This window comes from Macaca mulatta, chromosome 1 (assembly GCF_049350105.2).
Source record: "Macaca mulatta isolate MMU2019108-1 chromosome 1, T2T-MMU8v2.0, whole genome shotgun sequence".
Taxonomy (NCBI): Eukaryota; Metazoa; Chordata; class Mammalia; order Primates; family Cercopithecidae; genus Macaca; species Macaca mulatta.
The window spans coordinates 137,219,939-137,508,296 of record NC_133406.1 but is presented as its reverse complement, the minus strand read 5'-3'; the positions used below and the strand labels follow the sequence as shown (position 1 = coordinate 137,508,296).

The 288,358-nt window shown below is 33.8% G+C and overlaps 1 protein-coding gene across 2 annotated transcripts; it reads right to left on the bottom strand.

Moving 5' to 3' along the window:
• Positions 1–57,448: 57,448 nt before the first annotated feature.
• Positions 57,449–276,086, bottom strand: COL11A1 (collagen type XI alpha 1 chain). Of its 2 annotated transcripts, none has more exons than XM_015146016.3 (67): positions 275,651–276,086; positions 250,236–250,403; positions 246,115–246,328; positions 242,066–242,228; positions 203,731–203,859; positions 198,784–198,900; positions 198,089–198,181; positions 195,291–195,545; positions 194,269–194,331; positions 192,781–192,822; positions 191,791–191,853; positions 189,660–189,734; positions 188,512–188,595; positions 186,085–186,141; positions 182,093–182,146; positions 180,192–180,245; positions 179,990–180,043; positions 179,775–179,828; positions 178,541–178,594; positions 178,371–178,415; positions 177,138–177,191; positions 176,675–176,719; positions 176,360–176,413; positions 175,858–175,902; positions 171,118–171,171; positions 169,844–169,888; positions 168,753–168,806; positions 168,627–168,671; positions 162,300–162,353; positions 160,436–160,543; positions 157,379–157,432; positions 151,686–151,739; positions 151,365–151,409; positions 151,165–151,218; positions 151,013–151,057; positions 147,154–147,207; positions 141,915–141,968; positions 137,487–137,540; positions 134,636–134,743; positions 134,160–134,249; positions 133,847–133,900; positions 118,816–118,923; positions 112,793–112,900; positions 111,508–111,561; positions 107,455–107,508; positions 106,837–106,944; positions 101,967–102,020; positions 100,458–100,511; positions 99,229–99,282; positions 94,597–94,650; positions 93,642–93,749; positions 93,290–93,343; positions 92,580–92,633; positions 91,093–91,146; positions 79,156–79,209; positions 78,878–78,985; positions 78,334–78,387; positions 70,530–70,583; positions 69,535–69,642; positions 68,922–68,975; positions 68,777–68,812; positions 68,631–68,684; positions 66,875–67,124; positions 62,928–63,040; positions 61,418–61,486; positions 59,412–59,645; positions 57,449–57,899 (listed from the first exon to the last, which is right to left on the bottom strand). In XM_015146016.3, exons 1-67 carry the CDS (start codon positions 275,754–275,756, stop codon positions 57,753–57,755), a joined length of 5,421 nt encoding a protein of 1,806 aa, XP_015001502.1. In that variant the 5' UTR covers positions 275,757–276,086; the 3' UTR covers positions 57,449–57,752. The 2 variants fall into 2 exon arrangements, with proteins under 2 accessions (XP_015001502.1, XP_077843723.1); XM_077987597.1 differs by lacking the exon at positions 198,784–198,900 and adding an exon at positions 198,368–198,520.
• Positions 276,087–288,358: the final 12,272 nt, after the last annotated feature.

Below are 288,358 nucleotides of genomic sequence, written 5' to 3'. Positions count from 1 at the left end.
CCATACATATGCTGGAATCTTTAGCATATGATTTCAAAAAAGACTTTTGCCTCTGTAACTCTTTCTGTAGCTAATTTTATCATAATAATTTTAACTAATGTGTAACTGCATCGAATCTCAGCTGCTTCTACAAAGTATACTTGTATACACAGTAATTACAAATTAAACTAAACCTACCAAATGAGCACATTGAAAACTTATTATGTACTTAATTTTGCAAATGCCAGTTAATCATTTTTCCCTAAAACTAGGCAATATCTGCTGCTAAAAAAACAAAACAGGAAAATTAAAATATCGAGTGATATACTTTCCAACAAGTAGAATTTCTAACTGTGATTGCCTAACATTTAAAAGAAGGTTCTAGTCATTCAAAGTAATTGTTTTCTGTCTCTTCATATCTCGGATGTCATCAGAAGATGTTAACTCTGTTTGCGCTATTATCATTGTATTGCAAATACAGTTTTATGCCATATAATAACAATTCAGCCAGTGACAGACTTCATATATGACAGTTGTCCCATAAGATTATAATACTGTATTTTTACTCTGCTTTTGTGTTTCGATACACAAATACCATTGTTTTACAATTGTCTACAGGATTCAGTAAAATAACATACTGTACAAGTTTGCAGCTTAAAGGAATAGGTCATATTATATAGCTTAGGTGTGTAGTAGTCTATACCATTTAAGATTGTAGAAGTATACACTGGTGAAATTAATGCTTTTTTTCAAAAAGTATTTACGTTGTTAAGCTACGCATGACTACACTAGATTACCTAATTATCACCTTAATAAACTATATCAAACTCCATTAAGTTAGAGACCTTTTTTTTTTGCTCATAATTAGACCACCCCATCTTCTACCATTGTTTTGTTCAGTACTGACAAAAAGTGGTATGGAATGAACTGCATCCCTTTAAGATACACATGTTTAAGCTCTAATCTCTAACACCTCAGAATGCGATTGTCTTTTACAATAAGGCCTTCAAAGAGGTGATTAATTCAAAATGAGGTTATTAAGGTGGGCCCAAATCCAATCTAATTGCTGTCCTTATTAAAAAAAGAAAAAGAAAAAGAAATTTGAGTACACAGAGAGATGACAGGGATGTGGACAGACAGAGGAAAGACACAGAGAGAAGGTGGCCATCTACAAGCCAACGGAAGAGGTCTCAGAAGAAACCAAACCTGTGGACACGGATTTCAGATACTGAGACCTTGAGTTAAGCCTCCAGAACTATGAGAAAATAAGTTTATGTTGTTTAAGCCACCTAGTCTGTGGTACTTTATTATGACAACCTTAGCAAACTAATACAGTGAGTTCAAAGTAAGAATGTTGTATGAATGGGCAGTTGCAGACACAAGAGGAGCTAGTGAACAGTGTCTGGAAAGCTTAGGAACCCTTGTCCAGCCAGTGAAATGCACCGAGGGCATTGGAGAGAGAGAAAATTGCTTCCAAAGGCAGTTCGATTTTATTCACTTATTCAACAAATATTTAATTAACCTATTGCCCAGTCTAGGCTGTTGTGATATAATCAGGTGCAAAAACATATATGGCTCCAGCTCTCGTACAACTTATAATTTATGGAGAAAAGCATTTAGGAAAACATTAGGAAATAAATCATTGCAAAACTGTGTTCCTATAAGCTGAAATAAATGTAGAAAGCAAAATAAATAAATGCATATAACAGATAATTAATGCCTTCTCCTCAGTTAATTGAGTTTTTTAAAAATTCTATTTTGTCTCTACTACTGACTTATTATTTCTTACTTCAAAAAATTTATTGGTTGTCCTAGGATTTAAAATATACGTCTTTAATAAGTCATTCTTTACTTATAAATAACATCATACTCTTGATTTGTAGAGTAAATGGCTCAGAACTAAATATACCAATTATTCCCTTCCATCCTTGTGGCAATGTGGTCATATATTTTACTTTAACAGATGCTTTAAATACATATTACATTGTGGGGTGGGCATGGTGGCTCAAGCCTGTAATTCCAGCACTTTGTGAGGCTGAGGAGAGTGGATCGCCTGAGGTCAAGAGTTCAAGAACAGCCTGGACAACATGGTAAAACACTATCTCTGCTAAAAATACAAAAATTAGTCAGGCGTGGTGGCATTTGCCTACAATCCCAGCTACTCTGGAGGCTGAGGCAGGGGAATTGCTTGAACCTGGGAGGCAGAGGTTGCAGTGAGCTGAGATCGTGTCACTGCACTCAAGCCTGGGCAACAGAATGAGACTTCATCTCAAAAAATTTTATATATATAACATTATGTTTATATACTATATAATATATGTTACAACATCTCAATATTTTGCTTTATAAAGAGTTATTTTATAGCCTGGAATTGTAGTGTGCCTATAGTCTCAGCTACTCAGGAGGCTGAGCCCAGGAATTTGAAGCTGTAATGAGCTGATTACACCGCTGTATTCCAGCCTAGGCAACAGAGCTATCCCCTATCTCATAAAGTACAATAAAATAAAACAGATATTTTAGTGCAATTAAATTTTAAAAGAAACTGGATGCTATGCTTGTCTTTATTTACTTTATATCCATCAGTTTTTCTTCTTTCTTGTATATCCAAGTTTCTGTCTGACATCATCATCTTTCTGCCTGAAGAAATTCCCTAATGTCTCTTGTAGTGCAGGTCTACTGGCTAGTAAATCATCACAGGTTATGTGTGTGTGTGTGTGTGTGTGTGTGTGTGTGTGTGTAAGTAGCTATTTCTCCTTCACTTTGAAAACTAAGGGATATAGAATGTTTTCTGCAGGTTTCTTTGTTTTTGTTTTGTTTTGTCTTGTTTCAGTGCTTCAGAGACACCCAACCACTGTGTCCTGGTTTGCATAATTTCAAATGAGATTTCTATTGCAATTCTTCTCTTTGAGCATCTCAATGATTTGTATCTTTTTTTTTTTTTTTTGTAGCTGCAGCTGCCTGTACATTTTTTTTTTTTCATTTTCATTTATTTTCAACAGTTTGAATATGATAGACCTATGTGTATGTCTAATATCTTTCACTAGTTTTGGAAAATTTGTGGCCATTATTCTCTTAAATATTTCTTCTCCCCATTCTTTCTTTATTTTCTGGAATTCCTAGAATACATTTATTAGACCATTTGATATTGTCCTACTGCCTTTGGATCCTCTGTTCTATTTTCTCACTTTTTAAAAAACGTATCTTGAAGTTCAATGAATCTTTAAATTGTTGTGTTGAGTTTACAAAAGAGTCTGTTGAAGTCATTTCTGATCTTTGTCACTATTTTTTATTTGTTTCCAGCATTCTCATTTGTGTCTTTGTTATATACTCATTTCCCTGCTAAAATTATGCATCTAAAATTGCAGAGTCCACTTTTTCTATTAGGACCTTTATTATATTTATTAGACTTATTTTAATGTTCTACTTAGAGCTTTCCCACATCAGTGTCATATACCTGCTTGGTTCTGTTGATTATTTCTGTGTCTTGGCACAAAGACTTGTCAGTGTTTTCTGTATTTCTTGATTTTTAATAAATCTTTTAATATTTTACTGAAAGAAGCCCGACATCTCATACGTGACAGTAGAAACAGAACTAAATAACTTACTGGTGGGACTTGTTGGGGGTGAGTTAGAAATAATCGCTATGCCTCTCCTTCTGATAGATCTTCTGGTAGTGTGAGACCAGGGGTTGTACTTGGTTAGGATTATTTTGTTGTTATTTTTACCCTCAGCACAGCAGAGTTATCAAATTCCTCTAGTGATAACTTGCATATATGTTAAGGGATGGTTTTATCATCTCTGCATCACTGTTAGCTTTAGATCCTTACTATGTGGCTTAGAAAGGTTTATTTTCCAGGATTTTGTTCTTATGCTGGTCCTCTTCTAAGGGTTTTGTTCTGTTACCTGATACTCATTAATTTTTAATCTGGTGGCAGAGTGTAGAAGGGACATTCTCTGCTGTTCTTATTAAGCCTCAGTCATAAGTAGACACTGTGTCCCTAGGTTTCACTAGTTTGGCCTGCTCAGTGTCTTTACCTGTACTCCAACTGTAGCACTGATCCACCTTATATTCCTCCTTCACCCATAGGGGTTCCTTCACCAGTTTTCAGCAATGTCATAAATGTCACAGTGTTCATTGTGTTCTCCCATATTTAATCCTGTAGGGCAAACAGTGAAGAAGTATCTGAATGCCTCCTCTCACACTATTGAAGCTTTGGTCTTTGGATTTGGAAACATCCCTTGGTGAAGACTCACGTTGTGTTGTGGGCCATTCTTGTTTCTGTTGCTATTTTCAGATCTTCCCTTCAATAAGCTGCTATCCTGCTGCCCATCCTTTCTCTGCTGCTTCTCTGGTATTGAACTCCACCTACTGTTTTTCCAACTCAAGTAGACAATTCCTTCTCTAATGATACTTTCTCAGTTGGAAAAAAACATCCAATTTTTAGGACATGAACTATTGTTAATAAATGTGAATTATATTTGATTTATATTTATCACATCAGACATCAGGCTCTGTTTTATTCTAGTCTCATGTGCACAGTTACAAACCACAATTTTGTCAATAATTTTAACATCTGCAGCTACCTATATGTTGTAAAAAAAAATGTGTTTTTAAACTGCGACTTTGACTCTCAAGATATTGATGTTTACAATTGCCCGCCCCCCGCCGTTTTTTTTATATTTGAAGTCTAACCCATCTGTTCTTCAACTGACTCCAGAGTTTGCAGAACGTGATGATATCCTAGTACTTTGAAAATGAAGGAAAATAAATCGTACTCTTCCTCCCACCAAAATCATTTTTCCCTACTAATTAAAACATCTGGTGTAATAGAGTCCTCAAATGCTTAATAAGTAAATTTCAAATTTTGTCTAAAACTCTCCTCTACCTGCCTCCGTTTGAAGTACACTCTTTATTTTAATTCACGACTCTTTTCTACATTGCAAGATTTTTTCCTTAGAGCCATTGCTCATTGTTGTATCACTAGCAGTTTTACTGTTTTACAATATCCTTATGTTTACAGATATTAACTCAATTTTTCACAAGCCAATTTTTCCAAATCCATCAGAGTATTAGAAAATGTTAAAAGGTGAAAATTAGAATAATAAAAATTATATCGTATAATATAATTTTAAATTCATTCCAAAAGCTTGTATAAAACAACCTTTATGTGACTTACAGTACATGTGGTCCTGTTCCTTAAACAAACTAATAGAAAAAACCAATCAGATTCAGCACACATCACAATTCTGCAAGCACTTCATTTGGTGCAAAACGTCAAAATTTGAATGAAATGAAATATGGTTGGCTGACAACCTTCAGTTTTGCGTCTTTGTAATGGAAGGATCACCATATAGATAAAAGAATATGCTCATTCATAAAAAGGTTAGTTATTAGAAAACAACCACATTTAACAAAATTGTTTTTCCCTACTCCATTTTAAAAGATTATTTATACTATAATTTTCTTAGTTATGCAACATATCTCCATCATCTTATTAAAATTATTTACATATACACAGTTTCTCAAACAGTAAATATGGCCAGTTTCAATTGTAAGTCCATAAAATCATCTTTTTGTTAGAAAATGTGGAAGGTAGTCTGTTCGGATCTCAGTAATTCAGAAGTCTCAGGAGTTGTGATCTTGTGATGAAAATATGAATGAAAAGCTGATTTCAATGCTTTTAACTTTTTTTGGTTTTTAACTGATATTTCATAGTTGTACATATTTTTGGATATATGTGACATTTTGATACATGTATACAATGTGTAATTAGAGAACTGAGGGTTGGGATATCCATCACCTCAAACATTTATCTTTCCTTTGTGTGGGGAATATTACAATTTTTCTCTTCTAGCTATTTTGAAATGTACAGTAAATTATTATTAACTATAATTTTCCTATGTACTGTCAAATACTAAAACTCATTTTTTCTATTAAATGTTTTTTTTTTTATATCCAGTAATCATCTTTTCTTTTAGCATTAAGGGAATACTGCTTGATAATCATTGTTCAGATATTGTTCACATTATAGCGACCTGCCAATATTTTCTTCTCCACTCTAATGGATCACTACTGTTTCTTAACAAATCATCTATTGCTAATCAATTTTATGTTATAAAAGAAAAGTGATTTAAAACACGCCATTTTATGCAAATACTTTAATTTTATCAAGACTGATATCAGCCTGAATTCTCAGCAATTGAATTTCTAAAATGACTCATTCTAGAAATATGGCTTATCTCATTATCACAAACTGAGCAGCTTAAATTAACATAAATTTACTACCTCACAATGCCAGCGGTTCAGAAGTCTAAGCATAGCTTAACTAGATCCTCTGCTTAGGGTCTCATGTGCTGCAAATAAGGTGATAAGAAGACTGCATCCTTATCTGGAGGACTGACTGGGGAAGACTCTACTTTCAAGTTCATTCAAATTGGAAGAATTCATTTCCTTGCAGTTCTATGAGTGTAGTCCTCCCTCATAAGCAGTTCGCTACATACTTGTTTGCTTCTTAAAGAGCAGCAGAAGAATCTCTTGCTTGTCAGTCTGCTAAAATGAAATTTTATATAATATAAGGTAATCGTGGGAGACACATTTTACCATCTTTGCCATGTGAAGTGTCCAATCAAGTGAGTGATATTCTATCATTTTTGCCATATTGTAACATTTACAAGCAAAACAGAGGCTCCTCTCACACACACAAAAAGGATGGGATTACACTTACATAAAACCAGGGATGAAGATAAAGGAGACTCAGAATTCTCACCACCATATTTCTCTATTGTTCCATTAATTTATTCTTTATAGGTTAGATCCACCTACCAATTTTAAGGATGAATACAAAAAATTATCTTACTTTGCACGAGTAGAAAAGTTCTGCTTCCAGCTTAAATAACCTCTAAAATTTCTAAATTCACGTTTTGCCCCAGTTATGTCAGTGCAGTTTCATTAACTGTGAAGACTAAAGGCTAAAGCCTTTCCCTACAGGAAAATAAGTTTAGCAAGGCTATTATTTTTAAAGTTCTAAATTTTAAACTTTAACATAGAGAAAGTCTCTTTCTTGGCCAATTTTTCATAAGAGTTTAATGAAGAAAAAACTTTTACAATAGAATCCCCTCCGTTACTGAAAATGCCATTTATTTAATTCCCCTTGGTTTAAAGTACCTAGAGAGAGAATTCTTTCCAGTGATTTCTGTTATCTTGGAAGGCAGAACTACTTTGGTAGAAATGTCATTTTGCTTTCCTAGTTTCTCCTTTATCCTCTTTACTCTATGCACGCTGAATCTCTCAACTGAGGAAGGCAAGCAGGACCCAGGTCATCTTCCAGGGATTTTTTACCTTAATGGTTGTACATTCTTGGCTAATATATTTAACTATTAGCATTTTCTTATGTCATAATATGTAAGATTGGTTGTGGTAATCAAGAGAGGGTTCTGCCTCCAGTCTCTATCTCCCCAGTAAGAGTTACAATCACTCTGTTCAATAACAGCAGAGAAAAACAAGGTTTTTTGTTTGTTTTTGCTTTGTTTTGTTTTGTTTTTTTTGAGATGGAATCTCACTCTGTCTTTCAGACTGGAGTGCAGTGGCGCCATCTCTGCTCACTGCAAGCTCCGCCACCCTGGTTCACGCCATTCTCCTGCCTCAGCCTCCTGAATAGCTGGGACTACAGGCGCCCGCCACCACACCTGGCTAATTTTTGTATTTTCAGTAGAGACAGGGTTTCACCATGTTAGCCAGGATGGTCTCAATTTCCTGACCTCATGATCAGCTCACCTTGGCCTCTCAAAGTGCTGGGATTACAGGAGTGAGCCACTGCGCCTAGCCAAATAAGGCCTTTCTTCTTCTTGCCTTTGTAGGATTCCTATGGGTTTGGCAAAGATCTCACTCTAACTATATTTACTAAATTATCTTCACTTTCATTCTGCTGCCAGAATGTCCTGGGCAGCAATGACTGAGACAGGTATAAGTGGAGCCCCTTGGTTTGTTCTAATTATCTCAATATTTTTACCATAAATTTGACAACATGCTCTCTCAACACAGTTTCATCCCAGATTTCCAGCTCCAGGCCTTTAAACAAGATCTTACAGAAAGACTGTGCTCTCCTAGTATCCCAACTTGTGAGCTGTTTTCTCTTTTCAACAGATAAATATTTTCCGCACTTCTAATTAAAATGCTTTATGTTAAAATTCCTTCAAGAAAAAGTGAAATCTGTTTCCTCCAACATCAGGAAGTTTTTCAGGAAGTCGCAAGTACGCAAGCATATTGAAAAAGTGAGAAAGATTGAGCGACATCTGACGTAGTACTGGGGGTTAGCTGAGTTTCAAAAAGATATTGTATGGTAAATTTATGTAAATATTTATGATACTCAAAACAAAATTACACAGGATTTGTGGGGCTAGGGTTAAGGAACATGGATTGGAAAGGGACAAAAAAAATTGTTTGAGATGATAGACATGTTCTAAATCTTGATTCGGGTGGTGATTACCTAGGTTTATTTATCTTAAGCTCATCAAGCTTTACATTTACATTGAATAATTTTATTGTTTGCATATTGTATCTAATAAAAATTGATTAAGCAATATTATTTATAGTTTGTAGTTATTATCTATGCTTGTGAACAACTGTATGCCCATATGTACAAGGAACTTAGAAAGGAATAGACATAGGAAGGGGAATATGAATATTTCTGTATCTATAGTTGTTTATTTCTCTGTTGTATGAAGTGATAGTAATATGTGTTAACTCTGGAATACATAACTATCTTATTTTCTATATTGTGTTTTTTATCAAATATTTGAAATTTTAATTTAATTTTTTTTATTCTACTAGAAATGTAGATACATACACAGTTGTAGGAAAAAAATAAAGTGAAAGCCTGTATACCCTTTAACTAGTTTTCCCAAATGGTATCAGTTTGGAAAAACATAGATCAACATTACAAGCAGGATATTGGCATTAAAGCAGTCTAGATACATAACATTTCCCTCACCACCAGGGTCAGTCATGTTTCTATTTCATGGGCACATACAATTCCTTCCCACTCTCATTCTTTACTTAATTCCTGGCAATCACCAATCTATATTATGTCATTGCAAGGCTGATATATAAATGGAAACATAGAGTATATAACCTCTGAAACTGATATTTTTCACTCGGCATAATTATCTGAATATTTATCCAGTTGTTTTGTTTATCATAATAGTATTCCAGGGTGTGGAAGTACCACAGTTTGTTTAAACATTTACCCATTGAAGAACATCTGAGTTGCTTGCTGTGTTTGCCTATTATGAAAACATCTTCTATAAACATTAGTCTTCAGGTTTTTGTGTGAAAACAAGTCTTAATTATTCTGGAATAAACACCAAAGTGTGCAATTTCTGGATTTTATGGTAGTGCATGTTTACTTTTTGTTTGAGAAACTGACAGACTGTTTTCCAGAGTGACTGCAAAATTTTACCTTCACACCAACAATGTATGAATCATTCAGTTACTGTGATTTCTTACCAGAATTTGGTGATGTCATTTTATTTTATTTTATTTTTCATTTCAATGAGTATGTAGTATAACTCATTATGGTATTTATTTGCATTTCACCAATAGCTAACAGTGTTGAACATAGTATAAGTGCTTATTTTCACATGAGTAACATCTGCAGTGAAATGTCTCTTCATGTATTTTGCCATTTTTGAACTGGATTGTTCATTTTATCACTGTTGAGTTTTGAGAGTGCTTTATACTAGTCTTTGTTGAACATATGACTTGTCTTTTTTTCTCCCACTTTATGACTTGTCTTTTCATTCTCTTTATGAGTTTTTTCACAGATCATAGGTTTTTAACTTTTATAAAATACACTTGTTTCTTAGTTTTAAAAATTGTTAAATTATTATGGCTACATAAGAGTTGTACATATTTATTGAACACATATACACTTTTGATACTATATGTAATGATCAGTTCAGAGTAATCGGAGCCAGGTGTGGTGCTCATGCCTATAATCTTAGCACTTTGGGAGACTGAGGCAGGCAGGTCACTTGAGCCCAGGAGTTTGAGACCAGCATGGGCAACTTGGCGAGAGCCCGTCTCTACAAAAAATGTAAGAATTAACCAGGTGTCGGAGGCCGAGATGGGTGGATCATGAGGTCAGGAGATCGAGACCATCCTGTCTAACACGGTGAAATGCCGTCTCTACTAAAAATACAAAAATTAGCCAGGCGCAGTGGCGGGCACCTGTAGTCCCAGCTACATGGGAGGCTGAGGCAGGAGAATGGTGTGAACCTGGGAGGTGGATCTTGCAGTGAGTGGAAATCCTAGCACTGCACTCCAGCCTGGGCGACAGAGCGAGACTCGTCTAAAAAAAAAAAAAAAAAAAAAAAAAAAAGAATTAACCAGGTGTCATGGTGTTCATCTATCGTCCCAGCTACTTGGGAGGCTGGATCACTTAAAACCTGAAGGTCAATGCTGTAGTGAGCCAAATCTCACCACTGTACTCCAGCCTGGGCAACAGAGTGAGACTCTGCCTCAAAAAACAAACAAAAAAAAATTATAGTAATGGGGATATACACACTTCAAGCATTTATCTTTTTTGTATTAGAATATTCCAATTTTACCATTTTAGTTATTTTGAAATATACAAAATTATTTTTAACGATAGTCACCTTATTGTGCTATCAATATTGTTAGCTAGTAAATTATTGTTACTGTTGGATACAATGAGTTCTAGATTTCTCTTCAAAGAATCAGTAGGTTCAGTTCTTTGTCCTCTATTTTAAAGTTTAACTTTCTTGTAGTTTCAATAAATAGTCAGTTTTAATCAGTAGTTCACATCTGTTCCCCTGGGCACCTGCTCCATCCTGACTCATCCTGGTCATCTGCTTTGAACTGAGCCACCCCTGGTCACTTGCTCTGACCTAAGTCACCTTTAGTTACCAGTTCCTAACCATCCTTCCTGCCAAACTACTCACCCTGCCACTCTGGCTCATACCCGTGTTCTCTTTAAAATAGCCAATTGGAATTAGCTTAGACTGTGCAGTTCAACCCTCGCCAATAGGGGAATGACCCCCTGATGCGGGGGCTTACTGCATCAGGAATAAGAACCCCTTCCCCTCTCTTGTTCAGGTGTGCTCTCGACATTACTCCATTCGTGAGTCACATCCTTCTATAGAAGTAGAAATTGCCTTGCTGAGAAAATTAAATTTATATTTGAATACTATTTCTTTGCAGTACTGAGGAATAAGCATTTTATTTCAAATAATTGAGGAACAAGCATTTTGTTTCTAACATTACCAATAATGACTAATTGTAACCAGTAAATTATTGTTAACTAGAGTCACCTTATTGTGCTACCAAACACTAGATCTTATTTCTTCTATCTAATTGTATTTTTGTAGCCATTAAACATCCCCTTTTAATCCCTTCTTCCCCATTAAACTTCCCAGCCTCTGGTCACCACCATTCTTATTTCCATGAGTTTATTTATTTATTTAGCTTCCATATATGAGTAAGAGCAGGCAATATTTGTTTTTTATGTCTGGCTTACTCCACTTAACATAATGTCCTCCAGTACCATCTATGTTGTAGCACATGACATGCCAGGATTTATTTATTTTTAAAGCTAAATAATATTCCATTTTGTATGTATGTACCACTATTTATTTATCCATTCACCTGTTAATAGGCTTTAGGTTGATTCAGTATTTTGGGTATTGTAAACAGTGTAGCAATAAACATAGGAGTGCAGATATCTCTGTAGGGAGCTGAAGGCCTGTCGGTCATGACCAACTCAGCATTCTGCTGGAGGCTATATGATCAAACAGCAAATTGTTTATCATTAATGCAGGATGTAGGCAAACTCATGACTGCTCCTGTCTCCAGAAGGTATGCTGAGTGCAATCACTCCCTGGAGCCGTGTTCCTTGAGGTTATCTACTGGAACATCTGGAGACTGCTGCTCAGAGAAGCAGTCATGCAAGCCTGCACCAAATCAAGCAGCTGACTGACAACCACCCCCTTCACCCTATCTCATTTACTCAGTAAATACAAGGGGAGCTAAAAGCTCAGGGCTCTTGTTCACTGGAAGCCAGGAGCCCACTGACCACATCAAAGTGGCACCCAAACAGGGACTTCAAGGATGTGAATGAAGCAGTTCTGCTGGAGCAGAGGAAGTGAAACTGACAAGATGAATGGGTACCTTGGGACGAGTCTGCTGGCAGCAGATATAAAGTCAGTGTCCTAAAGAGATATTGTTCAGTGCCCTAAAGAGGTACTGGGAATGATGTAAGGTCAGTGCTGTAAAGAAGTACTGGGAATGAGAAGTTTTCTGAATCATTGTAACGTGGGGCATAATTTGTCTGTTGAAGGAAAACATTATGTGCAGTTGCTTAAAGTTCTGTTGAGACAGTCTGGAACTCAGGTTAATTCACAGACATTAACTAAGCTTCTGCAGCAGGTTATTATGCATAACTCATGGTTTCCAGAGACAGGCACTCTTGATGTGGAAAATTAGGACAGAGCAGGAGAAGGATTAAAATGGGATCATCAAAAAGTCTTAAAGTTGATCATCTGTTTTATACACTTGGAGTTTAGTTCATACTGTCCTTCTGCCATTATCTCCTTCTTATTCTGCTGGACAGCAGGAATCATATTCTGAGTATAAAAATCTGAAAGAATCTGTTGTTCCACCCAGAGCACCAATTGAAAAAAAAATAATAAAACAGAAAAGGGAGGCTAAAAATTGGCCCATACTGCCCCCTCCAATAGCAGAAACATCTGTACTGCCTCCTTCAGTAGCAGAGATAGAGACCCCAATACAAATAATTTTATGCTCTGCTGCCATAGCTGGAGAGCTCTTAGGTCCTTGCAGTTTTCCTATTTCCATAAGGCCTGATCCAAATAATCCACAGCGGTATACTTATAAACACAACCCATTAGAGTTTAAGTTGTTGAAGGACTTAAAACCTAGTATAGTTAATAATGGAGTAGAACCCATTCACTTTAGAATTGCTAGAATCTGTACTTGGTGCTATGTGCCTTCTACCCTTTGATGTAAAACATTTACTGAAACTTGTTTGTCTGCTAGTGCATATCTGACATGGAATTTTAATTGGCAAGAGATGTACGTAGACCAGGTTAGACAGAATCGTGCTGCTGGACAAGAAGATGTTACAGAGGATATGCTGTTAGGTAATGGTCCTTATTCAGACCTGGAACATCAAACGGCACTCCCAAATTCTGCTTATCAGCAGTGTGCACAGGCTGTTAAATGTACCTAGGCCACCATTCCAGAAGAGGGAGTTCCAGTACCATCCTCTGTACATATCATGCAAGGGTCACAGGAGCCCTATGCTTATTTTCTTGCAAGATTACAAGAGACAGTGAAGCTTCAAATTCCTCATACCACTGATGCAGAAATACTAACCTTAACTTTAGCTTTTGAGAATGCAAATGTAGAATATAAATGTGCACTGGCACCAGTGAGGTGTACAAAAAACTAGGGAAATTTTCTCAGAGTTTGTCAGGATGTAGGAACTGACCTTCATCACTCTGCAATGTTAGTGCAAGCAATGGCTAATTTAGCAGTTGACAAATCTAAAAAGAGTCAAGGGTCAAATCCTAAAATGGGAAAATGTAATTGTAGAAAAACTGGACATTTAAAAAGGAACGCCACCAGATTTCAGGACAGAAAGGATCTTAAAATGCTGTTCCCCCACCCCACAGTGGAAAAAAATGCCAGGAATCTGTCCTCGCTGTAACAAAGGAAATCACTGGGCTAAAAAATGCCACTCAAAATTTCATCAAAATAGCACCCCCCTGGCGGGAAATGAGAAGGGGACCTGGACTCAGGCCCCACGAACAATGAGGGCATTTCCAGTCCAGGCCACAACCCTGTTTCAGGAATGGGTCCCAGAAGAAACATTGATTCCCTCACCCCAGGAACACCAGGAAGTGCAGGATTCTGATCAGGGAAAGAATTATATTAGTTGGAGGAGAAAAACCTACCAAAGTTCCCACTGGCATTTGGGGACCTTTACCAGCAGGACTAATTTTGGTCAAAAGCCCCCTTAACTAGCAAGGCATTACTGTAGTCCCAGGAGTAGCTGACTCTGATTATGAAGGAGAAATTCATGTAGCTTTAATGTCACAAAATCTTTGGGTTTCTGAACCAGAAGAGTATATTGCTCAATTATTGCATATTCCCTGCAAATTACACCCTTCTCCATGAAAGGAGAAATGAGGAAATAAAGGGTTTGGGAGCACAGCTACATGAGAAATCTATCTATCCCAACCCATAGCCTCTAATAGACCCACCTGTGTAGTACAAATTAAAGGAAAGAAATTTTATGGGCTTATGGACACAGGAGCTGATGTGTCAATAATATCCTGTAAGGACTGGCCCCCAGCATGGCCTCTCAGACTAACCTCCACATCCTTAGTGGGTGTAGGAGCAGTTCAAAGTGTTCAACAGAGTGCTGAGATTTTACCTTGTCTTGGTCTGGATGGATATTCATGTACTTTCCAGCCTTATGTTGCAAATATAGCTATCAATTTATGGGATCAAGGTTGACTAACAGCATGAGATATGAGACTTACAAATAAAAACTTGGTAATCCAGAATTTAAAATGTTGAAGGACATGGGATATTAGAGTGGAAAAGGTTTAGGGAAATTCTTACAAGGAAACTCTAACCTGATATCAATAACTGGAAAGACAGGTTAAACCATTCAAGGAGATTGTTCATTAAATTCCCTGTGGCAATTGAACAAAGAGGCTGAAGTGGAGTTACAGCTTTTAGAACAGATGTTTCAACAGCGACATTCCTCATGGCTACAGTCACACAAACCTTTGCTTTGTTTGTTCTTCCTACCCCCCACTCTCCAACAGGACTTCTAGGCAAATGCTTAGACAAACCTGTAACAGTCATGGAATGACTCTTTCCACCTAATCAAGAGGTCAAAACCTTGCAAGTCTATCTTTCTTTAATTATACATATTGTGACAATAGATAAGCATAGGTCAAAAATGTTTATGAGAAAGGATCCAGACAAAATTATTCTTCCCTTAGACAATCAGCAACAGCCCACAGCTTGGGAAATGTCAACTGCATGGCAAATTGCTTTTGTAGACTTAGTGGGAATAATAGACAACCACTAACCCTCAGAAAAAATTTTGCAGTTTTATAAAGTCCATTCTTTCATTCTTCCTGTGACTACTCATCACAAACCTATTTCAGGTGGCCAGACTTATTTTACTGATGGCTCTTCCAAAGGTCGTGCAGTTATTTATGAACCTAAATATCCTCAAACAATAATGATCTCTGGGGTTTCAGCTCAACACTCAGAGTTAATTGCAGTCATTCAGGTTTTAGAGCTCACAACTTCAGATCCTATCAACATTGTCTGCGATTCAGCTGATTTTTAAATGTAGCCAGTCACATAAGAATTACTACAATTAAATGTACCCTAGAAACAAAACTACTTGTTTCTAAGACTTCAGGAAGCTATTTCCTCTCACACAGCTCGTTTTCGTATTTCTCATATTCACTCTTACACACAAATTTCTGGACCGCTATCTCTAGGTAATGATAGAGCAGATAAACTGATTGGTTCTGTGTTTCAGCAAACTCAAGCCTCTCATGCACTACTGCACCAAAATACTTCTGCTCTTACTTGCATGTTTCACTTGTCTTGCAGCCAAGCTAAGGCTATAATGAAAGCCTGTCCTACTCACCAGCATGTCCCTGGAGCCATACCTGTAGAAGCTGTAATCCACAAGATTTGGCTCCAAATGAAATCTGGTAAATTGATATTACACATATCGCAGGCTTTGCAAGCTTAGCTACGTTCATGTGACTATGGACACTTATTCTCATATGCTGCATGCTACATGCCAAACAAGTAAGACAGCTGGTCATGTACAGCGACATTGTCTGTCATCATTTGGGGATTCCTAAACAATTAAAAACTGACAAAGGACCTGCTTATACTAGTCATGCTTTCCAAAATTTCTTACAGCTTTGGGCTATACCCCATAAAACAGGAATTCCTTATATTCCTGGAGGACAAGGCATTTTAGATCGGGGACATCAAACATTACAACGTATGTTGAATAAACAGAAAGAATAGGAGACCATTTACCACCTCAAACAAAACTACATTTAGCCTTATTTACTTTAATTTTTTTGACTCCTGATATGGATGGTAAGACTCCAGCAGAAAGACATTGGCAACTGTTAGAGGAAAAGAAAAAAGTTTATCCAAAAATGTTATGGAAATCCCCAGAAGAAGGACAATGGAAAGGTTCAGTGGATTTATTAATGTGGGAATGAGGGTATGCTTCTGTTTTTACAGGAGATGGAAAAACCATGTGGGTGCCCTCAAGGTTCACGTGACCATGGAATGGGAGACTGGAGGAACCCCAGGTGGCCAACCATGGTCCCGGTCCCTCTTGTATGAGCCATGAGCCAGCTGAGCTTGAGTGAAAGACAGAGAGAAGGCCAATCGTAGTCACGATGACATCAACCACCATAACCCGGGGGCAACTCAAGAAAACTACACAGAAAGCTGAGAAAGTACTGGAGCATCAAGGCCAGGCAAAAACGCCTGATTTCATGTTCTTGGCCATGTTAGCCATAATGTCCTGTGCAGTATGTTTTTCCTGTGCAGAGGGAAACATATTGGGCATATGTTCCTGATCCCCCAGTAGTACCACCTGTACTTTGGAGTGACACTACCCCTGAGATCTATCATGATCAAGGAGTATGGGCTCCAGGACCCCTATCTCCCCCTGACATAGAACAATTAGACTCTCAGAACAGAGAGTCTACCACCCCACTGGAAGGACTCCCCTTGTGTATCACTACAAAGATGTCGCTCAACTGTAGCTGTCTTATAATTCAAGCTCAAGAATGGTTGAGTCACTATGGAAAAGTCATGTACCTTTTAAGTCTTGGTTGTATTAATGTAACTAATTACATTAGTTAACAACTAATTGTATGCTAACCAACCATTCCCGGTCCAATTGCCCCAATAGTGCTGACTATATGGAATGGATTCCCTTTGATAGTTTCTACCCTGCTCCGTGGAACCAGTGTCTTGGCCCACTGCCTAGAAAACAATCTATGTTAACTGGAGACATTGTGGGTTGGGGACCTAACGGTCAACTATATGGAAAAAATGAAAATCAGAAATCATGGTACAAACTTCACTGGCATTGGTGGCAAACTTTTAATGCATGCATCTTTATACTACATCGGGATCCAATCCCAGTCTGCTGCCCAGATTGCTTGGCATGGAGAAGGCTTTAGCCCACTTCTTCCTCAGTGGCATTATCTAGGGAGGAAAGGACCAGTTCAAGAGATACAATGGAAGGCAGCACTCCCATTTATGAATGGCAGCATCTGGGTTAGGATACTATCCAATAATAGCAATAGTAAGCAACACAGTCTTAATCTTACATTTGTAAAGAGTATCACCACTCAATTTATGATTTTTGTTTTTAATCCTTATGTCTTTTTGGCAGCTAAGAAGGACCAGCTCCAGGTAAACAATACCCAATTGAACTAATAAATCTTGTCAGTTATATCACTGCATTAATCTTAGCACATTGCAAACACATAATCTCTCTACTTTGATAATTTTGGGTTGCATCCCTGGGCTATGGATTCCAATTAATCTGTCCAAGACTTGGGCTGCCACCCCTGCTCTGCACTTCATGAAACAACTTCTAACTCAGCTTTCTCATCATGCCCATAGAGCCTTAGGCATGATAATATTTGCTATTGTTTCCTTGGTCACACTAATAACTTCTGTTGTGATGTCCTCTTATAGCTTTGCATAGTTCTGTTCAAACGGCTCAGTACATAGAGAACTGGACACTACAGCCAACCAAGTGTGGCTACTTCAGAATAAAATTAACACTGAGTTACAAACTGAAGTGGCTATGTTGAAATCCACAGTTCTATGGTTAGGAGAACAAGTACAAACCTTACAATTGCAACAACAATTGTGCTATCATTTTAATCACACTCAAATTTGTGTAACCAACTTAGAATATAACAAAAGTAAGTATCTATGGGACCTTGTGAAAGCCCATTTGCAGGGAGCTTTCACATCCAACATCATCCTTGATATTAGCAAACTACAAAACAGAATTCCTTATTTAAATAAGCAAACTCAAGAGTTTAAGCCTTCTTTAGAAGACTAGATAGATTCCAGCAAGGACTCGAGAGCCTTAATCCTTGGACCTATATAAAGCACCACATTAACATCTCATACGTAGTTCTTGGAAAAATGCTGTTCTGTCTCTGTTTTCTGTTCATAGTCTGTAAAATCAGATGGACTGCCAATCATAAAATGAGAGCTGTCCAGCCTGGCCTTACATTCATTCAATTAATACATAAACAGAAAGGCGGAAATGTAAGGAGCTGAAGACCTGTGGGTCATGATCAACTCATCGTTCCACTGGAGGCAATATGATCAAACAGCAAACTGTTTATCACTAATGAAGGATGTAGGCAAACTCATGACTATTCCTGCCGCCAGAAGGTATGCTGAGTGCAATCACTCCCTGGAGCCATGCTCCTTCAGGTTATCTACTGGAATATCTGGAGACTACTGTTCAGAGAATGAGCCATGCAAGCCTGCACTGAATCAAGCAGCTGTCTGACAACCATCCCCTTCTCCCTATCTCCTTTACCCAATAAGTACGAAGGGAGTAAAAGCTCAGGGCCCTGGTTCACTAGAAGCAAGGAACCCCCTGATCTCTTCTTCCAAATATATTCTTTTGTCTTTTATCAGGAGAACCCGCTCCTGATGTTTAACATGGGTTCTTTTCTATTTCCCAAGTGTCTTGGCTGGGTTGAGAAATAAAGGGAAAGAGCACAAGAGAGAGAAATTTAAAGTTGGCTGTCCGGGGGAGACATCACACGTCGGCAGGATCTGTGATGTTCCCCGAGCCATAAAATCAGCAAGTTTTTATTAGCGATTTTCAAAAGGGGAGGGAGTGCACGAATAGGGTGTGGGTCACAGAGATCATGTACTTCACAAGGTAATACAATGTCACAAAGCAAATGGAGGCAGGGCAAGATCACAGGACCACCGGATGAGGTGAAATTAAAATTGCTAATGAAGTTTCAGGCACACATTGTCATTGATAACATCTTATCAGGAAACAACGTCTGAAAGCAGATAACCTGTCTGACCAAAATTTGTTAAGTAGGAATTTTTGTCCACCTGATAAGCCTGGGAGCCCTATAGGAGACCAGGACTTATTTCATCCCTTCGGCTTCGACCATAAAAGATGGGACGCCTTAAAAAGGGGCCATCTATAAGCCTACCTTCAGGGCGTATTCTCTTTCTCAGGGATGTTCTTTGCTGAGAAAAAGAATTCAGCCATATTTCTCCTATTTGCTTATGAAAGAGGAGGAATATAGCTCTGTTCATCTGGCTCACCAGCGGCCAGTTCAAAGTTACCTCTCTTGTTCCCTGAGCATCACTGTTATCCTGTTCTTCTTTTAAGATGCCCAGATTTCATATTGTTCAAACACACATGCTCTACAAATAAGTTGTGCAGTTGATACAATCACAGGGTCCTGAAGTGACATTCATCCTCTTCAGTTTACAAAGAAAATGATGGGAGTAAGAGATTAAAGTAAAGACAGGCATAGGAAATCACAAGGATATTCACTGGGGAAGTGATAAGTGTCCATGAAATCTTCACAATTCATGTTCAGAGATTACAGTAAAGACAGGCATAAGCAATTATAAAAATATTAATTTGGGGGAACCAATAAATGTCCATGAAATCTTCACAATTTATGTTCTTCTGCTGTGGCTTCAGCCGGTCCCTCCATTCGGGGTCCCTGACTTCCCGCAACAGTCTTTATCTTTATTCCCGCATTTGCCCCCCTTTGTTCTGTGCAACAGGGATTGGGTTCACATGATGTCTCTTTAATATACTGATTTTCTTTCTTTTGGATATATACCAGCAGTGGAATTGCTGGATTATAAGGTAATACTATTTTTAGCTTTTTGAAGAATCTCTTTACTGTTCTCTATAGTAAGATACATTCCTACCAACAGTATATAAGGGTTCCTCGTTCTCCACATCTTCACCAGCATCTGTTATTACCTGTCTCTTAGATAAAAGCCAGTTTAACTGAGGTGAGATGATATCTTATTGTAGTTTTGATTTGCATTTCTCTGATGATTAGTAACGTTGAGGACTTTTTAATATACCAGTTGGTCACTTGGATATCTTCCCTTAGTAAATGTTTATTCAGATCTACTTCAAATTATACTACAAAGCTATACTAATCATAACAGCATGGTAAAATAAAAACAGACACATGAACAGAATAGAGAACCCTGAAATCTATGCATTTACAGTGAACTTATTTGTGACAAAAGTGCCAAGAAGGCCAGGTGCAGTGTCTCACACCTGTAATCAGCACTTTGGAAAGCCAAAGTGGGCAGATCATGAGCTTAGGAGTTTGAGACCAGCCTGATCAACATGGTGAAACTCTGTCTCTACTAAAAAAATATAAAAATGATGGGCGTGATGGTACACGCCTATAATCCCAGCTACACAGGAGTCTGAGTCAGAAGAATAGCTTGAACCCAGGAGCTGAAGGTTGCAGTGAGCCGAGATTGGGCCATTGCACTCCAGCCTGGGTGACAGAGTGAGATTCTTTAAAAAAACAAAAAAAAGTCCAAGAAAATTCACTGGGGAAAGTGTGTCCAGAATTGGTGGGTTCTTGGTCTTGCTGACTTCAAGAATGAAGCCACTGACCCTCGCAGTGAATGTTACAGTTTTTAAAGATGGTGTGTCCAGAGTTTGTTTTCTCAGATATTCAGATGTGTCTGGAGTTTCTTCCTTCTGGTGGGTTCGTGGTCTCGCTGGCTTCAAGAGTGAAGCTGGATACCTTAACAGTGAGTGTTGCAGCTCTTAAGGCCGCACATCTGGAGTTGTTCATTCCTCCCGTGTGGAGTCGTTTGTCCCTCCCAGTGTGTTCATGGTCTGGCTGGCTTCAGGAGTGAAGCTGCAGACCTTCGCAGTGAGTGTTACAGCTCATAAAGGTGGCACGGACCCAAAGAGTGAGGAGCAGCAAGATTTATTGCTAAGAGGGAAAGAACAAAGCTTCCACAGCATGGAAAGGGACCCTAGTGGGTTGCCACTGCTGGCTGGGGCAGCCTGCTTTTATTCCCTCATCTGACCCCACCCACATCCTCCTGCTAGGTCCATTTTACAGAGAGCTGATTGTTCCATTTTACAGAGAGCTTATAGGTCTGTTTTGAAAGGGTGCTGACTGGTGCATTTACAAACCTTGAGCTAGACACACAGCGCTGATTGGTGCATTTACAATCCTTTAGCTAGACATAAAAGTTCTCCAAGTCACCACCTGACTCAGGAGCCCAGCTGGCTTCACCTAGTGTATCCCGCACTGGGGCTGCGGGCAGAGCTGCCTGCCAGTCCCGAACCACCCGCCCACACTCCTCAACCCTTGAGTGGTCAATGGGACTAGGCGACTCAGAGCAGGGAGATGCTTAGGCTGCGTGGGAGCCCATTGGGGTGGGGGGTGCTCAGGCATGGCAGGCTGTAGTTCCCGAGTCCTGCCCTGTGGGGAAGTGGCTGAGACATGGCAAGAATTCGAGCACAGCGCCAGCAGGCCAGCAGTGCTGGGGGACCCGGTGCACCCTTCACCCAGTGCTAAATCCTTCCCTGCCTGGGACCAGTGGCACCAGCCAGCGGCTCCAAGCATGGGGTCCGCTGAGCCTGAACAGACCCAGAACTCCCGCTGGCCCCCAAGTGTCACAGGCAACCCCAGTTCCTGCCTGCGCCTCTCCCTCCACGCCTCCCTGAAAGCAGAGGGAGTGGGCTTTGGCCTCGGCCAGCCCAGAGAGGGGCTCCCACAGTGCAGTGGCAGGCTGAAGGGCTCCTCAAGCATGTCCAGAGTGGACACTAAGGCTGAGGAGGCGCTGAGAACAAATGAGGGCTGCCAACACGTTGTCACCTCTCAAGAGGACAGTCTCTTCCACAAAATTTTCTGGGAAAACTGGCTATCCTTATGCAGAAGAATGAAACTAGAATCCTATGTCATGCCATATAAAAAGGTCAAAGCAAAATAAATTAAAGAGTTAAATTCAAGGATTGAAATTATGAAAACACTAGATGAAAACTTTGTAGAAACACTACAGGACATTGGTCTTTGCAAAGATTTCTTGAGTAAGATCTCAAAAGCTCATGCAAGCAAAGGAAAAATGGACAAATGAAATTATATCAAGCTAAAAACCTTCTGCATAACAAAGGAATAAAAACAAAAAAAGCAAAGAGACAGCTCACAAGGTAGAAGAAGATATTTTCAAACCATCCATCTTATAAAGGATTAATAATCAGAATATATAAGAAGTTCAAACAACTGAACAGAAAAAAAAATCCCAATTAAAAAATGGGCAAAATATCTCATTTGTTTCCTTTTTTATGGATCATGCTGCATTTGGAATCATGTTTAAGAACTCGATGCCCAGCCTCAGATTTCAAAGATAATCTTCCATCACATTATTTCTAGACCTGTGGGCCTGAAGGGAACCCAGTGCCCTGAAGGGGAGTCCCAGGCCAAGTGGAATTCACCACAAGCTGACTGAAGAGTCTTTGGGCCTTAGAGGAATATTGGCAGTAATCTCATAGTACTCTCTGTGGGTCTGTGACAGCAGTGGCTAAGGGGTGAGGCTTCTCTGCCTTTCAAAAGGGGAGGAAAGTGTGGGACTCTGTCTTGTGGTTTTAGTGACAGCTCACCTATAGTATAATTGAACATCAAGGACATGTCTATGGATATAGACTATACTCATTGGCTCCATGACAGCATCTCTGGACCTGCTCAGGTCCTTGGGGAGCTCACTACCCTAAACGGAAGGACACAGGCCTGGCTGGCTTTACAACCTGCAAAGATTGTAGAGCCCCAGGGCCTTGAATAAACATAAGCAGTAACCAGAAAGTGGTTACAGCAGGCCTTGGACAAGACCCAGTGCTGTGCTGGCTTTAGATCTAACCAAGTGAAATTCTACTGCAGGTGGCCACAGGGATGCTTGTGTTACTCTAGCCCCAGTTTTAGGTGACTCAGAACAGAGAGAGAGAGGCTCTGTTTGGGAAAAAGTAAGAGAAGAGAACAAAGGTCTTTGCCTGGTAATCCATATAATTCTTCTGGATCTTTTTCAAGGCCATCAAGGCAGGACTTCTATGAATTTGCAAGAACCACAGTATTACTAGGCATAGGTTAAACCCTAAAACAGATATAGCTTAGATTACAAATCTCAAGTCAATTTGAATATCTGAAAAGCCTTCCCAAGAATGACCAATACAAACAAACCCATATTGAGAAAAATAAAATAAATGTCTAACTCTTCAGTGATGAAAAACAGACAAACATCTGTAAGTATCAAGACCATCAAAGGAAACAAGACTTCATCAAATGTACTAAATAAGGCACCAGAGGGAGAAGCTGAGATAGGTAACCTTTCATACAGAGATTTCAAAATAGCTGTTTGGAGGAAATTCAAATAAATTCAAAATAACCCAGAGAAAGAATTTAGAACTAAATGAGACAAATTTAACAAGAAATTGAAATAATTAAAAATAATTGAACAGATATTCTGTGGCTGAAAAGTGCAACTGGGATACTAAAGAATATATCATAGTCTTTTAATAGCAGAACTGATCAAGCAGAAGAAAGAATTAGTGAGTTTGAAGACAGGCTACTTGAAAATACAATATCAGAGGAGACAAAATAAGAAAAGATTAAAAATGAAGCACATCTACAGCATAGACAATGCCTTAAAAGGGCAAATCTAAGTTATTGGTGTTAAACAGGAGGTAGAGAGATAGGGGCAGAAAGTTTATTCAAAGGGATAATAAGAGAGAACTCCCCAAACCTAGAAAAAGATACCAATGTTTAAGTACAAATAGGTTGTAGAACACCAAGCAGATTTAACCCAAGAAGACAACCTCAAGGCATTTGATAATCAAACTTCCAAAGGTAAAAGATTAAAAAGGGATCCAAGAAGCAGCAAGGGAATGGAGTTCCAATGCTTCTGACAGCAGATTTTCTGTAGAAGAAAACCTAACAGGCCAAGAAAGAATTACATGACATATTTAAAGTGCTAAAGGAAAACAAATTAAAAGCTCACCCTTGAATAATATATCAGGCAAAAATGTGCTTCAAACATGAAGGAGAATAAGGGCTTTCCCAGAAAAACAAAAGGTGAGAGAGTTAATCAACACCAGACCTGTTCAACTAGATATTCTCAAGAGAGTACTTCAATCAGAAAGAAAAGGACATTAATGAGCAATAAATAAATCATCTGAAACTCACTGCTAATAGTAAGTATGCAGAAAATACAGAATATTATAACACTGTAACTGTGGTGTGTAAACTAATCTTATCTTAAGAAGAAAGACTAAAAGATGAACAGTTCTAAAATAATAGCTACCATAATTTTTCAAGACATAGACCATAAAATATGATATAAATAGAAACAACAAAAAGTTAAAAAAAAGTGAAGGATAAAATTAAGATGTAGAGCCTATTAGTTTTCTTCTTGCTTTTTTGTATGCTTGTTAGTATATACAAAATATTTTCAGCTGTAATCAGCTTAAAATAATGAGTTATAACATAGTATTTGCAATCCTCATTTTGACCTCTAACCAAAAAACATATAGCAGGTACACAAAAAAATCAAAAGCAAGAAACTAAATCATATCACCAGGGAAAATCAACTTTACTAAAAGACAGAAAGAAAAGAAAGGAGGAAGAGAAGACCAGAAAATGAATAACAAAATGACAGGAATAAGTTCTTACTTATCAATAAAATAGCAGGGATAAGTTTTTACTTATCAATAATAAAAGTTCTTACTTATGAAGTTTATTATTAATACATTTAATAATAATTTAATAACTAAAATGTAAATGGACTAAACTGACCAATCAAAAGACATAGTGTGACTCAATGGATGAAAAAAGAAGACCCAATAATCTGTTGCCTACAATAAATATACTTCACCTACTAAGGAACACATAGACTGAAAATAAGATGAAAAAAGATATTCCATACCAATGTAAACCATAAAAGAGCAGGAATAGTTATACTTATGTCAGAGAAAGTGGATTTCAAGACAAAAAGTAAAAGAAAAGGAAAAGAAGGTCACTCTATGATATAGTTTGGATGTGTGTCCCCACTCACATCTCATATTGAAAGGTAATCCCTAATATTGGAGGTAAGACCTGGTAGGAGGTGAATGGATCATGGGGGCAGATTTTTCATGAATGGGTTAGCACCATTTATCTTGGTACTGTCTTGGCAATAGAGAGTGTGTTCTCATGAGATCTGGTGATTTCAAAGTGTGTAGCATGTCTCCCCTCGCTCTCTTGCACCTGCTCTGGCCATGTGACATGCCTGCTTTCTCTTTGCATTTGCTATGATTGTAAGTTTCTTAAGGCCTTTCCAGAAGCCAAGTAGATGTCAGTATCATGCTTCCTATACAGCTTGCAAAATGGTTAGCCCACTAACCCTCCACTCTTTATAAGTTACCCAGTCTCAGGTATTTCTCTATAGCAATGCAAGAATAGCCTAATACAGTATATAATAATAAAGAAGTCAATTAAGCAATAGGATAATAACAATCACAAATATATATACACCCAACACTGGAGCACCCAGATATATAAAGCAAATATTATCAGAACTGAAGAGAGAGATAGGCCCCAATATCATGATAGATGGAGACTTCAACACCCCACTTTCTACAATGGACATATCTTTCCAACAGAAAATCAACAAAAAAAATTGGATTTAATCTTCACTATAGTCCAAATAAACCTGATATTTACAAAACGTTTCATCCAATGGCTGCAGAATACACATTCTTTTCCTCAACACATGGATCATTCTCAAGGATAGACCATATGTTAGGTCACAAAGCAAGTCATAAAACATTCAAAAAATTAAATAATAGTGATTATCTACACTGACCACAATGAAAATCAATAACAAGAATAATTTTGGAAGCTATACAAATACATAGAAGTTATACAATGTGGTTCTGGATGACCAGTGGGTCATTGAAGAAATTAAGAAAGAGATTGAAAAGTTTCTTGAAACAAGTGATTATGAAAATGCAACAAACTAAAACCTATGAGATACAACAAAAATAGTACTAAGAGGGGCTTATAGTCACAAGTGCCTACATCAAAACAAACAAACAAACAAACAAACAAACAAAAAACTTCAAAGAACCAATTGACTTATGTGTCCGAAGGAACTAGAAAAGCAAGAGGAAACCAAACCAAAATTAGTAGAAGAAAAGGCATAATTAAGATCAGAGGATAAATAAATAAAATTGAAGAAAAACAGTACAAAAGATAAATGAAACAAAAAGTTTGTTTATTTGAAAAGTTAAACAAAATAGAAAAGTTTTAGCCAGACTAAGGAAAAAAATACAGAAGATTAAAATAAATAAAATCTGAGATGAAAAAGGAGACATTACAACTGATACTGCAGAAGCTCAAAGGATCACTAGTGAATACTATGAACAACTATATGCCAATAAATTGGAAAAAAAATAGAAGGAAATGAACAAATTGCTATATACACACAACCTACCAAGATGGAACCAAGAAGAAATTTAAATTCTGAACAGACCAATAACAAGTAACAAGATCAAAGCCATAATACAAAATTTCCCACTAAAGAAAAGCCTGGGTCCCAGTGACTTCACTTCTGGATTCTACCAAATACTTAACTAATAACATCCTACTTAAACTATTCCAAAAAATAGAGAAGGGAACACTTTCAAACTCATTCTATGAGGCCCTGACACCAAAACCAAAACACATAAAAAGAAAAGAAAAGGAAAAAAAAAAAAAGAAAAGAAAAGAAAAGAGAAGAAAAGAGAAAAGGAAAGAAAAAAGAAAAAAGAAAAGAAAAGAAAACTACAGGCCTTGGCCGGGCGCGGTGGCTCAAGCCTGTAATCCCAGCACTTTGGGAGGCCGAGACGGGCGGATCACGAGGTCAGGAGATCGAGACCATCCTGGCTAATATGGTGAAACCCCGTCTCTACTAAAAATACAAAAAACTAGCCGGGCGAGGTGGTGGGCGCCTGTACTCCCAGCTACTCGGGAGGCTGAGGCAGGAGAATGGCGTAAACCCGGGAGGCGGCGCTTGCAGTGAGCTGAGATCCCGCCACTGCACTCCAGCCTGGGCGACAGAGCGAGACTCCGTCTCAAAAAAAAAAAAAAAAAGAAAAGAAAAGAAAACTACAGGCCAATATCCCTGGTGAATATTGACGCAAAAATCTTCAACAAAATGCTAGCAAACCAAGTCAAATTCAACAATATATTAAAAATACCATTCATTATGACCAAGTAGAATGTATTCCTGGTTTGCAAGGATTCCTCAATATACGCAAATCATCAATGTGATACATCATATCAACAGAATGAAGGACAAAAACAATACGATCACTTAAACTGATGTTGAAAAACCATACAATAAAATTCAACATATTTTTATGATAAAAACTCTCAAAAACTGGATATAGAAAAAATATATCTCAGCATAATAAAAGTCACATATGACAGACCCACAACTAGTATAAAACCGAATGAGGAAAAACTGAAACCCATTTCTCTAAGATCTGAAACATGTCAAGGATGCCAACTTTCACCACCGTTACTCAACGTACTACTGGAAATACTAGCTAGAGCAATCAGATGAGAGAAATGAATAGAAAGCATTCAAATTGGAAATGAAGAAGTCAAATTATCCTTGCTTGCAGGGATATATTTGGAAAAACCTTGATTCCACAAAAGAACCGTTAGTACTAATAAACAAGTTGAGTAGTTGTGGGATACAAAATCAACATTCCAAAAATCAGTTGCATTTCTATAAGCCAATAGTGAACAATCTGGAAAAGAAATAATAAAAAAAAAGCAATCCCACTCACAATAGCCACATATAAAATTAAATACCTAGTAATTAACCAAAAAAGTAAAAGAACCCTATAATAAACACTATAAAACACTGATGAAAGAAATTGAAAAGGACAACAAAAAATAAAAAGATATTCCATGTTTATGGATTGGAAGAATCAATATTATTAAAATGTTCATGCTATCCAAAGCATTCTACAGATTCAGTGCAGTCCCTATCAAAATGTCAAAGATATTCTTCACAGAAATAGAAAAAAAAATCTAAAATTTATATGGAAACACAAAAGACCCAGAATAGGCAAAACTGTAGGAATCATGTTAGCTGACTTCAAATTATATACTACAGAGGTATAGTAACCGAAACAGTATGGTACTGGCATAAAAACAGACACATAAACCAATGGAACAGAATAGAGAATCCAGAAACAAATCCACACACCTACAGTTACTCTATCTTCAACGAAGATTCCAAGAACGTACATACAATGGAAAAAAGGCAGTCTCTTTAATAAATGGTACTGGGAAAACTGAATATTTCTTTGTAGAAGAATGAAACTAGAACTCTATCTCTTTCTGTATGCAAAAATCAAATTAAAATGGATAAAAGGCTTAAATCCAAGAACCCAAACTGTATAACCACTATCAGAATATATTGGGGAAACTCTCCAGGACATTGGTCTGGACAAACATTTCTTGACCAGTACCTCACAAGCACAGGTAACCAAAGCAAAAATGGACAAATGGGATCACATCAAGTTAAACAAGACTGCACAGCAAAGAGAAACAGTCAACAAAGTGATGAGACAACCCATGGAATGATATAAAATATTTGCAAACTACCCATCTCACAAGGGATTAATAACCCAAATATATAAGGAGCTCAAACTCCAACAGGAAAAATTAATAGTTAGATTTTAAAAATCAGTAAAATATTTCAATAGATATTTCTCAAAAGAAGACATACAAATGACAGGTATATGAAAAGACATTCAACATCATTGGTCATCAGAGAAATGTAAATCAAAACAATGAGATATAATCTTATTGCAGTTAAAATGGTTTATATCCAAAAGACAGGTAACAAATGCTGGTGAAGATGTGGGGAAAAAGGAACCCTCAAACATTGTTGGTGGGAATGTAAATTAGTACTACCACTATGGAGAACAGTTTGGAGATTCCTCAAAGAAACTAAAAGTAGGACTACCATAGGATCCAGCAATTTCACTGCGGTGAAATTGAAAGGAAACCAGTATGTTGAAGAGAAAGGAAACCAGTATGTTGAAGAGACATCTGCACTTCCATGTTTGTTGTAGCACTGTTAACCATAGCTAAGATTTGGAAGCAACCTAAGTGTCCATCAGAGATAAATGGATAAAGAAATTGTAGCACTTAAACACAATGGAATGCTGTTCAGCCATAAAAATGAACAAGATCCTGTCATTTGCAACAAGACGATTGGAACTGGAGGTCATTGTGCTAAGTAAAATAAGCCAGGCACAGAAAGACAAACATTGCATGTTATCACTTATTTGTGGCATCTAAAATTCAAAACAATTGAACTCATAGAAATAGAGAGTAGAAAGGTGGTTATCAGAGACTAGGAAGAATAGTGAGGTGATGATGGGGAGGTGGAGATGGTTAATGGATAGTAAAAAATAGTTAAAAAGAATGAGTAAGACCTAGTATTTAATATCACATTAGGGTGACCATAGTCAACAATAATTTATTTATAGGTTTCAAAATAAGTAAAAGAGTATAATTGGATTATTTATAACACAAAAGATAAATGCTTGGAGGGGATGAATACCCCGTTTTACATGATGTGATTATTATGTATTGTATGCTTGTAATCAAAGCTTTCAGGTACTTCGTAGATATAGAAGCCTACTATGTACCCACCAAAATTAAAATTTGAAAAAATGGAAACAAAAATATAAATGATAAGTTACTTTCTTTTTTCTTAAGTTTTACAGTTTTACATTTCATATTTTAGTCAATCATCCAGGAGGAGTTAATTTTGTATAAGATATGAGATTTAGCACAAGTTTTATTTATTTATTTGCAATTGTTGGGCTATCTTCCTCAACTGGATTTCTTTTGTGCCTTTATCAGAAATTTATTGGGCATATTTGTGTCTATTTCTGAGTTCTCTATTCTTTTCCATTGATCTATTTGTCTAGTCTGCCAATACCACACACAATGTTGATTACTATAGCTATAGAAGTCTTGCAATCAGAAAGAGCAGTTGTTCCACTTTATTCTTCTTTTTTCAAAATTGTTTCAGCTATTCTAGTTGCTTTGGTTTTCAATACACATTTTAAAGTAATCTTGTACACACCTGCAAAAAAATCTTGCTTGAATTTTTATAGGAACTCAATTAAACTTATATATCATTTTTTTTTTGGAGAATTGGGAACTTTATTGATACTTCAATATATGACCACAGTATTTCTCTTCATTTTTATAAATAACCTTTGATTTTTTTCATCAGTGTCATGTAGTTTTCAGCTTGCAAGTCCTGTACATGTTTTGTTATGTTTACACATAAATACTTTATTTTTAGCAGTTATAAATGGTACTGTATTTTCAATTCTGGTGTCTATGTGTTTATTGCTAGTATACAGCAATAGATTGCTGTATGTTAATCGTGTATCCTTCAACCATATTGAATGCATTTATTAGTTCAAGATTTTTTACTTTTTATTTTTGCAGATGCCTTTGGGATTTCTACATAGACAACCATCTTATCTGCAAATAGGAATGGTTTTATTTCCCCTTTTACAATCTCTGTCTTTTTGTATCTCTCTATTCTCTTTTCTTGTAAAGACTCCAGTCATCTTGGATAAGAGTCCACCTTAATCATGTATAAACTCAATTTAACTTGAATTCATCTGCAAAGACAATATATCCAAATAAGAGCACATTGTGAGGTTCCAAGTGGACATAACTATTTGGGAATCACTATTTGTTCTGTTACACTTGGGTTTTCTTTCTGCATCATATACTCCAAACTTGGAGTTGAAGAAGCTGGTAACCCAGAAATGCCAACAGACATGGACATAAAAAGTCTAAACAAAAGCTTATTCTCTCTACCTACAGGACCAGAAAAGGAAAAGCCTAGCAAGGCCAAAAATTTTTACATGGTAACTGCACTACTCCAACTGAAAACGTGTGGTGCCACCTTATTGACATCAAGAAAGAATCAGTGAGGATCACACACTTCCATCCTTGTGAGGCTGTAAAAAAGTTCCCTACATTCCTGCAAGGATGATAGCAGAGAAAGCAATTGAAGATGCTGAGGCTTTCATTTCCACTGTCGGCAGTGAGCTCTTCCCTCTGTTATCAATAGAAACCAGTGGGAAGTCTAAACTTTTGCCCCTAGTTGGCAGGAAAGTAACAAGACATCCCCTTGTCTCTATTGGAGTGGTGGCAGAGGCCCATTAGGAAGTCAAGACTTTTACCATTGCCCAGGAGTAATCAGGTTACTCCCGCTGTGGTATTAATGGAGACTTGGTGGGGAAAGCCAAACCTCATCCCTGCGGTAAGGACCCTCACTTGACTGATCTGCCTTTTTCTTTTGACTTTTCAGAATCTACTTATGTTTGTTTTATATACTGAGTCCAGGGTTTTTCAATAGTACTTCATGGGAGGATTAGGGGAATTATATCTACTCTATCTTCCTAGTGGCAGAAGTCACCCTAAATTTTATCTTAAGAAGAGTTTTAAAAGGCTTTCTTGTTTATCCAACTTCCTCTCCGACATGTTCAATAAATCTTTAAAGGGGACTTAGTAAAAAATAAAATGTAGTGAACTGAATGTAACATCCTTTCTAGATCAGCACAGGTGGTTGTGTGAGGCATGGTTCTAGTCCAAAGGCACAATCCTCAGAGACAGCCCTTGAAGCTCAGTGTTTCAGAGTCTAGGAGCAGTCAGTTTATATACTGTGCTGTTGTCTGTGTTCTTATGTTCTTGGACAGCCCAGCCCTCCGGGATGATGGTAAGGACAGAAAGAGTAGTCTGAGCAGTTGTCTCTAGATTGTTTCAAACCCTTATACAGGAATCCAGGAAAGTGAGCGTCTCTCTGCTTTATTTCAGGGCTGAGCTCCAGATTTCAGAGGTTTCTTTATAAACATCAGTAATTTTTTGAGTTTGACAAGATCACAGCAGTGCTATGAAGCCATCTGAAGCATCGAGGCTCAGGTTACCCCTTTGGCATGTAAGTCAGATGTTCTCCTTCATGATGTTGTTATTTGCCTCTGACACAAATTTTTTCCACATTCCTCTTCAGACATTTAATGTGGAGCGATCTCAACCAGGGATGAGCCATCCTCAAATTATTAATAACTTCTTTTGCAAAATGTATTTTCTTTATGATGCCGTTGTATAAGATCAAACCAGACAGGAGACTCTAAATACAGGTGAGCTGTGATAAAGACTTTACTTAGACAGCATCTTCACTTGGTTCTTGACTGCCTTCATTATTCTGGTTGAAAGAGTGTAAGCTATCCCATAATATAGCCTGTTTTACCTTTTTGTTGTTTCAAGTACTTCTCATGAGATCTGACTCCCTTTCCATAATAACTGGCTGATCTGCCCAATTTCTACTGGATTTATTAATCTATCTCTTATAACTTCTGCTTTTCTTTTGGAAAACAAATTTCTTCTCTGATCAATATTTCTTTCTTTTTTTTTTTTTTTTTTTGAGATGGAGGCTGGCTCTGTTGCCCAGGCTGGAGTGCAGTGGCCGGATCTCAGCTCACTGCAAGCCCCGCCTCCCGGGTTCACGCCATTCTCCCGCCTCAGCCTCCCGAGTAGCTGGGAGTACAGGCGCCCACCACCTTGCCCGGCTAATTTTTTTTTTTGTATTTTAGTAGAGACGGGGTTTCACCGTGTTAGCCAGGATGGTCTCGATCTCCTGACCTCGTGATCCGCCCGTCTCGGCCTCCCAAAGTGCTGGGATTACAGGCTTGAGCCACCGTGCCCGGCCAATATTTCTTAATATTTACCCTCTTTTGCTGTGTTTTTTTGTTTGTTTGTTTTTTTGTTTGTTTGTTTGTTTGTTAAATATTAGTCCTCTGTTTCAGGGCTCAAATGCCTAGAAGGACCAATCAAAATGGAGCAAACCAAATATAAGCAAAACAACAGCGAGTACAGGAGGACACAGCATGTTACAGAGTGCATGCCCCTATCTAACAGATGTGGTGGGCACTTTTCATTTTATCAGATTCTCCAAATTTTCAAGAGAAGCCAGAAAGTCAGGCTTTCAGAGGTTTGCATCTAATTAAAAAGTTAAAAATATAAAAGCTGTATGTGACCAAACAACATAGATCTGAGAGCCAGATTTGGCTCTTTAGTCACCAATTAAGGACGTATACTATATTACAATCCCTTTAATGATTTCTACAAAGGGTTCTAGGGGTTTTCATGCAAATCATTCTCCTGTGGCTTATAGTAATATCCCTTAGTGGCTTTGGAAATCAGAACAATTTAAGGCCAACTTATGATGGAATCATGTCTCATGTATTTTTTCAGCTCCATCTGGTAAACAGCTCCCCCTGGCTCAAATAATCATTGTCCAGCTGACTGCTGGCCATAGGGCATGACTCCCTCAAAGAACAGGACATGGAATATCTGCCCAAATCACTCCTTCTTGGGGATGAGTCTGTCTATACTGAATAGTTTATTATGCCACAAGCTGGTATATAGCTGTGCAGCTGCCTCTGCAGTGGCAGCTGCGTGCATCTGTCATACAGAATCTGCAGACATTAATACTATTGCTATATTGGGCACTGGGATTTTATTTTCCACAATATTTTATTTATTTCATTAAACAATATTGAATTTTCTTCTGCCCAAGTTGAGTTGTGAGACTAAATTATCAACAGATGCTTTAAATTGTTCTGTTGATGATAGCTTGTTTCTCTTTCTGGTATTGTTTTATCTGTGAAGTACTGCTTTGGGTTTTCAATTTTCGTGAACAGACCTATGTTTCTCTTCACTGCAGAACTTTAAGCAAGTCTCTAAGGCATGTCTTACTATTTTATTTCTTGTTCCTAATGTGTCAGTCCAGGTTGGGCAGCAGCCTGCAGGAGCTGCAGTCTGTTTAACAGAAAGTTTCAGAACTACACTACAGAACTTTTTGGTGTGGTGAGACTAAGAGGAAAAAATTCTTATAGCAATACTCCCCCCCCCCAAAAAAAAGGAAATTCGAAATTCTACTCAGACTGTTTGTCTACCATGATTTTTTTCCACTAGATTCATGATGTAATCATGATCTTCCCTTTCTTCATGCACTTTCTCTCTCTCACTGCCATTCAGATGGAAATTTTCTACATAACTTGGGGGGTCTCAAATTGAAGATCATTTACCCACAGACACCTTCCTGGGCTCCTAATGAACATTAGAGCCATTGCCGTAAATTGCCTTATGTCCTTATATGTGTTATATCATAAGTGTTATATTGAGGCTATGTGTTATATGTGTTATATGATAATTCATTATTATTCTTGTTATTGTTATTATCGATGTTGTTGTTATTACTGATATTTTATTTCATTAACACCTGGCTTACTTTTTTTATTTCTTATTCAATGTCTTCTTCAACTTTCGTTTTAATTTGAGGGGTACATATACAGGATACGCAGGTTTGTTACATAGGTAAACGCATGCCAGTATGGTTTGCTGCACAGATCATCCCATCACCTAGATATCAAGACCTGCATCCATTAGATATTCTTCCTGATGCTCTCCCTTCCTCAACCCCTCACCCAGATAGGCCCCAGTGTGTGTTGTTCCCCCACATGTGTCCATATGTTCTCATTATTCAGCTCCCACTTATAAGTGAAAACATGTGTGTATTAATGCATTTTTCATGTTGCTGATAAAAACACACCTGGGACTGGGCAATTTACAAAAAAAGAGGTTTACTGGACTTACAGTTCCACATGGCTGAGGAAGCCTCACAATCATGGTGGGAAGTGAAAGGCACATCTCATATGGTGGCAGACAAGAGAAGAGAGCTTGTACAGGGAAATTCCCACTTTTATATAGCCATCAGATCTCATGAGACTTATTCACTATCACAAGAACAACATGGAAAAGTCCTGCCTCAATGATTCAATTACCTCTCACCAAGTTTCTCCCATGACACATGGGGATTGTGGGAGTTACAATTTAAGATGAGATTTGGGTGTGGACACTCAAAACATATCAATGTGGTATTTGATTTTCTGTTCCTGTGATAGTTTGCTTAGGATAATGGTTTCCAACTCCATCCATGTCCCAGCAAAGGACATGGTGTTGCTCTTTGTATGGCTGCATAGTATTCCATGGTGTATATGAACCACATTTCCTTTATCTAGTTTATCACTGATGGGCAATGAGGTTGATTTCATTTCCTTGTTATTGTAAATACTGCCACAGTCAATATATATATGCACATATCTTTATAACAGAATACTTTGAATTCTTTTGGATATATATCCAGCAATTGGATTGCTGAGTCAAATGATATTTCTGCCTCTAGGTCTTTGAGGAATTGCCACACTGTCTTCCACAATGGTTGAGCTAATTTACACTCCCACCGACAGTGTAAGAGCACACCTTTTTCTCTACAACCTCACCAACATCTCTTGTTTTTTGAATTTTTAATAATAGCCATTCTCACTGATGTGAGTTTTTATCTTATTGTGGTTTTGATTTGTATTTCTCTAATGATCAATGATGTTGAACCTTTTAAAAAATATATATTTGTTGGCTCCACGTATGTCTTATTTTGAGAAGTGTTTACTCATGTCCTTTGCTAACTTTTAATGCTTTTTCTTCTTGTAAATTTGTTTAAGTTCCTTGTAGGCTCTGGATATTAGACCTTTGTCAGATGGATAGATTGCAAACATTGTCTCCCATTCTGTAGTTTGTCTTTTCACTCTGCTCTGATGACACTTTCTTTTGCTGTGCTGAAGGTCTTTAGTTTAAACTCAATTTCTCAATTTTTGCTTTTGTTGCAATTGCTTTTGAAGTTTTTGTCATGAAGTTTTTACTTGTGCCTATGTCCTAAATAGTATTGCCTTGATTTTCTTCTAGAGCTTTTTATAGTTTTGGGTTTTATATTTAATTCTTTAATCCATTTTGAGCTAACTATTGTATATAGTGTAAAGAAGGAGTCCAGCTTCAATTTTCTGCATATGGTTAGCCAGCTATCACAGCACCATTGATTAAATAGAAAGTCTTTTCCCTATTGCTTTTGTCAGGTTTATCAAAGATCAGATGGTTGTAGTTGTGCATTCTTATTTCTGAGTTCTCTATTTTGTTCCATTGGTCTATGTATATGCTCTTGTACTAGTACCATGCTGTTTTGGTTACCGTAGCCTTGTAGTATAGGCTATAGCATGATGCCTCCAACTTTATTATTTTTGTTCAGGATTGTCTTGACTACATGAACTCTGTATGCTTATATATGAATTTTAGATAGTTTCTTCTAATTCTGTGAAGAATATTAATGGAAGTTTAATGGTAATAGCGTTGAAAGTATAAATTACTTTGAGTAATATGGCCATTTTCACAATATTGATTCTTCCTATTCATGAACATAGAAAGTTTCTTCATTTGTTTGTGTCCTCTCTGATGTTTCTGAGCAGTGGTTTGTTGTTCTCCTTGAAGAAGTCCTTCAATTCCCTTCTTAGCTATATTCTTAGGTATTTTATTATTTTTGTAGTAATTGTATATGGGAGTTCATTAATGATTTGGCTCTCTGCTTGCCTGTTGTTGCTGTATAAGAATGCTAGCAACTTTTGTACATTGATTTTGCATCCTGATGCTTTGCTGAAGTTGCTTCTCAGCTTAAGAAGCTTTTGGGATGAGATGATGAGGTTTTCCAGATATAGGATCATGTCATTCTCAAACAGGGATAGTTTGACTTCCTCTCTTCCTATTTGAATACAATTTATTTATTTATCTTGCCTAATTGTCCTGGCCAGAACTTCCAATACTATGTTAAATAGGCTTTGTCTTGTGCCAATTTTCAAGGGGAATGGTTCCAACTTTGTTCACTCAGTATGATATTGGCTGTGGGTTTTCATAAATGGCTCTTATATTTTCAGTTATGTTTCTTTAATACCTAGTTTATTGAGAGTTTTTAACAGAAAGATATGTTGAATTTTATCGAACGCCTTTTTTTCATCTATTAAGATAATTGTGCGGTTTTTGTCTTTAGTTCGGTTTAAGTGATGAATCACATTTATTGGTTTGTATATGTTAAACCAACCCTGTATCCTGGGAATGAATTCAACTTAATCGTGATGGACAAGCTTTGGGATCTGCTGCTGGATTTGGTTTGCAAGTAGGTTTTTGAGGATTTTGCATGGATGTTCATCAAGGATATTGGCCTGAAGTTTTCTTTTTTGTTGTTGTTGTATCTCTGCCAGGTTTTAGTATCAGGATTATGCTGGCCTCATAGAATAAGTTAGAGAGGAGTCCCTCCTTTTCAATTTTTTAGTATAGTTTTAGTAGAAAGGTCATCAGCTCTTCTTTGTACCTCTGGTAAAATTCAACTGTAAATCTATCTTATCCTGGGCCTTTTTTTGGTTCATAGGCTATTTATTACTGCTACAATCTCAGAACTTGTATTGGTATATGCAGGGATTCAACCCCTTCTTAGTTCAGCTTTGGGAGAGGGTACATGTCCAGAAATTTATCCATTTCTTCTAGATTTTCTAGTGTATGTTGATAGAGGTATTTATAGTATTCTCTGGTAGTTGTTTGTATTTCTGTGGGGTCAATGGTGATACCCCTCTTATCATTTCTGATTGTGTTTACTTGACTCTTCTTTCTTTTCTTCTTTATTAATCTAGCTAGCAGTCTATTAATTTTATTAATTTTTCCCAAAAAACTACTTCTATATTCATTGATATTTTGGAATGATTTTCCATGTCTCTATCTCCTTCATTTCAGCTCTGATTTTGGTCATTTCTTGTCTTCTGCTAGCTTTGGGATTTATTTGTTCTTGGTTCTCTAGTTCTTTTAGTTGTGATGTTAGGTTGCTAAGTTGAGATCTTTCTAGCTTTTTAATGTGGGCATTTACTGCTATAGATTTCCCTCTTAACACTACCTTTGCTGTGTCCCAGAGGTTCTGTTATATTGTATCTTTGTTCTCATTAGTTTCAAAGAACTTCTTGATTCCTGCCTTAATTTTATTGTTTATCCAAAAGTCATTCAGGAGCAGGTTGTTAAATTTCCAGATAATTGTGTGATTTTGAGTGAATTTCTTAATTTTGAGTTCTAAGATTGTTCTTAGATTGCTCTGTGTTTATTATTATTTCCGTTCTTTTGCATTTGCTAAGGAGTGTTTTACTTATAATTTTGTGATCAATTTTACAATAAGTTACATGTGCCAATGAGAAGAATGAATATTTTATTGTTTTGGGGTGGAAAGTTCTGCAGATATCTGTCAGGTCCACTTGATCCAGAGCTGAGTTCAGGTCCTAAATATCTTTGTTAATTTTCTGTCTCGGTTATCTAATATTGACAGTGGGGTGTTAAAATCTCCCACTATTCTTGTGTGGGGGTCTAAGTCTCTTTGTAGGTCTCTAAGAACTTCCTTCATAAATCAGGGTGCTTTGCTGTTGGGTGTATATATTTTCAGGATATTTAGGTCTTCTTGTTGAATTAAACCCTTTACCATTATTTATTGTCCTTGTTTGTCTTTATTTTTATATTTGGTGGTTTAAAGTCTGTTATGTCAGAAACTAGAATTGCAATCCCTGCATTTTTCCGTTTTTCATTCCTTGGCAAATTTTCCTCTATTCCTTTGTTTTCAGCCTATATGTATCTTTGCAATGTGTGACTGATCTCTTGAAGAGAGCATATTGATGGGTCTTGGCACTTTATTCAGCTTGCCATTCTCTGTCTTTTAATTGGGGGATTTAGCCCATTTACGTTTAAGGTTAGTATTGTTATGTGTGAATTTGATCCTGTCATTATGATGTTAGCTTGTTACTTTGTAAACTTGTTTATTTGGTTGCTTCCTAGTGTCACTGATCTGTGTATTTCAGTGTATTTTGGTAGTGGCTGGTAATGGTATTTTCTTTCCATATTTAGTGATTCCTTCAGGAGCTCTTGCAAGACCAGCCTGGTGGTGACAAATTCCCTAAGCATTTGCTTGTCTGAAAATGATCTTATTTCCCCTTCACTTATGGAGCTTAGTTTGGCCAGATACGAAATTCTGGGTTAGAAATTCTATTCTTTAAGATTATTGAATATTTGCCCCCGAGTCTCTCCTGGCTTGCAGAGTTTCTGCTGAGAGGTCTGCTGTTAGTCTAATGGGTTTTCCTTTGTAGGTTACCTGGCCTTTCTCTCTGGCTCCCCTTAACATTTTTTCTTTCATTTTGACCTTGGAGAATCTGATGATTATATGTGTTGGAGGTGATCTTCTCATGGAATATTTTACTGGGGATCTCTGCATTTACTGAATTAGAATGTTGGCCTATCTTACTAGGTTGGGAAGTTCTGCTGGATGATATTCTGAAGTATGTTTTCCAACATGGTTTTATTCTTCCTATCTCTTTCAGGTACCCCCATCAGTGGTAGGTTCAGTCTGTTTACATAATCTCATATTTCTTGGAGGTTTAGTTCATTTCTTTCCTTCTTTTTTTCTATATTCTTGTCTGCCTATCTTATTTCAGAAAGATAGTCTTCGAGCTCTGAAATTCTTTTCTCCACTTGGTCTATCCTGCTATTGATACTTGTGATTGCATTATGAAGTTCTCGTTTTGTGTTTTTCAGCTCCATCAGGTCAGTTAGGTTCCTTTCTAAACTGGCTATTCTGGCTATCAGTTCCTGTATTGTTTTATTATGATTCTTAGTTTTTTTTGCATTGGGTTACAACATACTCCTTTAGCTCAGTGATGTTTGTTATTAACCACCTTCTAAAACCTACTTCTGTTAATTCAGCTAACTCAGCCTCAGCTCAGTTCTGTGCCCTTGCTGGAGAAGTGTTGTAGTCATTTGGAAGAGAAGAGACATTCTGCTTTCTTGAGTTTTCAGCATTTTTTGTGTTGATTCTTTCTCATCTTTGTGAACTTTTCTACCTTGAATTATTGAGGTTGCTGATCTTTAAGCAAATATTTTGTGGGGTCCTTTTTTTTGAGGTTATTGTTTTATGTTTGTTTGCTTTTCTTTTAACAGTCAGGTCACTCTATCATAGGGCTTCTGTGGTTTGCTGAGTATCCACTCCAGATCCTAATTTCCTTGGGTTTTCCCATATCTGTAGGTATCACGGTGAAGGCTTCAAAACAGCAAAGATGCCAGCTCCTTCCTCTGGAAGTTCCATTCCAGGGGTTACTTACCTGTTGCTGGCCTGAATACACCTGTAGAAGGTGGCTGGAGACCGCTGTTGGTAGGTCATACCCAATCAGGAGGAACGGGATTAGGGACCCAATTAAATAAGCAGTCTGTCTGCTTTTGGGTAGAACAGGTGTGCTGCATTGGGTGGGGTCATGGGAGTTGGGAGCTTTCCTTGTCTGGATTGTTTGTATTCTCCAGAGCTGACAGACTGGAAAGACGGAGTCAACTGAACTACAGAGGTGGTGGTCATTCCTTCCCACCAGGAGCTACATCCCAAGGAGTGATTAGATCGCTATCTGTAGAACCCTGGCTGGTCTGGCCCAGTGAGGAGGAATAGATTGAAGTCCCATTTAAAGAAGCAGTCTGGCCACAATCTGGTAAGGCAGCTCTACTCTTTTGTGGGGGACCCTCTCTCGTTCAAGCTATTTGTATTCTCCAAAGCTGACAGGTTGGAACGGCTGAGTCTACTGAACTGCAAAGATGGCGGCAGTCCTACTTCCAGGAAAGTGGAACCCTCTCAAGCAGATTTCGGCCTGTTGCAGTTGGCTGGCTGGAGTTTCAAGCCAGTGGGTCTTAACTTGTGACATACAATAAAAGTGGGGTCTGCAGAATAGCCCTGCTTGGCTCTCTGGATTCAGTCCCCTTCTTAGGGATATGTATTGGCAGATTTCCTCCCATGCCATAGAACCCAGGGACAGAGTATGTACAACTCCTGGGTCTCTGTGTGTGCCCGAGGCGCTGTATGCCAAGACTCCACCCAGCTCTGTGTATTGGACCCAAAGCACTGGTGATGTGGGCTCATGAGGGGATCTCCTGATCTGCGGGTTGCAAAGATCCTTAGAAAAGGATGGTTTCCAGAGTGGGGTCACACTATTACTCACCACTTCCCTTGGCTTGGGGTGGTGGTTCCTTGGGCTCTGTGCCACTCCTAGGTTGTTTGTCACCCCCCCTCCTTTTCTTTATTTTCCATGGGTCAAGTTGTTTGCCTAGTTATTCCCAATGCAAGAACATGGATATTTCCACTGAAGGTGTTGAATTCACTCACCCCTTTTCATTTCTCTTTGTGAGTGCTGCAGATTGCAGCCACTTCTAATCAGCCATCTTTGTTCCTATGTCTGGCCTATCTTTGAAGTCTCAAAGGTGAGGAATTAGGTCTGTCTCATCCACCACTGGATATCCAAAAAAGAAGTAAAAAAACATGTCTTAGCTACATCCATACACTTTTATGCACTCTTATGCCTATTTTATTTTTAATCTCATATACTTCATTAACATTTAACACCTGTTTGTCAATCACCATTTTATAGTTGCACAGAGCAAAACAATCCACTTTACTCTCCAAATTTAATGATTGTTAGTCACCTTTTTCTTTCCTGCTGCATGTGTTTCCTCTCCTCATATTCCAAGAAATAAGAATAGGGGACATAACTGGTTCACTGGTTACTAGCTTAATTCTGAGTGATACACACTGAAAGCAAAATCTCTTGTTTAATGCATCTGGAATGTGAGATCCAAAACCTTTAAGTTCCTAGCAATTTAATAAAACTCTCTATTTTCTAAGAATGTAGGATTATTGCTTAATACTAATACATCTTTTATCTACTCAAACAATATTTACTTAATACCTAGTTTTCTAGGCCTGCTGTAACAAAGTACCACAAACTGAGGCACTTATACAACAGAAACTTGTGTTCTTTTTTTTTTTTTTTTTTTGAGACAGAGTCTCGCTCTGTGGCCCAGGCTGGAGTGTAGTGGCCTGATCTCAGCTCACTGCAAGCTCCGCCTCCCAGGTTTACGCCATTCTCCTGCCTCAGCCTCCCAAGTATCTGGGACTACAGGCGCCCGCCACCTCGCCCGGCTAGTTTTTTGTATTTTTTAGTAGAGATGGGGTTTCACCGTGTTAGCCAGGATGGTCTCGATCTCCTGACCTCATGATCCGTCCGTCTCGGCCTCCCAAAGTGCTGGGATTACGGGCTTGAGCCACCGCGCCCGGCCGAAACTTGAGTTCTTACACTTCTAGAGGATAGAAGTTGACACTTGAGATATTGACAGGCTTGGTTCCTTCTGAGAGCTGTGGGAGGAGGATCTCTTCCAGGCCTCTCTCCTTGTTTGTAAATGAGTGTCTTCTTCCTGTGTCTCTTCACATAGTTTTCCTTCTATGTGTATCTGCCTCTGTGTCCAAAGTTCCTTTTCATAAGGACTTCAGTCATAATGGATTAGGGCTCACAATTATTACTTTGTTTTAACTTGGTTATCTCTTTAAAGACCTTGTGTCCAAATAAAATACATATGAGATACTGGGATTAAGACTTGGATATATGAAATTTTGTAGGATACAACTCAACCCTCAACATACCTATTATATAATTAGAAGTGATTTTTAAGCTGTGAAGGATGCACATTTGTACTCTTTCTGGGTAGACTAAACTAACATTCATTAAAGAGCAGTATATGACACAAACAACTATGCGACCAAGGGCTGAAATTAAGTGGACTTCATGTTTGTACTGTAGGAGTTCAAAAATAAAAATAACAATATGCATTGGAGTAATCAGAAAACATTGGAGGCTTTAATAAACATAAAGGTTTAATAGAAATAAAGTTGAATAATAAAAATAGAATTTTGATAAGTATAAAAAAATTTTAAAATAGCATTTAAGTTAGAGGATATGAGTGAGAGCACAGAACTAAAATGGAAGGCATATTCATGTCAGAGTGAACAGATGCTCTGACTCAGGGAGGAGAAACACATTGAGGAGAAATAGAAAAGAAGATTAAAAAGAAGAAAAGCTTAGGCCAGAAAGAAGCAGTTTTTGTATATTAAATAAGTAAAAGTTCTTTGAGTATGAGATTGACAGAGATTATGATAGAATCCAGATATCATCACAATCTTTCACTCCTTCCTATATTCATGCATTTTGCAATGTAACTTTTCAGCTCCTCCCATTCAGAGGTAGAGATTATTATTTCTTTTTTTCTAGTGAACATGATAGCCTGTGACTTGCTTTTCCAATAGAAAGTCTCCTAATTAACAGCGAAGCAGTTTTGACCCTTTTCCTCAAATGAATGGCTGTGTACGTGTCTCCTTATCTTTCTCTCTCTTCCTTTCTGTCTTTACCCATTGTGATACCATTTGAAGAGATGTGGTCTAACATGCTGCCATGTGAAGGAAACCCACACAGGCAAGGTCATTCTTTATTGCCAGACTCTAGTTGGCCAACCAATTGCCAGCAAACACATGAACAAGCCAAAGCAAGATCAGTCTAGTCTAGTTCAGGCCAGAACAGCCTCCCATCCATCACAAAGACTTAATATTTAAACCACAAAGTTTTTCAGTTGTTTGTTAGGTAGCATTATTGTGGTAGAAAAGAAAACAAACTGTAACATTTTGTTACAGTAGGTAGATAATCAGGCATGAGAAGAGAGCAGGAGAGGGCTCCTCCCTCACCAGCCTCCTCCATCCAACCAGTCACACACACACCAGGAATGTCAGTGGACCATTAGGTGATGCTCAGGCAGTTGTTAAACTGTCTCTCTAAAGTAATAATTAGTCGCAGCTGGTGCCAGGGAACGGCAGTCTCCCAATAGATAAGAAACACTTGAAACTGTTTATCAGCACCTTCCCAATAAGATCTCAGGAATTGGGCATGTTGACTCAAGCATGTGCACTAAGAGGCAAAAGGGTGAAGTTTAATTGGTCTATGACCTTCCTCTAGGAATGGTAACTGGTAAGGGAAGAATGCTTCAAGTGAGTATGCACACAACTCCAGTAAACAAATTGTTCATGTGGCCCCTCCCAAGTGCTAACAGGCCACTGTGTTTGTGGACAGCCCACCTCAAGGGAAGAATCAGGCGAGAAGGGACACAAGACCCCAGAAGCATACCAACATATAAAACCCTAAGTCAAAGGTCAAAGTGTGCACAAGTCACCCACTTGTCCTCCTTCACCATTTTACAGTTGCACAGAGCAAAACAATCCACTTTACTCTCCAAATTTAATGATTGTTAGTCACTTTTTTCTTTCCTGCTGCATGTGTTTCCTCTCCTCATATTTCAAGAAATAAGAATAGGGGACATAACTGGTTCACTGGTTACTAGCTTAATTCTGAGTGATACACACTGAAAGCAAAATCTCTTGTTGTTGCTTTCAAGTCTACTTTACTTCCTTTCAGTCCTACTCTAAAGTTTGTTAATAAACTTTCACTCATGTTGTGAAAGATGCTTTGGTCTCTCCTTCTGCCTTCTGCCCCTCAGTCAAACTCTTTTTACTGAGGAGCCAAGAACTGAAGTTGCTGCAGGCCTATATGGGTTTGCTGCCAGTAACAATCTGAGTAATTAAAGGAAAATAGATCTGACAGCAACAGTGGTGTGCATTGAAGTATTTGTGAGCCTATTTGGAAGTGAAAGTGATGATTAAAATAAGGAAGAATATTTGGGAAATTGATTTAAGAATGAACTCAGACTAGATTACTAATAATTTAGTTTTACAATGAAGGAGTCATAAAAGCATTATGAAGAGAAAACTGAAAGACCTTGCAAATAAAAAAAGGAGATGGGGAAAATTAAGAAATTATTTGGCTTTTTGTCAAGTATTATAGCCAACCTTTTGCAACTTTCTTTTAAAATATTTCTAAAGTGATTTGTATGGTTCAAATAAGCATTTTTTTTAACCCATTCCTTTCATCAGTTTGTTAGTCATTTGTGGTGCTAAGAATGGGAAGTTTGAGAAACATTTCTATAAACTGTGTGGTCACTTTTGAAACTTTCAGAAAAAATGAAAAGGCTTTGCTCTGAATGATTGGTTAAAATGTGAATAACAAAGCACCTTAGATTTTTGATAAGAACTTGCATTTAGATGACTTTGGTCTTTCAGTTAGTAAGATTTTCTACTTGCTCCAGTTCCATGGTATATCAAGGACAAAGTCAAATTGAATATTTTCCTGTCCTGCTCCTTGACTTTCTACCAGACTCATAGTGCTTCATTACACCGATCCTCTATTTTAAACTAAATCCTTCCCACATTGTTTTACAGGATGTGCCATCTGAGCAGGGAAGGATCTTTAAAATGAGTGTAAAAGGCACACCCATGTATATAAAAACTATGAAAATATGGATAAATATACCAAGTGTAGTTTTTGTTTTACTTTGTTATGAGTACCAAGAATAAGATAAAATTTTGAATATTCGAGTAAATTAATGGTCATGGGTATATGTTTGTTAAGAATAGAATAGGCCGGGTTCAGTGGCTCAAGTCCGTAATCCTAGCATTTTGGGAGGCCGAGGCAGGTGGATCTCAAGGTCAAGAGATCGAGGACCTCCCGGCCAACATGGTGAAACCCCATTGAATCTACTAAAAATACAAAAAAAAAAATAGCTGGGCATGGTGATGCGTGCCTGTAGTCCCAGCTACTCTGGAGGCTGAGGCAAGAGAATCACTTGAACCTGGGAGGTGAAGGTTGCAGTGAGCCAAGATCGCACCACTGCACTCCAGCCTGGGCAACAAGAGTAAAACTCCACCAAAAAAAAAGAAAAAAAAGAGTAGGAGAATAATAATCTTAGGTCATTTTTAAAACAATTCTCATCAGTAATCAAGTAATTTTCTTTTAGGTCTATATTCATGTATATAATGCAGCTTTCACTAAGTTTTCTTGGAAGAAAAATCTATTTTGCTCACAGATAAGCAAAGCATCCATTAAAACAGAATACATTAATTTTAGGTAGAAATTAGTGAGTAAAGAAGAAAATAGAAAATATGAATGGTGTCTACCTTTTCTCTGTTGGGCTCTTTTGTTGTGATTCTTCAAAGATCTGTACATCTGCACATCATTTTCCTTTTGTTACACAAATATGTTACTTAAAGACAACGTAGAGACTTCAGGAATACTAATGCTTCTGATAACAAGGCATATAATTTTGATACAGATTTGTATTACTGTGGACGATTCTTGCTGGGAAGGCTTGCATAGTAACTGATGCAGTATATGATACTAACCTACCACTGAGCCTGCCTCCAGCTGCTGTATTTGAATGAAGTTAACTAGAATTAGCCTGAAGATCCTCTGTTTTTAGTTTTTTATTTAACGATTCATCTCTTCTTTTGTGTTACAAATGAGAATTTAATATGGAAATAACTAATTTCCATGACAAGGCTAGGGTATTTGCGCAGCTTGTTCCCAGTGACTTCAAATGATTTAAAAAAAATACAAAAAGAAGCAACATTTGTCTTCAATATAGGCAAAATTACTTATGAAACTCAAAGTTTCCTAGACTTTTAGATTTTTTTGCACTGAAAAGTACATTACAAATAGCATCTCATGTCATTAAATTTACTAAACCTGATTTTTTAACAACTTTATTATTCAAGCTACAAATGTACCTAACCTTTTTGTAAACCAATGTCGTAATAGCACACATTTCTATTCTTTTCATTTTTAACTGGTATTGGATAGACAATTGCAATGGACATATTTTAGGTAAAATCTATCTACATGCAATAGGGTCATACAATTCAACTAGCGTCACAATGCCAAATTGCACTGTACTTAGACATAGGAGACCAGAGTGAACCAACTTGGACAGAGGCAGAATAGGAAGGAATGTCACTCAGGTGGCTTTACTCAACAATGTAATGTGTTTGACATCTATTCCTTTGGCCAGTGTTTTCTAGATTAAGTAACTGATCATTCTAATGAGTACAACTAATATCTTCTGAAATAAAATACAATACCATAAAATGGAATATTACATACCATGGTGAATCACAATCAATATATTTGAAAATATTATTTCAATTTTGGGTGGAGTGCCTATAGCTAAGAGAAAGAGTGAAGGAGTGGTTGTGAAACGTATGTTTTACACACGGTAAAACAGAATAAGTGAAAGTCAGTGTGGTAGGTGATAGGAAGCCATTGAGGAATTTTATATGTGGGAGTGAACTGTGTGTGGAAGTTAGATTTGGAAATAAGGAAAGTAAAAAATATCACATAGCAAGGCTTTTAAAATTGTGTAGTGAACAATCATCACTACACAAACTTGGACAGTGCTGTAACTGCCGAATGGATTCTTCTCACCTGCTGCCTGGATAGAGCTGATTTATCAAGACAGGGGAATGGCAATAAAGAAAGAGAGTTTAATACATGTAGAGCTGGCTAAAAGGGAGACCAGATTTGTATTATTACTCAAATCAGCCTTCCCAAAAATTTGGAGGCTAGTTTTTCTAAGATAGTTTGGCAGGCAGAGGGCTAGGGTATTAGTCCTGCTGATTGGTTGAAAAATGAAATCGTAGTGGTGTGGAAATGGTCCTTGTGTGCTGAGTCCCTTCTGTGTGAGTGTCACAGTGAAGTCACTGGCCCTCTTGGGACCGTCTGGTCATCAGAAATGCAAAAACTTGAAAACACATCTCAAAAGGTCAGTCTTAGGTTCTACAGTAGTGATATTATTTACAGAAGGAATTAGAGAAGTTACAAATCTCTGAAGTGACCTCCAGAATAATGGCTAGTAATCATTTTATTATGCCTGTATCTTGGGCAGATATCAGGCCCTTCTCACCCTCCTAATCTGGTGATCTTTAATGAGTTTTACAAAGGTGGTTTAGTTTTCGGAAGTGCTATTATTAAACTGTAGACTAACTTCCTTCCAAAGTTAGCTTGACTAGCGCCCAAGAATGACCAAAGGCAGTCTGGAGGCTAAAGGCAAGATGGAGTTGACTAGGTCAAATTTCTTTCACTCTTATAATTTTCTCACTGTTATTTTAGCAAAGGTGATTTCAGTGGTAATGAAAATAAAGGGGAAGGAACAAGTCTGAAAGATATATAAGCATAATTGACAGAAATGGATGACTGATTTGAAAGAACAGCAAGCAACTGATAATTACTCCAAATGTCTTTGGCCCAGGCAAAAGAGTGGATGGTGGTGCCATTAAGTGAGATAAGGAGCACAGGAAGGGGGAGCAGATTTTGACATGATAAATTGTCATCTCTGAAAATATGCATATTGGATTAGGTAAATATTTTATTATTTGTGATATCAAAAACTTTTAAAAGAGTTCAGAAGATAATTTAAATTGCAGTAGATTAAAAAGTAAATCTTGTGTAAGAAAGTAGAGACTGGGTGCAGTGACTCATACCTATAATCCCAGTACTTTGGGAGGCCAAGGCAGAAGGATGGCTTGAGAACAGAAGTTCAAGACCAGTCATTGTCAACATGGCAAGACTCCCATCTCTATTAAAAAAAAAAAAAAAAAAAAAAAAAAAAAAAAAAAAAGTTAGTGGCTATAATGCTCTGATCTTTTTCAAACCAGATAATTTTATTCCTATAAATTATTCATAATTATGCCCAAGGCTTACAGTCTATTTAGCTATTCCTTCTGTGCTAGTGTTTACTTAGGAAAATTTTAACATTAGCAGACAGAAATATATAACTAAATTTTAGCAATTAATTACTCTATAAATGTACCTCTTCTACAGTTGATAAGGTACACAAACTTTTATTTATATGAGGCAAACAACTGTCCCGAAACATTGTAAGTATGTATTGTTTAAGTAATTGCAAGTTATTTTCATATGTAATTTCTACAATAGTAAATGAGATACAATGGAAGATACAAAGTCAAGCAATAGAGTTATTCCAGATATCATTTATTTCACTGAGACTTGTTGGCTTTTCAGATTTTAGTAAAAGTAAGATTTCTATGTTGTTATAAGTTCTTAAAGGCTAGGTAACTATTTTAAGATGTGTCTGGTGAATGACCCTGGGATATTTGTAAATTTTTTAAAAAGTAATTTTAAAAATTTTATTTATGGCCAGGCATGGTGGCTCATGCCTGTAATCCCAGCAGTTTGGGAGGCCGAGGTGGGCAGATCATCTGAAGTTGGGAGTTCTAGACCAGACTGACCAACATAGAGAAACCCCGTCTCTGCTAAAAATACAAAATTAGCCATGTGTGATGGCACATGCCTGTAATCCCAGCTTCTCCGGAGGCTTAGGCAGGAGAATGGCTTGAACCTGGGAGGCGGAGGTTGCAGAGAGCCAAGATCACACCATTGCACTCCAGCCTGGGCAACAAGAGAGAAACTCCATCTCAAAACAAAACAACAACAAAAAAGATTTATACTTCTTTCTTCATTTTAAGTAATGCATGTATGGTTACTGTAATACAAATTTGTCTTATCACCCACTTAAATATCTTCAACAATCTCTTGGCACTTGGTCTTCATTATCTGACTCATCTCACAGATTCATTCAACATAGATAGAATATCTAGTAGGTAGATTCTGAAAAATCTGCCAACATTGTCATTCTCAACACGACTTCCATTGTGACTTTGTCCTACTTAAGAACTAACATTCATTCTTCATTATATGTTGCATACTATCCAGACTCTTTTGTGTGATTTTAAGCCATTACAACCCAACCGTAAATACAGACCTTGGCAATCCATCACCTGTGTCCATTCACTGACAGCTGTTTCATCAAAGTTCTTGTCCTTTTCATATGCTATCCCTGCTTATGCTTCTGGAATACTTTCATGGATTTCCTATTCGAAGTGATCTTCTTTTTCTCCTCCACACACACTCATCTAAACCCTACAAATACTTGGGGACCTACCATCATCTTTACAATGTACACTTACAAACTGACTGTTATTCCTTTTCCAGTTCTGTGAATCTCTGTATAGTCAGAAACTTGATAATAAGCTTTCCTTTTAGATGGGATGGGTGCATCTCTTCCATTAGGCTGTTATTAAGGATATAGTATAGACAACTTATGACATAATTATTTTGTGAACTTCTTTCTAGTAGAAACCTGGACACATCACAATGCTAAATCATATAATTGATCATTGATTAATTGATGAATAAGTGACTACCATACTTTCAGGCATTGACATTCCATTATTCCATGATTTGAAACCCACTGAATATATTTTTAGAAAATATTTACATGAAAATTGTGAGAGACTTTCAAGAATTTAATCCAAAATCTACAATGAAAACTTAATTTGCCCTAGTTACATTGTTTTTTTACTTTTAGTTAAACAGATAATACTTTAAGGGTTGGTGTTATTATTATCATTTTTTTTTTTTTCATTCTTATTTCTTTCACTAGTGTGTTAGTCCATTTTCATATTGATATGAAGAAACATGAAAGACTGGGTAATTTATTAAAAAAAAAAAAAAAGTTTAATGGACTCACAGTTCCGTATGGCTGCAGAGGCATCACAATCATGGTGGAAAGCAAAGGAGGAGCAAAGGCACATCTTACATGATGACAGACCAAAAAAAAAAAAAAAAAAAAATGTGTGCAGGGGAACTGTCATTTGTAAGACCATCGGATCTCATGAGACTTATTTACTATTATGAGAAGAGCAGGGGAAAAACCCACCTGCATGATTCAATACCTCTTGCCAATTTCCTCCCACAACATGTGAGGATTACGGGAACTACAATTTAAGATGAGATTTGGGTGGGGACATAGCCAAACAATATCATTCTGTCCTTTTCCCCTCCCAAATCTCATGTTTTCACATTTTAAAACCAATCAAGTTCTCCCAACAGTCCTCCAAAATCTTAGCTCCTTTTCGCTCTACCTTGAAAGTCTATAATCAAAAATCTCATCTGAGAATAGGCAAATCTGTTCCACCTATGAGCCTGTAAAATCAAAAATAGGTGAGTTACTTCCTAGATTCAATGAGGCACAAGAATTGAGTAAATACAATCATTCCAAATGAGATTTGTGTTGGAACACAGCCATACCACATCATTCCACCACTGGCCCCTCCCAAATCTCATGTCCTCTCATTTCAAAACCAATCATGCCTTCCCAACAGTCTTCCAAAGCCTTAACTCATTCAGCATTAACCCAAAAGTCCACAGTCCAAAGTCTCATCTGAGAATAGGCAAGTCCCTTCTTGCCTATGTCTGTAAAATCAAAAGCAAGTTAGTTACTTCCTAGATACAATGAGAGTACAGGCATTGGGTAAATACAGCCATTCCGGCCAGGCCTGAGGTCTCACACACTTTGGGAGTCTGAGACAGGTGGATCACAAGGTTAGGAGTTTGAGACTAGACTGGCCGATAAGGTAAAACACCATCTCTACTGGAAATACAAAAATTAGCTGGGTGTGGTGGTGGGCACCTATAGTTCCAGCTACTTGGGAGGCTGAGGCAGGAGAATTGCTTGAACCCAAGAGGTGGAGGTTGCAGTGAGTTGAGATTGTGCCACTGCACTCCAGCCTGAGTGACAGAGTGAGACACCATCTCAATAAATAAATAAATAAAATAACTAACAGATAAAGCTATTTCAATGGGAGAAATTGGCCAAAGGGACTATAGATCCCATGCAAATCTGAAATCCAGCAGGGCAGTCAAATCTTAAAGTTTTAAAATGATCTCCTTTGACTTTGTGTCTCACATCCAGGTCACACTGATGCAAGAAGTGGGCTCCCATGGTCTTGGGAAGCTCCAACCCTGTGACTTTGTAGAGTATAGCCCCTCTCCTGACTTCTTTCATGGGCTGACGTTGAGTGTCTGCAGTTTTTCCAAGCACACAGTGCAAGCTGTCGGTAGATCTACCATTCTGGGGTTTGGGGGACAGTGGCCCTCTTCTCATAGCTCCATTAGGTGGTGCCCCAGTAGGGACTCTGCATGGGGGACTCTGACCCCATATTCCCTTTCTGTAGTGCCCTAGCAAAGGTTCTCCATGAAGGCCCCACCCCTGCAGTGAACTTCTGCCTGGGCATCTAGGAGTTCCCATACATCTTCTGAAATCTAGGCAGACATTCCCAAACCTCAATTATTGACTTCTGTGCACTTGCAGGCTCAATACCACATAGAAGCTGTCAAGGCTTGGGGCTTGTACCCTCTGAAGCCAAGGCCCAGTCTCTACATTGACCCCTTTCAGCCACAGCTGGAGCAGCTGGCTCTCAGAGCACCAAGTCCCTAAGCTGCACACAGAATGGTGACCCTGGGACTGACCCACAAAACCATTTTTCCTGCTTGGCCTCTGGGCCTGTGATGGGAGGGGCTGCCATGAAGATCTTTGACCTGCCCTGGAGACATTTTCCCCATTGTTTTGGGGATTAATTTTCCTCTCTTTGTTACTTATGCAAATTTCTGCAGCTGGAATTTCTCCTCAGAAAAGGGTTTTTATTTTCTATTACATTGTCAGTTTGCAAATTTCCTGAATTTTTATGCTATGCTTCCCTTATAAAACTGAATGCTTTTAAAAGCACTCAAGTTACCTCTTGAATGCTTGTTGCTTAGAAATTTCTTCTGCCAGATACCCTAAATCATCTCTCTCAAGTTCAAAGTCTCACAAATCTCTAGGGCAGGGACAAAATACCACCAGTCTCTTTGCTAAAACATAACAAGAGTCACCTTTGCTTCAGTTCCCAATGAGTTCCTCATTTCCATCTGAGACCATATCAGCATTTTGCTCAAAACCATTCAACAAGTCTCTAGGAAGTTTCAAACTTTCCCACAATTTCCTGTCTTCTTCTGAGCCCTCTAAACTGTTCCAGCCTCTGCCCGTTACCTAGTTCCAAAACTGCTTCCACATTTTCAGGTATCATTTCAGCAGTGCCCAGTTCACTGGTACCAAGGTACTATATTAGTCTGTTTTCACCATACTGATAGAGACCTTCCCTAGACTGAGCAATGTACAAAAGAAAGAGGTTTAATTGGACTTACAGTTTCACGTGGCTGGGGAAGCCTCACAATCATGGTGGAAGGCAAGGAGGAACAAGTCACATCTTACATGGATGGTGGCCGGCAAAAATGAGAGAGCTTGTTCAGGGGAACACCTCTTTTTAAAACCATCCGTTCTCATGAGACTTATTCACTATCATAAGAACAGCATTTGAATGACTTGCTGCCATGATTCAATTGCCTCCCATCAAGTTCCCACACAACAAGTGGGAATTCAACATGAGATTTAGATGGGGACCCAGTCAAACCGTATCCCCGTGGTTTTGTTTAGCTCATACCTGTAGTATTATAGACAGAACTACCATTATAACATTATTGTAAAATAAATCACAGTTACTATAGCATGAAGCATTTCTGAAATTATTTCAAATTGTGGTTTTAGGACAGAGTTAACAGTGGATTTGTAAATTTTTTTTTCTATTGTTTTCTTTTTACCCTGAACCATCTCCTTCTAAATATTGACAGATGGATTTATTAGATGAATAGGGAATGAGGATTCTGTATGGGTTGCTATGTACAGCTTACTGAACTTGGAATGGCTTAAGCAGGATATTTTTCCTTAAAAAACTTTCTGTAAATAATTCTGCAATCTATGGATATCTTGGCTGCAGCTGTACTGAGCAATGGTTAATCACACAGCCAGTACAGGGATATGAAACTAGCAAAGTATCAAAGTTGAGAGACCCCCAAGACCTATTAAAATCATCCTCTGGCAAGTGAAACATATTTTGGTAGATATAGAAAAAGAAGATTTGATAGGCTATGTCTCATGAATTCAGACTTACTGGATATTAAAATGTTTTAGGCTGCTGTTCTTTTTTTGGTATCTTTTGCAAATCATTTGTAAAGCTTGTATATAAATCTCTTTGATGATTTGGTCCTCTGTGATCATGCAATTTGCATAATATTTACTTTGTTAAAATGAAATCTTTATAAAAGTTCTGTGATATTTGGTAGCACAGGTGTTACTAGCTACATTTTAGAAAGGGATTTATACTGTGGTGATAATAGTGGCAGAAAGAAATCTAGAGCAGCAGCAATTTCTTTATAGCTGATATATGCCTGATATTGTTAGGTAACTCATATGTTTTGCAGCTATCCAGCATGACACCGTCTATTTAACATGAAATTCATAAAGCTTAAGCTCCCGGACACTTCTTTTACATGGGCTCCATTTAAGACCCTGGGAGGTCTCCTAGAAATATGTTTACGTGGTCATATTATTAGTAATATTTGCTAAAGTAAGATTGACCATGATTAGTTAAGAACGTTGTTTTACCACTGCAACTACTCTTTGTCATTTCACCTTTTGTTAGGTAGAGTGGAAGGGGCCAGCGAGGAGAAAATTCAAATATAGATTCATTTATTTGGGGTTTGTATACTATATTTACATGAGGGGGTATAATTATACAACCTGTCATTATTTTTGTATATTAATGCTGGCAATTCTAGTGTAAACGACTTTCTGGAATAACCCTGTCATCCACTGATACAGTTGGGATATGTGTCCACACTCAAATCTTATGTTGAATTGTAATCTGCAATGTTGGAGCTGGGGCCTGGTGTGGTGTAATTAGACCTGGGGGTGGATCCTTCACGAAGAGTTTAAAGGCATCCTCTTGGTGCTGTTTTTGTGACAGTGAGTTCTCATGAGATATGGTTATGTAAAAGTGTGTAGCACCTCCCCCATCACTGTCTTTATGCACCTCTTCCAGCCATGTGAGATGCCTCACTCTCACGTTGCCTTCTGCCATGATTGGCAGCTTCCTGAGGCTTTCCCAGAAGTAGAAACTGCTATTCTCCTGTACAGCCCGCAGAATCATGAGCCAATTAAACCTATTTTCTTTATAAATTACTCAGTTTCAGGTGTTTCTTTATAGCAGTGGTGGAATGAACTAATTATATGTCATGATGACCACAAAGAGGACTGAGTTTGTACCTTGGCATGCATGTGTTTTATGGTGCCCAGAATATGAAATCTATAGGCAGCGGAGGAGAAACAAGATTTGAAATATACAGAATCAGAAGCTAGTCTGTGGAAATTTCTCACAAATTTTGTAGTGCATATGAAATATATGTAATAGAGATTTTGCTACATTTTTAAATAATCTAAAAATTTTATGATACTTACCAATAACGACATGACACAGAAATATTTCTAAGGTATCAATAAGAAACATTTTTTCACCTTGCGGGTTAAGAGTATCTTACTCTACAGGAAGTTAAATTATGAAATCTCTTATAAAGAGGCACTTGATTGCAGCCAAAAATATAATATAAAAACTCACAGAAGTGTTTCAGAAAGATAGAAACATTGTTTTCCCAGATTTCCTGGTATTTTTATGTGTCAACTTTTTAATAAAATTAATAATTTGTTGTCATATCTTTATTCATTATAGTCACTTCTGTACTTTGTGTTTGTAATTTTATTTCTTAAAGAAAGTTAGATCAAATTTCCTGTGCACTAAGTCCATGATTTACCCTGCCTTCAAGGTCTATACTATTTTTTGTATTTTTCATATGAATAACTTATACCTGCTGGGGCTAGTATTAAAATGTCATCTAATAGTTTTTTTCTATTCTGATGAGCTTTCTTTTGTCTAGACTAAATTAATCATAAGGGAGAGAAAAAAGTCTGATGTCCTACAGAAGACTATATCCATATATGGGAAGAATATAAAAGCAAAGCCATTCAATTATCTATTCATTCTGTTGAGTGCCAAATTAAAGGTTTTTTTTGTTTTAAATGGATAACACTGCATCCCTGAGGCAGGCTAATATGCAAAATATTTTGTTATTGCTATACTTTCATTAAAGTATATTTTCCAATGTATACAATCCTTCTATTCCATGATACAAAAATTGTATGTATGTTTTAGATAATTAAAAAGTTCTGAATGTATGACTAATTTTGAAACAAAAACACTTTTGACACTTTGTAAAAGACTTAATTACAAAAATATCTCTTTGAAATTTTAAGTATAATCTACTTTTATTTTATAAATTTAGTATTACCATGTTCTTTTTACTATTTTACGCATGTGGGGGATTTAGACAACTTATCTCTGAATGGTAATATGTTTGTTCAGAAGTGTAAAACTATTCTAATCTGGATGGTCAAGAAAGAATCAAAAGCTTTATCTGCAATTGAGAATAATTTGGAAGCTATTTAAGAAAGAAAATGACCAATCCAGGTAGCCAAGACTTGAGTTTATTTATTGGATTCATATCTCCCTTCTTAAAAGGACATTTACAAACTCGATTTCAAAAATAAAAGAAATTCTTTATGACAAATTTCACGTTTTAATTTCAATATTACAGGTATGTTCTTTTGTGATAAATTATCAGTTGAAACTGTTCCAGTGAAATCTGGTATCAATTAATTTAACACTTTATATAAGAAATAATAAAACATTTATTTTCAAGTCTTACATATATTACTTAAAATAGATACAAAATTCAGTTTTTAATTTTTAAATTGTATTGCTATTTCAAGCTACCTTAAAGTAAATACCTTAGTGGGAAAAAAGGTTTAGATTTTCCTGAATAAGTATGACTTAAAACAAATACTCTTAATAACAGTCCACCATATGTTATTTACTTAGCAATTAGGTAGGTCAAATGATTTATAAAATTATCTTGAAAGGAAAAAAGTAATATTTGTCGGGCAAGTAAAATAATTTTCGAGACTGTTATAATATGCAACTTAGAATCAAATTCGAGAACTTGATTGATAAGAAAATCTAACATTGCACAAATTCATAAATAATTGCTTAATTTCCATCTTTAATATTAACCTGCATTATTGAAGCACACTGAAAACAATGAGATGAGATAAGGTAGAAAAAAATTATACATATGATCGTTTGCTTGACGGAAGCATTGATTTGTTAATATACTTTCTTACACACATTTCCCTGTCCAAAAGTATAAACTTGCTTGTTTTCCATATATACAAGTATCCTGTGAAATCCTGGATTCTGAGAAGAACAAGTTTGAGGTATAGCCTTGAATAAAGCATCAAAATGCGTAATATTTTTGGCTGAGATTCAGCAAAATGACTGTCGGCAGAGAAGAGCTGATCGGAGTGTGCTTCCAAAAGTCTTCCAGATTTTTGCCCTCTGAGAATTTTGTTGGCGACATCAAATAATTGAACTCTTCAACATCAATATATACAAAGGCATTTTATTATTAACCAAAGAGAGGGGCTTAGAGTCATCAGAAATTACAACTTTATTTTTTCATAATACATATATTTATTGCCATCAGAGTTCTGCAATTCTCATAAAATTAGAGTCAGATGGAATTCCGGGACATGTGCAAGTTTTGGAAATGGACACAGGTAACAGTATAGAACTGTACACAAAATAATTACAATTTATTAAACACACTGTTTTAGCACATCCTGGATGGATGAGAATGAGCACCATATTTTTTATGAATATATATTTTTCTCTTTTTGTTTTCTACAGCACCAAAGAAATTCAGATAGGAAAAGGAGAGATGAGAATTGGGAATCAAGAATCAGCCCTGTTTCCATCTTAGCCACACTAACTTATATCTTTATGATTTTCAAAGCTTTTGTCATGTGATTCTGCCCCCACAAGGGCATCGGTATCTCCTAAATGGTACCTGCATATGTAGCAAGTTGTTTTCTATACCATCCTTATTCAAAACTTGCATGTGGCACAAAATGGGTTGGTGGCACCAAGGTATATTTTCTGTTGATTTCATGTGTTCTTTGTCCTAATCTTAGCCAAGAAAACAAACGGGACCAACTTCAAATCCGAACTTCTGATTCTGATCACCGAAGTCATTGATCATGACATCAACAATAGGTACTTGATCAATTTTTGGTGTATTGATTTCAATGACAGTCTTTTCATAGCCTTTTCTGGACTGTAAAATAAAGCAGAAATAAAAAGTTACACAATCATTTAATATTTTTAAGTGCATCTTAATTTTTCTTAGGCTTCTAGTGGAGGTAAGAAGCTGAGAGAGAAGAGAATAGAAAAACAAATTTTCTATTATCTATATAATAATTCTTATTACTGAAATAGTTCTAAATTTTGAACATTGATTACTACATTTAATATTTAGCTATAATTACTTAACTATGATAGAGCTATATATTTCATAGTTAAAAAGAATCTTGAGTTAATAAACACAATATGAAAATTGATGTTGGTATTGAATCCTCATATATATATATATATACACATATATATATATATTTTTTTTTTCTTTTTCTTTTTTGAGATGGAGTCTTGCTCTGTTGCTCAGGCTGGAGTGGAGTGGTGCAATCTCAGCTCACTGCAACCTCTGACTCCCAGGTTTGAGCCATTCTTCTGCCTCAGTCTCCCAAGTAGCTGGGTCTACAGGCATGTGCCACCATGCCTGGCTAATTTTTGTACTTTTAGTAGATGAGGTTTCACTATGTTGCCCAGGCTGGTCTTGAACTCCTGACCTCAGGTGATCTGCCCACCACGGCCTCCCAAAGTTCTGGGATTACAGGGGTAAGCCACAATATCCAGCCCCTCCTGTATAAATAATACATCTTTACCATTATAATTAAGATATACATGGTCAAATTCTGTTACAGAAAAATTTGAATACAGGTTCAGAACTATAATGCAGAAAATCAAAAGTCAAAAAATTTCTTCTGCGATATGTTAATTTTATGAATATTTAACAATAAATTATATTGGAGAAGCTTTTCCCAACTCTTTCTCCATTCATTTGCTTTATTCTCTCTTCTTTATTCTACTTGCACTATACTCATTTTGAGGAAAACATGAACTTATTTATCTATAATTGTGACTTCTCTTTAGTCATCAATATTTGGCTAAAGCAATGAGCTTTTTAGGGCACCTATTTATTATTTTCTTACATAAAATCTTATGTATGTGAAAAAGGTACTTCTATAAGATAGAGATAACAATAATGATAGTGGATCTCAAACTGATATAGTACAAATTAACAAGTTTCTTATAAAAAAATATAGGGCTAAAAATTACTGATATTATAAATGGTGTAATAGTGATTCCTTTATCTGTCATTTTAAAATCACCAGTAAGGAGGCAAATGACATAAGGTTTTTTATTTTCTTTTTCATTTTAGGAATAACTGGCTGTGATATGATTCAAATGTCAGGATTAATAAAATAACATAATCCAAGATTACCTTCTATTATGCCTTTAAAAATGTTTCAGAGTGTCTATGAGCGTAACTGTGTGTGTGTTAAGATTACTGGTTTCTCACATACCATAGTTTAACATGTCAGGATTAAGCATCAAATGTTAATAACAACTGACATCCATTTCACGAGAAAAATCTGGCTTAGGACCAATTGAAATGGTGACATATTGCCTCTCATCTCTGTGAAGGCAGACAAGCAGAACTTATACTCACCGCACAGCCATCATACAGTGCTTTGATGAAAGGGTTATTGTCATAGGACATCTCCTCATCATTCGATCCCAGGAACCGAAGGGCTTTGTCATAACTTCCTGATGACACATCATACCAGGCTGCTGACTGATGACAGTGGTAGGTGAAATTTTGCCGAGCAGAGGCAGTCAGAAGTTTCAGGAATGTCATTTGCACCATATTGATGGAATTTCCTTCAACATCTAAATATGAAAGCTAGGAATAAAGGAATAAAAAGGCACCTAATGACTCTTTTCCTCCTTTATGCTACCAAGAATGACATCATCGTCGACAGTGAACTGTGATGCCAGAAGCATGTAGATGAATCAAAAGTCCCATGTTAACCTAATTGAAAAAAGTGTACATTGAGGGTCAGAAGACCCAGAGACAGGATTTTGTGAATTGTATCCCACCTAAGTTACTGTAGCCGCTGCTTACCTTTGAAACAATCATGTTATCTCTATGTCTTAGTTTCCTAAACAGTCAACTCTATAAAAAATGCTTTAGTTTCCAAGAAATGTTTCAGCATATTTGTGCATCTTTTTGAAAAACAAATTGGTAAAATAATGAAACAATGAAAACCAAGGAATCTCAGAGTAATGCGAAGATTATCTGGTTTTATGATGTTTGATTTTGACTATTCCTTTCAAACATTTCAAAATGTATCAGCTTTATCCAAATCTGTAAACATGTTCTTGCACTTTTCATTTTTGGGGCAATAGTTCTCAAAGGTTATTAATATTTTCAGAAATGCCTGTTTGTCTATTTTTAGATGATGTTTGTACTCAACATTGTATTGCTAGCACCAAGCATAATGTGCAAGACAAAACAAGTTAATACTTGTTGAGTCAATACTTATTCTGTAATTATAGCAGTAAAATAGTCTCAATTGTAAATTATTAACAACTATCTCATATCATCTTTATAAATTGTCTTAGTTTTGATAATTAAAATATCTGAGTTCAGCTGAAACATATACACTTAAATTTGAAAAAAAAAGTTAAGATGTTCACTTAGATTATAGATGAGGTTAATGTAAAGGCAGTTATCTGTTACTTTCTTCCTTAAAACAGATTTACTTAGTTCTTACTGAATAGCACATCAGATGATGAGTATTTTTGTGGGGTTGAAGAAAAAATATCTACTGGGAAAATTTAATCCACACAGATAGAGTTCTATCTGTATATATTTTTAAACTTATACAAAGATAATAATGTAATATGGATGTTTAATATGCAACTGGAAGACTATAATAGATAATTATAACTACAATGGAGAGAGTCAATGAAAGTGGTTAATATGCATGAGTTTGTATAGAAATAATAACTATATAGTCATAAATGGATAATAATAGCTTTTCAAAGAACATTAAACAACTGAATAATTATCTGCATAATTGGAAAACACTTTAAATTCAATAAATTCTAAATAAAATACTTTAAACACATGTATATGTTTAAACACTTTTCAAATACGAATTTAACTTTGACATCTAATCTTAAAATATCTTTAGAAAATTATTGAAATGAACTGGTAATTGTACAGAAATCTTTAAATTTGTGCCAGAACAATCAGAAAAGTTGCACATTCCAACTTACTGAAATGAAGAACAAAGAAGGAATTAAGGTTTCAAGTAGATAGAAAATGAAATAATAGGAAGATATTAAGTAGATATTATATTCCTTATACCTGACATTTCTAACATAATCAATTTTTATGATGTTTATCTCAGGTACTTAATAAATTGCATGATTTGATCCTTGTTTTCAGTAAATTTAGCATATTTCCATTTACTTTTATACAAAAATGTTAGGTTGCTTTAAGATACCACAGTGGTCTAAGAGATATTAGGTGGAACAAACTAGAGACCACAGGGAATCCTCCTTTAGCATAATTTAGACTTTCACTGTTAAGGTCCAGAAATACATAATTAGAACTTCACTTCCTGAGTCTGTGAAAAACCATTTCATGTTGAGGTAATAACATACCAGTTTTCCCCTCTTAAACTCACTAAACCAACTTCCTGGTTTCTCTTTTGGCCATGATGAAATTCTTACCTGTTGTAAAGGAATAGAAAAGTTAGTAAGTAGGTGAAAATTTACAGTATAAACAGCATTTTTATAGACATATAATTCATTTTTAGTAAGACTGAGAAAATAAGGAGTTCTTAAAATCATTTTTAAATGATACAAATTAGATTATACAAAATGAGATAAAGAGAAAAATTTGAGATAGATCCTGTAAATTCTATGCAGTGAAGATTGAGCCATTTCCTTTTTGTTCTCTTCATCGGCTCTAAAGGAAAAGGGGAAAGACGACCTGGTAAAGGCATACTAAGGGGTGCAGGGGACATTGGTGGAACACTCAGAAACCCTTTGCAAAGGAAATCCTCCAACTGTCAGTCAGTGTCATCAAGCAAGGCAGGTACCGTCTTCACTCCATAGCCAAGGAACATGTTTGAAAATATTTAGACAGTAGCAAAGGAGAGATGCTATGTGAAAGGCATTGACTGGAAACAACCCGAATCATTCCCTGCTGGTTAGAATATTTAGAATCTTTTATAGATCTGCATTTATTATTCCGCTTTGTGAAGAACAGCAAAGGGTATATAAGTCCTCACAATAGGGAACTTGAGTTATCTGTGTAAGAAACGGCATTTTCTATTTTTCCACATTTCTCTGGAGGCTATGATAGCTTTACTGTGCTTCATCACATGCCAAGTAGGGTTGGGAGATGGAAGTTGTTTTTTCTCCTGCCCTTACTACCCACTCTTTCCTCAGAAACTTAATTTTTCTCCCAAAACCATTAGTCACACATAAAGCTACTTGTTTTGCCTTAAGGAGTTTCTATGCCTCTATTGTCCACATCATTTACTAGGAAGAATGAGATTTATTACATGAATACCAATAAAGACAAAATGTCCCACTGATAAAATGTTTGGAGAATATTGTTATGCTTGTGAATAAACTTTCTTTACATTAATGATTTGCATTTAGCTTTGAAGATAGAACTCAGTATACTGGTAATACTGTTAGGTAAAAATTAAATAATTTGTTTAAAGGAGCTAAATATTTAAAAAATATGTAAGTGCAGAAAAGACTTTTGTTGTATATAAAAGATTAATTCTTTATAAAATTAGATATTTTGGGTGTAATATGCAGCTGTGAGGTCTATGATGTGGTAATTGGGCAGAAGAACACTATACAGGCACTAAAATTTGAGATTCAGCTGTGCTGTGTCATGGAAAGCCATAGAATTTTTGAGAGCAAGCAGGTGCAGAAAGAATACATCTGGGTAAAAAATAAAGAAGAGAAGTATTTGTTAACTCTCTGCATCAATTTGGTGCTTATTCATGTTTATGCAAATGAAGTGCTCTAATTATTCTGTAAGAAAAGCAGATAAATGAAAATATGACAGTATAATTTTCCTGTTTAGTTCAATATTGCAAAACATGGCAGGAACTGTCAACATTCACCACCAAAACAGATTGGTACTTACTCCCTCAGATTTTTTGTCTGGATAAATGCAAGTCTCACCACCAGATGTGAAATTACAGTAAACTTTGAAGGAATCTCCTGAGCAACCTTGGTTAGGATCAATCCAATATTCACCTAGAAGGCAGCAAAAAATATGTCATATAAAAATGCATTGACATCATTGTTGAATGCATTAGATATCAAATTTTGTTAGAAAGAGAAATAGGAAAAATACATGTTAATAGATCTTTTCCCTTTTAAGCTTTTGGGCATATTGGGGTATGTTTTTTAATAGACAGTGATACTTTCTCTTGTCTGCCTCAAAGCTTTGCAGATGCCCCATATATTCTACCTGGAATACCTTTTTAAAATTCTTTTTTTTTTTTTTTTTTTTTTTTTTTGAGACGGAGTCTTGCTCTGTCACCCAGGCTGGAGTGCAGTGGCCGGATCTCAGCTCACTGCAAGCTCCTCCTCTCGGGTTCACGCCATTCTCCTGCCTCAGCCTCCCGAGTAGCTGGGGCTACAGGCACCCGCCACTTCGCCCGGCTAGTTTTTTGTATTTTTTAGTAGAGACGGGGTTTCACCGTATTAGCCAGGATGGTCTCGATCTCCTGACCTCATGATCCGCCCGTCTCGGCCTCCCAAAGTGCTGGGATTACAGGCTTGAGCCACCGCGCCCGGCCACCTTTTTAAAATTCTTATCATGCCTATCACTTTTTGGTTTCAGCTTAAATATCATCTCCTCAAATATTAACATTCCATTTATCCCTGTGTAATAAATTGTATGCATATTGAAATAAGACATACTTGACTCCAAATCTCATAAGTATTATTTACTACTTAAATAATCTGAGTAGTATAATCAATATATTTTCTTCCTAGTTTATTCATTTGTAACAATGGAGGTGATGTCGGATCTACTTAGCCTTAGGGATCAAACCTCTGCCTTATTTTATATATATAAAAAAACTTCTTGCAATAAATGTACTCGCTCTTTGAAGGGGGTCGTAAGAAGAACTACTTTATATATTTTAATGCAGCCTGCTATTAATGCTATTGCTGAAGTGTTGCAGAACACATTTTATCATGTGAATAATCATCACCATTCATTTGGTGTTACGTGAGTAAGCATTGAAAACAGTGGGAGTAGCAAAGTTATTCTTTAGATAACTGACAATATGGTTTTAGTTAACAAGAGTTACTAGGAGTGAAAAGTGATATACATGTAAACATTACTTTGCTTCCCTCTGTTGGTGCTCAGAAAATGATACCCCAAAGTGAAAGCCTATGAAGCAGTTTTTCTCTGACCTCTGCCCTCCTGTCTCTCATCCCTCATTCTCCCCTGAGGCAAGTCATAGAAATTAGAATCCCTCCTCCCCAAAGTGGGTCATAGAAACCAGAACCCCTTTTCTGCAACGCCAGCTATAAACCCTAAACACATTACTCTAACTGTTACAGTAGGTAGTCAGTCAGACATAAACAGGGAGGGAGAGTCCCGCCAACCCCACCAGGAATGTCAGGCGACCATCAGATGAAGGTCAGGCGGTTGTTAAACTGTCTCGCTAAAATAATAATTGGTTGCAGTTGGTGCCAGGGAATGGCCGTCTTCCTTTCCCTCATAGAAAACACCTGAAACTAGTGACCAGCAACTTCTTTATATGATCTCAGGAGGTGGGCTAGTGGGCTCAAGCATGCGCACTAAGACGCAAATGGTTGGAGTTTGACTGGTAGATAACCTTCCTCTGGGAACACTCAACAGGTAAGGGAAAAATGCCTCAAGTGAGCATGCGCACAACTCCAGTGAACACAAGGTGTGTGTGGCCCCTCCAAAGTGCTGACAGCCCACTGCCCTTGCAGACAGCGCACCCCAAGGGAAAATCAGGGGTGAAGAGATGCAAACCTCAGAAACATACCAATAGAGAAAACCCCAAGTCAAAGGTCAAACCACACACTTGAATCCCTCAAGACGACCGCTTGACCCTCTTCCAAGTGCACTTTCTTTCATTCCTGTTCTAAAACTTTCTAATAAACTTTCACTCCTACAACCCTTAGTATGGCATATGGATTTGCCACTGCTAACATAACCTTCACCCACCTTTCTATGTAACAGTTGGCCGTAAAGTAATTAAAACCTTTATTCCAGAGGGGTTCTACCCTGTACTTGGGAGGATGAAATGCTACAATACAGAGGCCAGGGAGAATCTGAACAGAAGGCCTTACTAGGTTTCCCTACTCAGATTAGTACCATTAGCTCATACCCTTTTTTTATCCAATATTATATTGCATTTCTACACAGCTGTCCCTGCCTTATCGAACCTAAGCATAAAATCAGACAGCTTCCTCTGTATCTTTGCAGCTTGAATCTGAAGACTCCTACGTCATGTTAAACTACAATCAAATACATTTTTAATACTTTTCTCTTGTTAACCTCTTTTTTTCTTATATAGGGGTGGCAGCTTTGACCTTTATACTGAGAAGGAAAGGAATCAAATTATTTCTACCTTATACTTCCAACTGTTTTTCATCCTGCCACTTCATTTTAAATATTTGAATTACATAAGTCCACTGGCTATGAACTTTTAATATTTTAAAAGCTCAAATTGCTTATCTTGGTGCTGGAACTCTAAAAAATGCAGTATCAACCTGCTTTATCTTCTGCTACTACTTGTATATAAACAGGAAAAGTATTCTAACAGTCACAAAGCTTTAATATGTTTTTTAACAAAAACATCTACATTTTTTCAGATTACACCATTAATATACTCATGTCTGAAACAAATTAGAATTCTCAGGAAAAAAATACAAGGAAATAAAAAATCATCTAAGATTTTACCAAGTAGAGATAACCACTGTAAATCTTTGATATTTCTTATATGGTTTTTAGGAGTATATAACATTGAATTATCTAAATCATCTAAATCCTTTGCTTAAATAATACCAGTTAAAAGTAAATCTCCTTATAAATCACTAAACTAAATGTATCTTTTTCAGATAAACATATTATAAACATGAAGATGTCAGATACCAGTTTGTATAGGAATACTAATAATTACCTGTGTTTTACCTTTAACAGGTGTGCTTAAGATTAGAAGATTTTTGTGACATCCTTTTTTTATGCCGGCTGTTTTTGAACTACACTGAATTTTTCTATCTGCATTGAGTTACTTAGATCACAGTTATAACTGTCATTATATGACTGGTAGTGCAAAACGATATTTTCTGCTGAGTAAAGGGGAGACAAAATAGTTCAACATAAAGTGGGAAATTTAAAAATCAGATGAAGATCTGCCCCTTGCTACTTTAATAATTGTATAAGTTTAGTCAACTAACTTAACATACCTGAAACTCTTTCTTTCTCTGACCAATAGGTATATAAAGGTTTTATCAAAGAGTTGGTATGATAAATTATCCTAATTGTTATTAGTGAGTAAGAATTCACAGTTGTTTGGAATATCTGTGGATGAGTTAAAGATACATTTTTGCTCCAAGCTATCCAAATTCTTAAATATTCGGTGTACCAAATCATTGCTAAACCAATAGATCAAATATACATCAGTTATGCTATTTACATATATCCATATTATTCATACTAATCTAAAATACTAATCATATTAATGTAAGTATTCACATTAACATGAAGTTAGTAATCATATTACAATATACACATGTGTGTATACACAATATCTATTCTGTGATAGTTATTACAAGCAAAGTACATTTGTGTTAGCTCTAAACATCCAACAATGATCTTGTCATAGTTTAATAAAACCTTATTTAACAGACAAGGATTTTACAAAGCAACTCTTGATTTATACAGTATAAATGATTTTTTTCTGTCTAGAAGAGAATTAACTGTTTCGTTTTATTTAGAGACTGTATTAAACATTTAACTAGAATAAACGAGCTGACAATGCACCTCAGAAACTCAGAGGCTCGGTACATTTGCTTTGTCATGTATTATTAACATACCATCTGGGAAGTCAGGATGGCTGAGTTGCAGGTCTTTACAAGTTCGGGCTGGATTGGTCTGAGTACCCATAGGAAATTTCATATGCTCGATGTCTTGTTTCAGGGAATTGAGGGAACCAAATATTTCTTCCATTCCATCTGAGTAATCAAGAATATTATCATCTGCATCTGCTTGCATGCCTTCAGTATGTCTTCTCGTTTTTTTGGAGGACAAGATTGGTAAAGGCTGAATGACTTCTCCAGGTGGACCCTGTGAAGAAGAAAATATGAGTGCAATTGTTTCATAAGGTGGAATATTCTGCAGATATTAATTAATACTGGTTATGTCTTTGTTATAAGAAATTAAAGTTGGTTTAACTTTTCAGTAGCTACAATATTTATGCTATAGGATAAGTTTATAAATATATAAATGTCATAGATTCTTCTATGATGAACTTGGTGGAAATACTGAGGTAGGTGAATAAGTTAGATGACTTCTCGCCCTTTATGTACACAATAATATAGCACAGATTTGTGTAGATATGTTATATATGTTAGTCTCTTGTTTATTAATTAGTCATCATTTATATGCCCTAACTCTACAACTAGATTGTAAAGTCTCTGAGGATTAGAACAGCACTTTAAAGCTATTGCGCTCTTAACTATTATATTTGATAATTTATATTATAAAACATTAAACTTTAAAAAATATGTACACATTAGTTTGCTTCAAATACGTGTGACTTAAATCATTATAAATGTACAAACTTAAAATAAATGCAACCAGACTTGAATTCACATTGCGAGCAGAGCTATAGCAAATAGTTATCATATTGTCATGGGTTGAATTGCATCCCACGACAATTTGTAATGTTGAAGTCCTAATTCTCAGTATCTCAGAATGTAATCCCATTTGGAAATACAGTCACTGAAAATATAATTAGCTACCATAATGTCACTAGAGTGGGCCCTAATCCAATGTAAGCGATATTCTTATAAAAAGGAGAAGTTTAAACACAGATACACCCAAAGAGGGAAGATAATGTGAAGAGACAGGGAAAAGACAGCCACCACAAGCCAAGAAGAGAAGTGCAGAACAGATCTTTCTGCCATGGACCTCAGAAGGAACCAACGCTGTTGACACCTTGATCTAGGACTTCTAGCTTCCAACACTGGGAGACAATACATTTCTGTTGTTTGAGCCACCGACTCTGTGGTACTTTGCTATGGTAGCCCTAGCAAACTAGTATACATATAGTTGGAAAGATTTTAGCTCAAGAAAGAAGAATAACATTTCTTTCACATGGATCTATATTTTAATTCTACCATTCAATTAGTTATGTGAAGCCTAGAACATTTTAGTATTAATAAGTGGTAGCTATTACTATTGCTTTTATTAGTATCCTTATAAATGCACTAGGAAAAAATGTGAAGCATCTGAATTTTTGTCATTATTCCTAGAGTCAAGCATAAATGTATCTTTATGGCATAAAATAAGTTGGTTTCAGTAATGTGACAAAATAGTATATGGATCTCTTGAAAAATTAATAAAAACAAGGCTATAGTATATAATTAGGGTATTTATATTTGAACAGTGAAATCAATTAAAATTTAAGTTTTGGCATGTAGACTTGATTATGTAAATGATATAATGTTTCCTATAAAATCAGCACTTTTGACAGAATGTGCTTTTTGTCTATCTTATAAATTCAGAGAAATCATTGGCAGCTTCCAGATGTGAATTATCAGAATATCACTCTTGTTAACATGTACTTACCGGAGGCCCAGGAGGCCCTGGAAGACCACTGTCACCTTTCTGGCCAGCGGGTCCCTGTTAGAAAGAAGAGAGAGGACATAAATAAAGAAGAGGCAATTAAATAGGTTTCAATGAAAAATTAAATTGTCAAAGGGAAAAGTACTTACAGTAGAACCTTTGTTACCCTTTGGGCCTTGAGGACCCTAGAAAATGCAAAGGCAAAAGCACAGATAAAAATCTGGAGCATTTGTGTCTCTTTGTTATATTTGTAACTTAACCCTACCTTATAAGGTTATTTTGTCTTGTACTTACTGGCAAGCCTGGAGGACCAGGTGGACCTAATGGACCAGCAGGACCAGGAATTCCCTAGAGAGAGAATCAGCCAATGTAAAGGGATTTCCTCAGCTATTTCATTTTCATGTTTTCATAACTTTTTAACATTTTCATAACAGCATACACTGTAAAATTTAGAGTATGCAAAAATATTTATGAATGGCTTAAACATTTTTCCATGGTGAATCTAAAAATTAACTTGTGCAAAATAATCGGAATTTTTCCTATGTTGCTACAATATCAATAAGGTTTTTCTTTTAAATCTATGTGTGTATATGTGTATATTCCTTTATCCCTCAGAATATGATTTACAGGTGATGGGAATTTATTACATGTTGGTTTAAATAATACTCAACTGTAATTTTTATGGTTTCTAACTTAAATATTGTAAAATTTATTTGCCCTAGGGCTGAATACAAATATCTTTTTAAGAACATTACTGACTTAAACAAATTAGAATTAAGACACTCTAAATTCTTTCTTTGATCATACTTAAAGGACTGTGTGTGTGTGTGTGTGTGTGTGTGTGTGTGTCTGTGTGTGTGTATATTATTGGAAATGAGTAGAAAAAATAACCTGTATTTTTACTCACCCCATCCCCTTTTGCTCCTGGAGATCCTTGAGTTCCAGGGAGCCCTCGGTCACCTTTTTCCCCTTGTTCTCCTGGAGGACCAATCAGGCCAATTAAACCAGGATGTCCCTTTGAAAGGCAGAGAAAAAAGTTATAACATGTGCATTACTATCTTCATAAAATTTTAGTTATAAAATATTTGCACATTAAATTTCTAAGGCATAAAAATGAACAATGCTGATAAAACAACATTAAATAACCCTTCTGAATGAAATATACAGTTAAAAATCTCCTCATCACCTAACTGGATCTTTTACTGCTTACTTTAAGTGAGGGCTTTATTAAGCATTGGAAATAATACAAAACAAAATGCTTTCTAAAAATATCATTTTAAGTACTCCATTTGAGGAATCTCTCAACCAATAATGACCATCTATAATATTAGTTGAATAAATAACAGAAAACTCATTATTTTAATAAGTATCTCATTTAATATGAAATAATTTCTATTCTTCAGAGACTCTGCAGTCTTTAAAAGGCATTTGAAGATTTAAAAATAATCCAAACAATAATAATACCATTTTTAAACAGGCTCATTTCTCTAAGTACTTGGTGCAACTCAGCATAAATTATAGGAGAGCAAATTAGTATTTGAAAGATATTTCTAGTTTAAAATTTTTATTTTCACATTTAAAAACATAAAAATAGATATTTTGTTATTCAGCCTGTTTATTTTCTGAATAGTTATTTTAGTATAACCATATGCTTTCTCCATATGGTTGCTATAATGGAAACTTGAGAAGATATAGCACTGAATTCTGGCACATTTTTCACTATTTGCATATTTTCTCCCCTCTAAATACATCTGGGAAACTAAGGATTGAAGCTTTTTTCAGGGTTAGAATGATGAAGATATTGGTTGACATTTTTTTTTGAATGATTTTAATCTGCAAAAGCAAGGCTATTAGTATATAAAAGCATATTCTTTTATCAATAACACATTCTTTCATTCTCACCTTTTCACCCTTGGAGCCAGGGTCACCTTTGAGACCAGGTAAGCCAGGAGGTCCCTAAATAATAAAAATAAATAAATAAATAAAAAATAAAATAGAATAGGTATGAATTAAAGAATCCTATGACTAGTCACAGACCTAGTTTGGTTTTGAAAAGACGGAGTTGAAAATAATAATGATTAATGTTGCTTTATTTTTAAGGCTTCTAAGTAAATTTACATATTTAAAATGCTATGGTTTAATTTGTAATCATAATATTGATAATTTTGATTAAATGAATGTGAAGTTAGAAATAGAACATGGTTATATGGGTTTTCAGTTAAGAAGAAAGTGTCAGTTTTTAAGTACACTAGTTTCAGAAGGTATTTCCAAATTATATATCCAGTCAGTCAAACATTTTTATGTTACACAAATTTAAAAGGTTATAATATTTTTAGTACAATTTTTGAAAACTCAATAAACTTTTGACCGTCAATAGATCTTTGATAACCACAGGAAAAAAATTAGACAAAATTTTAATACACTGTTTGGTTTGTATTTAAGTAATAACCTCTATTTGTATATGTTAGAATGGTTGCCTAATATTCTATAGAATAAGAAGATAATTCCTATATATACTAAATTAAAACATGGAACTCTGTAATTCTTCTAGGCCATGGCCAATTTTCTGAATTCTGATCTCAATTCTTATTCTTTGTTCTCTTGAAATTAGATGTCTTTCACTGTGATTACTGGAGAGAGACATATACTAAGAACACTTAATAATTCCAATAAAATATTGCATGTATATTACTCATGAAGAAGTTAGAGACCATAACTATTAATTTCTCTAAGTTAAACTATACAACGTTACAAACTACATCAAGATGGTACTTTCAGCTGCAATTTCTAAATTGTACCTCATATCTAAATGATTTATGAAATTAATAAAGAAATTTATTTTTTATATAAATATACTTCTATTTCAATAATTTAACTTTTTTAATAGTCCCAGACTAAGACATTTATCTTTTTGACTTATATTTCTATGAAAATTATGGCATGACTTTAGCAACTAACTCTTTGTCCTGCCTCCCAACCAAAAAAATCTTCATACTGATGACTTTCGAACAAACTGCTTTATCTACAAATTGTTGTACTCTAGCCCAGGCACAATCGCTCACACCTGTAATCCTAGCAGTTTGAGAGCCTGAGGTGGGAGGATCGCTTGAACCTAGGAGTTTGCAACCAGCCTGGGTAACATAGCGAGACATTTTGTCTCCAAAAAAAAAAAAAAAAAAAAGCAAAAACTAGAATTAGTGGTGTACACCTGCTGTCCTAGCTAATTGAGAGGCTAAGGCAGGAGGGTCACTTGAACCCATGAGTCTGAGTCTTCAGTGAGCTATGATCACACCACTGCACTCCAGCATGGATGACAGAGAACAGCCTGTTGCTAGAAAAAGTAAACAAAACAAAAAAACACACCACACTAACAAACCAAATTGTTGTACTACAATTTTGAAGACAACACAAAATACAGTCCTTGTTGTGAAAGTATACAAGTGAAACTACGCAGGCAACAGATGCTGTTGGAAGTGAAACTGAGGCTAAAAAAACGATTTATATGTGACTCGTGAAATTAGGGCCACGATAACCTAAATATGTCACTACTGCTTGCCACAAGTAAGGCACCCAGCAACAAAAGCAAACTGTTCATACGGTTTCTCTATGAATTAGAATTGTTTTGATAGAATTGAATTTTCTCGATTATAATTTCAGTAATAATTTTCATCATGGCTCTATGACAGCAAATTGTTTTAACTTTTTACCAACGTACATCATGGGTCACCACTACTGTATCTTCTACAAGGCTACCATGAGTAATATTTTCCTCTATCTGGAAACACTCTATTTCTTCAGTGTAAAAAAGCACATTATATCCTGGTCCATAATTTTTGTGAATTTAAAGCATTAAGAACTATGGATCTGATCCAAGCAGTGTGATGCACTAGGAAAAGTATAGGTTCAGAATAGGATAGGTCTGGCATAGAAACCAAACTCTCTTCTTAGCTACTTAAATTAATTGGACAAATAGAGCTTCAGTTTTCTCATCTACAAGCTGGGGACTACAAGTCCTGTCTATGTCATAGAGTTGCTACATGAATCAGGATGGGCCTCCCTATTCCTTTGTTTCTGAAGCCTGCTTCTCAAACAAACTGTGAACATCAGGAAAGAGCAAGAATAGTGTTAATATAAATTAGCGCTTGTGTAACAATGGTATTTTGGACTATTATTAGATATATTTATGTTTTCAAATTCAGTAAATTCTCTAAGTATTAAAATGGACAATTTCCCTATATTATTCAATTAACAACAGACAAAAGTTATTTTCAAACAAGCATATGCAGTTTTAAGTGTGGATATACTTAATAATAATCTTCTAATAAGGAGAAAAATACTAATCCTCAGAGTCAAATTTATATGAGTTTAGTTACATTCTCTTTTATATAAGAATAAACAATCATCCCGCCCTGTTAAATCTCAGACAAAAAGATCACAAGGAAACTAGCAAATTCATTTTTGAGTAATAGTGATCTCCCCATTATCTGGCGCTTTGCTCGCCACAGTAAAAACTGTATAAACAGTGAAGCATAATACAAATTTGAATTATTATCATTAGTTTTAGATATGCTACAGATAAATACCTATCAACTTTTTCATCCCATTCTAATAGAAAAAACTAAAATGGCAAAAAAAGAACTACTAGTGATTCTAATTGCTCAGGCTTATGAAAAATATATTAGACATTATTTGTGTTTTGAATGCATTAAAAATCCTTTCCATAAATATTATTCATGAAGAAGTTAGAGATAATGAGTACTAATTTCTCTAAGCTAATAATCTCTCATAACATTACAAACTACATCTAAAGATGAATTTGCCAAATAAAATCAGTTTTTATTTTCATCAGCTGGAAATAGAAATTGGTATGATATTGAGAGCAGTTATAAATAACCCTCTGAACCTGAAACAGATCAAAAACATCAACTCTGCATATAAAAATGTTATTCCAACTATACATATTTTCTATTTTTCTCTTTCGGATATTGTAAATTGAACACCCCCAGGGAAATACATAATTCATAAGTAATAAAGTGAAAAGGAAAACAGGGATGATACATTCTTAAGTGTCTAGAATACACAAGCAAACATTTTCCCCTGCAGTATTATGCTTTCTGGAATATTTGCTTTGATCTGCATTTCAAAACTCTAGTTCATTGAAATTTAAGGAAACTGCAAATCCTACACTTTATTTAAAAGACGAAATTGTGGAATAATATTTAATCTGGTGAAAACCAAATGCTTTGTTTAAACCTTTTTAATCATTATGGAATGCTACCCATATCACCCTTATCTACAGATAACTTAAATGTAGCATTAAAGAAATAAACTCTAATTCAGTATCCCGTCCTATCTTTTAAGTTTTTATTGTTTAAAAAATAATGCTATCAGATACTTATCATTTTATTATCAAAAGCAGAAATGTGTGATAATACTAAATAATCTTGTTTGAACATAAATGCTAAATAATTTTTCAGCTGCATTAAAACAAATAGAATCTTAAGAGAATATGAAACAAAACAAAATAAAAGCTTAAAACTAAGACAGATGTTAATTCTGACTTCAAAAAATCAAATACATTCTAATTTTTAAAGTAACTAAATTATTTCAATTTTGACTTTGTATCAGAGGGTAGAATTTAGACATCATCATTCTTCTCTTTAAAACACTCAATTGGTGAGGCGTGGTGGCTCAAGCCTGTAATCCCGCACTTTGGGAGACAGAGGGGCATGGATCACTTGAGCAAAGGAGTTCAAGACCAGCCTGGGCAACTGTTAAAAACCTATTTGTAGTAAAAATGCCAAAAATTAGCCTGGTGTAGTGGCACAAGCCTGTAGTCCCAGCTAATCAGGAGGCTGAGGTGGGAGGATCACCTAAGCCTAGAACAAGGTTGTAGTGACTCGTGATTGTGCCATGGCACTCCAGCCCCAGTGACAGAGTGAGACTCTGTCTCAATAAAATAACTAACTAACTAAATAAATAAATGAAACATTCAGTCTTATTCCCATTTAATGTTGGTTGACTACTAAAATAGCAGTATAATTCAACCAATACAAAATTCTATTGAAATTTTGAAAAATCCTTTAAGAAACCCTAATAAAATTATACTGACTCTAACAGAGTTCCACTTAAAAAAATAAACTCAAATAGAATTCTTTATATAGGCTCATCACCATCCTTAGCTTTTGATTAGCTTCCATATGTGCTATTTATCTTTTTTGTTTGCTGGAGTGCAATGATGTGATCTTGGCTCACTGCAACCTCCGCCTCCCGGGTTCAAGCTATTCTCCCACCTCAGCCTCCCGAGTAGCTGGAATTACAGGCGTGAGCCACCATGCCCAGCCCATCTGTGCTATTTGTCAAACTTCAATTCCATACGGTGATCTAAGTACACATTTGTGTTGTGTGTGTGTGTATACCTATACACATATACAAATGTAAATCTGTTGAATTCATGTTCATAAACAAGTTTTTTACCATGTGAAATATGTACTTTTTAAAGCAAAAAATAAATACTATATCATATCTGACTCTAGGAGAGCTGATAGCATAGTGTGGGCAGACACCAAGCAGAAATCATTTTAAGAGTCTAAAATATTAGTTTGTTGTACTCTATTCCAAAGAATTTCATATCCAGAAACTTCCTATAAAATTGTTAAACTTATCTATGTGGGTAATGGATGCTCTGTTAGCTATTTCAATTGTCTAAATAGGCAGCTGCCAATCTGGAGAGATGAAAGTAGGTAAGTTGTACTTACTGAACAGCTAAGTTGTATTTAAAAGTTGGGGAAAAGGGGAATGTCTTGGTAGCTTTATCTCACCAGTAGAAACAATACAGTAGGTAGTTACAGGCAGCTTCTAGAAGGGGAAAAGAGACCCAATAGGTACTTGTGGAAATCCAGAGATAAGCAAATTGAAGCCTGTGTAGATTTGGATATGGGTGTGAATATATGTTATAATGAGGAAAAAAATCATCATGGAGAAAGTATTATTATTATAGCTTTCATACAGATTAATTCAGAGATTAATAGAAACCTCTATGAATTTCCAAATCTCTGTTAGTCTCACAGCCACTGTGTTATCCACACTTGAACCTCTCTGTTCCTTCTTTAATAATCACATCATGTTTCTAAACAGGGAAGGGTCCCTAGAGGAAATGACATTTAAATGGTCCGACTCTGTGTATATCTAGTATCCTCTGCTTGAGTCTATCATAGTACTTAATATGTTAACACTCTAACTTTTGTACAAAAATACAAGGTATTTTTGTATAAGTATAATTGTATTTGATCTCTTCCATTTGCTTTAATAGTCAACAACTTTTGCATAAGGTTTATTGATGATACACATCATGAATGAGGTCGAATTTAGTTACTTTCCACTAAGAATATATAATTGATTGTTTTTCAAAATATTTATCATTATTTCATTATTTCATTTATCATTATATCATTATTTCATTCATTTAGTGATTCTTGATTTGGTGTTACTCATGCTAATTGGTGATATAAAAGTGATTTACAAGCAATTCATTTAATTAACCTAAGAACCCCATGGGTAGAAGATATCCATATCCCAATGTAACTCACATAAACTTTAGAAATATCATTGGATAGACGCTAGCAATATTCCCATTTTATAAATGGGAATATATAAATGAAGAATATATAAATATATAATATATATTTAAATATATGTTTACATATATATTATATATTTTTATATATATAAATGAATAATATATATAATTTTATATATATACACATATATACACACACACACACAAATGAAGAACTTAAAGCTAAAAAAAAAAAAAAAGTAATGTTCCTAAAGTCATCCACCAAGTAAGTGGTAGTGCTTGTTTCTGAACCTGAGAGTTTGGCTCTAGAGTCGATAACCTTAACTAGTAACCATAATAAGCTACTTCTCATTCTGATTTTAAAATTACCTACTAAAATAGATCTTAGTTGAGTTGAAAGGCTCATTGAATTGCCATAAACGGCATTTTGAAGATGATTTCTCTGCCCATCCTCACCTCATGAAGAGTAAGTAGCATTTTCATTGAGATTAGATATCACACATCAAGACTAACTAAAGCTACGAAAAAAAAACTACACATTATATTCACATCGTAAGTACTCTCCATAAAACAAGCAGTCAGAATGGAATGTGCCCATGCAGCCCACTTCTGATGCTTATCATTCTGCTTTACCTAAAGGATTTGGAAATTATTCTGTCCTCTTGCACTGTAAACTCACATTTATTTAAGAGTCAAAAATACAAAAGTTTGTATGCCGAATCAGGTGGTATGTCAGAAGGTTTTATTTTTAATATTAGCTGAAGGAAATCTCCAGCATGGTGCTTTTTATTTCATCTGCAGAAAGGTCAAAATATTTACTGGAAAATCTGAAATAACAAGAAAAAAAATCCCTGGCAAATTTTAGAGTGACATTAAGGCAAGGCATTTTTTTCCTTCCAGGCTCTGACTCTGGGCATTTATGAGTTTATCATATCTAAGGAGAATATTCCTAAGTAATGATACAGATGTGGAGCTGATCCTGCTTCAATCAGTGCCCTTTTCCTAAGCTGGAGGTAATGGGCAGCACTGATCATCTCCTGCTTGAAATCTACCAAAATTGGATAACTTTTATCTAATTACTAAATAAATGATCTTTAAATTCTTCAGTGAAAGTTTAAATAATCTCTTTAAAACTTATGAAATATTTGGTAGGTATGCTAGAGGAAATTGCTGTGGCATCTTTGTTGAAAGGAATAACCAAAATTCTTCCTGAATGAATTGTGAATCCCAGTTGTGATGGCTTTGTGCGTATGTTTCTATCTCTGAGATAATTAATATATTTATGATAAGAGGCATTTGAATGCATTTTAAAATATATAGAAGGACTTGACTAAACTAATACTCATCACACTTACAGAGTGCTATATGTATCATTTGCCATTTTGATTAATCACTTCACACTTAACTATTACTGGATAATGACACTCAAAAATCTCTACCATAAGAAATCTATATATAAAACAAATAAGTCACCTAGTAAGGAATTATTTTAAAGGGCAAGTCTTTTATTCTCACTTTCTGCCCAAATTTGTATCAAGAATAGCTTTGGATCCTATAATAAACTCCATCTATGAATAATATCCTAGTCAACAAAATTCTTTATTGCATTTCTCAAGCATGTTGTTTGCACACAGACTTAATGATAGTGACCAAGCTTCACTGTTACAGTAGCCATATCTTTTTTTCACTGAGATTTATTGTTTTATATTTCAGCCTGTATGACTCACGAAGAGAACAATTTATTTTGTCAAAGAATCACTGTATGCTGGTGCCAGCATACTTTTTAAAGTTAAATGCCAGGAAAATAAGTGTAACTGCAAGTGTTTTAGGGAACTATCCAGACTAGGAAAAGCACTGGCTGGATCATTAGTGGCATTTCATTCAGAGTGGAAATATTTTTTTTCATCCAACGTGCATAAGAAAGAAACAAATCTTCTGATCAAGTGGTGTATTTTCCATATACCTATCAGTTAGGATTACTTTCCTCTGAGACAAAATAATATACTTCTTGGAATATTAGAAAAAATACAAACCTATTTATAAGCTAAAGTGTCAAAAATTCTAGCTAATAGACAATTTTGTTTTAGAAATTCTCACTATTTGAATGACTGAAAAGATCTTACTCACCATAGGACCAGGTGGTCCATCTTGGCCTGCAGCTCCAGGGAGACCTTGTTCTCCCTAGAGAAAATAAAAATGATTGATTTTTAAAATTAATAAAAAATACATATTTATTTCTTTATTTAAAATTTTAGAAATACGATAAGAAAACAAAGCAAATATCACCCATAATTTCTGCCACATGGAAGACATCTACAAATATTATAAATAATTTTGTTCCTTTACTACGCATATATGTCTATATTCACATACACACAAATATATATATAAGTGTATATATAAACATTTCAAATCATTGAAATTTTAAAATTTAGTTTTCTATTTTCTCTTTATAATATAAGTTAGTGTTTCACCATGAACTTATTAAATAAATGATATACTTAAATATTTATATAGTATCTGACTTTTTTACATTATATGTATAGAATTCCCACAAAATTATCCACATGATAACTTATGGACTAATGCTAAGATAAACACCTTCATTCACAATTATTTTAAAATAAAAATGTTATTTTCAAAATAGCATATTTTTAACACAGATGCTCACCACAGGGCCAGGGATGCCCCGAAGACCTTCTGGACCAGGCTTTCCTGCAGGTCCCTGAGGACCAACTGGGCCGGTTTTTCCAGGAGGACCTTCGGCACCTGCTTCTCCCTGTTAGGGAATAAAACATGGGAGCACATTAATGATGAGAAAAGACTTTTATCATTTTACTAAATGTACTGAAAAAAAGTTGATCAGTTTATGTATGAAATTTTCAAATATAATGCCTATTATATATAATATATATAATATATATGTGTATATATATATATTTTTTTTACCTTTGCGCCTTTTTCACCTTGTCTTCCCTCTGCACCTGCAGCTCCAGGAGGACCCTATAGATATAAGATTTAATGTAAAGTATGTATCACATATAAAAGCAAAGTTAATGAGCACTTGTTTACAAACACTAAAGTTTAATTTGTAACAGATTAATAAATTACAGTTTTCTATCACTATTTGGTTTAAAACATAATAATGAAAATCAAAACCCAATTTATGTACAAACTTCGTCTTAAAATACTGAAAAACAGCACAGATTAAGTATACTACAGATAATCACTTCACATCAATATAAGAAAGCAGTAAAAATAAAATTTTTAAAGAACTGCTGATAAATTAAAATCAACACCCTGAATGTGTTAAATACTGATATATCATTTATGTTTATTATTAGAAATTAATTTAATGTATCTATTTGTATTCTACTTGTATTCTCATATGTGTTTTAAGAATGGCCCCTTTCTTAATCTTAGAATATGTATATGTTCATGCATTCTTACAGGATCACATAACAACTAAAGAAACACAATATTTTAAATTATGATGGTCAACAGACACAGTATTTTCATTTTTGAGAACTATGCAATTCACATAAATAGGTAAAATGAAAGTGAATATCACTTTGTAAATCCTAATATTGGAAGTAAAATTGAAAAAAAATTACACTTCAGATGTCATCCAAAAGTATGAGTACAGAACGACTGAAAAAGAAACTTAACGATCTCCAAGAAACTGCTCTTCATTTTTTCCCCTAAGACTCTGTTATTTTTCCATTAATTTACTTTAATTTTCATAATAAATTGTGCTCAAAATCATTAACTGAGATTGGGGTGGTGGTTGCAGAGAGTAGTCATGGTGGTGTTAATTGGTGAGAATAAGGCGAGACAGGAGGATGCCATATTAATATTCTAATGGTGAATATATCCCAGCCTTTTATATCATATTTTAAACTGTATATCAATAGCGGTGGATGATGACAGGTTGCTTGAAGGGTACAACATGCATTGCTTCAGTGTTGGATGCACTGAAGGCTCAGGCTTCATCACAATGCAATAACAGTATAGCAAAATTACACTTGTACCCTATGAATATATACAAAAAGTAAAGATGAATAAAATGAATATCAAGCACTTCATCGATTCCATGAACTCCATGGAATTCCATGAACTCATTTTATCTCAGAAAGAGTCAATGATGACATCATTAGTAATTATTTTCTCAATATCATTCCTATAACTTTATCTATTATTAGACATTCATTGTACCTCAACCCAAAGATAAGAAATGTATAAATTCTATGGGTAATATCTTGAGGTGGAATCAATATGCTAATAATAATATATACATTAAAACTTCAAAGGACATCTTTCAAATTTCATATTTATGCAAAAGGAATTCTGTATTGAACCATGAATGTCAAATTTGTTCTATTGTTAAAATGTTGAGTCAGAAATTATTTTGGTGTGATATTTAAAATAATAACATGCAAAGTAGATACAACAATAATAATGACTATTATTTTGGAAATAGAAATGATGATATCCAATGAAATAATAGCTTTTCCTTATTCAATGATAGTTTTTCCTTAGACTAGTAGCATAATGATATGTGGGCTTAACCTCAAAAGATTGCATTTACAAACATGAAGTTTATAGTAGAAAAGACTCATCAATGCATGGCTTTTAAAAAAGCAAGCCATCTATTGTCTAAAATTAGAAGGAAAATATCACCTTTACGTGAAAGGAGAAAGAAATCAGAATTAGAAGAGCCTAGAGAATTTCATCATAACTAAACGAAAACACAGCAACTAAATCGTGATTAAAATAAAGGGCTTCTCTTCCCTACATAATTTCTTCCCTCTGTGAACAAATATCTCTCATAGTAAAAAATTTTTATTAAATGACTTTGTTCTGTTCTTTTTCTCATTTTTCTCAATTTTATTTATTCCTTATATTTTTTCCAGATGACAACAAAATTAAGAAAAATGAGGATGAAAGCAGATATACTTTCCTGAGAGAGTAGTAAGTGTCCTTTAGAGAAAAACTCATGTGTTCCCCAAAAAGCATAGGCTAAAAACTTAATCCTCAACACAGTGTTGAGAAGTGGGACGTAATAGGAGGTGTTAAGGTCATGAGGGCTCGTGAATTGATTAGTAATAAATATGAAAGGGTTGAGGCGGCCAGGCACAGCAGCTCATGCCTGTAATTCCTGCACTTTGGGAGACCAAGGCAGGCAGATCGTCTGAGGTCAGGAGCTTGAGACCAGGTGGACCAACATAGTGAAACCCCGTCTCTACTAAAAATACAAAAAAATTAGCTGGGCGTGGTGGTAGGTGCCTGTAATCCCAGCTACTCAGGAGGCTGAGGCAGGAGAATCGCTTGAACCCAGGAGGCAGAAGTTGCAGTGAGCTGAGATCGCACCATTGCGCTCCAGCCTGGGAAACAAAAGCAAAACTCCATTTCAAAAAAAAAAAAAAAAGGCTGAGGCTGTGATTTTGATGTCTTGCTCTTTCTTGTCTGCTCTTTGTCCTTCCACCATGCCATGGCATCACGCTGCAACAAGGCCCTTGCAAAATGTGGCCACTCAATCTTGGACGTCCCATCCTTCAGCCAATAAATCTGTGCTTATTATACATTACAGAGTCTGTATTATTCTGTTATAGTAGTACAAAACAAAGACAATGCCTATGGGCAAATTCTTGTCCCAATAATTTATTCTTCATATGTTTGCATAAACGAAGGGGCAGAAACTTAATCTGGTGAGCTCTTGCTGTACTTTCATGAAGTAATGAGTGTTCTTATTGAAAAATACCTCATAAAAGCATAACACACTAAAATAGGGTCTAGTTAATCTCCACCAATGGTTATTGTTATAACAGATTTTTCTACTCATGAGAACTATTCTTCACATAAAGCATCTAATATAATCTTCTTTCCACTATTCAAGTTTTACAGTATGATTCTGTAATTTAATAATTTTTCCACTCATGTCACAAACATTTAAATAGCGCTTATATTCCAGAATGTGCTATGCATATAAATAACAAGTAAAATCAAATCTGTAAGGAATTCTCAGAATTTAGTTACAAACACAGATACAAAAATTAACAAATAGAACACTGTAAAATAAACAAAGATGAGATTAGTGTATGAAATAGGTACAATGATCCAGTTTGGCAGTATAGAGGATTTTCCTAAAAACCTGGTTTCTGATCTGAATCTTACAGTATGGGTAGATGAGAGAGGGATGGCTTCTTCTAACACTTTACCTTCTGATCACTCACATGCATGCTCAAAGGAGTAAGAATGGAAAGTACACGATACTCTTTACGGACCTGCTAAGAGTTCACTTAGGCTAGCAGCTAAGCATCTATGCATTTGTCTTGCTCTGAGGCAGAATATTAGGGTACATGACTATGTGGTGACTTGAGAGTTAGGGAGGAAAAAAGAGAATTGGAGAAAGGCAGAGACTTGGTATATGGAGATCTTGATTTTTTAATATTAGCAAATAAACTGCCAAGTTTAGTATAAAATTAGCTATTTGGATAAACAAACATTTTTGAACATGTTAAATGAACAAGAATTTTTGTTTCCCACATTAAAAAATTAGAACAATTTTCCCAAAAGTATTAAAAACATTAATATTTAAAATAGTTTAAAAATAAATACATTTGATTCAAAATTTTCAGAACCTTTAATACTCCTCTTGAACTATGAATCTCCTAGAAGGGAACTATGAATCTCCTAGAAGCAGTGGTTCCCAAATTAAATGCAGACCTTTTTTTCATAATGACCTTACTTGGAAGGCACAGTTTTGTACCACACAGAAATTTTAAGTGGATTTACAATTTATTTTATTATTACAATGTACTTTCTACCTATACATTTATATAAGAATTGTTCAAGGATTTTGTAAAAAAAAAAGTCTGAATTTGAAATTTGAATTAATTCTATATATATTATAATACTTCATATGTGTGCACATATATATATACACACACACACAGTACATGCATATACAAGGTACACACACACACATATATATATATAGTTTGCATGTGCATAGTAAGTTAAAACTTCATCTGTCATTATAACCAATTAATAACAAGAGTTACCATTTTAATTTTTTATTGTGAACTTCCCTTTGGCAATATGAGCTGAATTCAAATTTCCATTTAATATGTGCATTTTCAGGTTATAATGCTTAAATTATTTTAGTCAGCTCTAGATTTTTTTTTTTCAGTAAAAGGACATGGAACTAGTTAAAATGATAAATTTAGTATTAGAAGTCCATGGTTTATTGAAACAAGTTGTACAAATCTTCCAGTTCCTTAAGGAAATACACATTCGTTCTCAAGTATTACAAATGCATGACAGAAAGTACATGTACTACGAATGATAATGTAATTGTCCTACTTGTTTAATAACCATTAGAATTTTCTTTCTCAGTATCACTGCCACTTACAACATTGTGATCAATATTCTGTTAGGAAGTTTTATTATCATTCATGCGTAAGATTCAATCACAGAAAAAAAGTGGTAATACTTTTGAACACATTTCTTGTCATTGCTACTTCTGACATAAGATATTATAGAAAAAAAATGTGACTTTTGTTATTGTTTCCACAGTGGGAAAGTAAGGATCTGAGAAATGTTAATTTCCACAAAATATACACAAAGCTAATTTAAGATTAACGTTTCTAGATGGACTAAAGGGACACAGATTGTAAGGCAATTCTGTATTCAGCCAAACCACGAGCCTGTTGAACAGATATTACCCTACTGCATAGAAATATGTTCTTGCTATTTTCACAAAAGTGGTATTAAATTGATTGCTGCATCAGACATTGCTGTCTGCTGACTGAACCCAAAGGTTTGTGGTGACAGTATTCTCAAATCAGTCTCAATTCACAGAATTCACTCTGCATTATATCCCTCTATTATTAGATGCTTTGTGTTCACCCATGATATAGACAAAGTGACCTCATATATGTACAGTGTATAAACAGAGTGATCTCACTTATGTACAGTGCTTTCCTCTTTTTGACACAGTGTCTCACTCATTTGCTCAGGCTGAAGAGCAGTGGAGTGATCTCGGCTCACTGCAGCCTCAAACTCCTGGGCTCAAGCTATCCTCCCACCTCAGCCTCTTGAGTAGCTGGGACTACAGGCTCATGCCATCATACCTGGCTAATTTCTGTATTTTATTGTAGAGACAGGGTTTCACCATGTTGCCCAGGCTGGTCTCCTACTCCTCAACTCAAGTGATCCTCTTGCCTCAGTCTCTCGAAGTGCTGGGATCATGGGCATAACTAAATACCTCTTACTCAGTTGACTCATAGTTTAATAACTTTATTTTTTCTTAAACTGGTCTTACATATCTACTGTTTGACAAAAACATTTTATTAAAAAATATATGCAGTTGTCATGAATTTAAATCCTTCTGTTTTTGGTAATTGTTATCATAGGAAATATTTAAACATATATGTCACATGAATTTGCACCAAGGGATAACCAATTTATATTAGTAGTATAAGTATAAATTTCTTTAAAATTACAATATCGTATACTTTGAAAGTGTAGTTAATTATATTCTATATCCTTTTTGAATGTGTATCACCCAGTTAGTTCAGTATTGGTCACCGCTGAACTCAAACACCTAAGCAAAATCAACAATAAACAAAACTAAGTTTACCATGAATTTATTAATAATGAACTGTCCTTTCATATATATAATGAGGACATTAGAAGAAAATATTTTACTCCTTTTTATCTTTATATTTTATTTAATAATAGCTTTATTGAGTTTATAAATAATACTACAATTTGAAATCCTTATTCAATGCTTAATAATAACATCCACTGTTTGAGATCCTGATAAATTCAGGCATTAGGCTTTGTGCTTTAAATATACATTTTCTTAATTTCATTTACTCCTCACTTCAGTATTGTAAATTAGTTATTATGCCCACTTTATAAATGAGAAAACTGAGACTCAAATAAACTAACTTATGCCAAGTCACATTTTTAGATAGCAAGGATTTGAAACAAGTTCTGTCTGATTCTGATGCAACAGCAATCTGGTCTACTTTTTAGTGAAATTAAGATAAAAGGAGTGTCAGTTTATAGGTTGCAAATGATGTTAGTAAATAATTTGGGCTTCAATTTTTGGGTTTGCTTTTTTTTTTTTTTTTTTTTGCTTTTTGTTTTGTTTTGTTTTGTTTTTGAGAGAGGGTCTCCCTCTGTTGCTCAGTTTGGAGTACAGTAGAACAGTCATGACTCACTGCAGCCTGGACCTCCCAGGCTCATGCAATCCTCCCACCTCAGCCTCCCAAGTAGCTGGAACTACAGGCATGTGCCACCACGCCTGGATAATTTTTTAAAGTTTTTGTGAAGACGGGGGTCTCACTATGTTGTCTCAAACTCCTGGGCTTAAGCAATATTCCTGCCTAAGTCTCTCAAAGTGCTGGGATTACAGGTGTCAGTCACTGCACTTGACCTGTATTTCCATTTTTTCTTTTTCTTTTTCTTTTCTTTTTTTTTTTTTTTTCAAGCTAAGCCACCTATTTATGTTGAGGTAGAGCTATTGACTAAATTAACTAGTGTTGTAGGCTGTAAATTAATGGTGCAAGCATTAATTGCTAGTGTTAAACCAGAACAAATCATAGTTTTTGTAATAAGATTGTTGACATAAGAGTAATTTTTCACACCATTAAAATATATATTACTCTGATGAAGAAAATAGATTATTATGTAAAACAGACAGAAGCAATTAAGCATGTCAGTTTATCCAAACCTAATATAGAAAACAATTTAATATATTGTGTTAAATGGCTTTCAGTTTCAATTTATTGTCGCCATATTTTAAAAGAGAAAACCTTGCATATTATTGCTCGATTGGACTGACCTAAGGTTGATTTTTCTGTTATATCAAAATGAATGTGAATAGCTTTGTAAGCAATGCATAGTCACCACCGTTCTCATGTTATTATTAATTTATGAATACAAAGCCTTCTAATTTTTTTACAAAGTGATGAGAATGGATTAAAATAGCTCATCATCTTTCTATAAATTGTAATTTAAAAAGAGAGGATAGAAGAGTGCTAAAATTTTTATGAGGTTAATTTAAAACAACTTATCAAAAATCAAAGGGAACTCAACTAATGTACTTTCTCATAATGCTATAGAGCACATGCTAGAATGACTCAATATTATATAATTTTAGTCTTTCAACATAAAAATGCATTACATATACAGTACAGTATCATTAACTTAGAAGCTTCCTACATACCACTTGTAACAATTGCAATCCACTTTTATCCCACAGAAGTAACTACTATCCTAAATTTTTGTTAATCATTGGCTTACATTTCTTTATCATGTTTACCACTTATGTTTAAATGCTAAACATGTCCTTAACAATGTTGCATATTATATAAATAAAATAATGTAATCTATCTTTTCCAGGTAAACATTATATACACCTACACACACAAGACATATGTATAAACACACACATATTTATTTTGTTTAATGTTTAACATTAGATTTTGATATTCTTCTATGTTATGCATGCATCTGTAGTGCATTCACTTTTATTGCCATACAAAATTTTAGTTTATGAATATACCTCAATTAACTTATCTTGTCTGTAGTTATTATTAACGAGGATAACAAAACATTATTCCTTGAGTCTTTTGGAGCAAAATGTCATCTAGGATATGTGCTGAGAAATGGAATTACCAGATGACAGAAAAAGTTCATGTTACATTCTATTAGGTAACGTAGAACTATTTGCCTAAAGCAGCAGTACCCAGTAACTCACAACAGCCGTGCATAATAATCTTCACTGTTTTTTGAAAACATTCTTCCCAATACTTGGTTTGTCAAAGTACATTTTTGTTAATTGGTGGATGTGATCCACCAGTTAGATGTAATTTCTAGTACACACTTTCCTGATTCCTACAAATATTTTCTTTTTTCATGGGGTATTTGTGTCAAATACTTTTTCATGCCATTGGCATATTTTTTCTACTGTTTTTTCTTGCTACTATAATTTGTACGACATACTTAGATATCCTAACAAATTATTCTATGCATGTTTCCTGTATGTTAGAAATATTTTCTCCTAATCAGATCTTTTTGTTCCACTGTCTTCTAAGTACTTTGGGTAAATAGGAAATTGTAATAGTAACTTGATACATCAATCTATTCCTTTCTGATTACACCTGTGTGATCAGAATTTACGGCTGGAGGTCAAAAATTATTCTCAAATAATTTTTGCTAAAATATTTAAAAATATACCTTTGATATTTACGATTATAAATCAACTGGAATTGAATTCTGTGAAATGAGCTAGATGAGGTATATTTAACCTTTTTCCATATAGAAAGTCACTTCTCCCAGCAGAATTTTTTCAATAGGCTATCCACTTTCCATTGATGTGAAACGTCCAATTACAAATAAGGTTTATATATACCTATGGGTCTTTTCTGGGCATTTTCTTCAATGGACCATTGCCTATACATCTATATAAAAAAACAAGCATAACTTTGCAAATAAATTATCTTAGTTTCTTATTTTCTACCCATCTCATCAATCCACTTAACCATAATTTTATTTTTTTAAGGATTGTTTTATTCCTTTTAATCAGGGGAGTTAACCAGGTTGTCTAGTTAGAAATATTGGCAGGAATAAGAGTAACATAATTTTTCTCTTTTGTAATTGTATTTGATATTTATATCTAAAGAAAAATTTACCAATTGCTTATAATTTCAGAATATCATGTAATCTTTAATGCTGGATGAGAAAATAATTATTGATTATTGCTATAATTTGGATATTTCTCCCCCCCTCAATCCTCCTGTTGAAATTTGATTCCAAATCTTGGTGGTAGAACCCAATGGGAGGTGTCTGAGTCATGGGGATGGATTTCTTATGAATAGATTAATACCCTTCCTTGATGGGGGTGAGTGGTTTCTCACTCTGTTAGTTGCTGAGAGAGTTGGTTCTTAAAAAGTGCCTGGCACCTCTGCTGCCCCTTCTTGCTTCCTTTGTCACCTTGTGATCTCAGCACACACCTGCTCTGCTTCTCCTTCCATGAGTGGGAGCAGCCCGAGGCCCTCACCAGAAGCAGATGTTGGCATCACGCTTCCTGTAGAGCCTGCAGAACTGTGAGCTAGATAAACCTCTTTTCTTTATAAATTACCCAGCCTCAAGTTCCTTTACAGCAACACTAAATGTACTAAAAAAGGATGCTTCATGTTCTTAAGGCAACAAGTAACTAAATATGTTTGTACATTTCCATTAATATACTACTATATTTTTATTATAACTGATTATTTCTAATATATGAAAATGCATCCTTCATTATAAGAGACAGGAATTAAGGATCAGCAATTAACTCATGTTTTAAAATTATATCTCATTTAACTAGAAATTGTGAGGTCCAACTTAGATGTAAATGAATAAGAACGTAAATACATGGACTTTCTCTTACTTAAAACTACTTCAGTGTTGTAGAACAAATGTATAATCTAAACCTCTGAATATGTACTGACTTTTCAATGATATTTTCTCAATTCTAGAATTGGGGGGAGGTCTTCCTAGAAGTCTGACTTATTCACTAAAATTACAATTGTCGATCATTACCCATTCCAAAGTAATAAACACAAATATATTTTAAAAACATGTTATAATAAAGAATAAAAATTTGTTGTATTATATTATCATGATTTTAAAATTAGTAAATATGACTGAAAATATTTGAAAGTTTATAATATCAATAATGTCAACATTGTTATATCAAAATACTTTCATACAACAGCTTAACAGTTTTAACGTATAATATTTTTATGTGATAGTTATAGATTTATATATAAGTTTTGGGTCATATTATTATACTAAAAGGGGGGCATGAGACTTACTGGTTCACACATACATGTCTCTTTTTTATGTTTCCATTAATACTCTTTAATAAGTTATTTTATCATTTACTTAAAACATTTTTCAAAAATATTCAGCTGTTTTCAAAATAAATAATTCATGTGACCCACCACTGAATGGCTAAAGAAAGGAATTCATTCTAAAACTCTGTTACCACATTAAGAGAATTCATCTCAAATATCAAATGGTAATTAGTTAAATTTATAAAAAAATAAATAAATAATCTTTTGACATATTTTAAAATGAAACTAGACTAGATAGCACTTGCTAAGAGTTTGACTTGAGTAATAAAATGAGCTGAGAAGCTGCCAATATATAATAGAATATGCAAAATCAATTTTGATACAGTCTCTCCTTTTCTACTTGCTACATTTTGAAGCAAGGTTTAATTTCCTCTGTATCAAAAGCATCATGCTTTATCCTTGCGCTCAGAAGTTTTTAATAACTATGCCATAACTCAGAGGTAACACAGCAACAGTTATGAGGTGAATATATTTTTTTTATTGTGTTACGTGAGTTATCTTATGTTCAACCCAACTGTAGTGTGGGTGTTAGGTCCCCTGAGAAACAGAGAATACACAATTTGCCAAACGTAATACAGGTAATAACTGGTGAAGCTCGTTGAAAGCCAGCTATTATAACTGCATTGTTCTACCAACCACATTATATAGCATCCCACCATCTGAGGCCAGAAGGAAGAAGAAAATAATGATTTACTGTTGTTTCAAGAAGTATTTCAATACATTCTCAAGGACATTTTATATAATTATTCTTCCAAAAGGTCTGAAATAGTATAATAGACAGCTATGCATCACAGTTTTATGAGCAGCTGGACTTAAAGCAGAAAGAGGCAATGGATATCAAAAAATCATGTAACACTTTCTAATTACTTTCTAAGAATAAGAGCCCCATGGTTGTTTGGGGGATAAATCTACTTATACTGAGACCATGCTTTGGGGTTGCAGATACAATAATAATAAGAGAAAATGTAAAAAAAAAAAAAAAAAAAGTACTTGGCCAATGAAGAGCAAATTGTTTTCAGAGACAAGTTTTATTATAAATTAAGTATATTTTTGGCAAAGAGAAATGTTTGTAAATATTGATTCAAATTTGTATTGCTGAGAGACAAAAGTAAAACCCATTCACATTCTATGTTTACTGTAAGGATATTCAATGTCAAAAATTCCCCTAAACTAAAGATACCATTAGAAAACAGCAGTGGCACTAATTGCCTTGCTGTAATCCAGTAACTTTGGATTACTGACGGGGGAATTAGCCTGATAAATATATTTTGATGTTTATCACATATTTTACTTATGTGCCGGTTTGAAAATAGACTGAAGGCGGTACAGAAGAACACTCTAAAGTGAAACAGCTGCTGCAAGAGGCAGGTCTGCAGAGATTGCTTTGTTATGAAAAGAATGCATCAGTGAGAAAAGGACAGAAAAGTAAATCTCCTAGGGTCTACTATGGCCAATAATTTCAGCAATATCTATTTATTTATATTGTGCTATATAACACATCATTAAAATACTGTTTCTGAGTCAGAGAAGTTTGACACTGTAAAGCAATTTAACATTATATACTGATTCCTGAGCTCATTCCATTGATGCATTCAGGTTTTTACAATGTTTTAAGCTAGCACTGGACTTTTGACAGCTCATCCCCATGTATTACAACAGGAGTTAATGTTCAGGATACCACCAAAGTCTTTTATAATAATCTACTACATTTGTACAAAAGGGAGATCTAAGCACAGAGGAGTGGAAAACTCCTTAAGTAGAAGTTGTTTTTCTCATTTTTATTGTGACAGTGAAATAGTTAGAATATGTTATATTTTAGTTATTATTTGGCACATTTACAAATTGTTTTTAGGATTTATGATATTTCTCATTATTCTTATAACATGCTGCCCGCAGCTTGCATATTGTATAAATTTATACATGGTGACTAATGAACGTATGTTTCAAATAAAGAATTAAAGAAACTTACTCTTTTTCCAGGAGGACCTGGTGGGCCAGCCTCACCAGATGGACCAGGAGGACCCTATAAAATGTGAAAAAATACCTTTAACAAAATTGGATATTATTTTGTGGCCTATATAAAATTTCAAAATCTGGATGGAAACCCACCCTCTTTCTTCATTTCCAGATGTCAATATTTCCTGGAAAATCTCGGCCCTATTTCAGATACTTAAACTTCCTCTAGATATTTATACTTAGAGCTGGTAAATTTATATGGTAAAATGATTTATAGTTAGAACAAAATGAATCAGACTCTTTTTACGTAAAACTGTGTCCTATTAAAAAGTGCTAATTTATATCTGGCAGGCATTAAACAGGCATGCTAATTAATATAATCATATGGTTCATAATTCCGCTCATATCACATAAACATGTGAAATCATAATACCATTACTTCTAAATTTCTTTTTGTACAACACTAACATTCTATGCCAAGGTGTATATATCGTGTTGATATGGTTTGGCTGTGTCCCCACCCAAATCTCATCTTGAATTGTAGTTCCTATAATCCCCATGTATCGTGAGAGGGACCCAGTGGGAGGCAATTGAGTGATGGGGGTGGTTACTCAAATGGTGTTCTTGTGATAGTGAGTGAGTTCTCACAAGATCTGATGGTTTAATAAGTGGCTTTTCACCTTTCACTTGGCACTCCTTTCTCCTACTGCCTTGTGAAGAAGGACATGCTTGCTTCACCTTCCACCATATTGTAAGTTTCCTGAGGCCTTCCCAGCCATGCAGAATTGTGAGTCAATTAAACCTCTTTGCTTTATAAATTACCCATTCTTATGTACTTCACAGGAGCATGAGAATGGACTAATACACAGGCTGAGATATGACCCACAAGTCTTATCTATGCAGAATAAGCCTGTATCTGTGATAGCAAAGCATCTAGCGGGAATGGCCCCAGAGACAAAACTGTGTTGAGGGACCATTGTCTTTGATTCCTAAACTGAGTGCCCTCCCTTACTTTCACCCTAAATAACTATATGTGTCCAAAGTACACTCCTGTATCATTCATAAGTTTTTTTAAAAAGGCCTATACTATGTTGAGAGTTCATTTAGGTTCACAATTAAAATAATTCATGCTAATGATGGGATAATAACTTTGTTAATGATGAGATAACTTTTCTTTTAGTATTATTGTGTTTTTAGTTTTTTAACACAATGGATAACTGAATTTGATATAGTGATACTATATATGATACTAATCATATCATTAGTATGATATGATTACATTTTTCATTATAAAGACTGTTTATTAATTTACATCAAATAAGAAACACTCCATGTAAGATTGACTTTTAACTGGAATTCAAAAATTTTTTTGATAATTCTTTCAGAAAAGTGCATATACAGAGAGCTATGTTTTTCAAAGGCTGATTACTTCTGATTGTCTCATTAAAATGCCTTGAAACTATGTAAAGACTTAAAAAAAAAAATAGTGCATTTACTCACCGGTTGGCCAGGATCTCCATCTTCACCCTTGTCACCACCAACACCATCTTGACCCTATAAGAGGAAATAAAATACGAAGCAAGATGTATCTCAGTATCAATAAACCACACTACTTATCAGGAAAAAGGTATGTTAGGCCACCCCTTGAGAAAAATTATCAGATGGACAACTAAAATCACTATATTCTTTTATCCTTTTTAAAAAAGATTGTGGTACCTCTCACTCTCCCTACAAAATTTTGTAAAACTGCTACTATTAATATATCAAATTTAAAATCCAGCATGCTCTTTATATAAGGAAGAAAGAAGATGTCATTAGTATACAATGCCAGTGAATTCTTTCACCATGAACAAATATGGTATAGTTTGAAATAGGATTTATATTATAGAATAGAAACAGAAAACAAAGATCCTGTAACTTTGAAATAACAATAATGATACTACTCAGATAATTTGTTTTTACAACCCATCAAAGACTAGGAACCTAATCCAACTGTTGCACCTACGTTGCACGAAGAGCTTAATCACTCAATGTTGGTGAAACAGTCTCCAACTATATGGATTTTCCTGCATTTGCAATTACTTTTTATGTTTTCTTTTTCTTTCTGTTTTTGGGAGTTCACTTGGTAATTAGATTTTTTCTTTATTAACAATACAGAAACTGGAAACATTCCCACCAAAATAATTTCTTAATTTTTCCCTGATACTTACTGCAGGGCCAGGTTCCCCAGGAGGACCAGGATCTCCAGGAAAACCAACAGGGCCCTAGAATGACGTTTTGAAAGAAAAAGAAATAAATGAAAAATAAATTTTTATAAAGTTATGACATTCTGGAGGTTAAGAGGTTAAAATCATGGCAAAACCTGCTGAGAATATTTCTCTTCTCCCGCCAAAAATATTCTGAAGAATTAATTCAATTGAGAATGCTTATGAATATATGAAATAATGAAAAGTCAGATTTACCAACTATGGTCCAGAGCCTCAGGATTTCTAATTTTTCTAAGAAAAGCTCCAAGGTGAGTTTGGCATAAATGCCACATTAGAGGGGATTAAACTCACTTACCGGGTTACCCTTAGGGCCATCATCACCTGGTGGCCCCTTGGCACCAGGAGGTCCAGCAGCTCCAGGTGGACCAGCTTCTCCTTTCTCTCCTCTTTCTCCTTTGGGACCCTATGCAATGTTTTTTTTTTTTTTTTTTTTTTTTTTTTTTTTTTTAAAAAAAGGAAGGAAAGAAGAGTTGTCTTACAAATTTTGCATAAAAGTTTATTAATCTTGGCACATTGGGCCAGATAATTTTTTTTTTTTAAGACAGAGTCTCGCTTTGTCGCCAGGTTGAGTGTAGTGGCACAATCTGAGCTCACTGCAACCTCTGCCTCCCGAGTTCAAGAGATTCTCCTGCCTCAGCCTCCCTAGTAGCTGGGACTACAGGCATGTGCTACCATGCCCAGCTAATTTTTGTACTTTTTAGTAGAGACGGGGTTTCACCATGTTGGGCCAGACAATTTTTGCTGTGGAGATCTGTTATCTGCCCTTTAAGAAGTCCAATGGTATCCCTGGCCTTTACTAACTGGGTACCAACCCTCCACGTTTGAAGACCAAAAGTGTCTCCAGATATTGTCAAATATTTCCTGGTGGGCAAATTTACTCCTGGTTTAAGCTAATTAGAATAATATAGTCCTAATACGATTGATACATGTTTATTTAAGGCAGCAGGACTTTTTTGCTTATTCCTTTTATGGACAGTTCATCAAAGGGAATGTATACAGTAAACAGCCCATAGTTTTAATGTTCTAACTTCAGCAAATATGATCTTTATTCAATTTGTTTATGAATCCACATATGCAGAGGACATCCAAAGTTATTAAGCAAGGCTTTATATTTGTGATTATCCCTAATGGGTTGGAAAGGGAAAGTAAAAAGTTGAATCACAGCTAAGAGTTAAGTTACATGTTTGTAATGCTGTGAAAGAAATTCTCATACCAAAAATACACTGTGTTAACAATAACACAGTACTTACGCCTACGCCTGCTTCCCCAGGAGGTCCTGGGTTCCCTGCTTCTCCAGGTTCACCCTATATAGAGAAGATCAAATTAGTATTAGAATACAGGCATGATATTCTACATTTGTAAAATTCAAATGTTATCATATAATTTTAGATTGGCCTTTTTATATATTATTTAAAAGGCATTGAAAAACTTTAATAACAGAAATAACTTTTTCTATTAGTGACTCCAGTGCTTTTATTTCTCAGGTAAGTAGGCAGAAATACATAGGCTTGATGCTATAGTTCTCACTGGTTAGTTAATAGTCAGCATATTAATCCAGATTACCACAAAACCATCATCAGACATGCATGTTTCCTAAAATATTATGTATTTGCACTGTGCCAATATTCAAATTACAATCAAGTTTATTGAGTGAACAATTTCAAATTGTTTGCTAAAATACAAATTTATTTCTCTTAACTACAACAAATTAACAGATGACTTGCTGGTACATATGTTGATATTTTATAGGATTTGTTTAGTAGGAATCTAAAGAACTTAGAGGAAAGACAATAATTATAATATATGTAAAGGTTCTTAGACATTAATTAAAACTGCTCCATTTGAGTATACACATAAATGTGATAGCCTTTATTATCTCCCTGTTTAGATATGAATGGCTTTTTTTCTAGCCCAGTGGACTAATAAATAAATCTCTTTAGTAGGTTTTACCTATGAAAGTCTGTTGCTAATGCCTCATACTTCAAAATGCACAAAAAATATAACATCTTGTTCAAGTAATCATTTAAGTAAAACAGTACATTCATTTACCATGTTTCCACTCAAAATCAGTCACACTAGTGGTCTTCGCAATTGTGAGGTGGTAACTGTTCTTTTAAATTGAAAAAGAAGTGAGGCCTATATTTCCCTTACTTTTTAACTCTAATATTTCCAATATTCCTGACACAAATCCATTGCTCTTAAGTAAATGTGTCATATTACATACAAACACAATTTCAGGGCAGAGACTATTTTTGTGTACATAGTTTCTTACTCTGAGAACATACACATATTTTAAATTCTTAAATTGCCCACTTAATGGTGGAGATATCAAGTACTTTTCAAGAGTTTATTATTAGTAGTGTGATGTGTACATTACTTCATCTCTCAAGATGAACAGCAAATACTTCCAGAATTTTTGGATAAATCTTACAAGAAAAATATTGCATTTATATTATTTATAAAGAGAGGTATCATTCATCTACCTCAGTATAATGGAATGATATGTTAGTGATATTTCCAAGAGCTAACATTCATATCTTAAAAATGAAACAAGTACTTTGGCATTGAAATCAATTGTAAAATGTCCATATTAAAATATTTATTTAGAAATATGATAAATCTATTGAGCATGTACATTGAACATGTCATTTTTCATATAAATAGAAACAAATCCTAAAATTCACATGAACCCACAAAAAGAGCCTTATTGCCAAAGCAATCTTAAGCAAAAAGAACAAAACTGGAGGCATCACACTGCATATTTACAGCAAACTAATCTTTGACAAAGTTGACAAAAACAAAAAGGAAAAGATCCTGTTTTCAATAAATGGTGCTGAGAAATCTGATTTGCCTTAACCAGAATTAAACTAGACTCCTATCTCTTACCATATACAAAAATCAACTGAAGAAGGATTCAAGAATTTAAACATAAGACCTGAAACTATAAAAATACTAAAATAAAACATAGGCAAAACTCTTCTGCACATTGGTCTAGGCAAATAATTCATGACTTAAGACCTCAAAAGCACAGGCAAAAGAAACCCCCAAACTAGACAAATGAGATTTAATTAAACTAAAAACCTTCCACACAGCAAAAGAAATAACCAAAACGTTTTCTTATGTACCACATTAATTCACGGTAACATCACAGAAAGTTAGAACTACAGAAGAAATAGTTGAAATATTTTTAGTAACCCTCTGTAAGTTTTGTTGTTCTCTTTTCATTCTTATCAACTATAAAGTTAAATTTATGGATATTATGAAAAGATTATTTTCTTTTTTCTTTTTATTAAATGAGTGAAATGATATGCAGTGAAAAGATAGGTTTAAATAATCTTAGAATTTAAGTATGTGCTTTCTAGTGATAAATGCTTGAGGTGATAAAAAAATTAAAATATTAGAAAAATTTAAAAAGTATGAGCTTTTTACTACAAAGTCTCTTCATTTTAAGAATAATATATTAATATTCATTTGTCCAAAATATAAGAAAACTACCATTTTGGATGTTAGATCCAAGTGTGCACAATGTAAAATGACAATTAGTTAAAATGAAATTTAAAATTTATCTAAAATGTTTCATTTAAAATATTTTAAGGAAGGTGGGACAAAATCACAAATCAATAAACCATGGCAATAAGACTAATATTATATAAATTAAGTCTATATATCTAGTATCACAATGCTACAAACCATTCTGAAGAATAATATTTAATATAAGTTTTATGATAGAGCACTGGTATATGAAGGAGATGTTAGGTTATGAAGTCATCATTTCTTATTGTGTAACTATTTACCTCATTACATAACACACGTGTTTAGGTACATATCCTTTTAGAAAAAACAACAAATTACTCTGTATGTACAAAATTATAAAATATGTATAAACCTTAAGAAAATATCCTGACATATTTCCAAGTATTGACAAAATTATTGAAGTGCCAAAGCTACTTATAGCAATTATACAGTACATGAAGAACAGGTTAAATATATTTAAACAAAATGCAACATGACTAAAATATACTTTTTTAATTCTTCATTGTCAGTGACTGGAAATAAATTTTTCAATATAGAAATGGGTATACATTCAGCCAGAATCAAAGCTGATGTTAGAAATTTGTAATCTATTAGAAATTATATTATCCTTGATTAAAAAAAACAACAACAAGAAAACGAAGGTTAGAATTCTACTTCTATCCTGTTCTCTATCACATAAAAAAAATGCAAAAGAAAGGAGCAAAATTAAAACTGTGTTTTTTATTGTAACACATTTTGACTCGGATTGATTCAAAATGATTCAGATTGACTGAATTATTCTCATAAGAGTCAAAGTTGGCAAAGTATTACCATAATATACGTAGGCTTTAAATTAAAGGGAAACAATGTGGAAGGAAGTTTCTCAGAACTCTAAACATCTGGCATTCATGCCTATTTTCAAGAGTATCACTGAAATCATGAGAGCTTTCCCTCTGCATTCAAAATCTTTAGGAAACAAGTCAGTAAAAGCTAGTAATCCTAGAGACTAGCTCCCACAACAATTGAGTCAGCATTAGAGCCGAAAGGAGATGATGCAAAGAGAAGAGGAAAAGGTGTGTGCCTTGGGGTCTTTTGTCTACCATGATGATATCCTCAGAGACCAGTGGTCTCCCATAGGAACCTAAGCACCATGAAAAATGTTTTCTAGGACAACTGAATGGAGTAAAAAATGTGTTTTCAATTTCAACACCAACTACCGGAACAGTTTCAACACACAACTTTAAATTTAAGAATATTAAAAAAAGGCAGTCAATCAAAGAATGCAGTAAGAATTAGATAACGAGTTAAAAATTATCTTAATCAAATAACATTGATTATAATTAAAATACTAGAATACAAGCGTTGAGCTGAAGTAAACATCAAAATATAGTAACATAATCTAATCATATTAAATTTGTTCTGAGAATTAAATGCTTTAATTAAAAGAAATCAATTTAAGTATAATATAAAATACATGAAAAAACTTGAGACCAAGAAGGGAATCATTTTTAAGAATAGGGTAAGTCTACACTACGGATATCCTTTAATAACTAGCAAATTAAGGAAATCTTTAGTGTTTTCACTGCATAATATGTGATGTTATAAATATAGTTCTTTCCTTTCTGAAAATGGGTAGTTTATTTTTTAAAACAAGCAAATACCAATAATTTTCTTGAAAATTCTATTAACAAGTGAGCATGAATGCTTAAACAAGAAATCAATGGATCATTTTGACATTTTTATAAAAGGAAGAGCAGATTTTTTAAACAAAATCATGTTCACAAGAAAAAAAAAAAAGCTATTCTGAGCCCAGATATTGTGGCTCATGCCAACTATTTTGAAAAGTGACAAAGATAGGTCAGAGTATTAGTAATGAAAATATAACTCAAAATGTAACAAAATGAATGATTAATTCCTTTGTGGTTTGAAAGATTCCTTTTTCCCTTTAAGTCAGTTACATCAACCAATCTCTTCTATTTTGAGTACTGAGTATGACTAGACATTCGTGGACTGCAGTGTATCCTAGCTTAGTCACCTTCTAAGGAAAAACTTTGATGAAATTACAGGAATCCTCTAGGGCTCAGCTTTCTCAGCTTATAAATGTAGATAATAATGACACCATAATTATGAGGTTCCTGCTTAGATTAAAGAAAATAATATCTGCACTCATTCAATATAATAACTGGCAATCAAAACATATTTCAAAATCATGTCAACTTTAATTTTTTAAACTACTAGATGATATGTGAATCATATAACTATGTAAAAGGCTTACAGACACTCATACTCGAAGCACTTAAACTACTACCCAATATTATTAAAGTTCTTAATTAATGCTGTTTCAAACTGTGTGTCACTAATAGATTTACCTTTTCTCCAACACCACCAACTGAACCAACAGATCCTGGGGGTCCTTGTGGTCCCTGCAGTGTAGAAAAAGGAATGCAATTATCTATATTCTTATTAAAATAATGAATTTGTAAACATGTATCTAGTTGTTCTCAAAAAAGAGAAAAATAGATGCATGAGTATTCTTAGTCATTTAAAGAATGAGACTAAATGATACTTAATAGAGTTGTCAAATGTGCTGGATAGCAAATAATTTAATATATTACACTGATTTTCAAATTCACTATAATTTTGAAGATAAAGCAGGAGACTTTCACACTCTGGTTCATTCCTGAAGCATAATTTCAATCTCTTTGCCAACAGAATAGTTAGATTGGTTTTAGGCAGTGATTTTGTAGTGAATCAAAATTATGACCCTGGTTACGAATTACATAATCCAGGCAAGAAACAAACCCCTTATAACATCTTTTAGCTTTTAAATTACCTAAGAAGAATTAAAATCTACAAACTCTTTTAGTTCCTCCATTTCTAGTCTATTTTTTTTCTCAGTTCTGGCCTGCCAGAATTTAAAGCAGGTATTAAAGAAGAATAAAGAAAATGAAGACCAGAGACATGAAGAACACATAGATTTCGTTGTGAAAAGTTGGCCAGAAGGAAAAATACTGTCAAAGCCATAGATCCGTTAATGGTAACAGTAAGATAAATATGGCATTATATTTCAAAATCTTATAATACTAAAATAATTTTTAAGCTTGGAAAATATCATCTTTATACAATTAAAACATTTTACGTGATAAAGGGTGCACGTATCATGCACATATTGCTGTAACGTTATATAGACTGAAAATACAAAATGCAAAGCTTTTAGATGAAAGCCAGTGTTAACAAGGGCATAAGAGTTATCATATGCAAGGCACAGTCTAAGTATGTTGGTTTGAACATGGTATTATAATTACCATGATGTGGTAATTATAATATACACAACATTATAACATTTCACAGTCACAGTAAATATATATTGAATGGAAAAGGTGTACCTATGTTATATTTACCATGATTTGGTCACTATAAATTCCATTTATTGTGTTACATAATGAAGTGGAGTGAATAGGTGACCCTTGAGTTCTTAACCACTTAATATTAAACAATAGTGTGATTATCTGCATTATAACTCACAGAGAGCATCTGCTATAAAATAACAATATCTATATAACTTCAAAGTAACTAACATATATTTCAGAGTTCTTACGTCAGCTCCATTGGGACCTTGAGGGCCTCTTGGGCCTGGAGGACCAGGTGGACCCTATAAGAGAGAAATATTGAGGTTTACAAAGACCAAATTCAAATGTGTTTCCAACATTTTCATTTTATGACTAAAAAACTAAAAGAAGTTTAAGCCTGTAAAAACTATAGTTAGTGAAGCATATCAGGGTTATAAGTCATCCCTGATGGATACAACATCATGTTAGCAAATGAGCCTTTACACATAGCTATGAGGAAATTAGGATTTCAGGAGAAATAATTTGATTAGAAAATGGGTCAAGAAAGTCTATTGCTACTGTCTAGTATAATATGTTCACAATATAATTAGATATATTTCATTCTAGAATATGTTACAACATAAAGAGAATGTAAAGTTGGAAAAAGAAATGGTGCTTGAGTAGATTTAGAATTCATTAACTCAATAAAACTATTTTTTGTGGATACGTATTTTTAGCTTTTTCTATGTCAACTCCTAGGTTCTATATGCTAGAATTGGAAATAAGAATAATTATTTAATTTCATTGTAAAACAAAGATTCTTTCTCCAGACAGTGTAGTAAAATTAACTTGGAACACTTTATATAAAATACTGATGACAGAACCTCCTACCTCAAGGTTGTGATTGAAATAGTCTATATAGCAAGTGTTTTTCACTGCACATTAGTACATTTCACAGGACACTAGTATTTTTAAAAGATTTCAGTTTATTCTAATGCCATGGTTGAAAAGCTTTTCTGTTATTATCTATTACTGTGTAATCAGGAAGAATATATCAATGATTCACAGAACCATGATAACCATATCTGGAAAATATCTGATACCTCTTGGAACTATTAACCAGTTATTTGAATCAGCAAAGTTTTTTTAGGCATTTCTTATATCTAATTTTATTAATGATGATACAGATCATTTCAAAGAATATAATAGATTTGAGTGTAATTCCTAAGGAGAATAAAACCTAACAGACAAGTGTTAAAATTTCAAAATGTGTATTCTGAAGGAAGTGAAAACTGGGGGCAATGTTGAAGGAAAGGGACACTTAAGACATGCAGTCATCACATTTCATTATGGATTTCAATTACCTTTGCTAATTATTTTCTTATCTAAGGTAGTGTTACATAAACAATTATATGCATTTCAAATTTTCAATTCAGGTCTTAGAGAGCCAGAATCAATAAATGCAAATAATTATAAGTCATAGTATTCTATTTAAGACATAATTGCTTATTAAATTAAGAATTTGTTTCAAAGTACAGTTAATTTTTGATTCTGTATAAATTGCTAATTATCTAAATCTTGAGTGAATATCACCTATTCTTTACCTGCTCCAAATAAAAATCCTGAGCTACAGACTAAGAAATAACTAAAGCATGGCATTTGTTTATATACACCTCAATAATATATACATAGTAATGAAAGAACACATAATAATTTACAAAGCAGTGACTGCCATACATCTGACATATACCCATCAAACACCAAAAATTAAAACCTACCATGGGACCAACATCCCCATTTTCACCTTTTTCACCAGGTGGGCCTGGCAGACCCTAAGAAAATATAATAGAAAAATAGTAAAAATCACTCATGTATTTAAAAAGACACGTTTGATCAATTTCTAAGATAAAATCAAGTATAAAGTTCAATAAGTACATGGAAATGAAGATTCAGATACTAACATCTGTTAAAACGCCTACTATACAAGTGTTGACCACATGTAATAAAATCTTACACCTACATTTACAAATCACATTTATTTTTTGTATAATATTATATTGTTTATTTTTAGTTACAATAACTAAATATATAATTTGATCTGGGAATTCATGAATGCCCAACCATTTGCTCAGTCCTGTACAAATAATATACAGAACTTCTCTGGTACAGATTTCTGGAAACTCTTGGCCCAAAATATTTTAGAACATGAGGTTTTTATAGTTAGGTACCAGTTTGGTAAAATAAATATTCTAATATATTTCAAAGGTTATAAATATCTTCTGAATTCTTGAAACTGTTAATTCAATTTCTGAATCTTACAAATCATTGAGCTCATGAAACCTAGTATATTATACTTTTAAAAACTCTTTCGGGTCGGGAGCGGTGGCTCACGCCTGTAATCCCAGCACGTTGGGAGGCTGAGGCGGGCGGATCACGAGGTCAGGAGAGTGAGACCATCCTGGCCAACACCAGTGAAACCCCATCTCGACTAAAAATACAGGAAAAAAAATAAAAATAAAAATAGCAGGGCGTAGTGTCAGGCACCTGTAGTCCCAGCTACTAGGGAGGATGAGACAGGAGAATGCTGTGAACCCGGGAGGCAGAACTTGCAGTGAGCCGAGATTGTGCCACTGCACTCCAGCCTGGGCAACAGGAAAAAAAAAAAAAAAAAAAAAAAAAAATCTTTCAAATCCATTTCCATTGCATTCAATTGCACTGTAACTGCTATTTAGGAGAAGCTCTGTGTTACGGTATAAAGGAAGACAGAAAGATTGCACTCAAATTTCTATTTCTTTATGGAAAAATCTATCTATTTCTTTATGGAAAAATTATTCTACTTCTTGACCACTTACTTGATCATTCAAAGAATTATTCCATGAAGATTATTTTTATTTCCTCTTTCATGTCACAACAATACTTGGTACATACATCAATTTTACATTTATAAATTTTCTTATGTCACTTTTGTGTATATTTACAGTCATGAACTACTTTGGGGCATGCATTCATCAGTGATCTTTTAGGTGTCAACTGTTTAGGAACTAGCAGAGGAGCAATCAAAAATTAAAATGTTTGTTGAATGAATGAATTCTAAGAAAATAACCTAACAAGGATAGCTACATTCAATAAAATATTTCTTGCTAACAGTAGCTATGATAGTAAAAATTCTGTCATTCCAGAAGTTTAATCTTAGAAAAAAGAACTAAAGAAATTCAATTATATAAAGTAGTGGAATGTTATGTGACTATTAATGTGATACTAATACTCTAAACATGAATAATATATACAGTAAATAAAAAATAAAAATGAATATGGATGGTATAACTTTAACTGTAAAATATGTATCTAGAATAGGCACGCTAATTATCAGACAGAAATAGCAAACATAGTAATCATTTCTAATATTGTAGGATTATGGATTTTTTTCATTTTTTAATGTTTTAAGAGTATAATTATATATTAATACATGTCATATATGCAATACGTAATTTTTAATGTTTATATAATAATATTTTAGGTGTAATCTATTTTAGACAAAAAAATACAAACCATGTAAAAGTTCTAAATAACTGCTAGTACTTCAGTGATATTACTGACTTCTTGACACTGCACTGCAATTGCTGAATATTATTTGACTGTGAGCTACTGTGAAAAATACATTTTACTTAATGCTCCCTAACCATGCACATGTAAAGTAGCTGCAATATGAGTTTCAAAAAGCAGTACTTAGCCTTTTGCGCACAGATGATAGCCTTTGATATTTTCATTCTATTTTACTTTATTCTGTTCTATTTTTTAATGTTGGTAATGTACAAAATTGTTTTTATAACCTACTATATCCACGTGATTTTCAGTTTTTAAAGAGGGTACTTTACTGGATGTATTTATATATTTGTTTAATTGTGGCATATATTCATTTTTATAAAGAAACCTTAGTTACGAATTTGTAACAAAAAATATGTACCAGAATTTCATTTATTTTTTCTCAAATGTCAGTAAGATGTCTAAGAAAAGAGACTGCTATATGTACTCCCCAAACTGTTACTACCATCTGATGATTGTTTCTAGAATTATAAGTGAAGTTTCTGGAAGAAAAAGACAGGTAGTATTTCTCAGATCCTATTGACCTAAAAATTACTTGTAGGTGATTGCAAAAAATTTTAGGTTCTAAGTCAGTCTATTTCAGAAATTCAAATTCTTAATTCGATGAAACACATAAACTTAAATTCTTAAACATGCATGCATATTTTAACACAGTTGAAATAAATATTTCACTTTAACACCATTTTCTTAAATAGCATATACCACAACTTAAACATAATTAAGTTTCCAAAAACACAATAAATTAAAAATCACATTCCTTATTTTCTATCCTGGTTTTCACACCCTTTAGGATAGGGCTCATCTAATTTAGTATCCCCAAATTAAAAGGTATGTCAATATTAGTTCACAGTTTTATTTTTATTACAAACTCAGTTGTACATTTTCATCTTTTTAATGCATATAATTATTCCAATTAATTCAATAAAAATATCACAATAGAAAAAAATTATTTCTTTTTAATTTAGATCATAGTTTATATTGATTAAGACAGAAAATTATCATTATTACAATCAGTGGAGACATAATGAGTCAAAATCTCTTGTTGCATGGAACTAAACACGCTGAAAGGCACTCTAGGGTTAATCAGTTCTCATGAAATGTCCTACCTTTCTCCAAGGAGGTAATTTATGCATAGAGAGTTTCTGTTTTAAGGTCTGTCAATTTAAAACCATTGCCACTTAAATGATGAGTCGAAAATGAAGTTAGACCAAGAACGCACACTCTCTCTCCCTCCATATATATGTATGTGTGTATATCCTTCATATGCAGATGATAGTAAACATCAAATTGAAAAATCAAGACATTTAATCTGAATGTTAGATTATTTTATGTCTATTATAATTGCTAATATCTATTCTGCCACGAAGACTCAATTAAAGGAGGCAGATGCAATTGTGAACATGTTAATTACATTAGCATCATCCAATTTCCTGATTTAAAGAAGTAGCTGTGGGAAAATATAATCACAATTGTAATGAATTGATTTCTTGAGTCACCCTCAAAAAGCACATTTCTTACTTTGTGGAAATGAAGATGATAATTGTATTGAATATTTTATAAATATAATCTACAAGACACCTTCTTTAATCATGAGAACTGTTTCTAAATTACGGTTTTATAGGATTCGGACTAATTAGTCAAATGCAAAAAAAGAAAATAAATATCCATTGGCAATCTAATTTTAATGTCCTGTTGTTTTCAAATATGTGTGCTTCTTACACATATTGATATGTGGTACTTATCACTGTTTATGTATAATTGTCTAACAAGTATAACTGAGTTAAACATGACAAGTATGAAAGTAAAACTTTTTCACTTTCCAAGTTTAAAAAGAATTATTTTGACCTTAAAATAAAATGAGACAATTAAAAAATCATGTTATCTGATAAACATCCATTGAGTGTTTTAACAGTAATAGTTCATTATACTGTGTTTATAATGTAATTTGTGTAATTATGCATATAATAAGCTATCTAATATCAAAAAACAGTAATTGTATAATTATACTTATAAAAATGAAGATATAAACTGTTTATATAAATTCAATTTACATATACTTTTCTACAACTCCACAAATTTCTAGGTTCAGTGAACTAGATGACTTAATTTACCATTTCTAATACTAATAATATACCATAAGTTATCCTCATGTGGTTCCTCAATATCATTTAAGACAAAATGTTACAACCTTTGCGTGGATCACTAGGAAGAGAAAGAATAAGCAAGAGGAAGAAAAAAGCTCAATGCTTCCAAAGTTCGTAGGAAGCAGTGAACATCACGTGCAAAGTAAAAAACAACCTAGAATAGAAGATGTCCGCTCTGGAACATTTTGTCTAAGAGTCCAATTGTAAGATATATTTGAATAGAATTCTCTCAGCCTTTAGTGTTCTACAATTTAATACTTCTTTTCCTGGATATGCTTCATAAAGTTTAAATTATAATTTTAAAATAATAATAATTTATCTTAAATGATCGACTGTTAATTTGTTTACCTATTATTGTTTAACATGTGCTGTTGGCAGTTGCTATTGGCAGGATCCCATTTCTTTGAGAAATGCTTCTAATTTTTTTTAGCCATCTTGAAAGTAAGAGTCATAGGTCGAATTTCTCCAGGGATCCATCCCTGTCTCCCTAGGAATTTGTGTGCCTCCTATTGCTATTAGTCTGAAATACTAACTTATCTTCTTATGAGTCGTATGAAAGAACCCTAATACCTTACTTTTAAGTATCAGACTTAGGTAAAGCTGTAGTTCATTTTCCAAACAAAATAGGAGTGAAGAAAGGAGGTGTAATAATTAAAGTGGGGCTAAAAATACTCCAGAATTAGGAACCAGCCCTGATACACGTTCAGGAGAATTAATCAAACATGATAACAAGGATTTCAAGTTCAGTTACACATTTAAATAAAATAATCCTTATGAATAAACATTATTCTCAAGTTCTTATGTAGAACAAAGAAAAAAAATATTTTGTTTTACATCCATCAGAAAGCCTGGTGAGAAGTAGGTAGAAATGATGGAGTAAACAATGACAGGGGCATCTTACCTGAAGACCTATTGGACCAGGAGGTCCAGGGAAGCCTCTGGCACCCTCATCACCTTTTTGCCCAAACATCCCCTGCTGTCCTCTAGGACCCGGTTCACCATCACCTCCCTAGAGAAGAGAAAGAAAAATTGTCCCAAACTAGAAAAAAATCATTATTATATGGGTCATTACAAAAAATGTGACCATTTCCAATTTAACCAAAGCAGATGTATTTAAGAATAACCAAGTAAAAAGTAGACTAAATTCCCATTATCTGCTTCAATATGTTATTGTTTGTTTTGCTTCCTTGCTTGCTTTGCTTCTGGATTATGACTGATTTTGATTTGATCCTGTATACCAAGAGAAGCAAAAGCTGTCTCATAATGGAAATAATTTTCTGAATTATTACATATTAAGGAATTCTCAACAAATTATTACTTATTTTCAAATGAAGTTACAATATGTTTTGTTTCTAAGAATCAGCTTGGCTAGCTACATTTGATCATTTAAATTCGATTTAATGTGAAACATACAAACAAATCTTATTACCCCCAAAAATTGACTGGTTATGGGACAGTATATAAATTTAACTAGGGAGCTGTAAGGATTTAGATTTATGGAACAATGTGGAATACTTACAGCAATTCCAGGGGCACCAACTGGTCCTTGAAGACCTGGGGGACCAGGAGGACCCTGCAGTGAGATAAAAATAAGTAATTTATAAAGTGAAGCCAGAAGAGCCTCAGCTATATGAAACAGAACATTTAGCCTACCAAGATCAAATATTTCTGCACTCCTTTGGAAAAAAAGAAGCATCGCATAGAACTCTTTTGCATTTAGTGCAATCATTATTTATTTTACTTCTTGATACTCAAACTTTCACATTTGAAATCAATTTTAAGTTGACACATATTGAAAGCACTCTTATCTGTAATATTCAAGATAGATTTCTATGCTAACAGAAATCAAGTTGTAAGATTCACATTTGAAAATTTTCAAAGTATCAGATTTCTTTAATGAGATAAATATGATTAGGAAAGGGCTCATGAAAAATTTGAATACTATCTTCTGAGTAAACATCAGAATTCTGAAGGTTCTATACAGATAGAATGTAGTGATATATGAAAATTTGGAATTTTCACATATGCATACACATGTAAACTAATTGTTGCATATTAAGTACACCAGGATCTCTTATTTTGAGCAGTAGTTTTCAAAAGGCATTATGAGTCTTACATGCATAGCTATTTCTTCAGTGTCTCATTTTCTTACATTAGTAACTGGTCAGGTAATAGAAAAAGCTCAGGCATTAAAGAAATAAAAGTATCATTGAACTGTTTTGTTCTGTATCATAACTACTACTTGTGGGGGAACTATTAAAGCAAGATTCTGAAAATCTGGTTCATGGGCCACTGAGAGTTCTTCATATCCTTTTAGGATTCTGCTAGTTCATAACTCTTCTCATAACAACAGTAAGGCATTATTTGTCCTTTATACTATATAGACTTTTACACTAATGATGTAAAAATCTGTGGTGAATAAAATTGCTGGTAACTCAGTGCTAATCATGTTGGTAGCTACCATTTGTAAAAGTAGTAATTGCGTTTTATCATGATATACTCTCAGTCAACATAAAAATGGCTGTTCCACCCAAGAATGTTATGGATGTAATTGTATTGATGAGGCTTTGGTAGTTATTAATATTATTAAATATTGACCTTGAATAAGTGTCTTTTCATATTTCTTTGACAAACTGAAGACATACATAAATTATTTTTGCCTCATACTGCAGTACAGTGCTTGTCTCAAAGAAAAAAAAAAAAACAACACTTGGATTATAGTTTGAAATGCCGGCGGAACTTTTACATGGAACACTAAATTTTACATGGAGCACTATTTTTACTTGAAAGAGCAGCTGACAGAAAAACTATGATTATTTATAATCACAGTTATAAATAATAAATGTGATTATAAATAATCAGTTATAAATAATAACAGCGATTATAAATAATAAGTATGATTTTGGCAGATGTTATTCAATATAAAGGAAGCCTTGGATTTCAAAGAAAACAACTGACAGTATTGACCATCAATAACATTTAAACTTTAAAACAAAAATTAGAATTTTGGAAATCTTTCATCTGCCATTGCAGGCTTTACATCTTCCCAATCTGAAAGTATTTTCCTATGATATTGATATTGCATAAAGGATTGTGTCAATACTTTGAGGATCGTACCCAGGAAACTAATAATTTCCAAATTATCAATGAAGGGTATTACAAAATTATGTATGAAACATAGTCATCAACGTGCAAGATAGAGCAGTGGAATATAAAGTAATAGCACAAAAAGTTCACTGTTTTTGTTTCAAATTCTGTTTTGCAATTGACCTTTAAGAAAAACTACCACTTATAAAATTCCTATGTAAAATCAAAGAATATTCAAAATTATCTGAAAAGTTACTGAAAATGCTCCTCCCTTTTATAACTACATAATTTATGTGAGCCTAGATTTTCTTCATGCTTTCAACCAAAACATGTTACCACAGGCTGAACTAGATATGAGAATATAGCTTCTTCTATTAAGCTAGACAAAAAAAAATGTAACAATGCTACTCTTGGGACTATATATTTTTATTTGGAAAAATATAGCTTTTTTATTAAAAGTGCTTTGGGCTTCTTATTCTTAATTTTAAATAAATCAATCACTAAATATTTTAAATATATAAGTTTTCATTCATATTATAGTAACCCATATAAATAAAAGCTTTTTGGGCTCCTCAAAAACCTTTCAGAGTATGCTAGGGGCCTGAGGAAAACTGTTTGAGATTTGCTGGCCCAAATAATGGCCATTCAGTCATTTTAGCATAGCTTTTAAGGAGTAAATAAAACTTTTAAAAATGTGGCTTCTGCGCTCCAGCCCCGGCGACAGAGCGAGACTCCGTCTCAAAAAAAAAAAAAAAAAAAAAAAAAAAATGTGGCTTCTGTCAAGTGTATAAGGTAGTCTAATTAAATCAATAGTATTTATTTATCATTAAGAAATCTAAATGGAATCTAAAGTAATTTACTGCTATCATTTGCATATGGTTTGTCCCCACTGAACCTCATGTTGAAATCTAATTCCCAATGTTGAAGGTGGAGCCTAATGGGAGGGGTTTGGGTTCTTAAGGTGGATCTATAAGGAATAGCTGCATAGTGATTGAGTTCTTGCTCTGGGGAGATTGAATTGGTACTTGAAGGAATGAATTAGTTCCCATGAAAGAGGGTTGTTTTAAAGTCAGCACTCCTGTGGGGTTTGGTCCGTCTTTGTTCAGGCCTGCTTCCCCTTTTAAGTTCTCTGCCATGTTTTGACACAGTACAAAAGCCTGCTCACCATAAGCCAACCAGATGCCAGCCCCAGGTTTCTTTGCACAACCTGCTGAACTGTAAGCCAAATAACCTTATTTTACTTTTAAATTATCCAGCCTTAGGTATTCCTTTATAGCAAAACAAAACAGACTAAGGCAGACACCAAAATACATTTTGTAAATTTACAGTCAATACTAACTGCACCAAACATATGCAGCCGGTTTTCTGTACACAATTTCTTGTCATAATTTTACAGTACGGATCCAGAGTATCAGTGCTATCACCTATTTGTTGATGTTTTGTTATACTACATATAAAAATGAATCCAGAGCCTATTATGCATTAAATACTACCATTATTACTGCAAGATTTTTCTCTTTTAATTCTAGAGTTTTCTTTTTAGTTAGAAAAATTCATCTCATAGGATTTCAGTAACTCTTCAGTTTGGGATTCAATCAATTCTAATAAAAACTTCTTTCAGTTATGTATTAACGTAGGCAGTAATTCCAACCCTAAAAGCATCAGACTGATGGATCACAAAATGGAACCAGACTGGTCTGTTAGAATAAAATTGCTGGTGATAATGTATAAACTTCTATACTAGGTGAAAAAAAAAATACTTGAAGGACGTATCTCTGTACTCCCCCAATTTATGTTTCTATTGGAGAGCAAATATATGAACACTTAAAGGGGGAAAAAAGTGAAAATAAAGAACTTAGAAAATAATGTCCACAGATATTCTTTAGAAAGTATAAATTAGTAAGGAAGTGCTGAAGCACGTGACAGTATCATCATCCAATATAGTTCATTTAAGAAGTAGGAACATGTTTAAATACATACTTTAAAGATAATGTAAACTGGTAATGACCAAAGAAAAACATCATAAAGACAAGAGTGAACATACCATTTGAATGGGCAACCAAAATTATTTTGAAGTTTTATGATTTAAAGGAAAAATTTTAAAATAAGTGCTTCTAATATATTGGAATGAGCTACCAATTTGTATACATGTAAAACATAGTAATGCTATTAATTTTGGTAAATATATGTATATATAATTTCTCATAATCTTACAAAAAGGACTATTTCATTATGTTACTCTTTCATTTGTTATAGCAGAGTTATAAATAATGGCCTACAATCATCATACTTTACTTAATCACAGAAATAGAAAACATCACAAATATATAAAATTATAGAATTATGTAACTGCAGAGGTAACGTAGTATTGGTATTATAAGTTTTGGCTAGTACGATTTAAGTAGTACGATATAAAAATATCAATGGTAAATAGGAAAAGGTGTTAAATAAATAATGTTCTCTCAATAAAAAGTAGGAAACTCACATTTTCTCCTTTGTCACCCTTGCTGCCTTTTTGTCCCGGTTCACCAATTTCACCCTGAAATTGAAAGATTTGATTTACAGTGTATCTCTAACATGCTATTTCATTGTCTTAATTATCATCAGTTAAGTTTTACCTTTAATATAATGACATGCTAGTGTGTACTGTCACTGTTTAAAATGGAAAATCTTGGGTTCCCTCTGCTTCTAGCTTTCTAGTGTTGACTAATGTTAACAGACAAGTCAATTTAACTTCAAAGAATACTACAACTGAATTTATAACTTAAAAATGCAATTGTGTCTCAAATATTACCTGTATAAACTGATAATGGAAGTACACTGATTTATAAAATCTATAATTACACATTAATCAAAAATTACTTTACTAGCCAGGTGCTGGGTCTCATGCCTGTAATCCCAGGGTTTTGGGAGGTTGAGGTGAAAGATTTGGCCGAGGAGTTTGAGACCAGCCTGGGAAGCAGAGTGAGACCCTGTCCAAAAATAAATGTTTTAAAAAAGTTAGCTGCACATGGTGAAGCATGCCTATAGTCTCAGCTACTTGGGAAGCTGAGGTGGAAGGATCACTTGAGCCCAGGAGTTGGAGGCTGCAGTAAGCCCTGTTGCGCCACTGCACTTCAGCCTGGGCGACAAAGCAAGACTCCGTCTCTCAAAAAAGTAAAAAATAAAAATAAAAACAAAATAACAGCAAAACTACTTCTGCTAATTTTCCAAATGCTAAAATGATGCACATTATCAGAGTGCCGGTTTACAAATTTTTAAATAATATTTTTAAATAATATAATAATATATTCAATCGAAACATTTAACACACAGCCATACATTTGGAATTAGGAGCTTAGAGTCTGTACTCACATGTTGGTACATGATAACAGGATTATCAAGTAAATACGTAGCACATTCTTCAGTCTTATTGTGCAATATGCAAGACATGAGGGCTAATCATATACATGTAATTAATGTTTTTATTTTATATTCATTTCAGAAAGATATTCTTAAAAATAAATAAATTTTGGCATCTACTATTTTTTCTCACTACCACTGTTCTTTTAATTGATTCTTCTGTTTATATATCACATACTCTTTTATGGAACAGATACTAATTCTGAACCTCTTAAATAAAACTTTTGAGCATATGAAAATGTGTGTGAAACTTTGAAAAAGGTAACCATCCACCTGGAGCCTAATCATAAAGATTAGAATTATCTAGAATTCTTGGCAAAAATTAAGCTTTTTCACAGGATCTACTAACATGGATAACGAATACCAACCTTGTCTCCGTCTTCCCCAGGAGAGCCGGCAGGACCAGCTGGCCCTGGGAGACCAACAGGACCTTGAACTCCATCTCTCCCTGCAGGCCCTTGGGGACCTTTTTCTCCCTGTATTGAATATCCAAAGATCATTAGTTTTACAGTTTTGAAGTGCAGCTACAGGAGTAATAATCTAGCTTCTATATTTGACAAGGATATTGTTTAATGTTTTTTAGAAAAACGTTTAAAGAATAAATGATACATGATTCCTACCTTTATTTGTGACTAAGAATATTATTCTTTTAAAACAACTTATAAATCTTAGGCTATGATCCACAAAAATAATTAGGACCCAACTTAGAATTTTTCTTTCAAACATGCAATTATTACATATTGACAAATCAGATTCCTTACGTTTGTAAAACTTTGTTGAGCCTCTACTCCCCTTCCTTTGTGCCACTGACATAGCTGTGCAATGAGTATTAGGCTTTAGAAATCAAAAAATGCACTTGCTCATATGTCCAACTTTGCCATATGCTTTACATGTTTCATATGTAACTTTCTTACTTTTAAGTGTTTGTTTTGGTTCTCCTGGTTTTTGAAAATGGCATTATTTTCATGTTTAAATTGACCTATACTGTGTAATCTTTTAAAAAGTGACTCGATAATGAACTCAACTTCTGTTTCCAATAAAACATCTTTTCATAGTTGAAAATAAATTATTTTCTAAAAGTCAAAATTTCATCAGTTTTGCACAAGACAATATTATTGATTGCATTCAGAGGTCCTTTCTGTCCTTCTGTTATACAAGCTGGGAATCTACAAGTCATTAGGATTTTGCCTTTGCATGATCCCACTTTCCCTCACTTCTCTTAACATCTCCTGTTCCTTTAAAATGACTTAGTTTTGTACATTTTATCTCCTAATTGTCTCTTGAATATATTCACTTTATCTCCACCACTGACACCTTATTCTAAAATACTGGTATCCTTGTTCTGAGCTACCGAAAAAAACCTCTTGTCTTTCCCCATATGTATTCTTACTTCCTTCCAATCTATTCATCACACTGCATCCAGAAAGCCAATCAGATCATGTTACCTACATTTTTAGGTAAATTTACTTGTTTACTTTTCCTCAGATAAAGACTTCATGGCTTAGTACAGCCTACCATGATCTAGCTCCTGCTACCTGCCCAAACACATCTAGCCTCCCCTAACCCTTGCTCTCTTCATTCCAACCCTTCTAGACATTTTCTCAGTCCCCTCTAGACATTTTTTTCAGTCCCTTAAATCTGATGCCATGTGCTTTCCTGTGACATTGCCTGAGCACATTTTGTTCTTCTGGCCTGGAATGCGCCTGTGAGAACTCTTTGCACAGTTTATTCCTTCTCATCTTTTACATCTCACCATCAACGCCTTGTCCAAGAAAAGGCCCCAATGCTAGCAGGTCTCTCTACTATAATCTGACATACACCATTACATTCCCTTCATATCAGTAACCTGATTTTGTCATTATATATGTATTTAGCGATTCTTTGCATATTATCAAATTGCCCTATCAGATAGTAAACTATGTGAGGGTAGGAACTGTGTCTGATTTTGCATTCTCTTGTATATCTCTGGCCTGTGGACCAGAGTAGTCACTTAAGGAACTGGTGCTACATTACTTAATTAATGACAACAAAAGTAACACTATCTATAAGGCAAAATTAAATTGTTAACTAATTTATTACTTGCCTGAGTTCCACATGTTCTTATTTTCTAAAAAGGTGCCATAATTATTATGTGAGGGATACCCCTGATGTCACTCTGGAGACCTTTTATCTTCTTCAAACAAATATGATATTTCAAATCTATCAATACTCAAAGGATGTGCTGTGCTATTCACAGTAAACTTCACTATATTAAATACAATAGTTGATTCAGATAGCTCCCCTTAATTTGAATTTCCTTGCTAGCCTTAAACTCTAAAAGTCAATCCTTTTGTATAAGGTTTCCTGTAAATAAGGCAGATATATTCTCTTCTGCCTTCGTTATAGTACACATAGTCTCTAGCCAGGAATCACCTGCCATTCATTTCTTCTGACCTGGTCTGTGTGGTGTTAGAAGAAATTCAACAGATCTATAGCACTCTAAATTTATATTAGCTATTTATAATTCTTGAAGATGACATAACTCTTCCTCCATTATATATCTCTTGGCCCGCAGTCTACACAACTACTGGAAACATTCATCTCTCCTTGTAGCCGGTCTTTATTTCACCACTTCTAACATTCCATTTACATTAATAACTAAATCTTCCCTTAAAAATTGATAGAATTAGCTAAACATCCCCATGTCCTTTGTTTGATTTGGCATGGTCTTATATTTAACCTATACTCCCACCCACAACTTTTATTACAGTACACAAAATCCATCACTCCTTCCTCCACAGCTCATTTATGTATTTATTAGCAGTTTATTATTTCATCCTTTTTTATGGCACTCTGGTTCACACACTGATGGTAATAATAATACTACTACTAATAGTAATGATTATTCTGAACACTTATCATAATTCTGAAAAATGATTTAGAACTGTAATTTTATCTAGTCCTCACAAAATACTATGATTATCTTCTTTTCAGAGACGGCCATCTTCTTTTCAGAGATGAGAAAACAGAGGTTTTGATGTCAAATAACTTAACCGAAATCATGAACTAAATAAATGATAGGGCTAGCTCCCAACCCACTTCTGGTTGTCTTCAAGCAGGCAACTTGAATCTACTCTCATTTCCTTAACTCCTTAACTTTTCCACCAACTATTTTCTTATTATTGATCAAGTAGATAAATATATGCACCACACAATAATAATAATAATGAGGCAATGTATTCAATCTTACTAGTACTTCCACCTACTGTTCATTTTTCTATGGGTTCCATTGCCTTGCTTGAGGTGATTTACCCTCCTATATAGCCCATTTTTTTTCTTTTTGAATCAATTTAGAATTAACCTAAAGCTATAAATGTCCAGCAGGTAAAATCCCAGTCTCTTTATTTCTTTGTCTTTCGGATTTCTGTATTCTCGATCTTTTACAACATCCCACAAAAGGGAACTCGTTTATCTCTTGTTCTGTTTGATGGCATGCCTCTGGAGATACACACACACACACACACAAAAAAAAAAAAAAAAAAAAAAAAAAACAAACAAACAAACAAAAAAAACCTCGTGGACTATTTCTCTCTCTTATTAGATGCTTTGGAAACTGACACCCATTATAATTCTCCATTAAGACTGAGTCCAGACTTCTGCTCTCCCTCAACATTAAATCACATAGTAATCCAAAACTATGCCTTTAAACATCACTCTTATTTTAAATGACTCCCAGACTTACATTTCTGGCACTAATTATTTTCTCTGCAATTATACACAGACACACATGCTAGAAATTGTAAATAAGTATTTGGAGAATATTTTTCCTAAAATCTCAAGCTACTATTGCCTAATTCAGTTACAGTTAGTGCATTGACTTCATTGTGTTTTAGATCTAGCTTTTCCTCCAATTTCTACAACTGTCCCCAAGTAGATGCATAGCTAAAATTGCTCCTTATCTGTAATCTTTGCATCCAGTTAACTAATAGTTTTCATTAGAATCAGTTTCCCTATCAAAATTTTCTATTAATGCCATTAAGTTGGAGAAGGATTTAGCCCCTCTCTTCTTACCTGCTTTCCAGACCCACCTCCCAGAGTTTCTAATGTAACTGATTAATATAAGGATGTTACTTAGGACATTTCTCCATTCCAGGAAGCAGGGTTGATAGGTAGGTGGACCAAGGGCTTGTCTGCCACAGGCCCCATCTTGTCTTTTTTTTTTTTTTTTTTTAATGCAAGTGTAAACCTGCTGATAATTGCATAACATTTTGATAACACAAGCTACTCAGCAGAGGTAAGATCTAAAATTTGTTTGGAAAAAGGAAGAAGTAAAGGCTAGATATAACATTTTGCCAAACATTTCCATCAGTTTTTACTAAACTTTTGAATATATATCTATAACTCCTTTCACTGAACACTCTTATTACCACTTCATGTTACTGTTCCTAAGCAGACAGCTCCTTCAAAAGTATAACGCTAACAATACGGTGCCTACCCCTTAGTTATTCTAAATAGCTAATTTTGGCTAATAGAAAAAGGAATGAACATCCTGGAGTTGTTGTCCTTGGCTGGGATAACTGAAAGAGAATGGGTAAGTAAGGCATTCCCTTTTCCCTTCCCTAGTTATGATATCACTAATTACCAACAAAACTCAGGCATGAATCCTGGCTCTTACAAAGGCCAATGTCAATAATTTTTCATCTATCTCACCTAATTAATTTCTTATCAATTTCAATGCTTTTCCATATTCTGATCTTTATTTCAATAATTTACTTATTCTTCATAAAGCTAAGGTAATTATCCACTTTTAAAACCTACCATTCAATATATTATCTTCACAGAAATATTGACTTATCTAATTAGTATATTCTCAATTTGTATAAAAAGCAATTTATGCCTATTTTCTCCGTATGCATTATTTAGTGTATTGTGCAAAATACGTGTTCCCTATATTTTTAAATTAACTTGTACTAAAGGACCTGAATCTATTTTCTATCTTCTCCCGGTACACAGTACACTATGAAACATATTTTCTCAGCATATTAAAAGTGCTTTTTCTGTCACCTAAAAGTTCTATCCACAGGTGGCATGGCCCATTCCAACACTCTAACTCTTTCTGAAAGGTAATGGATTACAGGAAACAATTTTTTTTTTAAATTTTTAAACTGCTACAGTTTTAATGTGTCACCAAAAAAACATCTTTTGGAAACTTAATTCCCTATGCAACAGTGCAGGGGAATGGGGCCTAATGATTAGGCCATGAGGGCAAAGTGAAATTAATTAATGCCATTATTGCATTAGTGGGTTCATTACAACAAAGGGAATTTGTTTTCTTTTTACTCTCTCTCTCTCTCTCTCTCTCTCTCGCCCTCTCTTTGTCCTTCTACGATGGGATGATGTGTCAAGAAGTTCGTTACCAGATGTGACCCCACTAGCTTGGACTTTCCATCCACCAGAACCATGAGCCAATATATTTTTGTTCATTATAAATTACCCAGTCTGTAGTGTTCTGTTAAAACTGCACAAAATGGTCTCAAACAGAAACATTGGAATAATATCACAGAATAATCAGAGAAAATGCATAGATAACGAAAGCAAATCAAATTGATAAAACTGAAGTCTTAGTGATAGAGGAGTATTTTTGAATATAAGCTTAAGCTTAATTTTATATCTCAACACTTACCAGTATATAAAAATATTAAACTTATATTTTTGTGTATCAGAGCCAGTACTTTTTATCTACATTTACTGAAACAGTTTGCATTTTAATCTTGTAGAAAGAGAGAATTATTTTTAAAAAATACAATCACATCAAAACCAGGAACAAAAATAGAGAAGAAATCTTAACAAAGAAACCTAAATCTAATAAGTGGAATAGAGTCCATAGTCATGTAAATATAAAATGTTAAAATCCAATAAATATTAGATGAAATAATTGGTCAGATGTTCCCCGTCTCATTCACTGGTGATCAGAGCTCAAATTACATGAGAAGGGCAGCTACTTTCTATGAGTTTCATATACAGACTACGGAAATGCTTGAAGTTGAATTTGTATTACAAGAGGTGTAAAAAGTTCACACTTTTCTAATGTAAAGCAGCAAGGTATAGCTTTAATCAAAAACTCACAACTTTTTTTATTTTTTATTTTTTAAAGCAAAATGAGAAGCCTTTTACATTAATAATATCCAACTCCCTTACAGGTATTATGGTTTCATAAAGTGTGGGAAAATGTCATCTCATTTAATTGAATATGAAATTTTCTCTATTATATATATACAAGCCAGTGTATTTATATGCCAGACACATATACAGAGAGAATACAGTGGTGTATGAAAAGTTAATACTATTGAATAAAAAGTAATAACGTGTACAGGGTAGCAGTGTAGTATATTTTCTTCTAGACATTACTTACAGGAGCACCTTTCTCTCCAGCTGGACCAGGAGGACCCTGAGGTCCCGGGCGCCCTGGTAAACCAATTGGGCCAGCTGTACCTGCTGACCCACGTTCTCCTGGTGAGCCCTAGTACACAAGAAAAGAAGTATTTTGTTATTAAAGAAAGCAATACTGGCTTAAGAATCGCTTATTTAACAATAGCTTCTTACAGTCTAGTAAATTATGTTAAAGTAACATTTAGAGTTTAGATAATTTTAGGATCCCAAAGAGAAACAGTTGTATCCACTATTTGAGATACTAATTTCCAGGCCCAATATTAAGCATAGATGTTGGCATTAGAAAATATTGATGAGATGAAAAAATACTTCAAAATTAGATGTATTTAATGTTTACTTAGTTATCTGTTTTTATTTAAGTGTTCATAATTGGGCACAATGCTTTATAAATAATAACTTCCTACACAAATTTCTCGCTGTATTATAATGAAATGGCAGAATACAATCCCTAGACTAGTGTTTCTTGAAGTTATCTCTGGGCTTTATTTCAAATGTGCTGAACCAAGATTTCAAAATTTAAAAAAAAAATGAGTTCAGAAATTCTTTGCATTAGGATACACACATAATTTTTTACAAAATAACATTTGATAATCACTATCCCAAAGTTTGGACATTTTCTCATAGAATAAGCCCTTAAATTTAACTTAGAGTTCTATAAGAACATGGGGTCTTATGAACACTGATGAGATAATTTGAATCTGATTAGGATTTTTTTTTTTAACTGAATTTCAAAAAAGATGTTATGTTTTTAACTAGTTTGCTTTTTAAAAAAACCCTCATATATATAGATTTTTGAAAATAACCACATGGATACTGCCTTTATAGTAGTTATCTGTACCTACAATTTAAGAAAACATTATTAAAACAAGAATAAAAGAAATGCAGACATACGTACTAAGTACTGTAAAGCTCAAATATAATCTATTACTACTTCCAATTTTGGGTAGTAAAAGATTACAAAAAAATTGTCTTTGGATTCTCAGAGGGGTGATTAAATTATAATTTATCTTTTTATTTTATGATTAAACTATAAAATATTAGAAAATATAATTGCTAGTATTTTTTCTTAATAATTAACATACTTAGATAATAGCATCATCATTTTAAAATTCAGATGGAAAATTATTTATAAAAGTTGGAAAAGACATTACTTCATGTTTTCTACTATTATACTTACCATATTTTAGAAATCAGTTTATTATACAAATATGCATTATTTACCTTGTTCTAATTTGTATTTTTATTAACTAGGAAATTAATTACATGTGATAAAAATGATAATCATACCAACAACTTGTATTAACATAGTGCTTTACAATTTACCAATCAGTTTGTTTCATCTTATCATTTTATTCTCACAACAATTCCAGGTAGTTGATAGAGCTATTGTAGCATCTGTTTTAAAAATGAAGAATCTCTGGCTCAAAGAAGTTAACCGTCTTCCTGTAATTATATAACTAGTTAAGAGAACCCTGAGCTTGGACTCTACTCTGATTTCTTGACAAAGACACCTATTGGTTCTTTCTAATGAGGACAGCAATGTTTGTAATTATTGGGTATCTGAAACTTAGGTGATATAGTTTGGAGAGACATTGCCAAAAATATAGTTAAAGAAATTGTGAAATTTGACCTTGATATAAACAAAAGTGGCATTTTTGAGCTGTAAGTAAGTAGATGTTCAAAAACGAATCTAGGGAATATTTTTATATGGCATAATAAACGAGTTGTATGTAAACTCTATTTTTACCAATGAAGTATTCCAAATACTAAAGAGGAGGCTATAGTTACAAGAGAAAATTGCAGTTAGTACTTTTTAGATAATAAACATATACTCTTTTGTCAATGTATTTTTTTAATTTAATTTAATAATATTAAAATATTTTATGAATAAAATAGTCAACCACAAGTTGTATTACTGTTAACCAAGTAACAGAATCCTGGTGAATGATTCTAGAAGTCAATGCAGAAGAAAAAATAACAAAATCGTCTTAGTGTTGTACATTCAAAATGAGCAACCCTAAGAGTAAAAAGAACACAAATATTTGCCTCCAATTCTTTGAGAGGGAGGTCAGGAAGGAAGAAAAAAGCACAGGAAGTGGATAAGGAGAAGAGCAAGAAGAACAAGGGCTATGAATTGAGAGGAATGCAAAGGTGTCTCTTGAATTACTAAAAATAGAGGAAAGAAAAAAAATCAGTAATAAAAGTTCTCCTTTTTTGGCAACAGAAACACATCAACAGAAGACAATACATGATGCAACTAGTGTTATTCTATTCAAGTTAAAATTAATACCACTAAAGATAAATCTCCACTAATCTGAAAAGCTGATTTATTGAGGATCAATGTACATACAAGGTGACTATATTACATTTTTGTTTAGTATTTCACTTCTAACCCTCACAAAATGATTGCTACCCATTAGTTTTATCAAACCTAGAATAAGCATTTGATTTAACTCCTGCAGTATTTCATTTGTAACTGGCTATTCAAAAAGAGGTGCAATTTTAATTTGTCAGGCCGTAAAAATTTTCTCTCTTTAATCCTATTTAAACTCTGACTGTTCAAAGACTCCCCTAGGAAGATATCATACTAGGCTATGGTAAAGCTAATGGTTACTAGACTAGAATGAAAAACGGGATAATCAGCAAAGGTTGGAAATCCATTCTAAGAGAATTAACTAATCTCCAATTATTATGCCTACTAATTAACAATTATTGTGCTAAGTACTTTGCATACATAATATAATTTTATTGCTGTATGACTTGTATATTTTTAAGTTAAAGACCATAGACTCAAGGTCTCTGTGCCTTAATTCACTACCAAGTTTTTTCCTACAATACTTAGCAGTTTATAAATGGTGAGAACAAAATTTCCTTGACTCGTTGTACCCATAAAACTCATGGGTACAATGAATTGTGTTAAATTTTAATAAGTGGAAGAAATATAGCCATTTAAGAGCTACTTCTACCAGAACAAGCTCATATTGGTTGAACATTCTCTAAAACAAACAAAGAAAAAACTTAAAGGAATTGATGAAAATGCTTATCTCCTTTATCCAAATAGCCATTCTCCATCATTCATTTAGTTCATTTGACCTTTGCTACACAAGTCATTAGAATCTCTGCTCTTGGCCGGGCACTGTGTTTCATGCCTGTAATCTCAGCACTTTGGGAGGTCAAGGTGGGCAGATTGCTTGAGGCCAGGAGTTCGAGACCTGGACAACATGGTGAAACCCCCTCTCTAATAAAAATACAAAAATTATTTGGTTGTAGGTCCATACACCTGTAGTTTCAGCTATTCAGGACAAGAGGGTCACCTGAGCCCAGGGAGGTCAAGGCTGCAGTGAGCTGTGATCATACTGCTGCACTCCAGTCTGGGTGACAGAGCAGGACTCTGTCTCAAAAGAAAAAAATAAAAAGAATCTCTGCTCTTTGTCACTATTGTTTATAAGTTCATTTGAAATTTTCAAAAACAAAGAACTGTTTTCACTTTTGGTAACTTTTCAACACATTTCACTGTAGACACCATGGTACTGTTTCACTAGGCTTCCCTCCTGATTTCAGAGTTCACCTATGCTGAACTCTGAAATAGTGTGGTTTAATGCATCTTTTTGACATATTTATCCTCAGTCATCCTAGAAAAATACTCAACTCACATACTTAGATTTTTCTTTACTTTATATTTTAGCATTTTACTTTGAACATTATTTTTTCCTAAAAATATTACATCTATCACTGCCCCTCTAACACAATATGTCCATTTTTACCTCTGAATATTTGGTCACACTTGTCTTCTGACATGGAAAATCTCTGGTATTTTCCTATACTACTAAAATTCCAGCTTTTTGTTTTGTTTTGTTTTGACCCAGGTCAATAACCATCTGACATGGTTAGGCTTTGTGTCCCCACCCAAATCTCATCCTGCTTTGTAACCCCCATAATCCTCATAATCCCCATAATCAAGGGAGAAATTAGGTTATGACAATTGAATCATGGGGGCAGTTTCCCCCATGTTGTTCTCGTGACAATGAGTGAGTTTTCATGAGATCTGATGGTTTATAAGGGGCTCTTCCCCCTTTGCTCAGCACTTCTTCCTGCTTGTGAAGAAGGCGCCTTGCTTCCCTTTTGCCTTCCACCATGATTGTAAGTTTCACAAGGCTTCCCCAGCCACGCTGCACTCTAAGTCAATTAAACCCTTTCCTTTATAAATTACCTAGTCTTGGGCAGTTCTTTATAGCAGTATGAAAATGGACTAATATACTATCTTACCAAAAAATTGTATTTTCCTGAGAATAAGAAGCATGAGATCCTTCAAAGTATTCCTTACACACTCTCTTACAGTACCTAGGAGCTCTACCATTATTTTTGGAGTGAATTAATGCAGCCCTTGGCACTACATTCTGAGTAGTAAATATCTCCATGCTCTCTTAATTCATATTAACAAAGAATAACATGTTGATTGTATGCATTAAATAACTATAGTGCATTTGTGTTTTTATTATATATGCAAACACGTTGAACGTGTTAAAAATTTAGGCTTCAGGCCGGGCATGGTAGCTCACACCTGTAATCCCAGCACTTTGGGAGACCGAAGTGGGCGGATCACGAGGTCAGGAGATCGAGACCATCCTGGCTAACACGGTGAAACCCCGTCTCTACTAAAAACACAAAAAATTAGCTGGGCACGGTAGTGGGCAGCTGCAGTACCAGCTACTCAGGAGGCTAAGGCAGGAGAGTAGTGTGGACTCGGTAGGCAGAACTTAAAAGTGAGCCGGTATCACGCCACTGCACTCTAGAGCCTGGGCAACAGAGAGAGACTCCATCTCAAAAACAAAAACAAAAAACAACAAAAAAAATTAGGCTTCAAATATACACATATGTAATGAAGAGAAAATTTTCAAATTTGCAGGAAAAAAGCAATTGAATGTATATCTTCCCCATAAGAAATGGTTTCAAAATGAAAAAAAAAAATTACCTTAACTGGATGCATTATGATTGATATGTTATATGAAAATAAGCCATGACTTTTACTTATGAAAATAATGGTTATTAAATTTATACTTAAGTATGTTTATTAATTGAAATATTTTAATAATTATTTTAATGTATCTCAAGAAGAGACAGAGTGCTGATTTGACTCTATGGCAATGTGTATAGTTTGTAGATACTGTATACTTTTTTTTTTTTTGAGATGGAGTCTCGCTCTGTCACCAAGCTGGAGTGCAGTGCGCAATCTCAGCTCACTGCAACCTCCAACTCCCAGGTTCAAATGATTCTCCGGCCTCAGCCTCTAGAAGAGCTGGAACTACAGGTTCACACCACCACGCCCAGCTAATTTTTGTATTTTTAGTAGAGATATAGTTTCACCATGTTTGCCAGGATGGTCTCGATCTCTTGACCTCGTGATCCGCCTGCCTCGGCCTCCCAAAGTGCTGAGATTACAGCCAACAACCACCACACCCAGCCAGACACTGTATACTATTTTTTATTACAAAGTTTAACTGTTGCAATTTCTCCCTTGGAGCATTCATAAGATTAAATTTCAAATTGCCATCTTGCTTGTGGAACCTGCATTAAAATTAGTGTTGAGAATATATTACTTCTCTGTAGTTAAAATATTGCTCATGATCTTGTCACAGCTCATAAACTTTGAAACAACAAATGAAAACAAGAGGAGACTTTTGGCATGTATATCCATGCCCTAAAGTACAACTGCAATTTCTTTTTCTATTAGTTATTTCAAACACTCTCTAAGCCTAGATGTTTGTAATAACAGCATGCTCTGCTATAATTTTATTTTATACATCTATAAATGAAAAGTGAAAATCTCTGATGGTATCTACCAATCAAGCAAATGACATAGCAAATTTGCAAATCTTATTCAAATATTCCCAGGCCAACTTTAAAAGAATAAACTTATGAATCCTTTATTCTCAACAGAATCACTGGAGAAGTTCTATTTTTTTAAACAAAAATTTAAACCCAATATGAAAAGAAGGTCCCATTTACACATTCAGCTAAAAACTCTATATTCATCACTAGTGAGAATCTATTCTCTTGTGACACTTGACTGTGAATATGAAATGCTTTATGGCAGGAAGCAGCCCTTGAGAAACTCACATTGTATATACACTTTTTATTTGTTTCTATAAAGAGTAGGCATGTATAGTGAGACATTTTTGTATTGCTCTACAGCTGGCTAAAGAACAAGGGGCTTTATAATTGTCAGATAAATAAACTATTATATCTAAACTGAATGATTGTCTTTCAGCATAGGTAAAATAGATAATGATTAACTTCACAAAGGTAGAGGTTTTTTTCTTTTTTTCAATGATCCCCAGCAGTTTGAGTAGTTACTGGCACATAGTACACCATAAATAAATGTGTCAATTAAGTGTATGATCTTTCCCTTTCTAGCACTGGAACCACTAGCTTTCTGATCTTATGCAAACTCTCTATGGGTCACTTTTGTTGATATAGATGGAGAGAAATAGTTTGTTGTCAGGTTTTTGTGATGCTTATTATGATACATCTGAAGTTATTTGGACAATGCCTGTCATAATAGAGACAGAAAGTTTGTCATCAGGTTTTTATCATGTTTAATATATAGCTAAAGTTCTTTGAACAATGCCTATCAAAAAGTATAAATGTTAATATATGTTAGAGAACTGTACATGAACAGTTACATATTTCAGAAATAGATGTAAAATCTCAAATAATTGTAGAAGTAAAATTTTACAGAGAAGTAAACTAAGATCCAGAAAAATATATGGCATATTTAATACTTTAATAAATTAATATCAAAACAATAGGTATAAAATACCCTGTTAAAAGAAGGGTAGGGCTTTTCCCACATAATATAGTATTGTTAATCCTAACTTTAACTATTTGTATACTTGTCTCTCTGCAAGAAAGATAGATATTTTACACATCAAAAGTGCCTAGATAGAACGCAAAGGAGGAACTAAAAATTATAGAAATAATATTTTCTTAATATGTGATTTAAATGACAATAAAATCATGTTTCCCAAAGGCAATAATATCTGTTTAATTTCATGAATTATAATGACCATAATATCATAAGTATTCTGTTATTTCAGTATTAAATGTTAACAACTATGGAAAACATGCCATTTTTCTCTCATTTTGAACTGAAAAGTGAACATTTACATGCTTTTAAAAAGGAGGAATTGACATTTCTCTACTTAGTTACCTTTCTTTACTTGTGTATTAGCTTTATCCCCTTCTGCAGCCCTTCCCCTAAATCCTACTGCACCTTCATCTAAACCTTACGATGATAATGAAACAAGAAGCCATAGCATTGGTCTATATTCCTGGAACAATGGAAATAGGAAGTAGTTCCCTAATCCTTCACACAGATGAGAACACCAAAATAAACATTTTATCAGTTATTTTCACTGGGTGTTTCACATTCCGAGGAGCATTTATAAAGTAAATGAAAGTGATAGACAAGTCACCTCATCAGCATTCAGTTAAGAGGCAGCCCACTAGAGAGAAGAATAGAAGTATAAACACATAAAGCTCTTATGAACCAGAGCTATACAACTAGAAGGCAAAAGCATGTCTGCTTTGTCTTTTTAAGTTGACCTTCTGCCAGGCACCTTGGCTCACTCCTGTAATCCCAACACTTTGGGAGGCCGAGGTGGGTGATCACTTGAGGTCAGGAGTCCGAGACCAGCCTGGCCAACACGGTGAAACCCCTTCTTTATTAGAAATACAAAAGTTATCTGGGTTGGTGGCAGTTGCCTGCAATCTCAGCTACTCAGGAGGATGAGACAGGAGAATCACTTGAACCTAGGAGGCGGAGGTTGCAGTGAGCTGAGATTGCGCCACTGCACTCCAGCCTGAGCAACAAGAACAAAACTCTCTCTAAAAAATAAATAAATAAAATAAAATAAAATAAAATAAAATAAAAAATACAAAAAAAAAGTTGACCTTCATGTCAAAACTTTCACTCTCTACATGACATACATTTTAGATTACGTGAACTAAAAATTTAGATGAACTATAAAGCATTATCAGAATTTAAAGCATAAACTCTGAATGATCAAAGTCAAATCAAATGCCTCAGATTTTGATCACTGGTCCCCATCACTATTGCTACACTTATCTCATCCCTAGTTGGATGTAATCATCTTACACTAAGGTCTACCTGGGTCACAGTGGAGAAAATGTGCTTTATCTAAAAATGTATAGAGTCTGACTTGGCATGCCAGTATATGCCATCCTGCTAAACCTTGGTTATTCCCTTGCTTGAAGAATAAGTAAAAACCAAGGAAAAGAAGGTTCTCAGAAATAGGATGAAGAGTAACAAAATAAGAGAAATAGGAATTATGATAGGAAGAGAATGAGAACTCTTAAAGAAGCAATGAGAAGAAGAAGAAATAATAAATAGAGAAGGAAAATAAAGTCAGAATCAATGGGGGGATGGTCAAATAAGAGTAGTCACAGAAAAAGAGCAAAGACTACAACACCGCACAATTTTGAAATACTGGACATATACCCTGTACCAGTTATTTGGCTCCTCTCACATACTTTTTGCATATTAACTCCCACAGCTCCTGGGAATAAAATATACATGTGATTGTAAAGATAGAAGGCTTTTTACTAAACACACTACTATATTTGTTTTAATCTCATTTTTAGATAAATAACTGTTGTTAATGAGATTGTTCTCTACCGTGAAGAATATCTGGAGGAGAGATTATTTAAGGAAAATATCTTTTCCTTAAATATTATTTTTCTTGATTTTGTTTTATAAAAATATATGCAGTAGGTGAAAGCTGAGAATTTGTTGCATGATATATTTACATATATGTGTTTACATACATAGAAAACATTTACCCAGTTTACGTTCACCATGCAGAAAAGTGCTGCACTGCCTTTCTCTCTTGATGTTCAGTCTCTTGCTACTTTCTGTCTTGCGTGTGCATCAAGACATCCACTTAGTGACTACATCCCTTGAGATCAGAAGACATGCCCTGGATTTGATTGGCATCTGTTACCAGTTCTTGGATACAACATCATGTATACAGCGAATAGTTTGTTTTCATAGACTTTAAAATCCCAACGTCACAGCACCCTATTGGTATAATTTTGTCATAAGTGGTAGCACGACAGAACGTTCCTCAATATACAATAACTCCCAGGACCAAAACCTTTAGAGAACCCTAACCTTGAAATACTAGTTCATTACTAAGAGGACAAAAAGTGTTGAGCAGTTCAAGACTAAATTTTGCACACAGAAAGGCTGCTTTTCATAGATAAAACTGGTTTTTATTTACAACTTCAATTCAAACATAATTTCCTTAGGCAAAAAGCATTGTTCTCACCCTTGTGTTTTCTGTTCTTTTAATATATTTAATATTATTTACTATGTTATTTTATCTGCTCTTTATCTGTCCTCCTCAGTAAACCATAAGCTCTTTGCAGCAAGGTCCATTTTATGAATCAATATAACTTCAGTTTAATAGATTGTCTGATAGTTTCAGGTATTTATTTCTTTATGGTACTTTCACAGAAAAAGACTTATAGCAGCTTAAATAGTATGCATAAAGTATTAGACAATATAAATTTAAAAACAGGAAAACAGGTAAGCAAATAACTTTTTATTGAAGTAAAATGGAGCCAGCAATATTAGTAAACTAAAGATGCATACCAAGACCAAGGATTTTTCTAACTGTAGATTACGATCCATGAGTAGGTTATAAGATAAATTTCATGGGTCTTGTCGAGTATTTAAAAAGTATTAACTATAACGAAATGTAATAGACAATGTTAAAGTACATCATAGGTACTTTTTATAGTAAGTTGTGTTCAAAAAGTTTTTAAAATAGTTATAACACATTATCTTCTGTACCGTCTCTATTTTGACTCCATTATTTCTGTAAGCCAAAGCAAAAAGAATTCTAAGTTTTGTAATTCAAATTGACTAAAGAAATAAACAAGTCAGTTAACTGTTCAAGAAATAACAAGAAATAATTTAAAATATTCTACAAAAAGAATACTTGAAAAAAATAAATTGCAAGTATTTTTAAAGCTGTGGTTAGCAAGAGATTTCTTCCAAGGATATTCATAAAGAGGACCCTGTATAAAGCAATATCCCATATCTTCAAACAGATCTTTTTAGTTTATTTGTTTTACGAATAAAGTTTCTCTAAATATAAGTCAATGGCATACACCTAGACCCACCCTAGTACAGTAAATCCACTTCTATGGAGTGTCATAATAATGACCTATGCTTCAGACTAAATGGATTACAAATAAAGAGAATAGGTACTAAATATACTTATAAATGAATAGATAGAATGACATTTGAATGGATGCATGAGAATTAAATACTATATTTGTTCTTTTCTCGGATTAGAGCATATAGTAAGAATATAGTGCATAAGCTACATAATTGGGACACATGAAAACTTTGCAAATATCACTGTGAGCGATAAGGTTAGCTGATTAAAGCTCTGCTTAGGACTTTTAGTTTTAGTTCATTAGTATCCTATGCAATGAGGGAATTTATTATTTCCCTAGCAATCCAGAAATACACAGCACAACTACATTCCTTATGAGTTGTATTATAGGAGAAAGAAACTAAGAATTCAATGGTATTCTGAAAAATATCTAGTCATTAAAAAATCAATCTGTATATTAGTTTAATCAGTTTCATCTTTGATTCATTCAAAATAAGCAATAGTTACAGAGAATAGTAATATTAAAGCCCAGGTAGTTGAAATATTAACTCTTCTCACTCTCTTTTGACAAAATTGTTCACAGAGATTTAGAAGGATCAAGATGACTTGAAAATGAGTTTATGTAAAGTGCTATCATGGATTTTTGCCCAGATAATTTGGGCAAGCTCTATACTTCTTCAAGCCTCAGATCTTTTATCTTTAAAAATGGAATGATAAAATAGAAAAAAAAATTACCATTCCAAATTGCAAGAATAAGAATAAAAGATATAAATCACAGATACAAAATATCTGGCATAAGAATTGAAAGAATACACACTCAGTATTATTTCATTTCCCTTTTCTATTTCCTTTAGACTTCACATTCTCTTCCTTAGAACTCATCACTTTGCTTTTTCCTTAATACAAACAACTGCTGAATACCCATCACTGTTTCTGTGAATTCCTGTCTTACACTTACCATTACTTGATCAATATCCTAAAGGTAAAATTAACATGAGATTGATATAAACTCAGACATATCCATTATAAAAGCAAATTTTAGAAGATGTTCTTATGTCTTTATTCCTTATGACTCAGAATTTTATCATTTTTCACCAACTGATCAAATACTTCCCTTTAATATTTTGCCATCATCTTTTCTATTACCATTGCAAAGCAGAACTTGCTACCTTTTAAATAAATCTCTACTCCTCATTCTTTTTTTCCAATATTAATTGCAAGAGAACCTAATAGTAAGTTTTGAACCCCAAAAGATAAGAATTAACATGAATTAATTTTCTAGATAAATTATACTTCACATTTAGAAAACCATCCAGTTTTTGTTTTGTCTGTCATTTGGAATAAAAAAAAATTAAAATCAAATTTTATGTGATGTAATCACTTTAAATGGAGTAAACTAAGGCTTGTTATGAACCGGGTCATCATCATGCACCTCTTCACTATATTCTGCAGCAATTAAAACAACAGTGTTAGGAACTAATAAATGTGTATGGTGTCTTCCTTTTAGTGAATCACTTTCCAACAACTTTAAGGAATAATTTTAATTGGTTGATGTTTGCATATTTGATTTGTGAATATGAGAATGGGTATTAATTTCAAATAAACACAGTGAGCATCTATCAAGCACATCTATTAGCAAAGTAGATAATCAAAAATTACAAAGGTAATTTGTAATTTTTTTTGACTGCCAAGAGGTTTTAAGTTTTTTTGTGTGTGTGAATATTTCTGGTTTTTGTTTGTTGTTGTTCTTGATGAGGTAAAACTGCTCTAGGCACGGAAGACATCACCAAACTGTCATTCTCTCAAGGACATAAGCTTGAGGTCATTGTTCAGTTTTCATTTGTCCTCACTGCCCATATCAAATATTAGTCTTAAAACTTACTATCTTGCCCCCTCCATGTTTGCTACATCAGCACTGTCCTTGGATTCCACACTGCCCTAGTCATCAGCTCACTGCAATGTTGACACTGGTCAATGGCCTTTTGTGATCTATTCTCTCCTATCTCTGTTATATATTAAACACTAACGACACATTTGTTTTCTCAAAACTTCAATTTGTTTACTCCACTTGCTCTGTACATTTCAAATATTCAAATGACTACATCTTGCAATTTTAGAGCTTCAGTAATTATATTACATGTTGCATTAGTGATTTAGTTTTTTTATTATGTAAAATAGCACAGTGCTTGGATGCTAGCAAGAATTCAACAAATGTTAGACCGTCTCCCAAATTTTGTCCCACTTGGGCAAACACAGATACTAATTAAACATCGTATCCCTTTCCTAATATTTTCTTTCTTTTCAGTGATTTTTGTAATGTTCTGCACTCTGTGAAGCCAAGTTCAAGGGTCATCTTTTCCACATGGCCCTTCCCCTTATTTTTATTATCTTTCTACCTCACTCATAGAATTAACATTTATTGTTTGCATGTCATTAGGCATTTAATCACCAACCAACTTACAGTGATATTTAGTCTTTGGTATATTTCTGTTCAAAATTGTTTATCCTATTTTATCTCAAGGAATATCTACTGTGATGTTCAGTTGCATATAACAAAGTAAGTAATAATTGTCAAATACACAATTGAAGCCAAATAAATAAAAGTACATTTGATTTTTATATCATATTTAATGTTATTCTACATGTAGCGATACATTTTTCAATTAATATCTTGAAAATTCTATCCCCTGGACATAGTATGCAGCCTACAAATACACTGGTTTCAACTGTTCCCAACCCCTGAGACAGCTTCAGTGCTTGGTCCCTGAAAAACAACTTAAAATAATTTAATCCTTGTAGTCACAGCTCAGATAATTAGTTCAGTGTGTATTGCTCTTAAAGCATCAATTACTCCTACAGTATATCTTTAGAATCTGAAGGTCTGGTTAAATTGATCTCATTTTACTGAAATTTAGAAGATTCTATACCCAAATACGAACTTTTGTCTTATTAAGTTGTTGTTTCTGCTAATGCTACTGCCACTAACTTTTGAGAATATTAGAAAATGTTCATAATTTTATGAACTCCAGTGGAAGTCTAATACAGTTTTCAAGATATATTTTCTTTAAAAAATATCTTTACCACGTTTCCATAATTATCTCAATGGTTGTGATATGATGTGAGGGAAGTAAAGTAAGTATCATGTGAGTCAATCTGAAAAATGATATACTTGTTGTATTCCCAGTATTAAGTAATTCTGTATAAACTTTATTCCAATATTAAGATTCATAATAATTCAAATGAGTAGGTGTGAGATGATTACTGTGCTTCAGGCACCATATTGTGAGTAACCAAAATAATACAGGTAACTCACAGCCTGATGCGAGAGATGATCAACTATATTCCAATGTAATCTCTAAACATGGAGATATAATAAAGGGCAGTGGGTGTGGGTGTGTGTGTGTGGGGGGGATTTTTACCAATACATGAAATGGAGGTAAATTATCCAAAGACAACTTTACAGAGATTTAACACTTAAGAGTTATCTTTATGGATGAGTAGGATGTTCCTCAAGTAGAGAGAGAAAAACTGGAGTTTCCTGGAGGAAGGGGAAAAGTATACAGTATACTCTTTTCAAAATTGAAAAGGTCATGGTTTTGAGAAGCAAGACAACATTCAATGCATTAAATTGGGTAGAATTGAAGTGGTGAGCATGAAGAAAAAAAAAAAAAGACTATAGAAATTGGGGTTGAACTTTGAAGATGGCTTGCTGGCTAGGATAAAGAGCTTGGTTTCCGAAGGCAGTGTGGAGCTCTAGGATGGGTATGACAGAGGAATGCCGTAGTTAAGGATGTATGCTAAACTAGTATTCTATAGGTGAAACAGACTGCAGAGGATAAGAAAATGAATCCAAAGATAAGATGTTATTAGTCAAAGAGAAAGGAAGAGGAAAGAATCTGAACAAAGACGGTGGCGGTAGAAATGAAGAAAAGGGGAAAAATTAGTAAAATATTTTGGAAGCAGAACTAATAAATATTGTGTGAGAGGAAGTTGAGAGGGCCTTTAAGGCAACTTTCAGCATTTTTAGGTTGGTGAAATAAGAAAATGAGAAGAAAACACTAAATACGGCAGTTTGACTGTTATAGTGAAATTTCAGTGTACAGATAAGAATAAAGGTGAATTTATTAAAAAATGAAGCATACATTCAATTGTTTTCTGAGGGATTGATATGTATCTCAAGAAAAAAGATGAGGCAAAAATCTGATATTTACTCATTTGCCAATTATTTCATAACGTTTTGATTAAATAAAGAAATATGGATAATATATAAGATTATGCTTATGGGTTTTATGCTTTTATGCTTATGTCTTTTGTATCATTGAAAAATTCAAGTCTCATCAAGTACTTATAAACAAATTGAATATGTTTTATAATAAATGAATGATAGAATATAATTTATAAGAAATCAAATCTTATTTTGTAAGTAATTTTAAAATAATAGATGTAAATGAAGTAAAAATTTCAAACTACAGCCTCTCCAGGCCTTCCGTGACTATGAGCTTCTATTACTCATAATGAGGATTTATTTCCTTGGGAACCGTAAGAAGCAAGATATCTCCTTTTACCTCCTGACACCAGCAGAAGCAAATATTTCCAATCATCTAAACCCTTCTGTTTCTGCATTCATTAGTGTATGCAATTAGTGGGAACTAGGCATTGACTGATTTGATTGACATGTGTTTATTTTCTCTCCCACACACTGTGGAATCACAGCATGAGAGTAATGAAAGAAGAGCTGTAATTCTCAACCATGATTGTCTGGCTATTTATTATCATCCTACTTACAACTGGACCTGGTGGGCCCTGGGGACCTTCCCCTCCTTTCAGTCCAGGTGCACCCTGGGAAAAGTGAAAAAATAAAGCAAATGAATCTCTATGACTTGAATACCAATAGGAAGAGATATCTGATTAATAAAATAAGGATGTCAGATAATGTTTTTAGACATAACTATATATATACACACATATATAACAATAATCAAATGCATATGTTTACATATATTCCCTTAATTACTCATCGCTCTTTAAGTTCTGGGAAAAAATGCTTCTAATAAACAATTTGAATCACTTGCTTTATCTATATAGATATTGATTATACCTGAGCTCCAGGAAGACCTCTTTCCCCTGGGAAACCACGTAATCCTGCTGGTCCATCTTTCCCTGAGATACCTTGAGGACCTGGATCACCCTAAAGAATATAATAAACATCCATCAAGACAGATTAATTTCTACACATATTTCTACAAACAAAATTGTGATTACTTCTAAACTACTGTAAGTAAAATTTGAATCTTATTTAATGATGAGAATGTTGGGTGGATTGTCATATGCATTAAAATGAAGTTCCCACTACCTACATTTAAGGGTATATGTATATTAAAGATTTTATGGTCAATGGAGCTAACAGTCTTATGTAAATGTTGGGCAATATCTTGGAGTGTAATAAACGCACACTAAATATTTCCCTGACACATCTTCTGACACTCATTTAAATGGAATCTGTAGACAAGTGGTGAGTATAGTGAAATATAAATTAAAGTTTTCGGCCAAAAAAATTTCTGAAGCATGTTGTACCTTTGCACCTTCTTTTCCAGCAGCACCAGGAAGACCTTGCTCACCAGGAGGGCCAGGAGGGCCAGGATGCCCACGTTCCCCTATTGGACCAGTCTCGCCGGTTGGTCCCTAAATTAGATAAGCAAAACCACTTTAGATTGCTCTTTTATTTTTGGCAAAGATAACACAAACTCAAAAACAGTATTATTCTCATTTACAAAAGTGTATCATCCTCATTTACTCTCATGACATCTTACAAAATACTTTATATAAAGCACTGAAAGTAGCATATCAAGTAAGAGTCTAAAAAGATTTTATATAATCTTGGTTAGAATCTGAGTGTAAAAGGAAAGCACATAAATAAAGTCCAAAAAGATGTTTTCTTTGCTTAATACAATAATTTCTGCAGAGTGGGGCAAGTCCAACTATTATTAAAACTATGATTTTTAAATACAGTTGTATGCCATTCCTTCTTTTCATATGAGGTGTCAAATCAGCTTCGTAAAGAGGCATAGAAACCACATTGGTAGCCACTCAATGAATCACTGTTTAAAAATAAACTTAGGGCCTTGAGAACCCAAAAAACCAGTGGTTCTCCTTGGAATTTCCAAAAGCTTAAAACTTCTCTACTATTAATTTATATTCATTTGACAAAGTCTAGGGAACGTGGCAGGGGATCCTGAAGGCAGTGAGTATGGGTCGGCAGTTCCTTCCAGTCAAAAGCTATAACAAATGCTCAGCTGCCTTAAATTGCAGCAAATGCCAAAGTGAAAAATATCAGGTCACTTATGTGTCCCTTGAGTGGTGCTGTTTTGTGGTGCTTGAGTATAACAAGCTTTCATGTATAAATAGAGGATGGTGATCAGTTACTCGCTATCTTAATAAAAAGCAAAATGAAGGATTGAAGTTAAATAAAGGGCAAATTTTTAGATGCTAATGTTGTTAAACAGTAGAACATGTTCCTGTACTTGCTTATGAAGCATATATATATTTTTTTCCTAAAACTGCAACATATTCTTAACTGTTTATCTTGGATAAGGAATCTACCTGTCCCAATTTAGGTATACACTTCTAGGTTTAAACTCCTTTAATTATATGATTGCTGTAACTTTTCAATTTAACATTAATGTGCAAACATTTATCAAAAACATGATGTCTTCTTAACTATCTGAACACCAGAATGTGAACAGTAAGGAATACAGAATTAACCATAATTGAACAGCTATCACCACTGAGACAAAAATGATCAGAGATTCACGTAACTGTTTAAAGAAAACAGTGGATATTCAGTATTGCAATCTATATCATTCCCATTAAACCAAATCTTTTGTCTTCACATGAAAGTATGGCTACATTTAAAATAGGCTATTGGATATTTTTTCTCTTAAAAAGGACCAATAAAAAATGGAATTTGGTGAAGGTGCATCTTCAGTAAAACACCCAGTATTTTTATGCCTTAATGTCAGCAGGGGACAGAAAAAGAAACACAAGTCTCAGAAGTTTTAGATGACCACAGTGAACAGAACTGTATTTTTGAAAGATGTGAGGTCCTAAAATATTCAGTTATGCTCCATGATGTTTATAGTTTAGTTAAGAATCTAATTCCATTTCTGTTTATGGATATTAAGTATAAGAGGAATATTTTTTCTGGTTAAATTTTCTCACAGAAAATAATTATAAAGTTGTTTTAAACAGAAAAAATAAAAGTTTTTTGGAGGAAGCTTTCTAATTACTGAGAAAGTATATATAATGTTTTAACTAAAACTGATAAGCAGCTAAAAAGAAGCCTTTAGCACAAATAAGTATTCATGTTTACACACTCTATAAAATAACATAACATTCCCCTTGGCTCAGGGTTAACCTCTGAAATAATCAACAAATCCAATAATTCTTCATTTTTGCTTCTGTTACACATATTCCTAACAACAAAACGCAGTTTTTCTGTTTCTCTAGATGTGTGTGTGTGTGTGTGCATGTGTGTGTATGTGTGTGTGTGTGTTTGGATGTGCATGTGTGTGTGCGTGTGCACGTGTGGGCGTGTATGTGTGTGTTACAGTGTTGAGAACTATTTAGAGACAGAGAAAAGACTAAACCAATTAAAGAACTAAAACATGTATTCACCTGCTTTTGCTCCTTTGTTATAATTTGTTATTAGTGGGGGGAAAATTCCAGCCCACTAAATTAAATGTGTTCTGCCCAGTCAATATGCTTTGCCAGGGAAGAAAAACATTATTTTCTATTACCATGAATTACTCTTTATAGTTATTTCATACTATAACTCAGGATACTGCACTAATTTTTGAGACTTCTTCTGCCACCTATCGTGAAAGAAATCCTTGTCTCTTCCATTATTTTGTATATCCTCAAAGATAATTAATATTTATTTCTGATATAATTCATTATTATGAAGGCAAAAATCTTAAGAAAGACCTAATATGTTACAAATATTAAAATTTTAGGATATAAATTTCTAAATCTAATTTATACTCAAAAACATGAAGTCATTTTATAATTTAAAATTCTAGAAAAAGATGATGGCCCACCTATTTATAAGGAACTTTGTATTTTTATTAGTAGATGGTGTCATAGTCAGGCTTTAGTGTTAAATTCAGTGTGAACTTTCTGATTTATTTTCATTTATTTTATTCTTCTCTTTTATTCTTACAGGCAATTGAAAAGTTGCTTTAGTTAAGTAATAGTTTGTTGGTTTCATTTGATGTACGAAAGCTGCACATATTTAAATACAATCTGAAATAAAAAATACATCATTTTGAATCATAATAAATTTAGAAGATTTTACACAACTTAGGAAGGTTAAAATATAAACAAAAATAAATAAATCTTGCTCAGGAAATAAAGCAAAGGAACATACCTGTGGTCCAACCACTCCCCCTGGCCCAGGAGGGCCGGTCTTGCCTTGAAATCCCTAAGAAGGCAAAGTATTATCTGTAAAAGCTACACACAACACAAAGCATAAATCAAAATTCTATGAGTTAGCTGAATAAGTCACATTAAAAGAAAGTCACCCATTGACTAAAAATATTTATTTTCAAATGCTTAAATATAAGTTTAATATGTCAAACTTATTTCAGTTTTCATTAAAATTCAAAATTTGCCATTTCAACATTTCACATGCTAGAGCAACAATTACCTTTAATAAATTAACCTAGAGCAAAAAAACGTGTTCTTTGCCCTGTTCCACCAGGTCAAACAACATACAGAATTTTAACCCAGGAATGTTTATGGATGAAATAAATGATGATTTAGACATTCTTTGAAACAGTTTACTGATTGTTTATACAGAAATAAATTCACAGTGATATTAATACATTTCTCTCTATTGTATTTCTAAAATCTCATAAAACAAGATATAAAAATAGACCTACTAAAATAATGCTTTGCACAGTAATTATTTTAGTATTTATCAACATTCTTTCTTGTAAGAAATTCAAGAGATATAGTTGTAAATGCATTTTGCAAATAATGCAGTCATTAAAATATCTGGTTGATTTGAGCAGAATATACTCACTAAATAAAACTTCTGGGCATATATTCTGGTATTTATATTTCTCTAGGCTGTGGGTTATTCATTCCACATAATTGTATTAAGATAGGTAAATTTCTTACTCATGAGAGTTAAGTTACTTTTAACAGCTGGAGAAGTAGATAGAAAATATTGGGAGAAGTAGTTTTCAAATAACTGAATATTTTATTCTCTATAACATCTAGTCAGACTGAAAGTAATAAGATTAGGAAAAAAATGGGTAGGAACTAGCAATCTCACGTTTGTATCACAATGCTCCTGATAACTATGAATGAATTATTTACAATAATAAAATTGTATAAGTAGGTACAGATAAGAGTCTGTAATTATTGCAATTGATGCTACAGGGAAAGAAAATAGATTTCTTCTATTTTGAAAATCTATTAATTCAGACTTTCAGAGTTCTATTTGAGCTATCATTATCAATGGCAAAACCAATCAATTCTGAGGGGAAAGTCATAAAATTTATTTAGCATTTTATAATTATATTAGTCACTTAATTGTAATTTTTCAGTAACTAGTTGGTTTGGAAATCTGTTATCAGATTTACATACACACATACACAGATATATAAACACATTTATACACGTGCACATATATGTATGTGTGTCCCTGCATTATCTCAACAACCTCCATGACCACAATTGCCATCTCTGTGCTGATGAATTCCTCCACTCCCAACTATTTATAAACCTCTAATCAGTATGAGCCCTAAAACTCGCACGGTAAGTGCCTACTAGAAATTTCCAATTGTATATCATGCTCTCTCTTCAACATTCCTAACATGGAACTTGCTGATTGTATCTTCTCTTTTGATTTTCCTTCTGTGTTCCCCGCCTTTATAATGGAGTGTTTTCATATCCCAGGCTTTTCTTCAGTGCCCATACTTAACCCGTTATTTCATCTGAATGCGTCACCTGAGAAGCTCCCTCAAATACAGCTTTTTCTCACTTATCCTAGTAGACCTGTCTTATTCAGACTAGAATCACCTCTTTCCTTCACCATTGCTGAGTTTTTCAAATAAGGTTTACTCACTTGTTTACATTAGCCAGAATCATCACCCACAAAACCAAACATAATAAATTCATTTTTAAACATACGGATGACAAAGTTCTAGCCAATAGGGGCCCAGTGTGTGAATTCAGTTACTTCCTTTGCTTTGATAATGTATCCTAAATTCTAGCCATGCTGATCTTCCTACCTTTTTCTGAATAGCCACACATCCTATATTTGTATGACCTGTTTCCTCTGTCTGGGTTATTCTTCTTCCAATTTTTAATCACTAAATTGGACAGGAAGATATAAAGGCAATTCCAAACTTTTAAAAAAAGTGTTAGAAAGCTTTTTGTCTTAGTAACTGTGAGAGCAAGAATCACACACAAACAAAATACTGCAAAAATGATTAATTAAATGTATTTGATTACAAATCAATATTTAATTGCAGAAAATCTGGACAAAATTACAACATAGACTTGCACTCATACATCTTAAGGGGAAAGAGGAAGTTTTGACTGCTAGACCATGTGTGTGAGTGATGGATTTGGGAAAGCTGGAAGACAGCGTTGCCCATATGTCTGCTCATTCAAAACATTCAGACTGTTTGCAACTATCTAAAACATTTGATCTTGGGGATCTTACAAACAAACTACACAGGAAAACTTTTACAGTTCACAATAAGGTGTGCTTGTTCAATATTGTCATGTAATAAGACTACACTTGCCACTTAATTTTAGAATAGCTAGTCCAATTATGTTTTTCAAAGTTGCTGAAAATGGAAATTAATTTGACATATTCATAGGTAGTTTGAAAAATGTGCTGTTAAGATCCATCAGAAATGTGACTCCTATTTTGATAATCTTTAAAAGACTAAGCCAATTCTAGGACCAATATAGGATTTGGCATTATGCTTCTGAGACAAATTTGGGTCACTTCAATATAATAGAAACCATTTCTGAAGCTGTTTAAGGCCACCGGGAAAAATTGGGAATAGTTTCTATTATACTGAAACAACCCAAATGAATGTAAGATGTCAGAATAAACATTTAATTAATGGATTTCTGCCTGGAGACAAATTTCAAATATCATTTAAAAATTTATCCATTGAAATAAAATAGTAAATATATGACAAAGAATGCCCACTTTAGATTGTGACTCTTGTACAAGGTAGTCCTTTGAATCTGGGTCAGCAGAGAACAAAGTGAGAAAGGTTTGGGGCTATAGGGTGATTCACTATTCCCTTAAAGTGGATGTGAAATCGGGAATATAATTTTTCAGAAATAATCCTGGCTTTAATCTGTGAAAAACTACAAAACAGGAACATTCATTCTAGAAACATTATGCTATTTTTCTTCTATGTTTAAATCTCAATGTTATATGTGATATAAGTATTTTCATTAGAAGTGGAAGCTCCAGATTAAATCATAGACATAAAGAATTTTATAACAGTAATTATCTAGATATCTTTTCCCCAGAAGACATTTTGGAATATTCTATAGTTATTCCCAGGAAGTTATACAATGATTTCATTAAAAATGATTTGGCTGAAAGATTTGAATGAGAATGCATTTGTAAATTCAGTGTTGATTCTCCTTTAGAAAGTTTATTTCTGCTCCTCATATAGATATCCTTCCCAAGAAGATACCCAAACAGTTTATTCTTTGGTCTCACTAAATCATATTTCAACTTTGCTTTAGAAGTCCAAGACTCCAAAGTTTCCCATCTGGCTAAAGCTAAGAAATAGTGAAACTAAGAATTGCCACATGGTAAGCAAGGCAAGAATTGGGTGGCTGCTAACAGATTCTTTCCTCCATAGCAGAAAAATCATAATCTTTTCAGATTTCAGATTTATTATAGGACACTGCTATGCAACTCCAATATGTATTCAGGCTGGCCAAATACCCTAACATGATTTTCAACCGCATAGGCAAAGGTAGTCTGTATTTGTGGTTTCCTTGAGAAATCTGGATAAAAGTAATCATTGGTGAGAAGCAAGAACTGATTCCATGGAGACATGCTAACCCATGATGATTTCTGACCAGAATGACAATCCACTGGGATAGCCAGATGCCTGGTTTTTAACAGGAGCAAAATAAATGAGCTCACCAGGATCCTCAAACCATCACTGAGCTGCCAGTTTCCTCTCCGCCCAAATTGTTATACACATGGTAAGTTATTCAGTCAGATTTGTTTACTTTTATATTATTTGTAGTTTTTCAGTAAAATTTAGTCACCATTTCTGATTTACTTTTTCCTATTTCACATGAAAGGATGCTTTTGCCATAGTTCCCAACCAATTATAGCTAATGGGTCCAATATCAGCAAATATTTAATCTCTTAGTTCTAGATTTAAAAAATGTTGTATTCTGTGCACGACTATTTGTAATCTGTTGCCTTTGGAGAGTGGAGAGATGATGGGTTTGAGTGGAATGTATCTGTAAACAGGCTTCAGTGAAAAGAGTCAGAGGGACAATCTTGAGGCAATGTCCAAAAACTAATAGTGTCTTCTCCATCAGCTCATCCTTAAAATGCGGCTATTGACAGTAAGAACAATCATATCAACTAACATCCTATTTCCTGAAATATATTTCTTGGGTCTATTTACTAATTTATGTATATATTTCAACAAAAGACTTAATGGAATTAATTTTTCCATTTTTCTCAACCTAGTAATTGAAATGTTCATAATAAAGTAGCTTTCTATGAACTGATGAAGTGCTAGAGATGGGAATTTTTAATAAGAGTAACAAGGTCACTTACAGTCTCCCCACGTTGCCCAGGGTGTCCTGGCAGCCCATCCTTCCCAGGTGGTCCCTGAAATTACAAATATTGAATACCACATGTCATAAATATTTATTTAATTATTTTATAGTCTAAATGTGATATGTTAGAAAATTGTCTTTTCTTTTTATATTTTCATTAGATATTTTACTTTGCTCTTCTGTTGATTTTATATATGGTAATACGCACACATATCTCTTCAATGTAATTCTGTAGGTATAACTGCAACCAAAATAAAATAGTGGCACCTTTTTCTGAATATTTTACATTTAAATATATTTCATTTGCATCAATCATCTGTAAAAGAATATTTGCAAAGGTTTATATTTTCACTTTGTGAAAAATATTACTTCCTTAATACTTCACAAATGAATATTTCCACCGTTTTGGTGATTTATTCTTAATTCGCATCAAAACTTGGATAACAGAGAGAAATAGTGCCCTCTAGTGGTAATCCGAGCTTCTAACTGACAAGAATGCAAAAGAAGGCCGGGCCGGGTGGCTGACACCTCTAATCCCTGCACTTTGGGAGGCTGAGGCGGGAGGAACAAGAGGTCAGAGAATCAAGACTATCCTGACCAACATGCTGAAACCCGGTCTCTACTAAAATACAAAAAATTAGCCGGGCTTGGTGGCACGTGCCTGTAGTCCCAGCTACTTGGGAGGCTGAGGCGGGGGAATCGCTTGAACCTGGGAGGCAGAGGTTGCAGTGAGCCTAGATGGTGCCACTGCACTCCAGAGCTGAGACTCCATCTCAAAACAAAACAAAACAAAACAAAAAACAAGAATGCAAAATAAATACAAACTCAAACAAACAATGGCATTTTACCGCTCAATTTTTTTCAAAGTAAAGGAAACAATGCGTTACACTCAATTCTAGAAGTTGTCAGGACAAATTTTTCCCAGTAGATTTTCTTAAATGTCCTCTTGAAAGAATAATGTTTGTGAAGTACCGCAGAGCAAATCTGCTGCTATCACTTTCTATAAAGGATGCTGTCTTTGTCATGGTTTAAGAAATAAATGAAGCGAATAACTACAGACTTTAAGTGAACAAGTCTGTGAGGGTCCTATATTTTAAATACTTAGTAGAAAGAGATTGCTTCTGTAGACTGCCTGATGGATTATTCATTCTACTCAGTAACCATTACATATCAAGTTCAAATTTCAAAACATGGTCAATGGGTAGAGACAGAAATATTCTCACCCTTCTAGATGAATGAAATGATTCTTTTAATAATGATATTTTTTAATGACAACAGGTACACCTTTCACTGTATGTTAATTATTTAAATAAAATTGGTTTTGAACATCTCTTTTTAATATATGTTCTTATAGAGTGAGTATGAAAAACAGGCTTTGTTCCAAAATATCATTTTCTCAAATAGCTTTCTTCCAACTGAGTGAGACTTTTTCCAGGTTGGCAAGCTACTCCAGGAGAAAGGTTCTTGGCGGTGCCAGAACCATCTCTGTCCCTTAAGTCATCTGTATTGACATCCTGGTTGCCCTGTAAATTAACAACTCTAATTAAAAACCGTTAAGCTACTTCACAACATCATGACTTGCTTAGTGACTTGTTCAGGTTTTCCAGGGCTACCACTGCCATCCTCTTCTTCAAAAAACAAAATTGGGGTGTTTTTAACCAAAGGTCCAAAACATTCTCGGATGTCATTTAACCATGGCTTCTTTAAAAAACATATATTACATGCCCTTGTATCAATCACTAGGTATATATTAATGCTAAGACTTAGTTTTGCCCTCAGTTTGGAGGTGACATACAGAAGTAAGTAGTTGGTTAATTGGTAATGGACTTCATTGAGGTCTGGTTTTACAAAATAGCAAACAAAAAACTTCTGTGCCTTATCACTGGTTTGACACATTTGGCAATAAACTTGCTTTCAATTTTGGGCAATAATAAAAGTTTTACAGAGAGTATGACAGCTGAAGGACATCAAGTATGCCTGGCTTTTTTCCCACCATACTAAAGTGCTTCTTAAATGATGTACTTTGCCATTAATACAAGACTTAATTTTTTTTTTTAACAGAGCTGTAAATACAAGATTAAATATCTCTTATTTGCTGACATAGATAACACATTCATTGCAAAATATTATAATACTTTAAAATAGCAATCTTAGATCTAAGCAATCACATCCTGGGAAGAATGCAACATAATATTTAATGGCTCTCCTAGATAGTCTGAGGGAGTAGTGTTAATATACTGCATTAAAAATTGGTGTCATTATTGGCCGGGCGCGGTGGCTCACGCCTGTAATCCCAGTACTTTGGGAGGCCAAGGTGGGCAGATCACGAGGTCAGGAGATCGAGACCATCCTGGCTAACATGGTGAAGCCCCGCCTCTACTAAAAATACAAAAAAATTAGCCGGGCATGGTGGCGAGTGCCTGTAGTCCCAGCTACTCAGGAGGCTGAGGCAGGAGAATGGTGTGAACCCAGGAGGCGGAGCTTGCAGTGAGCCGAGGTCGCACCACTGCACTCCAGCCTGTGTGACAAAGTGAGACTCCGTCTCAAAAAATAAAAAGAAAAATAAAAAAAGAAAAAAAGAATTGATGTCATTATCATATTTCCTGATTTAAGTATGTACTTTCAATATCAAGCAGTTAGTCCTAAATAACCATAATGGCCACCAACTACTAACCCATAAAATAAGCAGACTAATTACCAAATAATTTCATTGTATTTATGTAAAAGTAATAATTTTTTTCATCAAAATAGGCTTCCCCTTTGATCTAGTTGGTACAGGACAGAGGGAACAGATTTGGCGAGGGAATCTGTGAAAACTTGTAAGTAATGGTTTAAGGATGTTTTCTCACTTCTCATTGGCACTGAGTTTTGACTTTTTCTATTCTAAATAGATCGTTTCTCATACTAGTCATGCTATAAATCTTAATCATTTCAAGTTAATATTTTTTTAAAATGGATGGCTGCATATTCCCAAAATATGCTGATAAGAGTATGAGACTAACAGAATCTGAAGGGAATATTTAGATCCATGTGTATATATGTCTTTGTGAATATACATCATATATATATGATTTTTTCCTGATATGATGAAGGAGATGAACCAATTAATTTACAGGAAGATATTTTTCTTTTTCTTTTTTTTTTTTTTTTTTTTTTTTTTGAGACGGAGTCTCGCGCTGTCACCCAGGCTGGAGTGCAGTGGCCGGATATCAGCTCACTGCAAGCTCCGCCTCCCGGGTTCACGCCATTCTCCTGCCTCCGCCTCCCGAGTAGCTGGGACTACAGCCGTCCGCCACCTCGGCCGGCTAGTTTTTTGTATTTTTTAGTAGAGACGGGGTTTCACCGTGTTAACCAGGATGGTCTCGATCTCCTGACCTCGTGATCCACCCGTCTCGGCCTCCCAAAGTGCTGGGATTACAGGCTTGAGCCACCGCGCCCGGCCTAGGAAGATATTTTTCTATCTCTCCACCTCAGTTTCTTCTTTCTATATAAAACAGATGAAGCCATTTCTATCCCAAACAGCATAAAACAGCATACTAGAGAAATTAGGTATTTTTATTTCATGCTCTAATATCTCGTTTGTTAGAGGAACATAGTATAAAAATCATTTTGTTTATTAGTGAAAGCAATGCTCCTGTCTTGTCTCTCCTACTAGAACGCATGCTTCTCAAGTGTAGGCATTTATTATGCTTCTGATACCTCTTAGAGACAAAACACATGCACGATCAATGGCTCAAAACTTGTTGAAAGATACATAAGACAATGGGCTGAAAAAGTCCGAGAAAAAAATGAGTCAAATGGGTTTGTTTGACAATGAAACAGTATTACATGAGTCAAGCAGTTCTCAACAATGCATACAAACACAAATGGTACAATACTGAGGTTATATACATCACTAAACTTTATGTTGCTAAATACTAACACAGCTTAAAAATAATTATGAGAATGTTTATAAATAAATACATACAGTGACTTTTGAAACTGTTTTCATTTCTCTGTGAAACTTTGCAGAGTCTTCATGTTACATTTGGAGCAAAACTGACATAGTAGGTAAGCATTATATACAGGTAGTATCAAGATTACTTTATATTTAATATTAGCCATATATATTGATTTTTCTATAACGTTGTAATACAGATAACACTACTTTCCTAATATGTTTGCAGGAATAATGCAAAACTGTTCAGTGGTAAAAAAATAATTTAAACAGTGTCTAAAATTATTGTAAAAAGTTAAAGATTGTCTTAATATTTGAAATTTAATTATTTCAAAATAAATAATTCACCAATATGATTTGTGTGCACATTAAAGTGTGGGTAGTATTGTTCATCTGGACTAGCACAGTAGTTCACACACTTTAACATGCATCAGAACTGTCTAGAGGGTTTTTTAAAAGAGAGACTGGGCCCTTCCTTGCCCATCTCCAGAATTGTGATTGGGTCAGTGAGACAACATTTCTAACAATATCCCAAGAGCTGTGGATGCTGCTGGGCCAGGGATTACATTTGAGAACCACTGTCCTAGACAGGTAGATAAGCTGACTCCGGCTGTCTTAAAGAAACTGATGAGGTTGCAAAACAAACAATCAAACAAACAAACAAAAACAAAGAAGACCCCAGCATGTTCTATGTCTCCACAAATACTTAAATATGAAAACACAGTATTTCAATTAACTTTATGAAGATGCCTGATGAACATTCAAGTGTTGCTCTAAACATATTTAATAAAAGGAATATGATTTAATGAGAATTCTCATTACATTTTCTAAAAAGAATAGATTATAGTGACAGACATGATACTAATATAATACATTTTAGCATGACTTAAGTAATATCAGAATGTTGGAGGGATTTAGGAAGTGATATTTGAAGAAGTTTATATTGATGATGGAAGACAAAGATAAATTCTAATATACCAAATATTTAAGAGTTGATAACAATTTGTAATGTCATCAATTATGTTCATTGCAGTAAAGGAGCAGCTGAGAGAATGATATTCATGTTTTTCTAGTCTTTGGTATACTATCAAAAAATACTTAATGAAAGATATTGAAATTATATTAAGAAACAATCTACGAACTTCATAAATTAAAAATGTCTACTTTCTTTGACATCAATTGTAATTTTCTAGAGATTTTATCAATATCCTATCTAACAAATATTTAAAATGTAAGCTGTGACTCTCAAAAATGTAAAAATATCAAATAAAGAAGGAGAAAGAGAAGCTCTGACACTTACAGGAGGGCCTTTTGGTCCAGGGAATCCAACTGGACCCTGAGGTCCTTGAGGACCCTGAAAATAAAAAGCAGTGGGGAGAAGTTAACAATATGCCTTAAAAGATGCATCTTGATACTTTGAGGTTTATTTATATTGATAAAATACAACGTATTGTACAGCTTCTTCATCACAGTGGCAGAACTATGGTAATACAACATGATAGTAATTACTAATCTAAAAGTAAAATGGATAATTTTTCACACTATTTCTACTCAAAACTACACATCACATCAATGTTACCTCAGGAACACTGTAAATATTTAGAATTCATATGAATTAAAAGTGAATAGAACGTATAAGTATTGAGAAGTTCTGCAGCATCTTTACTTTTAACATTGGCTAGAAACATTCATAGAAGGAAGATATTTTGATTCAATTCAATTCCACAGCCCCTCTTAAAAAAAAAAAAAAAACTGTTTTATAACTTATTCCATCCCTGTTCTGTATCTAGCCATATATTCTAACACTAAAAGAGAAAGTATGTGACTATCTCAAAAAGACCACAGAAGATGTCATTAACTATTCTCCATATCTAAAATATATTTATTTTGGATGATGTCAATATATTTTTTACTCATGTATAAATTTCTTTTGTAGATAAGGTTAAAATAACTTTATTGTGTAGTTATTAATGTTCAGTTCAAATAAAATATTATAATATCATTCTTGGCTTGATTTTTAATTAATTATATTACTCATCTCTCAAAGTTACCTATTTTTAAAGTGCATAGTAAGTCCCATCAGAGTGACTCCATTGTTGGCAAAAAAAAAAGCAATTGGTAAGAGATAATCCTCCATATGACCAGAACATAATAGTTACATTTATTTAAGAAGATTTATGAAAGATAACATAAATAAAATGTGTTAACTAATACATTTAGGGTAGGATTTATGTATTTTTCTAATCAAAAATAGTTTACTGAAGTTGATCTTCAACAGAATTTACTCTTTCTATTTATCAATCTAGGCTTCCCAAGAAAAATCTCATTACCATTCATAGCCAATGTTAGCTCAGAAATCATCACAAGTTTTTACTATTACCAGCATCTGATATTAAAAAAATATCTTCAAAGTTATATATAAAGTTAACAGAAATAGATGTCATATGAAACTACCAAAACTACTGGGCAAATTTTAGGAACTACAAAATTTTAAACTCTTATTAAACTATGAAATGACGATTCCTAAAAACTCATTTTAAGTACAATTTTTTAAACATAGCATTCTTTTGGTTATGTAGCAAATTCTATTTTCCTGATTTCTTAAAATGTTATGTTTTTGCTTTCTAAAATTTTGCTGCCTTTCAAATGCAATTTGAATTTAAATTATTTTAAGAAAGAAACATTTCAAAAACCATTACTTAAAATAAAAATGAAAAATTGAGTCTTCATAAAATTTCACAGCAAGCATTGGCATATTCTTTTTTTGTTGTTGTTTTTTGAGATGAAATCTTGTTCTGTTGCCCAGGCTGGAGTGCAGTGGTATGATCTCGGATCACTGCAACATCCGCCTCCTGGGATCAAGCAATTCTCCTGCCTCAGCCTCCAGAGAAACTGGGATTACAGGCGCCCACCACCATGCCTGGCTAATTTTTGTGTTTTTAGTAGAGACAGGGTTTCCCCATGTTGGCCAGGCTGGTCTCGAACTCCTGACCTCAGGTGATCCACCCGCCTCAGCCTCCCAAAGTGCTGGGATTACAGGTGTGAGCCACCGCACCTGGCTGGCATATTCTTTGTGTAATAATCAAAATCGTTTCCAGGTGGGATTTAAAAAGTTCCATAATGACTCAGTGTACAGATGGTGTTGAAACCAGATCACCAGATAAAAAGTGCCTAAATTTGAGCTTTAAATAAATAATGAATAATTTTTAATATATCCTAAATATCACAAAAGACCTAGTTATGACAAAAATGACTTATTCTTTATATAAAATTCAAATTTATCTAGTTGTCTTGGTTCTGTTGTTCCATTTTTGTTTTGTTTTCACTTAATTTGGTAACTTTACACCTAACAGCTATATTTAACCTTTAATAACCAGCATACATGATCTGCAAATTATGATTATGCAGGATTATATTTCATTTGTAGAATATCTTAATAAAAGTTTATGTATACATATATATATGCATGCCATATATAACTATATCATTAAATATAATGATAATTAGGGAGTCCTTTGAAATGGGCAAAAATAGGTATTTCATTTTCTAATCCAATAGTACTACAGAATTAATTCCCTGAACTTTCCCCAACTCATATATTTTGAAGAAAATATTTTATGGCATTACCTTTGCCATGTTTCAACTGTGTGCTTAAGACATGAACTAAATAGTTCAAGATAATTAAAAATTCTTGGCAGAAAATGAAGGCATATTTGGGGTGAGATGTCTCATTAACTACAAGGAACATAAGAAATATGTTCTTCCTATATAGATATTGAAAACATATATGAATATTTATTGAAAATAAATCCACCTAGATTACTAAAACAGCAAAACAAAACAAAAATTCTCAAGAGGTACTTTTCTTACTCTCAAAGTGATTTTAAAAGTAATTGTACTGTTGGATGACAGTATTGTTATTTTTCAAATTAAAATGCAGTATCAGCAAAAGCATATTCACTTGTAAGGAAATATTGTTGATCATAACATTTTGGAAGACAAAACCAAATGCATGAGAGAATCAGTGGTGCTCTAAAAACAAAACTCACAGTTGTGCTATTTTTTTGTTAAATTGTTCTATTCCATTTAATTATTTAGCCATTTTAAATAATTTAAATGTATCTTATCAAAATGACTTTCACCATAAAATACTTCAAATGAGTGTATTATTTATGAGCTCCAAATTTACAGGATAGACCTAATTTGGGAACAGTTCATCAAGAGTGAGAAACATTTAGTGGAAAGTTAATTAAATATGAGCCAAATACTTAATGCAACTCTAATTAAATGTCTATTCTTGTGTGTTATCTACTCCCATTTTCGTCACGAATAAAAACTCAAGTTTTGCTCATTGCTCCTACTCAAATAAAAATTATTCATTTTCAGTTTTAAGTTATGCATTGCAAGGTGTTTCTGCCTTTTGTAAAATGCCTATTATACATTTCAAATAATAATATACAAAAATATATGAACCTGACTCCATACTACTGAAAATTATTATAGAATATGAAGAAATGATTCTAATTTCTTAAAGGAATACAGATTCTAATATTTAAACTTATATCAGGAGGATAGCCTTTTTAAACATCTGGCTATAAAAATGCTATATTTTGCCAAAAAATCCAAACAAAGGGCATGCTTGTTCATATGATTTGGTTACCTCTTATATCAATCTAAAATCAATTTACCAAACAGTTTTTCTATTTACTGGAATAGATGTTTTATCTTGAGTTGAATGTATATTGATTCTGGCTTAATGGCTACTAGTAGCTTGTTTTTTTACCAGCATAATATACCAGCTCTGTGAACAAAATGAGTATCAATATGGAAAGCAAGCTGAGTGGAGAAGAGAGCAAAGACGTTTTAAGAGTATTTAAAATTTTTTAAATATATATTTTTGTCTTGACTATAAGAGTGATATCTTAGCCCAGTTACACACATTTTTTTCTCATTTCTATAACAAAATTAGTAGAACATATTGATTAAGCTTTTTTATTGGTAAAGAGGAATAAATTAAAAGATAAACATTTTTAAATTCAGACTAGATTGTGTGGATAAACTTGCACATGTATTAGCAGATATACATCTTTTCTCTGAAATCTAAATACTTGCAGAAATACTCATTTTCGTTGTATATTATATGGCTGTATCATACGTACTCTTTCACCTGGAGGGCCAGGAGGGCCATCACCACCTGAAGTGCCCTGGCACCAAGAAAACAAAAGAAAAATCAGTTTGAATTCCTTCTCATAGCATCTGCCTGGAAAAAACACCTGCAGTAACATCCAAACAGAAAAAGTGCAGGTGCTACCTTTGGCCCGGGTTTCCCAGTGGGACCTCTTGCACCTCTCGAACCTCGAGGACCCTGCAGATGAGAACAAAAGATGAACCCGAACTAGTGCCAGGCAAATCCAAAGGCACTAAATCAATTTTTATTTTTGAAAAATAAATTATCTTGAAACACTAAATTCAATATGAAAAATGTACATCATTTTAAATCAAGGCACCTACCGTTGGACCGCGCTGACCCCGAGGGCCTGGTTTGCCAGCTACTCCCTAGCAAAGACAGTTCAATTTCAATATGCAGTATATCACAGTAAATTATGACTCTGGTGTGAGACTGAGTAGTCAGGCAAGAACATCATTCATGCATTCATTCATTCATTCATTCAGAGACAGACTTGCTACAGCCCCAGGTTGGCCCGGAACTCCTGGATTCAAGCAATCCTCCACCTGAGCCTCACAAATATCTGGGAATACAGGCACACACCACTATGCCCAGCTAAGAACATTTATACACACAGTTCAAAACATTATATTTATATATCATACCCGTGCACCTTTCTCTCCATTGGCACCTGGAAACCCAGGGAATCCAGTGGAACCCTACAGTAATAAAATTAAATAATGAACAAACATGTCAATTAATGTTTTCAGTCACAAGATGTAATTTATTTTGGAACAGAGTGATTTTCACACAGATGTTAATATTTAAATCAAAAATATAAATTTTAAGATACCATCGAAGTAATTAAAAATGAACTTACAATGACATCTGAAATCCTGGAAGCATTGAAAGCACAAATTGATAAAACATTTTAGTTTTTAACCTTCTGAGTAAATGAACTAATCAAGAATTATTTCATCTCTTGTTATAAAATAGTAATTATAGGACATTTTATAGAAAACGTATTGCAGTGTAGAATTCTTTGTATTTGCTTCAACTCTAAAGAAAAATTCTACTTTCACAAACAGGAATAGTCAAATATCAAAATAGGAATTTTGGAAAATGTTTTTCCTGAGTTAATATTATCATACGTCTATAGTTACCACTTTTGAGTTGAGTATTTTTACACTTTTAAAACTGGATCAATTCATAGACTAAAAACCTTCCTCCATGTTTTCTATTTGGTGTTTGAACACAACTATACCTAGCTGAAAGTCTGTTTCAGACAGCCAGGCATTACAATTCTGGACATAATATTGAGATTTACGTTAGTTATGCATCAGCCAAATGCATCAGCTAAGTAAGTTTGGTATATTACTTATGCTCATCAAGTATAGATTTTTCTTCTGCAAAGTGAGGGCAATAATACACAACTTACAGGTAATTTGAAATTTGTGGGACTGAAAAAAAATAATGCTTGGCATAAAAATAACAATGATACATAATAAATAATAATTAATGATACATAATAAATTATAATTATTTAAAAATGTAATAAGTTTATAAAAGCACTATTTCATTTACAAATGCCACATTTTACAGATGGAATACAATATAATCCCCAATAACCAAATGTACCATATGATCTTATACATATACCTAAATTTGTATCTGCTTGTTTATTTGATCATGATTGTGATTAGCTTCCCTCATCACTGTATCATAAAACAGAGAAGATTAGTGTTCACATCCTTGCTGCTCAACTTGTTAATTATGAGACCCTGAAAAGGAATGAGTGGAGGGTTTTCCTGTTTAAACCACTGTACGGATTAAGCGCAATAATACATAAAATGTTTAGCCTCTGCTAGAATACTAGACATCAAATTTTGCAAACTTCCCCATATATTAAGGGAAATATAACAAAGCCTTCTTAGACTTGAATACATTCCTTTCTTTTTTTAATCCACTCACTTGCATTGAAATACCCCTAAAAATAATGTTTCTCCAAGTGATACATGGCTCCTCTGTATCAGAATAATCTAGAGTAGTTGCTAAAAATATGGACTGCCAAGGCACACTGCACATCTACTGAAACTGAAACAGACTCTCTGGCAGTGAGGTCCAGGAATCTGCATTTTTAACAACTTCTCGGGGTCACATGAACTATGAAATCTGGGAAGTCTTGAAGCTGTATTCTCAGGCATGTACAGTTAGAATAGCCAGGTGTAGAGTATTACCCACTCACAGAAGGTAACTATTTAGCCCTATTCCCAATTTGAAAGTAGTCAATATTTCACACTTATCAGGAAGGTAAGATGCTATCAATTTGTATTTCCTACACCATGCTACTAAGGCAGGTAAATAAAATTGTAAGTGATGCCCTATGGCAGCTGATAGTCAAAAGAATAACCGGAAGGATGCACTGCTAAGCTGCTTTTTATACCATGTTTTCCTATATGTTTCAATACATGCCTATAGAGCTAACTTGTGATCAACCTGAGAACAATTGTTAGGATGTGTTAATATTCACATACTGGGGAAAAAAATCTCTGCACATTACATTTTGAAGAGCTTTCAAAATCTCTTTTCTTTCCCTACACAAAATCAGATAGTTACATCTAGCACAGTATTACTATGTGACTATTGCAGGAATTGGACAAATGTGTATAATACAGTATGAAAATAGAAGTTTTGACAGGGGGGAGACAAATATTCAGTTCTGTCCTAACTAGAAGAGATAACTAAGCATATTTATAGATACTTCATTTAATCAAACAGATACTATGCACCAATTTTGTTTTTCATAAATGTATTTTCTTACCTAGGGTTTCTACTCTAGGAAATTGATAGAAAACACAGAAAATGGCCGGGCGCGGTGGCTCAAGCCTGTAATCCCAGCACTTTGGGAGGCCGAGATGGGCGGATCACGAGGTCAGGAGATCGAGAGACGATCCCGGCTAACACGGTGAAACCCCGTCTCTACTAAAAAAATACAAAAAAATAGCCGGGCGAGGTGGCGGGCGCCTGTAGCGCCTGTAGTCCCAGCTACTCGGGAGGCTGAGGCAGGAGAATGGCGTAAACCCGGGAGGCGGAGCTTGCAGTGAGCTGAGATCCGGCCACTGCACTCCAGCCTGGGTGACAGAGCAAGACTCCGTCTCAAAAAAAAAAAAAAAGAAAAAAAAAGAAAACACAGAAAATGACCAACCCACCAATTAATCAGTTGAATATATGGAAATGTTATTTTTTTTTTTCCACATACAGAATTATCACCAAAGTATATAATTTCTATGAAAAAGTATTACCTGTTTTTATACAGAAACACACAAAGGCCATAAAGTCAAGTATTAATTGTGAAATTGGCTTGGTCAATAAATGTGAAACTAAAAACGTGAAATTTTTAAAATGCTGTCTGACACATAAAAGTATCCTACTTTAAAATAGATGTCATTTTAGAAACAGCTATCATTTTATAGCACATGTGGTGCTACATCTTTTTAATACCTTTATGGTTTATATTGCTACTAAGAAATTAATATGATGTCAAATTACAGTCCTTAATCTGCTTGAAAGCTACTAAGAAATTAATATGATGTCAAATTACAGTCCTTAATCTGTTTGAAAGAGACTGGTAATGGCATTTCACTTTAGTAAAATAAAAATTTAAATTCATTCAAAATTCATCAGCTTACACATAGGAAAAAAACATGAAGCTATCTTTCATCTTTGATGTCCCAGTCAGTTTTTCATTTTAGAACAGAGAAACTTAAAAGCTTTTTTATCATAGAAATAATAAATGAGCTATGAAAAGAAGCAATATGAAGAAATAAAGAACAAAATTCCAGACATTTCAGTAAAAGGATTAAAAGATGTTAGATACCTCTAGGAGGAAGCATTTCTGTTTATTCTGTTGCATTTTGTTAATAAAAACAATTCAAAGAATACTGATCAGAGAACTTAGGAAAAACCAGAATTTTAAATAAGTTGATAAAATAAAATTCTACTCATTCATGTAATATTGTGACAGTTTCCTATGTTTTTAAATCAAAACAAAACAATTGCAATTTAACTTAATAAATAGATCTAGAATGCATGAAGTAATGTAAGGATAGCTTGAGGTCCTGGATTATACAGTAAATGGCTTTTCTTGCTCTTAATATTTGTGAAAATGCTTGACATTGAAAGGAAGCTAACTGAAAGACAGAGCAGTATGTTAGAGACAATATTTAAATGATAAAAAGTATTAATCAGTGCCCTGAGTACAGCCAGGAAATATTTAAATATGCCCATATTATTTTTAAATCACAGATGGCATAAATCTTATTTTAGAAGGGTTCAAAGGCATTATATTTATCCCCTGCTACTCAAGGAAGGAAATATTTTTTTTGAAACTCAATGAAAAAAAATTGTAAGAAAAAGCTGTACAGCAAGTCTAAAAGAGTATTATCACATGGCAACGAGGGAACACAAGGGCATGTGGTTTCCATACTCAGGGAGAAGGGCATTTTTGTCTCCCATAATTATATGTGAAACTTATGAATAGATATATGTTTAAGAATGTTACAGAAGCAGGATTTGCCATACCTATTGTGTCTGTTATACCTAAATGGGTCAAACTCAATTAACTGATAGATTGATATAATCTCATGTACATATAATTAAAAGAATGATATACCTGAAACTATCATCATTTCTCTGTCCCCCTCCCATATCATAACCACTCTGTTATTAATAATCAACATTTACATATTAAGTCACTTAAGCTTAATTTAACTACTCAATGCATCAAGTGCATCCTTAACAAAGTTTTATGGTAGGTTTGAGAAAAATTAGTACACTGAGGTAAATATGCATTTTTAAAACCATATTTTTTATACTTAAAATATGTATATTTCAAATAGCCACAAATGAGATGTGAGTGATACAGCGAATTGAGTGGTGGCTCCTCAAAAGTTATATATATATCCAAATCTATGGAACCTGTCAATGTCACCTTACTTAGAAAAAAAAGTCTTGCCAAAGGCTATTAAATCAAGGAAATGAGATCCTCCTGGATTGCCTAGGTGATCCCTAAATCCAATGGCAAGTGTCAAACCTTTACTATTCTCTTCCTGTACCACCTCTCCAACCACCAAATTCCTCCCATTACATTAGAAGACATATCTATCCCACTTCTATCTGTTGAATGAATTAATTAAGACTCTCTAGCAACACAGGCACTGAACAGGCAAAAAATAAACATTTGACAGAAATATTCTTTTTTTTTTTTTTTTTTTTTTTTTTTTTTTGAGACGGAGTCTCGCTCTGTCGCCCAGGCTGGAGTGCAGTGGCGCGATCTCGGCTCACTGCAAGCTCCGCCTCCCGGGTTCACGCCATTCTCCTGCCTCAGCCTCCCGAGTAGCTGGGACTACAGGCGCCCACAACCGCGCCCGGCTAATTTTTTGTATTTTTAGTAGAGACGGGGTTTCACTGTGGTCTCGATCTCCTGACCTTGTGATCCGCCCGCCTCGGCCTCCCAAAGTGCTGGGATTACAGGCGTGAGCCACCGCGCCCGGCCGACAGAAATATTCTGAATGAACAGTTCTTTTGTATATGCAATTATCACTTGTCTGATCTTCCAAATTTAAAATAAAAAACCTAATTTGGGAAAGCTAAAAAAAAAAAAAAAAAAAAAAAGACAGGAGAGAAGAAGACGCACAGAAAAAAGGCCAGATAAAGAAGTGAATAGAGATTGGAGTCATGAATCCACGAGCCAAGGAATGTCTGGGGCCACCAGAAGCTGAGAGAGGCAAGGACAGATTTTGTACTAGAAACTCTGGAGGCAGTATAGCCCTGCGACACCATGGTTTCATACTTCTGGCCTCCAGAACTGTAAGACAGTGAATTTCTGTTGCTTTAAGTTAATAAGTTTGTGGAGATTTCTTACAGCAACGCTGGAAAAAAATACTCATGGAAATGAGGGTAACAGACAGTGTGAAAGATGTATTAATTAAAAAAAGAAAATCAAGTGGTAATATAAACCCTTAGGATAGTAGAAAGGAAATCAAAAGCTATTATTCATCAAATGTCATCCATGTTAAAACTTCCAGACATATTAGGATCATTCTTGTTCCAATTACAAAGAAGTACTGATTATGCCTTTGTTTCATGACTCCTTCTCCTAAAATATTGCAATCCATAATCACTTAAGTTCTTTGAGCTCCCTGCACTCCAGGTGTCCACATGCTCTATGATTTTCCTTTTGAAATTACTTTTAAGTACTCATCATAATATAGAGATGTTACAAACTGTAAGGTAACCATATGTGATTAATATTGTCTTCACAAAATGTTAATAAACTATAAATATCAAGTTGTTTTACCTTTGGACCTTGTCTTCCCGGATATCCTGGTAATCCTGGAACTCCAAGTTTTCCCTATAGTTACAATATATAATAATCAAAGTACTATTTTAAGTTGAATTAAGTTTACATAATGATTTCAGTATTTTTTCTAAATATTAGAATCACATATTGTACACTCAAAAGGAAGATTTGCAGGTTTTTATCATTATTTACCTTAATTAAGTTTCTTCATGTGAATTAGGAAATTCTTGATTTGAACATATTTCTAATGTTATAATGTTGCCTAACTTAACCTTTATTATATAAGTGATAGTGCCTTCTTTAGGTACATGAATCCTGAGATTGTAGAGTACTCTACACTTCTTTGTGAATTATAAAGCATGGTTAAAAATACTCCTAAGCTTTTTCAACATTGAATACTATTTTAAATTAGTTGATGTAACTGGCACAATATTTAGATTTTATCACTCCAACTAGAGTAAATCTTTTTGATAAAATTATTTCATTTATCCCAGTCTAAATATAAAACAAGGGATCATGAGTTACTTAACTTTTCTCAATGAGTAAGTAAACCTAGATATGCAAAGACATTCAGAATTAAACTTTAAGCCAAATTTCTTCTTTCACTCTAACATGTTGAAATATCTGGACTAATAAATATAATATGTGTTGAGAGTTTTGGCTAATAATGATGGTTTTTGTGGAGTGTTTATTCCTCCAAGCAGATAATCGAATATACTATTTTATTCCAGTGCAACGAGGTTGCCTTTCAATCTGAAAGTGTTAAAACAAAATTTAAGTTATAATGAAGTCCAACAATGTGTAACAAACACCAGATGGTTTAAAATATTATCCTAAACAATTTACTTCCCTAAAATTTCTCTCTGAACAAAGCATTAATTTAAAAAAAAAACACGTAGAAAGATAAAAATAAATGAATTGAATAAAATATGTATGTGGAATTTTACCATGCATCCATTTCCTTAATAAGATACTTATAAAAGCATACTTCATGTATAAAATATTATTTACTACTGTCTTAAACATTAGAAAGCATAATGTATCATTTTCAATGTACATTGAACAACTAAAAATGGAAAATAAACACAAGTTCAAATTTGTATGTGCATTGATAAAAGATGAACAGAAGTTTCTAAATAAAAATAAGTATTTTACTAGATGAAACAAGGCAAAAAATTAAAAGTATGGTTTATGACCTTGTTACGGATTGAACTAAAGAGCTGTCCATGTCATGATCAGCATTGCATAGATAAGTAGTCTTTAGATGGAAAATATGCAAACTAACCCTAAGAAGCATACTTACAATGATGTCACCTTGGATATACTATCACAGCTTGTTTTATACCATCAATTTCAAGTTAAGTAAAATTATCTAATTCTGATCACAAGCTATTTCTTTGTTAATTACCACATTAGAATGTATGGATGTACTCTAATTCATTTTAGAGTCATTTTAAAATAAATTCTGGCAGAAAGTTTGCATTTTCAATAGGATGATAGGCAACTTCAATAAACTAACAAATACTAATGAAATGTTACAAAAGGAACTGTGAGGTAGGTTAAGCTCCTGATTTATCACAATAGATTGTGTGACCGTTTACACATGATAGAGCCTAAGAAGACAGGAAGGTACCAGGATACCCTCTTAACCACTAGCGTTGAGCATTTTAAATGAAAAGGTTTAAACGTCTCAAAGGGCCTTGTTTCTCCCTGATCTTTTTCTTCTGCTGCCAAATCACTATAACAGTGTTCATTAATTTACAATTAGCAATGTTTTTTCAAAGTGTGAAACTGCAGAAGTTTCAAAGTATAAAACCCTGTAAGAACTGTCACATTAGATGATTCATAAGGACATGAGGAATTTTCTATTTGTTTATTCTTATTCTCTGTATAATACCTATACCATGTATTTTCTTTCTGAGATACAATGGTTGGGACTCCCATTTGTAATTTTCTTAAATAGCATGAAATTTCTTTATGGCATGTTTGTTGTAGAAAATATAGACATATACATATAGAAAAGGAACCATTTGAATTATACCAGCAAGATATTATTGATATTTTGCTTTAGTGTATATAATGCAATAACATTTGTCATAGGCTGTTCTCATTTTTTTATTTAGCTTCATAGTACATTATCAAAAATTTGGCATGTCACTAAATACTCCATGAAGTCAAATTTCAATGTTGCCTAATATTATATTGCAATATGAATGTAATGGTTGCAAATATTTTTGACACAACACATAATGCCCAGTGTCTCTCAAAACAATGAATATTAGAATTATCTGGGGATGTTTTAAAACATATTGATACTTGTGTCAAGCCCAGATTAAAATTAAAATCCCTTGAAGTTGGGCCTGAATACCAGTATTTTTTAATAGACTTATGTGAAATGCATGTTTACGTGGAAAAAATAAAAGATGATTCTACTTGGTCCAAAACCATAAGTAGATCCTCTTTCATTGATTATTTCATCCTTTAATTCTCAACATCTAATGTGGAAGAACTCTAAGAGTAGCTGATTCTACATGGCCAAGGAGGGCATAGAGGACTAGAAAATAAGGAGAGTAACAAAAGAAGTGTCTATCTCATAATCATACCTCTTAGGAGTATTTAACAGGAATAACAGAATTCTCTATTTAATATAGACATATATATACACACACATATATATATGTAGAATATATATACTATATGAAAGAAAAGGAATCATCTGAATTCTGCCCACAAGAGATTATTTATATTTTGCTTTAGTGTACATAATGTGATAACACTTGTGATAGACATTTCTTGCTTTTTAAAAAAATTTAACTTCACAGTACATTATAGAAAATTTATCATATCACGAAATACTTTATGAAGGCAAATTTTAATGTTGCCTAATATTACATTGAAATGTAAATGTAATGGTTGTAAATTTAAAATGATAATGAAAAATTTTATCTTTAATGTATTAAGAACTCAATTTCTGACACCAGTTATTGAAAGAATTTAAAATGATGTGAAACATCATTTGCAAGTGTACCAGTGAATTTAAAGTCATTTACCAACCTTTTCTCCTGCTTGACCTGAAGGACCTGGGTCTCCAGTTGGGCCTGCTCGACCTTTCGGGCCTTCAGGGCCATCTTCCCCTCTTGGGCCAATCTGACCAACTTCTCCCTGAGGCACAGAATAACAACATTCTTATGAATGAAAATTAAACTTCTTTACAAAAATTATAACAGTGAAAAAATTATGACAGTGAAAGAGATCTGATTTAACAAACTCCATCTTGCCTTTTACCTTCAAACTGCCCTTGATCATAACAGGGCATGGGGCAAGATAACATTCGGAGAAATATACTTTATAGTTCAAATGATGATAGTTCTTCCCCAAACAAATCTGTCTTTATAAACACTAATACAAAACCGCAAGGTTAGAATTATGAGAGGGGTGTGAATTCCACTAAAATATAGGCAATGTAAAGAATTACCAGCCATTGGTCTGAAATTTACAATTTTTATAACTTCCCTAATTACTCCTGTAAATAAGATTGGCCTGTTGAGGTGTCTTATCAGACTTCTGCATTTGTGACAACCAGCTGACTCCACCCAGACCAATGACTCCTGACTTAACTGGCCCTGTGGTCCCCAGCCAGAAACTGAATCAGAACACAAGGACCATTTTTCCACCCCCCTATGATTGCATCCTCAACCAAGCAGCAGTTCTCATTTCCTAGCCTCCTGCCCACCAAACTATCTTTTAAAAACCCTATCCTCCAAATTTTTGTGGAGGCTAATTTGAGTAATAATAAAATTCCAGTCTCCTATTCAGCCAACTCTATGTGTAGAGAAAGAGTCAAATTCTTTCTCTATTGCAATTCCCCTGTGTTGATAAATAGGCTTTATCTGGGCAGCAGGCAAGATAAACCCATCAGGCAGTTACAAAAATACATTTGGAGATTGAAAGTCATAAATTACAATCTATTGCAAGAGTTTTCAACTTTGGTGTGTTTACTAATGTTTTTGTTCATGACAAAGAGGCTTGAAAGTGACTTCATCAATCATTTCATGTTTAATAAACTGAATACAGTCTGACATTTGAAAATCTACAAAAGTCTAATCCTACCATATATGACACTAAATTGCTTTTAATGCATCTGTGTTGCAGAGAGAGGGAAAAAAATATAATAAAGATTGGTCAGTAGCTTTGGAAATTACTGTTTGGAACACAAGAAAAATATCTCTATTTTGTACTTGGCTTTTATCTTTAATGTTTAAGAACTTGTATATGGATGCTATTGCCCCCAGTCCTGCATGGAGACTTCATTTGTATTTTAGGAAAACAAATATTTTCTATAGAATGCTTCTTTGCTCAGATGTATCAGGTACCAGCATATTAATTAAAAATAAATCTTCCCAATAAAGCATTTAATTTGCATTAGATAACTAATATTTCTGTTTGTTCTCTATAATATATTACTAGAAAAAACTACTATTTTTACATTCAAAAATTGAACACCACCATATAATGAAAATTCATGAAAGTTGCACACATATACTTTCCAGGCAGCATAGCTCATTATATATGAACAAAATTTAGAACAAACTTATCAAATTACTTCTAGCAATTTGATCATAACTTTCTAATGTCCTGTGTATAAACAATACTAACACGTGTATGTGTGTGCACGCGTGCGCGGGTGCATGTTTATTATGGAACTTACGGAAATATAGCATCTAAAAGACAATTTATACTACACTATCTCCACAAAAGTTAAAATCCCTAAATCTTAGTATAAAAACTTAAATGATTAAAGACTTAGGTGGTACAAACATTTTATTTATCATATGCTTACTATATTTAAAGATAAGCAAAGGAAAAAATATATATATATTAAATTTTATGTACTAGTACACATTTTCTTTATACTTACTCTGTCACCTTTTAGACCCATGTCACCTTTGAATCCTGGAAAACCATCTTCACCCTAAATCATTATAAAAGGAATTGAATAGGAGTTTAATCAGTCCTTTGGAGTAACCTAAAATAGTGCTATAAAAATGTATGTGCTGATAATGAGGGAAAATTATTTTTTAGAAATGTGAATGGTAGTTTTGAAACTTACTCCTCCCTTTTCCAACTCCAGCCACAGATTCTGATCCCCACTGTCATCTCATTTTTTCACAATTATTGGCTATAAATTACGCTAGGACATTTTTCACAAATATGTTCATTAAATCTTATTTTATGAGGGAAATAACCATTCTCCCATAAAAACATATATTCTATACTAGTTCAACAAATAAAAAGTAAAAATTTAGCCAGGTGTGGTGGTTCACACCTGTAATCCTATAATAGGCTGAGGCAGGAGTTTGAGGCCAGCCTGGGCCACATGGCAAAACCCCAACTCTACCAAAAAAATAAGATAATTTAAAAAAATTAACCAGGTGTGTGGGTGTATGACTATAATCTCAGTCACTAAAAAAGCTGACGTAGGAGGATTGCTTGAGTCCAGGAGGTCAAGGCTGCAGTGGGCCATGATCATGCTACCGCAGTCAAGCCTGGTGACAGAGCAAGAACTTCTCCCCACAACAACAACAACAACAACAAAGAAAAAAAAAAAGGAAACAATTATCATTTTAACTTTGTATTACAAGAGCTCTGGAGTAACAAAATGAATAAAATAATTTTCCCTTAATTTACTAATTTGTGCCTATAAATTTTATATCGTGTATTTTTTATCATATCCATTAGATAAATGCCTTCTAGCTCAATGTGTTCTGTATCTTACAATCTTCTTTCAGGTAAAATTAATTATATAAAATAGAAATTAATAATATCCTTTACAGGTAGAATTGCTCATTGTAGCACTAAACACACAGAGCAACAATGCTGAAAATGGAGTCACTAAATGAAGAGAGGAGCAATTTGGGCTATGAAAATATTTTCTATCATTCTTATTGAAACCTGGATTTTCAAGTAAGTTGCATAAACAACCTTACTATCTTTTAAGTTCAAGAAAACAAATTACTAAGAAATAATCATTCATGTATTCAATAAAATTAATCGAGCAATTACTCACTCGAAGTGCTGTGGAGTATTTTGAGGTTTTTGTTTTACCAGTAAAAATCTAAAAGTGGGCCGGGGGCAGTGGCTCACACCTGTATTCCCAGAACTTTGGGAGGCTGAGGTGGGGGGATCATCTGAGGTAAGGAGTTTGAGACCAGCCTGGCCAACATGGTGAAAGCCTGTCTCTACTAAATACAGAAAAATTAGCCGGGCATGGTGGTGGGTGCCTGTTATCCCAGCTACTCGGGAGGCTGAGGCAGGAGAATTGCTTGAACCTAGGAGGTGGAGGTTGCAGTGAATTGAGATCACTCTGCTGCACTCCCGGCTTGGCAACAGAGGGAGATTCCATCTCAAAAACAAAACAAAACAAAACAAACAAACAAACAAAACTGAAAGTGGGACATTTGCAGTCATTTTAGCACAAATGAAATAGAAAGGGTGTCCAGAGAAGAACGCCAAAATGATGATAATGACGATGATGTATGGTGCTGGTGGAGGGGGTGGTGAGGCAGGAGGTTAATAGGGAAGGTTTGATGGAGGGGTTGGTATTTCAGTTGGTAGAAATGGATTTGATTTGAGAATTTCAGAAAAGAACATTTTGGGCTGTGTATGAAAACAAATCTAGGAAGGGTAGGCACAAATATCTCCACATCTTGCTGCCAAAATGACCTCTTTAAAATACATAATTGGTCACATCAATTTTTACTTTAAAATATCCTAGTGGTATCAAATTCCTAATAATCAATATAAGGCACCTCCCTTCACCACATGATCTAGCCCTTCTTTACCTCGTCAGTCTTTTGTCTTGAATTTCTCCTAAAATTAACCTCTCCATCTCGTGGCCTTCACTGAATAATTATTATCCCAACAATATGCCATCCTGCATTTTCTAGATCATAGGTTGCTTTCCTTCTACTAAATGGCCGAACACAAGAATCCTGCCGAATTAACCTGTGAGTCTCCACCGCCGAACATATTTTGGACCTTCAGTAACCACAATGTTCAAGAAACATTTACTAAATGCCTCAGTGTGAGTTTAGCAAGGTATATTAAAGTCCAGAAAATACCATATACTGGGTACTTATGAATATGAGACCTAATCCTGGAAAAAGAGATTCAAACTGTTATCTTGCATACTCGAAGAACTCTAGCATGCCTGGGATTTTCTTTTTTCCAAGAGAAAACTATGCCATTTTCACCATCCTGCCCATAAAGTGGCCTCATAAGGAGCAGGATGCTTTCTGTACTGAATGTGATTGGGCAATGGCAGAGGCTTAAGAGCTGAGAATGACCACTGAACTTGCTATTGACAACTGTCTTCATTATCTTCTCCCTAGAGAAAAACATAATTACACAGTTGCCATGCTTAGTTTACAGAACACTGCACTATATGTTTAAAAATCACTTATAGCTTTTACAGACAGAGTTTTATTTTTTATTTATTTTTAAAGTGAGAACTCAGTCTACGGGGAGGCTATTTTTCTCATGTCTTAGTTTTCAACATGTTCATGTTAAAAAAAACAATTAGATGATTCAATTAGGTATTTCCTTACAACAAATGTCATTTTTTAACAAGTAACATATCAAGTTATTAAGATTTCTAGTACTAAAATAATCAGACAAGGAAAAAAAAAGAAGAAAACATAGATTTAGAAGATGTATAAAAGTGGAATTCATCTATGCCATCTAATTTATTGAGCTGTGTTGCTCCAGGCTTAAGACACAAATCTGAGGCTAAAAAAATGGAGAATTTTAATCATAATTTGAGTATTAACTTGCTATTTCACCTTTGGTTAACAATTAACATCATAATTTTTAACAACTTTCCATTTTCTTCTATCCCTTATGAGATAAATGATCAATTATCTTGAATACTCAGAAAAACGAAATAAATAAGGCATATTAATAATTCATCAGGACTTAATCCTTCACAGAGTTCAAAAATATGGAGAATTCTTACCATTAAAAAATTCTACTAACATTTATACAAAATTTCTCTAAATCTATAATTTAGAAAACTAAATCATAATCTATAATAAGACATAATTTACTACTTGATTGGTATATTAGAATAAAAGGTATAGCTGAAAATATCTTTAAAATGTTTTAGGAAATTGTCTTTATTTTATAGACTTCAAATGAGGCTGAGACAAAGTAACTAGGAAAACTATAACAAGAACCCAGAACTTTTGGTTCCCAATTTAAAACTTCAGTTATTTTCCTCTCTATATACTTGCATATTCTTAGACTATACACCCTCAAAACAATGAGCAATTGTTAAGATGTTTTCCTACACACACAAAAAAATGTATCTTATTTCTTTTTTCCTGTATGGCTTTGTCCTCACATATATCTAGTCATGTATAATTTTATTTGCCTCTGTCACTTTGCAACTCTCCGACAAGTTTCAGCAGTTAACAACATCCCCATCCCACTCAGGCACTGTTCTTTTAAACACTGCCTAGCCCCTCTAAACATCCTTGATGGGGACTCATTCCAGAGAAAAACATTTGCATTGTTACTTACATTTCTTAACAAGACAAATTCTAAACAGAGACATTATTTTTAATATAGGCAACCTACAAATTACATGTTAAACCCTACCTGACTCACCACTGTGCTCATTTGTCAATTCAGTGAGACACTATAGTCTTCTCTTGGTATCTAAGGGTGATTGATTCCAGGACCCTAACCCAACTTCCTATATCAAAATCTGTGGATGTTCCAGTTCTTGAAATAGAATGCTATAGTATTTATTTATAGCCTACTCACATCCTCCTCCTTTATACTTTAAATCACCTCTAGATTACTTATAATACCTAAATTTAAATGCTATTTAAATAGTTGCTATATTGTTTTTTAAATTTGTATTATTGTATATTGTTACACTGTATTTTTTTTGACAGGGTCTCAGTCTGTCATTCTGGCTGGAGTAGAGTAGCTTAATCATGGCTTGTTGCAGCCTTGACCTCCTGAGCTCAAGCAACTCTCCCTCCTCAGCCTCCCAAGTAGCTGGGACCACAGGTGCACATCACTACAAAATTTTTTTAAAAATTTTATAGCGATGAGGTCTCACTCTTTTGCCCAGGCTAGTCTTGAACTACTGGACTTAAATAATTCTCCTGCCTTAAACTCTTAATGTGCTGGAATTATAAGCATGTGCCACTGTGCCCAGTCATATTGTAATTTTTAATTTAATTTTTTTGTTTTTCAAGTATCCTTGATCTGTGGTTTATTGAATCCATGTGTGCAGAACCCATAGGGAGAACCAACTGGTACTCCAAAGTTCATCTAGGTGATCAGGATGAACTGAGATTACCATTAAGTAGGTAAGCTAGTGTGAAATGCATGGCCTTTTTCATACAATGAATCTGACAACATAGTTGCTTACTTTTAGTATATAACAGTAGCTTTTTTCAGATAAAGTATAATGGATATAATAAATTCGTCCCTTTTTGTTAGCCATTTCCTATTGGTACCACATCCACACATAAGCCTTTTGATAATATTTTAACTATGAAAATAAATTACTGTCCTTGAAAAAATATTAGCATTTGAAATAATTTGGATATTTACCCACCCAAATCTCATGTTGAAATGTAATCCCCAATGTTGAAAGCGGAACCTGGTCGGGGGTGATATGACCATGGGGGTAGATTTCTCATGAATGGTTTAGCACCATCTCCTTGATGCTGTTCTCCAGATAGTAAGTGTGTTCTCTGGAGATTTGATTGCTTCAAAGCATGTGGCACCTTCTTCACCCCTCCTGCTCCTGCTCCCAGCATGTAGGATGCCAGTGCCCTCTTTGCTTCCCACTGGAAGCTTCCTGAGGACTTCTAAGAAGTAGATGCCACCACGCTTCCTGTACAGCCTGCACAATCATGAGCCAATTAAACCTCTTTTATTATAAATTACCCAGTCTCTGGTATTTCTTTATAGCAGTGCAAGAACAGTCTAATAGAGTATGATGTTATGAGTATGATATTAGCAATAGTTAATATCCATGTATATCTCACCAAACCTACCAACATTTATACTATGCAACTATGTGTTGTTTTAACTTTGTATGAAACATTGTAGTAAGAATTAATTCAATACCGATTCTGAGTGTATTAGTCTGCTTTTACACTGCTATAAAGATACTACCCGATATTGGTTAATTTATAAGGGAAAGAGGTTTAATTGACTTACAGTTCTGCACGGCTGGGAAAGTCTCAGAAAACTTACGATCATGGTAGAAGGCAAAGAAGAAACAAGTACCTTCTTCACAAGATAGATGAGAAAAAGAAAGAAAGGAGAAGCACCAGACACTTATCAAACAACCAGATCTTGTTAAGAACACACTCACTATCAGGAGAATATCATGAGGGAAATCACCCCCATGATCTCATGACCTCCCACCATGTACCTCCCTAGACAGTGGGAATTCCAATTTGGATTAGAATTCAAGAGGAGATTTGGGTGGGCACACAGCTAAACTCTAACACTGAGTAATGCCATTCCCGTTGCATTTCATCATAATCTTTGAAGGATTTGGGGCTCTGCACTCCTATTAAATGTATCCTTGAAAAAAATCTGAATGTCATGTTCTTCAGCAAAAGCGAATTATCTATAAATTCCCTATAAAAAATGCCATATTCATTCATAGTTTTAGGTACATTATTTCATTCACTTCTGCCTGGTTTTAATTTTTATTTCTCTCTTTTTAACACTATTGATTTGTGTGTAATATTATATAGAAAGACTTCCTCTTTCCCCAACGGATTTAGTGTACTTCTAACTCTCCTGTTTTGTGCTGAATTTGTTTATACATTTTGGGGATTTCAGCAGGGAAAAAAGGAATAAACACTCATATGTTATGCATCTAACTGGACAACATCTAAATCCTGTAGCAAAACCATTCCTAAAGCCAACTCTATGATTTACAAAACTTAAGCACATGTAAAAAAGAAAGATGCAGAATTAATTCTCTTAGGTAACATAATTTAATTTCTGTTCTAGTATTTAGCCCTCATCACAAGATATAAGACATTGTTTTTAAGTTGTGAGGATAAAGGGTACAAAATTATACTAGCATTGTGTAGTATTTAAGTAATCACTCAATATATTCAAGAAATAAAATGTCTGTTGAATAATTTAAATGTTAACGTAATATACAGAAATTAAAACCACCTAAACAATCACATTTTACCTTTTCACCTTTAGATCCCTTGAGACCTCTGACACCATCTGCTCCCTGTGGAATAAATTAGAAGTATCAAATGACTATAACATTTCACATTGAAAGTGTATAATGTGAAAACAATTTAACACTTACCTTGACTCCTCGGGGGCCAGGGTAGCCAATAGGACCTTGTGGACCAGGAGGACCCTGAAATACATTAATTACCACTTATATGTATAATAAATTGAAAGTACTACTCATTTACATACTGTAATTTTACCAAATCATCTACAAGGATATGGTTTTTTCTACTACTAATATTTGATAAAGATTTTTTGGTAGTTTACTTTTGTTTCTACAATCAGATATGATGAAAAAAACATGTAACTAGCACTATTCACTCCAAATGTATTATGTCATATATTCATACTAAAAATATGATATTGAAATGGACTAATAAGGCAAATCTTATAAGCATGCAAAATAATGTAAACAATTCAAAAATTAATAATTTGATTTTTAACCTAAAATATGCTATATTGAAAGTCTATAACAGTTATTGAAAAACTAACAAGATTGATAATTTCAAATAGAAAATTATAAATTAGTAGCATTCACTTCATCAAGTATATAATCAAAATTATATATCTTCCACAGCTGGTTTTATTTCTCTAGTCTACCTACATAAAACGTTCTATAAATCATAATTTATAATTTCTGCAGTAATGCTGAAATTTTAAAGCTGTTTTAAAAGAATTCAAAACAAATGTAAACAAAATGATCCTACCCCTGCTACTGTAATCTAAAGTAGCACTAACATTGAATATGCATATATTACATTTCACTTTGATATTTTGATAGCCATTGGTCTTAATTTAACATTTTATTAGATAACGGTTACCAGAAAGTAATAAGTAGTAATAACATTGGGGTTACATAAGCAGTTCAGTAATATTGAGTAATTCTTGTCCAATTTCATTGTTTTACATTATTACCATTTACTCCATACATAATTCACATGTAGAATGTGCACATATTCCTAACCATGGGAATATTTTTTAAAAGGACAGAACATAGTCTAATTTCTAAAGTTACTAATATAAAATTAAAAGTAGTCTAAGATATCTTTTGTATACCCAAAATAACTATATGAACATGATTTGTATATATGAGATGACCAAATTAAGCCATTTTCTCTTGGAAATTTTTTAATAGGACATTTAGATGGATACTTTGTAACCTACCAGAGCACCCTTTTCTCCAGACTGGCCTTCTTTCCCAGGATGACCCTATATTTAGCAAAAACATACACTGATAAGATGTTATATAAACAGAGTTGACAATACTATGAAAGTATTTTTTTTTTATTAAATCTACTAAGATCTTACTCTTTAAGTTTCAAAAACATTGAATGCTTTTGCATCAGTTTGTATGGCTTTAAATAAATTGGAAACTATGGCATTTGTAAGTAAACATAATAAGTTTATATGTGATGGATGTAAGTTTCCTCAAATACATAATGCATTTGAGAGAGCTTAGAAAAAGGACATCAAATAATATATATTGTTCATTAATAATTCATCCCCAGCCTCAGAGACTTATATAAAATTATATAAAGGTATTTAAATTGCCTTATATTTTGCAAATTAATCGAATGATCATATGTGCATCTTCAAAGGGGCACTAAGACATGTGGATGAGACATCTGAATATATAGCAAGATCATAAAATAGTAACAGTGTTAATAATCAACTTATTGAGATTCAGTAAATAAAAATTATAGCCATATCACAATTATACTCAATAGCAAGGAGAGGTAGGATGAGAAATCTTATATCCTAGCACTAAAAAATCTGAATATGTAGTTTAAAGAGGAAAAAAATCTGTAAATAACAAACGTTATTATTTAACAAACGTTATTATTTAACAAACGTTAAATAATAACTGTAGAGGTTACACAATTTCATTATTTGTTACTATTTAAAGGGAAATAATAAATATTGCTATATTTCCAGAAAAGAAAGAAACCCCTGTAGGCTGAGGTATTTTCATGAAAGATGTCTGAGAACATTTATGAATGGTGAGTAACGTCACCTGGACTCATAGAAACAGATACTTTGAAAAGGAGGAGAGGATGGACGGGCTTTCTAGGAGAGGAAACAGAATTGGGAAAGATAAGGTGATAGAAATGCTAAGAAAATGTGAGTGGACCTGCTTACCTGGAGCTAATGGTTAAGGAGGAGGTAAAATATATATATATATATATATATATATGAGATTCTGCGGAGGTTCTAGCTTAGAGTGCCAAATGAGTTTCTACAAAAGCCACTATGAACTCATTAAAGATTTTGCAATATAGAAGTGACATGATAAAATGTATTTTAGAGAGATCAATGTTTAAATACTGGCTCAATTTATTTTTATTACTAACCTCATATAATCATTACTAAAACACATGTAAAATCTATTTTTAAAGATAATGTAAAGAAATTTTAATGACCAGGTAGCTGTTACTTACAGGAGGCCCATCAGCACCAGGAAGTCCAGCAAGTCCTGGTTTTCCTTGTGGTCCCTTATCAAATAGAGAAAAAAAATTATTAAAAAAATAAAAATAATTTTAAAAAGCTTTAACTTGTACATATACTACTAATGAAATTCTTATCCAGAGTCACTGGCTTCAATCCATAAGTAATAAACATTTAAATAACTTTTGAATATATTATATGGAGGAAATGCCACGTAAAGATAAATTAAAACTAAATTTAACATGTCACAGGTATGCTAGGTTTTAGTCTGCTTATAATCTTAGATGTGTCTTTTTTAAAATTAGCAAATTAGTTTTTCGATACCACAATAAACCGAAGCTTAGAGAACCAAAAGGAAAGTATTATAGGTCAGAAATATATTGATTCATATCATTAAAGAGGTAAAGATTGTATTATTTCCCTCAATAATATTAATAAGTACTAATTCAAAAAATTACATAGTAACATTAATGAAACACCATTACATAGTAACATTGATGAAATACCACTTTTATTTTTAAAAATTAAAAAATATTTTGTGCAAGGTTATGGTGTGATAGTTATTCATAGGAAATGAAGGAAAGTAAATCTATTTTATTTTAAAAAGAACATATCCTAATAGGTAACCAACAAGATAATAATAAAGTAACAATTCAACAGATTAATCCCTGTTTAACCACACAGAGTTTCAAATCACATTGAACATGACCATTTCTAAGTTTGGAACATGATAAGAATCACTACCTTTTCTTGGTAGTGACAGTATCTTTTCTTGGGAATCAGACCTTTTCTTAGGAGGAAAGAAGACATTCTTCTAAGAATATTAAATTTATCAAGCTCCCAGAGCCCAGGTCATTATTATTGACACATCAAGTTATTGTCCGGGATTCAGAATCAATAGAAAGGTCAAGGACATATCAGCAAGCCTAAATGCTGGACATATTTTTGGGCTTTTTCCATTCTCAGGGAGTAAAGTATAATCATTGTATTCATATTGCCTGACATTGCAGTTTTACAAGAAAGTTTCAACCAAATCAGCATAGAACAAAAAATGAATTAAAAGTAATCTTTAAATTGAAAAATTAAGATTTTTTAACCAAACGTAATTACACCTCATTTAAAGGACTTGAATGTTTCAACCCTCTTCACCAGTCTGCAAAAGTCATATTCAATCAAGTAATTTAACACCATGTAATAAGTATCATAAAACACAAAATTTTTACTCTCATTTTGCCTGTCATTTAAATTACCTTTCACTCTCAAGGCAGGGGTTTTATTTCTTCAAAGTGAAATGTAGTATATAAACAATTATTTCATTAATTATTATTATCAGCAAATGTGATATTTTTATGACAATAACCTTTTGGGTAATACATATTGCATGGAATTTTTATGTTGCTATATATTTGAGAATAGACAAGAGGTCGGGTGCGGTGGCGGCTCACGCCTGTAATCCCAGCACTTTGGGAGGCCTAGGTGGGCTGATCACTTAAGGCCAGGAATTTGAGATCAGTCTAAGCAACATGGTGAAACTCCATCTCTACTAAAAATACAATAATTAGCAGGGCCTGGTGGCACATGCCTGTAATCCCAGCTACTAGGGAGGCTGAGGCAGGAGGATTGCTTGAATCTGGGAGACAGAGGTTGCAGTGAGTGGAGATGGCTCCACTGCACTCCAGCCTGGGTGGCAAAGCAAGACTCTGTCTCAAAAAATAATGATAATAATAATAAAATAAATAAATAATAGGCAAGATATATTAAAACTCTTGCACTACAAGATTGTTATTTAAACAAACTAAAATGAAGAGATCTCTTTCAGAATGGAAGTTCCATGATAGCAGAATATCTTGTCTGCTTTGTTAACTGTTTGCTGTTTCCCTGGAGGGGTGGGGAAAAAAAAGTTAAAAGAATGTATATTTAGATTTTAATAAAGTAGTTAAAGTATATTGAATGTTTCTATGTACTATGTTAGGCAATTTATGTTTGTTATCCACATTCTCAAAGAATTGCGAGAAATAGTATCCATTAAGAGTTTAGGTAAATTAGCCGATGCTAATATGTGGCAGCGTTGCAGTCTGGATGAACTTAGGTTCCTATCTATGTCTTCAAAATTCCTCCCTTTAATATTTATTTTGTGTCTTGTTATTTTATACAGGACTCAAGACAGTTATGTAACATCAATTGCTACCGAGCAATTAATATATGAGTAAACTCAGAAATTAAATCACAGGAAATATTTAGGAGAAATCACAATTTATCACAGGATGTATTTGGTTTATTTATCAAAAATATTAGAAAAAAACAATATAATATCTTATCTATTTTAGTTAATTAACTTAAATTTTATGAAATATTTTTACCGAAAATAAAAGCACAGGCTATAATAAGTTAGCAAAAAACATTGTTCTTGGATAGTAAAAATATATGACATTAGCTAAATTATATTAAAATGCTAAATTATACCATGATACAATTAAAACATTACTATTTACCAAATTTTCAAAGAGAAGACTCCTCGGCCAGAATAAATAAATCATAGCTATCATTAAAAATAAAAGTAGGCCGGGCACGGTGGCTCAAGCCTGTAATCCCAGCACTTTGGGAGGCCGAGACGGGTGGATCACAAGGTCAGGAGATCGAGACCATCCTGGCTAACACTGTGAAACCCCGTCTCTACTAAAAAATACAAAAAACTAGCCCGGCGAGGCGGCAGGCGCCTGTAGTCCCAGCTACTCGGGAGGCTGAGGCAGGAGAATGGCGTGAACCCAGGGGTCGGAGCAGTGAGAACCCAGCAGAACCCAGCAGTGAGCTGAGATCTGGCCACTGCACTCCAGCCTGGGTGACAGAGCGAGGCTCCGTCTCCAAAAAATAAATAAATAAAAAACAACTTTTTCTAAGAGCAAATTCCTCTTAACAATCTAGTACATACATGATAAAATCACGGTAGAAATTTAACAGGTGCAGGTGTCAAGTGCAATGTAAAATAAATATATTTATAATGTGCTAATCTAAAATATGAGTGACCCAGATTAAAATCCCTGATCTAAATATTAAAAATAACCTTTAGAACCTAACATAACTCATAGGACATTTTCCAATAGTGCTCTGCATCTATATCCAAAGTATCCACAGAAAAAAGTACTTTCAAAACTACTTAAATCTGATGTTTTCTCTCACAACTCAATATTAAGATAAATAATCCAATGAGAATATTAACCAAAAGAGTTTAATAGATATTTTATCAAAGACCTGATAGAAATGGCTGCTAAGCATAGGAAAAGATGTTCAACAAAAGTAGTGATCAGGGAAATGCAAATTACAACCACAATGAGATACCATTTCACACCAACAAGAATGATCGTAATCAAGAAGACAGACAATAACAAGCACGAGTGAGAATGTGGAGAAATTACTATCCTCATACATCTTTGCTTGGAAGGAAAAATGGTACAATCGATATGGTAAAGAGTGGAATTCTCAAAATATTAAACATAAGTTTACCATAACCGAGGAATTCTACTTCTAAGTATATACCAAAAAGAAATGAAAACACATCGATACAAAGACTTGTATGCAATTATTCACTACAGCAGTGGTACGGATAATAGCGAAAAAGTATAAACTACACATATTCTATCAACTGCCAAATAAAAGTAAACAGAACCTGGTATAGCCAATCAATGGAATACTATGAGAACAAAATAAGGAGCAAAGAACTAATAAATAATAAGGAACAAAGTACTACTAAACGTACTACGGCATGGATGAACCTAAAATGAAAGAAGTCAGACATAAAGGTCACATATGCATTCATATGATTAAATCATTTATTAAATTTATTCATAAGTTTCATTCATATGAAATATTCAGAAAACTCAAATCTATACAGACAGAAAGCAAATTAATTGTTGGCTAGGTCTGAGGGGGTGGAAACACAGACTGCAAATTAACACAAGGATTATTTCTGGAATGATATAAGTATTCTGAAAGTTAGATTGCAGCACAACTGTAAATTTAGTAAAAATCATTCACTTGTGCACTTAAAACAAGTGAATATTTATAGTATGCAAATTACACCTCAATAAAGCTGTTAGTTTTTTTTTTTTAATTGTTATGTTTGTAGAAATCAACAAAAATAACGAAAGAAAAAAGGTGTTGGAAAGAGCCAGCTAGCAATGTGCTATGACTACAGGGAACAAAATATTACTCAAGAACTCTCACAGTGGAGATCAGGGAAAAAGACATGTGTTTAATTAAAGACTTATTCTTGTTTTGATCCAGACATTGAGTTATTAACAAGACCATCATTTGTCATTCATATATGAGATATGATGGCAATGACAACTTCACAATTTTCTCTTCATTATATCTTCCTACAAATCTTTTGTCACAAGCAAACTTAGTTACTTTTCTGGAAAATAATGAGAAAGAAAAGGAGACCTAAAATAAAGAGAAAATATTCACTCGTACCCGTATGTTCCTGAAATTAATATAGCTGAGAACGTCACATTTAGAAGCTGTTTAAATGGTAACTGAAGTTTTATCATTCACAGTTTAAGAACATATGAATGAATTCTCCCCACACTGTATTTCCATGTCAAGTCTAGATTAATTCTTTATGTGCTGAGCAATCTAGATATCTTAACAAAAACAGAAGGCAGACCTTACACCTGCCTAAGATTGCTAAAGCAAACATGTTCACTAGGCCTTACTAGAACAACAGATTAACTTACTTTTTCACCAGGAGGACCAATTGGACCTTGTGGACCAGGAAGACCCTAATTTAAAAGAATGTATTTCATATATCAGAAATCAAATCACAGTAACGCACTTTTAAAACAGCAAATTATTAACTCACTATAGTACATAGAGTGAGTTATAAGAATCTGTATATATTCCCATACACCCCAAAGAATTTTAGAACACGATGAGGAGTTTTACACAAGCTACTCTTTTTGCAAAGGGACTATAATGTGATCCTATTCAAAACTCTCCTGCAGGTGGCTATCAGTCCTGGCATTCCCTAAACATTGAATGACTCATTTTTCCTTGGGAAGAGAGGGGCTTCTGCAAGTTTGCTCAACTTTTTTAAAAAAGAAAAGGATGCATTTTCCTACATTCACATTTTAAATATTGCTAGGCCTACACAGAAAATTGTGAGGCTGTCAATTTTCTTATGCAAAGATAGCATCTTCCCCCCATTATTTCAAAGGAGCTGCAATGGCTTAGACTTACCTGAGGTCCTGGATTCCCTTGTTGACCTGGAGGCCCAGGCTCCCCTTGGGGACCCTGCCAGAGGAAAATATAAAAAGTCCTTAATGGGCTATTTTACACAATAGATTTTTTTTCTTCTCAATTGGAAAATATCTCCACCCATCCCTAAACAGTTTGCCCTCAAGAGATTCTGGAAAATACTGTAAAATATTAATGTATCTAATATACTTAGCAAAATGTAAGAAATCTTCATATTTTAGATTTCGCAACAAAAATGGCTTCTTAGTGGTTATATTCAAAGATGAGTTATTTTATCACTATTTGCTACATACATACCATGTTCCCTTTTGGTCCTGGGGGGCCATCTACACCTGCCATACCCTGCAATGAAGAAAAAGGGTGTATGGTTGCTTATATGTTTTGATGCTAAAATAGAAAATCAAAAAGACTAATCTAATAGCACGATACTACTCTATCGACTAAAAAATCATCTAGGATTTAATGTAAATGAAGAAGAGAAAAGACCTATACTTTCTTTTCCATGTCCACATTGGAGACAATCTACCAACATTTTCCTCTGCATGCTGGGGATGTATCATGAAAAGAGTAAAATAGATAATCAAAAGGAAGATAGAAGGAAAGGAGGGAATGATGAGTTAAAGTGAAAGGCAGCTTCTGTAGATCTTCAAATATAACAAGGCAATAAACTCTTGGCTCTTTACTGAGGGCTTCTATGGCCTCTCAACGGTTGATAACGAGCTTTCCCTAGAAAATCTTCAATGTTTCCAGCAGTACATACAGGCTGCCCTGGAGCTCCTGGAGTTCCCCTTGGACCCAGCAAACCTCGTGGGCCCTAGGAGAAAAAGAAAAAAGCACGCCTTAAAAAAAAAAAAATGCCCTAAAAACATGCCTCTTCCAATGAAGAAATCCTAAGGTTATTTTTAGAGTAAAAATATCTGGACATCTTTTATTAACACACTGAAAGTGATGTCCATAACATAAATATCTAGTGTTTATACTGATCCAAAAGCCAGAATAAATAACAGTTTTTAGTACAGAAATTGTGTTTCTTTGATTCTATAAATTTACATAGGAACCACTTGGGGAATTTTTAAAATATGAAATAGTTTAGTATTTTCAATATGACACTTTTGTGTCATTTTTTGATTTCAATGACAGCATTCAACATTATTATTCAATCAGATATACTATACAAATAGAAAAGTCCTGATTCTCATTTATTGTACATTTAGGTAAATTTCATCTTAAGATAGCATTCACTGAGAAAAGAAAATGACCAGCTGTGTAGCTATATATGCAGATTACAGAAACCATTTTTGAGAGGTTCCTTAAATTATTTTTATTTACACTTGATTTCTCCTTCTCTTCTTTTCTCCCCTCCTGCACCTGCTCACCTTTTTTTCCTTCTTTAGAAAAGTCAATAAAATAATCTAATTTCTCCCCCATTTGCTTGAATTTACTTGTCAAGGATCTAAAATGTGGTACAAGGTAGAATGTAGGAATTTAAAACCAAAATTAGGAGGCCTATTTCTAGTTTAGTTATTTTGTTAGCTAACTTCAAGTAAACATTCCCAGATCAGTTTCCTCATTTGTAATATTTAATGGAGAAAAGTGATATAATCCATATGTCTGGTATATTCCAAGTGACATATTATTATTTTTTTTTTCTGGTAATAGGATTCATTTCTTCTCAGTACATAAATTTTGGAGCTACTGATGACAGGACAAAAAACAAAACAAAGAAACAGCAACAAAAACTAGGTAAGGTAACATTTTTGGCTGGAAATATGTTACATTCCAGAGATTTTTCCCTCAATTGTCTAAGATTTTCTCTGTAACAAAAGAAGACCTCTATATATCCTTTTTCATTTTTTTCACATGGCAATTATCTGGTTAGCTTAGCTAAGACTGCAATATTTTTCTGAGTTTACCATTGTTTTTATATGTGTAACACCAGTCACTAGTCCTAAAAAATAGAGATATTACTAAAAATAAAAAGTAAGTTGCTTACAGCTTCACCTGGAAGACCTCTTGGTCCAATTTCTCCATCTTCTCCCTGTCATTGACGAAATTAATGAGAATATAGAACATTTAGACAATGTATCATTTCAAAATGATTTTGTTATATTATGTTTTAATTTTAAATATTTCTTAAAGAAATGAAAAGAAGTATTAATATACCCTCATTCCATCATCACCAGGAGGACCTGGAGGACCTTGTGGACCTCGTTCACCCTGTTAAATCAATACAAATATGATTAACATATGGAAATAAGTAGAATGTTCACCAGTCTATCAGGTAGCTATCTAAACCAAATAAAACAGGACATTTGACAGGGAAAACATATGCTTTATTTACTGTCCTCAAAACATTTTGCAGATAAATTATAATTTAACAACTTTAACTGGCTTTACATGTTTAGTATGCTAATAATATTTTATAATTATAATATTGTTCGGTTAATTTTCAATACAAAAGTTTTATGTAAAAATAAGTATCTTAAATAGTTTTCAGACATTTAATTATTTTGAGATAAATTATTTAGAAACTTATTTTGCTGATGATTGTATTAAATATGGATATACTTTGGTGACTTTGACTTAAATATTTTCTACTTCTAAATAATTCATATTAAATCAGCATAACTCAGGTGACGAAAGAAATTTGGTCTTTTTTAAAATGGATAAAAGTAGATCTTGATCTTAAGATGTTAGACACACACTATATGTTCTGTCAGACATTCACAGGGTTTTCTTTTCTTTCACTATTTTTTCCTTCTCCAATTTTCTTAAAACTTATCTTAGCCTCATTATTAATGCTGGTAAAGAAAGATATGAGGATCTAAAGCTGATCTATTTTTGAGAGACAGTCTTCATAATTTCCTACTAAAATTATCTGCTGGAATACTGTTCAGGATCATGGTTTATTTAGCCTTCACAAATTACAAGTTCTTGACTTGTACTGAAAGCTTTTATCATGACCAAAAAATAATATAGTGCCTAGTATATTACTGTGTTAATGACAAACTACCTACAGATGTCTTCTTCTGAGTATATGTCCACAGACAAAAAGTAATGAAAAAGTTGAGAAAATTATTTAAAAATTAGAGGTAAAATTAAATATCCACATTGCTCTTCTGTTTATATTTTCCAGGTACCTGTATATAAACATTCTGATTCAATTTATGCTTGCAAAAAAGAAATATTATAACGTCTAAAAATATTCAAAGAACTTACACTGATACCACATGTGTAATTTTACCTATTTTCCTCCTAGTACCTATTACATTATTATTAAGTCGATTCACAAATGTTAAAATTAATTTTTCTTCTTTTTCTGATTTCCCAAATTGTTATCAATTCTAAAATATTTCATAACATTCCCTGGAAAAAAAAAGGAATAGATGTATCTTACCCTGTGACCTTTGTCACCTGGCAGACCTGGAAGTCCATCAAACCCTCGATCTCCCTGTAAAACCATCATCATCATCATCATCATCATCACAATTCCAGTCTTTCCATTAAATGTGAAATATTCTCTCAGATTCAGAAAATAGATTTTTAAATATAAAATTTTACGTGGTGAACTGACACACAGGATGTGAATATAAAAATATGTGAGCTCCTGACCTTTGACCCAGGTTCTCCTGGCATTCCTCTTCCTCCATCTGCACCTGGACGACCCTGATAATGCCAACAGCATGATTAAGCAAAGTGACTCTTATTACCAGTAGGTAAGGAAAATAAATAAATAAATAAATAAATAAATAAATAAATAAAACTAATGATCATGGCAGATGTCTTCAAAATGCACAACGAAAATAAGCCATACCCTTTTTCCAGGTTTTCCCGTTGGACCAGGGGGACCCTGGACGCCTCGAGGGCCCTATATCAAAACATCATAATTAAACCATATTATAGAATTCTTGATCAACAAACTCAATAGCATCAAGAGAGATGGTGTCAGAAACTAGTGTCCTCTTAGCTTTAACTTAATCATTCAAACACAAGAAAATTATTTCCACGTAAAAGTTCAAATAAAGCAGAAGACAAAAGGTTTCTATCAAATAAATACCTATTTTTTCTAAATGGCTTCTTACAAAAAAAATACCACTTACTAACTATATATGTAGACATGAGGTTACATTTAAATAAAAGAAATAATTACACATTTTATTCTCAAAACCTTGGGGTTTTATATTTCCCTTGATGGAACACACTCTTAACTATCCATTCCATTTCTCTTCTCTTACCAATCCCCTTTCTTTCATCTTTCTCTCATTTGTTGTATGTTCTTTACTAGATATTTCTCCTTTTATTGCACTTATAATGTTGGATTATAATGGTCTTTTCTCATGTTTGAATCTCCCATTTAGATTGTCAACAGCTAAAGTCTTTAATCAATTTTCCCCACTATACTCCTAGAATTCAGCACGGTCCCTGGTACACCTCTCTTTCAATCAGCTACAAAAATTTGGAGGACAATTTGGCAATCCCTGAAGCAAATTATTGACTGGCACTATACTATGTCAGATTAAAGGTTTAAAATTCTCATTATCTTTTTCTTCAGTAGCAGTATACCATCAATGTGTCAATATATACTTTTCATGGGGATCGATATATATGTTTTAAAGTGAAATTATACAGCTAATAATAGGTCAAATGTAGTTCCACTATAAATGTTACATAGGCCTTCATATTTAACTAACTATATATGCTATTTAAAGTTAATTAAAACAATATGCACATAATAAACATAGCAGAAAATAATGAAACCCACATTTGAAAATTTAAATAATTTTTATAATCACTGTGAAATGTTCATTCTAGAAATAAAAAATCAAGACTGTCTAAAGGCCCTGCATGGTGAATCATTCCTATAATACGAGCACTCTGGGAGGCCCAGGAGGTCAGATTGCTTGAGCTCAGGAGTTTGAGACCAGACTGGGCAACATGCTGAAACTCCAACTCTAGAAAAAATATAAAAAATTTGCCCGGCATGGTGGCATATGACTGTAGTCCCAGCTACTTGAGAGGCTAAAGTAGGAGGACCCTTTGAACCCAGGAGGCAAAGGTTGCAGTGAGCCAAGATCATGCCACTGCACACTGCAGCCTGGGTAACAGAGCAAAGCAAGACTCTGTCTTGGAAAAAAAAAAAAAAAAAGATGGTCTACAGGTTGAAGAGTATGTAGCTTTGTAATGAGAACACTGTAGTCTGAACTCCAGTCCCAAGGCATGGGCCAAAAATAACAGTACAAATACTTTTTAGTTTTTAGTGTAAATAATCCTTCCTTTGATAATACATTTCTCTTTTTGGATTAAAGGAGTCAAGGAAAACTAAAATCCTAAACAATTACTGCAGTATGTTTTCAGATTCATCTATTTTATAAAAAGAAAATGTTGAGCAAAAAGTTCACAAACTTTGGGAAAGAATAAACCCCCTACATTTTCATATAGTCTAATATCAGTGTTTTTACACGATTCCCAGTTAAGCATTTTCCATCCTTTCAATGGCAAAGTTAACCAAACATAAAAAAGAAGGCTACTATATCTTGAATCACCCAAATATCATAATCAGTTTTCTCTGATTTTTTTAATTTCAAAATAAACTCTCATACCTTAATAGAGGAACAACATCAACAAAAAAGAATGAACTATTGATGCATTCTCAAAGGAATTATGCTGTATCAAAGAAGCCAGTCAAGAATAAAAAGACAAATTTTGATTTCTTACCTGAGGACCTGGATCGCCACTCTCACCTTTGGCCCCAGCTGAACCAGGCCCCCCCTATAGAAAAAAGTGAAGATATTTCACTTAATTTAGCAATTTCATAACTACTTTTATCCTGCCAATTGCACTTGAAATAATTAAACATTATTCAAAATATATTTAATCATATTAGCATTATCTTATTAACACAGTAAAATTCTCCAGCACTTGCATTGAAGTATATCTCTTCTCAATATATTGATTACATTCCAATTTGTGAGCAATAAAGGTCTATATTTTATGTACCACTGCACAGAAGCTAAAGTCATGAAATCACATTGAAATTGTCTTTTGTGTGTGCACTATAAGAACTCATAGGATGATACACAAAGCATTATTTATCACTACTCTGTGATGTAGTAGTAGAGTAACCCATTATTACCAAATCAGATATACATTTAATCCATTTATACTATAAGGATTAACATTGACAAAATGTTACTGCTTTTATATTCAGATATTTTTTAGACTCTGAATTGTATAATAACAAAATGGCAAGAACCTGGTGTTATTGATACTATTATAATTGCCCTGAAATAGTGTTAACACATTTTTCCCAGGTTGGTATGTTTTTTTCCAATGAGAATAAGTCTGTATAACAAATATATCTTAAATGCATTTATGTAATTAAGGTGACCAGACATGGTGGCTCAAGCCTGTAATCCCAGAACTTTGGGAGGCCAAGGCAGGTGAATCACCTGATGTCAGGAGGTCGAGACCAGCCTGGCCAACATAGCGAAACTGTCTTTACTAAAAATACAAAATTTAGGTGGACATGGCGTTAGGCGCCCGTAATCCCAGCTACTCAGGAGGCTGAGGCAGAATCGCTTGAAACGGGAGGCAGAGCTTGCAAAGAGCCAAGATCACACCACTGCATCCCAGCCTGGGTGACAAGAGTGAAACTCCATCTCAAAATAAATAAATAAATAAATAAAAATAAAAAATAAAAAGGTGCAACAACAACCTGGCACATAAAATAAAATAAATAAACAAACCATAAAATTGCTTTATAAACAAGTTGTGAGTTTTAAAATTAAACACTAGGCAACACGTATCCCCAAAAAACTTCAAAACATTAAAAATAAACATGGTGATTATAGTCTCTTCATGTTGAAACACTGTGTGTTCTAAAAGATTCTAATTTATTTAAATCCATACACATTCCATTAAATACCACATTGTATAAAGCATGACAAAGATTAAAATTATGCTAAATCTGAACATGTCAGCAATCTATAGCCTCCTGGTGACTCCAAAGTAAAAGAAGTATTAACATGATGTCTACAAAATACAAAAAGTCAAGTAACATGAATTTTCTAATCTTTAAAATTAAAAGAATAATGACTTTCAAGCTTCTAATAAAGAATTATTGCAAACAAACTTCTGCAAGAGAAAAACTGGGGTTCCACATTAAGTCAGATTATTAATCACTGAATTGAATGCAATTATAGAACAGACTATTTTTAATTAATTGACTGTTTTACATTCTCTCTATATAAGCACTACCTACTCAACAGATTATAATTATTTTGCTCCAACATTTATTCTAAAAAATGTCACACAGTCATTGACAATAAAATAATAGAGAAAAATTTTTTCTATACTTCCTGCATGTTTTATGATACAGTCCTCCATTTGTCTATAAAGGCAACTGGATGTAAACAAGTGGTTAAAATAATTTTTCATAGGAAAAATGCACAAATGTCAAAATATTGATGTAGAACTTTCTTTTCTAAATCTTAATCTAGTGAATACTTTTTTAGACTATAGAGTTAAAAGATATTTGGAAGACTAACAATTTAACATTTTGATGCAAACATCAAATTTGCATGTTTCGAAACAAAGTATAATAGAGTAAATGGTAAAAAGAAACGATACGATTTTTTTTCTCTCAATACCTACCTTCAATAATTAAGGAAGCTGAAACTTTCATACCAAAGAGATAAGTAGATAAAATTAATCAATTTGGGCTATGACATTGAGAATGTGTATATGGTTGTCAATATTTTCTCTTTGCCAACAGGCTATGGAAAATATGCTGGCCCTTAATGGTTGTTTAATGAAAACAAGAACCGCTAATGTGCCTCCCTTATTTCTGCTCATTGCTGCCGTTAGCCTCTATGGATCCATTTCCTTGTGTTTTTCAAGGTAAGTAATGAAATTTCTTTGGATAATAGAGTTTCAGATATCCTAGGACTGATATTTGTTTTTTTTTTTTGAGATGGAGTCTAGCTCTGTCGCCAAGACTGGAGTGCAGTGACATGATCTCAGCTCACAGCAACCTCCACATCCTGGGTTCAAGCGATTCTCCCGCCTCAGCCTCCCGAGTAGCTGGGATTACAGGCATGCACCACCACACCCGGCTAATTCTCTACTTTTAGTAGAGACGGGGTTTCACCATGTTGGTCAGGCTGGTAGCGAACTCCCAACCTCAGGTGATCCGCCCGCCTTGGCCTCCCAAAGTGCTGGGATTACAGGCGCGAGCCACCGTGCCCAGCCTGATATTTGTAAATTAAATCATATATGGCACTGTTTCTCAAACATGTTTGCCCATAGGAATCAATCTGGTGCATGTATTAAAATTACAGTGCTGGTTCTAATTCTGATTCTACAACATTAGAGTCTTAAGTTCAGAGTCTCAGAAATTTTTATTTTTAATACAATACCTAGGTTAATTCTTCTGACCCCAAATTTTATAATACACTAACATACTACTTACTTTCCTGTTATGTAAATTGGAGTCATTAACAAATAATTAAAAATTAACTCTATTTCATTTATTAAGTGATATAGAATTTGCCATATTACTGTATTTTGGAAAGGCAAAGTATGATAAAATACATGATAAATATTTAATAATGTGTTAAATTATATAATTTAAATTCTATGAAACATATTATCAGAATATATGTTCCACATGAGCTTATATGATTGACTGTATATTCCTGCAAAATAAATGTAAAATTTTGACTAAATTATGGTAAATATAAATATAAGGAAATCTACACAATAAAATCTTGAATAAAATACATGAAGAAAAACTATCACCCTAATATAACCAGTAAAATAGATTAAATAATTAGAAGACTAAGCACTTGATTTAAATTTGAATACAATAGTTTTGCTGTGTCTAGTATGTACAATACAGATTTTAACTTTCAGAATAATACATTCTGTAAAAAGATTTATTTTCATAAAATATTTTGAAAGTCTGTGAGAGCATATGAAAGCACAGTAGAAAAAAATTATACTAAAAAGCAAATATTTAAAATATAAATTTTGTATCCATCTATTCTAAAATTAATGAGAATCCTGGTTTGAATCCTGTGAACTGCTACACCACTTAACATTAGTATATTCTAGTGTCTTTGAAGATTTTTTAGACAAAAATATTTGAAATATCTTAGCTTGCTATCATGCTAGTCAGAAAAAAATAATATTTTGTTATTTCCAAGAGTTTCTACAACAGAAAATACTCTCTCTAATATCTGAAGCATCTTGTGGAATACTGAGACAACCTGCAGTTTAAAAAAGTATCTTGCTTGTCCGAAGATTTTGTCATAATTTTCACTGGCCTCAAATATATTTTTCTTTTTTAACAAACATTTTGTTTAATATAAAATTAAGTCTCAAGGATTTAATGTAAAATATCATTTTGGAAACTGAATGTTAGGCAAATGAATGATACTAATCGTTTAAGAAATTAATATTTGGATATGACTCAATTACATTTTTATTTTATTTATTCAATTTAAATTTTTTTACTGAGACCTTTTGATCAAAATGTACTGAAAACTGAATTGAGAAGGATTTTTATTTTAATGGAAACAACAGCAAGCATGAAAACATACACTATTGTCACCAACCAGAGATATGCACAATTCCTGGAAGAAGTTGCACAGGGAACTGCTAATTTGAAAATTTTAACATATATTATCTTTGTTGGGGTAACCTACCACAGGACCTGGTCTTCCAGTTAGACCCATTGGGCCAGGTGGGCCTCTCAGAGCAATCTAAAAAACAAAATATGTCAAATTCAGTAATATTCTCCTGGAAGAGCAAATTAAAGTACAAGATGAATATGCACAAGCTACCCTTAAGTAACACGTGATCAACACAGATTTAATAGCTACATGCTAGAAAGAGTGTCAGGTTACTGAAGAACTGCAAATTTCTAGAATGACAAAAGAGGTAAATATCAGACATTTTGAAAACTTTTTAACATATAAAATCTTGTAACATATATTGCTATGATTTAATCAAAAATAAAAGTTAAACTAGATTTTAGAACAACTAGTATCTGATAATTTACTATTCTGAATTTACTCAAGAATAATGCATAGCCTTTTTCTCTTAAATGTGTAGGCACAATTTGAGAGACTTTAGATAAAAATTATTTTAGCAATAATTTAGGAAAAATTATAACTAAAGCCAGACACCATCAAACAAAACTGGTCAGGAAGTGTTATGATAATATGTGCCTTTTAACAAATCTCAAATATAATGCTATAGAAGAATGTTTATTTTGTATAATCATAGGCATAATAAACTGATTACATGCACTATTGTTACACTGAATATTAGAAATGTGAAATTAGCATACTTGAAAAGTTCGAACACATACAGTACAAAAGATAAAAATTTGATAGATGTTAAATTAGTATTGTGTGCTACTTTTGAATATTAGAGAGCTGAAGAGATGAACACTTAGATTTATCACAAAGATATCAAAAATAATACCACAACAGAAATAAATGCAAAATTATATTAGAAAAGTGCACGAGATGAAAACAGTAGGATCTCCAAAGTCACTACTGACTCACCATGAGATTTTTGACAATATACTTCTTAATCCTTGAGATTAAATATCTGAAAAATTGAATTATAATGCTTGCTACCTATTTTTCAAGTAGGTGAAGAGGGCTAATAAAATGAGGAATTCAATAACCTCATAAAATATTTAAGTTCAAATAATCACCTTAAAATTGTTCAAAATAATATATTTTATAAAATAAGTTGTAGAAATCTTTAGTAAATTATATTAAATAATTTTAGACTTGCATTATGCCAAAATCTAATAAACAAATATTTTACTTTTTCATTATCTTTAAACATGATGAAACCAAATAATGATGTATTTTCAGATTAATAGACTTAGGAAAGACATAAACAAATATTGAGGATGAATTACAATTTTCACTCATGTTTTCAGATATTTTAATACATGCATAAATTCATCATCATTATGAATAAAAATTTTATCACAAAAGTGATTTATATTGGTTAGAAAGTAGGTAACCATATCCATACCAATCATAAATCCTTTATTTCCTTATTCCTCAAAAAGAAAACCAATACTATTTGGCCGGGCGCGGTGGCTCAAGCCTGTAATCCCAGCACTTTGGGAGGCTGAGACGGGCAGATCACGAGGTTAGGAGATCGAGACCATCCTGGCTAACACGGTGAACCCCGTCTCTACTAAAAAATACAAAAAACTAGCCGGGCGAGGTGGCGGGCGCCTGCAGTCCCAGCTACTCGGGAGGCTGAGGCAGGAGAATAGCGTGAACCCGGGAGGCAGAGCTTGCAGTGAGCTGATATCCGGCCACTGCACTCCAGCCTGGGCAACAGAGCGAGACTCCGTCTCAAAAAAAAAAAGAAAAAGAAAACCAATACTATGAATAAAAAAATGTTATACGAATTCCAATTCCTCCCTGGTCTATCCTTTTGACTTTCTTGTGTATATTCTAATTTCAATGAAACTAATTAAAAACCATAAATGTACTTCTATATTTTATAAGTCTACAAGTAGTGGAAGCTTTAAACTAAAAAAAAATCATAAACTGCAATTTTAAAAACATTACAGATTATAAAGATTAGGGTTGGTAAGAAATGTGAAGGTTCCTTTCTTATATATGATCTCCAAGAAATTTAATTTTCTGTGTTACTCTTGATATCTTAGATAATCCAGAAAATTAAGAACAAATGTGTTTCAAATTTTATTCTCTTAATTATAACTAATCATTGACTTATGAGTTAGCAAAGTAAAACTGGATGTGATAGATAAGGTGCACTAGGTGTAAATATATCAATACTCTTGGGAAAAAAAATTAGAAATCCTGTGTGTTATGGTGGAAGATTGCTAGAATTATATAATGGCAATTATATAATTGCCAATTAGGATCAGCTACCTAACTATAATTTTCAATTAATAAACATTACTACTAGAAAAGTAAATATAATTTTAGCAGTTTTCCAAGTAAGTTCAATACACTATTCAGAAGTAAATATTCTATTAATAATGGTAGCATCTTCCATATGTACAAACATATATACTTGACACAGAGTCAGTCATCTTGTGGAAATGCAAGTTCATCCTTTCTTACCCGAGCCTGCTGAAGAATAGCTTGAGCCTGAGCTTCCTGAGCAGAGATGGTTGGTCCTTTGGAACCATCACCACCATAACGGAACTTGGAAGACATAACATTAAGAAATTCAAAATCAGCTTTGTCAAACATGTTGAATTATGTGCTTTGATCATTAGATAAAAAACACTTAAAATGGTGGGATTTTACAAAATTACAAAGTAAATCCATAATGAATCATGAGATCTAGTTTGTTTTGTTTTTACTCTCTCTTATGGAAGTTCTTTACACTACAGGTTACCGGTTGTAGAAGAAGAAACTAGAAACTGTTTCAATTTTAAATGCTATAATTTCTATACCTCTGGAATAAATAATTGTGACTTTTTAAGCACAAATGCTTAAAAAGTTTTATTGATTAATTTGTATAAAATTCCAAATATACCAAGTTCAGTGACGGTTACAGCTCAATCTCTATTTGGTTTGTCAAAATTTTTGGAATATCCATTAATACACAGGAAATTTTCCTTGTGATTTATTTATTTTGTTCACCTATTCTTAAGTACTTAAGTTATAAAACAGATCTTCTGTAATATTCCTCTATAAAATTTGCTCCATTTTAACTCAAAATGCAGTACAAATCAATTTTTCATTCTAAGTAATTATTTCTTGAAACTTTGTTCATGACATTGAAATTGAAAAATAAAATACACATTTTTTCCCCAAAACACCAGGGCAGCAAAAACTTTACAAAGGAATCTTACAGTAAAGCAAATAATTTTTGAGCAATGAATAATAACACTACAAATAAATACTACTTATGACTATATAGATAATAGATGGTAAATAGTATATTAATGCTATGTTAAATAACGTATAAAAACATGTTAATAATATGACTCAGGATAAACCACAATTGGAAATACTATTAAAAACTCTTTTTCTAAGAGTGTAATCAAATAAGGAATTCTTAATTTTAAATCAGAAATTGATACTTATCAGAATTTTGTTTTGTGAAATTTCCCTGAATTTCCAAATGCTGCTTAATTTCAAGTATTTCTACCTCATACAATGGTTTTTAGTTGATTGCTCTTCAATGTGGTTGAACGATAATCTTTAGAAAAAAGATGACAAAATATCAAGTCATTTCTATAACATAAAAAAGAACATACCGGTAACATCAACATAGTACCAGGAGGACCAGGTAGACCATCAGCCCCTGGTAAGCCAGGACGTCCTGGGGGACCCTAAGAAAATAAATGAAATAACCAAAATAAATAAATATCAAAATAATAATATTTACTAGAACTAGAATAACTTATAACATAGGTCTACTGTATCTAATTTGCATTTGCCCTTTCCATCTTATTTAATCCGTTTTTAGTAAGTATACCTAGACAAAATTCTATTCTGTTGCACTAGTTTTAGATGATTTTAATAATATTTGGTTATTAGTATATAATCCAATTAAGATATAAATTTTGCTCAAACTTTGTTTGCAGCCTAAAACTGTGTAAAATGAAGAGTTCACATATATTTTGGGGGAAAGTAATATGAGAAAACAAGTAGTACAAGCCTGGTTCTTATAGTTAGACAAAAACAGATTTAAGTAGATAATGAAAGTTTTATTTAAAAATTACTAGGTTTAAGGTATATTTTAGTATTCTTTAACAGCTACATAAATAATATTTATTTAGTAGAATACTTATCTACATACTATTTTTAATAGACAATAGATACTATCTTCAAGAGAGATATTTTTTAACATAGATAATGGCTAATTTTAGCATGCTAATGTTAATCATAGATAATCACTAATTTACTTTAAATGTTTACTGATGAAATATACTCAGTGTGTATATGTGTGTAGGTGTGACAATGCTGTCTAGAAATCTAAGATATGGATGTGAATATAGAAAATATTAAATATGTAATATATACATCTGTTCTTAAGTATGTGACAAATAGATACAAGGTATATGTCCATAAGCTTTCAATATAAGGAGACACTTCTACGTAACCCTATCATATTTGGCAGGGAAGCAAGCAAATTCAAAAATTAATAAATAACTGGATACAAAATGCTGTAACTCAAAGTGTTCATCCAATATAAAAAAAAAAGCAGCAGCCCATTTCACATGTGAATTTCTTACAAAAACTTAACTCTTAGAAAACTGTTAACATTGATTCTATATGGGCAAAATTATATTTTATTTAGGATATTATTTCAATAGATTCTCTACAGGCTTCAAGGAAGTATTAAAGTAAGTTCAAATAATGGCTTCTATAAAGAAATAATTGTTTCAAATCCTAACAAATCTAGCTTGAATTGTATAACTTCCTATTTACTAAAATATTTCCTACATTTTTCGATCATTTATATGTTTGTATTCATAAGGCACAGTGTAAAGAGATGAATTTATCACCTGATATAGAGTTTAAGGCCAGTAAATTACAGAATCCAAAAATGTCTCATGAAAACATGGTGGGATTTAAAAATATTAACTAAAATGACTATTACAAATAAATATCTCCAAGAAACTGGATATATCAAATTAAGTAAGCAGAGCATGTAAGAACTAACCTTGTGAACTTTATTTTAAATAAAATGTTTCATAATCTTTGCACAATATACTTCTTATGTCCTCTGACCTTAAATAGCTGTCACTCAGGCCAGAATTTCTGAAATATTTAAAAATCTTCCTCCATTACATTTAAATTAAAAAGTTTTTACATTCTTTAAATTGTAATTATATGAAAAGTATAAATTATTTGCATCTCTGATCCTCTAAAGAACAAAAGAAAAAAAAAGTACAGTTATTGGCTACTCAAGGATGCAGGGAAAAAAGGGAAGGGTATTGTATGAGAAGAGTTTGAAGAGACTTAACACAAATGAGATAGTTCAGCATGTAACCCAGCATTTGATCTTCAAAGTGGAATTTAGATTTATTAACTCATTCTATCAGCATCCAACTAAATATAAATGGGAATACCTGGAAAAATATGTCTGGAATTCAAATTTGAATACCAGAATCCCTAATGTCATGAGTTCATATCATCAGGGATATTGGCTGAAAATAAAAGTTTGATATTAATTATGCCATAGATAAATGCACATTTTTTATCCTCACTTTAAAATAATTTTTAAAAAGTTAACTAAAATGTTGTGCAGCACTGAATTCATGCTGCCTTTACCCCACCCACACACAGGAAGAATAACATGTTAAGCTTGTAGAATACATTTTAATTATTTTTGTCTGTATGACATGCATTTGTAATGAGATGTCATGTCCATTCACTTACCCTATCGCCCGGGTCACCAGGGGGTCCAGTGGGGCCTTGTAGACCTGGAGGACCCATAATACCCTATAGAGAAACAAAACGTATCTGAATCAGATTCCTAATCTCATTAAGATTCAGACGAATTCACCCTAGTCCTGTCGAAGAGTTCATTTATATTTTATAAATATACACTAGTCTTCTAAACAGTTGCCCTATTTATCTGCCTGTGAAAAGACAACATATAGAAACCAATTTGTAGCTAGTTCAGCTGCTCTCAGAGTGGAGGCAAACATTCCAAGGAAAAACAGGAAAGAAGAATATGCCAATGTAAAGTCTCTAAGGTCATATTTGGTCCCAGTTCTAACTGAAGAAACGGAACACTCATAAAATTAGAACTCAAAAATTTGATAGCCAAGTTGAACATGTAGAAATCTTTTAGGTTAGAGGCAATTATATGTTTCCTTTTATGGGTAAACATATTTAAATGCATCAGTATCATATATTATTTCAGATGACAAGAGTTTAATTCCACAAAAGACAGAGGATTTATTACAGGGTCTTATCAGTGCAATCACCCGAGAATAAACACATTGAGCAACAACAGCCTTATCAGGAAACCACAATGGAATCTGATAATTACTCCACACAAAGGTATAGATAAGGCAGCTACATTCTACCTAGAAGTCGTAATTTCATTTGTTGAGATATAATTATACCTCTGCAATGAAAATAAGGATGACTCTACTTTTATATATTTCAGTAGAAAGATGAAAGTGAGTTGAGAAGATGCAGATCATTTAAGCAACAAAATTATTTAAAACAAAATTTAAAGAGTATTACTTGGATAGACAAATCAGAAGGCAGTTCAAAGGCACCAGCTCCTCTGAACAAATGTTTTTCTCTATAGTTCAACATTCTAATTAGTCTAAAATGTTCTCATTCAGTAATTAATAGAAATCTTATATATGATTACTTTAAATAGACAAAAATACTCTTAAAACATTTACATACTGCAGGTCCTGCTGGTCCTGGTGGTCCTTCGACAAGCATGCCCTGTAATAAGAAAAGAGAACATCTCCACTAGGGAAATATAACCCCCCACCTCTTAATTACATGAATATAAGAGAACACTATATCATTGCATATTAAATAGTGAATTATCTATTCATACCATTTAAATTAATTACAAACGTTTTTGCACAGGGAAGGAAAGAAATTCAAAATGATAGAAGATATAGCCTGTGTCCTCAGAGAATGTGTGAATTAAGTGGAGTGGAAATGAATATTTAGATGAATAATATTACAAAAGAGAATATACTAAGTGCTTCCAAGAAGAGTACAGACAAAACACTCTACCAAGGTTTTGTTTTTGTTTTTTGTTTGTTTGTAGCCCACAGAATAATACCTGGCACAAAACAGAAACTTAGTAAATATATGCTGTGTAAATGAATGAATGGAAAATAAGCAGTTTAATTCAGGAAAATTACAGAAAATTCCAAGAAAAAGGAAAATGGATAAATATGATATAAGCAAAGGAATAAAGAGCTATTCAGAATAAGAACTCAGTTCTAAAACATTTATCATTCCACTCCATCTTTGGACTACTGAAAAGCTGTAATGTTATTTAAAAAGGGGGTTAAAAATGTTTATAATAAGGACAGATTCATTCTGAAAGAAATATTTTCAACGTTTTTGTGAGCATGTTGCATGATTTTGGAGTAATGAGTAGATGGCCAACAAGGTCCTTAAAACTGAGTCTTTTTATTCTTTATCATTTCTCTTTCTTTTATTATTATTTTTTGGAACTTTTATGTCCTTACAGTTTCTGAAATGATTTTTATGTTGTTCTACCTTCAGTTCTAATACATTAGTTTTTCCGAGTTATTTATTAGCAGGAAACAATGGTAAAACTCCTTCCAAGTAAGAATTTATTCCTTAGCAATATTATTATTAATAAAAATATTTATACAAATTTTAAAAAAGTAATTTGGAATGAATTAGAGATTGTTCTGTAGATGAAAAGGAAGTAAACAAATTTTATAATATCATGACACAATTTGGATATGTAACAAATAAGTGTGTCATATATTTCAAATAATGTGAAGTCATAGAGATTAGATAAAAATATCATTGACTTGGAAAGCAGGAAAGCTGAAAGTCCTATTATATCTGATTGATCAAACATTTGAAACCTCAAGAAAATTACTTAAGTCCTTTAGATCTCTGGTTCTTTAGCTTTACAATGAGAGAATTAGACAAGATAAATTTCAGCTACTTTCAAATTCTGAAATTCTGCAGCTCTATGTTTTGTTTTATTGAAATTCTCCTGTCTAGACAAGACCTTACTAACTTACTTATTTGTGGTGAATTGCAAACATCTGGACATCAAGATTATCATTGGTAATCTTGTTAATACATGAATATACATAATAATTTAACATAATAGTGGCTCCTAAGCAATTTTACCAACCTTTAAAGTGCATTCACACCCCTACTTACAGGCTCAACCACTGCTGGTTCTCCTTTCTGTCCTTTCTCTCCATATGCACCATGGCCATTTATCTGTTGAATGAAATATTCAAAACAGCCTGAATGTCTGTAAGGTCATTTCTTTTCTTTATTTCTTTTCTTCTTCTTCTTCCTTTTTTTTTTTTTTTTCTTTCTTTCTTTTTTGGAGACGGAGTCTCACTCTGTCGCCCAGGCTGGAGTGCAGTGGCGCGATCTCGGCTCACTTCAAGCCCTGCCTCCCGGGTTCACGCCATTCTCCTGCCTCAGCCTCCCGAGTAGCTGGGACTGCAGATGCCCGCCACCACGCGTGGCTAATTTTTTGTATTTTTAGTAGAAACGAGGTTTCACCGTGTTAGCCAGGATGGTCTGGATCTCCTGACCTCGTGATCCGCCCACCTCGGCCTCCCAAAGTGCAGAGATTACAGGCACGAGCCACCGTGCCATTTCAGTTTTTAAAAAGACAATTTAGTAAAGTAAACACATTTAAAATAACCTATTAAAATATATTTTTAAGTATGAAGACCTATTGAAGGCTTAAGTAGGGCAAAACTTAAAAGATAGGCATAAGAAGCATTAATACTGAATCTTAAAATGAGATTGAACAATTGCCTCTTATTAACATGTTTTATAAAGACATCTACAGATGTCAGTGATTATTCCCAGGCATCAAGGAATGACATCAAATTAAATTTGATGAAACAGTCTAAAAATCAGACTTGCTACTCAGAATAAAAACAACTATGTTTTAATCTTATCAATGACAAAATTTCTGATGCAATTCTATTCGAGATTTTACTTTCAAATAATGACTCCAAAAGTGTGGCCAACAATACAATTGCTGGAGATTCCCATGTGAAAGAATCTAAGAAGGTGTCCTAGTGGTAATAGGCATTCATAATTTACATAAAAGCTCAACCTGCATTTTAAACCTGAAAAGACATTAAGATGGACATGGACATAAAAATATCCCATAAATAAGACATACAATGACACAGAGCATAGTATCAACTTACGCTTGTTTCTGTAATATCAGTTTCTGCTGGTACACCTGGACCAAATTCTTCATTAGGGGGCCTTGTTGGTTTATCTTCATATTCTTTATATTCATAAAAATCATATTCGCCTAAATCTCCATCTACCAGAAGATCAGAGTCCCTGTCGTCTATTTCTTTGTTTTCATATAGTGTATCCTCAGAATTTTTCCTCTGGGAATCATAATCCTCTCCCGTTAGATATTCTTCAGTAAATATTTCTTCAACTGGATTTGGCTATTAATTTAAATTGCAAGGAATTGAGGAACATGAAGTTTATTGTTAGTAAAGCAAGGTAAGCATTTAAATTACAGTTTGATGGCATGTGATGGGATGAGATTTTGTTACTACTCAAGCAACTCTAAACACCTGGAAAGTAGTCTTTCAAGTATCATTGAAAGAAATACATTTGTACATTGCTATGTACAAAGAGATATTGCTTTCAAAGCACTTTCTCCAATAAACTGCAAATATTCACATGGAATTAACATGTGTATTTGCTTGTTGCATTGGAAAAAACATGTTAGTCAATTTCATATTAACTTCATAGTTTAAGATTTGAACAATAAAAAATTGTATGGAGTTAAATCTTTGTTAAATTTTTTTTTCTTTCTTTTCTTTTTTTTTTTTTTTTTTTGAGATGGAGTTTTGCTCTTATTGCCTAGCTGGAGTCCAATGGTATAATCTCGGCTTACGGCAACCTCCACCTCCTGCGTTCAAGACACTCTCCTGCCTAAGCCTCCAGAGTAGCTAGGATTACAGGCATGCGCCACCATGCCTGGGTAATTTTGTATATTTAGTAGAGACGGGTTTTCTCCATATTGATTAGTCTGGTCTCGAACTCCCGACCTCAGGTGATCCACCCGCCTTGGCCTCCCAAAGTGTTGAGATTAGAGGCGTGAGCCACCACACCTGGCAGCTTTGCCTAATTTTTAAATCTTACAGAACATCATCATGAAATAAATTTGCTACAAGGATAAGCCATGTAAGTTTGAGTCTCATCCCATAAAAAAAATAACAATATACCAGTATCAGTATAAATAGAGATGTGTCATTACAATGATTATGCAGAGCATTTCTTATGTAAGGAAGTAGCATGACACCAAAGAGTTCTTTAAATCAAATCAAATAAATGATAGCTATCAACATTTAAGACAACGAAATATAAAATATCACTGTACAATTCTCAAGAAGAGTAAGGAATAAATATTAATTCTTAAAAGTGAGAATTATGTCAATAATACTTCCCCAGAGACATAGATAAAAACTGATACATTTTTTCTCTCAATTCCTTACTAGTAGAATAAACCTGAATCTGACTTAACATGTGAATATTTGGTTTTATTATGTCCATGATGAGGCTCAAATTAAATAATTTATCTTGTTACTTTTTATTTTTTTGAGATGGGGTCTCACTTTGTCACCCAGGCTGCAATCGAGTGGTACAGTCATACCGCTCTGCAGCCTGAGACTCCTGGGCTTACATGATCCTCCTGCCTCAGCCTCCCGTGTAGCTGGGACTACAGGCATGCACCACCATGCTCAGCTAATGAATTGATTGATTTATTTGTAAAGATAGGATCTTGTTGTATTGCTTAGGCTTATCTTGCCAATTTGTAAATTTCATTTTTAAGTAACTGATTTTCTATTGCATAGTAAATCTAGATGATAGAGTAATATTCGATAATAGTATTACACAACCTTGTGAATTAAAATATGTAGATAAATGATTAGTAATTTTTCACTAAAATTAAATGCTCAATAACCATAATTTTTTGGATTCTTAGATAAGGAGTATATGCTGTCTACAGAGACTGCATATATCTAGGGTGAGAATATTGTTATAATCATAGCTCAGCACTAAAATGCTGGATGAATTTGGTTAGGTAAATAAACATCTTGAATCAAAATACTCATTTTTTTTTGAAAATTATTAATTTGAGGTTAAAGAAACTTAAAATGCATTCTCATTCTAAATATTTATTATTCTCAATTTTGTGTTTTCATATAAAGGCCTATTGAATCTATTTGCCTCATTGTGAGATATTTTACATAAATTTTCTTATAACTAAATTACATTTCTTATATTCATTTTCTGATAAAATTAAACCAAAATGTATACCAGATATTTAACAAAGTTAAACTGAATTGTATGTTGTATTCTTCATGATCAGAATGCATGTACAATATGAAATTCAGGATGATTAATTTTTACTTACATGTACTTAAATATTTTCATAGAAAATAATGGAAAGATTAAGATATATTAGTTTTATAAGAATTAATATTACATTCTTAACATTTGAAAATGTAGTTATTTAAGTCCACTAAGACTACATTTTCTCAAAATGCTCACTGTCATAAAATGCATGATTATTCATCAGATGGAGTAAAATTCTAATTGTATCCTTTGATGATACAATTTTCACTTTAGAGGATTCTTCTTACAGAAGAAACATGTTGTGAATACCCTTAGTCACAACATGTTGAAAAGCTTGCTCAATTCCAGGAGCAATTAAGAAAATAATAGCAGCCAATTCAGTTTGATCAATTTAGCATCTGCATGAAGCAAAGAGTCATGCAAAACCTGAATTGACATTGATTTCAGATGAACTGCTTTTAGTAATAGTGAACCATTGCTATTGTTTCTCTTACTTTAGTAAAAGAATTAAAACATCAGATGTTTGAGAAATTATAGATTCTTCCAGAGTGAAGTATATCAAAATAAATTACACATTTAAAAAGTGGGACTGTGATTTAATATTGTCTATGTGTATTACCTCATTTGTCCCAGAAACACGCCTAGGAGCTTCTGTCTGGTAACTTTCCATTGTTCCATAGTTGTATTCTTGAAAATCATCAACGATATTTGCCTAATGGTAAATTCAGAAGAGAATTAGTAAACATGTAAGGTAATCCCAAATGTATGGAAATCATGATTTAATTGGGTTATAGTATTAGCCAAGTGAGTATTTATCTAGTTGGGTTAAGACTATGACTCATGATCAGAGATCTTCCAGCTTATCTAGGATAGATCTTGATTGCTTTTTCTTTGCTACCTTTACCCCTAGTTTGGCTTTTGCTGATGCTTGATAACTTTTCTTCTTCTTGGATGAAAATTTTTCAGATTTGGGGGGTGTAAACTTTTTGGACTTTTCCTTTGAGTTAGTAGCCACTGTCCTCGTCTTCTTTTTGAAATTGGATTTCTTTTTCTGTAAAATGTGGTGAAAGATGGAATGGAAAACATAAATAAACAAGGAGGAAAATATAGAGCATAGATGAAAGGAAGGCTAAGCAAAAGTGAAATGGACATCATTCTTCAAAACGGCTACTGTCAAATAAAAATCACAGTTATTGGTTCAGAGAAATAAGATGAATGAAAGGTTTATGGTAAGTTTGAGGAACAGTCAACATAAGGAACCACAGGATGACGAACAGCAGGACACCAGATACACAGGCACTGCTTTGTTTTTACCTCCGTCTGTGCTATTGTCTCCTCAGTTACAGTGGGTCCCTCTGTTACACTTTCAGCCTCTTTATACTCTGCTTCCCCATACTCATAGTCATATTCGATTATATCCTCTGGTTCATACTACATTGCAAAGGAAAAAATATCAGGCAATTGTGTTAGTGGCAAAATACTATTCACAAAGTGAGAACCATCTTAACTTTTACATAGTGTAAATGTTAAGAGACAAGAAATTAATGTTATTGATGAGTTATTTTTGCATTACATAGAAGTATTATACTGTCTTATACAGAGTATAATAACATAGGAGTGACAAAGCACATTTCCTATGAGCAGAATGGTGATTAGTATCACAAGAAAACAAAAAATGTGGAATAATAATTCAAGTTCTTAATTATGGAATGTTAATTGAAACACAGTAATTATGTACTTGAACATAGATGTCAAATATTAATTTTGATTTGAAAAATTGCTATGCAATGTTTCTCTATAAGAGCTCTACAGTAATTTCAATGGGAATTTTTCATTAAGCTACATGTCTAAAAATAAAAATGTTGAGAGTAGTCTCCCTAAGTATGAAAGGATTTTCATATCTATTGAGAGATGGGAAAGAGGGGAGGAGGGAAGGGGAATACAAAGAATATGAAATAAGTATATACTCTATTTGAAATACTGTAACCAATGGGAAAATAAAATCTAAAATGTATTAAGAAATTCCTAATTTCCTTTAGACTTTCTTAAGATCAAACAGAGTACAAAATCCTTGTGAGACATTAAGGATTCAAAATTAGATATGCTTATAATTAATGCATAATTTTAATATTTAAAATTGCTGCCTTTTTTTCTATCGAAAAAAGGCATAACACTTAGATATCTTAAAAAACATAATAAATTCACATTGGAAATAGTATTTTATATTAATTTCTTCTTATTAAAATATTTTAATTAAGGAGAGATACGTTTCCTAATAGAGAGAGTTAAAAGAAAATCATACATATTAAATAATGAGCAAAATAATGTGCTCAAATCCAAAGCTCAATATCTTTATAAAAATTTTAATTTTCAATTGAGAATATAGATATTATTAAACATAAGTTAAATTTAGATTTTAATCAAAATAACTAAATACACTAAATCATATGTAGCATAAAAATTAAGTAGTAAACTAAACAAGTTAAAACTCTAAAAAAATTATGTGTGTATATATATATGTATGTATGTATATGCATGCCAGAGGCAATTTATATATAATTGCCTAGGGGCAAACATACATAATAATACAATAATACATATAATAATAAACATATATAATAATAAATATAATATAATAACACACATAATAATACATAAAATAATATATATTTTCCAGGGACAATCTATACATAATTCCTTAAGTAATGTATTTGATACAATTCCATTTATGTCTCAATGGGATCTCTCTTCGCATTTTAACCATTGCCTTTTAATCTTCCAACAAAATAACTGTTGACCACAAATGTTTTAGAAAATAGTGATCACAGTGCCTTCTAATAATAAGCTCTAGTAGCTTATAGAGGAGTTATGAATTACAAAAACCATAAGTAAATGCATAAAGTGCCAATTTTAAACCTGGACAACTTAAATGCATTTTAATTGAAATCTGCTATTCAAAGATATATATACATATATAGAACTGTACCAAAGTAGTCAATTAATTTTATATCATGTTTTTCTCTTATAGGACAAATTATCTTCTAACTTTCATAATTCTGTTCTTTATTTAAACTCTCCAAATGTTGACTAACCAGACTGGTTATGAAATAATGGAGGAAATAACATGTTAACTGCCCTAGACACTAAAGCACATCTTTCTGGGTTTTGTTTGTTTGTTTGTTTTTTGTTTTATTTTGTTTTGTTTTTGAGATGGAGTCTCGCTCTGTCGCCCAGGCTGGAGTGCAAGTGGCACGATCTCAGTTCACTGCAACCTCCGCCTCCCGGGTTCAAGCGATTCTCCTTCCTCACTCAGCCTCCCGGGTAGCTGGGATTACAGGCACCTGCCACCATGCCCGACTAATCGTGTAAACATTTTTATTAGAGAGAGCGTTTCACTAAGTTGGCCAGGCTGCCACTGAACTCCTGACCGCAGGTGACCCGCCTCCCAAATTGCTGGGATTACAAGCATGAGCCACTGCGCCCAGCCAGCACATCTTTCTTTTAGAGCTTATTCACTCCTGGTTCTCCTTTATCTGCACAGCTTCCTCCATGTGGTGGTCATGAATATACTCAGGACATTGCTGAGTGTATATTGCAATATATATATATATAACTACATAAAGCCTCATAACATATTTTTGGAGATAAATCTCTCTCCTCACTATGGAATTCTAAAGATGGCTTGAGACAAGTAGAGAGGAAATAACTAGTTACAATCAATCAGACAAATATATGCAAAAAGACATGCAGTGATGGAATAATTTCAACTTTGTCGGTATTCTAACAGAAATTAGAGTAGGTGAGGAAAAATAATCTTCCAGAAATGTCATGTCTGTTCTTACTTAATTTGTGAGAAAACTGGTGACATCAGTAAAAACCTGTGCATATGATGAGAAATATAATGTATGATACATATTAAGTGAAAAGATAACACATTTTGGAAAGCTAATTGTTTTCTAAATTCCTTTATAAAAGATTGTCACTTCATTTTCTGTTTTCATCCTTTTTTAAGAAAGAATATCAAAAGGAATCCTGTAGATTTAACATCTAATTTTTTATAAGACAGGAAGATAATTTCACTTGATCAGAAAATCCCAAATTCATTATAATTTTAATATTAGCTTGTCACCTATTTAAATGGCATTGTGTCGTTTCAAATAGAATTAAAATGTGATGATATTATGATTAAATTAAAATCTGCCTACATTATACATCTCTTACTCCATAGTGATGGTTGTAAAGTTGTGTCAAGCATATAACAATGTGAATCTTAAGAATGGATTAGGATATGTTATTTGAGGATACTAAGTAGACAAAATTATAAGCTGAAAAAGCATATGGGTTGATCTATAAAAGAAATTGACATATTTATTAATCCAAATTAGAATAATAAACATGCAATACCAGAAGTTTATTAGTGAACAATTAAGTAATATAAAGTACAACATGTATGACTGATGCTCCATATTGCACTTTATGTTCTTTACGTATTGACGACAAACATTGCATTATTAATTTATATAGATAGAAACTCTGAAGATTATTAATATGCATTTTATCATATAATGACATATTAATGGATATAGTTTAAAATTTCTGTAAGGACTACTTACTAATTTGATTGATTAGTTTTTGATACTGGTATAGATGTTTATCTTATTGTTGAAGGATCAACATAATTTAGAGTTAGAGAAAAAAGTGAAAGCTAATTCTTCCTTAAATAAAAAACTTTTTCATTATGACTTACTCAGTTTTTAAAGAGGTAAAAATGCAATCTATGATTGCATTACCCAACCAGATTGTGATGCAGTTTGTGCTATAATGTGCTGTTTTTCTCATCAAATGCTTCTAGTAAAACTAAGTTTGACATCTCAACAAAATGTTAAATATACATGTCAACAACTAACATGGTAAAAGGCAAGTTCATTTTTAAATGAACTTAAGAAGATGGATACAAATTACCTTGATAAAATAACAGCTTACCTGACATAATAGCATTACGACATGGGAACAAAACACCTCAAAGTGATATATTAAGATTGCAAACCTCCCTTCTTCCAAAAATCAGAGCCATATCTGTTGCTAAAAAGAATAATATGCCTTATCTTTCTTTATAAAGGAGCAAAACAGATCTCATCAACCTTGAAAATGTACAGTAAATGCTATAAATTTTAAGTCAGCACATAACCTCTTAGATATAAAAACACAAAATCTGATAATTATTTTATCTATCACTTCAGAATTCATGGAAAATATATTTAGTGAATCATGAGAGAATAAAAAGAATGAAGTAATTGAGAACTGTGAAGCAGGTAAATAAAATATCCCAGTAATTTATCTTTACACTCTCATATTTGCCTTCCTGTTGGTTTCTTCAAATTTTACCCTGTTTTTTAAACAAAAACTAATATTAAGTCATGGAAAAGATCACTGCAACAGAATTCACTATTAAACGTTAAAAAGCAAAGTAGTGTCAAAAACATATTTCTAGCATTTAAAGTGTAAAATCCAACCTTAATTCACATGCAGAACTAACAATAAGATAAAAGATTTTGACTCATTATAAACAGTAAAACTCAAATGGTGGCACCTACGAGTACATTTAAAAGGAAAGTACTTTCTATCTGATTCATTTTTAGAACAATTTTGATGTTTCTAAATTTCTACTTCCTTTTTAACACTAAGTCTTGAGGAAAAAAAAATCCAAAAATACAGTTTTGCTCTCAACTGAGGCTTAAATTCCTTTCATTTCACATGCTTTTAAATTTTCCTATGAGAAATGTTTTTTTTAAAAAACTCTCTAATTATTGAACACAGCCTGAAAACTTTAAGGTAGTTCTAACGTCACTTTCTCATTTGCATGAATTGCCAAAGGTCTAGGGAGATGCATGTACACCAGAAAATATGTCACTCTATCTTGAAGCTGTGTTAATTATTTAAATGCTAATGGTCGAAATATCACTCTTAGAAATTATTTTCTTCTCACCCCCTCCAAAATGGAGTATGTGCATATACACAGTATACAAGTGAAGCACCACTATTTCTAATAAATTTATGTAATAAAATGCTTAAACAGCAAGAAAACAAGTACCAAATATATTCAAGTCACTTTTTTTCCTGGAAATATTGCAACACTATTAAAATACAAAGCATAATTTAACTAAAATGGAATAAATAAGTGTAAGTTCAAAAACTGCACACTGCACTGCTATGTCCGTATCACTGAAATACAGAGACCTTCTCTGGTCTTGTGCTCCTCACCTCATCTATCTGAGGTTCCTGAGCCTGAGCAGCCTTGGGTGCTGAAGAGTCACAGTCTGGACTATAATGCTCACAGTAGTCATATGCTGCCTTGGGGTCACCTGTGATCAAAAACTGCTGGATGTCCCCCTGAAAAAAAAATAATAATAAATAAAAACACACAGATACAGATGCAGTCAGCATATTAAAGTACACATATACCAGAGTGAGGACTCAAGACAATGTGTGGTTTATTTTTACATATTTGAAGAAGAAAAATGACTTATATTTCAATGTTAGGAAGAGTCTTACAGGATTGAAACACCTATTTTACAAATTAGCTGTAAATATTGGACTGTTATTCTATGTTATCTTCTGGCTCAGGAAATCTGTACTACATTCATTCCTTTGTTAAAACTCAATTTTACTTCATTGGTAGTTTATACTGCATGGTAGAGGACAAATATAATGTGGGCAAAAGGCTAATTTTAAAAGTCAACACATTTTAAAAACTGTGTATATATAAAAACAGTAACAAAATTCTAATACTAAGTAAAAAGCTCAATAAGCTATTGTTAGGAAATTTATATGAAATTTTTAGAGTAAATATATAGATCTAACTATTATGTTATCTTAGAAAAATCAGTATCAAAAGGAATCCCTACCTACAAAGATGAATGAGAAATGAAGACACCGGAGAAACCCAAATTAAAAATAAAAAGAGCATGAGTTTGATGCATTTATATTAAGGAAAAATAAAGGAGTTCTTAAGGATACATTAAACATCGCCTATCAAAAAATCTGTGTGATTTCAATAAAATCAAAACATTAGTAATACTTAATAACAGAATTACCTAAAGAGTTTTAATTTCAAGAGCTTTTGGAAACTGCAAGCAAGAGAAAAAATCCAAATATTCTTCTCTTGACATAATGTGACTACTTCCACCTGGACCTTATTTCATCATGAAACTAGTTTAATATAAATCTGTGTGTCATGACCATATTAATTCAGAATTACACTCAGACCTAGAGGAATATCTGGGCTGATAGCCATTTAACTTGAGCATTCAAGTCTCTGTAAGTTTGAGCACATAAATCTGATGCATAAAACTCCTGACTCCATATTTAATAATTTAAAAGTCATTCCAGCTTTCTCTGCATCTTACCAACAGGGATTATTTAGGACTTGATAAAAATATGGAAATTAAATTATAAAAATCTTTAAAAATTAAAGAATGTGGAATAATTCATTCTACATTTATACCACAATATTTATTTATTAACAAATATTTATTGAGAAAGTATTATACACAAAATATTGAACCTGTGGGTGTAGAAACACATATTTGATGTAATCTTTGCTCTTCGGAGAGTGCAAACCAGTGGTTAACAATATTTAAAACTATAGTATAAGGTGGAATAAAATTAATAACTTGAAAAGATATAACCAAATAGTGTGAGAAGTGCCAAGAAAAGAATAAGTTAATTAGTTATTTAATTAGAATTAAGTATAAGTTATTTAATTAGAATTAGGTTATTCAATCCTAGCAGCAATTTTTTATTTAATACTGTGGTTACTACCTGTGGTGTGGTACTTATTTCTATTTGTATCATTCTTTCTTCTGTCAAAAACTGTGTTCATTCTCACCCTTAGAATTAGGATTTAGTTTTAAGGTTCAAAAATTTATATTTCTATGCTTACATTTCTCTTTTTTAAAAATAACATATTTATTGAGCTTTTCACACTATTCAAATATAAAATCAATTATGATGGATTTAATTAATTCACATATAAAATCCATTCTTTCAAAATTTACAATACAGTGGGTTTAGTACAGTCACAGCATTGTCCAACCATCAGTACTAATTGCAGAAAAATTTCATGACACCTAAAAGATACCCTGCAACCAGTGGTAGTCACTTTCAATCCTTCCCTTTTCCCAGCCCCTGGTAAAAATTGGGCATTTCCTATAAATTCAACCATACAACATGTGACCTTTTTCAATTGGCTTCTTTCATTGATCATAATGTCTTCAAGATTGATCCATGTTGTACCATGTATTAGTACTTCATTCCTCTTTTCAAGTAATATTCCCTTTTATGGTCATGCCACTGTTTATTAATCAGTTTCTGGAAATTTGGGGTGTTTTCATTTATTATTTTGTTATTTGTTTTCTACATTTTATGCCTTTGTATTAATATTACGTTATTCTTCCATTACTGCCTTTTTTGAGTTGAATAGATATTTACTATTTTAAAATTTTACTTCTTTTTTTTTTTTTTTTTTTTTTTTTTTTTTTTTTTTTTTGAGACGGAGTCTCTCTCTGTAGCCCAGGCTGGAGTGCAGTGGCCGGATCTCAGCTCACTGCAAGCTCCGCCTCCCGGGTTTACACCATTCTCCTGTCTCAGCCTCCCGAGTAGCTGGGACTACAGACGCCCATCAACTCGCCCGGCTAGTTTTTTGGGTGTTTTTTTTTTTTTTTTTTTTTGTATTTTTTAGTAGAGACGGGGTTTCACCCTGTTAGCCAGGATGGTCTTGATCTCCTGACCTCGTGATCCGCCCGTCTCAGCCTCCCAAAGTGCTGGGATTAGAGGCTTGAGCCACCGCGCCCGGCCAGTGGTTACTCTTAGAATTATAATTAACTTATTACAATATTTTTCAAATTAATACTTACTTCATGTCAATCTTACACAAAAATGTGATCTTATGTAGCTCTAATCCCTCCTTCCGCCTTGTAACTATTATTGTTGTATAAATTACATCTTTATATGCTATAAGCCTATCAAAACAGTTTTATAATTATTGTTTTATGCAATTTTGTTTTTAATCTAATAAAAGTATTATAAACAAGAAGTACGATCTTTTATATTTACCTCTCCCAGATAACTGTACTTGTGTTCTTTATTTGAGTTATTGTCCAGTAATCTTCCATTTCAATCTAAGATACTCTTTACATTTCTTGAAAGGGAACTTTGTTAGTGAATATTCTTTTAAATATGGGAATGTCTTAATTTTCCTTTTTTTAAGAGATGGTGCCTTATTATGTTGTCCAATGCTGTTACTGAAATCCTGGACTCCAGCTATCTTCCTATTTCAGCCTCCTAAGTAGCTGGGCCTATAAGAGCAAGACACTGCACCTGACTGTTTCCTTTGCCTTTGAAAGTCGGTTTTGCTGGCTATAAAGTTTTTCGTTGAAGTCTTTCCCCCTTGCCGCCAGAACTGTGAATATGTTACCCTACTACTTCATGACCTCCACAGTATATGATAGGGAATCAGTTAATAATCTAAATTAAAATCCTTTATATGTTATCAGTCACTTCACTCTTGCAATTTTGAAGTTTCTCTCACTGTCTTTGCTTTTTGATGTTTATGATGTATCTAGATGTAGATTTTACAAGTTTATCCGATTTGAAGTTGTCGAGAGTCTTGAATGTGTAGATTCATTACTTTGTTAAATATGTTTTCTGCCCTTACTCTTTTTGGGACTCCTATCATGCCTATTTTGGAATGTTTGGTGGTGTTCCGCAGGTCTCAGAGGCTCTGTCAACTTTTTTGAATTTTTTTTCTTCCCTTCTTCTTATTGTAGATGATATCAACTGATTTATCTTCAAGTACACCGATTATTTTGTCAGCTCAAATTCTTTGTTGAACTTAGTCAATTTTTCATTGTATGTTATAATTTTCAACTACAGTACTACTATTTAGTATTTTTATAGTATATATCTTTATTGCTACTTTCTATTTGGTAAGACATTATCATACTTGCTGTTAGTTATTATGATTTTTTTTCATTTTTTTAACGTATCCATAATTGTTCATTTAATGTCTTTGTTGGGGAAGTCCAATGTCTGTGCTTCTCAAAGGGCAAATCCTCTTAACTGCTTTGCTTTGCTTTGCTTTTTACTTTGTATGCCACACAATTTTCTTTTTCTTTCTTTCTTTCTTTTTTTTTTTTTTTTTTTTTTTGGCTATCTCATGATGTTGAAAGCTTTTATGTTGAAAGTTGAACATATTAAATAACAACCCTGAAATCAGATACTATCCTCCCCTTCCACCAGGCCTACTGTTATTTTTCTTTATAGTTGTTGGTGCTTGTTTGTTCATGTAGTGATTTACTTGAAGTAATTCTGTAAGTCAGTAGTCTTTGCTGCTTGTGGCCAACGAGGTCTCTGTTTGGTTAGGTTAATGATCTGTAAATGATTAGACTGAGATTTCCTTAAATCTCGGAATCAAATGGAAACAATTAGTATCCCAAGAGCCTTTCTGTGTGTCTTGGTAAACACTTTCAACACTCATACAGTTTACAACACTGTCTTAGCTCTCACTTTTTGCTAGGTAGATCCTCAAAGTCAACCATATTGAAAATAGCAGGGCCTTCTCCTCAGGTCTTACCTGGACAGGCACACAGGTCTCCTAGATCATCAGATTAACATCTGAGCTTTTCCAAGCTCCTTATGGACATCTCATTTTAAATCTTCTTTTTAGTGTTTTAACCTGATCCCCTTTTGATCCATATTTTGACATTTAAATTCTTATTGCCAACTACCTAAATAATCTTCATCTAGAATGTCTCATCACCAAACTGAGCAATATTACACCACAAAAATGACTCAGAAACACACATCCACTAATAAAAATTGTGCTGACATAAATGAAATACTGTTTATTCATCTTCATGATAAATTTTGTTGACTTCAAAAATATCTCCATTGATAACTCAGATTGTGTTATATTTATGCAAGTTTTTAGTCATTTTATTTAATCATTAATTCATTCACTCATTCAAATAGTGCTTTAAAAGTACATGTAACATACTAGTATGTCCAAGTAACACCCAAATAAGGAAATGCCTTCTTTAATTTACGGTGAAGCATAACATAAAGCAAAAGTAGAAAATATTCATCTAGACAACCATATTTAAAATCATCATATTATTACTATTTCTAACTTGAAAATATTTATTTTTACATGTCATAAGACAATATAAATAATTGATCAATAAAATTAGTTTCTGAGTTTTTTGGTAAATTATTTTTAAGTAGGAGCATCTCTAATATTGTCTAATACCTACTAAATAGACACATAGCAAATAAATACAAGTTCTTAACACATACCAATAGCATTTCTCAAATTCTAACCGAATAATTCAGAACACTGAGTAACCATACCTGAATTGTAATAAATGAAAAATAACAAAGAGAAATTTGAATACAAAATTATTAACATTTAAAACAAATAAGGAGGCACTATTGAGTACATGAGTATATGACTGAGTAATGGAATCACTGAGGGTTTCAATTAGAAACTCTGCTTCCTAAATTTTCTCCCAGCTTTGCCATTAACTACTTGGAATTGTGCATCACTTAATTTATCATTTGTAAAATGAATGCACTGAGAGATAATACCTAAGGTCCTCTCCAGGAATAGAAATTCTGGAATTCCATACTTAATTATATATAAATTATAATGAATCAAGTGAATTTATTGCTGAAAAACAAAAAAGTTGCTATCATATATATGATATTTATGTATATAAATATATATTATATATAATATAAATATATATGCATCATATATAAGTATATAGTACTTTGAAATAATAAATATTTTTAAATAATGCTGGTTTCGTTAAGTACTTGCTATTCTATTTACAGTCCTAACTTCACTAAATGGAATCCTGCCAACTTTTCCACTATAAATTCTTATTTCAAGTGTTTAATAGTCATAAAATATACTAGAAAGGAACTGGAAAAATTCAATAAAAAGCTTACAGTACTATTTTTCCCAGAAGGCATTTTACAGTGTTTTATGTTAATCATATGACATGTTTTAATACAGTCTGTAAAAAAGCTCATTGTGACAGATTGAATGAACTATAAATATTTAGATTCAATAGTGCCATAAAAATTTTCACAGCCAAAAAAGGTAAAGTTATTGAGTAAAACTAGCATCTTTAGCATACAAGGCATCCTCCTCCTTTAATGACCCATGAAACCAAGATTAAGGTACATTTGATGCAATTACTTGGTGATCTCCAGCTGTGTGAACTGGGTTTATACTATAGTGTTCGCCTATAGACAGTATAGGTATAGAGCAAAAGCAAATAAAATGTAAGAAAATTAAATAGAAACTGTCTATACAGATGATGTTCTTGTGAATGTCATATGCATTGCAAAATGATCTCACTATATTTTTATCAATACAAACTATATAAGTAATAGCATACTTTTAAAACCAAACAAACAATGCACATATGCAATTTTTTGCTCAGTTTTTTTACTTTGGTTTGTGTGTGTGTGTGTATATATATATTTTATATATATAAAATATATATTATAATATACAGCTATGCCTTATATAGACTTTATATATAAGTATATAATATACAGCTATGCCTTATATAGACTTTATATATGTCTATATAATATACATAATATATTATATATTATATATTATGTACATATAATTATATATAATATATGAATAATAAAATAATAAAAATATATAATATATTAAATATATAATAAAATATATAATATAATAATATATAATTATATATTATATAAATAATATATGAAAAAATATATTTTATATAATATATAATATATGTAATTATATATAATTATAAAATATATTTTTTCATATATTATTTTACTATTTATATAATTATATTTATTTATTTACTATTTATATTATATATATTTACTATATATATTATATATATTTATTTACTATTTATATAATTATATTATATATAATTATATATTATAATATATAATTATAATATATTATATATATATTATAATATATAATTATAATATATATATAATATAAATAATAATATATATATAATTATATATAATAATTATTCTATTCTATAATATTCTATTATTTTATTTTATTATTTAATTATATTATTATATATTATATAGACTTAAATATAAAGTCTATATAAGGCACAGCTGTTTCAATTTTTTGTGCTATGAATGTAATTACATAATGGTCTAGAAAATACACAAGTAAAGATAAATTTAGATTTTGTGTGTGTATGTGTGTGTAAAGAATCAAATTTATTGAAAAAGTATGGTAAATAATATTGGTCTAATGTCTTAAGATCACATGTCAATGTGTCAGTGTTAAGGTTCTGAATTTTCAGATTGAACTCCTTGTCTTAATGTGAAGCCAACCAGTGACTGGTTGATGTTAGTTCTCAATCTGAGCATCCACTGAATTGCACAGCAAAGCAGCTGCCTCTAGAGAATGAGCAATGAAAAACCAGCCTCTGATAAGCTGTCTTGTTCAACTCCATCTGATTGAATAATGTGACTCATAGATGGATTATGTGTTTGGAACTTAATAGGATCACAACAAAGGCAGAAGAAATTTAGATATAACTAAAATAGTTAATGCAGATGTTGAATCAGTGCTCAATTACAACCGAAAAATAATCATCTCTCTTAAATTTTAATCTTACAACTGGTGACTGTACAATTCCACAAGGCTTTCAATTCTACTCTGAATCTTGCAAGATCTAAACTTTTAACATTAACATTTAAAGTTCTTTATTCTAAGAGAGCAATTTTTTGTAAGATCTGGAAAATAACACTCTAACAATTGACTATACACCTTATTAAATTACAGAAATATCTAGGATTAGATATTTAATCTCCCTCAATGCTAGAGTAAATCACACAGCTATAATTTTATTCCATAAAATCATCTAGATTCCATTTCCTATAGTTCATTCTTGTCTCCATTAACTTGCAACATATAGGTATCTCAGTGAGAATGAACATTTTTATGAAATGGCTCTTAGAAAAATACTGATGATTTGTTACAAGCAAATGAGAGTTAGCCTAATGAGGGGGATGGAGGTAAAATAGCATTAAACATAAAAAGCATCTTAAACGAAACTTCTGAGGGATGAAACTGTTTGATGAATTCAGAGACTTAGGGCAGGTGCAGTGGCTCACACCAGTAATACTAGCACTTTGGGAGGCCAAAGTGGGTGGATCACCTGAGGTCAGGAGTTCAAAGCCAGCCTGACCAACATGGTAAAACCCTTTCTCCACCAAAAAATACAAAAATTAGCCAAGCATGGTGGCGCATGCCTGTAATCCTAGCTACTTGGGAGGCCGAGTCATGAAAATTGCTTGAATCTGGGAGGTGGAGGTTACAGTGAGCCAAGATCATGCCACTGCCACTGCACTCAGCCTGGGCAACAGAGCCAGACTCTTTCTCAAAAAAAAAAAAAAAAAAAGAGAGAGAGAGAGAGAAGTATATATAGTGCAGCATAGTTAGAGGGAAGGATTTATATGGTGATAAGGAGTGAGGGTAAAGAGTAGATTTGTTTTTAAGTTAGGAACCAATTTAAGAAAAGGCTTGTATGTGAACTGAAACTCAAAAGATGTTATTTGAGTGTCATTTGAGGACTCTTATCAATGAAATAGGTTGACCAATGTTGTATTTTTAAAAAATCACTTTGACAGCAAAACGGAGGATAATTTGAAAGCAGCCAGTTTGGAAATCAATTAGAAGTCTATTTCAATAAAAGTGTTGAGAATTGAAGCCAAGTCCACCATGGTAGGAATGGAGTAGATGGAATAGACAGTAGATATATTAGTAAAAAAGATATCTGTGAGATTTGGAAACTGACTGGGTGCTGATGATGGAGTGAGACAAGAATGATAAGGAAAGATGGCGCAAAGTGTTACAGAGAGCATAGAGCAATTCTACAGTTTCTCAAGTAAGCAATGGTAGGATGGCAAAGCCATTTACTCAAAAGAAACTACAATAAAAGGAAAAAATTGGAGGGTCAATCTCTTAAGTCTAAGTAGTAGAATAATAACTAAAGGTCATTTATGGAGTAAGTTCAGTGTTTCATTTAAGAAAGTAACTTTCATTTATTTTTGAACTGTATCTCTCCTAAACCTGAAGACTGTCAGATTGCATCATTGAAACCAAACCAAGTTTCAAGAATCGGTAAGAATCGGCAGAAAATTCCCCTTTGATCGGACAGTCCATACTTCTTTCTGTAGCAATCTTATACCCATTTTTTTCATTGATAATCAAGAACAGGATGAGCTTGCCCAGACTGAGTGCTAAGGGTTAATGTGTCCCCTCAAATTTGTATGTTGAAATCCTAATTCCCAACACCTCACATTGTGACTGTATTTGGAGACAGGGCCTTTAAGAATATAATTAAGGTTAAACAAAGCCACTAGGATGGTCCTGATTCAATCTGACTGGTCTCCTTTAAGAAAGGATTAAGACACAAACACACAGAGGAAAGACCATGTAAAGACACAGGGAAAAGACAACCATTTCCAAGCCAAGGCAAGAACCCTCAGATGGAAGAAAACGACTCTGTCAACACCTGGATCTTGGACTTGTAGCCTCCAGAACTTTAAAAAACTAAGTTTCTATTATTTAAGCCACTGAGTCTGTGGCAATTTATTATGGCAGCCTTAAAAAACTAATACAAAACAGTTAATACTAAGTGGTTGTTGTTTTTTTAATTCCTCTCAAGTTCTGTCTTTATAACAGAGCAAAGATCACTTCAATTGAAAAAATACAAAATGGATATTTGTTTATTTACAACAAAAATAATAACTGACTATATCCAGAGTCCAGTATTAAGTAGATGCTGTAGAAATATTGGCTGCTTTACAAACTATCGCAAGAACAGAAAACCAAACACCGCATGTTCTCACTCATAGGTGGGAACTGAACAATGAGATCACCTGGACTCGGGAAGGGGAACATCATACATCGGGGCCTATCATGGTGAGGGGGGAGGGGGGAGAGACTGCATTAGGAGTTATACCTGATGTAAATGACGAGTTGATGGGTGCTGACGAGTTGATGGGTGCAGCACACCAACATGGCACAAGTATACATATGTAACAAACCTGCACATTATGCACATGTACCCTAGAACTTAAAGTATAATAATAATAATAAATAAATAAATAATAAAGAAATAAAAAATCAACTTGAGAAAAAATATTCATATGTAAGGAAACAGGTATGTAATATTTTTATTTTTCTTTAACTTTTATAATATATTTTTACATAATATATTCAAAACATATAATTTCAATTTGTAATTAATATAAAAGCTATTATTATTCCTACTAAGTTTTTGAAAGATTATATATATTTTACATTTATAGCACATCTCAATTTGAATGCTAATTATTAATGAGAAATTCTTAATCAGTATTTATTTTTAATATGTTTTTTAATTTTTATGTTTTATTTTGAATTGACACATAGTGATTAACCTGTATTTTAACACTTAGATTCAAAGGACAAGTTCATATAATTAATATCACTGTAAAGGTCAAATATGACCTTTGCATTAGGTATTACTTTCATTACCTGTTTCACAAAGTTAACATTAGAATTTGACATTTACATTTTATTTCATAGTCTTTAACTTGGCAGTAAATTTTAGACTTAATTTTAAAGTAATTGTTATTTTTGGAATATGAAAGAAATTATAGACTATTTTCAATATTTCATAAAGAGTTAACAGTTTAATTGACATATTTATTCCTCCAACACAATACCAGATATTTGGGTATCAGTTTTTTACATATCAATTTTTAGCATCATCCTTTTTTCATTGCCTGTTTTAAATCTCTTAGAGAAAATACCTGTCAGAGAATAAAAAGAAATAATTGGTAGTTGCATTTCTATACATTTATTATTTTAATTTTATATACAATGGTACTATCCCAGAAATAACAGATCTTTTAAAAATAGTCCCTTATTTTTGCTCTGTTGCAATCCTCTATAACAATGAATGATACATTCATTCTTTAGAGAACTGAAGTTTCTTTAAATATAATTTGGCTACTTCATAAAATATGTAATTCTGAGAGGACTTTTAAAGTATGCATATATATATAATATAATTAGCACACCTTTTTTTATTCTGAAAACACAAAATTATTTTTTAGTGTCAAATGTGAAAACCTCTTTTCTCTACAAAATATAGTCAGTATGTACTTTGAACATGTAATATTTGTTGAACAGTAAACGATGGATGGCTTACTCAAAATTGAAAGCTAGAATTCCCTACTGAAATGGGTATATTTTGGAAAAACTATTTTGATTGAAGGCAAAGACAATCTGTTATACAACATTTTTGTATAACAATATTGGTTTGTTATTTTAGGAAAAGCTATATTTTTCCCAAAACAAAATGTTTTTCTTTTGTATGTGTTACAAGTTAATAAGCTAAGAAATATTATAGATAAGATAGTAATTATATTTCTCCTATAACTTTTAATTCTAACTTGCACAAGGATTTTAACAGCCAGATTACTATGAGAATATTTGTCTTTGCCTGTTTACTGTCATTCGTCTATCCATTAATTCGATAAATATTTACGGAGACAAAGTATCATGCCAACACTATGAATAGGAGGAAAAGAAACCTCCTCTCCAATACTTATAGGCTTGTTATTGAGATTATTATACACAAATACATAACATATGAGACACATATTTCTTTACTATCTGCTATATTCCAATTATGAAGATACAAGAAATTTAAAATAACTTTCACCTGAGAAAATTAGAGGATTTATCTAGAATTTCCTGGCATAATTTATGTGAAAGTGGTCAGTTTTTCTTCTAAATAAAGGGATACTTGTTATCCTCTGTTGGCACCTCAATTCCTATTACTAACATTTCTGTCTTTTACTCCGTGCCTGAAAGAACCTGACCCCTAAAGTCTGCATCACCAGACTCTCCCGCAGGTTGGTTTCCAGAACGGGCCATGGAAGCCACCACCAGGAGTTTGGAAGTTGGGAAGGGAAAAAGGTTGGCATCATTTACCCCCTAGTAAATGTGACATTACTTTCCTAGCTTGTCACAGTAGTCTGGGACCCTTATCATTATTGACACTGCTAGAAAGTACTTCTACAGAACTCCAGCTCCTCACTCAGTGCTGTACCAGTATTTCCGCCCCTTGCCCCTTTAGCCCTCAGGAAGGTAATGCTAATTACTAGATTCCCCAGCCTCTCTGCTCAAACTTCTGAAGCCATCTAAGGAAAGTTCTGTTTTCTGTGGGAACTCAGAGCGACTCAAAAAGAATATGAGAAGTTGGGGAAACACCATCTACTTGAAGACCTAAAATAGAAATCGGTATCATGTATATAAGTATATTTATATATCTATCTCTATATATAGATATATATATGAGAAATACAAATACATAATATATATGAAATATATATATCTGGATGACTGAACAGTAAGTTTAAGGATTTGAATAACCAGTATGTGTGTCACATGCCAGGAAGGTATAGCACCTCTACAAGACAATAAAAAGTATAGTTTATAGACTCGGCTCCTTACTTAACCAGTCAATCTATTTTGTTCAATTAAATTCACTGGAATACAAACTTCATGAGAGCAGGGACTTTTCTGTTTTGTTGTCAGAGATTTTCCCAATTCCTGGACTAGGCCTTCTCTTAGTGGGTACTCAATAAATGATCAATAAATAGATTTCCTGACCAATAATTTGCCATTGAAAGACTATTTCAACACCTGTAAATGAAGAATACTATTACTACAACACCTGTAAATGAAGAATACTATTTCCTCAAAAATTCTAAATACAACTAATATAGATTTAAGCGGTTTATAAACTGTAAAGTATATACAAATGTAAGATATTTTATTGCAGTGTTTGGAATCAATTAAAGGAAAACAAACCTTTAAGTGGCAGACTTCTAGTTATAATTTTTCTAAAAATAAGTTCCAGTTTCAGGAGTCTTAAAGTCATTATTCTATAAATCAAACACATGAGGAAAATGTAATAGAAATAAAAGAAAAATACATTTAGATAAGTAGCCTAGTATGTGCAGTGTAAAATAAATAGCTTAACAACATTCTATACTATTTTCAAAAATAGCCCCTAGACCCTAAAACTTCTGCTCACATTTGATATTCTAGCTTTCAGGAAAAGCCTGGTGGCTCTTGGCAGAGTTTTTGATTGCATATCCAGAAACAAGGCTGAAATTAAATATTAAATATGGCATAAAATTCTTAAGAAGTAACTACCATAATCAGAAGATTAATTGAAAACCTATGCTTCCTGTCTACTTATAATTCTGAATTTGCCAAGGCATTGACTCTCACCATTATTTTTTCAAACATCCCATACAGTTAATGATTCCTTCTCATCTACTTTGGGTGGTAAAGGCAAGTTGCCAAAATGCTTAGAATTTTAGTGTAATTGAAAAATGCATCAGAGATTGCATCTGAACCATAATTCAAAGGAAAAAATGAGGGAAACCATATAATCACATACAGAACTGCTTCCCACACAGCCCTTATATTGCGCAGAATCCCAAAACTAGCTTGAGAAACCAGCTTTGAGAAAATTAGCAGTGTCTTATATTACTTGAATGTACTTCTAATTCAATATCTACTTACCAAGTACTACAGAAAACGCCAAAAGTTGGATAAAACACTACCATAAAACTGTACATTTATCTTATACTTTCTATATTATCAATGCTAAGGATTCTTACAAAAGCATAACTACCAATATGGCTCTGTTTCATCAATTTAATTAATTAAAAGGTTAGAAAAAGGTAACATCTTGCTTCCCACTTCCTTGCCTGCTATAGATGACCTATACCCTTTGAATTAATAAGTGTTAGAAAGTATATTTATTCATCCACTAAAAAATGCAAATATTACATGTCAGGTACTATTTTATATTTTTTGGACACAGCACAAAGCTCCTGCATTCTAGGAGCTTATATTCCAGAGGGAGAAACAAAATAAGAAAAATGTAATATGTCAGAAAGTGATAAATGCTGTAAAGAACATAAAGTAATAAAGGATAGGGAAGATGTGTCAGAAAGTAGAATATTCTGTTATAAAGTGGGATCATGGAAAGATTCACTGATTAAGAGACACAGAAACAGAGACACCTGAGGAACTGAGGAAACAAAAAATGCTATATCTTGGGGAGAGCATTCCAGGCAGAAGGACTAATGAATGTCCAGGCCCCACAGCACAAGCAGCCCCAAGGCAAGGGATTAGTTAATATATTCAAGTGAGGAACACCTTGTGAACCAACAATCCATAGGTAACAACATGGAGAGGAGCCACTGATAACGTCTGAGAGGAGAGGCAGAGGGTGTGGTATGGGTCACATAAGATCCTGCAGACTGTTGAAATAACTTTAACTCCAAATGAAATAAAATGCTACTGGCAGGTTATGAGCAAAGAGGTGGCACAACTTCATTCATTCATTCATTTGTTCTTTTGGCCAGGTGCTACTTGACAGAAATAGACTTGCTTTTCTGTTTGCTGCTTAGAACAGATGAAACAACAAAAGCAGAAAGATCAATTAAAAGGCTTTTGCAATTATCCAAGGAATAAGTAATACTAACAGTTATAATAATAGACAATACTTAGTTGGCACTCACTATTTACCTGCCACTCTTCTAATAACTATATATAGTCAAACTGTAAATAGAAATAGAGTAGTTTATGCTTTAAAAACATCAAGTTCTTAAAAAATACTTAAACAATAATTTAAATAATATATCAACATTCTTATTACACTTCTTTTAGCTAATAACAATTTCATATTAACTGCGTGTTACTCTAAAACTCAAGAGTGTAGAAAAGATGGTGAAATGATTCTTTGGCTCAGGACAATCCCACAGTCTTTTACTAATTTAAAGCATGGTTAAAAACACATAGTTCATAAATAATAAAAAAGAGAGTTAAAGTCCTCTACATTTAGTCGAAATTTTAAACAGTTTGTGTCTGTAAAAAGTAAATATCACCTATTTATTACCTACATACTAAAGGCCAAAAATATTAAGTTCCTCCCTCCCATTACCTCTCATATCCCAACAGTTCCCAAGACCTACCAGTTTTATTCCATATTGAAAATAAGACCCTTTTCTCCATTTATTCTGCCATGGCCTTGTCTCTACTCTAAGTACCTTTTATTTGAACCAATATTCAACAATTCATGTTTTCTTTTTTTAAAATCAGATTCTTCCAATTCTAGACTAGCTCCTTCGCTGTCACAAAAATAATTTTTAAAAAATCGCAATGTGTAATTCCTCTACTTAAGGAACATTCTCATAGTCTATAGTTTAAAGTTCAGCCACCTTAGTATGGTATAAAAGGCAAATGGGCTCTTACACACTTACTCAGGTCTCCTCCCAAATGTCCCCAAACCACATTACATTTCTCAGAACTGCTGGGCTTATTACAAATGTTCGACTTTTACATGTGTTCTCATGTTCTTTTATTTTTATTACTCTGGATTTAGTTATCATTCCCTCCCTTGAATATTTTTATGTCTTTATTATGTAACACAAGTCTTTTATTACAACTATGTTTCTATATCCCTTACTCAAGCACAATAATTAACACATAGTATGTATTTTGTTTCAACAGAGAATAGTCAACTTAAGTGAACACCTAGCTTTTGAGTAACATATGCTATCTTACAGTTTTCCCAACCCTTTATTCTCCCTGATACTTCTAACAAAGCCTTAGTCATTTCTGGGTAAAGCAATCATTCATGTATTTACTAATCTTTATTAACTATAAACACTGTGCCAAACTTTGTGATTGATGTTGCTCCTGGAATATCTAAAGTAATGGAATATAAAAATCCAGCACTCAAGAAATATGTAGTATAATAACAAAGCTGTACATTAATAGATAATTCTAAAACAATCTGGTAATTACACACAAACAAGAATGCAAATGTAAGATGATTTCTTATTTGAAAAGTTAATAAAGTACTGGAGGCTAATACTAGACCTTAAAAGAGGGGAAAAAAAAACTAAGGTCATCAATACAGAGACAAAATTTGTAAAAGAGGAAACATAAAATGTATGAAACACTATTGTGCATTGCCGGCAGTAGCTAATCCAATGATGCACTAATCAGCAAAGCAGAAATCCAAATTAAAAAGGGCAATGCTCCTTTTAGAGGACAAGTAGCATCCTATATAAACAGTGCTACTTTGGATCTCTATAGAACTCAGAAATCTAAATTTGCCTTAAATGTGTCATTGAGTTTCTTGAAACAGTTTTAGCCCCAAATCCTACTAAATATAAGATTATAACAAAAGGTCGATCAAGTCCCAAAATATGGCCTATTACTTGCATATCACAATACAATGGTGCTGATCTGATTCCAGATGCTCTTACTGGCAACAGGATACCTTGAGGCTGTTGTATAGTAAAGTATAGTAGCATCTAGAAAGGAGAACTGAGAAAATCAGTTTCAAATTCAGCACTACAGAATCACTGAAGCTTGGTCATAAATAATGTGGCATATTTTTGTGTGTTGTTTTTCACTACACTTGACAGACAAATTCAGTGAGAAGCAATAAAGAATGTAATTATACATAAAACAGCCAAAAATAGATGTGCTTTTGAGTCTTGGCTAAGGATGACTCTCAAAAAAGAATTACACCAAAGTTGTGGCTCTGTCTACTCTTATACAAGTGGTCAGTAGTGGAACTTAAATGTCTCCTAAAAAAAAAAAAAAAAAAAAAAATCAAAAGAGAAAACTTGTATGTGGAATCTCAATCTGGTAAATAATTGATCATTAACACAAAGTCTAATAAAATCTAACAAATGCTAAACTTATTGCCGTAAAAAAATCTTACGTTTTAAATACTGCTAAAAGATACTGTCATGTAAATACATTTGACTATTTAAATCTTCACGAAAACCATAAAACCACCTTTTAGAAAGAACAACTGCACATGTTGTTCTATATTAAAGAAATTCAACACGTTTGTGAATGCAGTGAGGCTTTATATTAGTTTTGTTAAAAAACTCTAATATTAGCTGGATGTGTGGTATCCCCTGGGATTTTCACACTAATGTGCATTGAATTTGTGTGTCACACAGAATTTAGACTTGGATTGTTTTTGAACATCAAGTCTACCACATTTTTACCTAATGTTTGTTATCCACAGTTTATTTCTGTTAAAATTGTATCTTAATTTTTGATTTTAGAAAGTAATGTTGTTGTTTTAATATATCATACAAAAAAAATGAATCACGAAATAGATTCCAGACAATATTTTCAAGAATTTAAAAAAAGCCACAACTACACTCCGAAATACACATGCCAACCAAATATCTACAGAGACAATAATTAAACTTGACATCCATAAATAAACTCAAAGCTTCCTTGCTTTTCTCTTTTGCTGGCTCTATGCTACTCTAACAAGAGTAAGTGATAAAGTACCACACTAGAACGGCATTTTACTTTTGCCTTCAGGTATTGAAGACTTCTTTAAAATAATAAACCATGAACCTGAGTCTTTTACAAAGCCAAATGTGGCTCCTATGTTAACCATATCTGTGTGTTTCACTTAAATTCAGAAATAATAAATGAAAAAAAGTTTTGTTTTTTTTTTCTTTTTCTTTTTTTTTTACCAACAGGGCAGGCACAGTGGCTCATGCCTGTAATCTCAGCACTTTGGGAGGCCGAGGCTTGAGGATCGCCTGAGGTCAGGAGTTCGAGACCAGCCTGGTCAACATGGTAAAATCCTGTCTCTATTAAAATTACAAAATTAGCCAGGCGTGGTGGCGCATGCCTGTAATCCCAGATACTCCAGATGTTGAGGCAGGAGAATTGCTTGAACCTGGGAGGCAGGGGTTGCAGTGAGTCAAGATCACTCCACTACATTCTGGCCTGGGCAACAAGAGTGAAACTCTGTCTCAAAAAAAAAAAAATTTAAAAAAAAGCAAATAAACACTCATAAAACACTCAATACTGAAATACACAGATTAAAGTATTTTATAAACATTAATTTAATTTCCAAATGACTCCATGAGATGCATAGCCCTGTTATTCCATTTTACAGATGAGGAAAGAGACAGGGAGACTGGGTATGTTGTCTGCAATCTCAGAGCTGGTTAATTTCCAAATCCAAAATTCAAGCCAGGGCTGTCCAACTCCAGAGTCAACGTTGTTAACTACCATGTGTGTGATTTTAAAATGCAAATACTTAATTATCATTATCATAATCTTTTTCATTCAACCATTTCTGTATTTGTTAGATACCGAATGATACCTTTACCTTCATCTTTTATTTCTCAATTAAACAATAAATATTGTTTATCACCTGTGCCTACTCACATCCAACATTGTGTTTGTAAAGTTCATATTTTATGGAAGACCTTCTACACATTTACAAAGATAATATTTAAAGAAATAATTGGTGAATACACCTTTATATTTTAAAATCCAGATAGAAAACATGATGTTAATTTTTTAAATAGTGATAGCTTATTTTGTTTTCTTTCTTAAAGAAGTTCCACAGAGAAGACACAGCAAGGAGGATTTAGACATTAACTGTGAGATAGTAGAATTGTACCAATTTTAGGGATTTGGAAATGAGGCAACAGCAAGTACCATGCTTGTCTCTTTAATGGTATACATTAAGCTTGTCCAACTCATGAACCACAGTCCAAATGAGGACCAGGAGGCTTTGAATGTGGCCCAAAACAAATTCATAAACTTTCTTAAAATATTACTTTCATTAGTGTTTGTGTATTTTATGTGTTCCCCAAGAAAATTCTTCTTTTCCAATGTGGCCCAGGGAAGCTAAAAGATTGGACACCTCTGGTATACATTTTTCATAAGAAATGAACACTTTTCACACATTCGTATCTTGGGAAAGCCAATACTCCTATGACTGTGTAAGCCCGCTACAGCCCAACTCTCTTGCTGTTGAAAACTATAAGTTCTGAACAAAACGCAATCAACAACTAGCTGACAACTCCATAAATCATGCAGATTAAAGAGAGAGTCAAGATTTGGAGAAATTAGCCTATAGGTATAACTTACTTGTGTTTTACTTTGTTTTGTTTTTGTTTTTGTTTCATATTTTATCAAGGTTTTGTCCCAAAGGTGGAATCCCGTGGCTGAACAGAACAACTGTGTTCTGCCTAAAACTTTGAAAGAAACCCTGTGTTTCTGGACAGAGGAACTAGGGGAAAAATGCAGGTTAGAGAGTGTACAGGGAATCTGAGATGAGAAAAATGAAGAGGGGAATTGCTTAATTTTTGTGTGAACCATAAAAACCTCAGGCTATCTCCAGAAATAAGCATGTGTAACAGACCCAAACCAATTGAGAAAAAACGTAAATAATTGAACTGAAATTAACACTACTATATGAGTCTCCTAATAGCTTCTGAATTTTGTTATGTGAGAGAGAAAATACCAATATTCTGACAGTTAAAAATTCCAAGAGTTAAAAACACCAGGGGGACTCAGTCATGGGGTAATCCTGCATTTTTGTGAGTTTTACTTGGAAGAGCTTTATAAGGCCTGTAAGTGAATATCATAAAGATTTCCTCTCATGCTTCTGGAATTGGGAGGAGGAAAGGAATCATGTTGAAAACACCAAAACATTCTGTTCTTCTTTAAAAAAGCATGCCCTCAGAGTAACCTGCTGAGATTTCATCATAGTTAACCTAACTTGAGAAAGGGAAATACAAGCATACCTTGAAGATATCGCACATTCAGTTCCAGACCACCACAACATGGAAAATATTGTCGAGAATTTTTTCAGTTTCTCAGTACATATAAAAGTTATATTTACACTGTCCTGCTGTCTATTGAATGTGCAATAGCATTAAGTATAAAATAAATGTCTGTACCTTAATATAAAAATACTTTATTGCTAAAAAATACTAACGATTATTCGAACCTTCAGCAAGCAGTAATCTTTTTGCTGGTGGAGGATCTCACCTCTTTATCAATAACTGCTTAGGGTGGTGGTTGCTGAGGTTTGAGGTGGCTGTATCAATTTCATAAAATAAGGCAATGTTGAAGTTTGCCACATCAATTGACTCTTCCTTTCATAAAAGATTTATCTGTAGCATGTGATGCTTTTTGACAGCATTTTACCCACAGCAGAACGTCCTCCAAAATTGGAGTAAATATTTTCAAATCCTGCTGCTGCTTTATCAACTAAGTGTATATAGTATTCTAAATCCTTTGATGTCCTTTAACAATATTCACGGCCGGGCGCGGTGGCTCAAGCCTGTAATCCCAGCACTTTGGGAGGCTGAGACGGGCGGATCACGAGGTCAGGAGATCGAGACCATCCTGGCTAACCCAGTGAAACCCCGTCTCTACTAAAAATACAAAAAATTAGCCGGGCGCGGTTGTGGGCGCCTGTAGTCCCAGCTACTCGGGAGGCTGAGGCAGGAGAATGGTGTAAACCCGGGAGGCGGAGCTTGCAGTGAGCCGAGATCGGGCCACTGCACTCCAGCCTGGGCAACAGAGCGAGACTCTGTCTCAAAAAAAAAAAAAAAACAATATTCACAACCTCTTCACCAGAAGCAGATTCCATCTCAGAAAAAAAAAAAAAAAAAAAAAAAAAAAAAAAAACAGTTTTATTTCCTTATCCATTAGAAGCAACTCATCTGTACAAGTTTTATCATGAGGTTACAGCAATTCAGTTACACCCTTGATCTCCACTTCCAATTCTAGTTCTCTTGCTATTTCTGCCACATTGGCAGTGAATTCCCCCACTGCCATCTTGAATGCTTCAAACTCACCCATGAGATTTGAAACAAACTTCTCCTCCCATGAATCACAAATGTTTTTATTGACATCTGCAATGGTGAATCTTTTCTAGAAAGTTTCTAATTTACTGTGTCCAGATTCATCATAGGAATCACTATCTATGGCAGCCATAGCATTATGAAAAGTATTTCTTATATAGGAAGGCTTGAAAGTTGAAATTACTATTGATCCATGGGCTACAGAATGGATGTTGTGTTAGCAAGGGTGAAAACAACATTAATCTCCTTATACATCTTCATCAGAGCTCTTGGGTGACTGGGTTTATTGTCAATGAGCAGTAATAGTTTGAAAATAATCATTTTTTTCTCAGCAGTAGATCACAACAGTAGGCTTAAAATATTCAGTAAACCAAGATGTAAATGAATGTGCTGTCATTCTGATTTTGTGGTTCGATTTATAGAGTACAGCAGGATTGATTTAGTATAATTCTTAGGGTCCTAGGATTTTGAAATGGTAGATGAACACTGGCTTCAACTTAATGTAGCCAGCTGCATTATCCCCTAATAAGAGAGTTTGAAGCTGTCCTTTGAAGCTTTGAAGCCAGGCATTGATTTCTGTTCTCTAGGAATGTCTTAGGTGGTATCTTCTTCCAATAGAAGGCTGATTTGTTTACATTAGAAATCTGTTGTTTAGTGTAGCAGCTTTCAACAATTTACCTTAGTAGATCTTCTGAATAATTGTCTGCAGTTTCTGTATCAGCACTTGTTGTTTCACATTGCACTTTATGTTATGAAGACAACTTATTTTCTTAAACATCATGAACCAACTTCTGCTAGATTTGATCTTTTCTACTGAAGCTTCCTCACCTCTGAGAGCTTTCACAGAATTGAGGAGAGTTAAGGCTTTGTTCTGCGTTAAGCTTCAGCACAAGAGAATGTTGTGGCTGGTTTGATCTTCTATCTAGACTGCTAAAACTTTCTTCATATCAGCAATAAGACTGTTTTGCTTCCTTACCATTCATGTGTTCATGAGAGTAGCACTTTTAATTTCCTTCAAAATATTTTCCTTTGCATTCATAACTCTTGCATTCACAGGCCACAAAGGGCCTGGCCTTTGGCTTATCTCAGCTTTCAACATTCCTTCCTCACTAAGCTTAATCATTTCTAGCTTTTGATTTCAAGTGACTCTTGAACACTTGAACCTGTGACTCTTCCTTTCCCTTGAACACACATAGGTCATTGTCAGGTTACTAAATGACCTCATTTCAATATTGCTGTGTCTCAGGCAATAGAGAGACTCAAGGAGGAGAGAATTTGAGAACAGCTGGTCAGTTGAGCCAGCTGAGCAGTCAGAACACAAAAAAACATTTATCACTTAAGTTTACCAACTTATTGCATATATTATTATTATATATAAGATAGCATATGCTCATTTCATGTCTCTGTAACATATTTTGGTATTTCTCATGACATTTCAAATCTTTTTATTGTTATAACTGAAATGGTGATATGTGATGAGAGATTTTTAATGTTACAGTTGTAATGGTTTTGGGGTGCCATAAACCATACTTATAATAATAATGAAAAGTTTAAAATATTGTGAGAATTACTGAAATATGACACAGTCATGATGTGAGCACATGCTGCTGGAAAAAAATGATGCCAACAGACTTGCTCGTTCAAGGTTGCCACAAACCTTCAATTTGTAACAAGAGCAATATCTGCAAAGCATAAAGCAAAGCATGATATAACAATGTATGTTGTGCCTAATTCCAGTTCAGCATGATCATTCAGTGTTAGAGAAAGGAAATTTCCTACTACAGCTCCCTCTGGACTTCCACGTGGAAGAAGGAAAATAACCCCAGCCCCCTTCAGCCATCTTGTTCCACCTAAGGTCATGGGGTAAGGGACTATGAAGCACTGATAAAGTTCAAAGTCCAGGGCTCAGGCTCACCAAAATCTGAGACCTAATCACAGAATGAGTCCCTTCCCCTCTCACCTTACCACCACATTGCTAAGGGCTTATTTACCACAGTTTCTTTTACCCAGTGCATCATGATCACTTTTCAACACAAAATTAAAAGGCCTACTGCAAGGAAGAGAAACCACAGTTTAAAGAGACTGAATAAGAATCAAACCAGAGTCAGATATAGCAGAAAGCCTGGAATTGCCATTCCAGGACTTTTTGAAACTACGATTCCCATGCTAAAAGCTTTAATAAAAAAGTAGACAACAGGCAGGAACAGAATAACTAATGTAAGCAGAAAGATGATAACTGTAACAAATAATCAAAAATTTGTTGATTGAATAATTGAAATGAAGCATACATTTGATGGGCTCATTAGTAAATTAGACACTGCTAAGGAAAGAATCTGAGTTTGAGGAGCTGATGATCAAAACGTCCAAAACTAAAAGCAAAGAGAAAAAAAGCTGGGAAATGCAAAACTAAACAGGATATCTAAAAGCTTTGCGACAACTACAAAATAAGTGATTACACACAATAGGAATACAAGGAGAAAGAGAAAAGAATAGAACCAGCGTTTGAAGCAATAGTGACTGAGAACTTCCCCCAAATTAATGTCAGACATCAAACCAAAAATCCAAGAGTATCATATTCAAATATCAGACCAAAAATCTAGGAATATCATATTCAAATATCAGAAAATCTAACATAAATTGAAAATCTTAAAATAATTCAGAAGGGGGAAATAAAGCAACTATCCTACACAAGTGAAGATAAGAATTACATCTGACTTCTCAGAAACCATGTAAGGAAGAGAGAATAAAGTGAAATATATTGTGTTGAGAGAAAAATACCACCAACCTATAATTCTGTACCTAAGAAATCATTATTCAAAAATGAAGGAGAAATATAGACTTTCTCAGACAAACAAAAATTGAGGAATTTGTTGCCAGTAGGCCTGCCTTACAAGCAATGTTAAAAGAAGTTTTTCAGATATAATAAAAATTATGTAAGTGAGAAACTTAAATCTACATAAATAAAATATTCAGAGAATGAATAAATGAAGGTAATTTTTTTCTTATTAATTGATCTAAGGTATAACAGCTTTTTCAAAATAATAATAGCAATAATGGATTTCACTGTATATATGCTTATGTATAAGTAAAATGAATGATGGCAATGACAGAAAAGGCAGGAGAGAGGAATTGGAAATATTTTTATAAGGTACTTGCATTACTCATAAATCAGTATAGTGTTATTTAAAAGTTGACTTGGAATAGGTGTAAATTCATATTTAAACCTAACCAGGTGAAGCAGGACGTGCCTTTAATCCCAGCATTTTGGGAGGCCAAGGCTGGTGGATTTATTGAACCCAGGAGTTTGAGACAAGCCTGGACAACATAGTGAAACCATATCTCCACAAAAAATAGAAAAGAATTATCCATGGTGGTACAAACCTGTAATCCCAGCTACCTGGAGGCTGATGTAGAAAGGATCACCTGAGCCCAGGAAATCAAAGCTGTAGTGCGCTATGATCACAAAATACACTCCAGCTTGCATGACAGAGCAAAACCATGTCAAAAAAGAAAAAAAAGAAAGACAGAAAAAGAAAGAAAGGAAAGAAAGAAAGAGAGAGAGAGAAAGAAAGAGAGAGAGAGAAAGAGAGAAAGAAAGAGAGAAAGAAAGAAAGAAAAAGAGGAAGGAAGGAAGGAAAGAAGGAAGGAAGGAAGGAAGGAAGGAAGGAAGGAAGGAAGGAAGGAAGGAAGGAAGGAAGGAAGGAAGGAAGGAAGGAAGGAAAGAAAGAAAGAAAAAAAGAAAGAAAGAAAGAAAGAAAGAGAAAGAAAGAGAGAGAGAGAGAGAAAGAAAGAAAGAAAGAAAGAAAGAAAGAAAGAAAGAAAGAAAGAAAGAAAGAAAGAAAGAAAGAAAGAAAGAAAGAAAGAAAGGAAGGAAGGAAGGAAGGAAGAAAGATGCTAGGGCAAATAACAAAAGAAGATTTACAAAGAAGTATAATTGATATTTGAAGAAAAGAGAGAAACATAATCATATAAGATGCTCTACTTAAGCCACAGAATGTAGAAAAATTGTGGAAGATAAAAACAGAAACAAAAAAACAAGGGCAATAAATAAAACATAGTAACATATATGGTGAATATTATTCTAACTATATATATAATTGCCTTTAATATGAATGATTTAAATACACTCATTAAAGACAGATTGTCAGAGTGGGACCAAAAAAAAAAGGCTCAATTGCATGTTGTCTACAAGAGATGCACTTTAAATATAAAAACACATACAAAATAAAAGGAAAGATATAAAGAAAGGTATAACATTTTAAAACTAATAAAAAGAAAACAAGAGTAGCTAAATTAATTTCACACAGTGTAAACTTCAGAGCAGGGAAAAGTACTAGAGATAAAGTGAGGCATTACATGATAATACGGGTAAAAAGGTCAGTACAACAATAAGACATGCAATCTTTAATGCATATGCACCTAACAAAATACATGAGGCAAAGTCTAATAGATCTGGAAGGAAAAATAGATGAATCCACTATTACATTTAAATGGTAAACACCATTCTAACAGCAGTAAAAAAGATAGAGCAGGCAGAAATTAGTAAGGACAAAGTTGAACTAAAAAACACTATTAGTCAAAAAACATAATTTGCGTGTGTGTGTGTGTGTGTGTGTGTGTGTGTGTGTGTGTGTATACTCCTATAACCAACAATGGCAGATTACTCATCATTCTAAAGTTCACATGGACATTCTCCAAGATAGACTACATTCATGACCAAAAAGAAAACTCTTAAAAATTTGAAAGACTATACATCATCCAATATCTGCTCTCAAATTGTAACAGTAAGATAGCTGGGAAATTCCAAAATAATTGGAAATGTAAAAACACACTTCTAACTAATACATGGATTGAAGACAAAATCTCAGGAATAATTTAAAAATATTATAAACAAAATAAAAATCAAAATGTAACTTTTCTTTGAGGGAAACCTATAGCATTGAATGAAATATTAGAAAAGAGAAAAGGTCTAAAATCAACTATTTAAGCTTCTATTCTGAGAATCTAAACAGAAAAGAGCAAAATAAATGTGAAGTAAACAGAACAAAAGAAAAAAATTAAATTACAGCAGAAATAATAAAACAGACAGCAGAAAGTCACCATAGAATTAGTATCCAAACCAAACCCTTGTTCTTTCAGAATATTAATAAAATTGATAAGCCTCTAGCTAAACCAACTAAGTAAAAAAGAGAGAAGTTACAAATTATTATTGTCAGGGAAAAAAAGGAGATATCACCACAGATCCCATGGACATTAAAAGGATGATAAAATAATAAAATAATATTATGAAAAACTGTGTGCCCACATATTTGATAAATTAGATGAAATAAATGAATTCCTTGGTAGATCCAATCTGCAAAAACTCATAAATAAAGAATTAGAAAATCTGAAAAGGTCTATGTCCAATAAGAAGATTGAATAAAAAATTAATAAACTTTCTAAAGAAAACAAGATGGGTTCACTGGTGAAGCCTATCAAACATTTAAGGAAAAAGATATATCAATTCTCTGTAATCTTTTTCAGAATATAGAAGCAAAAGGAATATTACTAACTCATCTTATGAGGCCACATTATCCTAATATCAATACCAGGTGAAGTCATTAAAAGAAAATAATACTAGATACCAATATCTCTCATGGACATAAAGGCAAAAATCCTTAACAAAATATTATCAAATTTAATCCCATGGTATACAAAATAAGTAAATGCCATAGTCAAGTGGAATTTATCCCAAGATGCAAGGCTGTTTCAACATTTGAAAATAAATTAGTATCACCATCAACAAGCTAAAAAGATAAATAAATTATCATATCATAGATGCAGAAAGGCATTTGACAAAATACAGCATTCATTCATGATTTTAAAACACATTCTGAAAACTAGGAACAGAAGGAAATTTTCTCAAACTGATCAGAAACAAGGCAAGGATGTTCTCTGTTAATATTGCATTTCTATATCATACTGGGAGTCCTAGTTGATGCAATAAGACAAGAAAAGAAAATAAAATGTATTCAGATGGGGAAGAGAAAAATTAAACTTTTTCACAGATTACGTAATTGTCTATGTAAAAAATCCAAAATAATTGACAGAAAAGTTGGAAATAATAAATGATTGTTACAAGGTTGTGTATACAAGGTATATAAAACATCAATCATGTTCTTAAGAATAATTTGAAATTTAACACTCAACACCATTTACATGAGGACTCAAAAAAGAAATACATATGTATAAATCTAACAAAATCAATATAAGATCTATATGAAGAAAACTACAAAACTCTGATGAAGGATATCAAACAAATTGAAAAATAAAGATATTCTATGTTCATGGATAGAATGACTCAACACTGTCAAGATGTCAGTTCTCCTCAGCTTGATCTATAGATTCAATACACTCCCAATTAATATCCCAGAATGTTGTTTCGTGGATCTTTCCAAACATATTCCAAATTTATAAGAAGAAAAGCATCCAGAATTGTCAATTAACTCAATATTAAAGGTAAAGAACAAAGAGGACTGACACTATCTGACTTTCAGACTATTATAATATTACAATAATGAATACAAGGTAGTATTGGTGGAAGAACTGATAAGCAGATCAATGGAATAAAGATCCTAGAAAAAGATCCATATAAATATACTAAACTGATCTTTGACAAAAGGAGCAAATGAAATACAATGGGGCAATGATAATCTTTTCAACTAATAGTGCTGGAACAACTGGACAGCCACATGCAAAAAAATATCTAAATACAAACCTTAAACTGTTCAGAAAAATTAGCTCATAATGATTCATAGACCTAAATGTAAAACACAAACCCATGAAACTCCTAGAACACAATACAGGAGAAAACCTAAATAATCTTGGGTATGGTGATGGCTCTTCAGACACAACACCAAAGATATATTCAATAAAATAATTTATTGATAATATGGGCTTTATTAAAATTTAAAACTTCTATTCTGAAAAGACAGTATCAAGAAAATCAGAAAAAAAGCCACATATCAAGAGAATGTGTTTGCAAAAGACATACCTGATAAAGGACTGTTTTCCAAAATACACAAAAAGTTCAATATTCAACAATAAAAAAAAACCAACAATCTGAATTAAAAATGCACAAAAATGTTGAACACCTCAACAAGGAAGATATACAGATGGAAAGTAAGCCTATGAAAATATGTTCAACATCATATGTCATTAGAGAATTGCAAATTAAAACAACAATGAGAAACCACAACATACCAAAAGGAAATAGTACTGTTTTGGGGCAAATTCAAAACAGTGATGACAAAAATTCCTGGAAAAGTTGTGAAGCAGAAGAAACTCTCATTCCTTGCTGGTGGGAATCCAAAAGGGTACAGCAAGACAGTTTGGCAATTTCTCATAAAACAAAGCATATTCGTACAACAATCACACTTCTTGGTATTTATCCAAATGATTTGAAAATTTATGCCCACATGAAAACCTGCACATAATTATCTAGTAGCTTTATTCATAGTTTCCAAAATTTAGAGGCAACCAAGATGTTTTTTAGTAGATAAATTGATAAATATGTGCCACATCCGGCTAGTGGAATGTTATTCAGCAGTAAAAATAAATGAATCTATCAGTCATGAAAATACATAGAAGAGGGCCAGGTGCGGTGGCTCACACCTGTAATCCCAGCACTTTGGAAGGCCGAAGCGGGCGGATCACGAGGTCAGGAGATCAAGACCATCCTGGCTAACATGGTGAAAACCCTTCTCTACTAAAAACACAGAAAAAATTAGCCGGGCGTGGTGGTGGGCGCCTGTAGTCCCAGCTACTCAGGAGGCTGAAGCAGGAAAATGGTGTGAACCAGGGAAGTGGAGATTGCAGTGAGCTAAGATCGTGCCACTGCACTCAGCCTGGGTGACAGAGAGAGAGAATACATAGAAGAACCTTAAATGCATATTACTTGGTGAAAGGAGCTAATCTGAAAAGGCTACATACTGTATGACTGCAACTACATACATCCTGGAAAAGCCAAAATTATAGAAGCAGTTAAAAAAAAAAATAGCAACTTCCAGGGGTTAATCAGGGAGAGAACCGTGAATAGGTAGAGAAAGGAAGATTAGGTAGAGAAAAGAAGATTTTTAGTGCAGTAAAATTATTCTTTTAGACATTAAAAAGGTGAGTACATGTCATTACATATTTGTCTACACTCTTAGAATGTGCAACACCAAGAGTGAACATGTAAACCATAGACTTTGGGTCATAATGATAAGCCAATGTAGTTTCATCTGTTGTAATCAATTCACACTCTGGTATGGGATATTGATAATAGGGAAGGGTGTAGGTTGGGGTGGGGCAAGGAGTATATGGGAACTCCCCGTACTTTCCGCTCAACTTCCCTGTGAACCTAAACATACTCTAAAATAAAGATAGTTTATTAACAACAACAGCAACAAAGGCAATAAACAGATGCCAACCCTGAGATCGGGTGGACATTGAAACTCTCAGGAAGAGTTTTTAAAACAGCTATTATAACTCTCCTCCAAGAAGCAAGTGATATCCTATTGAAAATAATGAAAATATAAGAGTACTTAGCAGCAAAGTAGAAACTTTAAAGAGTGAAGGCTTCCTAAATTTGTTGAAAAACATTCATTTACCGATGGAAGATGCTTAATAAACTCAAAACAGAATAAATTCAAACAATATTATGACACCATACTTCATAGTCAAACTACTGAAAAGCAAATAAAGGGAAAAAAGATCTTACTAGCAGCTAAAGTGGTACATCAAGCACATGATAACAACAATGTGAATGTGAACTGTGCATCAGAAACACAGGGGCCAGAGACAGTGGAACAACATTTTTACAGTGCTAAAATAGTAAAACCGTCAATTCAAAATTCTACTGTCAGTGAAAATATCCTTCTGTAATGAAGGCAAAAGAACAACATTCTCACATATAAGAAAACTCAAGAGATATATCAATAGCATATCTGCTGTACAAGAGATGTTAAAGAAAACTTTTTAGACTGATGGAAAAATGTACCCTAGAAAAATATGGAGCTTCAGAAATAAAAAATAAACAGAAATAACAAATATTTACTTAGATATAAAATTATATTTTTATCTTAAAAGCTTTAAAACATTTGATTCTTTAAAGCAAAAATCATAACATTTGGTGGTATGTTCAATATATACAGATCTAATAAGTATGACAACTATGCTATACAGATCAGTATGACAAGGAGATGGAAAGGTTTCTACATTACATACATACAATGATATATTATTAGCAATAAATACATCATAAAATTTTGGCACAAATTTTAAAATTCTTATAAAAATTCCTTCTTAAATAAAAAATATAGCAAAAATCCAATAGGTAAAACAAAATGGAATACTACAAAATATTCAAATAAACCCTCAGCACCAAAAAAAAAAAAAAAAAGACTGGAGGTAGGAAAGCAAGAACAAAGAATCATAAAACAGAGAGTACAAAGAAAATACAAACAATAAGATGCAGACTTAAATCCAGCCATATCAATAACAAATCAATGGCATAATGTAAATTACATGTTTCTAGTTTCATGACACCAATTAAAAGGCAGAAATATATAGACGGGATAAAAAAAAGACCCCCCAATAACCTGACTCTAACAGGCACACTTTATGCAGACACATAATTTGAAAATAAATGGACATAAAAAATACATAGTATTCAAATTGTAGGTTAACAAGAAAAGGAGTGGCCATTCTAATATCACATAAAGTAGACTTCAAGACAAAAAATACTAGTGGAGATAAAGACAAATATTTCATAATAAAATGTGACAAGCAGAAAGATCCAACAATGATAAATGTGCATGTGCCTGAGAATATCGTATAAGCAGCAAAAAATGGCAAAATGAAAAGGAAGATACACAATTCTACAATTATGGTAGAAAATTTTAACACTCCTCTATGACTGATAGAACAAACAGACAAAAAAATAAGAAAAATAAGAAAAGATGTAACTGACATTTATAAAAGTCCGCATCGAACAATTTCACAATGCTCTTAGTTTTTAAGGGCATTATTACATTAACTGAGACAGACTACATGTTAGACCATATATCAAATCTCAGTAAATCTAAATGGATTGAGATCATACCAAATTTATTCTCAGAAGACAACAGAATTAGACACCAATACCAAAAAACTAAGAGAAGGTCAAGTATCTAGACATTAAACATCACTATATAATTAGTGGGCCAGAAATAAAATAAAAAAAGAAATTGAAAATTATTTTAACTAAATTACCATAAAAACTGACACAGTAAAATTGTGGTATGCAGCTAAACCTGTGTTTAGAGAGAAATGTGTAATTTTAAATTTTTATACTGGGAAAAATAAATCTTGAAATAATAACCCTATATTTTGAGAGGCTAGATAATTTTTCGTTTTCAAATTTATGATAGAAAAAAATAATTATGAAATATAAATGAATCTGTTAAGAGTGATAATTAACAGAGCCTGAAACTGGTTTGTTGAGAATACCAACAAAATTTTCAAGTACCTGTTCAAATTATTGATCTGGGGGAAAATAAAAATTATTAATATCAGGAATAAAAAGTAGTTTTCCGTAGAAAATTTAAAGACATTAAAATTTAAAACAATGAAATGCTACAAACAACTTTATATGAAGAAATCCAACAACTTAGTTGAACTAGAAAAATTTATTGAAAAAATAAAACAACATAATCGACGCAACAAGAAACATAAAAACTAAATTAACCTGTATCGAGTAAAGAAATTGAATATGTTAAAACAATTTTAAAAAGAAAACAGGGCCTGAAATTTTCACTGCTTAATTCTATCCTGTATTCAAGAAGGAAATAACATCAGTAATATAAGAAAGTTTTCAGAAAATAGATGAGGAGAGATCACTGAGCAGATGAGTTTATGGTGCCAGGATAACGCTATCAAAACCTAACAAAGACATTATCAATATAGATATTCATAGACTAGTATACCTCATTAATATAGACTAAAAATTCTTAAAGATATTTTAGAAAATGAAATTATATGTTATATTAATAGGATAATATACTACATGACTACAGAGGACTCTATATACATTTAAGGAATGAAAAGTTGTTTCTAAATATTTGAAAAATCAATCAATGTAATTCAACTTACTAACAGGAAAAAAAAAACCTACATGATCATTTCAATAGGTGTAGAAAAAGCATTTTACAAAATTTAGTACATGTTTATGATAACAAATTATTTAGGAAACTAAGACTAATCGTAAATTTCAAACTGATAAACAGCATCCAATGAAAACTTTCAGCCAACATCATACTTAATGCTGAAAGACTGAATTATTTTCCACATAAGGTCAGAAAAGAAAGTAAGAATACCTGCTTACACAAGTTATATTCAATATATATAAATGCCATATTCAATATATATCCCATTGATTGCCATAAGATAAGAAAAACAAGTAAAAAGCATAAAAATAGAAAACTTGTGAAATGCTCCCTACTTTCAGATTATGTAATTTTTTACATTAAAAAAAAACCCTGAACTAATAAATGAATTTAACAAGGCTATAGGACACAAGGTTAATACAAAACATTGTGTTTCTATATTAGCAAGAAAATATTCAAATATGACATTAAAAACAAATTCATTTACTGTAGCACTAAAAAGAAAAATACTTAGGAACAAATTAAATAAAAGATATCCAAGACATTTACCCTGAAATCTAGAAAACATTGTAAAAAAATTAAACAAGATCAAAATAAATGGAGAGTTATACTATGTACAGGAAATAGAAAAACTCCGTGATTTTTCAAAATTTCAATTCTCTTCATTATGATCTGTAGCTTAAATGAAATCCCCATTAAAACTACAACTTTTTGTAGAAATTAATAAGCTTATTCTAACATGTGTGTAGAAATGAAAATGAGCCAAAATTAACTACAGCAATGTTTTACAAAGAACAAAAAGTAGGAGTATTTATCCACATGACTTAAAAGCTTTCTGTAAAACTATAGTTATCAAGATATTTTGGTGTTAGTAAAAAAAAACTAAAAGAATACATAAAATAAGGTAGAGAGTTCAGTAATAGGTGCACTAATTGGTAGTCAATTAATTTCTGTTTTAAAGACCAAGACAATACAAATCATGAAAAGAAAGTCGTTTCAGAAAAATGTGTTGAATGAACTGGGTATCATTATGTAGAAAACAGTGAATATTGACCTTTACCTTACATTATATGCAAATATTAACTCAAAATGGGACATGACCTATGTGCAAATCCTGAAACAACATTCTGATACTAAAAATAGAAGAAAATCTTTGTGATCTTAGAGTAAAAGTTTCTTAGAACACAGAGTGTAAAACATAACAAAACTGATAAATTGAACTTTATCAAAATTAAAAGCATTTACACTTTCAAAGACGCCATTAAGAAAATTAAAAAAAAAAAAAGGCAAGTCACATACTGGAAAAAATATTTGCAAACATTTATCAGATAAAAAATCTATATGCATGATATTTTGTAAAACTAAACTAACTCCTTAAACTAAAGACAAGCAGCTCAACTTTTTTAAATGGGCAAAACATCTGAAAAGACACCTCACAAAACAGTATGCATAAATGGCCCACAAGCACCTGGCAAAATGCAAACATCATCAGTCAAGAGAGAAGTGCAAATTAAAACCACAATGTAACACTACAATGCATCTAGCTAGAATGCCTAAAATGAAGAAGACTGAACATATCAGAGGCTGGCAAGGATACATAACGACTGGAACTCTCATATACTGCTGAAGAAGGTATAAAATGGTTAATGCCACTTTGAAAAATAATTTGACAATTTTCTTTTTTTTTATGTTAAGCATGCACCTACCAAATAACCCATTCATTCCACGTCTAGGTATTCAACCAAACAAAGCAAAATGTATACATGAACGTTCATAGTGGCTTTATAGAAGCCATAACCTGGAAGCAACACAAATGCCCACTAATAGGGTGAATATGAACACATTTTGGTTTAGCTATGTGTTAAAATCCTACTCAGCAAAATAATAATAATAACAATATTAATATTAAATACAAAAAATATTGTTAAATCTTAAGATCATTATACTGAGTAAGAACTGAATTGTATGTTATATAAATAAGACAACATACTACATCACCAGTAGGGTCTATAGACCTCTAAGGATTGAAAAGTTGTTTTTAAATATTTGAAAAATCAATCAACATAATTCGACATACTGTTAATAACAGGGAAAAGAAAAATGAGTTAAAATGAGTTAAGTTAAAATGAATGCATCCAGTATAACTCCATTTGTAAAAGTACCAGAAATGCTACAGTGATAAAAAGCTAATTAATGATTGTCTGGGGTTAGTATAGAAGAAGGAATGAATTATAAAAGGTGATGAGGAATCTGTTGGGTGAGATGGCAATGTTTATTTTATTGATTATGATGATGGTTTCACAGTTGTATACATCAGTCACAACTGATCAAATGGTATACTTTTAATATTTGCAGTTTACTGTGATTCAATTATAACTCAATAAATTTAGAAAAAAATCACAAAAAAACATGAACTAAATGCATCTAGACTGGGAAAAGTGGATAAATGGAAAGGCTATCTCCATCTTATAACATTGTTCTACAGGAGAACTATGTCTAAAATTCAACTTTTAAGTGTGTATCTTGGATAATATATGCATTAAAAAGATATATGGACACCATAAAGCAATAATCAAACTCTTAATGGCTTTTGAGGTGGCTTTACTTTTGGCCATCTCAAAAGCTATCTCAAAAGAGTTTGATAATCTTACTTTTTTCAGGCCTTGTAGAATTATCAAATAGCATAGCTTTTATAAATTATTATTCATTGGTTTCTCCATAGAAAATTATATTCAAAATATTTTCTGAGTAGTTTGAAAAAATGCAAAATATTCATCACAAAGCTTTTCTACTCAAATGGCCGTCATATGTCATATTTTACTCATTGCTTCAATGAAATAATCTCCCCGAAGATGGCTATTTGTTAAAAAATATAAAAGGCCTACAATAATCTGTTTTGATTATTTTAAAAAAAGAAAATAGAAATAACAATGTTTTTAAAACTTGAACAATGGCTATAACTTGCTATTTAGTAAAGAAATTTTCCTGTTTTAAAGACTCCAAAAATAATTGTATTGATAATAAATACAAGCAATACAATTCTTCTAATTTAGTTTTCCTCACATCTTTGAATCTTATCAAGCAGGAAAAAAAATCAAGGCTGTTGATTAGTGTTGGTAGGATTTTTTTTTTTTTTTTTTTTTTTTTTTTTTTGCTTGCATGGAAATACTCATTAAGTCAGACCACGTTCCACTTATTAAGGTCTGCACTCAGGTGTTACCTCTGTCTAGAGGGGACAAATGTATCTAATCTCTACAAGGTACTTTGTAAAACTGCAGTGGCTCAGAAAAGAAGTACTGCATTTAGAACACAGACAGAGGGACCCATGAGGACTTTCAGAAGACAGACAGAGGGACCCACAAGGACTTTTGACTGATAGATGGGTCACTGTTAGTCGCCCATATCAAAAGTATTTGAAATATCACAGTTGTAAAATCATAAGAAAAAGAAGTTATAATAATGTTTGTAAAAGTACACATTAATGGATAATTAAGTTAACAACATACAACCACATTTATATTACATATGTGTGTATGTGTAAAAATCTATATGTATTTATATTTATACTAGTATCTTAAAGACTGTACATACATCGGCTCATTTTTTCTATAAGTCCTATGAGGAAGATTCTGTTATATCTCCCATATGAAACTGATATAGAGTAATTATACAGAAAAGGTCGAATATTAAGCTATATGCTGGGATTCAAAATCAGATTTTTGTCATTCCCAAATCAATTCATGTACTCACTCTGCTATGCTGAAATTATAAAATCTGAATTATGAGTCTATATGCTCATCCTGTGATGAGCATATGATGAGCATAATATGTAAACTATAATTGTTCAAACTTTAAAATCATCTTCAGCTTTGCTTTTATCTGTATAAAGTTGAATTCTAAAAAGTCATTAGATTGGAACTCAAATATGACCATGTTTAGTATTTTTTTACCATAGTAGTACCATTCTATTAATGTAGGGTAGTGTATACATGAAATTACATACACTAAACAAATCTGCAACTAAATCTGACTTATACTATGTTTTTGTTTTTTTTTTTTTTTTTTTTTTTTTTTTGAGATGGAGTCTCTCTCTGTCGCCCAGGCTGGAGTGCAGTGGCGCCATCTCGGCTCACTGCAAGCTCCGCCTCCCGGGTTTACGCCATTCTCCTGCCTCAGACTCCCGAGTAGCCGGGACTACAGGCGCCCGCCACCACGCCCGGCTAGTTCTTTTTCGTATTTTTAGTAGATACGGGGTTTCACCTTGTTAGCAAGGATGGTCTCCATCTCCTGACCTTGTGATTGGCCCGTCTCGGCCTCCCAAAGTGCTGGGATTACAGGCTTGAATACTATGTCTGAAAAAGTGACATTTCTAGTTTTCAGATTAATAAATCACTGGTATTATATTATCTTCATCATCACAACTATTTATAAAACACTAACATAATGTATAGACAGTACAATTTCTCTCTCCTGTCATTTTTAGTCTAAATTCTATGTGTTTACTTGCAAAGAGTCATAAGTATATAGGTACTATAATATAAACCAAAAATAAAAGGAAATACATACTCGAATAAGTTTTTACGAAAAGACATATTAACATCAGGTAGAATGAACTAATTTTACAAAAGAGTGAGAATTTTAAATTCGGACTAAACATCTATATACTTGAATTACTTATTTTCTTCATGTTCTATTTTCAAGTGGAAAGAGACCAAATTGTTATTGAAATTTCATATATACATACAATAACATAATTTAGAAAGTAAGACCTGAATTTTATATCTGATGGCTATTTGAGTATATGAATTAGATAAATACTAAATTTCATCCAATTCAAATACTCCTACTCTAAAGCAGTCTCAATATTTTTAGTAAGTAAAAATAGTTTCCCTCTATAACTGGTCAAAGATTGTAAAAGATAAACCTGAGAGAGTAAGTTCTGTATCCATTAACATTTTATAAACTAACTGCACTTAATAGTAAGTAAATGTTCTATTCAAAACTTCATAGGGTTTCATGAAACTCTAGTATGCGAAGCAGCTTAATAAACTTATTTTTCACTACTCATTGTCATATTCGCTAAAGGTTTCATTAAAGAATCCTTTCAACATTACTTTTCTTAATGTTTTAATAGTTTCTCCAACTAAAGAGCTGGAGTTACTCCAGGATTCAGAACATGGCATATAATATTACAAAGCTAAGAATCAATTTTTTAAAAAAGAAAGAAATTCCATTGATATTGTTCTTCTCTGTCTTACACATTTATGTTCCTGGAAAATAAGGTGTAGGTTACAAAAATAAATTATAATTTATTCATAATTCACATGAAACATATTTATGAATAGTTTTATTTTCAAAAGAAGGTTTTTCAAGACTAGAAATTATATTAATATTTATTTATTGAAAGACTAAATAATTGTTTATCATCATGTGCATGTAATCAATGTTAGATATTGGAAGATCTGAGAATGTATTTCCATTATATACTACTCAAATCAGTTTATCATTTACATAATCCAGCATGATATGGTAGTTTAAAATATTTTATATAGAGTTAAAGGCTTAGGTACACACTAGTGGATAAAAGTCAGAAATAATAGTATCTCAAATAACATGGAACTTTCACAAATGTTAATTGTAATAAAAATTTTAAATAAAACTACACTGTAGGTTATATATATAAGTACAGGAGCGAAATAGTCTAGCTGACGCTCTGAATGAACATTGTTCTGTTTATGAAAATACATACTGTCTGTATGTTTGTGTATATATATGTGTGTGTGTGTACACATGTGTATATGTATATTCACACATCATAAAATATAGCAAATCTCTATTAATTTGTAATATGTTACACAGCTTTACTTTGTTACACCTTGACAAAGAAATGACTCAAATTGTTTACAAACAACCACCAAAATAATAAATAATGTCTGGAGAGTGCATCTTTTAATTGTGTCAGAATTCAGATCATTTATTCTTTTAAAAAATGACTAAATGAAAATTAAAGCATAAATTGCCATATCCAATGATTGGAGAACTAAAAGAATGTGATTATCATAATTAGTGAAATATAATTAGATAGAAATATCTTACCATGATCTTTACATTATATTTTAAAGTGATTTATAAACTTAAAATTTATATTTTGCAATATGATCTCTATTTTACCTTAAAAAACATTCACAAAGAACAGAGGAAGGCAAAACATATGACTTGTATATACATCTCTCTAAATTAACCTCCCATAGAATGAAATGAAGAAAGTGTTCTTTTCTGCAAAGAAAATAATACAAAGTACTAAGAGTTAAGCTGTTTGTCCTTTCCAGGAGAATAGCATGTCTGTGTTCAAATCAACCAATCCCTGTAAATGTGTCCCAGGCGTTACAGTCACCATTGTCTGGTCATTCTCTTACTGAAGAATAGAAAACATCACCACTATACTCACAGAGGAAGAAACTAGGTCACCCTTTAGAGTTTCAACTTTGCTTTACAACATATTGCTATAAAGCAGTATTTTTACTGTTGTTAACCCAGTTCATTTGATTTGTCAATATTCAGCTTAGAGTTTGATTTATTTTTACCTCAAAAACTTCTTCATCCAAAATCCTTGTTCCAAAAACCGTGATTCCATTGGTATCAACAATTGCTCTCTCACTTCTATCAAGTGGTTTCGTGGTTTTCTTCTTACAATCAACAATCATTGTCACAGTTTTCTTCTCCACGCTGATTGCTACCCGATGCCACCTAAAAAAGACAAGTAATTCTTTTGTAAGCTTCAAAAAAACAGTGGTTGCCAAAGCAGTATTCACATTAAAATACTGTGCATTTTAAATTATAAAAATGAACTGAAATCAGACAAAAAATGTAGACTCATTTATTAAGCATCCGGTTGACAGGTGACTACTTACTCTTTACCTAACAGTGCTAGGTACTCAAAGGGACACAAGCAGCATAAAATGCACAGTAGAATTAGCTGTCTGTGCTGATAAGGACGTGCCCATCCTTTGCTTCACTTTGTGTTGTAGTAACAAAAGCTTAATCTCACTGTGTCCTGATGAAGGTATTTGATAGAGATTAGGGTGGGATATGGGGTAAGTAATAGTTTCCAAGTACGTAAATGCTTTCTTCCAAAGTGGAATTCCATTTTAAAAAAAAATCTGCTCTAATGATCCCCTGAGATTGACTGTAAAAGGGTATGTCTACTAATTGAATGAGTGCTCCATCTAAAGCAAGTCAACGTCCTAATTGTAAAACACAATGTGCTTCTCTGTCTTTATTCACATTTATTTCAAGTGCTTTCATTATTTTTCCACTTTAATTTCAAGACAGTTATAGATCACTACTGTAGGCAGGATCCAAGACTGAGACACAATATCTTTCCTTCTTTCCAGGGTTGGCAGGAAGTGGAAAACTGAAAGAAAACATAGTCAACACATGTGTGGAATGAGAGTCTCAATTCACTCTGCAGCTACTGCTCCAACTAATTCAGAGCAGTGATGACAGGCTTGGCTGGGGAGACATGGCCAGCCCTTTGGAAACGCACATTCCCTAACCATACTGTAAAATGGTGGGTTTTATTAACAATGTATGGTGCTAACATAAACCATTAAATGAAGCCCACTCAGATTCTGCAAGCCAGTCTGGTTTGTATTTTATTTTTTTTCCAAATGAAAAGTGCTAGATTAATATTCCAGAAGTGTCTAGGACTAGATCCATAAAATAAAATACCCAAAAAGTTGCAGGAGCCTTCCTAAAATGTCTGTTTCATGTGACTTGGCATGGTGACCAAGTGTATTTCCATATACACTTAATCTTTGGTCTTTCCACTAGAACATTCAACTGGCATAGGTGTCTGCTTGGTATGAATTGAGCAAAGATTTATACAAGGAGCTACTTAATAGAGTGAGAGTAAAATTTACACATACTTCATGCCAAGAAATCTGTGTCTTCACTTAAACTATTCCCAGTATTATAGGTATGTGCTTTTCATTAACAGAAAATAAAAACAATTTCAATAATTAAAATTGATTAGAACTCTAAACTTGATATTTTTGTTTAATTAATGTAGGCTGTGATAATGATATGTCATAATCATGGTATCATATATAATATTCAAAATACTAAATTAACATTTAGCCTTAGAGGCATTCTTAATTATTCTCTTTTTCTCATACTACACACTCTTATAGTCAGAAAATTCTATCAGTTCATAAATTCAAAAGTATAAACAGAATCCATTGTGTCTCAACTTAGTCCAAGCTGCCATCTCTCACAGCTAGACTCCTAATTGACCTCTGCTTCTACTCTTATGCAACCAGAGCCACCTTTTAAAAATATAAGTCAGATCAAGGGTCTGCATTCTTAAAAACTACCAAATACAATACTCACAGTAAAAACTGAAGCCCTTACTCTGCTTCATATGAGGGTCCCCGAGCCTTCTATAACCTCATGAGCTCAGACGCTCCCTGGATTCCCGGCATCCCAACCACAAGGATGTCTTTTTATTGCCCCTTGCACAGGTTCTTCACTCTGGAAGGATTGTTCTTTCTCCATATCCCTACATGGCTGTACTCTCACTTCCTTTGTGATTTTGCTTAATGCAACCTCGTCAAAAAAATATGAGTAAAACCTCATGTTTTACTTTAAGGATTCATTCATATTAAACTGCCCTATCTAAAATAGTACACTCTACATTTCCTACCTTGATTTATTTTCATTCACAGAACTATCAGCACTTCACATATTTAAGCTCCAGGAGTGGAGGAACTTCACCTGGGTTGTTCATTGCTACAACTGCTGTGCTCTACAGACTGCCAGCCAAGTGGTGGCTAATAGATAAGTACGTATGGAATGAATGTTCATTCATGATGAATGTCATGATTGTTCTTGAAAAAAATCAGACTATGCTTAAATACCAATATTTTTCCATCTAAATTATTATGTCAGTTGAGCTCCACAAATATGTCGCATTTTAACAGTCTCAAGTAAAAGTACAGGACCTATCTAGCACACAGTAAGCATTTAACAAATTGTTATTGAAGGCATATACGAATGAAAAAAAATGAATACTACTAGGTATGAATTATATTCAATATATTATCAAGATAATATTTTACTACTGTGATATATGTAAATATAACTTCTTGTTCTGTTTGATAATCAATTAAAAATATTTATTGAACATCCTCCATTTTTTTGTTTTTATTTGTTCATGTTTTACTTTAAGGATTCATTCATATTAAACACTGCCTGTTAGTTTTCAATAGAATGTGGTCTGGGCTGCAATAAATCGAAGTTTTTTATTTTCTTTTTTTCAGTGAGGAAAGTAGGATTAAGGAAAAATAAGGTGTGAATAATAAGATAAGTTCAAAATATTTTCTACAATTACCAAATATAGACTAAACTCTTAGTATGGAGTTTGCTAACAGTCAAAAAATGAAACACAATGTGCTATTATATCTAATTTGTTCATAGGATAATAATGTAAATTAGTTGTAAAAGCCTGTGTTTTTTTTGTTTGTTTGTTTTTTTGTTTTTGTAACACTGAGACTTGAGAGTTTCTCTGTGGTCCTGACAAAAATGTAATGAGTGTCAATGAGCACTGCTACTTCCTTCTTACATCTCTGATCAAATGTGCTATTTCGGATGAAGTTTTTTTAGAGGTCTGGATTCAGTGATAAAATATCGAGGAAACTTAATAAGCATAAATTTCTATTTAGCTGCTCCATAAGTGAAAGGGAATGACCACTATACATAATTCAGAATTCGGCATGATTTGCAAAGGAGCGCAGTGCGAGCCTGACTTCCTGAGTTCAAACCCCATCTCTATCACTCTCCAACTATATGACCTTAGGCAAGTTACTTAAACTCTCTGAGCCTCAGTTCCCTTACCAGTAAAATTAGTTTATTAACATTACTTTCTTAAAGGAATCAAGAGAACTAAATGAGTTAACAGTGTATAAAGAGCTTAGTACGTGGTACTCTATAATGCTTCCTCTGATCTCCAGTATTATTAGTAAAACGTTAGTCGAATTAGATCATTCTTCTGCTCAAAAAGCCTCCAGTAACTTCCTGTTTCACTCAGAGTACAATCCAAAGTGCTTACAACCTCCTACAATGTGTTATACCATCTGGCCTCCCTCTGCTTCTCCATCCTCATCATCCCACTCTTCTCCTGCCATGCTGGTATCCTTGATATTGCTTGGAACAAATTGTCCACACCCTGGAATCAGAGACTGTATTTGCTTCCTGCTTCTCCTGGAACACTAGGCTTTTAATTATCAGCATGGCAAGCACTCCACCTTTTTTACATATCACTTTCTTAGTGGGATTTGGCTTGATCTCACTTCTTAAAACTGTACCCACCCCACTGCCACACCCTATCGTCTTTACTGCTCTCTTCTTCTTTCTCACTTATTATCACCTGCTATACTATTTATTAGTGATTTATTTTGAAAGCATTATTGTTTCCCTGTACATACTATAAATTATGTTTTTATGTATTTTTCGTTCATTTATTTATCACCAGCCACTGGAAAAACTGTATCATACTTCATAAATATTTGTTAAATGACTGAATAAAAATAATGACATCAGCATAGTTAAAACATTGTATTATTTTGTGACTTACTTCCCATCAGCGATGTTAACAGTTCTGAAGAGGGGATAGTCTTCTGGGGCAGGTTTTCCAGTGTGGTCTTCAAACAGAAAAACAGGTGATCTTCCAACCTCAACACCAATTTGCTGAATACCATGCTCATTATATATAGATAAAAGGAAAGACTGAATTCCTTTTTTTGGTTTCACTGTAAATAATATTGAAAAGTCTTCTGGAAAAGGTCCACCTGAGAAGAAAAGGCCAAAGAGTTAGAAATTTCCAACGTCCAATTTCTACATTGTTCCTATATCACTGTAGTATTTTTGAACTTTCTACATGGCCTTATAAATCAACTAACTTTGAATAGTAAACAGATTAATAAATAAATAGGGGTCCTCTATTAAGGTTTCTCTTCAATTTTTATCCAAGCTATAGTCAAACTTTAAAGCCACTCACTTAAAGTACTTAAAGCACAATGGCTATATGAAATTAAATTTGATTTAGGCAACAGGATCATGATACCAGTAAATATCAAACACATAGCCAGCACTCTTAAAACACGTATTTAAGTACTAATTTTGGCATAAAGTTTGTATGTTTTGGCTTTGTCTAGTCTGCAGCCATACATTCCCATTTTAAAGAAGCATTGTAATGACCCAATTAATAAACGTATTATTTTTGTTGTTTATTTAAAAGCTTAAGAATTTTCGATTAGTTCTTAATATCAAACAATGCAGTTTCACTGCATATTGGTTCTTATTAAAGAAGTGTATGTCATTATGAGCCAGAAGTATAAGGGTAATTGACTAACTTGATTTTAAATTCAAGAAGGCAGACTCTGTTTTTCTTTCTTTCTGTCTCTCAATCATGTGCCAAATATCTAGCATACAATCTGATCTACATTGGTACTTACTAAACATTTGTTAAACAAATATATCATTTAAACAATTACCCTAAGTATATCTCAAATAATTAAGTAAAGAATACTTACATTTTTTATAAAACACTGCATGTTAAGTTGTGGATTTTATTTTTCAAAATAGTTTTACAAATATATCTTATTTGATCCTCTTACTACTCTGGCATATAAATAAAGCAAGCATTATTATTTGAGAAATGAGACGCTTTTAGTTTAAAAGTTGTCTTTTTGCAAAACCATTGTGTATGTGCATGTGTAATCAACAATATCTAGCCCAATATCAAGACCTTCCTTTTTCAATCCATTCATTCCAAATTCTATTACAGGCAGTAGTATAAACCTATAAAAGAAATATGAATATGTCTGTCTTGGATTCAAGTTCAAACAATCGTAGATCAGCAATTCTGCCACCAAGAATGTATGTGGAGAGGATGCATATGTGTAAACGTATTATGCTTTCAAATCACCAAACCACTATTTATAATAGTAAAATTTTAAAATAAGCTGCAATGATTGAAACTGGTTAAATAAAATAAGAATATGTATGTAATAGAATCTTATGAAGCCACGTAGTAGAAAGACATTTTATGAAGTGGAAATTATTAAAATGTATTACAAAAGAAAAAACAGCAAGAGGCTTTAATACATTTTTATGCTATAAATGTATGCAAGAGTAGTTAACTGGAAGACAGTACAGTATCTCAATTGAAAGTTCTGAATCTTGTCAGATCATTGGCTCAAATCCCAGCCCTACTACATCCAAATAGGATTACATTTAACTAAAAAGCATTTACAAAGCAAAATAAAAAATTAACAAATGAAGAGACAACCTATAGAACAGGAGAAAATATCTGCAAACTATGCATCTGATAAGGGGTTAATATTAAAAACATGTAAAGAACTCAAACAACTCAATAGAAAAAAAAATCCAATGAAAAATGGGCAAGATGTCTGAATAAACATATCTCAAAGAAGACATACTAATGGCTAATGGGTATATGAAAAGAATGTTCAACATCATTAATCATTATGGAAATGTAAATCAAAACCACAATGAGCTATTACTCCACTCCAGTATGAATGACAACTATCAAAAAGTCAAAAGATAAGTGTTGGTGCAATTGTAGAGAAAAGGAAACAGTTTCATACTATTGGTGAAAATGTAAATTAATACATCCATATAGAAAATAGTAAAAAGTTTCCTCAAAACATTAGAGCTAGTGCCATCAATCCGACTACTGAGTATACATACAAAGGAAATGAAATCAGTATGTCAAAAACATATGCACTCCTATGTTATATTCTCCATCAATCCTACTACTGGGTATATGCACCAAGTAAATGACATCAGTATGTTGAAGGGATATCTGCAGTCCAATATTTATTGAAACATTATTCGTAATAGTCAATATATGGAATCAACACACCATCTCCTAGCCACGTGTTCTTAGCAAATAAAATTCTACTTGCCCTTCCTATCCATTGACTGGCCTAATAATTTAATCTGTCCCATGGAACTACTGTGGAAATTATATGAGACTGTATCATAAAGAAAGCAGTCAGATAATGTTGATTATATAGCTTTTATCACTTAAATATATAGTATTAAAATTAATTATATAAAATTAATGATTTTAAATAACTACCACATTGGAATGCAAAACACACTGACCCTGAGATAATGAGCCAAAGTATAAAAATTATAACCTGTAATCTGAGTATTTCTAAAGGTTTTTAATTGGTATATTTTTCTTTGTTTTCCTCTCTTCAAAATTCCCATCCCTTTATCTATTAAGGATGCTTTAAGAAATGCAGCAGAGTGCACATAAATAGAAAAAGCAACTTACCTTTTTACTTTTAATTTTTTAATTCTATTTTTTAAATATTTTATGAACTTAATAATCATTTTAATTTTTTTTTATTTTCAAAGTCAGAAAAAAAGTTCATTTTATTCTTTATATTTTCAGTTTGTTCTTGTTCACCACAAAGTATTGCAAAACAGAAAATATATTGGAAGAATCAGTGAACAATCAAAATAAATGTATTTCAAAGTATTTTAAAATGTCCTTCCATGAAAACTGTACTGTGCTGTTTTGTAATGTTTAAATCCCTTGATTTATATTTGTTTCCTCTTGTTAGAAAATAGTTTCATATGAAGATAGGAAACTCTAATTTTCTCAAGCAGAGATAATATAGGATAATATGAAGAATTTAAATGATTAATTGCTGCCGAGAAGATCCCAAAGTGCCAGAAAGGACCATTTGATAACATATAAAATATATGGAGCAGAACAAACCTAGATTATATATTGACCACAATGTAACTTGGTCAACTTAGAGAGTCTCTGTGAAATTCAGTTTCCTCCTCTGTTAAATAAGGATGAGAACACCCGTCAATCAACCAATCATAGATAACTGGTATGTATCAAATGGAGGCAAGCACAGTTAACAAGTTACTTGCTCTGAAAATATGAGGCTCAGAAATTGTCATTTCACTACTCAATGCCCTTTCTCCACATTATCATGATTTCTAGATAATTAGTGTTATTAGGTCAATTAGTGCTCTCATGGAAGGAAAAACAAATATTCAGCAGGTACTTTTCAGTACCATTATGAAAAACTGCCAGCTGATATTTAAAAAAATCTCTAATTTCAGTAGAGATAACTGTGAGATGTGACTAAATTTTCTCATATTTTAGCTAAGAACGACATGCAAAAATAGAGCAAAATTATTTTCAAAAAACAGTATCTCTTTCAACAGGAACATTTACCTTAATGTTAGGAAAACCTGCACTAAGTATGTTTAAATCCAAATGCCCATTAAATTAACTTAGGTAGTCATTAAGGGGAAAGATTTCGTCCTATACCCTAGTCACGATGAATAACCTCTATATGATTACATGCAGAAATAGGCTAGATATAAAATGCTGTCTCCATATATTATGTTCTAAAAAAGTAATGAATTACTAAATGCTCAAATAAGCATATTTTCACAGAAATGTGATTGTGCTGAATTACGATTGGCAATTATTAAATTATTTGTTATTTTCATTACATTACTTTGGTGACCACAAAGTATTTGGTGTCTGATATATGAAAGAATTGCATTTTACCATATAATTGGGCATTATCTAACCTGATAAAAATACTAATTAGTAAAGAAATACTAAAAGTAGCATTAGTAGTAACAAAAGTAGTAATAATTTTAGTAGTAATAATAATAAAGTAAACATACCTGGAAATAACTGTTTTGTTGGGGCACTGAGTTGTGCTTGCTTTGAAACTCTGTAAGCAGTATCTGAGCCTTTAGAATTCTTTCTGTTTGTGCAAAACCCCGTTGTTTTTGATATTCCCTCTGGAGAATTGTGAAAATCTAGTGCTTTTAGTACATCAACTGGAGCAGCTGAAAAATAAGCAAACAATAAAAAAAAAAACTAGAACTGAACAACTCTCTGATATAACAATGAGTATTTTTAACACAGGATAGTATGTCATTTCATACCTTGAATCTATTTATCACTTGCCATGCTTCCCTAACATTTAGGTGGGAGTTTGGGGAGTGGGGCAGCAGGTAGTAATATAAACCATAACAACATTCTCAGATTCAAAATATCTCAAATCTGTAATCAAATTTTGGTTAAGCAACACAGAAGGGTTGTGTGTGTATGTGTGCATGCGCGCGTGTGTGTATACAGGCATGTGTACATCTGGAATTTAAAATTTCATATATATGAATTTATAAACATTCATATGTATCTTGATTATAATTCACAAAATATTTAATAATTCCAAGTAATAACATTATGTAGAATTCAAGTGAAAGTTAGCATTTATATTTCATTTTCTAACAGAGTTACTAATAAACTATTCATAATCTAAACAGAGGTGATTTTGAAGATTCAAATTTACAATGGATATTATATAAACACTGTAAAATGTGCACCTACTTAGTCATTTTGTATACACAAAGAGAAGTTGAAAGAAAGGTGTTAAAAAAATAGGCGGCACAATACAATGCCTTTTTTAGTCCTTTCCTGTGTTAATTATTTACAAATTATATACAGGTACAAATGCATGTGCACAAAGGTTTATGTATCTATCTATATGTAACTTATTGATTTTTATTCTCTCAACTTACCAGTTACTTCATGGATATTACTACATACTTCATGATTTAGACTGAAAGTCCCTAAAGATGAATAATTTAGTAATTGTGCCCCTCCACATTTTTATGTAGCCTTAGATTATGTAATACTAGGTTATTTGTCAGTGGAAGCATAAATTTCCCAAACCTAATTCATTCCAGGTACTTGTAGCTACTCTGAAGTGGTCAATATAGTATATGTTAGGAAACTTAAACTTTCCTTTGTAAGTGTGATCCATTTGTATAAACATCTTTATTGGGCTATAATTCACATACCATACAAAACACCCATTTAAAAGGGTACAGTGGGTTTTGGCATATTATACTATTATTATTTTTAATTGTGATCAATACATATAACATTAAATTTGACATTTTAGGTTTTTTAAGTGTACAATTCAGTAGCATTAATTACACTCACAATATTGTACAACTATCATTCTTATCTATTTCTGAAAATTTTTCATCAACCCAAACAAACTTCATCACCATTATGCAATAACTCCTCATTCCTTCCACCTCCTACCCCTGACAACTTCTTATATACTTTCTGTCTCTAGTTCCTCATTCGAAAAATTTCATTTAAGTGAATTCATACAGAAGTGCCATATGACCCAGCAATTCCACTCCCACGTATATGCCCAAAATAATTGAAAGCTAGGACTCAACCAAATATTTGAACACCAATGTTCACTACAGCATTATTCACAAGAGCCAAAAGGTGGAAACAATCCAAGTTTCTTTCAACAGATGAATGGATTAACCAAAAGTAGTCTGTATGATGAAATACTACCCAGCCATAAAAAAGATGGCTGATACATGACACAACATGGATTAACCTTCAAACAGTACACTACATGAAATATGCCACTTAGAAAAAAAAAACACTTTATCATTTTTAGATCTTCAAGTTCTCTGGTCCATAATTACATATCTATTTAGGTCACTAACCAAGTCAGGACATGAATAATGCAGTTCAAGTATTGTTATAAAAACAGACTTTAGAACCCATATTACTCAATGTATCATAAGTCCTCACTTAACGTCCTCGATAGGCTCTTGCAAACTTCGACTTCAAGCAACTGAACTTTAATGAAACCAATTTGACCATAGGCTAATTGATGTAAACCAAAGTTAAGTTCCTACAGTCTATTTCCAGTCACAAAAAACACCACCAAACTTCTAAATAAAGACTGAAAACACTTTTCATATTGAACATTGAACTAAATGTGAGCTATACATACACTTAAGAACGATTAATGAAAACAAAATAATTATCCAATTTCTGGTGAATCAATGAATGACGGTGGTCATAGTAGGGCTGGGTTAAATTAAGGTATAAACGTTCAAAAGGTGAAAATTGTAAGGAGCATGTCCTCCCACATGCAGTTCAGAATCAATCACAAATATGATGAGCTCTGGGTGCTTTTGCACTGCATTATTTATCATGTGCATTTGGATAATTATGGTATAGTTTATACATTTTTATTTGACAATAATTTGTATTCATTCATTAATTTTTTCATTCATTTTCTAACCTGCTTATCCCAGTTCAGGGCCCCAGATGGTTGGAGCCCAACCCAAACATTCAGGACACAGGGTGAGAACCAGCCCTGGACAAGACACCATCTCATGGTAAGACAAACATACTCACTCAACCAGACTGCGACCATTTAGAGACAGCAATTCTCTGTACACATTTTGGGGATATGGAAGGAAACCAGAGTGCCCAGTGAAATCCCATGCAGACATAGGGAGAACATGTAATTGCCACATAGTGGCCCTGACTGGGAAGGACTTTTTTTTTTCTTATCAACACTATAACTAAACGAGTTGAACAAAACAACATTATTTGAGTACTTGCTTGACTTACATTCTATTAGCTTCATACCTGTATTCAAAAACAAGCAAAACATTCAGAGTAGACCATATGCTGGCCAAATAGCATTCAGCATGCCTAGATACAAAATTATAATGGTGTTCAAGAACATTTTTTTGCACTAGTCCTGCTTGGCTATGTTTTTAGGCCAATAGGATATCTGTTTTTTATGTGTTCTTTTCTCTTACCTCATAACTAAGAAAATGATAATCATAATAACTGCCAGGGAGAGCCTAATATGTGCCAGTCGCTAGACTAAGTTCTTTACAGGGATTAACCCTCACAAACCATATGTTCTTATCCCTCCTGTGCAGAGAGAGATTTGAGAACCAGAGAGCAAACTAAGATTACTCTTAACATCTGTGTAAATACCAACTCTATGCTCCTTCCACTTCACCACTCAAACTGCTATACCCCAAAATAAAAACTCTGCAAAAAAAACTTAAAACATACATATGATATGTTAATGTCATTTGAGCCAGTTAATTGTTTCCCAATGATGTTCATATTTATTTTAAACTAAACTCATTACTTGTTCTAGTAAATAAATGACTCTGAAGAAGAATGTTTCTGAAAACCACAGCACTTTATCTGCTTAAATTATCTCATCTTTTTGCTCTGAAGCCATTCTCCAAAGTAGAACTGAATAAAGACTTGAGGATAGACATTAACACATCTATGAAGGCTGTAATCTTCCTGGGGGGAAAAAAAAAAAAAAAAAAGAATGCATCCCCACTGTCATAGTCACAATTGGACAGAGGTAAATAACACATAAAATGGACCGCAAAGTCTACAATATATCTTTTAACACCATGACTTTCTCCAAGTGTACATACCTCAAAAAACAATACAAGTAGAAACATATAATAAAGGTTTCAACCAAGCTTTTTCTTTTTCCAAAAAGTCATCTCAAGTTACAAAAAAGTAAAACTCCATTAATTAAGTCCTTAAGATTATTTTATTTCAAGTGAACTAAATAATGAATTAAGCTACTTTGAAATTCTGACTGTTATTTGATCTCATAATCCTCATACACATTGCATTTAATAAATTGTCATTAAATGGATTCTACTGTTTTATACACATACATAAATATATGTTGGAAAGTTATTCTTTGTATTTGGCTAACTGCAACTGTTCAAAGATTTAAAGAAATAATTTTATGGCTAAATATGATACATGAAAAAAGTAAAATTTCCATATTCAAAGTAATTATTAAAGGACCTTAATATTTTAATTATCTCTATGTTGCCAACTGTTGGCACAAACCATGTGTATGCAATTCAGGTGTATCCAATTCAGCACGTTTTGTTCAATTATGTTTTCCTGTTCTTTATTGAATAGCTACAGGTTTATTAAATGGGAGACTAGAATATCCAAGCCCATGTGCTACTAAAATAGCCATTTAACTGGGTTCCATACTTTTTCCCATCAATATTCATTCCACCAGCTTGATTAAGCTTCCAAAAATCCATGTCTCATGTCACTCTTCTGCTTAAATTCCTTCAAAGAACTCCACTGACTCTCAGATGATTTCCACATTCCTTGAATATACAATTTGGATATCTGGACACTCCAACTTATCCTACCACTCTAATCTCACTGAATGTACAGTCTTATCTCTGATGAGTCCCTAATTCTGTCCTCATTCAGTTTTCTAGCCATACTAAACTCAGTCTTTCCAGAATCTACCATGTTCTCTGGCTTGCTTCTGGGCCTTTATAAATCCTACTCTCTGTTTCAAACACTTCACTCCACCTCACCTGAAGGAGTAGAAGAATATACCTGATAATGCATCTTCTGCAGAAAACATTCTCTATCTCCCAAAGCTGGGTTAGATCTGCTAACCTCTGTTGTAGCACTTTTCACACTTGTTTTTAATTATTTGCCTTGTCTTTGTCAATTTTTGCAAACTAGAAAGGAACAGGTATACACACACAAACACACACAGACTACATAAAATGTTGGCTGAATGTGAAACACGATAATGTGAAAATATATGGAAGGAACTTCCTCTGAAATACTCAGGCTATCTAGCATCGAAACAAAATTTTTTTAGGTCCTAATATGTACTTTTTATTGTATTCTATTGACCTCTTAAACACCCCCACCCTTTCACTGATCGGTTTGATCCCAAGTCTTTGATCCTTTCTCCTTGTTGTTGCCTTCAGCATCCATATAGATTACTGATGTAACATCTCACAATACTTTGTTTCATCTCTAATTCCTTCTCTAAGCTTCTTTGCACACTTCCATGACCAGCAGTGAACAGCACCATTACAAGGATAAAGGTAAGACTGCTTCTTAAGTCCACCTCTGCCTCTTAGCATCTGTGTGATTTGGACAGATTACTTACCTACTCTGGGTCTCCGTTTCTATATCAGTACAATGAGAATAACAAAAATATTTACTTCAAAGAGTTTTTGTCAGAACTAAATTGGTTTTTGTAACAATACCTTAGAATGCTGGTGGAGGAATCTATGCCTATGGGCTAAGATTTCCTTGCTGCCTATTTTTATATGGCACATGACACAAGAATAATTGTACATTTTACATGGTTGAAAAAAATCAAAGGATAATATTTTGTGACACGTGAAAACTATATGAAATTTCAGCTTTCATAAATAAAGTTTTTATTGGCATATAGCCACACCCATTCATTTATATATTGTCCATAGTTGCTTTTGTATTGCAACAGAGTTGCATAGCTGTAACAGAGATTGTGTGCTCACAACAGCTAAAATATCTACTACCTAGCCCTTTTAATCTGAGTCCTGAGAGATAAATAGGAGCTTCTCAATGGAGAAGAGAAGGAAAGAAACAGTACATATGGTAGCACAGATACAAAGAGAGTAAAGAGTTCAAGGAAACCACCCATGCTTGCCCAAGGAGACATCAACACTAAGCAAATTTAGCTCTCCAGATTTGACGCACCATGGCTGCTGAGGACCACTGGAGAAAAATCATATCTTCATCATGCGTTCACTGCCACAAACTCCAAGAGCCATCTACTTGCCCACCCTTACTTTTATTACTAGAACTGGAATAACTTTCAGTTTCTAAAATGTACCTTGCTGTCTTTTTTTTTTTTTTTTTTTTTTTTTTTTGAGACGGAGTCTCGCTCTGTTGCCCAGGCTGGAGTGCAGTGGCGCAATCTCGGCTCACTGCAAGCTCCGCCTCCCGGGTTCACTCCATTCTCCGGCCTCAGCCTCCCGAGTAGCTGGGACTACAGGCGCCCGCCACGCGCCCGGCTAATTTTTTCTATTTTTTTTAGTAGAGACGGGGTTTCACCGTGTTAGCCAGGATGGTCTCGATCTCCTGACCTTGTGATCCGCCCGCCTCGGCCTCCCAAAGTGCTGGGATTACAGGCGTGAGCCACCGCGCCCGGCCCTTGCTGTCTTTATCTGTAGATTTTTTCCATTCCTTCCTCAATTGGTTAAGGACAGTTGACTTATTTTTCAATCCTGTCAATAGAATCACCTGGAGAGTTTTTAAAACCTGTGAATGCCTGGAACCCACCCCAGAGCTAATAAAGTAGAATGATTGGGTACAGACATCCATATTTTCTGAGTTTCCCAGGTGAGTCCAATGTGCAGCCAGGGTTGAAACTTGGTGGCTTCAGACCTAGTCAACCTTTTGGTGTAAATATAAGCATGCCTTATTCTAGGAGATTTATTCTTAGCCCTTCCAGGAGGATAATGTGACCTCTTTATATGATCCCAGTGTCCTGTATTTCCCCTTAGATCACCTTACACTATTTTGTTTGCTTGCTTAATTATGTCTTTGACTCTAGGCTATATGTTCTCAGGCACCGCATCTGTCTAAATTATGGTCATGATTTTCTTGTTACATACTCACATCAGCTAATATTTCTCTCTCTCTGTTAAGCATGGAATTTATTGTTTAACATCTGCCTCCCTCGATACACTGTAAACCCTCTGACAGTGAACATCAGTGCTATTGATATTCACTATTAAATTGCAAAGACATAGCAGCTGAAGCACAGTATATAATCAATAGAGAAATGTTTAATGGATGAATAAATTAGTAGCTACAACCTGTCTCATAGTTGAAGCATTTTTCCTACCAATCTGAGACAGGAAAGGAAGAGGATTGGAAGTGACCTTTACCAAGAACTTGAAGAGGTTTCCAAGTTTGTTTGTTGCCATTGTTTGATTCAGGTGTGGCAAGAATATAGGTGTGAAGCAGTGCGGTGGCTCACGCCTGTAATCCCGGCACTTTGGGAGGCCGAGGTGGGTGGATCCGGAGGTCAGGAGTTCAAGTCCAGCCTGGCCAACATGGTGAAACCCTGTCTCTACTAAAAATACAAAAATTAGCCTGGCATAGTGGTGCACACCTGTAATCCCAGCTACTCCAAAGGCTGAGGCAGGGGAATATCTTGAACCTGGGAGGCGGAGGTTTCAGTGAGCCGAGATCACGCCACTGCACTCCAGTCTGGGACAGGGCGAGGCTTTGTCTCAAAAAAAAAAAAAAAAAAAGAAAAAAAAAAAAGCCTTCCTAATGTAGATACTTTCCCAACTTCTTGAGAGTCACTTATTCTCACCCTGTACCTTACATCACAGACTATATATGAGGCATACCATTATGGAACTAATAAAAATAAAATAATACAGAAGAAAGTTCTCAGCCATCTTCCACTCAGTCAAAAAACCAGTATTGCTACTATGAGCATGTGGTAGTGAGATGTAGGACTCACAAAAGAGAAAAGGATAGACAATTGATTATTTCTTATAATTTTCCTACTACTAATATTCTGCCATATTTCAAAATCATGATGGCTCTTAAGAGCGAGCCTAAAAACTGGGACATGCCGAGCATATAAACAACAACTAATAACTAGCTTCCACAGTAAGAACTGCCCAATAACTAACCCAAATTCAGCATTTATTAGTTCTATGACTTTGGATAAGCTATTTACCTCTCCAAGACTTAGTTTTCTCAATTCAGCCTCATTTTGAGAATTAAATGCTATAAAGAATTTTAAACTTAGAATGGTGTCTAATACATAATACATATTCAATAAAAATATTATCTAAAATCATTATTCCTGGAAAATGTCTACCTTTTTGAACATCTTTAATGCTTCCAATGAACACAATCTGCATTTCCCTAGAGCTATAATTAAACTGATTCCTGTTATCTGCTTCCTCAGACTACCTTGGGAAGGTTCTCTGCAGTTGAATAGAATACTAAACAGTTTTCATCTGTAAATGTCCATTCAAAATCATCCATAAAAATTATGTACTTCTTAGCAATCTCTTCGGCATGTTCATATGTTATTTCAGATACAAACAACCTCGGGAGGTTTCCTGGAATTTAGCTTAAGCAACCAAATATATCTTAAATTTATATTTTCATGCTCAGCACTTCATTACCCCCTGTAGTACAAACTGACATTAATACACTGATATCATTAGCATTTTTCTCTTTTCATTATTTTTTTCCTTGCATTGCATAGAAATTGATATAACTATAGCTTAAACACAGTAGGCCTGATATAAGCTATTTACTAAAGATTTAAAAATGTAATATTGTAGACCCTTTTCTCTGACACTATTCTTTCATTTATTTTAGATACATATATTCCACATAACAACCGTGAATTATATATGAATATAAAATATTAGAAAATTAAGCACGTTGACCTAAATACTCCTATATTTAAAAAGATATAGAAGTTCGTATTCAAATGATGATGTGACACAAATAATGCCAATAAAAATTACATAAACTTCTTACCCTCAGCAGAACCCTTTTTGGATGAAATTACCAGATATTTGATTTGTATGTTACAATCTAATCTTTGTAGTCAACACAAGTGCAAAATTAAAGAAATGAACTAAATACATTAGTAAACTGTAAGATTATATATGAAGTCCTTGCAGTTGTATAGTTTACATTAATTAGTACAGGACATGGGAAGTGTTCCGTAATACTATTTAGAGTTCAATTTTCCCCAAAGGGTTCTATAATCAACTAAGATGTGTTGTCATTAATAATGCTCTGTTTACTTAATCTATTTCTCCACATGTACACTAATATACACACAAATACTACAAATAAACAAATGTATAGAAACTGGGTATTTCATATTCAAACAGTGAATAGCACCAAACTGAGAATGACATAAGAAAGAAACATAAATCAATAACCTGGAGTTTTAGGAATTTTAGTGTTAATTTCATCAAAACAAACACCTAACAAGCCCATTAGTACTACCTTCTCAGAAAATAGAAATCCAATGAACAAATGTAAATGTACTTTCTTACAATTTCAGGAAAATTCCAATTTAAAACAAAACCAACTGCATAGTAAAATTCATAATTAGAAAGGTCAAGAAACATACATAGTAAAATATTCTGAAGTGCAATTAATGAAAAAGTGTGACTTCCAGCAAAATCAACTGTATCAGCATCCCATTGTGACCTGTTTATAATTCTAACCTATTTAGGGATTGGGAGAAATACAGTTGACCCTTGAACAATACTAGTTTGAAATGTATAGGTCCTGTTATCTGTGAATTTGTTTCAATACACAAATTTAAAATTTAAAAACATTTTTGGAGATTTGTGACAATTTGAGAAACCTTCCAGATGAACAAAGTAGCCTAAAAATATCAAAAACATTAAGAAAAAGGTAAGTATGTCATGAACGCACAAAATATATGTAGATACAAGTCTTTTATGGTTTACTACCACAAAATAGAGACAAAGTATAAGAAGCCAAAATTTGTCATATCTTATGCACACAAACACAGATCATACATGGCACCATTATACATGGCACCATTCATAGTGGAGCGAAATGTAAACAAATGTAAAGATGCAGCAATAAATCAAAACTGAATAAGATTAATTGTAGTGCATACTGTATACTGTAATCATTTGTTAGCCACCTCCTGTTGCTATTGTGGTGAGCCGAAATGTGGCAAGTATCTGCTTAAATATCATCTCCACACGAGCAGTGGATCTCTCTAGGAAATTGCCTATCTCTGTAAAAAGTGATCTCTCGGGGTTCTCGTGTCCTTTTCATCATGTTTAGTGCAATATTGTAAACCTTGAAAAGCACCAGGGAACCTATCTGAAGTGCCACTAATGTTTTACATACTCCCGAGAAGCAGAGAAAAGTACACACACACACACACACACACACACACAAAGTTGAATTGTTTGATATGTACTATAGATTGAGGTCTGCTGTGGTTGCCTGCCATTTCAAGATAAATGAGTCCAGCCTAAGGATCATTGTTTAAATAAAAAAAATTAAAAAAGAAAGAAAAGAAAAGAAATCTATGAATTGGTCACTGCATCTATGCCAGTAATTTGCAAAAATCTCACAGTTTTGCAAAGCATCTTTTTTAAAAATCTTATATTGAAAATGCAGCTTTATGTGGGTGAGGGGGGCTATGAGAAAACCATTATGTAACTATGAAGTTCAATATGATTCAAGAAAAAGTGAAGTTGTTATATGACAACTTAAAGCAAAAGCAAGGTTAAGAATCTAAAGCTGAAGAATTTAATGCCAACAAAGGGTCGTTCGATAATTTTAGAAAGAGGTCTGGCTTTAAAAATGTCAAGAGAACAGGAGAAGCAGCTTTCATTGATGAACAGGGAGCGAACCATTTCCCAGATACCACTAAGAAAACCACTGAGGAGAAAGGATACCTGCCTGAACAGGTTTTTTCATGCATATGAAACAGCCCTATTCTGGAAAGAAAAAAAAAAAAAATTCCACAAAGGATATTTACTAGGAAGGAAGAAGAGCAAGCACCAAGATTTAAGGTAAGAAGCAATAGGCTAATTCTACTGCTGTGCAAATTCAGTCAGGTTTATGAGGAGGGCAGCCCTTATCTATAAAGTTGCTAACTCCAAGCTTTGAAACGAAAAGATAAACATCAACGCCTGTCTTTCAGTAGTACTACAAGAAGGCTTGGACAAGAACTCTTTTTCTGGAGTGGTTCCATCAATATTTTGTCCTTGAAGTCGGAAAATATATTGCCAGTAAGAAACTGCCTTTTAAAGTTCTTTCGATATTGGACAATGCCCCTGGCCACCCACAACCCCATGAATTCAGTGACAAAGGTGTCCAAGCGGCCTACTTGTCCACAAATAGATCTGTAATTCAACCTCTGTGTCACAGGGTAATAAGAGTCTTTAAGGCTCACTCACATGGTACTTTATGGAAAGCACTGTCAAAGCTTTGGAGGAGAACCCTGATAGAAAGAACATCATGGAAGTCTGGAAGGGTTACATCATTGAAGATGTCATCATTGTTACAGAGAAAGCCTTGAAAGCCATCAAGCCTGAAACAATAAATTCCTCCTGAAGAAAACTGTGGCCATATGTTATCCATGGCTTCATAGGATTTGCAGCAGAACAAATCAAGGAAATCAGGAAAGAGATTGTGTACTTGGTTAAAAAAAAAAAATGTGGAGGTGTGGGGGTAAAGGGTTTCAAGGTATGGATCTTGGAAAAATTCAAGAGCTAATAGACACCACACAGGAGTAATTAGCAGAAGACAACTTGATGAGGATGAATGCTTCCAAACCAGTGTCAGAAGATGGGGAAGAAGAAATAGAAGAAGCAGTGTCAGAAAACAAATTGATATTAGACAATCTGACAGAAGTGGTCTGATTATTGAAGATTTCTTTTGGCTTCTTTTATCACATAGATCCTTCTATGATATGGTCACTAAAATTAAAGAAAACAGTGGAAGAAGGATTGGTATCATATGAAAACTTTTTTTAGAGATATGAAAAAGCAAAAAGTAAGGCAGCAATTACAATGTATATCCCTAAAGTTACACTGGTGTGTCTCCAGCTCCTGCCTCCCCTTCCACTTCTTCTGCCTCTGCCATCCCTGAGACAAGATCAGCCCCTTGTCTTCCTCCTCCTCCTCAACATGAAGATGATGATGATAATAATGAAAATCTTTATGATGATCCACTTACATTTAATGAATACTAAATATATTGTCTCATCCTTATGTTTCTTAAGAACATTTTATTTTCTCTATTATAAGAATACAGCATAAATTTATATATATATATATAACATGCAAAATATGTATTAATCAACTGTTTATTTCATCAATAAGGCTTCCTGTGAATGGCAGGCATTAGTCATTAAGTCTTGGGGAAGTCAAAAGTTATACATGGATTTTCAATGCACAGGTGGTTGGCTCCTCTTACCCTCATGTTGGTCAAGAGTCGACTCTACATAAAATACAGGATTCTGAATTTATCTTTAATTAAGGGCAATACTACTTTCTAGGTAGCCATCACTATGGTTCTCTTAAACCAACAAAACAAAGTACAAAATGCCACTACCATTTCTATAGAGCTGTCATTTCTCAGAACACCTGAATTAATACACACAGTGTCCATCAAATAAGAAAAAATGCTTTACTGTGTAGAATTCGGCTCTCATATTGACTATGCATAACTGTGTAAAATGGAATAACAAACTATGGGAATTATTGGATATAGATGGCCTAGATGCTGCTAACATCTGAAGGCTTAAATAATTTAAGGCAACATTTATATTCCAAAATTATCTAATTTCACATTTTACATAGAAAATTAACACAACCTCAGTATCTTTAAATGCACCATTATTTTCTATACATGAAAAAATATTTGATTAGTACCAAGGAAAAAATGAATCAGGAAAAGATTATAGGGAGGGTTGCAAAGGCCTGGAAAATAATATCAAATAAAAAGAACAGGCAAGTCCTTAATAAGAAAATGATATTTGGGCAAAGTCTACAAAGTCATAGGAAGCTCCTCTATCCCATTATTTTTGCAGAATAGGATTCTAAGCAAAAGGAAAAACAAGTGCAAAGAACCTAAGACAACAGCTGGCCCAGAATGTTGAAGGAAATGCAAGGAGACAAATATGTCTCCAACAAAGGGATCTTTTTTCAAAAAATTCTCCCCCATACCCACTTCCTAATATTTTGGCTCTCTTTTCTGCTCAGGTCCCTACATTTGTACATTGGATATTTTCTCATGTAAATCTGTGTAGCGGAAAATATTGTTCAGTTTGGATAGACAGCATGGAGAATTAACCAAAAAAAGATAGCTGAAATTCAGATTGAAGAAATTTAGTTCTGTGTAAAGTTATTTTAAACTCTGTATTATATAAAAGCCAATGTGAATATGTATGCACTCGATGTGAATACGTGAATAGTGTTATGAAAAAGATTGATGGCATGGACAAAAAAAGAAGAATGAAAGAGATGTGGTCAGAGAAGTAAAAGTGAGGGTACATTGAGAACTGAATGCATAGGTCTTGTGGAATGTTCAGGGAGACTAGATTTTATTCTAAATGAGATTTTAAAACCATTGGAAGGGTAAGGGGAGAAGGACGATGAGAATCAACTTTTTTTTTTTTTTTTTTTTTTTTTAAGAGCAATTTTGGGTTTACAGAAAATTGAGAGGAAGGTGCAGAGATTTTCCATTCAGTTTATGTTTTCAGACCACTGGGGCTGCTTGTGTTGAGAAGAAAGTTTAGGCGCACTGGAGTGGAATCAGGCAGCAGTAGGGAAGTAACTGCAATTTTCCAGATATAAAATGTTGCTTTCTTAGACTGAGACAGAAAGTACGGGTCAGATTCTACATATATTCTGAAAGTGGAGCAGACAGGAGTTGCTGATAGGTAGAAAAGGAGATAAGAGAGAAAATGAGTCAACGCTAACTTCAAGATTTGTAGCTGGAACATCATGATTGATTGGGTTGCCATTAAGTGAGATGGAGAAGACTATGAGAAGAACAGGTTTCAGGAGAGGAGTTCTGCAGTTCAGTTTTGGGTATACTAAGTGTGAGATGACTTCATAAATACTGTTAGAAATCACTGAGTAGGCAGTCAAGTATGCAAGTCTGAAGTTCAGGGTAAAGCAGGATAGAAATAAAACTGTAGGAGTTGACCAATGCTATCCAGAGCTACAATTAATGAATCAATGACATGATTACTTTAAAATTCTGTTTGAATAATTTCCACTCAAAGAGACCTTTAACATTTAAAACAATGCTGACAATAAACAGTTGGTACTCTCAAATAATCAAAATAGAGATCATGACTTCACATATTAATCCTAAGAAACAAAAATCATTATTTGCCATTTTTGTTCTAAAAGCTGTTATACTTTGGGTAATAATAAGGACAGTCATGTAAGGTTTAGAAATGCTAAGTGATGTTTTTGTCTTATAGCAGATTATACTCTAACATTTCTTTCATACTCCCTTATAGAAGTGGAGGTTTAGTTATATATTTGGCAAGACTACAGGACCATAGCTCCATATAAAGTGTGACTTAAATGTACTCATTACTATTGAGAACCCCAGGTAACTTTACAGTGGGGCTGGCTATTCCAGAAAAAACAGCATAACCCCAGTTCACTGACTGTCAGAGGATCCAGTGGTAGTGGGACAACCAAGTTGTGTGTAGATATCAAAGCATGCACTGACCCTGCTAATTTGGCAGTTTACTTGTACTTTTCAATTAGTGGCATGTTTCCACGCTATGCAGAAAAACCTATCCTTAGGATCTTACGTTATGTGTCCCCTGCCTCCTTCCCCAGCACCATCTCACGTTTTACCCCCACTGCTGCTTCTCCAGACACAATGCCATTTTTCAAGTCCCTTCTTCAAATCCCTTATGGTGTCATTATCCCTTCATAAAGGCCTTCACATCACTTCCTGGAATGCTCTTTCCTCTTCACTTTAGTTAATTATTCAATGCTCAACTGGTACTTTCTCAGGGAAGCTTTATTTGACCTCACTGAACTTCTCTTCTGTATTCTCCAGGAACCATACACCTCTCCTTCAAAGCATCTAGCATAGCTGTAGTTTTATATTTACTTGTGCCACTATTTGATTAATTACTGTCTCCTCAAGTAGACCATAATCACTCTGAGGCAGGTTTGTAACTATCTTTGCCCACCAACTTCCTTTAGCTTATAATGAGCTTTTAACCTGTACTTGTTGAATATACAATGAAATGAATGAATTAGTTTAGAATTTAGGAAGAGCATTTAATAGGTATTTAACAGATATTTGTTGAATAAGTAAATGAATAATTGCATGTATTAATTAGCTTTTCACTCCATGAGAATAGAGATCATCATACTGTCCGTATAGCCACAGCACTTAACACTGTGATTAACACAGAAGATAGTCATTTAACTTTTACGGTTATCGAACAGCCTCAATCCTGAACATTTTTATATCATAAAAGCTTGACCTGAAAATGGAAAGCAAAAATAGCATCACAACTCCAAGTATGGTGAAGAAAAGAACACAAACTAGTTGAGAGTGTGATATTTTAAACGTATAGCATTTCTAATTTACAAATAACCAAGGCTGTTAAAAAAAGGTGTATTATAAAACTAAAATTACACTTCCAATATAACCACTTGACTTTAATGCTGAGAAGAACAATATTTATTGGCATTTAGTTTATTACATTCTCTGGAGAGAATGATGAAAAGAAAGCATTTTCTACATTGTAATTAGTTGATTTCCTCAATTCAGTTACTGCAGAGCCACTACTGTTTAGCAACAGCATATTTATCAAATAATTTGCACATTATCATGAACAACCTTTCACTTGACTTCCAGTGCCTAGTTATACAAGCCAGACACATTTCTATTTATGTATATGTTTGTTTCCTATTACGGATGGTTTGTAAACCCCTGCTTCTGCATCAACATTATCTGTGAAACTTTATAAACCATCTATGCTTGGATGTCATAAAATACTATTTCATCAAAATCCCCAGCATTAGGATTGGAAATAATTGTGATACTAAGCCACGGACCCCTGTCCTCTTGACTTTATTGAAAATATCTTGCTTATGAGTTCATTCATTCAACAAATATTTATTGGCTATCTATTTTGCTCCAGATATGGTGACAGATGCCAGAATGATTTGCATCGGTGAAAAATATGTATTTCCTGCTTTCATTATGCCATCAAAAATGTTTTTAGATAAGTATTTGAGTTTTGGGTAAGTACAGTGTGCTTTATAATGTTATGCCAGGCTAACTAACCCAATCTTCGATGATTGAAGAAAGTTATTTCTAGAGGACACAATATCTAAATCTCAAGCAAAGATAATTTTTACTTTTAGAAATAACAAAGTGGGAGAGTGCTTAGGGTAGAGGTCATAGGTTGTCTTGGAGGCAAAATAGAGACTGATAGTCTCAGTAAATCACAATAATATCAGCAGAAATTGGTTCAAGATAATTCTGTAGACATGGAGAGTAGGTGATACACATAACTATATATCACATCTCAGGTGGTTAGGTTATGGACAATCAAGTCATTAGCAATGTCAACAACGCCCTCACTTCATTCAGCAAAGTTTTATCAAATGCCTACTATGTGATGGATTCTGTTCTAGATGCTTTGAACACATGAAATAAAGCAGATAAATATACCTATACCAGTGATTTTAGTGTAACTAAAATATACAATGGATAGCAATATAGTATAAAAACTATGTAACTATATTCCAAAAGAATTTTACAACTATTGTTTATTAATCTTATTAAGCACTTCGAAGATCTATGTTTCTTGTTTGGAGATGGTACTTCATAATACAATAATTCCAATATATGTAAAATATATAATTTATTTCCTAACTTGAAGAATGAGTTTATTGAAATAATCATAAAATACTTTATACACATATGCACATACACCCACACACATTCATATATATGTATATATACACATATATACATATATATGTACATATATATACACATATACATATATACGTACATATACACATATATACATATATATGAACACATATATACACATATATACATATATATGAACATATATATACACATATATACATATATATGAACATATATATGGATTAACCTCTATTTCTAGTAGTTTATAAGCAAAGTCTGACAACTAATCCCCAATAGCATACCAATGTGAGATGAAAGATTCAATAATGAATATATGAGAGGACTATTTCCAATTATCAATTTTACAGATTGATATTCTCAGATTAAACTTTCTTGTTCACTAGTAGAAAAGTAAAATAATTATTTGTGCTACTGTCAATACCACTTCATATCTTAAGGTATTAACAAAACAAAGTTTTGGAGGTAATACAGTCAATCTGTAGCAAAAAATATTCAGAGGCATCTTTGGAGAAAATGCAAAACTGTTTTCCATATGAAAAAAATAGAGGTAAATTGCAATTTATTTACTTTTAGAAAATGAATTTAAAAAGAAGGAGTCACTACTCATGTCACTACTAACACCATAATCTGAGGAGGTCCTGAGGAGGTCCTCAAACTTTCAGTTCACACCATTCCAAGCTAACCCAATTTTAATCTTGTTCCAGTCTTCTGGGTAAAACAAGAATATAATTAACCTAAACAGTTACTATATCAATGTTGTGTATTTTGTCACCATGGTAGACACCGGGGACACAAATAAAACTAGATCACAGTCACTACCCACCCAGGAACTCCTAGAAGAAGACTGACATATAAATGAGTAATTTTTAAAATAATGATGTTACATTCTCTCAGTTGATTACGCTCCAAAAAAGCTTTTGGATAATCAAGTCTGACATTTTTATGCTGAAGACAATAAGAAAACTCCCGTACATCAATCCCCAAAAGCAGAATAAGGCCTGATGATCCTTGCGATGGATCCTGATTAGGACAAGCAATGATCTATAAGAGTTATTTTACTTAATGAAACCAAGCCAACCACAACTGGAACCGTGAATAACTAATAGATGCATCTGTCAGCTTCTCCTTAAGTTAGTCAAAGGAACAAAAGTAATATTTAATGGCTCCCAGAAACTCTCCTTTCAGTTCTCCACTACCACTGAGGCTTAGGTTTGTCCATAAAATGGTAAGAGTAATATGATCTCCACCACCGAACTTAAGTGCAGGCTGAAGAGTTATCTGGATTCTGACATCACCTTTTACGAGAACCTCCTTATATTTCTCCTTGAAGGCAGTCAAGTTATTCACCCAATGACCTGATATTTTCTGGGGTTTAGCTGCATGATGTGTACATTAATATTGGGCCCCAGGGCACCATAATCATAAGACAAGTCTAGGAGACTGTGTAAAAGCATTAGAACACCCAGCAAAGTAAACATGGACAAGTGGTCAAAAGCAAGGGCCCTGGAGAAAGCTTGGCAGCATTCAAATTCTGGGCCTACTACTTACTAGCTGTGTGACTTTAGGCAAAATCTTTCACTTCTCTGTTTTTCAGTTATCTCATGGGTAAAATCAGTATTTTGATATCCGTTTACTTCCAGGAAAACTGTCACAATTCAATAAGATTCTCTATGAAAGTGCATATGGCAGAATCTTGCACATACTGAGCATGCATTCGGTATTAGGGCTCACTATTATATCCACCTTGATATATAAGGGAAAGTTTTCTGGAGCTATATATTTTACTTAAATTTTGAAGTATAAAGTAGGAGAAGGTGTTTGCTGATGGAAGAGAATGATATAGACATTCCAGGGAGAGTGTTCAAAGATAGGGGAGAATACAGGCAAGAGGTTTAACATCACTCAGTACCAGGTAAATGGAAGTGGGCTTGGGGAGGTAGGAAATGGCTGGTCATGGGCTTGGACATAAAGATAGGCCACATCCCGAAGGGCACTCTAAGCCACTTAGACAACAAACTTACCCTAAAAGCCAGTGAAATACTGTGAAGTTTCATTTGCATTCAAATAGAAGAGTGACAGTAAGTAGTAGGTTGAACTCCACTCTTAGACTCTAAGGACAGAAGTAAAGGAAAGACAGACACCACTGTAGTATTTGTGTTTTTTCTTTCTCTGCAGAGCTATCTAAGAGCACCAAGTATGAAAGAGTACCAAGTATCTAAGAGCACCAAGTATGAAAATGTTCTCATTCGCCGACTACTGCTCTTTCTGGCAGTCATCCTTTCAGGAAGTCTATGTGAAAATCTGAGTGAGGAAGGAAAGCCAACTACCTCACACAGTCTAAGGTTCACTCCTTTAAGCCCGGATGTCAGTTTACCAGTCAAACAGAGGAAGGAAGCTTCCCCTGATACTCTATGCGCTCAAGTTCTATGAATAGGGACCTTCATTTGCCTGTACAGTACAGAGCCATTCAAGAGCAATTAAATTTGGTTAAAATAAGAAAGAAATGCTTTTTAAGAAAAAAAAAAGAAGAAGGTTTGAGGGGATTGCAAAAGTTGATTGTGCTAAAGCACTTTTACACAGGTTTGTTTTAGTTCTCAATTGTCAAGTCGTATTTGAGCTGGTCTCTTACTCTGAAATATGATAACCTTTCCTTTCTCTGAGTTCTTTCTCCTAAATTAATAGCACTGTCTCTAATTCCATGCGCAGCAAGCAAAGAGTTTATTTTACCAGATAACAGTGGGTCTGGTGATCAGCCAATGTCTAAAGAACCACTAGCCAAGTCAGTAGTAGGCCAAAGACTGCAACTGATAAATAGATATTACTCACTAAATCACTTTAAAATTGTCTTTCATCTTTGCTACGAGCTAGTATTATTCATGTTGAGTTCTGACACAACTGAACGTATAAAAGAATACACTTACCTATATCAATAAAACCATATTAGGGTTTTGAAGGAAGGAGAAAGAAATACATTAGATGCATTCTAAAACAGAAAGTATTTTAAAATTGGAAAAAAAAATCTTTAGGTTTTGAATTAAATTGCAAGATAATTTAGAAGGAATATGTCCTCATGTAGAAAGTGAATTAATGTATACTAAAAGTTACACTGAAAACTGCATTTAAAGTTGACTCTTTAGTGAAAGAACTTAGGGAACACTGCAACTTTTTATAACATCTGCATATACCTCTGTTCTTTGCTAAGGAACAAAACTTGAATGGTCAAAAAAGAAAAAGTTTAGTTTCCTCTCTCACCACTCCCAACTCAGGTCATACTTCCCCAGTATTACCTGAGGGAAGTGAAGGAGTAAAAGCAGAAATGCTGACCAACGCTCAGTCCCCACTTGCCGTTGCCTTGAATTCCTAATGATTAGGCCAACCATGCTTAATTATTTCTCCAAAGGTAAGGAGAAAATAAAAGTGTATTTAATGAAATTCTGGCTTTTAAATACCTAAAGATAATCATTAAAAATCATGTACAATGATGGAGATGTCTCAGCATTTTTTAAACTCCATATTTATATAAATTGGTATAGTTACTTGTGAGTATAAAAACTCTATATAAATGCTTTCACAGTATAATCTTCAGGACCTTATGGTCATGTATTGCTTTTCCCTAAAGACAGAAAAGACTCTTAATTTGGTAGGAATACTAGTTGAAGATTGAACTTCTAGAAGTAAATGTTGAGATAGAAAATCAAATTTTTCTTCCCTTACATCCCTGCCATTTCACATACGGTAATTACATTTGTAACAGTCGTTGACAACACAACAGATATCATGGTAGCCTATTAAGAGTGAGTACTTCCTATAAATTAACTGCCCATTTATGCCTAAGCTAAAAGGTAGTTACAGTAATTTCAGATGCTTTGACAATCCAAAATAAAAACCTTAATTAGAACTTGCACTACTACGTTCTCTCATGTTTTTTTCTAAAGTTTGCCACTTGTTTTAAATCTGTTAACACATAAGTGTGTCATAATGATTATTTGACATTAATAAAAGCCATATTGTATATATAAACTATGTCATCCAATTAAAATTAACATGAAAATATCAGAAATTTGCCATTTTTTATAATTTTCTTAGCTTCTTAGAAATTCAAAGTTGGACCTAGTCTTCCATTAACAACTTTAGAGAGCATACAAAGCTATGTTCTTAACACAGCAACGAATAGAGTATTACACCTTCTACTCTGATGTAGATAATCTTATAAAATCACATAGTTAGGAATACAAATGATCAAAAATTACCTTTTTTCAAACGTAGTAAATAGAGTATTTTTTAAATGCATTCCGTAACTATGTTCTATTTAAATTTCTTTATATAAGGCATTTTCACTATATCTACCTTTTCACTAATCTAAACTCTAGCACATATACGGTCTAGTAATTTCAGACTTCTGTAAATAAATATAGCAATAGTGTATCGAATTATTTCTCTTTTACTGCCTTGCAATTTCACATATGGTAATTAAATTTGTAATAGTTGTTGATCGCACAACAGATATCAGGGTAGTCCATTAAGAGCGAGTATTTCCTATAAACTAACTGTCAATTTATTCTTGAGCTAAAAGGTACTTATGTTAATTTCAGGTGTTTTGACAATCCAAAATAAAACTTTAATTAGAACTCACACTACTAAGCTCTGTCCTCTCATTTCATCGTCTCAGGCTTCTATCATTTAAAATTCCTTTGATCACTAGTACAGGTCTTCAATCTGCTCAGAAAAACTTTGAATATTACAGGAATATTTTTTATGAGGAAGAGTATTCAGCTGATAACATTTTGTGCCTTAGTTTCCCCATTTATTGAGAAGGTAAGATTGATCAACAATTTCTATAATTTCTAGTGCTAGCATTCTCTTTTAAAAATCTTATCTGCCACTGCACTCCAGCCTGGGCTACAGAGCGAGACTCCGTCTCAAAAAAATAAATAAATAAATAAATAAAATAAATAAATAAAATCTTATCTAAACACCCTTTTTTTTAACCTTTTAAAAATTCATCTTTGTATTACACAGAGACTCTCAACCAAACTTGATTTGAATCCTCGTTATCATGAAATAGGCAGCATCTTACTACATGAATCAGCGTGAAGAGAATTTATCCCAGGAAAAAGCAAATGTTTAGAAAAGAAAGGTGACTATTTATACATTTTTTCTTAGCTAGAAATCCAACCCATAAATTTGAAAAGAGGAGATTTTGCTTTGCTGTATTTTAGGGATAACTTGAACAACCATGTGGTTCTTCTATTTTAGTCACAAATTGAATAAAATAAAAAACCTTAAAAAAATTAACTAAATTTTAAGCAATTATGTTATGTAAATACATTTCTCACTTTGCTAATGCCTAACTTTGTTTAAAACTATACAATTACCTTTTAGAGAAAAACTTCTATAAAGTATCGCCTCAGTTAAGTATTAATTATGAAGCAAATTGGCACTTTAAGATATTAAGAAACTTAATTTCAAAACTAATGGACAATTAGGTAAAAGAATCTGTGCCACCTAAACTGAGGCTATGTGTGTAAAGCATGCAGAAAGGTGTTTCTCTTTATTCTATGTTATTTCTCTATTATAGTCCTGATAAATTTTGAATTTAAAAAACAAATGGAAAAACATAATATTAATAAGTTTAGCAAACACTGCATTTCTTATCAGAAGTATATCTGAGTTTCTGATTTCTGATTGAGGAAACAAATGGACAAATCTGATATCTTTGCAAGGTTGAATTAGCACATACTCTGGAAGCCAGGACCATTTCACCTGCTGATCCCGGGCACTCAAAACAACACTTCTACAGGACTCACTATCAATTCCTGACAAGCTTTCAAAGTTCCAAGTTTGATCAGCCTTTTACAAGATACAGTATTGGCTTAACCACCAAAGGTTATATGTAATTTTGATTAGTAAAAACTGATTCAATTAGATTTTTTGTTAGTACTTGATTATAGCTAAGTCTAACTCTTACTTAAAATCCTTACATAAAGTCATTTATCTTAACATAATCAAAGTATGGTCACTATGAATTCCAGGTAAACCCCACCTCTTGTGAATAGTAAGCAGTGGACTAACTGCCAAAGAATATCAATAAATCACTGAGATACATCACTTATTTTAACAATAAATATATATATGAAACATAAAATTGAAGTTAATGTAAATAAATATTTATACAAATCACACTTAACCTTGTTGTTCTAAATCAAAGCAAGAATTGATTTTTAATGAGTATAATAAATATTTCCAAGTTATAGTTTGATTTTTCAAAGAAAATGATATGACTAGGTATGAAGTCATAAATTTTCTTTAATCCATTCACTTCCAAGAAACTTTCTCTATATTATTTTCTCTAGAGTCTAACTTTGTTTTGAACCCAGATGTTTTAATGCTTTAATGTTTTAATTTTATATAAAAGTAGGATCTGCTTTAAATTATCTTTGTACTTAATATCCAAACCTTATTACTGTACCTCAGTGATATCAATGCCATAGTATGATGCTGGGATATAATATCTTTATTTAGAAACTGGTATAAAATCTTACTTCTTACTTCAACCACAAATCTAAAGGCTACTCTCAGAACTGGACACTGGGTTTATGTTTCCCTTGTGTGATGATTCAGGCTTTGTAGCCAATGTTTCCTTTTTAAGCATTAATATACTATTATTCCCTTTTTGAAGTTAATTTGGGGATAAGAATGCCTACAAAAGTGGGTTTATGTTAACATGTGGCCTCCCAGGAGCAATGAGCACCAAACAGCTTGATAAAACACATTCCAAAATCTTACAATATAAATATCTAAACTATCACATAACTTTCAGGGCATTTCATCAAGAAGAAATCCAACAAAATCTAATCCTTATGCTTTGCTATTTCTATCATTACTTGGTTTTATAAAAATAGGGAAAGTGGTTTTCCCATCATTTATTTGATGTGGTACTGGGATGCTATTTAAAAGTGTTTCAGGTATGTTGCTAGACTGAAAATAGAAAATGTATTCATTAAAAGTACAGAGATTTGATTTTTTAAAATATCCATCGATCTTTACAGAAAGGCTCAATGTGGAAAATAAAAATAAATATCTTCAGTAAAATAATCCCTGAATTCATGCAAAAGTGTCTCTCAGAGCTTGTATTTCATTCATCACCAAAGAAATTCTCCATTTCTATAATTTTAAACAAATAGCTGCCATTACATTATTTTCATTTACATGCATATGTAACATGCTGAAAAAGAAATGGTATATCCATTTTTCCTTTATCAAGGGTCCTTTTTCAGTACTACTGTAGTTAAGAAGGACTCACAGAGGTCTCATGTCCCATGGTAGATGCAGGAATTCTAAATAATAAACAAAACCAGCAGAGGGCAGAACTGCTGACAGAATTGACCAATCCAACCGGTGACCAGGTACTAAAAGTAAAATACAAACTTTTTGATGGATTTCACTTTCAAAGACTCTCTTATCTATCCGTGAAAATGTGGAAATGAATGAATCAACATAATTAATAAACATAATAAATCCTTTCAAAATTCAAATATAGTCCTAATGGGAATTTCACTTCATTTACCAGGAAAAATCACCCGGGGGAATAATTTAGCGCTGCCTGCTACTTGGGAAGCTGACACTCACTAAGCGTGTGGAAGGAATAATCTGGTCGCAGAGATCGGCCTCCGGGAGGGCAGACTCCCGTTAGGGAGAGCTCAGATCCTGGCATCTAGGCCCAAGGCCAGACTCAGGTTTCTGCTAAAGCCTACGCATTTGGGCTTGACCATTTTTATCTCCCTTGACCCATCCTCGTCACCCTCCTTCCTATCCCCCAGCTTCTTTCTGCACTCCTCACAAAGCTTGCTTTCTACTCTAAACTGCCTGGGCTCCCTGAGCTCCAAAGGCGTTCGCCTGCCAGCCGATTCTAAGGCACCTAACGGACCGCTCCAGCCAGATGCCTTTTCAGGAAAGGGCGGGGGAAGGGAGGGAGAAGGCAGAGGGGAGGAGTGAAGTCGCTCTCCCTCCGTGGGTACTGACAGGGCTGCAGACTTCCGAGCAGGTCTGGCCATTGAATATTTGGTGGTGCCACGTAGGAACTTTTCCTTACCTCTCTCCTCCCACCCCACCCACACCCCCTCCCCTTCCCTCCCAATCCCTAGTCCTCCGCCCCCACCCCATTTGCTTGACGACTTTCATCATTCTCCAAGAGAACTGCACGTCCAACCTGCAAGAAGAAGCGGAGGGGTGGGGTGGGGGGAGTCACTGAAATTCAGGGGAAAGTGTTCTCCCTATCTTCAACCTATTCCTAATAATCTGCCAATTTTTGTCCACTTAAAATAGATTGACCCTCCCGCGCCCCCCAAACACACACAGTGTTCCTAATCTTCTAGATTCACCCCCCTGGTTTCTCTTATATCCCCGAAACTAAAACAGCCTGCTTCTCACTTTGTTGCAGACAAAGAACTTTATCAAGGTTCATTTTATACCCTTTATATTTTCTCCTCAGCTCACCCTTAAAAAGATATTCCCATTAGTTAGAATCTGAAGAAACCAGATGTGTTCCAAGGGCAGTCTAAAGACTGTGCCTCAAACAAAAGCTTTGTATAACTGCCCTTGTGTTCAAGGTAATATTTTTCCTCTTTTCAAAGAGACTGAAAAGTGGTGAAGGGCATTTTCAGCAGGCTCTCTGCCTGACAGATCTTTTTTCCTGCTACCTACCTCCTCTCCCTTTATTGTCCCGCCTACATCCATCTCTTTCTCCAATTTCCAATTCCAACCTGGTAGCAGCTACAATCTGGATTTTATTTTAGGGAATTGCTTTTTTTTTTTTTTTTTTTTTTTTTTTTTTTTTTTTTTCTTGAAGAGCAGGGAGGAAGGGTAAAGGGGTGGGGGGAGGGGCGCAGGAGTAAGACCCACGGCAATCTCCCACCTCCCCAAATCCATTTTTTCTTACCTCCTCTGACCTCTCTAGCTTGGAAGAGGAAAGTCAACGCGAGGGTTGTTACAGTGAAATCCCAGAGCCACCGTTTCGTTTTCCACCTAGAGGACCACGGCTCCATCTCCGAGCCCCGCGCTCACAACTGTGAACTCAACCCACGAAATTGCGACTGCAGACCAACTTCGTCCTTTCCAAGGTATTGCCGGGGATGTTTGCTACACAGCCATTGGGGAGGGAGAGGGGGAAAAAGTCAAAGGGCTTTTTCTTCTAAATTTGATGGTTTGCTTTCTTCGTGTCTCTACCCACTTCCTCTCCCTCTGAGTTGGCCCCGCCGGCCCGGACCCTCCGATCCTTCCTCTGCCGGGCCCTGCCTTCAGAATGAAGGCAGATGAGGGGCTTCCACCAACAAGCTGAGAGTACTGTGTGCCCCTAAAGGCTTCATGCCGTCAGTGGGCTGGACGAGCGGCTCCGGGCAGCCCCCTCCTCCGCCCACTCCCCTCCCTGCTCCTGGCTCCCCCACCCAGGGCGAAACTGACAAGCAGGCTGAGGGTCAGACCCAATCACACGCCTCTGGGCGGCCCCAAACCCGCCCCCGCCTCCCTCAGCCCAAGAATGAGGACTCCCGGCAGGCCCAGCCCACCAGCCACCCTCCGTCTCCCCACTCCTCTCCTCCCTCCTCGCCCACCAAATCCCCGAGAAAAAATGGGAGGGAGTTACGCGGGACGCGTGCTTGGCTCCAGCACTTTGGGAATGAAAGGAATTGCAGGAGAGCCCCGGAGCACCCGGAGTTTTCAAGGAGCTTCTGTATTCAATAAAAACAGCTACTTGTCTACTTGCACCCGTCTGTTAGCTCTCACCCGTCGGCGGGAGAGGGGAGGAGTCCAGCGCCTGATCGGCCACACCGCTGGAGTCCTGGGCTGGCGGCGGTAACCTTATCCTTGTGCAAAAATCTGCTTCGTATGGCAGACGTGGAACCAGTGGACTCATTGCGCTGCCTACTCTGAAAGGTGTTTTTATTTTTATTTTTTTAACCCAATAATTAGAAGAAATGAATGAAGGTGGCATGGAGGGACCCTAGAGGTCAAAACCTAGAGTTTGTAGGGAAGTCCTCTTTGGAGATCTGAAACTGACAGGTTTATCTCTTAAACATTTAAATTCAGCACTAGGTTCATTCAGGAACTGTACTTAAAAGAGTTGAACTGTACTCTGAGGGAGGAGGAAAAAAAATGTATGGGAGCTGATATTAAGAGGGTGAGTAATTTAATTTTCCAGCTGATTCTGTTCTGATCCTGGATGAGGGGGTACTGAGGAGGGTGTAGAAAAGGCGAGGAAAGCAACTAACAGAAATCTCCAAGAGGCCCTGCCCACAGCTCCTCATTAAGGGCCTGGCCCTGGCCCTCAGCCTCAGGAGCCAAAAACATGGTCACTCCACAGTGGAAGTAATGAAGAGCGCAGGTTTCTAAATTCCCTCTCTGCTTAACCCATCCTCAAAGTAATCCTCTTCCACCTGGAATACAGATTCCCAAGTCACTTTTTCCACGTTAAAATCATTCCATCCTATTGACTCCTTTTTGTTCGTTAATAATTCCTAAGATGTTTCTCTCAAAGATTTTCTGGAACAGTGCCCATCAGGGTGCCAGCATACATTAGCCACTCAATAGAGATGGGTTGGATGAATGAACACATTTTTCTGTTGACAAAGACTAGACGCATTGGCCAGGGCCTACTTTGAGTATTTAAGTCTTTTAAATGCTTAAAGGCTCTCAACTAAGTTTACTAGGTACATATGTTCAATTCTACAGCTGCCACTAATCTTTAGGAACTCAGTTTTCTATTAGTCATCAAAATATGCCTCATGATCTATCAGATTATATCAAATCTTTTCATGCAGTTTAAAATTGGAAGAAAGGTGATCAAAGACTAACTAGATTGAGCCCTTATAGAAGTTTAACAGCATGAACAGAGACATATAAAATGAAGAAAGCAACTAGAAAATACCTTCAATATAAATATCACTCTCTGTAACAAAGAACTACTCCCTTATCAAGAAGTTATCTCTTAGATCACAAGTAAAAAAAAAAAAAAAAACCTCATATTTATAATGCTGTTGGCAGAATGTTTGGAATGCCTCATATCAGCTGCAGAGAAATATCATCAACTAGTTTTTCAGATTACAACCTCAAACTGTTGCTTAAAATAATTTAATAAAATAATTTAATATCATATTGCATTTGAACCTGAAATGCAAAATTACAAATTAAGACCCTTACAGTAAAAATATATGTATTTGCCATCTTCATTATCTTTCATCGTCTCACAGATGGAAAATTTGTATATATTTGCTGTTTCTAAACTTCTGTACAAACTGATTTTTCTGTCTAATCTTTGGGTATTTTAAAAATTACTTTTTACATCTTCTCTCAAATGTAAAATAGTGAAATGAATGCAAGTTTAGAAATACATATTTGTGAAGCTGCCAGAATTCTAAATCAATTCAGTAGCCAGAGAGAGTTATGGTGCTTGTAGCAACATGTACAAATGGTGTTCCAAATTGTCTCTTAATAGCTCTCAAATTTATTGAGAGTTCTGTGGCTTGATACTGTTCTAGAAGGTGAGAAATGATGCAGTCAATCTAGCAGTCCCTACTTTCTTGTTACATCTCAGACCTTGTCACTGCTGTGAAAGGGTTCTTTCAGGCAAAGCATTTTGGGTGAATAGAGTTATTACTACCTTATGCTCTCTGTACTTGTGGTCTGAATTCCTCTGGCCACTGCCCAGCTAGGCATAATCTGGGTCTGAATGAATGCCTCTAGAAGGAAACATAGCAAATTCATCGTGAGGAATAATTATATCTAAGCCCTCTAGCCTGTAGCTAGATGTCAGATCTAGAGCCTCCCTAGGAACCAGCCCATGGATTTACAGGAGATTAACTCAGTGAAAGAAAGGATAATACTAAGCAACAATGGGAGCAGGGGAAAGCCAGAGAAGAGGCACCTTAGCTAACTTCAACTTCACATGGGGGAACTTCCAATGGCATCATTTCCCGGGCCATCTTTCAACCAGTCCTTGCTAATTGTTTATATGTAGATTCAAAATATAACCAAACAGGCAGTTTTCCTGACATAGTCTTTAGTTTGAAGCACAATTAGTGATATTTTCCTATTTTGTCACATTTACAAATAATGATGTTTAAAGTTATTTCTTCAGCTTTGTAGAATTAGTTGTTATTGACAAGATTTTCAAAAACAGGATTTGAAAAGTAGAGAAAAAATAGTCACTTTTTCTGTAGCAGCATTTTAAATTAACCATTCGTCCATATTGGCTTGTCAGAGACACTGAGATAATAATTTGACAATGGATTGGGAGGTCAAATTAAGGAAACTTAAAGTTCTAAACAATCTTCAGAGTCCACGGAACTTTATGAAACATTGTAAAAAGCTCACAAACCATCCTTAACATCTTCACAAATCTCTAGGAATCAGGGGAGCTGGACTCGGAACCAGTGTTTGAAATATTAAGACCTCTACAACCAAAGGGAGACTGAAGACACCTTGACAATAGCTGGATGCCCCTAATACAAATAGTATGAAAATATTGACAGAACTCTATAACAATCCTTAAATTACTACAGTTGGAATTAGGGGAAAGAAGTATATTAGGTAACATGATTTTATAAACAATGAATCATCTTTTAAGTCACTTGGCATGTATTCCCCTTTTCTCATACTGTTTCATCCCCCTATTTTTGATATAGATAGGTAGGTAGATAGATAGATTAGATAGATAGATAGATAGATATAAATTAGATATTTTCTCTAAACATTTTACTATAATTAAAATTACAACATCAAATGTGATTTGTTGAATGCGATATTATAGGGTGAGGTCTCTTGCACACACCAGAAATACTTAAAATGTTTAAAACAAAATTGCTTTTGCATGTAATCCCTCTCTTACTGTGCCTAAAGGTTTGCCTTTCTTGCCCTTTTCTGAACTTTAGGTCAATTATTTTGAGAAGGAAATGACTAAGCAGTTTGACATTCGTTTTACAGTTTTTCTAATACATGAGTGACCAGAAATTAGTCTCTGTTTAAAAGTAAAGTTAGTCTCTCTGACGTCACAGATGGGGCATTGTATTGTAGAGTGGTGGTGGAAGAGGGACAGAGAGGTTTATTTCCATAGTCTAGCCTAGCTCACAAAAACCTTACTGATGGTTGGGTAATTACTGGCAACATTACTCTGAAATAACTTACAGAACATTATAGGAATCCAAATTTAGCCCAATTTCCATTATACAACAAAATCTTCAGATGAAGAAGATTTTTACCTTCTTCTGTTGGTGTGTTGAAAGAGCCATCTCAGAGATGACAGGTGTATCCTGTTTAAAAGGACCTGAGGCCGGGCGCAGTGGCTCAAGCCTGTAATCCCAGCACTTTGGGAGGCCGAGACGGGTGGATCACGAGGTCAGGAGATCGAGACCATCCTGGCTAACACGGTGAAATCCCGTCTCTACTAAAAAATACAAAAAACTAGCCGAGCGAGGTGGCGGGCGCCTGTAGTCCCAGCTACTCAGGAGGCTGAGGCAGGAGAATGGTGTGAACCCAGGAGGCGGAGCTTGCAGTGAGCTGAGATCTGGCCACTGCACTCCAGCCTGGGCGACAGAGCGAGACTCCGTCTCAAAACAAAACAAAAAACAAAACAAAAAAAAAGGACCTGAAATAAAATTGGATCTAAATGAACACCAAACAAACAAGGAATATGGCCTTGTATGTTCATGTTATTTCTGTTAAAAATATATTTTTGTTAGCTATATTCACAGGAAGCTATCAGAGTTCCTTTTCATAATTGTCCAATCAAAGATAGAAAGGAGAAACAGAGAATGGAATAATTCAAGGTAAATCTCAGATATCTTTTGGACTTTTGTCAACATACCTTTACTCTCTGAATCTCTTTTTTTTTCTCAATTGAATGGGTTTGACATTTACTAGCTCTTAGGGCATCCTGGGAATGTGTGTCAGCAAAAATGTAACATGACTTTTTCCCAAGTTGTATAGGACAGCAGGAATACCTGTATTAGTAGAGGTAGAAGAATTGATTTTACATGTTTTAGTAAACCATTTCCATAACTAAAGGAAGTAACACACCACTACTCATGTATAACCAAGATATTTTACTTTCTATAGTGTTCCAATTATCACTTGAGTAGTATTGACTGGATTCACATTGGTTCTTCCTAACAAAATAAGTTTGCTGAAGGTAGAGATGTTAGCATCTTTAAAGGGATAATTTAAGAATTTATTCATAACAATTTCATAATTTTTTACATTTTATTTTCATAGTTAAATGAGAATGTACAATTAATTTTCCTTTGACATTACTTTATAAATAACAAAAGGCAACAAGATACCAAATACATCATTACATTATTTCTAAAATAAGTAGGATCCTCTTTCTCACCTCTATCATTTCTTCACAGATTGATCCATCCCAATACCATTTGACAGTATTCTTGACTTAAACTGTATATTATTTCTAGATAATCGTATGTAATTGTTTTATGCCTCTGCCATTTGTACCTAATCATTTAAGTCTGAAACCAAATGCACGTGCATTAAAAATCTAAAGAGTCACATTGGATAGTTTTCTGAATCATATGCAATATTTCTGTTATTTTTATATGACAGTCTTATACATTCCACAACAAATGCCAAATACAAGATTTAAGGCTGGCAAATATGGTTAAATATTGAAATAGATCTGATTTTTAAAACATCTGTATTAAATAACTTCAACTTAATTTGTTTTGCAGATTTTCAGTGTTTAATAACCCTCCCAATATTATACTTTCTGCCAGTAGTGGTATGGTGAAATTATTGCACATTCAAATTCTGGACAAACAACAGATATTATTTCAAAAGTTTTTACAGTCTAATTTGCAAAGACTGGAAAATTACATATGAATATAAATGGTTGGGTTCCAAAACAAAACAACATTTAGTATAAGAATATTTTGTTAAAAACAAAATGCATTTTCCAGTATAGGAAAATTCTTTTTATTTAAAATGCTTAATGGTTTTTTGTTAGTTTTCATAACATCTTCATGAGATAGGAATGTAGCAATTTTAATGATTTCATTTTAAGGTTGAGGTCTGGGACACTTAAAGTTCAAACTAGGAATACTGAAACAGATGTTATATGTGAAAATATTTATATTTTTACACAACTGCTCTCATTATTAATTCTGTTCTTATAAATTATGCATTTTAGAATTTGATTTATATTTTTATAAGTTAAGTATTAAAATGAATGAAATCTCTTAAAAATCTCTTAAATAAAGCTTAAAATATAAAAGATAATGCCATTGGCTGTACTTAAAGCCTTAAAAATGTTGAGTTATATCTGTGGATGAATTTTTATGAATAAAAAAGATAAATAATAATGAGCAATTTTTATACTCATGCCAACCCTCAGGTTTCTCTTTCTCCCAGGATTTTAAGATCATTTTATAACTTTATATGTGTTTGCAAAGGTAAAATACTGCTGGAATTAATCTGAAGTCATGTTTTATTTTCCAAGAAGAAAAAGAAAAAAGGAAAAAAGGAATTCAATGTCTTAAAGAGATGAAATAAAATTATAATTATATTAATATTTTGTAAATACATGAAGATCTTGAAAGTCGTAAGTACTATGCAAGGACTTCTATTGCAAGGCATAAAAATCTCTAAATTGGAAAACATGTCAAGTATTACATCACTGTTTTTATATACCATAAATTCTTTGAGAGCAGAAATCCTCATTCTATACTATATTTTCAATATCTTTATTTCCCCTTCTCTTTGTGCTCCATATGAATTTGGTAACATTTATCTTAGTTGCTCACTTTAATTTGCATTTAGATTTAAAACACGAAAGTGCCAATTAAAATGATTTTGTCCATCATTTTAAAGCATTAGATCTTCAGATATGAATTACTCTGATACCTAAGACCCAAGCATGGATTGAAACTCCAGGATGTTACTGGTAATACCATGGGGCTTCTACTGATTTAGAAGGAAGACTAAACATCTCTACCACCTGTGAAACTATCAAGACAAAGTCTGACGTATTTCATGGGGTGGAGTTCATTGCAATGTTTTACTAAGTCACAGTTGAAAACTTCAGGATCAATTCTGTTGATAGGATGCATTAAATTTAGGTCTCCCCCTCATCTCCACCATCTCATGACGATAAGGATCCTGCATAGTTTGCGTATAAACTTACATGAGCTCTGATATTGACCAACAAAAAGCACTACTCCCTGTGTTCTCCATTGTCTTCCCTTGTTCTTTCTACCAATAATTCTGCAACAGAATATCTGGATAAATTTTGATAAGTGGATAACAATAGGAAAAATGTCAAGAAATTAATATTAAAATTTCAAATTTTGGAGTTACAAATAACTCAAAGGTGTATGTTTTATATGTAAACATATTTATATTGTAGTAACAGTAAAAATTGTTATACCAAAAAGTCATATATATGGATGATAGTGATGGATGGATAGTGATTTCATAAATATTTCAGTAGGACATTGTCCTAAATTCTAGAACCTTATATTCTAGTACAGGAAGAAAATATATTAATAAATCAATTACCTAAGAGATATATTAATAAGTGAATTAATTTCATAGGAAAAATCACTTTCTGTAAGAAATCCTTTGCAAATTGTGATTTCTTACAGAAGGTGACTTTTAAAATAAAATCTACATTCTTCAGTACTGTCTTCAACAGATCTTTGAGATTATAACTTAAATAAAATTTAATCAGCCGGGCACAGTGGCTCACGCCTGTAATCCCAGCACTTTGGGAGGCTGAGGAGGGCAGATCATGAGGTCAGGAGATCAAGACCATCCTGGCTAACATGGTGAAACCCATCTCTAATAAAAAAATACAAAAAATTAGCCGAGCATGGTGGCGGGTGCTTGTAGTCCCAGCTTCTTGGGAGGCTGAGGCAGGAGGATGGTGTGAACCTGGAAGGCGGAGCTTGCAGTGAGCCGAGATTGCACCACTACATTCCAGCCTGGGCAAAAGGGTGAGACTCTGTCTCAAAAGAAAAATAATAAAAACAATAATCATGTGATGATGGAAAACATTTTAAACACACACACAGAAACACTTAACTAGATAGCATAAATAAATACCTTACTGAAATGTAAACATTATCCAAAACTCTGATGATGTATATTATAGTGTTGGGAACAAATGTATAGTGTTTTTTTTATTATTTTTAAATAACATTTTAGTCTCTAAGCACAGAACAGAAATGATGCTTGTTATTTTTAAAACCCGGTTCAGTCTTTACTCCAGTCTACTTTTTAGCAATATTTCTGAGGAATATTCAGTATAAATGCCTTTGCCACTTTCTATTCTCATAGTTTATAGATATTTTTATTCTATTTGTATTCCAAATCTATTGCCAAGACATTTTCTTGAATATTGTTGCCATACAATATTATTTTTCAAAATCTTAGAGGTTAAAACAGGGATAAAAATGTGAATGTTTTTTCAAGAAAACTAATCAACATGGGAGAAAAATGCACCTCTCAAGGGGAACTGCTAGGACATTGGTAGAAGAAAGAGATGAGCAGAGGGTATATGGAAACAGGAAAGAAAACAATCTTAGCAGTCTTTATAACTGAGAAATATTGAAGGAAGGGAGTGCTGCTCTATGATTCGTTTTCTTAAGTGTATCTATTTTCTTGCTTCGAGGAGAACCATTTAGTTGCTTAGTAGTTTGGCCACTGCAGAACTTGGGGTCTTCCTGCTGGAGACAGGTAACCTTGACTAAAACTATTTGGAGATGTACCATAAAATACAGAAGCTCAGTTGGGGAGTGGGGGTCTATAAACAGCCAATGAATAACTATCACCCATCACAAAGGAATTACAGGTGAGAAATTCCCAGCATCTTAGTGTGTGTGTGTAACCAACAAAATTCTGTGTCATTTATCTAAGAAGCATAACAACTCGGCACTTATGTTCTGGGTTTATAACATTTAAAAAATTCTCATAATTCTGTGGATTTCTTAGGCTCAGCTAAGTTGTCCTGCTGTTCACTGTAATGTCAGCCAGGATCATCCAAGCACTCGAGCAATTGCAGTGAACTGGGGGGAGATTGGCTAGTCCTGATACATAAAAGGCAGGTATATTAACATACCTAGTTCCTCAGCCGAGGTGGCTGGAAATGCTGGAAATGGTGAACTCTGACTGAACCCATCTCTCTAGTAGGTTAGTTTGGCTTTCTAAATGTTAGTTCAGGGCTGCAAGAGAGTATAATCAAAATCAGAAGCAGGAGACCCCTTCAACGCTAAGCTCAGAAGCAGTATAATCTCACTTCTGCAGCATTTCATATGTCAAAACCAATAATAATGAAAACCCAGATTTACTAGGAGGAAAAGAGTAATATACAATTATAGGCATGGCAAGAACTATCAGCAGCCTTTTTTGGATCTAATTTAACACAGCCTATGCAAAGTACACTTACCTCCTCATAATTCCCCCAAACTTCATTCAGTTGTGTCATCAGTCTCAAAGTACAGTGTCTCATGATTGAATAAGATCTAGATGTAGATGAGATGTGGAGGTACATCTCCTCTTAATCTGGAAATCTGAGAACAAAAATGACAAGTTATCTGTCATCCACAATAGACAATCTCATTCAAAAAGGGAGGAAATGGAAGGCACAGAAATCACAGTCCATATAAGCTATGAAATTCAGCCTGGTACTTTTTGCTAGTTCTCTGTGGTAGCTGGAGATTTTTTTTGTCACAACCAAATTATGCTTTCTTAGAGTTGTTTGATAATTTGTTATTCTTTACAGTTATTGGTTCAAGCTCTGGGTTCTATATATGCCCTGTGAGACAAACTTCTTCCATAAAAAAGTTCTGTGTTTATAGATCAGTAGCTTTCAGAGCTTTCCTCCTATTCACAAAAGTTGAGACTTTTAATGACCTTTTTTTCATTTTGACCTATATTTGTGCCTTTTAATCAACCGATGATACATTTGTTAATAAAGTGTTCTTAAAACCTTTGTGGATTTCCTATGAATCTTATTGGAGTTCATTTGATTCACTCAAAGCTATATCCATAATTTTCTAAGACAAACATTTATCTAATTTTGGCAATTCTACTTTCTGAAACCATGTCCTTAGGAAGCGTTTCATTTAGTTGAGGGGTTATATAAAACATATCCTAAATGTTTATGAGGTTTTCAGAAAGTCTTTTTACAGGTATAGCCTTGATTTTTTCTTGATTCACTCTGAGGGTCGTGCAATTGGCTGAATTATTGACTTGATTTTTTCCTTGAGGTCCTCTCTTATCTTGAAAATCTTTTTGCTGAAGCCATCTATGTTTCTTGGGCCATCTATATTTCCTCTGAATTCTGTTTGAAATAAAATAGTGTTTTGGTTAGTTTATAAATACTCTTAAAATACAATGTTAAACAGAAAACAATGAAATCAAATGCCAGTATCAATATTCTGATGAAAATCTCATTAACCAATTTTGATACTCTGAAATACATATTTGTTCTTCATCTCCATTTCTTAGCACACACCTTCTAAAACCCTTGAAATCTCTTAAGTGATAAATTCCTTTATGTATGCTGAGATAACTGGTTATGGGGACTAGGGTTCTTGATAGCCTTACGATGGGGGAGAGTCAGCCAGGGAAAACATCCAGGTGATTAGAGGATTGGAACTTTTACTCCCATTCCTCTACCTCTGGAGAGGAAAGAAGGGTTGAAAGTTTAGTTGACTGCCAGTGGACAATAACATAATCAATTATGCCTTCTTCATTAAGCCTCCTTCATTTAGCCTCCATAAAAATTCAAAAGGACTGAGTTTGGGGAGCAGTGGAGCTTTCAGATAACTTCATTTAACTCGGGTGCCTAGAGAGTAGCATCCCAGATAGGAAGTGAAAGCTACATGCCTCTTAATGCATACCTTGCCTTGTGCATTTCTTCCATCTGGCTGTTTATCCGTATTATTTATAATATCCTTTATAATAAGTGAGTAAATTAAAGTGTTTTCCTGAGTTCTGTTGAACCAGTCTTGCAAGTTACTCAAAACTGAGGAAGGGGCCATAGGAACCCCAACCAGAAGCATGGGTCATAGTTTTAGGCTTGTGTTCGGCATCTACAGGTGTGGGGTAGTCTTGTGGGACTGAGCCCTCAAGACTGGCCTCTTGGTTCATAGTTCAAAAATAATAATAAATAATAATAACTGCATCTGATCATGTCTACCTCATTCAAGAGGGTTAAACTCATCACTGACAGTGTCCAATAGTAGCTAAATATAAGACTAAAAATCAACAAAAACTTAAAATTTGTTATGCCTCCCTATTAACTATTTTCAATTTCATTTCTCTCACCACTATGGCAATCTCCCACTTGAAGCAAAACCAATTTTTTAGTGATTCTGGTTACATTTTTTACGTTTTTAAACTTTTAGTGTATTCAACTTCTCTGGAAGCTCTTTCAGACAGATTTAATATTCTCTTTGTCCATACTGCCCAAAATATTTGTTTTTAAAAAAAGACTGAAGCATAACCAATATTTGTTAAATGACGCAAAAAAGAATTAAAGAGTCCATGTAGAGAAATCAATATTTATATAACAAATATTAGAATCATGAGCTGGGCACAGTGACTTGCGCCAGTAATCCTAGCATTATAGGAGGCCGAGGTAGGGGAATCACTTGAGGCCAGGAGTTTGAGACGAGCCTGGCCAACATGGTGGAACCCATGAAGCAGAGGTTGTAGTGAGCCGAGATCGCCCCATTGCACTCCAACCTGGGCAATGGAATAAAACTCTGTCTTTAAAAAAAAAAAAATCATGACATTATTAATCTTCCACATATAATTAAACTATGATGACAATAAAACACAAAGAAAATTGTACATTGGCCAATTTAGTACAACAAACAGATATTCTACTCTCTAACATAGTTTTTGTTTTGTTTTGTTTTGTTTTTGAGATTGAGCTTCACTCTTGTTGCCCAGGATGGAGTGCAATGGTGTAATCTCAGCTCACTGCAACTTCCGCCTTCCAGGTCCAAGTGATTCTCATGCCTCAGCCTCCCAAGAAGCTGGGATTACTGGCATGCACCACCATGCCCAGTTAATTTTTGTATTTTTAGTAGAGACAGGTTTCACCATGTTTGTCAGCCTGGTCTCAAACTCCTGACCTCAAGTGATCCGCCCGCCTTGGCCTCCCAAAATGCTGGGGTTACAGGCATCAGCCACTGTGCCCAGCTTCTAACGTGACATTTTAAGAGTGATGCATAGCTTTATGATATAGATGTACCAATAGATCTATGTTATAGATCTAACATTAATAAGAAAAGTAGCAACAAGCTAAGCTGGGAATGAGAACACTTTTTATTTCCAAATAAAGAGACATGCATATGTATACAACTCCAAGTAGAACAGCAATAATATGGTTTAAAGAAAACTATATTTATTTATTTATTTTATTTTATTTATTTATTTATTTATTTATTTTTTGAGGCAGAATCTAACTCTGTCGCCCAGGCTGGAGTGTAGTGGCACAATCTCGGCTCACTGCAACCACCGCCTCCTGGATTCAAGCGATTCTCCTGCCTCAGCCTTCTGAATAGCTGAGATTACAGGCACCTGCCACCACACCTGGCTAATTTTTGTATTTTTAGTAGAGATGGGGTTTCAC

What these genes read in the sequence shown, in the direction of transcription:
- COL11A1 (XM_077987597.1), bottom strand. Translation starts at nt 275,756, where the DNA reads ATGGAGCCGTGGTCCTCTAGGTGGAAAACGAAACGGTGGCTCTGGGAT. An exon ending in TGGGTCTAAAAGGTGACAGA is followed by an intron (nt 160,544 to 162,299) that starts GTAAGTATAAAG and finishes TCTGTGCCTCAG; the next exon opens with GGAGAAGTTGGTCAGATTGG. An exon ending in CAGGTCAAGCAGGAGAAAAG is followed by an intron (nt 157,433 to 160,435) that starts GTTGGTAAATGA and finishes TTGTAACTATAG; the next exon opens with GGAAAACTTGGAGTTCCAGG.